General features: G+C 38.9%; 3 protein-coding genes and 2 pseudogenes across 8 annotated transcripts; 4 read left to right on the top strand and 1 right to left on the bottom strand.

The window, feature by feature from the left end:
* Positions 1–71458: 71458 nt before the first annotated feature.
* On the bottom strand, positions 71459–108740 carry RDH10 (retinol dehydrogenase 10). Its single transcript, XM_072604868.1, has 6 exons — positions 108325–108740; positions 106406–106641; positions 76743–76841; positions 74780–74925; positions 72925–73056; positions 71459–72817 (listed from the first exon to the last, which is right to left on the bottom strand). Exons 1-6 carry the CDS (start codon positions 108611–108613, stop codon positions 72694–72696), a joined length of 1026 nt encoding a protein of 341 aa, XP_072460969.1. The 5' UTR covers positions 108614–108740; the 3' UTR covers positions 71459–72693.
* An 858-nt stretch (positions 108741–109598) lies between these two features.
* Positions 109599–114391, top strand: RPL7 (ribosomal protein L7). 5 transcript variants are annotated; one of them, XM_072604872.1, is made up of 8 exons: positions 109599–110047; positions 110441–110555; positions 112219–112321; positions 112700–112866; positions 113094–113231; positions 113322–113431; positions 113749–113959; positions 114336–114391. In XM_072604872.1, the coding sequence occupies exons 2-7, from the start codon at positions 110509–110511 to the stop codon at positions 113955–113957; spliced, it is 774 nt and encodes a 257-aa protein (XP_072460973.1). In that variant the 5' UTR covers positions 109599–110047; positions 110441–110508; the 3' UTR covers positions 113958–113959; positions 114336–114391. The 5 variants fall into 5 exon arrangements, with proteins under 5 accessions (XP_072460973.1, XP_072460972.1, XP_072460975.1 ...); XM_072604871.1 differs by lacking the exon at positions 109599–110047 and having other exon boundaries at positions 110205–110555; XM_072604874.1 differs by lacking the exon at positions 109599–110047 and having other exon boundaries at positions 110522–110555; positions 112219–112414; positions 112675–112866.
* A 3919-nt stretch (positions 114392–118310) lies between these two features.
* C4H8orf89 (chromosome 4 C8orf89 homolog) lies at positions 118311–184252 on the top strand. 2 transcript variants are annotated; one of them, XM_072604869.1, is made up of 9 exons: positions 118311–118715; positions 122296–122347; positions 126140–126187; positions 154813–154973; positions 159744–159894; positions 160765–160803; positions 175872–175965; positions 177579–177633; positions 183941–184252. In XM_072604869.1, exons 1-9 carry the CDS (start codon positions 118610–118612, stop codon positions 184087–184089), a joined length of 855 nt encoding a protein of 284 aa, XP_072460970.1. In that variant the 5' UTR covers positions 118311–118609; the 3' UTR covers positions 184090–184252. The 2 variants fall into 2 exon arrangements, with proteins under 2 accessions (XP_072460970.1, XP_072460971.1); XM_072604870.1 differs by lacking the exon at positions 126140–126187 and having other exon boundaries at positions 118485–118715.
* Positions 139782–140872, top strand: LOC140501347 (nucleosome assembly protein 1-like 1 pseudogene; annotated as a pseudogene).
* Positions 184253–208427: 24175 nt separating the features above from the next.
* LOC140502513 (PRELI domain-containing protein 1, mitochondrial pseudogene) lies at positions 208428–208966 on the top strand (annotated as a pseudogene).
* The last annotated feature ends 79392 nt before the right edge of the window (positions 208967–288358 follow it).

Raw genomic sequence — 288358 nt, 5'->3', positions numbered from 1 at the left:
TTCAGTCAATGCAGTATCCAGTATTGGCTATTTCTTCAAGCTTCACATGAGCTGCAAATGTGCCACATGCTATCTACTGGCTTCATCCAAGTCATTAATAAAAACACTGCATAACACTAGGTCAAGAACTGAGCCTGGCAGTACTTGCCTAAAAGCCTCCTTCCAGACTGACATCAGTTGCATTCAGTCATTTACCAGCTCTAAATTTATCTAACTGTACTATCCAGCCCACAACTTTCTGTCTTGTCCACAGATATGTCACAAGAGACTTTTGCAAATGTCTTGATAGAAAGGACCTCAGAGCCCATTTAATTTAATTCCTTCATTTTACAGGTGAAGAAACTGAGGCCCATAGAGTTTGAATAATTTCCCTAACATCACACAGTATCCAGGTGGGATTTGAATTCACGAACTCTGACACCAGAGCCAAAAACAAACGTTATATAGATGCCATATGTAGATAGGTGATAGATAGATAGACAGACAGATAGGATAAGGGCTAGACCTGAAATTTCATTAGTATAAGGAACTACCAGATGAGAAAACTCTTTCTACAAATTTAGGTCAGCCCCTTCTCTATAACTTTAGAGAGTTGCTCAGAGTGTTAAGTTAATTGATCTGCCCACCATCACAAAGCTAGTATGTATCAGAGGCAGGACTTGAACCCAGGTCCTCCTGACATTAATATGCTGATGACATATCTATATTTCCACTATCCCATGCTGCATTCATGATATATATGCACATATGCATGTACATATGTATTATAATAGAAAAATTAAGGAGACAACGTGGTAGCAACATGGCAAGGAAAGAGTCCCGGGTTCAAATCCCATCTGTAATACTTCACTTTTTCTCCACTTATGTAAGCTCACGGAAAATATGTTTTACTTCCTTGAGTTTATTTCCTCATCTGTGAAATGGGAGTAATAAGCAAGCTGAAACAAATAAGCTACTATATGTGAAGTGCTTTGTAAGCCTTAAAGCTCTATGTAAATGTCAGGAAACTGGAAGCAAAACATTTTGATGTTTAGAAAAAGCCATCACACTTTCAATGTATTGGGAACCACCATCCTAATATGCTAATAATCCTATCCAAAACAAAACAAAAAAACGGAGAAAGAAAAAAGGAAGAATGAGGTTAGTAGAACTTATTTTCAGTGAACCTGTGTAGGCTTCTAATGATCACCATTTTTCTTTCCAAGTACTCACAAGATTTCAGTTTCTCCATCGGTTAAGGATATCTAATTCCATGGGTATGAGAACATTGCTTTACAGATTTACAGATCCCAACCTCTTTGCAACTTCAGTAGGTGTCTTCAAAAGTTGCTATGGATAAAAATTTCTGCATCTTCCACTCTCCTTATGGATGAGCTTCTCTGAACTTAACTTGGCTGATCTTTCACTGAAAGCCAGAAAGGTCCAGGATCTGAGCTTTTGGAGCTCAGTAGGACTTTTGCCTCTGAGAATCTCCAGCTTCCTTTGCAGTTTTGCTCAAGTACCCCCTCCTCCATGAGACCTTTCTATTCCCTCACATGCTTTATTCATCCCTCACCCAAATTTTCTTCATGTTGCATATATTTTGCATATTCAGAGGACCATAAGATCACAGATGTAGAATTAGAAAGGACCCCACAAGTCATCTAGTATAAGCCCCTCATTTTACAAATGAGGAAACTGAGATCCTAGGAGATTTACCCAAGATCACATAGATAGTGTTGGGGATGACATATGTGCACATTGTTTTTCCCAGTATAATGTAAGCTTCCTTGGGGGTGGAGGGGACTGTTTAATTTCTTATCTTTGTGTCCCAGAACCTGATATAGTGTCCAACATATTAGGTGATTAATAAATGCTTATTGACTGACTGATTGATTGCCAATTTACACTCTACTACAGCTTTTAAGAACCCAGGGACACATCAACACTACCATGAGATATTAGAGGAGAACTTTAGCATATGACTCACAACCCATCTCTTTAATCATCCCCTCTCTCAGCTTTATAGCTACAGACCTGAACCTTAGGAAAGAGGGCAGGGTTCAGAGATGAGATTTGAAAGTTATCCTGGAAGAGGCAATTGTTGAACCTGTGAGACCTACTGAAACCTCCAAAGGAGAAAATGCAGAGAAAAGGGCTGACTGAGAGTCAAGCATGAAGATATTACTGTATGTATTAGTACCAGCTAATGGAAGCAATTAACAGTGTGTTAAATACAACAGACGCAGTAGAATCTTTTACCCATAATGATTTTAAATGAGATAGCTAAATACATGGATTAAGTCAAGTTGTGCTTTTTTGGCTGCTAAAATATAGGGCACTAAAATACTGACCAAAACTTATCAGTATTAAATGTCAAAGGGCTTTTGTGGGGTTTTCTTCCCTTCCCCCCTTTTCCTTGCTTTTTAATGACCCATTTATTTTTCAAGCAATTCTTTAAGGAATTTGAAAGTTTAAGCAGGGGTTACATGGAGAACTAACAGGAAATGTCTCATCTTTCCAAGTTTATTGTTGAGAGTGGCCAGATGTCATTTGTTTGTGAGTGGGAAATGAGAAGTTAGATCACAGAACGTGAAATTTAAAACTCCACGTTAAAAAAAATGGGGAGGGGGTTGAAGTTCTTGGGAGAAACACACACAGTGAAACCACTTTGACTCCAGTGACTGTGTTAACAGTGGTGGGGGAAGCACTCATAAGTGAGATGCTAATATGAGAACATGTTTTACTGTCTGCAGGCATTGCTGTCCTCCAGGTCTGCATTCAAACTGTCCTGTGTGTGAGAACAGCTGGTCTCTGGCTGGCCCCAGCCTGCTTGGGAGCTCTCTCCGGATCTCTTGTAATTATAAACCCTGCAAAGGACTGAAAACAGAGGTCTGGATTCCTATTGGTCGCTATGCCCCAGAACAGAGCAGCTGAACATCACTAACACATCCAAGAATACAAATTGTCTGTGGCTGTTGAACATACACACAAGGGCAACAATGTTGTTTTTCCCTCATGACATTTTTGGTTTCTGTGGTTTGGATTCTGAGCCAAGACACTTGGCTCAGAGCAAGACTCTCAGGCACTAATTGGTCACCAACTGTCCCCTAAACAGCCTCTCCATCCCTGGTATTGCCTGAAGAGGCTTTGGCAAGAACTATTTGGGCCCAATATCTTTCCCGGAACCGTGGAGAGAAAGAAGATATACTTCAGGTAATAACAATAACAATATAACAACTGCATCATCTTCCTAACAGCCTTTGGGGCTCACTTGTTCAACTCACACTGGCACCAGCAAGTTGATTCCCAAGAGGGGTGACTGATGCTACTTTCAGAATTCTATAGATAACCCTGTGGGTTGTTGTCCACCTAAACACTAATTCATGAGCCCCCACCAGTATGTTTCCCCTTAACAGTCAGTCAGCAGACACAGTTCTTTAGCAAAGGCATTTACTCAAATAGCAGCCTTTACAAAGCAGTTTTCTCAACAGCCAAGCCCTTCCTTCAGAAAGCATGTTGACTCTGGGCAAGAAACAGAAAAGGTTTTCCCTCCCCTTTTCAATGATTCTTGCTGAATCATCTCAGTCAGTCATCGTCTCACTGACTTCTTCTTAAATAATTGAACTATGTAAGCCTCCAACCCCTTCTAGGGAAGGGAATATCTATTTTGCACCTGAAGTCTTTCCTCTTTACATTTTAAATCTTTTAGTCTCTGTAGGCCTTCAACTTTTACTAGTCTTATTGGGGTATCATCTCTCTACCCTGAATGTGCCACATTTATAGGGTACTTTGAGGTTTCCAAAGGGAAACACATATAATCTTATTTGATTTTCACAACAACCCTGTGAAATAAGTACTATTATTATCTCCATTTTATCAATGAGGAAACTGAGGCTGAGAAAGGTTGACTGAATTGGTTGGAATAGATAAATCATAGATAAAATTCTGAGACCAAGAGTCCAAATATGACATTGCTGTTCACCTGAATATGACATTTCATGGACTATACTGATAAGGCATAAACCTGGAACTAGTGATTTATACATATGGGCCAAACGTGGAAATATACAACAGAACAGGAAGGTGCTTATTAAAGAGAAAAAAAGACCAACTCTGAGTTCTCCAAGACAATCTATTCTGAGCTCATGTGGAAATGTAGATACATACACCTATATGGCATAGTATATTTTAAGAGGGGCAGCTAGGTGGTACAATGGATAGAGTACTGGACCTTGAGTCAGGAAGACTCCCCTTCTTGAGTTCAAATCTGACCTCAGAAACTTATTAGCTGTGTGACCCTGAGCAAGTCACCTAATTTTGTTTACCTCAGGTCCTCATCTATAAAATGAACTAGAGAAGGAAATGGCAAACCACTCCAGTATCTTTGTCAAGAAAATCCCAAAAGGGGTCACAAAGTGCTGAACACAACTGAAACAATAATAAATATTTCAAAAATCCTAAATTTTGAGTCAGAGGACCCAGGTTCAAATGCTGGCTTTGACACTTACTACATCTATGACCTTAGTTAGAATAACGTCAAAAGTCTAATTCAGCTCTAAATCCATGATCCTATGACCCCTTTCTTCCACAAAGCCTTGTATGACCACACTGTCCACTTCTTGAGATTAAGACATTGATAGTCCTTTATACTTCAATATTTCAGTAGATCTGGGCTCTCATCAATATGGATAAGCCCTTCAGAAATCAACAAATCATCTGCTCTTTTTCATCATGCTCATCTCCTATGTCCTTCATAAACTCTCCGTAGAGGATTTACCCAATGTATGGGTAGTTTCCCCCAAACCTCCTGGTCCATTAACATCTCCCAGAGAGGCACTAGCTCTCACTAAATGATGGTTAAACTCTCTTTTCTGATCATAAGCTTCCTGAGTCATCTATCTTTTCTCCATTCCTTGTGCATAAGCCATCCTTGGTGATGTGAGGCAGCCTGCTCATGCTACTAATACACAATGCTCTCGTTAATGCTCTTTGATTCGCTCCAAATTTTGGTTCTTTGGAGAATGTGGTATTCTGTTTCAGTCTTATACCATCAATGGAAGAATATTGGCACTAAAAAGATGGAGATTTTTGTCAGCATAAGCTTGGGATAATTAAAAGCATTAAGCCATTTCTAAGTGCAGTCTATCCTACCCTTTTCCTCCTCTTCAATTCTGAGCTCAAGACAATCCTTTAAGAAAGGATAAATGTTTTGCCCTGGGTCACTAATAGGTCAGCCTTAATTAACAGAAAGTACTGTGTGCTTTCCTCCCAGTGTCTCTGGGCCAGTACCCCAGGCTCTCTACTTGCTACCATTCTTTCACCATGCAGGATGGATTGGTAAAGTGCTAAGTGACTGAGCTAAAGGAACATCCCCAGAGGTCTAAACAGAAGCCACTGGTTTTTCTAGTGCTTTGAAGGCTTCCTGGGAGTTAGTAGCCTAAATGATTGTTGGGTAGGAGTTTGGCTTGGAAGGATGTGCTAAACATGGAGGACTTGGAAGCAGACTCATAAGTCATTGAGATGAGTATGCTCCATATGAAGGCTCTAAGTGGGGCTGGGGTGAGGATGGTGCAGGGGATGGTATCAGCCTATACCAGCATAGACTAATCAGCAAGGGATGCATATCCTCAGACAATACAGAGGGGTTATAACTGAGCCCCAGCAAACCAGCTGAATGGAGAAATGACAACACGTTGGGTGCAACTCTGCCTTAGGCTAACAAATACTGCTTACAGGCCAAGGAGGAAAGTGCCAGGGCTGAACACTGATCTATGGCTCCTGGACCCTTTATTGACAATTAACCACTAACAGCTAAGTGGTGACGTGGACAAGCACTGGACTTGGTGTCAGAAGTCCTATGTTCAAATCCATCTCAGACACTTACTAGCTTTGTGACTAGGGAAGTCATTTCACCTCTGTCAGTCTCAGTTTCCTCATCCATAAAATATGGATAATAATAGCACCTACTTCCCAGGGTTGTTGTGAGGATCAATGAAATAATCTTTGCATAGTGCTTGGCACAGTGTCTGGCACATAGGAAATGCTCTATAAATATTGATTGTTTTTATTGTTGTTATTGTTAAATCTATCTGAAAAGCAATTTGCAAACCTCAAGGCACTATATACATGCAAGTAATCAATTTGTTCTGCTGGTTTATCATTCAATGAATTTGAGCTCATATCCTGTCATTCTCAATCTGAATGGACTGGAATGAAATTGACATCTAATTTCATTTCATCAGATCAGCTTGTATATCACCTAGCAGGACTCCTGGGGGTATGGTACAAGCCAGGGAAAACCTGATAATAACAGTAACTCAGTGATATGTAGCACTTTTTGCTTTACAAAGTTCTTTCCTCCCAACAACCCCGTGAGGCAGATGGTACAAGTATCCCTATTTTAAATATGAGAAAACTGAGCTGGAGGGAGGTTATATACCCTTAAAGGTCACCAAGATGTTGAATGTCAGGGCCCAGGCCTTTCCGTACTCAATAGTGTTTTTTCTGCCATGCTATCCTGTTCTGTTGAAGGTGAAGTAGGAGGAAATGTTCTGAACCATGGCAGAGTGGACAAGGGTCGAGTAGAATTCTGGGGTGTGGAATTCTGAGCAGCTAAAGGAGTGAGGCCAGGAGGAACAGGAAGGTCCTGGAGGCTTATGCTGAAAAAGAAACAGCAAATTTCATTGACCTAGGAAACTGCAAGGCAAAAAACTCTCTCTACCAATGCAGGGCAGCACCTTTTCTGCTAAGACCTAGTGTCTTAGGATGCTTACTTGGAGCTCCTTGAAAAGTTAAGTGCCCAGAAATTTAACGTGGGTGTTCCTGGCTTTCTATCCATTAAGACATTCTGTTTCTCTGTACAATTTAATAGTGTTGTTAGCCATATAAATACGTGAATATTGATTTAGTACCAGATATGTTCAGCCCTGTGCTAGGCACTGGAGGAGAAACAAAGTATAGTCCCTTCTCTTAAGAAGATTACAATCTCAAGGGAAATGAATAGACAGTTTTTTGATGAAGAAAATAAAACTACATATAGTCATATGAAAAAATGCTCTAAATCATTACTGATCAGAGAAATGCAAATTCAAACAACTTTGAGATATCATCTTACTTCTATAAGGTTGGCTAAAATGATAGATGCCCTTCAATTGGGGAATGGATAAACAAGTAGCAGTATGGGACTATGATGGAATGCTACTGGAATATAAGAAATAATGAGCTGATTGATTTTAGGACATGGAAAGACTTGGACCTATGAAGGAAGATGCTATCACCTCCAGAGAAAGAACTAGCAAATAGAATTATGTACAGTATGGTCTTGCATGTATGCATATGTGCGTGTATTTATGTTTAATCGTAGCCTTCTTTAGGGCAGGGTGGTGAATGAGGGAGAAAAAAATTATAAGTACATAGCAGAGCACAAAAGAAAGCTTAGAAGAAAGTACAGAAAGGCTGGGTAGCTTTGAAAACAACGTGGAGTGCTGATTACATAGGTTTTAAAAAGAGTAAACTGTTTGAAATGTATTGGAAAATTACAAAACAAATTTCTTTGCAAAGTCTGAGGGATTCAGGAAAGTCTTCTTGGAAGGGGTAGAACTTGAATTGATTGAGTTTTCAATTAGTCTTCAATCTAATTCAATTCAACCAACATTTATTAAACACTTTCTATGTGTTAAGCCTAGTACCAAGCTCTGGGGACTAACAATGAAAATAAAGCAGTCCCAGCCCTTAAGAAGTTTACAATCCATTGAAGAAGACAATGTGTACACAATAAAGAAATATAAGAAGATTTGGGGAGAGGGAAAACAGTAGTAACTGGGCAAATGAGGAAAGTAATCCCTGAACTAAGCTTTGAAGGCACTTAGAAGCAGAGATGAGGAAGACATGCATTCCCAACATAGGGGTCAGTCTATGCAAAGGAAATGAGATGGGAGGTGGCATAGAGCTAACTTGACAAGCTAGTAGGCTAGTTTGACTAGAATAGAGAATTTGGTCATCATATGAAATAAATCTAAAAAGGTTAGGCAGTAGCCAGGTTGTGTAAAGTTTTAACTACCAAGCTAAGAAATGTGCATTTCATCCTACACACAATAGAGAGCCACTAAAGATTTTTGAACAAGGCAATGACAGGGTCAAATCTGTTATTTAGGAAGTTTATTTTTGCTGCAGCATGGAAGGCAAATTGGAAAGGAACAAACTAAAAGCAGGCTGACCAATTATGAGGCTATTGCAAACAGTCACATGGTTAAGTGATAAAGACCTGAGCTAGAGTAATGGTCATGTGAATGGGGACATGGAGATGAATGCCAGAGACATCAAGACTTTACAACTGATTGGGACGTGTGTGTTTGGAGGTGGAGGGGGAGATAGGGAGAGAGGGAAGAGTTAAGGGTAACTTCAAGGCTGCAAAACCTGGGTGACTGGAATGGTGTTGTCTTGAAAAAAAGAAAAGAATATAGAGCATTTTGGAAGAGGGATTGATTTGTTAATGGCAATGATGGAGAGTAAGGAAAAGAAATGAATTTTGAAGGTGTTAAGGTGAAAATTTTGTTGGGACTTCTAGGTGGAGATTTCTAGCAAGAAATTGGCAATGCAGAAGATGGTCAAGAGACTAGATATATAGATTTAGAATCATCTGATCAGAGATCTTTGAACCCACTGGAGCTGATGAGATCTCTGAAAGAGGGAATGTATAGAGAAAAAATAGGACCCAGGACAGAGTCTTGGGAGGCAGCAAGCATAGACAATGTTTTCTGTAGTTTGGTGGTTAAAAAGTAGAGAATACCTAGGCCATTGGCTCAAGATTATGGCAGGTTAAGCCAAGATTTTTGGATTTGTTTTTAAGAATTTTAGGAGCGTAGCCATCTTTGACAATATTGTAAACAACTAGTACCAAGTTTGGAATTGGGAGGGGAGGGAGAAGAGGAAGACTCACTTTGCACCTCACTTATTTCTCTCTAACCAGGAGAATAGGTGCCAGGAAAGGGCAATCTTTGTGGATAGCATGTTGAGGGAGAGGGGGAGGCTTTCTGTTTATTAATAGGGCAACACTCAAAATCATCTCCTTTCTTGGAAAAAGTCCACCACCCTTGCTATAGGGGTAGAAGAGATATTACTTCATCATTGGAGGAGGAGCTATGGAACAGATCTGCATCCTAGCCAGAAGGGACATAACTAGGAATTTGTAATCAGAATTAATCTGTTGAGGTTTAAAACACAGGTTCTCTGAGTCTTTCTCTTAGCCCTCTCTCTCTCTTTTCTTTCGGCTGAGCAGGAGAAGTGAAGTATTTTGGCCCTCACTTTGTCCTGGTTCTTTTTCCTGTCAGTTGATGAGGAAGAGGACAGAGGCTGAGGTCTTCTCTCTGTCTTTTTCTCCAACTCTCTCATCTGACCTCATCTTTTTTGGGAGCTCACCTCTCCCTGTCTGCTAGTCTCTCTTTTTTCTGGTGGTCCAAGGAATACTCCTTGTTTCATACACTCTTCTCAGCTGTCAACATGGTAGACCCTGCTAGAACAATAAGAGTCTATGACCATAATTGTGATCTTATATTTTTAGAATTGTTATTCAGGATTCTACCCAACTTAGAAAGGAGTAATTTTTTACATGTTTATATGTTTTTATTAAGCTAGGAATTTCCCCTGGAATTCTATGTGCTTTCAAGGTCTCAGTTTATACTAGGTCTGTATTTTTGTTATTGAGCTACAAATTTTTCCCTATAGCGTATGTGCCTGTTAATTCTCATTAAATAGCTCTCTTGAGCAAACCTATGTATTTAATGCTCGAGGTTCAGTTTCCAGGTGCTCTACTGGTCAATGCCTAAAGGATCCTTAGAGTAGTGGTCCTCAGCAGATTTGGCGTGTGGCAAACTCAATAAAAAGAAAGTAGAAGATGCAGGTGTAGACTTTATTACATTTTTCCCTCTTTTTCTCTATCAATAACCCTGTAGGTAGTGTTTTCCAAAATATTTCCCTCTTTTTCTCTAACAGGAGACCTGAAGATATTTTTAAAAATAATATCCTGTTTTTCTCCAATTACATGTAAAAACAATTTTTAACATTTTTTCATATTTTGAGTTCCAAATTCTATCCCTTCCTCCCTCCTCTTCCCTCTCCCTGAGACAGTAAGTAATCTGATATAGATTATATACTTACAATCATATAAAACATATTTCCATATTAGTCATTTGTGGAAGAAAACTTGAAAAGAAAGAAAGGAAGGAAGGAGGAAAGGAAGGAAAGAAGGAAGGAAGGGCAAAAAGGTAAAAAGAGAAAGAAGGAACAAAGGAAAGAACAAAGAGAGGGAGGGAGGAAAGTGAAAAATAGTGTGTTTCGGTCTGTGTTCAGATACCATCAGTTCTTTCTCTGGAAACAGACTGCAGTTTTCATTATGAGTCCTTTGGGATTGTCTTGGACCATTGTCATGCTGAGGACAGCTAAGTCATTCACAGTTGGTCATCATATAATATTGCTGTTACTGTGTACAATGTTCTCCCGTTTCTGCTCACTTCACTCTGAATCTGTTCATGTAAGTCTTCCCAGGTCTTTCTGAAAGCTTCCTGCTCATCATTTCTTACAGCACAATAATATTCCATTACAGTTATATACCATAACTTATTCAGTCATTCCCCAATTGATAGGCATCCCCTCAATTTCCAATTCTTAGCCTCCACAAAAAGAGCTGGTATAAATATTTTTTATACAAATACATCCTTTTCCCTTTTCTTTGGATCTCTTTGGGATACGGACTGAGTAGTGGTATTGCTGGATCAAAGGGTATGCAGTTTTATAGCCTTTAGGGCATAGTTAGACCTGGACATATTTATAATAAGGAAAAGATAAAGAGAAATTGGAGAGACAGAGAGCATTTGGGGTGAGGGGAAGAGAAGAAGAGAGAGGTAAGCTTCCAGAAGAGATAAGGTTATTGGATTAATCAGTGAAACTTTATCAAGTATCTACTATGAGCCAGGCAAGGGCATAAATGGAGGGGGCTAGCATGGTCAAGGCAGCATGGTACAGTAAAAGAACACTGGCTCTGAAGTCAGAAGGCCTCGGTTCAAAGCCTGCCTCTGACATTTCCATGAGCTTGGCAAGTTCCCTGGGCCTCAGTTTCCTCATCTGCAAAGCAAATGATAGTCTCTGAGCTTCCTTCTATATCTATACTCCTATAACCTCGAAGAGAGATGCCACCTTTTCTAAGAGACTAGAGCAAGAAGAGTTTAGAGTGAAAGGCTTCTGTTTTCTCTTTAAAGCAAGAGATGGGCAAAAGAGTCACATAAAACTCTTGGGGAGAAAAGAGGTTTGGAACAGCCACACCTGTGGGGACTGTGGTAAAGAGGCAATTGGAAAAGAATAAGAAGAAATACATTAAGGCCCCAATGAACATTAGAAAACCTAGTTTTAAGGTCCCAAATTGGCAGGGTTGCTTGACTTCCTCTGGAGGCATTCATTAGCATAAGACTATGGGAGTTGCCCAGGCTGATGTTTGACAAGGCTTGCATAGGGACATAACATGGACACAGGAGATTTAAGAGTAGAAGACAGTATTCAGTTGAACTAAATAAAAATGGACAATGACTGCGAAGGGAGACTAGAACAAAGATGATAGCCTGGGAGAAGAGCAAAGAATGGAAACTGGATGACTGAGGATGACAGACATGCAAGTGGAGGAGCATTAAGATGGAGAGATGGAAGGATATCAGTTTCTGGTCAGAGGGAAGTTTCAGAGTATGGGATCATAGAGGTGGCATCATCCCTGGGGATGACTAAGGCAAAATGAAAATGTTGGTCAGGGAAGGTGATGAAGTTAATAAATTAGGAGACCAGGGTATGTGAAGGACATGAACCTATCCATTAAAGTTCTATAGTGTGAGGTCATGGGTTAGAGTGGAGGAAGACTGTAAGTCAGCTACTGAAAAAGGAAGAAGAGTAACCCAGAGACTGGCAAATGGCTGAAACAAGGATCTAGACCAGGTTTTATGGAGGGAACTTCAAAGGACAGGCTGCCCAGAGGCAACAAAGTACAGACACAATGTATGATTCTTCCTCCTCTTGGGCCTATGTGTCACAAGGCATGAAAGATGAAACACCCAGTTCTGAGGAGGTGGCCAGAGACTCAGTGTTTTTCATTGGGATCCAGGCTTTCATGAGTACAAGCTGACAGAAAGAGTGGGAAAAGAAAAGGTCTAGAATGAAGAAAAGTTTATTAAATAACACACACACACACACACACACACACACACACACACACACACACACACACACACACACACACACCTTCATGTAACCTGTGACTCAGAACTAAAGTTCTGATCTCCCAAAGACTGGGTTAAATTTCTCTAATAATAACTTCCCTGTCTTGTTTCTCCCCGCCTCTCAGCCCCCCAAAGAAAGTCCAGAGAACATCTGGAAACTCTCCATTTTCCCTCAGCAGTTCTCCTTGGTTCAAATACACAGAACATCATACCCCCTAGTGGATCCCTCACCACTCCTCCCCCCCACCTTCCTTTTGTGTGTTTTCGCTTATTAGGTAGTAAGCCCTTTGAGGACAGGAACTATCTTTCTTTTTTTTTTTTTAATTTGTATCCCCAGCACTTAGCACAGTGCCTGGCACATAGTAGGCTATTAATAAATGTTAACTGAGTTGAATTAAATTTGGCTTGTATTTTTCTCTTTTAGTACCTTCAATCCTTTTCAAGCACTCTAGGCTAACAAAAAAGTTTAAACACTGAATAGGTTTATTTAAAAGCTTGTAAAAAAACAGAATAATGACTCACATCCCAACCTGGTTAATAAAGGAATATCCCTGCAAAACTCATAGCACTAAGTAGCCAAGTTCCTGCTTCATGCAGTACTGTTTTGGTTCCTAGGGCCAATTTGGTGTCAGATTCTCTCTGTCTCTCTCTGTCTCTGTCTCTCTCTGTCTCTCTCTGTCTCTCTGTCTCTCTATCTCTCTGTCTTTCTCTCTCTCTCTCTCTCTCTCTCTCTCTCTCTCTCTCTCTCTCTCTCTCTCTCTCTCTCTCTCATTTAATCTATTTCCCAGCCCTTGAGACATAGTTCACCAGCTGTCCTGGTTTCTTCAGCTAGAAGTCTGACTCAGGTACTCATTGATGGCCAACACATTCCTCATAGCTGCTGGAAGCTAGGTCTTTCTCTCTGTGTTACACATGCAATAGGGCCCATGGCATCATGGAAAAAAAATTACTTGACTTTCTCAAAGCTGCTCAGGTTCCCTTCAGTCTTAAACCCATGACATCATGGCAAGGAGCTACTTGATTCTTTTTTCAGAGCTCCTCACTACATTTATTTATACTTCTGTTAGAGTTTGTTACAATTCCTCTACATTTTTCTAATTACATGTGTGCATATTTCAATTATGTATAGATGTATATATCGTATGTAATGGGAAATACACATAGCAAAATGATACCCAGCCCTATAGCTGACATATACCTCTATACACACACACATGAGAGACACACAGAGAGAGACCGAGAGAGACGGGGGTGTTTAATTTGATCTTCATGATAATTCTGTGAGGTAGATACTAAAGGTATTGTTATTTCCATTTTACAGATGTGGAAACTGAGGCTCAGAGAGGTTATGTTACTTTCTCAGGGTCATGGTGCTGGTGATGTAGATTTTGAACTTCCTAACCAGAACAACACTTCTTTCCATTAAACCATGCTGCTTACAAAGGCATATATAATTCTTTTAGAGAATCTATACCATGGGAATTTATATAAGACAAAATCCATTTGTTTAACTTGCTTTTAGGGCCTTATATCCAGGAGGGAAATTAAATAGTGTTTTCTGAGGCTGATGCTGGTATTCAGCCAATCCAGACGAGTGGATGCATTTACAAATCTTTGAATTAATATCCTTTGCTCACTCTCATACAAAGGCTACTGAATAACTAACTATACCACAGGCCTAACAAAGTAGATTCAGGGGTTTGGTAGTGAGTTACTGGCCTTTTGATACCTCATTAATTAGCATTCTAGCTACCTTTGTGGGCAGTGGGCTAAAAAGCTGCGTATTAATGAATCTTCAGTCTCACAGGTGGTATGTGCATGCATGACAGATATTCCTCATTGTTTTACAGGAGGAAGGATGAATGGGCTGCTCTGAGGCAGGCTCAAAGTCTCCTAGAGGGAAGCTAGCTAAGTTGGGACTGAGATCCATGATGTCTGGTAGATCAGATTCAGTACAGAGTCATGCACTTGGATATATTTCCTTTCGTTGTTGTTTTGGCTAGAAATTGAAGTCTTCACTTAGTGTTAACTCTACCCATTTAGCCTTTAGCGGAATAGAATGTCAAAGCCCAAACCACATGAAGCAGTTACAAACCTCCCGCTTAGATCACACAAATCCTTCGTCTCTCAGAGAAAAAAAGTTTGTCAAACGTTCTGAAAGGTCTCCAGCCACGTAGGGTCCAGTTTTGTCCTGAGAACATAACAGTGGCTTTATCTGGGAAAACAGAAGGAGACCTAAGCCAGTCATGCTTAGATCTCCAGTATTTGAGATATAGAGTTTGAGTTTTTTGCTTCAGGGACAATAGATGAGACCTGAGTGTAATTATTTTTCCAGTAACATTTCTAGTTCTGATAGATTTAGGATTTGTCAGGTCCCAATATATCTAGAAACAGGTTAGTTAGCCACCACACCAATCTTTACCCAATTTACTTTTCCAATATTATTTAACTTCGATGTACTTTGGAGAATGGTTTGATGGGATCTGAATCCAGGCTCCGTCATGGTAGTTGGGTAACCCTGAGCAAATCTTTTCACCTTGCTGGGCTTCAGTTTCCTGAGTGGGTTAAATTAGATGTCTTCCAAGGTCCCTTCCAATTATGTGTCTATGATCCTGTGGGCCCATAAACTCTACTCCCTTTCACACATTCTTGGTTCCAAACAACTCAGATTAATGGCTGTTTCCTGTGCTCATCCTGTCAAGTCAAGCCAATGAGCACTTATTAAGCGTTTTACTATGGGTCAGGCACTGTACTGGACTACAAATACAAGTGGAAAGACAGGTGGTCACTATTCTCATGGAGTTAACATTCTATTGGGGGAAGACAAGATAAAAAAAGGAAGATGTGTGTGTGTGTGTGTGTGTGTGTGTGTGTGTGTGTGTGTGTGTGTGTGTGTGTAGGGGTGGGGGAGGTAACAACCAATGTTTAGGCATGGTAGAGAAAGACTGGAGTGAAACCCACACAGGAATCCTAGAGTTGACCTAAGTCTTCAGGATGAATAGCCCGGGCAGGAAAGTTAGGAGCACAGCTTAGGGAAGAATGTCCTTTCCTACCTCCATGCAGCCATATCAGCTCTCTGTCTCTCATGCCTTGGAATGGAGGCCCTCTTCATCTCTACTTTTTGAAATCTTTCTCATCCTTTAAAGCTTGGCCCAAGAACTGCCTAATGAAAACTTCCTTGATCCCAGCCATCTAAAAGTGATTGTCCTAGCTTCAATTTTTCCTGGAACTCTTTATCTGAAACTCTATGTCCTTATCACATTCCATCTTATATCATGAGTTGGTGTTTTTCCCCATGCAAATGGTATTTTCTTTCTATCAGATTGTGAGCTCCTTCAGGACAGGGACTGTGTCATTTTCCATCCTTACATTTCCAGCACTTTCTATGGTGGTTTGCATATAGTAAGACCTTTAGTGGTTTGCACATAGTAGGACCTTTACCAGTTTTTTCCACTTTTTTTCTCTATTCATTGCCCCTTTTATATTATCCTATTTCTGTGCCCATAATGGTCTGAATGTCTATCTTCTCTCACTGTATTACTATTCATCCTTTAAAACCCTCCTCAAATACTTCAAAGGCTTCCTCTTTGAGGTTTTTACTGATCTCAAGTCAGTAATAACCTTTCACTTTATACTGGACTCTATTTAGAACTTTGCTAGTACATCTTTTATGTACCTACTGTAAACTCCATGAAACAGGCACTTATCTAAATTTCGTATTTCTTTGAGGGTCTGCCACAATGTGCTACACACAGGATCCACTTAATGTTTTTTGAATTGAAGTAAAATTAGGGTACCAGGATACAGTATGGGTCCCTTCCCTAATCTAAAAGAGGAGGGGAAAAAAATAAAGAACCTCCCCACCCCTCCCCGTCCCAAGACAATTGTTTAATTGTTCTCTTTTTGCATTTACTTTTTGTAATCTGACATTTTGTATTTGCTGGAGGGGAAGAGAGGAGAAGCAATAGTTTCAATTACAAAAGTATTTACTGAGCCCCTACTACTATGCTTCCTCTAGAGATGGAGGACCATGGTAAATTGATAACCTGATAAATGAGCATCACTTAATGTTGGCACAAGGACTCTGGGCTCTTTAAGTCAGAAGACCTCAGGTCAAATTCTGGCTCTGATAGTGCTCACTTGATGACCTTATCTATAGAATGGGGACAATAACTCTCTACTTCTTGGAGTTCCATGGTTTATAGATTTAGAATTGGAAGTGTCTTTAGGGGCTGTGGGAAGGAGAATAGGTATTTACGTAGTACCTACTCTGTGCCAGGCACTGTGCTAAGTGCTTTTACAAATATCTCGTTTGATCCCTACAACAAGCGCGTGAGTTAATGTAACAGCAAGCAAAGTGGGATTTGTTTGTTTGGAGTTGTTTTTCAGGCTCAGGTTAAATTGTGAGTGCCTGAAGGTTCAATCCCTTTTGAACCCTGATAGTTCACAGCTGTGCTGAATCATGTAGGTTCATGCCTACTGACTGAGCCAATCAGGAGCCAAGTCTTCATTATATGTACTGGGAGGTTGGTGTGTTACTTAAGGGCTTAGCTTATGAGGAGGATCTTGTGATTACCTGGCTGAGGCTCTGAGTGGTTATATGTTCAGACATCCCCCCTCCACACACACACACACACACACACACACACACACACACACACACACTCTCTCTCTCTCTCTCTCTCTCTCTCTCTCTCTCTCTCTCTCTCTCTCTCTCTCTCAGATGTAAAGGTTCTCTCCATTCAGGGATGCATATAGCATCCCTGCATATAGCAATATTGCTTTGATTCAGGCAGCAAGTGCTGTCTGTTGGTTTTTATTTCTCTGTATTTTCTCTGTTTGTCCAATAGATAGGAGGCTTGGTAGCTTTGGAAATGTAAAAGATAAAAAGGTGCATCTGGAAACATTTGGGTGAACTAATTAAAGTGATTGTTGACCCCTCAAAAGTTGCCTTTCTTTTTATAAATGCAGATTTAAGAACCTGTGACAGCAGGCTCCCCTGTACATGTTGGGGTACTTACTGATACAGGTAGGTACTATTATTATCCCCATTTTACAGTTAAGGAAACTGAGGCTAAGAGAGAGTAAGTAACTTGCCCCGAGTCACAGAGGTAGGAAATGGCAGAAATGGGATTTGAACCCTGTCTTTGAACTCCTGCACTCTTTCTACTGTCCTAGGCTACAGCGCTTCTGTAAATACTAGCCCTATCTGTTCAAATCTTTGAAGGTCTGGCAAGCAGCAGAGAGCTTAGAGTTAGCAGGCTGGTGTTAAAGGATAGGAACTCATTACAAGAGTCCAAAGTCACAAAGAAGAAAATTAAGATTTGCTCCAAAGAAAAATTCCCTCAGAGTGAGAGCTCTCCCAAAGGGAATGGATGGCTTCAGGGGAGACTTTCCATCCAAGGCTGGGGGCCACTTGACAGATTTGTTCTAGAGGATGTCCTTGTTGCACAGGACGGCTTCAGACTGAGTAAAGCACGTTTTCTGGTCTTGACCACTGATGCTTACTGCCTCTTGAGATTCCCGGAATCCCAGAACTTCAGAGGTCCTCTAGCCCCCCAGGATCCCCAGGGAAGAGGCGCTCCCTGCGCTCGCTCGGCGCCTGTGTCACAGGGGCTGGTGAGCCCCCAGTGACAAGATGTTTCTGTGCTGGGGAGCGCTGCTTGTTACCTGCGGGTCCTGGGCAAGAGGCTTCATGTGTGTGGGCCTCAGTTTCCTAGTTTGGAAAATGAGAAAACTGAAGTCCTTTGGAGCTCTAGAGGTGTGAGAGCGCGCGTGAGTGTGTGCGTGTGTGAGTGTGAGTGCGTGTGCCTCCTTTCACAGCCGATGCCCTCCTCCACACCGCCCTCGGGGCTTTGGGCTGTCCGTGCCGACCCCGGTCCGGTGGGGCCGGAGAGATCCCGTGAATGCCCTCCGAAGGGCTTCCCCAGGCTCTCGATGAGTGCCTCCGGAGGCTGGCGGAGGAGCCCAGCTCCCGGGCCGGTCTGGTTTCCGAAGAGCCCGGGGCGCCCGGGAGCCGTGCCCGAGGATGTCGGGGCTCTGTCCGAAAGCGGGCCGCGACTGTCTGGGCCGGTCACGGGGGCGGGGGTCTCTCGAGGAGAGGGCTTCGCTTGGGAAACCCGGCTGAAAGCCCCGGGGCTGGAGCGAGCCAAAGCGGGACTCGGGGCCAGGGGAGCCGGCCGACAGCTTCCTGCGTTTCCGGACCAAAGCCAGCCCCACGGACGAGGAAGGAATGAATGAATGAATGAACGGACGAACGGCGCGGGGCGGGACGGAGGGCAGGGGCGTGGGCGCCCCGGGGGCCCCGGGGCCGGGGAAGCCGGGGGCGGCTGCGCCTCTCTTTCCGGGGAACGGTGGCAGGGCGGCGGGGATGGCGCATCACTTTCGGTAAAGCCCGAGGAAATCCCCCACGGAGTGTGGTCGGCCCCGCCGAGGTTCTTCCTTCCGAAGGAGACACTCCCCGGCCGCAGGAGGGGGAGATAGAGGAGGAGTGTGGTGCGGCTCGCGGGAGGGCCGGGGAGGCCAGGGCCCGGCCCGCCGTCCGTGCTTCCTCCTCGGGGCTGGCCCGGGAGGCTCCCCCGCTCCCGCCCCCCAGGCCCGGGGCTGGCCCGGGAGGCTCCCCCGCTCCCGCCCCCCAGGCCCGGCTTCCCGGGAAGGCCCTTCCCGGCGGAGGCGGCGCGGCCTGGTTTCCTCTCACTTCTCGCACCAATGACGCCGTGAAGGTGGATTTGCCAGGAAGTCCTATGCGAGAGGCCGTTGAGGGAGGGGGGATCCTTTATTTACGTGTTTGCTTGGGGAGATGCAGGAAAAGCAGGGCCCTAGGTTTTTGGCTTGGTTTTTTTTATGTATTTCTTTTAGATGAGTGAGGAGCAGAGGCTGGAGGGGGCCACGACTTTTGCCCAATTCCTGCATTTTCCCTCTAAAGTAGACTAGTTCGCATTCCATGGCACTTTTCAAAGCACTTTGGAAACATTTTCTCATTGGAGACTCCTAACTGAATATGGGGGGTGCCTCTTCCCTGAAGGGCTTCTGGGGGGGCTGGATAAACCCTTGTCCTGTATGTTTCCTTGGGGGGACTCAGAGGGCCTCTAGGGTTTGAGGATTCTGGGAATCTCTGACCCTACGAGTCCTAAATTGAACTCATTATTTCCCCCCTTCCCCCGTCCCTATTTGCCCAGCTTCCTGCAAGACTCGGTTCAGTCCCCTATTCTGCAGATCTTTAATCATCCCCCAGCTGCCAGTGCCATTCCTTCTCAGAATGCCTCCCATCTCCTCTCTCTATCAGGGGTGGAAAACTTTCAGCCTCTAGGCCACTTGTGGCCTTCTAGGTCCTTGGGTGAGGCCCTTTGACTGGGTCCAACTTTTACAGAACAAATCCTTTTTTAGGGGGATTTGTTCTATGGAGTTTGGATTCAGTCAAAGAGCCAACCTGAAGACCTAGAGGTCACACATGTGACCTCAAGACTGAAGGTTCCCCACCCCTGGGTATCAATTAATAAACTGTATAAAGTGCTTACTATTTGCCAAGCACCCTACTGAGGATACAAAAAGGACAGTCCCTGCCCTTAAAGAACATCTTGAATGTGCCGAATTATTTACATGTTGTTTCCCTCCTTAGAGTTGGTTCCTTCATGGCAGGGGCTCTTTTTGCCTTTCTTTGAGTTCTCATGCTTAGCACCATGCCTGGCACGTAGGAGGTACTTAAAAAGTAGTTGTTGGATGACTGACTGGGCATCACTCTGCTTCTACTCCCCTAGGTTCAGAACCTCAGAGTCATCCTCAGCTCTTCCCCTCCAATAAATTGCTCACATGTCTCACTGCTGTCACTTCTCCACCTTCAGGACCACCACCCTAGGTCAGGCTTTTATCACTTCTCTCTGGGGATAGTATCACAGTCCATGATCTTCTTGCCCAGGGGTGGGGAACCTTAGGCCTTGAGCCCTAGAGGGCCACATGTGGCCTCCAAGCCACAGGTCCCACCCTTGTCTTGCCTTTCTGTAAGGCTGAAAGGCCTAAGGTGATTTGCAAGGTCACACAACTAAGAATTGTTGAGACTTAGGTTTTAGGATCTGAGGATTCAGAGCATAATGCTCTAAAATCCAGGGGTCAATTAGCCTTTTTTGTGTCAGGAACTTATATGGCAATCTTTCTCAGAAAGTTTTTAAATTCATAAATTACCAAGGTTAAACGAAACCAATTATATTGAAATACAGTTATCAAAAACAAATTTTTTTTAAGTTCATAGACTCCAGGTTGAGAATCCTTGTTTAATCCCACAGAGAAAGAAACTAAGGCCCAAGGAAAGAAATTTGACTTCCCAAAGATCACACAGGTGGTAAATAAAAGAGTGAAGATTTGAACCTCAATTCTCTGATTCTAAGGAGGTGAATGGAACTTGTAGAGAGGTACATTTTGATTCTGTAGGAAGACTTTCCAACAACTAGGACTATGCAGCATTCTTCCCACTTTACCACAGTGGCCACCACAAAAGAAAGATAATATTTTACAGCTTACAAAGAACTTGAATACGTGAGGCGTGGGTAGGGGAGATATCTATTCTTACCATTTTACGGAAATAGCTTGCTCAATATTGGGAGAAGGAGGGAGAAAACAAGAAGTGCTCTTACAAATTTTTATCCCACTGTCTTTCATAACACATTCCTACATACTTTAGACATCATTATTTTATCAAGGCTTAGTCCAGCTGTGTCATAAATACGTTATAGTCCGTATGTGGAAACATCCTCATTTGGAGAAGGTATTTTTATGGTAATGTAGGGAAACTGAGTTGTTCACTGACCATAACACAGCACCAGTACATGCAGGCACCAGTATTAACAGAGAAGCATAATAAAGACAGGAGTTTAGGCTAAGCTGGTAGAGAACATTGACTGTGCCTCCAGGGGCCTACTTTTTCTTCTGGCTTAAATTTATTTTCTGTTCAACCAGAGAAAACCTCTGGATGATGTAAGATCATCAGGGGCTAAGCTAGATAGCCCCCATCTCACAAGGTTGTTGTGAAGATTAAATGAGATAATATATGTAAAACATTTTGCAATTAGTAAAGTACTACATGATCGTTAACTATGATGAGTTATTTGTAACAGAAGATTTTGATCTTTGATCCGTACATAGGAGTAGAAAAGGAAAAACCTAACCTTAGCCCGAGGGCACACTGTTTGGTTTGGTTAACTCGATATAGGCTGTCACCTAGTCTCTATCAAGGTGAACTTTTATCCACTCTTCCCTAGCAGACTGAATCTGAGATGGTTTAGCTAGCCCAAAAGAGGTAGCCCAGAAGACAGTCAGCTGAGTAAAACTGACATCAGCAGAACAATATGTCAGCAGAGACTATTGAGACCCATAGAGGCCAATGGAAGAGAGATGCTGCAACCAGTGAAGTCTAGAGAGCAACTCACCCTAAGGAGACATTGTGACCCACAGGGACCATGCCTAGGGAGAGTAGTTCAATGACATCAACAGATAATGTCAGGCATTCTGCAACATTGGAGTGAGTTGTTCTTTCACACAGATTCCCTACATGGTAGATCTATCCTCTTCAATCCACTCTCCCTTCAGCCACAAAAGTGATTTTCCTAAAATACAGGTACAGTCATATCACCCACCTACTCAATAAACTTCAGTGGCTTCTATTGGCACTAAGATCAAATAAATAAAAATGTTTTGTTTGACATTTAAAGCCCCTCATAACCTAAACCTTGCCTATATCTTTCCAGTCTTCTTACACTTTATTCCCTAACATATACTCTTTGATCCAATGAAATCCAAAAACACTAGCCTCTTGGCTGTTCCATGAACATCTCTTGGCTTTGAGCGTTTTCTTCAATGTGCCCATGAAAGCTTTCCCTCCTATCCTCTGACTACTGACCTGCTGGGTTTCCTTTAAGTCCCACTGAAAATCCCCTCCCTTACTGGGGATCATTCCCAGCTCCTCTTAATCCTAGTGTCTTTCCACTGTGAATTATTTCCTATTTATCTTGTATATAGCTTGCTTTGTACATATTTGTTTGCACGTTGTCTTCTTCTCCATTAGGTTGTAAGCTCCTTGAATGCAAGGGCTGTCTTTTTACCCATTTTTGTATCCCCATTGTTTAGTTTAGTGCCTGGCTAGTGGTAGATGCTTAACAAGTGTTTATTGGTTGTTTGTTGATTATTTATCTGTAGGCCCCTCATGTGTGAGTCCTATACATGCTTACTCACCCATTTAATAGAGTATATATTTGTAGTAGAGTGGAATCTATGTTTATGAGAGGAATATTGTGCTGCAGATTTTCTTACTGTGCTATCTCATTAAATGCTTTTGCCTTGAATCAATAGTCAATAAACATTTATTAAGAACTAGTATGTTCCCGGCACTGTGCGAACTGGGGATACAAAGATGAAAAAGAAAAACAGTCTTTACTCTCAAAGAGCTTACAGTTTAATGAGGGAAGATGTGAAAAAAATAAAAAGAACTGAAAAGTGAAGGGGAGGAGAAAATCCTGGGAGAAGAGAGGAAGGATAGAGGAGAAGTCAAGAAATCCAAAATGAGTATACCTAGAGAAGTCAAAAGAAGTCTGAAATAAGGGCAGCTGGGGTGGGAAATGAGGAGCTGTCTTAGGAGATGTCTGAACTAATTGTATCCTCTGGTTGACTAAAAAAAACTAAGCTCATCAGTGGGGGCTTAGAAACCATCATTTTGAGCAGATGTGGATTCACAAAGTACGTTGAACTGACCCCATATGTGACGCAGGTGAGGTACTACAGGATCATTTTCAAAATTTGTAAATTGTGGAGAAAATACAGTAACAAAGTATATATTTTAGTAATTGCACCCAGGTATGTCCGTAGGCCCGTTTGCAAATAAACCCCTAACCACTGGATCTCACCCCAGTGGGTTGAATAAGAATAACTTACATAGCCTTTTAAAGTTAACAGCCCTTTGAGGTAGGAAGTATGAGTCTAATTATTCCCAGTCTTACAGATAAGGAAATCTGAAGCAGAGTTTCTGTAAATAACTTACCCAAATAAGTGAAAGAATGAACATTTCTATCCAAGTCAGAAATTTCAAATCTATTTCTTTTACTAGAACACTTTTGAACTTGTAGTTTAAATATCAAACTACTCTGAAAGATCATTATAAGTAAGGAGTGAAGTTGCCTCTAATTTGTGATAACCAAATGAAGCAAAACCGTAGATCTGCTAGCAGACATTGATGAGACATTCTAGCTTTGGAATCTTATTTTTGTATAACTTTGAAAACGAGAGAACTAAGTCCAGCTAGGGTAGAGGGATATTTATTCTGTTAAATTCAAGTCAGAGTCCAAGGTCCTTTGCCTTGCATTCAAAGCTCCACAGTGTGGTGCAACCCTACCTTTTCAGCCAAATCTAAAAGCTTAGATCTGATTGCATCACTCCTGTGTTCCATGATTCTGTATTTACTCTAGAATAAAATACAAACTGTTCAGCTTGGAATTTAATGCCCTTTGTAATCTGGTTTCCACCTATGTTTTTAGATTTATTTCATCTCTCTCCCCTTCTTATCTTCTGCATTCCATCCAAACTGATCTACTTTCTATTCCTTCAGTGTAGCATCCCATTTCTCACTTCCATCCTTTTTCACAGGCTGACCCCCATGACTGATATGCTACTACCTAGAATCCTTAGCTTCCTTCAAGGCTCATCTCAGGTGTTATCTCAAAGCTACACAAATCTTACCTGATCCCCCTATTTTTAAGTACTTTCATATTCTTCTACTTTTCCTGTATTTATTTCCCTATGTAGATAATATGTTGTATTTTCTGGTAGAATACCAACTTCTTAATTACAGGGACTGTTTCTCATCTTTGTATTTCTAGTGCCCTAAATATAGTAGATGCTTAATAAATGCTTATTGATTTGAATATATTGAGAGGGAACTATAGTGGAAAGTGTGCTAGATTATAGTTAGAAAATAGAGGTTCAAACCTCAGTTCTTTTACAACCTGTTTGACCTTGGACAAATCAATCAGCTTCTCAGGGCTTCAATTTCCTTGTTTGTCAAGACATAAGAACTGGGATAGATGACTTCTGAGGTCTCTTCCAGCTTTAAATCTGTAATCTTGTGATAGATGGTATAAAATAGGGATCTTTATTATTAACAGGGAAAGTTAGTCTTAGATTATAGTCACTATTATGCAGTTAAAGAAAAATTATTAAGTATATTTGATGTGTAAAACATTGTATTAGGTACCGAAGAACCAAAAATGAAAAATAACAGAGCCATTGCTTTCAAGGAGTTTATAATCTAATAGTGGGATGAAGCACATACAAAAACAACTGGGATACAAAATAGAAGTAATTAAAGACATAGCAGAAGCCCAAGAGAGGGGACAGAGGCTCTAGGAGGCAGTGATCATTTCTACCAGGAAGATCAAAGAATGCCTAAAGTCGGCCTTGAATGAAGAGAAAGATGCCAATAAGTCTACTCCATTTTTGTGGGATGATGCATATAAAGTCTTAAAGGCAGCAGAATGCAGGATGACATTGGGGAAGGGTGATTAGTACAATATCTCTGGAACATAAAATTCACAAAGGGAAAAACCAGAAACGAGTCTGTAAAGGCAGATAGTAGGGATCTGCCATGACTGGCCTTGAACATCAGACTAAGGAGTTTGCATTTTATTCTATTGACAATGGAGAGGTTCTATAGATACTAGAAATAAAATTGTATTACTAAAAAGCAGAACTCAAATAAAAAAAAATAGAATTCATAAGACTAGAATGGAACATTCAAGAGATAATCCCGTTCTGTATTCTATCTCCAAAAAAGACTGTGTTTGAACCAGCTCAGACTTGGTGGACTTTCCAATGTTCTTAGAATAGGACTCTTTATATTCTTATTTTTATGAGTATTAGGTTGTGCATGTAATTGTGAGAGATTGATTCGACTGATTTGTGATAGCAGCTACATTTTCAGACGACAAGAGATGACAAAAAAGACATTTGAGATGTGTGTCTTGTAATCCTGAAAATGTAATAAAAAGACCATTCCAGATAGGTAAATGCCCTAGTATGAAAGTGAGTCTTAGGTCTCTCATTTAAAGGCTCTCTCCTTTAAGAGACTGGCTGGAGCGATCTTGTACTACCTTCATGAATTGGTGGAGGATATGGAGAGGGGAAAAAACCTTCAGTCCTCTCTGGCCAAGGGGAAATCTGGAGGAATACCAGGCCTCCCTGATAGCTTCCCTCTCCCCTCCCCCATGCAACTGCAGGGCTGCCCTGAGACATTGTGGCCGGCAGGGTGAAGGAGAGGAAGGGCAGGACCCCAGCTGAGCTCCAGCCGCTCTCGGATACAGCCCTGCTCAAAAGATGTTCTCAGATGTGGTGTTTAAAAAACAACTTTGCTTCCTGCAGAGACTTTGAAAGGCCAGGCTCGGCCTACTGTTGTACATTTTTGCAGCTGAATGAGAAACTGCTGGAAATAGAAGTTTCCCTTATGTCATTGGGATGACTCTGACTGTGTTCCTCTTGGAGACATCAGGGGAGCTGGCTCAGGAAAAGCTGGGTGGGAAGCCCTTTAACTTTGCACAAAGGTTCCTGGGTCTCAGCTCTGCCCGTGTGTGCCTGTGTGAATGGCAGATGGCCTGGGATAATGAAGTAGATTCCTTTTGGGCTCAAACCTCCACTTTAGAGTGGCTGTTACTCAGGTACCAATAATACAGGTTAGACAGAGTTTTGGCTGGAAAATTCTAAGATCTGTAGGGTACGATTTGAAGAGCCTCCCAAAGACTTTTTCTCCTTCCCTACCTCACCTAATAAAAAAAATTCTCTCCACTGACCTTCTAAAATACTTAAAATTCTTACCATTAGAGTCACTGCTTTAAGTAATTAGGACATTATCTCCAGAGGAGTCTTTCAAAAAGGCAATTATCTGCCTCGGAAGAATAATACATTAGTAAGCATTGATGCATTATCATGGAATAGTTTATTAGATTGAATAGCTGAGCCTTTGAAAAGCAGAGTTTTGAGATTCACTGAAGTCCTTCTGGAGGAAAAGGGTTTGAAAAGGTTCAGAACCCAGGGTAATACTCAGGGGGACCCATGGAAGCTCCTGGCCAGCTAGAGGAAGGGGAAGAAGGTTTTGGATTTTGGGAAAGGATGGTTTCCTAAAAGAGAAGTCCAGGAAAGTAAGGGATGGTAGGTTTGGGGACAGGAATAAAATAAACTCCAGCTACTTCCAAGTTTTGTCTTGGGCTAGTCTAAAGGAAATTTTGATAGATGCTGTGACTGCGTGCTTGGGACATCACTTGTGACTCCTTCTTCACTTCATACTCAAATACTAAACCCTTATGCAACCTGACACAGTCAAAATTATGAAAAGAGAGATTAAAGGACAATCTCATATATGAGTGTCTGGCAACAGTCCTTTGCCTGTCTCTATGGCTCTCTGCCCAGCAACACTACCCATTAGTGGAGCTAGAGTGGCCAAGAAGTACACCTAGAAATCATTAACTTGATGTATTCTGGAACTTTAGTATGTAAGGACATTGAAAGAAGTAGGTTCTCTAATCAGCAGTATGGGACAACTTTGATGGCAAAAATAAAGGACAACAAAGAGACCCATGGAAAAGAAAATTGCATCATCAATAATGGAACTGATATTTCTACTTTTAACATAGACTTGTAGAATTTAATACAATTCAACATTTATTAAGCATCTACTTATGTGCAAGGCACTGTGCTAGGATTCAGCATAGATATAAAGATGAAAACAAATACTGACCCTAAAAATGTAATAAAATACCATTCTAGATAGGTTGAATGCCCTGGTATGGAAGTAAATCTTAAGTCTCTAATTTAAAGCCTCTTTCCTTTAAGAGACTAGCTGGAGTGATCATGTGGATAATATGGGGATAAAACTAGTGCACAAATTAAAATGGAAAAAGGAAGAGGGGAATCAGTGCAAAAGCTCCCCCAAAGTGCTAGAGCTTTGAAGAAGGAAGTGATAAGAAACAACTTCCAGGAGGCAGTGGTATTGAGATAGGCCTTGATGGAAGAGAGAGAGTTCCACAAGTGGAGATGAGGTATTTGGGTAGAAGAGAGTTCATTTCAGTTTTGGAAGACAGCAGGAGTAAAGATGGGAAGATTTAAGAAAGCAATTGTTATTATTTGTTGTTGGGTGTTTATCCTTTGTTCTTGAAGAAGACCATGACACCAAGATGATGACATGACTTGCAGTTGACTTTGATTTGAGTGAGGGAGGGTTGTACAAGGTCACCAAGCTCACTTTCTTCTCCTGAGTCATTTGGGTCCAGTGGCCTGATTATTAGAGAGCACTATGAGACTTGCAGGTGGTGAGTGGTCTAATTTGTCTAGACCTTAGAATGGATGATGGGGCGTCCCAAGAGAAAACCTTGGAAAGGTTAGATTAGACTCTAACCATTAGATACAGACCCTGGAGGACTCTGGAAACCATGTCTCTAGACTTGGAGTCAGAGATCTGGGCTCTAGTTTTACAATCCAATCTATTTCAAAAAACATTAATAAAATATCTACCATGTGCAAAGCACTGTGTTAGACACTAAGGATATGGAGACAAAAGAAAAAATAATTCCTGCCTTCAAGGAGCTTATATTTTACTGGTAAAAACTATATGGAAACAAATAAGCATGTTCACAATAACTTTAATAGGAAGAGACAGTAGTAGCAATTAGGATAATAAGAAAAGTTTTCCTGGGAGGTAGGCACATGACCTAAGCTTTGAAAAAAGTTAGGGATCCTAAAAAGTGGAAAAAAGAAAGATATTATGAATAATTTATAGGAGGAAATGATGAATAGCTAATAGATTTATATAATGCTTATTATGTGCCAGGCACTGTGCTAAAGTGCCAAACAATTATTATCTTGTTTGACCCTCACAACCACCCTGGGAGATAGGTGCTATTTTGATCCCCATTTTACAAATGAAGAAACTGAGGCAAACAGATGTTAAGTGATTTACCCAGACTCAGAACACTAGTAACTATCTGAGACCAGATTTGAACCCCAGAGAGCTTTTGGTAAAGATTAATATATGCAGAAACAGTAGCATATTGTCATCAGAAGATACTACAGATCATCTGTACAGAAAAAAAGAAACAGAGGAGGAGTTTGGGAAATCAATGACAAGCCTGACAGCATGTCAAACGATTATAATAATGAGTATTATGTCGTTTCAGTCATACCCAATTCTTTGTGACCCCATTTTGGGGTTTTCTTGGCAAAGATACTGGAATAGTTTGCCATTTCCTTCTCCAGCTCATTTTACAGATAAGGAACTAAGGCAAACGTGGTTAAGTGACTTGCCCAAGATCACGCAGCTAGTAAGTGTCTGAGGCTGGATTCGAACTTGTAAAGATAAGTCTTCCTGATTCCAAGCCAGTGCTTTAGGCAATGTGCCCCCTAGTTGCTCCATTACCCAACATAGTCACTAATAATTTCTTGACTTGTCTTAATGACAAATTCATTCTTCAAAAAGTTAAGGAACTGGGGCGGAGCCAAGATGGCGGAGTAGAAACACACACATACGCTAGCTCCGAACCCACAGTCCATAAAATATCTGTAAAAAAAGAACCCCTGCGAATTCTGGAGCAGCAGAAGCCACAGAACAACGGAGCGGACGAGATTTCCGTTCCAGAGAGCCTGAAAACCTCTCGCAAAAGGTCCGTCGTGCTGTGAACCAGAGCTGAGCCTTGGCTGCTTGGCGCTGAGAGGAGCAGATCTGAGCAGGCTTCAGGGACAGGATCGCCAGCGGCCACACGGGTCCATCCACCCACGGGCCCCAAAGGTTGGTGAGAAGGTCTCTCTGGCTTGCCAAGAGGGGAGTGGGGTGCCCCCATAACTCAGGCCCCCTCAGGAGGCAGCAGCTGAAGCAGCGGCAGACCAGGGCTCCGCAAGCAGGCAGGAGCTTGGATCCATTGTTGAAGGTCTCTGCATAAACCCCGTGAGGGAACTGAGCCTGAGAGGCGGCCCTGCCTCGACCTGAGCACCTGAACTTGATCTCACACTGAATAGCAGCCCTACCCCCGCCCAAAGCCCTGAGGCTGGGAAGCAGCATTTGAATCTCAGACCCCAAGCGCTGGCTGGGAGGATCTGGAGGCAAAGTGGGTGTGAAGAGAATATTCAGAAGTCAAGTCACTGGTTGGGAAAATGCCCAGAAAAGGGAAAACAAATAAGACTATAGAAGGCTACTTTCTTGGTGAACAGATATTTCCTCCCTTCCTTTCTGATGAGGAAGAACAATGCTTACCATCAGGGAAAGACACATAAGTCAAAAAGTTAAGGAACTGACAAAGAAACTTTCTATTGTAGATTCACAACAAAGAGGAATTGATTGTTGGAGTAGAAATACAGAACTTGTGGAGAAGTGGTCATTACATTTAAAAATTCTTACTAGAAAAGGAGAGGAAAGGTAAGCATAATCTGCTCTACAATCTAGACTTTGGAAGAGCAGATTTCAAGTGTTTCAAAGATTAGATAGTAGGATCCTCAAACACTCAATGTCCAAAATGGATATGTGACTGCATTGATTTGCACATTTTCTTCCCTGGGCCCCTGCCTGGAGAGCATTGCCACACTGTCAGATTCTAGAAACTGATGAACAAATTCAGTCCTAGAACTCACCAGTTTGGTGACATTTTAAATTCAGCATTGAAACTTCTGGGAAGGAGAAATTGAAAGAGAATTCATCTTGTAAGGCATATGGAAGCACTGAATTGGGGTGTTAGAAGGGCTTACTCTGACGTGGGGTACCATTCCCCCTCCTCTGCAGCCCTAGTATGCCAGGGCTCTGTCAGTCTATTAGAGGATGATAGTGACTAGAATTGATGGGATGGCCAGAAACAATTAGAAACTGAGTGATGGAGAACCAAGATGGTCAATTAGCAAGAAATAGTGCAGTTTCCCTCTGCATTCCACCCCCCCCCCCCAAAAAAAAAACCCCAGCTTCTCCAAACAGATCTAGAAAACTCACCAGACTGAATCCTGATGGGGAAATCCCAGGAAAAGTCATAGTGAGTCATTTTTCCAGTGCAGGTTGACTGGGAGACAGACATACACAGAGATCTGAGACATGGAGGGCCTAGTACACTGTGAAGCAGGATGAAAAGGGGTCCCAGACCCAAAGTGGAATACTCTAGATCCATTCTGGGATATAATATGGGGATCAGGTACACTGGTAGCTTTATAGCCCACTACCCAGTTCTGGGTCATAGATCCAGAGCAGACTGATGAGAGGACCCACATCTGCCCCCAACAATTTCAGGTGCTTGGCCAAACAGTGCTGTGGTTCAGACTTTAAGAGCAGAGCAAGGTCTCCTTTCTAGCATTTAGCCTGCTTGTAGAAAAATAACCAGGGCAGGAATCCCTGATGAAAGGGGTGTCTATAATTCTTCCACTGAACCAGCAAAACCTCCCAGCTAACTGATTGTGGCTGAGTCCAAACCCAGGTCAGCAACTTTCAGAGCTCAGGCTAGGGTCAACAGACTTTGCCCTGGATCAGACCACTTTGGACTCTCTAAAAACTTGCACATCCCCAGCCTAAGATATCTCTGAGATTCTGGTAAAACTTCAAATTCTGCAAACCTAGATTTTAGTAAAGCATTTTGACAAGGTTTCATGTTTTGTGCCTGGCACAAGGATGTCCAAGAAACAAATAACTCATTCAGTCAGCTCTCATGCTAACCAATATGGAACGCTGGGAGGTATTGTTGCTAACGTATGTAAAGCAGCGTTATAATGAAATCCTTCCATGAACTAAATTAGGCTCAGGAACAGAAAAATTAACTTAACTTATAATAAATTGCAAAATATAACACACTATACTGTGGTGGCAGGCTCCAAAACATGTTTTTTTGGAATATATCAGTTCTTCGGATGCTGTACACCATGCCAGGGAGGCTTGGGACACAGTCTCTGCTTGCACCCTGAAGATCTGAGATGTAGTTCCTTCTCTCTATTCCCATGACCTAGATCTGAAATATTTTTACAAAGAAAACCCTCAGAATCACTTTGAACTATAATATGCCCATAATCACGCTAAGCATTCATCTTTAATAAAGTGATATGGTGTATGCAAAGTGCTTTGCAAGTCTTAAAGTGATACACACACATACATATATGTATGGCAGCTATCATTATTATCTTTAAACAACGCATGAACTGTTAACACCATGAGTTCTGGACCCAGCTGTATGCAATTGTAGAACCTCAGAAATAAAAGGGAACTCAATCCCCTGCTCAAATCGAGAATGCCGTCATGAATCCCTGACAAGCTCTTATTTTTGTCTGCTTGGAGACCTCAAGTCATAGGTGAGCCTGTTTCTCTTTTAGAGAATATGGATTAAATCTTCGCAATTTAAACCCATTTGTCCTCATTCTGCCCTCTGGGGCCAAACTGAACAAAGCAAATCTCTCTTCTATGGGACAACAGCTTCAAATGTTGGAGGACAGAGTTCTGGCCCCCTAAAGTCTCCTCTTATCCAGGTTAATTACCTTCAGTTTTGTCAGGAAATCTTCCCCAGCCCTCTTGTCATTCTGGCCACATACCTCTTTGAACTTGAAGCTCAGGTGACTGGATCCTGTTATGGGGTTAGTTGTGCCTCTGTCTTATCCCAATCTTGTGTCTCTCCTCAACCCCCCTTCCTGTAGCTTGGAGAAAGTAACCTTCATGTTAGTCATTACCTTTCTGGAGCCAATATGCATGCTCTGGATCTCCCCTTTTCTCCTATCAAAATTCAGTTGTTTTGTGCCACTCTCTCCCAGGACTCTATCCACACATTGTTTTCAATTTTGGAAAAGACCTGATAAATTAATTCACACTAATGTGTAAATGACTGTAAATGGCTTGATAGGCTCCCCCTTCCAAGGGGATTCTAATTTTTCATGGGATACAGAGTTTAAACCTCAAGGAATGAAATGTTTTTCCTTACTTCAAAGATCTGTGATTGCCAACCACGTGAGTATTCCCTCCAAACTTGAGTAGTGGATCTTCATGAGATGCTGTGGCCAAAACAACTCACTGTCTTGTGGCCCGCTTTCTGGTGATGAGCCTCACCAGACTTAAAATCCTAGCTTGGCTGAACGTCCGAGCTAGAAGAACCTCAGAAATCAGAGTCCCCTGTATTTTTTTAATCAATGAGGAAATAGGCCCCAAGTGGAAAGGTCACATAGCTAATAAATAACAGAGCCAGGCCTGGAGACCAGGTCTTCTAACAGCAATCCAAGTTTCTTTCCACTGCGCTGTTCTGCTCAGCTTGTCCTCGGATGACAATCTACGGTCAAAACCTAAATTGGAGCATATTAGTAGAAGGCAGATAGGGGAGAGATTTTATGGCAATTCAATTTAAAAAACAAACATTCATTGAGTTTTTACGGCAGCCACAGTGTTGTGCTAAATGAATAAGATATGGCTTCACCTTTTTATGAGGAAAGCTCTTTATAGTCTTTTAACACATGCTTTCACATCTATATGCCTTATTTCTCAACCTAGATTACAAAGTTCCTCAAGGGGAGGCTTTCTGGTGCCTTCCATATCACAATAGGAAAACTCATAAGACCACAGATTAAGAGCTGAAAAGGAACCTAGAAGGCACTGAATCCATTCCTCTCATTTGAAAGATAAGGAAGTCGGTTCAGGGTCAAAAAGCTAGTATATGAAGCCGGACCTAGGAGTTCCTGACTCTAAATCCAGTGCCACACCCATTGCTCCTACATATAAGGTCAGCCCTTCAGTGGGTACAAGATAAAGTTTTTTCCTGTTTAAAAAAAAATCACTGACATTTCCTAACTACTCCCTAACTTCTATAACAATGACCTCCTTTGTAATAAAGAATTACATTTAAGCAAAATAAGTCAGTACACCAGCTATGTGTCACAAAAGAGGACTCATTCCGCATCTGTGGTCTGCTACTTCTCTGTTAAAAGGTGAAAAGCACAGGTTTCATTGTTAGCCCTCCACAGTCACCACTGGTCACTGGAATACCATCAGAGTTCTGAATTTTTTCCACATTGTTTTCCTTCACATTATTGTGGTCATTGTGTAAATTGTTCTCTTGGTTCTGCTTCCTTAACTATTAGTTTATACAAGGCTTCCCAAATTGCTCTGGTTTCATATCATTTTTTTACAGCATGACATTCTCCCATTACTTGTTATGTACCACAATTTCCCAACCATTCCTCAATCAGTGTACTCTCGCTTTTCTTCCCATCACTGGCTACTACAAAACTTTTTCCTGGAGTTCAAGTGAATCATGTTCAGAGTAATTGTGCTTATTAGGATACTGCTTTATGCTGCCCATTAGATCCATTATTAACATGGTAAGACACATTCTCCAAGTCTCCAAAGGGAAATAAGGTATAACTTGCCACTTAAGTTATTCAAGATTTGTCTTAAGAGGCCTGAAATAGAGACACTAGAGACCAATCCTGAAGTGATTGGGAATAGATTAGGTGGATGAATAGTTTTTAAAAGCTTCGAAGACCTCAAGCTCAGCTTAAAACCAACTGCATAGACAGATTAGCTGTTTAAGTTGGTTTTGTTGTTTCTTTAACTAATATTTACTTAGTGTATCCTTGCAAATGACACAAGAAAATTGGTGAAAATAGGTGAGCCTACCTCCATCTTGTGCCCAAGATGAATTCAGACCTTTCCCACATCCAACTTCACCTGTTGAAATCCTTTTCATTCTCTGAAACACAATTTAGATAGGTTTCACCTTCTCCACAAAACTTTTCCTAACTGCTCCACTTAGAGCTGAACTCTCTTTCAGCAGCTTCCAAGCAGAGTAAGAACCAATGGAGTTCTGGGATTAGAGTTTCAAGAATGTTCCTTTAAGGAAAAACCATTACGCACAATGCAATTAAATATTTTTAAAAATGCATTGTTTTTGATCACAGTCATTTCTGGATATAGTTTATCTCGTCCTTCTCTCTCCCAACTCAAGTTGTAGAATTGAACTGTACCTCATAACAAAGGAAAATGCTTAAGTTAAAACACATGGTGACTTCTGCCAAGATATGCAACATTCTATCTGAGTGGTACTTCTGCTGAAAGGAGAGCTGGCATTATCTATTCTCCGGGACCATTATTAGGAATTCCATTTTCTTTTATTGACCTTTTTATTGACATGGCTGCATATTTTTCTGGCCTGCATCAATTTATACAAACTCTGCATCAATTTATACAAATCTTCCTATGCTTCTCTGAATTCCTCATTGTCCTTTCTTATTTAAAACTTATAGTATAATTTGTAAGACAAAATGGAGTTTTGGAATCCTCAAAACTAGGAACTCTAGGGAAAATGCCAGTTTTTATCGTTTTGTTAAGACACAAAGCCTATCTTATACTACCCTATCCTAGCCTACTCTATAATCTTTTTAATACATGGTAGAAACATGTATTGTTCATGTTTTCACATATATGTGCCTTATTTCCTAACCTAGATTGTATGCTCTTTAAGAGGGGCCTTTTGGGTACCCACTATATTATACTTGGAAAGCTCATAGGATCATAGATTTACAGCTGAAAGGGTCCCTGGAATCCACTGAATCCAGTCCTCTCATGTGAAAGATAAAGAAGTCTGTTCAGGGTCAAGCAGCTATCATATGAAGTAGGATTTGAACCCAGGAGTTTCTGACCCCAAATCCAGTGCCACATCCACTGTTCCTTCTCATAAGGCCAGCCCTTCAGTGGGTATAAAAACAAAGCTTTTTCCCTGTTTTTTAATAAATATTTTATGGTTGTTCTTAAAAAGAAAAGGAACACTGACACGTTTACTAAACACTTGCTATGTATAAAACACATATACATAGCAAGTGTTTAGTAAACACATAAAGAAAATAAAGAAAAATATAAAGTTATATTATAAAGAAAATTATAAAGTTATAAAGAAAATTCTGAAATATAGATAAATATCTTTTGAAAATTGCTTTTGAAAATTTCATGTTGAAGTTATTTTATGCTTACATGGAAAAGCAAGAGAGATATTCAAGATTTCATACACAATCCTCTGCCTCTGTTCTCCTTTGTAAATGGAAATGTTCACTTTATTTGTTACTTGTTAAGTTTTGCACTTTTTTTTAAAGAAAAGAAAATCAAAAGAAAAAAAACAGCACATGGTGCTGAGGTATTGTTATTAAACCTAATGGTTGTTGTCCTTTATGCTGAAGGGGACCAAAATGATACCACTATGTCAGAGTCAATATACAGTGAGTATATCCTATTGTGGCTGATTAGACCAGTATGAGCTCAGAAAGCTTTATCCCAGTTGGGCACAAATAGTCCATATGAACATTTGGAATGGAGATGTCTCTAAATTTGTACATCTCACATTTCTTTTGAGCTACTGCAGTTCTGCTTTGCTCATAAAGTACAGAGCCTTCTTCGATGGGCTATGCCATGACGGACAGTCCTGTGCCAATGTCTCCCATGTCTCACAACTGATCCAGAGATCTTGAGAGGGTCCTTGTACTGCTTCTTTTGACCTCTGTGAGTATTTGCCTCATATGAGCTCAACGTAAAATAATCTTATAGACATACAAGTGTTTGACATTCAAATGATATGGCTATCCCATCCCAGCTGTACTATCTGAAATAGAGTTTGAATGCTTGGCAGTTCAGCTTGAAAAAGGACCTCAGTGTCCAATGCCTTATCTTTTCAGGTGATCTTCAGAATCTTCCTAAAGCAATTCAAATGGAGCAATTCAGTTTCTGGCAAGGTACTGGTAAATATTCTAGGTTTCACAGGCATACAACAAAGGCATCAGCATAAAGATGAAAAAAATACTTCCTTATTCTCAAGAAATTCCTAGCCTTGAAAGCAGTAAGAGGCCTAAATAAGTAATTAATAACTCAAGAACTCAGTGATAAATTGCAAATATTATATGAGAGTTGGGAGAGATCATTTCCAGCTGGAATTAGGGAAGAGGGAATATTTTAGCTGAATTATCTCTCCCCAAAGAGGTATAAAAATAATCATTCTTTTTTAGGTCCATTCCTGATCTGTTTCTTCTGCCTATTTAGTAGAGGTCCTTCATTGCTTGTAGCAGGTCAAAGTTCAGCAACTCTGGAAGGCTGTGTTGCTATAGAGGAAGAACCTCTATTGACCCAGGATGCCAAAGTTATATTTGGGTTTTCATGATAGCTTTTCTATTGATCAGTTGTGTGGCCTTGAGTCAATCACTTAACCTCTTTGGGTCTTAGTTTCCTGATCTTGAAGAAAAGGTTCTTTCTCTCCTTGGCATTCTGTAGTTCTGTGATTCTCGGTAATGAAGTCCTTTGGGATGTAATAACAATAGTAGTTACAATAAAATAATAATAATAACAAACATTTTATAGCACTTTAAGATTTTCAAAACTTCCTATGTATGTTGTCATTTAAGAACATGGGTAAATTGTAGTGTATTATCTCTTTACTGGTTGTCCTTAAGCATATGGGAACTGGGTGAAATAGCTTCTGAAAACTGATGGACATCATTGCTGAATTGTTACTGGAAGTCTTTAAAAAAGCGTGGAAAACAGAAGAGGTGTTATGGGACTAGAAAAGAGCAAAATGTTCCAATTTTTAAAAAACAGCATTTTAAAGAATATTGGTCAATATTACCAAACTTGCTAGCAAAATTCTAGACCATGTTATTTCAGGAAGGATTTGTGAGCATTAAAAGAGAAGCAGTGATCACTAAGAGCTAGCATAGCTTTACCAAGAAGATTCCATGCCAGAAATTTTCTTTTATGATAGGGTGACTAGATTTGTATATTGGGTACCTGCTGTATGGATAGTATACTTAGATTTCAGCATGGCACTTTGACGTTCAGTAGTCTCTCATACTGTATGAACAAGATGAAAAGATGTGATGTAGCAAATAATATACTGGTTGATTTAGGCATAGCTAAATGACCTTACCCAATGAATATAGAGTCAAAGAACTTGGGTTCAAGTCCTGAGCCTACCATTTACTGGCAGTGTGTGGTCTTTGGCAGCTCACTTATCTCTCTAGGCCTCTGTTTCCTCATTTGTAAAATGAAGGGACTGGCTTTCTAAGGTTCCCTCCAGTTCTAAATCTATAATTATGTGATCCTATAAATAGTTATTAATAGATGAATGTCAACCTGAAAGGAGGCCTCTCCTGAAGGAACTCGTGGAACTATTCTTGGCCCTATACTACTTATCAGTGACTTGGATAAAAGTGTCAGAATGACATGTTTACAAAGTTTGCAGATGACAAAAAGTTTGAGGGATAAATGGAAGACAGAGCCAAAAGATCCCAAAAGATCTTGGTAGGATAGAATGATAGACTATATCTCATAAGATGCAATTTAGTAATGATTATTTCAATTCTCATGTTGCTTTAAGATTTATAAAGCATTGTTCCCATAATAACCTTGTTATATAGGTCAGTTATTTCCCATTTTATAAATGAGGAAATTGAAGTTCAGAGAAGGAGCTCGTCCAGAGCCATTTAACTAACAAAGGTAACAGAGCTGAGTCCAGCTCTTATGATGCCAAATTTGGTGCTCTGTCCAGTTCAATACAGGTAAATCATCTGTGCCTCAGTTTTTCCATTTGTAAAATGAAGGACTTGGAGCAGATGATCTCTCTATAAGACTCCTCTCAGGAAGAAGTGTGGTATACCTCAATGAGCACTGGCACAGGAGTAAGAGGACGCAGGTCCAAAACCTACCTCTGATACTACCTAGGTAACCTTGGATTAATCTATCTTTGTGGGCCTCAGTTTCCTCATTTGTAATATGAATAGGTCAGCCAAGGTGGACTCTTAGGTCTCCTTCTAGGTCTAGATCTGTGGGCTTAAGGTCTTCTGATTCTGATAACAGCAAAAACCTCAAATTACAGGTTAAGGTGAAGAGGCCACTTCCTGTAGCCAGCTATTCAGGGATGTACATAGAATGAGAAATTCTTAGCTAATCCTTGCCTACAATCAGTCCTTACCCTGAGTGGGAGATCAAGTTACTCGTATCTATACTTGGAGAAAATCCACCAATGTAATGACTGGTCATGAAATTGACGATTCTCTAAGAATGTAGGATTTAATTAGGACTTGACTGGTGATCCACCCAAGGCACTGAATTCCTTCATCCAAGGCAAACTCCTTCTTTGTTGAGTGCCCTCTTTTCTGGTTCTCAATTTACCTATTGTTCATTTGAGCAAGTGACCTCCAATTCCAGAGTATAACTTCGAAGACTTCCTTCTGCTCCCCCACCTTCATTGGCCCTAGCATAAACAAACATGTCCACTGCATTGGACAGTGGCAACACCTTTTCTTTCCCTCTCCCTCCTCCTTCCCCTTTCCCTATCCCTTTTTCTCCCCCCTTCCCTCTCCCTCTCTCTCATAGGCAGAATTTTTTAAAAGGACACACACACACACACACACACACACACACACACACACACACACACACACACACACACACATCTGTGAGATTAAAGGCTCCTTCTCAACAGACAAGTGCTCAAAGGATATGAAAATCTCCAAAAAAAGAAATACTGTATAAACTACCAACAGCCTGCAGAAAAAATGTTCAAATGCAAGAATAATTAGAGAAATGCAAATTAAAACAACTTGTGGGAACAGCCCACACCCATTAACTTCAGCTAAGATGGGAAAACTCCTACTTGTGGTAGGACTGGAGCTTCAGGAAGAAAGATATGTTAATTCTTTGTTGGTGGAGATGTGGATTGCATCAACCATTCTGGAAAGCAATTTGGAATTACGTGAGAAGAGTTACTAAATTGTTCGGCTCTTTGACCTAGGACTTCACTATTGGGACGATCACTTGATAAGTGATTGACAAGTTACTGATGAGAAAAGAAATGTAGGAACCACAAAATTCATAGCTGCACGATTTGTGCTAATGAAAAGCTGGAAACAAAACCTGTACCCAACAACGATAATGATAAAGGCTAACATTTATGGAGTGCTTACTATGTGCCAGGCACTGTGCTAAATTCTTTTAAATTATTTCATTTGAGTCTCATTTGGGATGTAGATGCTGTTATTATTATTGTTTTATGGATGAGGAAACAGGCAGTCAGAGATTAAGTGACTTGCCCAGGATCATATAGCTAATAAATAAGTTTCAGAGGCCAAATTTGAACTCAGGTCTTCTGGACTCTAGGCCCAGCACTCTATCCACTGTACCAACCAGCTGCCCAACACTTACAGGATTTTAGACATCAAATTTGGAAGGAACAAATCCTTTTATTAAGGGGATTTGTTTTCTGAAGTTTGGACTCAGTCAAAGGGCCACACTTGAGTACCCAGAGAGCCACACTTGAGGACCCTGAGAGCCACACTTGAGGACCTAGAGAGCGTCAGGTTCCCCACCCCTGCATGGAACCTAAATTTGTCTCTGCAACTTCCACCCATTGATGCAAATTCAGTTCTTTGTGGCCAAGCTGAGCAAGTCCAATCCATTTTCCCCTAACACTGCTTCAAGTACTTAAAGATAATGATCATATTAAATTCCTGCCCACCCCCACTGCCAAGTCTTCTGTTCTAGTTCCTCCAGCAGATCTTCACAAGGCAAAGACCTGGAAACAAAATGTGTGCCTACTAGGGAAGCCTATTAGGGAAGAGTTAAATTGTGGCATGTGAATGTAATGGAGTATATTATGGATGTGCAGAATGCATAGAAACATGGAAAGGTTTACATAATCTAATGCACACTCAAGTTAATAGAACCAGGAAAACAACATACACAAAATTACAGCCGCATAAATGGAAAGTAAAATCCAACTGAATGCATGTAATTGTAATAACCAAGTTCAGCCCCAGAAAACAGTTAATAAAATGAACTTTCCACCCTTTCAGAGGTGGGGATTATATTTGCATATGTTATCAGAGATGGCTGATGGATTGGTTGGTTTGGCTAAATATTTTTTTCTTTCTCTCTGTTTAAATCTTAAAGGGAGGTTCACCCCTGGAGAGGGGTGAGGAAGGACAGGGAGAGGAATGGGACGTATTCAGAAAATGAATTTGATGAGACAACTAAAGCTATCAAATAAATTTTTTTTAAATAAAAAAGGTAATTTCAAGAGGAAGTGAGCACCAGGTCCAGAGAGATGCTTTGAAAAAAACCTAGTGATTCTCTGAGGTTGGGGGGGAAGAAGGGGTGCAGTGGGAGATGAAATCTTGTATAAAGGGAAAAGCATATGTGATACAGACCAGTCTGACTAGAATTGAGAGTACAGGAAGGAGAATAATATGAAAAAAAAAAGACTGGAAAAAGAGGTGGGAAATACATTGTGCAGGGCTTTCAGTTTCAGGCTGCATTTTCTCTAGAGGAAATAGGATGTCATTATAGATGTTTGAAGGCAGTGGAGATATGGTCAGATCTATGTTTAGAAATATCAATTTGGTCAAGGTATGGAGACTGGAGAGGGGGAAGGATTGGAGGCATGGAGACCAACTAGTAGACATTTGCAGTGATCCAGATGAGAGATGATGAAGACCCCAATAAAGAAGAGATTATGTCAATGAAGAAAAGACAGATCGGAGAGATGTTGTAGATGTTGTAGAGGTGTGACTGAAAAGACTTGGCAACTGATTGTGTTGAGGTCTGGGAACCATAATGGTGAGGTTTGGTGTGCTCGGGACCCCAAAATACCGACACGCCGATAAATTCTACTCAAGCCTTCTTTCAGTCAAGGTAAAACAAAGTTCATTAAAAGTTCACCATATTGGATTGACTCTTAAGGAGCCTAGCCATTTGTGAGACTTGTATTGACAAGTGGGACAGATAGGATCTCAGCTAGACAGAATGAGAGCTAGATTGAATCTGAGTACCTTCATGGAAGTGAGATGGAATTTGTATACAGAAAGACTGTGGGAAAGATCTAGAGGTGCTCTAGTAGTCTGGGAGGAGGGTCTAAGGAGGATCTTGTTGGGACTGGGATAACTAGTGATGTAATCCAGGATGGAATTGGGAGGTATCAGACAATGGAGGGCTTTGGTGGGAAGCAGGTGGGGCAATCCAGAGGTAACAGACAATAGAGGGCTAGGCTAGGTTAAGGGTAACAGATTTGAGCATGCAAGGCCAGATTAAATGGGAAGATTCAAGGGGAGTTCAAGGAGATTCCTAGAGTCTGTACCCCAACTATTGGATATGGAGCATATGATAGAACCTATATGAAGTTCTTTGCAAACCTTAAGACATTGTGTAAATGCTAACTACTCTTAGATGGGAAGCAAGGAAGAGTTAAGGGACAAAGATGCCTGGAAGATCACAAACTTGGGTGACTGGAAGAATCACAGGACTGTCAAAAGAAACAGGTAAGTTTAGAGCAGAGAGATTTGGGGGGAAATACAGTGAATTCTTTGCCATCTTGTTGAGTTTGGGATGCCTTTGGAACATGCTGTTCAGCATGTAGATAAAGCAGCTCATAGAAACATAGATTTAAACTGAAGAAACTTAGAAGTGATCTATTCCAACCTAGATGAGGAAATTAAGACTGCAGAGATATTACCTTTTCCAAGGTGACAGCTAGAAAGTGTCACAGGTAGGATTCAACCCATATCCTGTGATTCCACGACCAGTACTCTTTCTACAAGTAGAGACCCCTGTACCTCTCCTATCCTCACTCCCACCATCTTTATATATTGGAAGCTTTTATCTCCTCCCTTAAAAAATCAGAGTTAGTATTCAGATGTAGAATACAAAGAGAAAATCTCTAAACCATTCCATTAAAGGACTTTTGATCCTTATTTAAGAGAACAACCCAAGGCCACCCTCCTAGCAATAGCCAGAAGATAATTTCCTGGGAACTGGTAATTATCTTATATACCTATCTAGTTTTAATTGCTTCTTGTTTTCTTTTGCTTAAAACCTTGAGAGAAGATCTTCCCCTATCTTGCCAATTATAGCTTTATTAATAAGGGTTCACTTGGACTCAAGGGGCCCCATGGCACTTGGGATCATACTTAAGAACCCTCTCCATTCCCGTTGTTACTTGAGTAGATTTGGGGTGAGGGTGGGTGGTTTGGAGAGGAAAACATCCTACTTCTATACATCTCATCTCCCTCTAACCAATTACAGTGCTCAAATCCCAAAGCACCGGTCTGGAGAGAGAGAGGAAACAGGTAACTCCTTGCCTCCCTCCCAATATCTACCCTGGAACCTTCAAAGTCAGAAAGCATCTCTAATACAAATCAGAGATGATGGGAAGCCATCTTTGGAGCTAGCACAGCCCATCCCACCACCCCAGTCTGGATGCAGACTGGATGCAGCTATCCCTCTTCTCCAGCTGTACAGAGTATCTTTTAACAAATCCCCTTTGAACATGTAAGTTGTGGGTGAGGATTTTTCTTTAACTCTTCCCTACTATAGATGCTGAATTACCACACAGTTTTTGTTTGACTTTGTTGGCAAATATATGAATGGAAATGGATGGAGAAATGGCTAAAGTCTCCTCATTTCAAACTTCCAGCAATTTATACTAATAATCCTCATTCAAGCTGATATACTGAATGACTAATTCAGGTATTCACAGGATGCAGATTACAAAGATGAGTATGACAAAGTTCTGTCTCTCAAGGTAGTTATTTAGCTTTCTTTTTAGGCTTAGGTAGACTTACCCTGAGACCAGTTCTGGCCCTGAGGAATTCACATGCAGAAGGCTTCTTCCTTCAAAGGAAGTTGGTTCATTCTTAAACTTATTTTTACTGTTGTTGCCTCATGCCTATTACTTAGGCCCTTGTCTTAGGTCCTGGCCTCATGGTTCTCAGATGCTTTGACTTGGGCACCTTATTCTTATAATATAATATCTAGTCTCTGAATCTCTAGGAACATAGATCATGGATTTAGTGTGGGAAGAGACTACAGAAGTCACCTATGAGATCAGTATACTCATCTTTCAACCACAGTCGCTAAAGAGTTGGACCTGGAATCCAGATTGGAGTTTCAAATCCAGCCTCAGACACTTACTAGCTGTGTGACCCTTGGTGAATCATTTAACCTGTACCTGCTTCAGTTTCCTTAACCATAAAGTGGGGATGGCATCTACTTTCCAAGGTTGTTGTGAAGATTAAATGAGGTATTATTTCTAAAGAGTTTAGCTTGCTTAGCCTAGTGCTTTGCATGTAGTAGGTGCTTAATAAATGCTTTTTAAAAAAATTTTTTTTAACAGATGAGGAAATAGAAAAGTGGTGCTTGTCCAAGATCATAGAAGTAGTAAAAAATAGAGTCAGGATTTGAACCCACATCATCTCAATCCAAATCTAGTTTTCTTTCCATTGTACAGCATTGCCTTGTTTCCTAGTGTCTTACTTTGGGGTTTCTGAGTCCTAGAGACCCCTGAACCTCTTGTCTCCGTGAATCCATGGTTTTCTCTTCACCTTAGATGACTCTTCTGGCACTAGACTTCATGTCTGCTGAGATTTACGTTTTCCTTCTCTCTTGGCCAACTCTTTGGTCTTTAGGGCTTGTGTATGCCTAGATCCAATCATGGTTGCTCTTTTTCTTTCCTGCTCTTTTTGTACTTAACTTAGCCTCTGGCTTCCCTAACATACAGTAGTACCTACCAATCATCTGTCCAGCCCCATTTGAGGTCCTGGGTTCCCTAATGCTGACATGATAACTGTGTCCCAATTCCCCCTAGTCTTCTCCTGTCCAGGCTAGACATTCCCAGTTCCTTTAACAATGTTTATCTCTCTTGGCCATCCTCCTGGATGTACTCTAATTTGTCAATGTCTTTTTAAAAATTCAGTGCCCAGTAATTGAATACCATACTCTGTATATATTTTGGACAGCCCAGAGTATTGTGGAACTATTACTTCCCTTAGTGTGTGCAATATACCTCTATTACATACAGCCATAGATCATGTCTACATAAAAAAAAAAAAGCCCACGTCATCATCACCATTATCAAAAAAAACTCATCACACTCTTGTCTCATACTAAATTTGCAGTCCTCTAAACCCCCCCAGGTCTTTTCCAAATGTATTTCTGTTAAATTATATTTCCTTCGTCTCGTACTTATGTAAATGCTTTTCTCAGCTTAAATGTGAAGCTTTCCATAATAGGTCCTGTGTGGGATGCTTTAGCATCCTCCTGAGGTGGTCTTGCACATAGGAAGAGATAGCTGGAGAATTTTTCTTTTCTCTTCATTATTTTCATTTCATTAAGTATCTTGGAGTTGCCTCTGTGTGTCCCTTTTGTCTCTGTAATGTTGTATATCACCCAGGGCGTTTGTGTTTCAACTTTAGCTGGACATTAGAAGCTTTGTCATTTCAGGCCTACATTTGTTCTACCACTCTGTTCTTCTCACCTTCCTCCTAGGGAACATTTTGTGAAAAAGTTTCCCATCTGAGCTACAATGGAGTTTTTCATCTTTTACCTGCCTAGAGCAAGAGGGCATGTGGTCTAATATATTACCTTCCCTGGGTGACCAAGGTTTAAAAATAACACCACTTGGGGGATACCTTTTGAAAAATGTGTACCACTAATCGTTAATCACATAGATGAAGGGACAGGACTTTTTACTGTTCTCCAATTATGTAATTGTTCACATTATGCCCCTTTGCCTAGAATGAACTTGACGCCACCTCGACCCCTTCACATCCTTACCTTTCTTCATGAGCTAACTCAGGTACTACCTCCTTGATAACCTGTCTCCCAGCTCAAAGTGACCTCTTTTTCCTCAAATTTCTCATTGCACTTTGTTCAAATATCTCCCTAAACATTTTCTCCCTTATATCTAGTTATTTGAGTACACACTGCACCCTCTCCCCAGTTAGATTGAAAACAGGCTCTGTGTCTCATTCAGTCATCAGTCATGGAACCAGGAGTACCAGAGGGAAGAAGTACATACACCTGGCTCAGTCTCTCTCTTCCAGCCATCTGGAAGCTGTTGAGAAGGTTGAACAACTAGCCCCTCTTCATTTATCTCTCCTCTGCCTTTCTGTCTCCTGGCCCTGCCCCATGTCCTACATTGGCTAGTTTAAAAATAGAGCCTCGTTCATTTTGATTGGCATGCGGTTTGCCAACCCAAGATGAGAATTCCAGGATGGAGTCTTAAAGAAATCAGTCAGAAAAGTACAGAATTGTGCCTACCCTTGGGATCTGATCTGATCTCTCTTTTCTTCCTCCTCCATCCTCTCCTTCTGTTCCCTCAGACAGCTTCTAGTTTCTACCTCTCCGTCATGAGGGCCAGTCCTTTTGGCATGAGTTTGACCATATTGCAGTAGTAGGGGACAGCATGATGAGTCAAAAACTCAGATCCTAAAACTAAACTGCTCCTTTAAGACCAATTTTCAGCCATATGGAATAGAAACTGTGGTTTTAAATGACTGAATGTTTTCTTGTTCAGGAGAGGAATGTTGGGCCCAGGGTGGGCTATGAGGGAAAATTCAGGGAAAACAGTTCTTATTGACAGTTCCTCATCTTAAAGGTCAAATCTGATCTAAAGCTGGGTGGCTCAGTGCCATTCACCAGAAGCTGTCATAGAAGCCTCAGGACTTTCTGTTCTCAATGAGTGTCTGCAGTCTCCATAAGAACTTTAAACTGATTCATTAAATGATCCTTTCTAATCTCCCTCCCGATTGGAGGGAGAAATCAGTCAATGCTCTAGCTTAGAAAGCCATGAGCTTATAGAAGCCTGTCTAGGCAAGACAAGGTGCCAGAGGATGTCTTCATCTTCTGAAAAATCTTCAAGGAGATGTTCATGAGCTTCTCACCCAGGATATCTCAGAGATTTTTACAAATCTCTAGTTTGGTAAATCAGATTTGTGGTTTTACAGAGAACCTGACACCTGAATATTCCCAAACTTCAAATCCAGCATCCTCCACTAAATCCTAAGATTTACCATTTGGGATTAGTAAATTGTTCATCCTTTTCAGTCATAGTGATTTCAGTAGCATGTGAGTTCCCTTGAATGCTGGCCCAGATATGAAACACATGGTTCATGTGGGTCAGCATCCACTCAGAACCATGGCTCATGAGCCCCCACTGATAGATTTCTTTTACCTGACATCTAGAAGACCCATTAGTTCAGAGCAAAAGTGATTTAATGAAAAAGTCTACTGGCAAGATAGGTTATAAGAAAGATTTCTTTATATCCCTAGCACTTTTTGCAGGGCTTTATACATAATAGGTGGTTAATAAGGATAAAGGAGCTTCTCAAAGGCAGACTGTATATTTTATTTTTTTATTTTTATTCTTCTTATATTTTAATGGATCTGTGATCTTATGGGTAGAGATATAGGTCTCAATCCACTCACACCTTGCATTGAGTTATTCTTGTCCAAGTCTTTTCATAAGCATCCTCCCTCTCCCCTCAAGGGTCCACCTAGCACCTTGGAGGCCCTCCTAGTTCTCTCAGTATTTTGGGGATACCAAGACAGTGCACTAGCTGTTCCTTGATCTAGCTCCATGACCAATCCACCTCCTCTTCCAATTACAATTATAATGTTTTATGCCACTTTATCATGTAGAAGTTATTGTAAGCAATATGCCTTAACCTTCTTATACCCATCAGATATCTTTCCATAATCTTTTGGTTTTCCTGAAGTTTTGATTTTTCTAAGACCATGATATCCCATGCTTTGTAGCTATGATCCAATATCAGAAAAACACTGGTATCAAAAAAGATGGATTCTTATAGCAGTGAACAGCTTAGGATCATTAGCACACTAGGTACACTCTCAAATGCGGTCTGGCCATATCACTTCATGTGGGTTTGAAAGCAGTCTACATGCTTTGGGAATGATTTGTTCTTATGAGAGGGGCCTTTGGACCACATCCAAATAGTCTGAGGAGGCTTCTCTGGTTATGCTCCAAAGGCTGCTTACATTTAAAACACTGGTAGAATTCACTTATAAATCTGCTGAGGTCCAGGATCTTTTGGATGGATGACTCTTTCATGGTCTGTCTGACTTCTCCTTCTGAGACTGGTCTCTACAGTTTGTCCCCTCTCAGTTTGCTAGTTTTGGTAGATGGTTATCCAATTCAGGAAAGCCCCAACCATGAGTCACTTCACTTCACTTCCTCCTCTTATAATGCCAACCAGTGCTGCTGTACCTTCTCCTCCACACCACCAGATATTTACTAACTGAATCTCCCTCAACCTCATCTATACAATAGGGATAATAGCACCTAGCCCCCAGTGCTGTTGTGAGGAGCATATGAGATAACAAGTGAAGTACTTTGCAAACCTTAAAGCACTGTGTAAATGCTAGATGTTAGTGTTATTAATAACTGCTAATATTATTACTATTTTTTCACCTCCTCCTCAACTACTTTCCCTCGTGTTCTAGAACAATCAAATAAGATCAGATCAACTCTGCCATTCTTCCTGGATGAAGTGTGTCAGTCTACTGCCCATTATGCCCCAACCTACTCACCATCCTCCTGGAACCAAAGTACTCCTCTCTGACCTCTCTCTCTTCTACCTCCACTAGAATGTAAGGTCCTTGAGGGCAGGGACTCTCTTTGCTCTTGTGTTCATATCCCCAGCACTTAGAACACTGTACATAGTAAACCAGCAAGCATTTAACAAATACTTTTTTCACTCATCCATTCATTTCTTTCAGGTTCTCAAGTTCAATGTCATAGAGCTAGCTGTGTATAGTAATCTCTGACAATGTTCTCTTACCCTTATTATGACCTCTTCTTTCTTGATTCCAATTTTAATGATTTGTTCTTTGTATTTAGCTCCATATTATATATTCTGAAATGTAGAATCCATGTTGCTAATATTTTTAGTGTAATTTGTTTTTTGCAATTTTCTCTTTCACCTAGCAATTATTTAAAGATCTACTGAAATTTTCTGTGGGAACTTGCACCTTTTATTTATTGCATTGATTATTTATTGTAATTGATAAACATTAGCTTTATTAATAAACATGTTATCTATTATTGCACAATTGTTATAGAGTATATAAGGTCTCTGGTTTTCTATATTTGCTTGTCTTTGTAGGCTATTATAGTCTTCGCTTAATTAAGTTATTTATATATTGGTAAGTAAGGTCTAGTGTATTTAATGCTCTGTTTGGCTCTGGGATTTCTGTCTTGTTTATCTTTTTATTGGATTTATTGTGTAATGATAAGTGTATTAAGATCTCCCACAAGTGTCTTTTCAAAGCCATCTTTCTTTGCAAATCTGATTATTTTGTTGTGCATTTTTCTGCATATGCACAAAGCATATGCCTTTAAAGTTGATTTACTCTCATGGTACACAGTCTTATCATTATGTATTGTCCTTGTTTGTTTTAATATTTATTTTCTGGTTTAAACTGAATGTTGTCCTCTCTAGTTAGGGCTATTCCTGTTTTCTGTGATGTGGAAGTGGCATTGTATATTTTGAAAGGCAACGTGGTATAATGAAAAAGAGCCTACCAAGAAACTGAGAAGGAAGGTCTGCTTCCCGGGTCCTGCCCACAGGCCCTGTGGCCTTCTCACTCTGACATCCCGCTCTCTCTCATTGGTGGGTTCCTACCAGAACCTCCATTTGGGGGAAGTGTCCTGGTAAATGTCTAAACTGTTAGCTCTCCAGAAAAAAAAATATATGCACAACACACTTTTAAATTAAATCTGTATTATTAACACTTCCCCCATGACTTTCTTAAATCTAGACAAGAAACAGAACTATAAATCAAGTCCTGATTTATGGCATTTGCTGATTTCTGAAGAATAAATAATCACACTAAAATTTTAACAATCTGCTGTCAAGAGCCAGTGCTCTCTGGATGAAGCACAACCCTGTGTCCTAGCCAGCTATCCTTCATTCCTCCCCTGGCTTGGTTTCTGACTCTCTTAGACTTCCCTGCTCCCACTGTCCCCTTCTGCTCCCTTTTACATGCTGTCTTCTTCCCACAAGCAGTATTTTGTTGAATTCTGCTTTTTAAGCCATTTTGTAATTTTTGTTTTATTGGGGAAATTGGCCCTCTTATATTTAACGTTATAATTGGGTTTTTTTGACTTTTCTTTGGTTCTTCTCTTAGAAGTATGTACTTCATCATTATTTTTATCAGGAGTAGTAATAGGTTACTTAAACATTTTTAACTGATATTTTTTGTTTTTACATCACTTTTACTTCTAAATATGTACTGCCCTTTACCCTACCTAGAGAGACATTGCTAGGAATAGAGAATAAAAAAAAAGTTTGGAGAAGTTAATCATTACATCCCGGGCTTTTGACAGTCTAAACAATGCTCCACACCTATAATCATCCTTCTTTGCAAGAAAGGCAGAGAGGTGCATTTTCTGTCTCTTTAGTGGCCAAACTTGGTCATTGTTAATACAGTTACTTGAACTTGAACTTCCCCTTTTATCAAAGATATACTTGCTTTAAGATTACCCTCCTTCTTTCCTTTTTCCTAATGGGGTTTTTTCCCCTGTTTCCCTGAAACACTCCTCTCAAACTTCTAGTAATTTAAGCTAGTACTCTCAGAGTACTCGCACTATCTTAGTATGTTGTCTTTGTTTTTAAAATACTTATCTTTTTGTCTAGGAGGTTTGTTTATTGTTCAAAGATTTCCTTGAAGTAGCTAGATCACTATAAACTTTTTAGAGGCTTAGTTCAGTTCCTGGCATATAGTTTGCACTTATTAAATACTTGTTGACTTCAAAGATCTATCTTCTGTCTTCATAAAGAATGCTGTCCATGGTTTTGTTTTGTTTTTTTTCTAGTTTTGTAAATGTTGCATTCCAATTCCTAAGATCTTCCCTTGTCTTCCTTAGAAAGTCTGCATCCTAATTGTATATCTGTGATAAATGACTTCACTTCTCAGGGCTCATCATACTTTTCTTTATTTGGTAGCTTTGGAGTTTAACTGTGCTGTGTCTAGATATGCTAAATCATGGATTCTTTCTTATGAGTGTCACATGTATAGCGTTTCTATTCTATTTATATTTTGCAACTTTTTTTGATGCCAATTCCAGGAAATCTGATTTGATTTCTTGAAATTTAATGTCAAGATTCTTTTGTTCTTCTAAGTTTTTAATAGTGTCAGTAATTCTGAAATTGTTGCATCCTGATCCCTCCTCCCACTATATCACTTGGGTCTCTGTGTTTTGTAGTAGTTTGAATAATTCAGCTTTTATTTCTAGTTGACCCACACTGTATTTAATTATGATTTCCTTTGTGGTGAGTCTGTTTCTTGCTTCTATGGGTGTTTTTTTGTTTGTTTTAGATCATATTTTCCAAAATCATTATTTTCTTTATTAGTTTCTCCTGTTATTTGTTTTTCATCTCCTTACATCTTGCCTAAGTGAAGAAGGTTCCTGGGGCAGAAGTCCGGAGGGGTCTAGAGAGTATTAATGGATTAATTCAGTGACTTGCCTGTGTTGAATACCTCATTTATCCTGTATATATCTTGTTTGTACATGGTTGTTTACAGGTTTCTTCCCCCAATATCCTTGAAAATAGAGACTATCTTTTGCTTTTTCTTTGTCTCCCCAACACTTAGTGCAGTGCCTGGCCCTAGGCAAAGAGATAAATGGCCCAATTAATTTCACTAGGTGGTGCAGTACATAGATTGCTGGGACTGGGGTCAGAAAAACCTGAGTTCAAATCTAGCCTCAGTGCTTACTAGTTATATGACCCTGGGCAAGTCATTTAACCTTTGTCTGCCTCATTTTCCTCAACTGTAAAAAATGGGGAAAATAATAGCATCCCTCCCAGGGTTGTTGTGAGGATGAAATGAGATACTTTTAAAGTGCTTAGCATAGCACCTCACACATATAGTTTTCTTTCTTCCTTCTTTCCTTTCTTCCTTCATTTCTCTTTTGTAATCAGATACCCAGCTGGAGATATTTGCTTAAATTAAGCTATCCACAGACCAAAACTGAAAGCATATTTAGCAAAAACAGCAGATTATACCTACTGACTCAGAGATATCACTATTAGTTCTATATCACAATGGGAGCAAAGAAGCAGGAAAAGAACCTACATATACTAAAATATTCATATCAGTTATTTTTATGGTAACAAAAAAATGGAAACTGAGGGAGTATTTGTCAGTTGGTGAACGACTGAACAAATTATGATATATTAATGTGGTGGAATACAATTGTACTGAAAGAAATGATAAAGGGCATGGTTTTAGAGAGACCTGGGAAGACTTACATGAACTGATGCAAATTGAAGTGGGCAGAACCAGGAGAACAATTTGTACAATAACAACAATATTGTAAAGACAAGCAACTTTGAAAGACTTGGGAACTCTATCAAAACAAAGACCTACTCCAATTCCAGAGGACTTGTTATGTTACCTACTTCAAGAGAGGGAGAGGTAATGGACAAATGCAGAGGAATATATGAATACTTACACATACGAATATATGCATATACGCACATATCTTTCTGCCTGCCTGCCTGTCTGTCTCTATCTAGCTATCTGAATGTGGCCAATATGAGAATTTGCTTTGCTTGATTGTACAAGTTTATAATAAGGATTTTGTTTTTAGTCCATTAGCTTTCTTCCTGAAAAGCAGAAATATCTCTGACGTTGTTCTAGCATGCTTTCAATTTGTGCCAATAATGAATGCTCAAGGACTTCAGACATCATTGTCGAACTCCTTCATTTTAAAGATAAGGAGACTGACACCCAGAAAGAGTGAGTGCCATGCCCAGAGTCACACAAGTAATAAATCTCAGAGGTGGATGCCCACCCAAGAGCTAGTTCCAAATGCTCTTTCTATGTCACTGAGTTACCTCTCCAATGTACCACAGCTTTGAGAAATGTTAATCTCTGAAATTGGGAATAGTAAGTCAAGGGATGGATTAATCAGGTTGGAGAAGAAGCTCTCTACTGCAGGCAGCATATTTTCCCCCCTCTGCCTCCTTCTGTGGGTCTTTTGGTCATTACCCTTCTTATTAGGATCCCCTAGAGAGAGGAAGGGAGGAGAGGTGAAACTGCCATCCATCATCCCTTCAGCTGTACATTAGCAGGTAAAGAATGAGCAAGGAAAGGAGTTGGAGACAATGGCCAAAATTACATTTAGGCTGGATGTCCCTGTATCCCCAAGATGTCTCTTCTCTATTAAAGAAAATGAAGACTTAACTGTATTTTCCATATCAAAACTATCTCATCCAGATTTTCCTATAGACTCTTTGGGATCTACTCACAGAGTTATTTTACTCACATGGACTGTTCTAACTCAGTAGATTCAATTCAACTTGACATGCCTTATTAAATGCTTACTTTTGAGGTGATCAGTAGACTAGGCACCAGGGGAGGAAAATTTTTATCCATGTGAAGCTTAAAGTTCAGTAAAACAAAAAGATAGAAACACAGACACTGTGTGACAAAAGATAAATGCGTCAGAGAGCTGGGAATCGGTATAGCACCTCCAGATTCACCTCTCTTTTGCATAGATTTGGTGCTGTTGCTCTGTTCAATAGCCTGCAATAATTTCCTATGGCCAAATGAAATTCAGATTCCTGAATGACCAACATTCAAGGCTCTGGACAAATGCTTACTTGGGAGCATTTGCCAGCGTCATGGAAGCTATCTTTCACACAGTCCAAATAAAGAAGGGATTTCTTGTTAATTGAGATATTCTGCAAATGCTATTTGCTGATGACATGACATTGATTGTATTGAATCCTACAATACTACTAAAAATATAGTGAACTCCATAATCACACAATATAAACTGACCTATCTAACTTAACTACAGTAAGAAAGCAAAGTAGATCACAAATTCATATTGCATGGATTATGATGATAAGCATTTATTAGGTGCCTACTATGTGCCAGGCATTGTGCTAAGTATTGGGGATGCAAAGAGAAAGTCAAAGATAGTCCTTATTCTCAAGGATATTGGGGGAAGCAACCTGCAAACAACTATGTACAAACAAGATGTATCTAGGATAAATGAGGTAATCAATACAGCCAACTCATTGAATTAGTCCATTTATACTCCCTGGACTCCTTCTGAACCTCTGCCCCAGGAACTTTTTTCACTTTGGCAAAGATTTCACCTCTACAGTCTTCTCCTTTGACAATTCACCCTCAGATCTCCTTGAGAGGTGCAGACATTGGGGATGGGAATTAGCCAGGAGCCTACCTTGCTCAGTTCTACAGATCAAAGGAAGAGTGCTCTACACCCAGGCAGGAAAGGGTCCCGGATCAAGAACTGGCATTGCATGCAGAATATGAAGAAGCTGTATGAACAGCTATCAATTGGCACCCACTTCCCAGTTCCAAGTCATAGATCCAGGTTAGACTGAGGACAGTACCTGCACCCAGGGATAGTGTTCAGGGGGAAGGAGCAGCCAGAAACCCCAGGCTATGTACTGAGAAAATAACAAGATCAGTAACAGTATAGCTCAGACCCCAGGAATAGAACAGGGTCTTACTTGTGTCTTCTAGACCAAGGTGGGGAACCTTTGGCCTCAATGCTGCAGGCTTCCCACTCCTGTTCTATCCCAATTAGAAGCTGCAGAGGAATAGCCAGGGCAGGCATACAAGACCAAAGGGAAGTCTATAATTCTGTTATTCTCAACCTGCAGAACTTTCCAGCTGACCGATAGAGTTTGAGTCCAGCAGCAATCTACTCTTGCTCAGATCTCAGCCCAGGCCAGGAACTTGCAAAGCTCAGACCAGGGGGACAACAACCAGATTTTGATCAGGCTCAGAGCATTTTAGACCAATTGAAAGCTTGCCAAGGAAACCCCCCAAATGGAGAACTGGACATGACTGAACAACAGCAACAGCCTATCAAGTCTGAAGTCAGGAAGTAGGCCCAAGTAATGAGCAAAGCAAAAAAAATAAAATAAAACTAAAAAATACTATCATACAAAACTTATGGTCTACAGGGATGCTCAAGTCACAAACCCAGGAGAAGAGAATGATTCTAAAACATCTATAAGCAAAGCCTCAAATAACAACAAGTCTTGGGCACAAATTCAAGTAGAATTCCTAAGAATGAAGCAAGAGTTAAAAAATATATTTACAAGTGAAATGCGAAACTAGAGAAAAGAAATGAGAGCCATGGAGAAAAGAACTGGAAAAGGAATTAGCAACTTGGCACAAAAGGTGCAAAACTCAGCCCCAGCCACAAACTCCCTGAAAATTAGAATAGACCAAAGAGAAGACAGTGACTTCACAAAACAAGAAGATACAGTAAAACAAAGTAAAAATATGAAAAAAAATAGAAGAAAATGTAAAGTATCTCATGGCAAAAACAACTGCCCAAGAAAAAAAGTAAGGAGAAAAAGCTTAAGAATCATTGAATTACTTGAATGCTACTGCCCCCAAAAAAGCCTATCTACAATATTTCTTAAAACTGCCTAGATCTCTTACAACCAGAGAGCAAAGTGAAAATAGAAAAGATCCATTGGTTACTCTTGAAAGAAACTCCTAAATGAAAAATTCTCAGCCAAAATTTAGAACTTCCAGGTCAAGGAAAAAAAAATTGTAAGAAACCAGAAAGAAAGAATTCAAGTACTAAGGATCCACAGAAGGGATCATACATGATTTAGCAACCACCACTATAAAGGGGCAGAAAACTTGGAATAAAATATTACAGAAGGCAAAAGATTTAGGATTATAGTCAAGAATGACTTACCCAGAAAAATGTGTATAACTCTATGGGGGTGGGGTAGTGGGGAGAAGAAATGGGCTTTAATGAAGTAGACTTCTGAGCATTCCTGATGAAAAAGCCAGAGTTACACAAAAACTTTGAAGTTCAAGCTCAGGAGTTAAGAGAAACATTAAAAGGTAAACATGAACAGTAATTATCAGGAAAAATTGCTTACATTCAAATATGAGCAGATGATACATGTGTCCTCTTTGAAGCCTATCATTATCAGGGGTCACAGAGGGACTCTAATTAGACAAGGCCTAGGAGTGGTTCTGCTATGTCATGATCATCTTAGAGAGGAATGGAAATAGGAGAAGAAGAATACTTTAGGTAGGGTGGGAGGAAGGGAAAAGAAGGTTAGAGAAAATCATCTCACCAGTCTGGGTGTACAAGTAGACATCTATACACACAAGGAGGAGGTGGGGGTGGAGGAGGGTGGGCTGACACTTGAAACTCATTCTCATTGGAACTGTTCAAAGAAGCAAAGAATACAGACACACACACAGGGGTACAGAATTACATTTCATTTAGTAGGGAAGTAGAAGAAAAGGAGAGAAGGGAGAATTAGAGAGAGGGCAGAGTAAGAAAGGGATTAATCCTAACTAATCAAACCAAAATTGAAGGATGTACAAAAATATATATATAGCCCTTTTTGAGGTGGTAAAGAATGGGAGTCTGGGGGAAGAGTGCCCATAAATTGGGGAATGGCTGAACAAGTTATATGAAGTGTTATTATAAGAATATTATGATATTATTTTTCTATTATATTTTATAAGAATTATATATTATATATAATAGATTATAAGAATATTTAAAGAAATAAAGGGTATCGTTTCAGAGAAGCCTGGGGAGTCTTGTATGAACTGATTACCAAGCAAAATGAACAAATTCAAAACAATTTATGCGATGACAACAATATAATAAAAACAACTTTAAAAAAGCTAACTGTAATGACCAACCACAGCTGCAGAGGACTTGTGACGAAACACGCTGCGTATCTCCCGATAATGAGGTGAAAGATGCAGAGTGCAGGATGAGGCTTTTTTTGGACCATTATCAATGCAGACATTTGTTTTGACTGACTATTCATGCTTGTAACAGGAGTGTGCTTTTCTTTCATTCTTAATTGGGAGGGGGGATTAGTAGAAGGGGGAGAAAAGGTAGATTTTTGCTAAATGAAATATATGTAACATTTACACACATGTAAAAAACCCTCAGATACAAGCGAGCAAGATAGTTCTTACCCTTAAGAAGCTTACATTGTGATAGGGGAGCTGGTATAGTGTTACAGTGAGGAAAGAGCTAAGGGGCTTTTAATTGGTCTATCCTCCATTTAGGGACAAAGTGATTTTTCAAAAACACTGGTCTGACCTTTTCACCCCCTTTAAAATCCAGTGATTTCCTATTGTCCCTAGGATCAAATAGAAAATCTTCTGTTTAGCGGTTGTTTGTTTTTTTTTTTTACAACCTAGCTCCTTCCTACCTTTCCATGCTTGTAACAGCAAGCACCCTGACATACACAGGATGAGCTGTTAGCATAGGTTCTTGGATTTGCTTTTCTAAAAGGAAAGTGACTTTTGGGGGTCGATAATCTTTAATTACATTCACCAATACAGTTCTTACAAGTAGAAAAATAAAGACCTACAGACCAGACTTCTAACTATCTGAACAAAAGCAATACGTACATCCCAGATCAGCTGTGTCTGCTGATCTGTGATGTATGCAGTGCCTCGTTAGAAATTAACAAAAGGTGTGGGTCTTCCTACAAAACAAGTTTCCCCTAAAGGGATTTTTTTGATCCAAATGTAATATCACTATTAAATTTAACATTGTTATTGGTTCTAGTCCATTAAGATCATTTTGTATCCTATCACCCAACCCAAAAACAATAAAGGAAAGAAAAATATAATGAGAAGGAAGCCAAGCCTCCCTTTTCAATATCAATATCAATACCTGTATGAGATTCAGTAATTAAACGTTCAATGCATTGACAAATATAAAAGTCTGCAAAAACAATTTTAAGAAGAAGTGGTCTGGTTTTTCCAAGATCTATGAACGTCTATAGTCATTTTCCACTTGGAAAACTGAGGGCTGTATAATTGCAGTCTAAAACAATAAAGAGAACAAGCATAGTAGCTTTGTGTTTGATAAACCCAAAGATCCTAGCTTTGGGGGCAAGAACTCAGTCTGCAACAAAATCTCTTGGGAATACTAGAAAGCCATCTACCAGAAAGTTGGTTTAGAACAACATCTTACATGGAATAACCAAGAGAAGCTCCAAATGGGTACGTGCCTTAGACCCAAAGGGTAATATCATAAACAAGTTAGAAGACCAAGGAAAGAATTACTTGTCAGATCTATGGATAGGAAGAATTCATTATTAAACCAGAGACAGAGAAGGTCACAAAAAAGTGAAATTGATCATTTTGATTGTATAAAATTTTTAAAGTTTTTGTACAGACTAAACCAATGAAGCTAAAATTAGAAGATAAACAGAAGATAAATTGGGAGAAAACAATCTTTGCAAGAAAGTTTCTCTGACAAAGATCTCATTTGTAAAATATATAGGGAGCTGACTCAAATTCATAGGAATATAACTCATTCCTCAACTGATAAGTGGTCAAAGGATATGAACGGGTAATTTTCAGAGGAAGCCATATGAAAAAATGCATAAATCACTAATGAATAAGGTAATGGAAAATTAAAATAATCCTAAAAGTTCTACCTCATGCCCATCAGATTGGCAAAAAAGGAAGATGACAAATTCTGGAAGGGCTGTGGGGAAACAGGTATTTTAATTACAGTTTATGGAACTTTGAACTGGTAGGAAAACAGGCACATTAATACACTGTTGGTGGATCTGTGAAGTTCTATAGCCATTCTAGAAGGCAATTTGGAATTATGTCCCAGAATCTACTAAGCCATGCAAATCCTCTGATGCAGTGATACCACTACTCTATACCCCAAAGAGATTAAAGAAAGAAGAAAAGTACCCATATATACAAAAATATTCATAGCAGCTCTTTTTGTTATGCTAAAGATTAGAAATTGAAGAAGATGCCAACAATTGGGGAATGGCTGAATGAATTATGGTATATTAATATGATGGAATACTACTGTGCTGTAAGAAATTACGAAGGGGACAGTTTGGGAGAAACCTGGGAAGTCTTGTATAAAATGAGGCAAAGTGAAGTACGAAGAACCAAAAGAACAGAGGATCCTAGTGGGGGAGCTCCTGGAATAGCAGTGACCCACTCCACTGCTTTTCCTTCTAGCCTGATCTCTGAAGTTACCATCCAGGGAATCACTCAGCCCCTTTCACACACATGTACATGTGCATTTTGGAGGCAATCTGGGTTAAGTGACTTGCCCAAGGTCACACAGCTAGTAAATGTCTGAGGCTGGATCTGAACTCAAATCCTTCTGACTCCAGGACTGGTGCTCTATCCACTGTACCACTTAGCTGGAGGTTTTTTTTTTTTAATGATAAAGCAGTTTTATTATTTTTAATAGTATTTTTCCCTAATTACATATCAAGACAATTTTTAGCATTAATTTTTATACTACTTACAATAAGTCTACTTGGTCTTTTTTTCATACTTTGCCAAATCATTTATTTTCTTTTTTAAAAATTAATTTATTTAAACAAATATTTTAATACACAATAAGAAAAGGAAAAGAAGCATAAACTTAAATACTAAAATAAATACGAAGTAAGAAAAGAATGAAGCGTTGCCATTTGTACAGCAGAATGTAAGAGAGGACTAAAAACATATAACAAGAAGTTTCCATTTCAAGGAGGCCTGTATAATAAATACTATACATTGTGTGCAGTGTTGTCCATCTTATTTTTTTCTGGAGTTTTCTTTTGTTCTTTGTTGTGTCCTTTTTACTTTGTTTTTTCCTCCATCTTCCCCCTCCCCCAAGAAGGCTACAATTAAGCACATATATGCATGCACACGTATAATATATATACACAAATATGTCACACACACAAACACACATACACATATATACATACGTATACTCATACGTACACTTAGAGACATATAGTTAGATGTCTTTAATCATCCCCATATGTAGACATATACATTCATATGTATCTATGTAGGACTATACTATGAGAAGCTGAGGGTTTACTGGCTAGATTCCTGCCTTCTTGTTTTTCTTTTCTCTTTTCATTCTCTTTCTTTCTTCCTTCCTTCCTGCCTTCCTTCTTTTCCTCCGTCCCTCCTTCCCTCTGCCTCTCTGTCCCTCTCTCCTCTCCTCTCTTCTCTTTCTCTTTTCTCTTCTCTTCTCTTCTCTCTCTCTCTCTCTCTCTTTCTCTCTCTCTCTCTCCTCTCTTTCTTTCGTCTCTTCTCACTCTGAACTTATAGATTGGACCACAATAGGTCCTGCCCAAGCTCCACTTAATGGATGTATTTTGGGCCCTCCTGGCTCAAAGTGAATGTCAGTGGCAACTGTTCCTCTTTTAACTAGCAACCCTGAGGGTCTTCCTCTCCCACTTTGATTTTTTTTTTTCTTTTTTCCCATTAAAGGAGCCATCCCTTGACTCATTTCTTAAAGAGGCCTATTCACTGAATGGGCCTTACTTGACCCAAAGTGAAAACCTGAAAAGGTCTTAGCCTAAAAGGGCCAGGCTCTCCCATTGCATCCTGGGTCATCTCTCCAGGAAATCAACCTTTCTGGAGATGTGACCAGGAAAGCCACAGCTACTCAAGGCCCAGAAAAGAAAGTTCTCAAAATCACAATCTTTGGCACCATTAAATGGTTCAGCATCAGAAATGGATTTTTTTTTAGCAAAACTTGGTTTATGGTTTTAGATACATTAACGTTCACCCACCTCAATGTGTTGTCTCTCTCATTGAAATTTGAACTTCCTGAGAGCAAGGACTTTCTGTTTCCCTATTTGTATCCCCAGGGCATAATATAGTACCTGGAACATAGTAAGGCCTTAATAAATTGCTTTTTCATTCAGTCACTTGTCCATTTACTTTATCCATTCATTTGGAGCAATTTATATAGTAACAATATTGCAAAGAAAAACAACTTTGAAAGTCTTCAGAATTCTGGACATGACCGGTAATCAATGACCAAACCTAATTCTGGAGGACTCATGATGAAACATGCCTCCCACTTCCTGATAAAGAGATAATGGACTCCGAGTGCAGAGAAAGACATTTCTTTTTGGACATGGCCAATGTGGGAATTTGTTGCTTAACTATAAATGTTTATGGTAGAGATTTTGGTTTTTTTGCTTTCTTAATGCAGGATAGGAAATGTGTGTGTGTGTGTGTGTGTGTGTGTGTGTGTGTGTGTGTGTGTATGGGGGGGAAGAGAGAGTCTATTTAGTTTTCAAGCTAATGAGCTTTCAGAAAAGGGTGTTTACTAAGGTGATAATGGAAGAACAATAGGTACAACACCTTTCATCTGCCTGTCCTCTAGCATTTGTGACACATTCTCTATCAGATATATAGACACCCAGGGATAAGGGACTCAAGCTGAGAGAGCACATATGTCCATGAGGAAACTCACAGTTCCTGGTTGCTAGAAGTTCTTTTCTCCCATTCATGAGGTGCTCAAGAAGTTTCTCCTTAGCCCTTGTATATTCTTTTTTACGAAACTTCTTTTAGCTCTGTGAGTCCAATCTCTTCTTGGCTCTTGTTGTAGACAGTAAAGCCAGGTGGTCTCAAGATGTTATTTAGGACACCGATGGCAGCTGCTGGCTGCTACCGTCCAGGGTTAGTATGTTAGGACATTAATGGGTAGATAGAAAATCCCAGTATCCTCTGGACACTTCTAGGCTGACAAGGTGATAGAAGATGGTGATGGTGGGGAGAGGGGAGAGGGATCAAGGTGTCTCCTTCTTCTTAGGTGGTTCCTTAAAGGAGTGTCCTGGAAAGCCATATGCTCTTATTTTTGGAGTTCCATCACTTCTTGAGTCCTTTGATGATTTATAAATAATGCCCATGGCACAGCCAAGTTACCTCTGCATACCAGCTAAATTATCAAGGCTAAAATGGATGAGGTGGTGTTGAGGCCACACCTACATTTTACAAAAATTACTAAAAAAAACCAAACCCTTTAAATTATCAAAGACTCAAACACGGATCACTGGGGCCTCAGAATAAAGATTTTCTTCCAGTTGACCTAAAACTAACAATTACTCTTTTGGAAAAGCCATTCAACCAATTCTGCACTCACTTTCATATTACTATATAGCCTACTTTTCTGTCTTATTGACAAAAATAGCATGAGACCTGGTCAAGTACTTTGTTAAAACCTAGATGAATTATATCTAGAGCAGTTCCCAGACTTACCAGTCTAGTAATTCTTTCAAAAATGCCCAACTAAAGAGGGTGCATTTCATCCTAGAGGTGTTAGTAGGGAAAGAACATGGTCAGATTGTTGCATTAGAAAAATTATCTTGGTATTTAAGGATGACTTAGAGAAAAGAGAGACTAAAGAGACAGAGACCATTTAATCAGGTAACCTGGATAAGAAGTGATGAAAGTGAGAGAGTGGGTGGTAGAGCCTTTCTTCCCCCACCCCCTTTTATAAAAATTCAGATCTATGATTTCATTGATATAAGGAACTTTGAGTATAGATCCTTCTGCCAAAGGAGATTGGCACGTGCTCCATAATTTATAATTTGTAGTTCTGGAGAGTTACCAGGGGCACTGCAGGGTTAAATGACATGCTCAGAGTCACACAACTAATATGTGTCAGAAGTGCAGTCATCCTGACTCTGAGAACTGCTCTCTATCCACTATGCTCTCATAAAAGATATAGTTAAGGTAAAATCAGTAAGTCCTAGAAATTAAGTGGATTGAAATTAAGTGGGGAAAGAAAAAGGGGAGTGAGAGAAAGAGAGAAGAGTTAAAGGTAATTGAAGTTTTGAGCCTGGGTTCCAAGAATAATGGCGGTGGCCTCAGAAGAAATAGGGAAGTTGGGAGAATGGGGCAGGATTGTGGTAGAAGGTAAAAGATGATGAATTCAATTTGGACAGAGGTTGAGTTTGAAATGCCACTGAAACGTCCTGGTGGTGATGTAGGAGCAGCCAGTTGATACAGGTCTGTAATTAAAGAAGAAGAGTAATGTTGGGTATAGATTTGGGAATCATCTGTATGGAAGTGATCATTGAACTCATGGTAATAGATGAGACTACCAAGGCAGTGAGTAGAGGATTGAGAGTCTAGTTCAGAAGCTCTGGGGACACTTCCTGACTTCCAGTCTAGTCTTGCATCTCCAACTGTCTATTGGACATCTGGAACTGGATGTCTCAGAGACATCTTAAACTCAACATATCCAAAATTGAACTCATCTTTTCTCTCAAACCCTCCTCTCTTCCTAACTTCCCTTTTATTATCAACTGTACCACTACCCTCCCAGTCACCCAAGCTTGCAACTTAGGTGTCAACTTCACCTCTTCACTTATTCACCACCACCCCCTGCTCATTCCAGTCTGTTGCCAAATTCTATCAACTCTCCTTTCCTAACAATTCTTACATGTGTCCCCTTCTTTTCTTTGATAAAGCTGCCCTCCTGGTGCTGGCCCTCATCAATGCATACTTTCTGGTTGATCTCACTGGCTCGTCTCCTCCTACTCTAGTATACTCTCCACATAGCTGTCAGTTCTAAAGTACAGGTCTGGCTACGTCACCACCCCTATCTCCACTTAATAAACTCCAGTGGTTCCTTATTACCTCCAGTAAAAAATGTAAAATCTTCTTTTTGTATTTGATGCTGAAAGACTTAAAATTTTTCATAATCTGACTCCTTCCTGCCTTTTTACTCTTACACTTTATTCCCCTCCACATATTCTGTGATCCAGTATTTATTGATTTCCTTGATAATCTTTAGACAAGATATTCCACCTCCAAGCTCTGGGAATTTTCACTGCCTCTCTCTGGTACCTGACTTCCTTGAATTCCTTCACATCTTAGCTAGAATCCTACCTTCTGCAAGAAGTCTTTTTCAATCCTCCTTAATCTTAGTCTCTTCTCTGTTGATTATCTCCAGTTTATCCTGTATGTAGCTTGTTTGTACATAGTTGCTTGCATGTTGTCTACCCTATCAGACTGTGAGTTTCTTGAGAGCAGGGACTGTTTTTGCCTTTCTTTGTATTCCTACCACTTAGCACAGGGCCTAGCACACACTAGGTACTTAATAAATGCTTGCTGACTTGACTGAAATTCACATTTGTGGTATGGGTTTATGGTAAATCAGTAAAGGATTCCAAAATGTAGTAGCCAGGCATGTAGGAGAAGCAGGAGAATCACAGAAACCAAGGAAAGAAAAAATATCCAAGTGTGTCGAATGCTGCAAAAAGATGAAGTCATGGAGGAAGAGAGCTGAAAAAAAGATCATTGCATTTAGCTATAGGGAGGCCATTAGTATCCTTTGAGAAAGGAGTTTCAGGTCAGTGGTGGGCTTAGAGGTTAGGTTGGAAGGGATGTAGGGAGTAGAGACATTAAATGTTCTAGCAGTTTAGCAGTGAAAAGGAGAGAAATATAGCATGTGATAACTTGAGAAGAAGGCATGATCAAGGGAAGGGGCTGGGAATGGCTACTGAGGGAGAGAGTTAGGGAGGTGTTAAGGATGGGGGAGAGCTGAGCATGTTTATGCAACAGGAGACAAACAAGCCAGTAGGTAGGGATGGATTGTATGTGGAGAGAATGATTGATGGGACAAATTCTTGAAAGAAATGGGAGGAGACAGGATCAAGGACTAGGGGAGGAGCTCACTCTAGTCACTAGAGAAGAACCACTTTGTCCTCTGAGACTGGAGAATGGGTAAGGTATAGAGACACTTTGAGGTTTAGAGGAGAAAAGATAACAGAGGTCAAAGTGCCTCAATCTCAGTAAAATAAGAATCCAGGTCATAAGGATTTTTTTTGGTGGGGGAGGGTGCTTGTAGGCATAGTTGAAATGGAAAAGTAGGTTTGGAAAATCTCCTGTGAAGAGTGTGATTGGGAGTCAATTAGAGATGAACTAAAGAATTTCTGTCTAGCAGTGAGATTAGATAATATAAATTTCTAATGGATCCAACCGCTTCTATACAGACATCCTTCCTTCCAGATGTTTCTCTGAGACAAGTTTCACTAGCATATGGAAAGATACTCTTTCATCTTTAAAAAATTTTTTTAATCCCCTTTCTCTTCTCCTCCTTGTTAGATCCTCCTGGGACCAGTTTGATAAGAGATGGGATTAGAAAAGGGGCACTGATCATAAAAGCTCAACCAAGACAAGGCACAATAAGCACTGTTAGAAAATAATCAAAACAGCCACATATGGAACTTCCTAACCATTCCTCACTCCCCAGCCCCCAAACCCAGGAGAAGCATGTATGCATAACACGCATGCAGATTTCCTGCTTGCTTTCACACCTTGGGTGGTCAACCTGGCCACCACTTTGGACCCTTGAAGGGGGAATAAAATAACCAAAGCCAAAGCCCATCGCCCAAGGTGTTAGAGCTTTGGGTTTTTTCCTAGCCCAGTCTTAATCTTTCCCTTTTCTATTTGGTTGACATTCTCCTCACAGGCATTGCTAAACAAAATTATACAATCTTGAACCACCTTCTTAGCTTTTCTTCTTTGTAAACAATTAGAAACCCAGTTCCTATTATTTTATTTTTTTAAAAAATTATTGTATATTAAGTAGCATCTTCATTTCCAAATATATCTTTCCTCACCTCCCAAGAGAGTCATCCTCTTCGAGAAAGAATAAGAAAGGGGGAAAAACAAAATGAACACATCAATGGAATGGGCTAGTGTAATAATATCCCATGTGCATAGTCCCCCACCTCTCAAAAGAAGGGAAGGAGTCTTAATTTTCTTTTTGGGGACCAAACTTTGTCATTACAATTACATAGTATTTAGGGGGTATATGTGAATGTGTATGTATGCACATGTATGCACACCTATGCGTTACATTGGTGTAGTCATAGTGTACGTAGTTCATTGTTAGTTCTTGATTTACTTTGTATCAATTCATATTAGACAGCATTCTTCTTTGCATTCTTCATATTCATCAAGTTCTTAAGGTACAATGACATTCCATTAAGTTCATGTACCAGTTTATCTTGTCATTTCTTAATTCCTTAGTCAATTCTTTAAAATTAGATAATTGGCATCTACTATCTTTCCAGTTTGAAAAATTTTTTTTTGCTGCTATAAATAAATATCTTAGTGTATTTGGCTTTGATCTCCTTGAGGAACATATGCCAGCAATTTGATCTCTGAGTCAATGGGCATCTTAAACCCTTTCTTAACATAATTCCAGATTTCTTTCCAGCGTGCTTGGCTCATCATTTTAAATGTCACTGGGAGCATGATGTGGCAGATGGAGCCCTACTGGAGTCAGGAAGACTTGGGTTTAGATTCCATCTCAGACATTTACTAAGGAGGGTGATACCAGACAAGTCAATTAACCTGAGTTCCTAGTCTATAAAATGGAAATAATAATAGTATCTACTTTATAGGGTTATTATGAGGATCACATGAGGTAACATGTGTAAAGTGCTTTGGAAATCTTAAAATACAATTAGAAAGATTCAAGACTGGTTGGATTACTGGACTCAAGGAGTAGATATTAATGGTTCAATGTCAACCTGGCAAAAGATCTCCAGTGGAGTAGCCCATGTATCTGTGTTAGGCCCTGTGCTGTTTAACAATTTTATCAATGACTTGGACAAAGACATAGCTGGTGTGTTCATCAGATTTGCAGATGACACCAAGCTGGGAGGGATAGCTAACACTGTGGATGATAGTTAAGACCCCAAAGTATCTTGACAGGCTAGAGCATTGGGCTGAATCTAATAAAATTCAATAGGGGGAAATTGAAGAGTGATAAATGTCTTCCTCTGGGAATGACAACAACAAAAAGTCAGCTTCACAAATATAGGATGGAGAAGACATGGACATGCAGCAGTTCTGAAAGAGCTCTGGGAAGTTTTAGTGGACCACAGCAGTGGGAGGTGGTAGCCAAAAAAGTGAATTTGATCCTGAGCTACATTAAGAAAGGCATAGCTTGTAGGGATAGGTAGGTGATGGTCCCTCTGCACTCAGATCTCCTAGAGTATTGTATTCCAGATGAGGGTAACCAGGAAAGTGAAAAGCCCCAGGTCCATGTGACATGAGCTTTGGTGGAAGGCTCTGGACATGTTTAGCATGGATAAGAAGACTCAGAGGGAACAACACAGCTGTCTTCAAATATCTGAAGGGTTGTCATGTGGAGAAGCTATTAGGTTTTTTCCTATTTGACCACAGAGGGAAGAACTAGGAGCCATGGGTGGAAGTTGGGAAGAAGTTTATTTAAGCCTGATTTTGGGGAAAGCCTGCTAATAATTTGAACTGACAAAAAGTGTGATGTGTTGCTCCAAGTGGTGGTGGGCTCCCCTTCCTTGTGGATCTTCAAGCAGAGGCTAGACGACTGTTTGCCAGGTTCGCTATAATGAGGATTCCTTTTAGCTTTGGGTTATAGGAGATTGTTATTGAGATCTCTTCTAACTCTTAAATTCAGTGATTCCATGAAATGGTATATTGATGTCAACTGATGGTCATGGTACTAGTGATGTCATAATGGGCTTCCTAAGCCCATTTAACCCAAATCAGAGGCAGGCACAAGTTTCTAAAAAGTAAGCCCCAAAGAAGGAAACTGAGTCTCACAGGACTTTTGCTACCTGTGTGACCATAGGCAAGTCACTTCACTGCTATTTGCCTCAGTTTCCCTTTCTGGAAAAGGAAAGGATGGGGCTTGATGACCTCCCAGGTCCCTTGCAGCTCTAAATCTATGATTCTATGACTAGGAAACATTAAGCCAAATGGTTCAGCTCTTCTTTAACACACATTCAAATTTAACATTGCCTCTTTAGCAGGTAAGAAGAGGAAATGGTTCTTTAGCCTTTCAGACTGCTGTGAGAATTATCTTCAGGGACAAACCCCAGGCCATGCCTGAGCAGGAAGTTGTAGCAGCTGGAGGAGCTGTGGTTAGGGAATCTCCCCATGGGGCTTAGCTCTTTGCTCCATCTTGTTCCTTCAGTGACAGCCGTATTCATTTCTTTACTTTCCAGCCAGTTTCTATGCTTCCCAACTCCCTCAATCCTCCAGGCCCTGTACTTCAGGAATGCTGAGGGCAGCAGATTGTGTTAGGGGGTCCCTTGTGAGAGAATCATTTTGGGTCCAGTTCCAAAAATTTCAGAGACAGCTCAGCTTCCTGAGGTAGGTCCCAGGAAAACTGACAACACCTCCCCATTGTTGAAGTTAGGAAAAAAGATACCAAAAATAAAATGTAGCATCTGGAAAACAGAGAACTCATTTTATAAGAAAGAGAGCTGAGGAAATAGAGGTTTTCCTTCTAAAAGGATAAGCTTTTCTGATCAAACCATGTTCTCAGGTACTCCAAATCTCAAATACTCTCCAAATTAGAGGCAAATCAGGTTAGATTTTTTTAAAATTTAAAACAACTCCAATACTTGTTTCCTGAACTTGTACAGATAGTATGGATAAAGTTGATTTTGTCAACAACTTTCCAAAACCTAACTGACTCATCGATTGGCTGTTCTGAGGAACTGAGAAAAACCTTCCTATTTATGCATTGCTGGAGCAGTCTACTGGGGAATGCTCTACTCCAAGGTAAAAGAGCAATTATTTTTACATACTTTTTATTTTTTGTTTTTTGCATGATAAATTTGCCCCATTTAACGAGGGAATGTATAAAAAAAAGAACCTAGGTGTTAAATATCAAAAGGCCTGCAAGAATGCTTTTAAAGAAATAGAAGTGGAGCCCCAAACCCCAAGTGATATTAGAATACTGAGGATAATAGCTAGCAGTTATATACTGCTTTACAAATACTATCTCATTTTATCTTCACAACAATCATAGTGTGTAGGTGCTATTAATATTCCTTTACATATGAAGAAACTGAGCAGAAAGAAGTTAAGTGAATTGCCCAGGGTCATAGGGCTAGTTAAGTGTCTGAAACTGGATTTGGACTGGTCTTCCTGACTTCAGTGTAACACTCTATTCATGGCATCGCCTAGTCCAAAAGACACCTAGCTGGAGAATTAGGAGAATCTCTTGTCTCAGGTAAAGCAGAGGCAAACCATTTTCTCTACCTATAAAGTGATCTTATTATCAAGTGATATGCAAAAAGACAGTGTGGTGCAGCTGACAGAGCTGGCTGAAGTCCAGAACACTTGGTTCAAATCACATCCTGCGTGCATGACTTTGGTAAAGTCAATTAACTTTTTGCTGCTTTGTCTCTGAGACCGGCTGAATAGCTAGAGGTCCCCATATCAATGAAATCAAAGATTTAGTTCAAAAAGAAAAAAAAAATGAAAGGGCACCATCATTTGGGTTAAAGTCACCAGGGACAGTGTGTATTTCCATGTTCAGAAACAAAGACTCTGTTTGACTAGCTAGCCAGGCCTGGATTCCACAAAAGAAAAAAAAACCATACTAGGTTAGTATGAAGGAAAGGGAGGAAAGACGTGTGTAAATGGCGGCAGAGTGGGTATGGCTAACTAGGCTCTGATTACTCCTCTCCCTCTTGACCACCAAGAGCTCAAAGTAGACAGTAGGTAGACCAATCTGAACGACTAGCAAATGGGGAATGTGTATGACTGTTATGCAAACATAGTATTATAGCAATATGTTTTAAAATTACCTAAGAGTCTGGGCTAAAGAGGCTTTAATGCTCTTGATAGTCAATTTCCTTCTTCATATCAAGCTTATTCATTAGCCAGCTGCCTTTAGCTGAAAATAGAAAATTTTTACTATGCTCATAACTAAAAACCTTGGAACTCTCGTCAGAAGCTCCTGGAAGCTCATGATGTACTTAAGAACTCATATTGGAAACCATTATTTTGTGAGCATAATTCTGAAAACTGTGGCAACACTTTGTATCTTTCATCTAAGGAGAAAGTTATGAATATTTTAAGTGTTTTGAATCAATTAAATCAAAACTAAAGTAGCCATCATAATACAAGAAATTCAAGACCAAGGTTCACTGATGGATGCTGATGGATACATCTGACTCTGCCTCAAAGCTGCATGCTGTTTGGTGAGATATTAGGGGAGTAAAATAGATGTAAATTTCATCACAAGAAATTTGTCCCTGGGCAGCTCCTGGCAAGCTGTTTTTAGTGATTTAACTAGTAACTAGATAGGAAATTGTATTTTAGAAGACTGATAGTGGCAGGTCCTCTGTCACATCATTTAGAGTACTAAAGTGGTCCACTAAACTGAATATGTATTCATTTGGTGACATTTGAAAAACATTTTCCTAAACCAAAGGGTTCTCACCAAAGCCTTCACATTTAAACAAGGTATGCTTCAGAAAATCAACCAAATCCTGCCCACCCCTCCCAAAAAACCAAACCCTAACAAACCAAACAACAAAGATGTCCACGTTCGAAGTAATTTTCCTTCCGTTGTTTTGTAACAATTGAATAGATTCCATTCCTAGAAACCTAACAATAGCGTTGTGGCTTATATCTACTGTTACTGACCCTAGTCAGATTAGGGATTGCCTTTGGGTCTAGGTCAAGTTGGGAAAAATATTGCTAGTACTCAGTCTGAAAATGAATCAGGAAAAGGAAATATAAGAAAAGGCAGAAGTAGCTTGAGTCTTAAATCTGGTCTCATTTTAGGATGTGGAGGAAGGGTTGGGGGCTCGATTCTGAATTGTGTCACTCTTGGGACAAGAAGTAGAACTGAATCTGACCCCCAGGTATTTCTAGTTCCCAGAAAGCTTGGTCTTACTGACATCTCTTTCAAAGTCAGGGCCCCTGATGTGGAGAAAACTGCATGACTGTATTAGTGTCTTTACTGAGATTATTAGATATTCCTATTACCTGGGAATTTTGACTTTCCTAATTTCATCTGATCAAAAAGATGATACAAATTAACTGACTCATTACAGGAGATAGCTCCACAACTCTAAACTGGTCCATGAGATGTGATTTACTCAACCATGCACTCATGTGTTGTGTAGGACCGGGAAGATGGAATTGCGGCAGTGTTTATAGTTAACTAGAAAAAAAGGTGACTCAGGAAAGAAGGCGTCGAAGTTTCATTTAAAATATTGAGAAAGAATGAACTAATGTACTGAGATGATAGAAAAGAAAACACAAAGCCAGCGAATGAAGTTAAGAATCTGAATTGGAATTAGTGTTAACACATGGGGACATGATCAGGGACAAGTATGGCTGAAAGATGGCAACTAGAAAGAAGAATTATGTATGATGCAGTATCATCTATAAAGCCTGCTATTGAGATACGATATGTAGTATAAAATGTGGAAGTACTACGGATGACAGAGCAGAGAACCACAGAACCTCAGGCTAGATAAGAAACTTCTAGGAGGCCTCCTCATTCAGGCTAGGCCTAACACGTTGACCACCATGACTTTCCGTCAGACTCAGCTTTGGTTATTTAAAAATTCCATAATGAGGGTGAAGAGGAAGGAAACACCTACATGCCAGGTGCTGTGCTAAGTGGTTTACAAATATTATCTTACTTGAGCCTCACAACAATCCTACCAGGTAGGTGCTGTTATATTATTCCCATCTTACAGTTGAGGAAACAGAGGGAGGTTATGTGACTTGCCCAGAGTCACATAGCTCATAAGTGTCTGAGGCTAGATTTGAATTGTGGTCTTCCCAACTCCATCCAGGTCCAGTGTTCCATCCCCTGTGCCACCTAGCTTCCTCTTAACAGTTAGAGGCAACTAAAAGGATATATATAGAGAACTCTGGGGCAGGTTAGAGGAGAAAGAGGATGAACCAGAAAAAAGTGATTAAACGGTATGGCATGTAAGAAAGCAAAATCTATAAGGAAAAGTTAAGCAAACTGGGATCATTCAAGTTTAGAGAAGGTAAAGCTGACAAATAACTCTGAACAGCAAGGATGGTGACCGGCAAAGAAATAAGGGAAAACTAGAGAAATATGTTTAAATTACGGGGAAAGAATTGTGTTGAATATAAAGACCTCCCTTACTTTGAAGCTTGTTGTATCTTGGAGTGGGCTCTAAAATGTTTTCCTTTGGAGGATTAAAAAAAAAAAAAGGCAGATTTTAATCTGTCTTGGATGACTTTCAAGTGACAATGACCTTTTAAGATGCAACTACTCAACTACATGATCCTACTTTTCCACTGCTTGTTTAAATCAGTGATTTAAAGTTATACAGAGGATGCAAATACCTTTCATGACACCGCTTATGTGTAATCATTTAAATAAAGATACATTATAGGACATGTATCTTACAGATATACATCTATAGCTAATAGTAGCTCTTAAAGATATACATATAGAGATTATTCAGTAGGGCCTCTCTGACCCTGGTCTTGGGGAGGGCTTCACCACATCCCTTGGTGAAGGATTGGCCTACGTTCCATTGAGCTGATCTGTAGCATAACTGAATCCATGTAACGAGGGTGCTGTTTAGTGGAATTTTACTCTTTTTTCTATCTCCCGTTTTTCTACATTCAGTATGAAATATTTAAAATGACCTGAGTAGAGAGGATGTTAACAAATACATTTAGCAAAATCATCTCACCCAAATATTTAAAAAGGCCTAAGGTAGAAAGAACTTGGTGTGCAAAGAAGACAGCGTTTCCCAACAGCACGGCCGATCATGGACAGGCATACAATCGGTTATCTGGAAGTTAGTTCTTTCAATTTAATCAGTCTTTTACAAAACTTCCCAATCATTTAATAAAAGACGGCTCTCTTTAATAGCCATAGACATTGGTCACTATTTAAACAAGACATTCTAAAAAAGTAATCACAGAATAGTTTATAGTAATTTACAAGTGAATGGTACACATTTAGATACAGAGGTAGAAGTTCACTTTTACAATGTTTCACTAATACACAGATACCAAATTCAAGGCACAAAATAGTTTGCTTTACAAAAAAATACTGTAAAAATGTCATCTGCTGTTCTACAATTTGAATAAAACTTCTGAAAGAATCTTTACACCCTTTCACACTCCATAGAGCAAGTTTTTTTTTCCTTACTAATCAGAGTTGGCACAAAAATGGGAATTTTATATAAACTGTTGCTTTGATGAGCTGCTATGTACTTTAGGCATGAGTCCAGGCAGAGAAATATAAATACAGCAACTTCCTGGGGGAAGGACACTTTATGCAGCAAAATTCATAGGTAGAAAAATGTAAAGTTTTCCTAAACAACTAGGCCTCCAGAGTGATGGATAGATACCTAATAAAATTTTACAAATATAAAATTTGGAATTAGGCTTAGAAAATTTATGGTAACTTTTAATAGAAGAGACCTGTTCAGCTTTCTACCATAATACTCAAGAACATTATTTTAGCTTTGAATAGGTGGAGATTTAAAAATTGGTTCTGCACACAGGTGAAGATACATGCATATATGAAAACAGCCCAACCATCACCTTTGCAAATTGGAGCTAATGAGTACAAGTAAGGAGCATGTTACTGCCATCATTCTTTTAAGTTGCAAAAAGTTGGCTGAAAGGAGTTCTCACCTGCATGAATTTATAAATCCTGGAGAAATTGTGAAGAAAAACATACCTGAAATGCACCAAAGTTACTATCTCCAGACTTCTTCATTTTCAGCAACAGCGACAGTCTGAAGACAACACATGGTGCATTTCTATTTAAAAATGACTGGTTTTCATGTCCTCACAAAAGGACGCTGCGGGCAGCTACTGAAGTTCATTTTTGCCTATCACATTTTCCAAGTACTCTAGTCAGTTAATTTACAGTCTATATAAAAAAAAGTTTGATTTGTAAAAGTTCATACAGGCTTAGATCCAGAAAGTGTCAGGGGTGATGCTGATGTGCATCTCCTGGGAACATTTTGATCGTCTTCTGCACCAAATGACAATCTGGACAAGGAATTCTTAAATTCCATTTTTAGCTTCATTATTGTTTGTAGCTTGTTTTCTTTGCGCAATAAAAGGGTACATACACTTGTCTGCTCCTAGGAACCGATACATGCAAACGACTGCTTCAAAAGGTAGGATGCTGCAAAGGAAAGGAGAAGACTCAATCATCACTTTTTCAGAAAACATCTGGAATAGAAGACATCCAGACTGGCAATGCTACATGCAAAGAGACTCTAAAAAAGTTACCTCTTCATGAAAGTGACAATGTACATGAGGCGAGGGGTGCAGATCATGGGCTGGTCTGTGAGGATGGCCTTCATGGCCTGTTTCACACAATAATCTGGCTTTAAAGGTGGCAAAAAAGGCTCAATTTCTTTCCTGGAAATGGAATATTAAAGAAAAAGCTGAAATAAGAACAAAAATCAACTGTTTCTGTTTTCTAGTAAAGTACAACAGGGTCAAATTTGATAAAAATCATAAAGCTAAAACACATTCCCTCAAATGATTTTTGTACCCCCTCTAGAAGAGGTCAAGGCTAAAGTTAAGGCTGTACTTAGGTGACATACAAACACTAAACACGGAGGTGATGTCTGTCATTAGAGCAACAGAATGGCTTGTGCTATCATAAGAAATGAACTTTTCTTTAAATGACTAAAGTACAAATGCTAAAATATTGTCTTAGGTAGTCTGAGAACATGTACTTTGTTATTTAATCCATTCCTCCTATTTTATAGATGACAAAACAAAACAAAACAGGAAGTGACTTGTCCTAAATCATACCAAGGGTCAGAGGCAGAGCTGGAAGTAGAGCTCAGGCTTGTTTTCCCAGTGCTCCCACTGTTAGCTTGATGTACTCTTTTTTAAAGTTATCATCCATTTCCCCACTAATACTCATCAGATCCATGGCTGATGAAGTAAAGCTGGATTTGGGTTGGTGTATGCCTGTGCATGTTTTAGTCCATACCATCTCTGAATGTACATCATTTTTGGAGGAACCATTACTTTGAATTCACTATTTCTTCCTTCCTCTGTTAGTGTGGGTAACTGGAAGTTGACTAGGCTGATAAAATCTCCACTTGTCACCATGCTCAATGCTGCAGGGAACTTCTCAAGGCCCACAGCATCAGCTGAGTACTCACAGTAAAACAAAACCAAAATTTAAAGAAAGACAAAAGAAAACAGGATTGAATGAGGAGTCAGGCTATTTATATCCTATTCTTTGTTCTGACTCGTTTTTAAGAATGGAGACAAATTGTTTAACTGTGTCTGGTTTGCAAACATGGCAATAGTCTTGCACCCACCTGCTTTGATGGAATGTTGAAGTTAAAAAGCAACAGGTTAAGAATGAGCTCTGACCAAGCAGCAACAAGGTCAGTTGTCTTTCTTTGCTCAGTAATTTAAACAAACTTCTCGTTTATCTTCTTATGGATGGGTTGTAGAGGTCAGTCCTTCACTCAAGTTAGTGAGAGCCACTCGGGTCTCTCTTTCCACACATGACTGTCTGGGCAACCCTACGTGGATGCACTCATTTGGGAGGAAGGGTCTCTTCTCTCACCTTTCTCTAAGAAAGCAAGTGACTTACAACCTAGACTACAGCCTCCTCAGGAGAAATGTGTAATTTTACTCTCTTGTCATCAGTTCTCTTCTATACAATCAAAACCCACATTAAAGTTTAAACAAAAATTAGGAGTCATTTTGACAAATTCTGTCTTGATGTTATATGTGTGCTTTCTATCCCCTCCTTGGGGAATGAAATTTTGAATAAAATATAGGTGAGACCTTAAAAAAATAACCTGCAAGGAAAACCGTTAATGCTTGAGTTGACTCGGATAGAGAATGCTTTTCTAACTATTTTCCTATTTGATAATTTCACATTAACTTTTGTGAGCTTATCAATGTGATGCTTTAGTCCTACACTTTCATTTTAATACATATTAATGAGCTTTCTTATGTGTAGAGCAGCAATCGCTGTCTAACAGTTATGGTAACAAGGTAGGCTATAAATATCGGAAAAACCAATGCCAAGTGTGAGGATGACTTTACCCTTCCCCTCACTTCCTGCCCTCTTTTATAAAAAAGGAGAAAGGTGGGCTTTTCTTACCTGATTCTGCAGCCTCTGAACATTCCAGTATCTACAAGGTAAGGACAAACTAATGTTGTTTTAATTCCATCCTTTTCAGCAGCCTTTAGCTCATGGCTCAGGGATTCATGAAAACCCACAACTCCAAATTTGCTGGCACAATAATCCTGTGTTAGAGGCAAGAATAGAAATACTAAGTAGTCTCCCCAAGTCAAAGCAGGTTAGATGCACTGGTCCTATTAACTTTAGTTAGATGTCTGCTATGTTACAGGTGAATGAACAAAGAAAAGGAAACTATTTTCAAGGCAGATATTGGATTTGGGTCAGCACAGAGTATTTCCAAAGTGACAGCAGAAATAGATGAACACTTTTTTTTTTTGGCCACAGCAACTAAGTATCACATTACTTTGGGGAAGTTACCACAAAGATTTTATGAAAGCTAACAAGCTAAAGTTAAAGATGGAGAGAGGCTGCCTTTGAAGTGTCTGGAAAGTTTACAAATGGTCTCTTGTTCAGTAAATGAGATTGAAAAACCAGTTTGTTTAAATTAAGGCTAGAACAAAGCAGACTAGTCTAGCTAAGAATATAACTTGTTTGAGTCTCTGACTTTTTTAAAGCTAAAGTTCAAATAAAAAAATATATTAAGTAGGTTGACTTCAAGTTAACGCTAATTTGGGAAACTCCCACCCTCAGCATAGAGAAAAGGATGTCCTTCATCATTACCCATACCTGAAGACCAGAACCAGGACTTTTATCCCCCTAACCAGAGTAGAATTTGTTTTTTTTATAAACCTGGATTGAAAGCTGTCTTCTTCAGCCTATCCTCTTAATATGTTCATCTGCACTTATGTTTTCTACTTCATCTTACAGAATTCTGCAGCGAAGACAGTGGCCCTCTGACATGGTTAATAAGACCAAGCTCTGTACTGTGCTCATCTTTAACAATAATTTGTGATATATAACCTATATCAAATTGCTTGTCTTCTCAATGAGAGGGGGAGAGGAGAAAAGAAGGAGGGGAGAGAATTTGGAAATCAATTAAAAAATTAATTTTGTTAAAAATTGTTTTTATATGTAATCTGAAAAAATATTTAAAAAATAAAATGAGTATGTGATTAGGAAGGTCATTTTAAATGAAAAGGTAGTCTTGTGAGGTTTTATGGGTTACATCTTCCATCTCCCATAGCTGCCCCTTCTGATCCTCTGAAACAGGGATGAATTAACTTGAGTAAACAAGTATCATGTGCCTCCATCATCCATTTTAATAAGGGTTTGACTTGGCTTCTGTTTCTCTGCTCTGTAGCTTCCTTTAGGGGTCAGCTTATGGACCACCTTCAATGGCAAGGCTTTCCTGGGTCCCTTGACTGTTAGAGCTTCCTTCCACTTCCTTAAATTATCCAGTATATATTTATCTTTGTACATGCTGTATCCCCCACCCTCCCACCCCTGTCAAAATGTAAGCTCCTTGGGGGTGGGAATAGGCTGGGGGTGGGGATATTGCTTCAGTTTTGTTCTCTGGTGTCACACCAATGTGTTGTATGGTGACTGGCACATTACAGATATTGTTTGGATGGAACTGCAAATGTCCTGCCCAGGATGGCAAACTCTGGTCAAGGTTCTGTTGTTGCCACTAGTGTTAGCAGCTACAAATCAGGGCCATTAACCTCCCTGACACCCAGAGAGAATCAGTACTTGTCCTTCTATCTGATCCAGTACCAGCACAAACAATGTTCTATCATTTGAGAGGTTTAAGTACTGATAACTGCTGTCAGCTATGATAAAAGTTTAGATTCTTAAGGGAAATTTTGCAAAAAGTCATTTTCATTCTAACTAGCAAGATCAGAAATCCTTCAGGGTGGGGGGTGGTGGGAGTCCTTGATGGGCTATGAACTATTTAAACAGTAGTTAACACTATTGCTACATGTGGGCTTGACACTTAATATATACAGATTTAACAGAAGAAAATGATTTGTAGTTGACCAACCTCAACTCCAGCAGTACTGAACAATCCTAGGGAACTTGCAACTGTCACAATATGACCATGATTAATCTCCAGCATTGTAGGAAGAAAAGCTTTAGTGGTCTGAAAAAGAAAGTTGAGTGTCAATAATTATCCTTATTGCTATCTGAAACTCATCTGGAACCTAACTGCTAACAGAAATCCAGTTTTAGCTCCAAAATTTTTTATTTTCCCAATTCAGTAAAACAAAAACAAAAACTCTGGCAAATATCTACTTAATACAACAATGTATTATTCCTATGTCAAGGACTTGAAACTAGTTGCAGCTAATTGGATTTTAATTCATGATCATCTATCCTGAGGCACTGTTAGGGAAAAGGGTAAGAACTGTAAAAGCAGCAGTCTAGATCAGTGGTCTTCAAAGTGGGGCCAAGCTATGGCCTGATACAAGGGGTATGTGATCAACCAATCAGAGGGTGGGAAGATGGTTGAATCTTATTTTCCTCAAGATGATCAGGAACAGATCTATTGCCAATACACCTATACCTTCCCTGATACTCCAATATTCCCCCTGCTGCCTTTACTATTCAGTTTCAGATTCCTTAAATCTGTACCAGGCCTGGTTCCTCTATCACCTAACTTCAGCAGCTCACAGAAGTTATAATCTAACCACTGGCTAGACGTTCATTTGGAAAATCCCTCTTCTTTCCCTTCTCCCCCACCATACCCAACTCTGACCAACCTCATATAACAGTTTCCAAAACCTGGGCCACCACCAGGATATGCTTTACCTTGTCTACGTTATTTCTAACATGTAGCTTTCAGAAGTGAAAGTGTTCTAGGTATGGTCTGATTGGAAAAACAATGACCCCTCTCCTTCTGGAAATTTCTCCTTAATATAATCTAGTTTAGCCACTATTGTTATATATCTTTGAAAAAAAAGAAGTTGACTCATTAATTTGTGGTTTACTAAATCCTCCAGCTCTTATTTTCCTTTCATGAACTACTGCCTAGCCACATCTTCCCAGTCACTGACAATTACTCAATGACTGCCAATTTAATAGCCTACTTCTTTTCAGTACCAGATGACACAGTCCATCTAATTCTGGTGACTTGATTCATTGAAGACAGTTATTATATAATCATCTTACTTCATTTTTAACTCCCTCTTAACTTGAAAAAAAAAAAAACCAACCCTATCATTTCCACTCCAAAGAACAATTCTTGGCACAGAAGACATTAAGCAAAATAAGAGCTGAATAGCTTGGCCTTCTCTTGACCATCCAAAACACTCTAACAGTAGCAACCCTATCCTTTCTTTGATATTTCCTTTTCCTTCAACGTAACTTTTTAAAAAATCCCAGGGAAACCTTTGTTATCCTTAGTATTCTTAATCAGTCTCAGACATTCTGGGTGTTAATGCTTCTAAAATTATTCTTATGGGGATGTACTAGTCTTTTGTATTCATCCTCAATCACCTACTCCATCTTTCACATTTTATATAGCTTTTAAAAATCTGGAAAGGTCAGTGGGTTCTTCTTATAAGTTTATTTCTCTTCTTTTTTACTTCTTTGGAATAACTTCTCTTTTTATGTTCAAGGTTTCATTCTTGAGAGCTTTCTATTCTTCTTGGGCCAACTCCCCTTATATTAGGCCATTAGATCCTGCCTATCCTCATTGTGAACTTTTTGAAATCTGCTCTGCCACAATCTAAGGTGATATCTTTCCTTTCCGTGATCATAAGCTATATGAACTCAAAGATTCCTATCCTTTCTACTTCAGCACTGGGTCTTGTCCTTTCAAAAGGATGAAATTACCATAAAGGCAAGCCACAAATTTCTTAGCCACTCTGCTTTCAGCAGAAAGAGAACTCCAGTATATGTTCAGTGTCGAAATCTCCCATTGCTAGGCTATCATTCGTTCATGATGAATTTGTGATGCCCTTCTCAAATTCCTCATTTAATTCCTCCTTCAGTTCTGTAGTATACTTCGGTGACAATATCACTTCTTTTTCTCCTGTGGTAATGACTTAATCATTCAAAATGTTCTTTTTAATCATCTATACTGTTCTAGGTACTGTTTTATGTGTTAGGGATATAAAACCAAAATAGTCCCTGTTCTTAAGGAGTTAAAAATTTTATTTACATTTTATCTTACATGTTTCATCAATGCACTGTCTTGAGCATCAACCAAACATTCTCCATCATGCTGGCTCCTTGGGTTCTTGAATTTCCTCATAAATGGATCTTATTGGTACATAAATGCTTCACTACCACCTCATTTACCTATTCTATTCCTTTTGTACAAGACTTATCTTTCTAGAGCCATATTCAGGCACAAGTTCTAGTTTCAGTGATGCCTAGAAGACAAAACTTGTTTCCTTACATTAGTATTTCTAGTTTACCTTGTTTATTACCCATACTTGTTGCTTTTTATGTATGGACATTTGAGTTCACGGGTTTAATTTGCTGGCTTTCAGACACTGTCTCATATAGATTACTTACTGGTCCTCTTTTCAGTTATCCTTTCTATGTGATATCTATTGTTCTCTGCCTCTCTTCATTTTATAGGCTTCTTGATCATATTCACAAGATAAATTCCTATTTGGCATTTAAAGCCCTTCAAGCCTTGTTATACATTATTCCACTTCAAGAACTCCACAGTCCCATCAAATTGATTGGCCTTGCTATTCATCATGAGTGTGACATTTCATCTCAGTGCTTTTTACATATTCCATACCCACAATGCACTGTCTCCCCATCTCCACCACTCTGAACCTCTAGTTTGCTTCAAAGCTCATCTCAAGAGTCATCTTCTACCTGAGATCTCTCCTAACTCCCTCCTCCCCACCTGATTACCTGCCTATTACCCTTTTGTTTTTATATATTTTTAATATACTTATATGTGTCCATGTCTACCCAGATCAAATATATCTGTCTTTTTATCCAAAATGAATAGCAGAGTGCCTAGCACATTGTAGGTGCAAACTAAGTGCTTTTTAAATCTAATCCAACCCCTCTATTTTAAAAAAAAAATTAGGTAACTGAGGCCCAGAGAAAGGATATGATTTGCCCAAGACCACAGACATCATAATTGGCAGTTAGGATTTGAACTCAAATCCTTGGCTTCCAAATCCAGTACTTGTTCCACTACAACCTTGCTGGTACCTCATCAAAAGCAGTGTAATTTTCCCTGTAAATTCTGGTGAAGTTCGTCCCCATATCCCCTAGTAAATCCTTCATGAGTTGCTGGATTAATTTTACTAGAAAAGCATCATGTCCTCACCTACTTAGTAATCTTCAATGGCTCTTTACTGAATACTCTAAAGTCTACATTATGCTTGGCATTCAATTTCCTCTACAATTTGGCCCCAGACTACCTAAAAAATTATGTCAGCAACTGATATATGTAATGTTTTTAAATTTGCAAAGAACTTTATGGACTATTTTCAACACCAGTCCCATTTTATGGATAAACAAATGGAGGTTCAGAAACTTTAGGTGTCTTACCTTTGGTCATACAACTAGTAACTGTCAGGAGTGGTATCTGCACCCAAGCCTAGGACTGTGTTTACTCTATCCCACTGCCTATAAATGATTAAAAAAAAAATCCAACAACCTTAACTTCTGCTACTAACCAACTCACAACTTTTGCTTCTGTCTCTTCTGTCTTACCACTGATATTCATTTGACCCATGCTGTTGCCTCTGGAATGTTCTCCTTTTTAATTATCTCTTTCAAAGACCCAGCTCAATCACAATCCCTTATATGCCAAGAAAGGCTGCATGGTATATAAAAACTATTGAACTTGGAGTCAAAAAGCTTGGGTTTTGAGTTGAGTGTTGGCTGCCTATCAGGAGACAATTCCCAATGGTTCTCAGGGAAGATGACCACAGCCAGGAGGACCCTGCAGTGGAAAATCCCAAATGACACTCTTGTGAACTTCTGAGGTGTAAGGGCAAGCAAAGTAGGATCTTTTGCTGTTTTTTGTTTTAGACAATCAAGTGCCTCTGACTGAATCTTGCCTTTACCGACCAAGAGTCTTTACTGAGAGTAAAGTACAGAAACAAGAGTTTCTTTAACTAGAAACAGTGTGTGTATACATATCCATATATATTTATATTGTTAATGTGACTAAAGATCTTCCCTACCCATTAATGGGCCTGCCCATTAAAGGGAGTTTGATTAGGGAAGATTTGTAGGAAGGCCCACACTTTTTCTTAATGAGGCACTGGTTCTCAAGGGTTGGGATGCTCTCGGTTCTAAAAAAGGTATAAATACTCTGAGGGGGAGGTTTTACTTTGGGGCTTAGTTTTTGGAAGAAGCTTTGTGTGCCAGATGAGACACTGGGAAGCCGCTAAGGAGCCTCCCAGCTTTGAAAACGCAGATGTTGGTACTTCTCTCTCTGGCAACTATGGTCAGACAGTTGGACCTGTCTGTTGACTTGTGATATATGAATTGTTTATATCAGACAGTTTGGAAGCACTGTCTGTTGATTTCCTGAACTAAGTGAGTGATATATGTGCTTGATTCAAGTAGATTGTTAAACCCTCAAAAGTTGCCTTTCCTTTTAGAAAAGCAGATCAAAGAATCTGTGATAGCAGCCCCCCACCCCCGCCCACCCCATGTATTATGTCAGAGTGTTTACTGACAGGATACAGTACAGATCCAAAGTGAATGGGAAATTGAAATATTTGTTTGACAGTTTACAAAGTTATTTTTACTTCCCAGGAGAATATAATGAACATATTATAATTTTATGTTTCTGTATTTGTTAATGCAGGCTTGTGAGTCTTTTACATGTTAAGCATTTTCTAAGGTGGAAAAAAAATCTGTCCTCTAATATTCCTGTTATGTTTTCAGAAAGGGACCTTATTCCCCACATTTTGGGGATACCCTAAACATGGGCCATAGCTAAGCTTTGTTTCATAGGCTTACCTAGTTACTTCCCCCTGAGATAAATCTAGGTCTGTGAGAACCCAAGCTGGAGCCCCTTGGGGGACAGGTTTGTTAGCTGTGTGATCACAAGCAAGTCACCCCTCTCAGTCTCAGTTTCTTGAACTATAAGATGACAATATCACCTGTACTTTCTACTTCACAGGGCTGCTATAAGGATCAAAGTGAAATAATCATACGAAACTGCTTTATAAGTTATTAAGAACTATACAGATAAGCTGGTGCGTTACCATTATTTGTGTGGTGCTTTATGGTTTTCAAAATACTTCATAGATGTTTTCTCACTTAATCCCAATAATCCCATATTGTAAACTCTTATCCCAACGTTGTCCATAAAGTCTTCTCAGAATGCACCAGTCCACAATAACTGATCTGCCTTTCCCCAAACTCCTATATGACACTATGTACTATACAGTTTAGCACTTAACTATACACAAACTGCTTTATTAGGTTTTTTTGTTCCAGTATTAACAGGCTCCCAATTAGATTTTCACTCAAGGGTATTGACTGTGCCATATATTGTTCTAGTACTCCTGATATAACTAGCGATACTAAGCCCTTTCTGGGCAAAACTTAAAGACACAGAGTTTGAAAAAGTTTTGACTTTTTTTTTTAGTATTGTCCAGTAGGAGTGGTTGGGGCAGGTAGTTCATGTCATTATTTTGATTTTGTTCTGCTGAAATGGTTCATGAACCCTAAGTTTTGAAAACCACTGTTTCCAGGACATTAAAATCTGTCTTCAAGCTCTAGCATAAAACTCCAGAATGAATACTCAATTGTATAAATAAAATAAAGTTACATTGTTACAGAGCATACAAATTCTCAAAATAGACCAGGGAAAGTATTTATGTGCTTCTAGGTCTTTAGTTAAGAATAATGGTTTGGCTAATTGACTTTAAACTCTAAAAGTACTGCAAAAAATAGTAGTAGGTCAAGAGTCACTAATGACAAATTTGAAATCAGTTCTTATTACCTTTTTAAGACCAAACTGAAAGGAAGAGAATTAACCAAAATAGTGGTAGTAATTTCAAGAATTTTGACATATATCTTTGCTAAATGGTCCAACATTAACTCCGGAGAAATTCACATGATATAAAATCCTAACGTTTGCTGCTTGGTTAACTGAAATTCTGAATTATATCTGCTACAAACAGGAATACACATGTTGCTTACAGTCCAATTCCAGGTGTCTGGTTTTTGTGTTTAGAAAAGTGCAAAGTAGTTTTGCTCTAATAATCCTTACATATTCTTATAAGACATTTTTGCGTATAGGTATTAAATGACCTATCCATTCCCCGAGGTCTTGGAAGATAATTTCTTCCTCTGTACATCTGGCAGAAGAGAGAAATTTAACTGGGTTCTAGTTTTGCTGTACTGGCTATCAGATTCTGATAGTGCTAATGGTAACTTCTTCCCAGTTCTGATGGCATCTTTAAACAGATTTTTTTTTTTTATTTGAAACTAGCTCTTGGTTTGTGCATCTTTCTATGCAGTGTGGCAACTGGGCCAAACATTCTGGGAAATGTCCATCTGTCACAAAAGTCAATGATTTTAGGTCAATTTCATATAGAAAGAACCCTCCCCCTCCACACCTATGCCCCCCAACTTAACAGTAACCAACATCAAGAAATTCATGAAAAACATCCTTTGTTTGATAGAGGATTTTTGCTTTTCAACTGGCATCTTGTGGATACAGTATATAATTAGAGGATAAAACCAGAATACCTACTTAGTGAGTTGGCCCACTTTTAACAGCTAACAAAAAACTGTACCAAATGGCATTTTAAAAAAGGAAACTTTGTTTTTGGTTAGCAGTTTCCCTTTCCTGTTCCCCATCAAGGATAAATTTGGCTTTCTGTGAATAAAAGACTAAATTTGCCATAGCTTTCTCTATAGCTCTAAGATAAACATTCTTTGGCTAATCAATTGAAGGCCTTTCTTTAGAATGTCATTTTGTAGGCACAAAACTACTCTGTGAATGAACACCCAACAGCAAGGACTAGTTTGAGGACATTGAAATCATTACCACTTAATCAGTCTCCTTTCTAAACCTTGGCTTAGGTTTCACATTGTAGCATAATACAATATGTGACTGAGTGCTAAGTTTCCATTAAACATTTCCTTAGCAGCTTGTATGGAAGGAATCAACTATGTTGTTTAAGCTTTCACAAATAGACTCAGGCTTTAAATTCACAAGAACAATAGCAAATTACTTAATCAACATCAATCTTATCATAAATAAGAAAAAGGATGCTATGTACTTTTTATTTTTACATATATTTATATGGAAAGCATCACACTCAGTAATTTTCAGAAGCAGTCTGACTTTATGTACTGGTTTTCTTTCCTAACTATTCTTGTCCCATGCAATTTGGTAGATGCTACATGAGATGACTAATACAAGGTATTCACTGGTTGCCACAGTTTGATGGCAGAATGAAATTTGGCACTTCATAATGCATTATTAATGCACACAAATATTACACCAAGAATGAGGTAGGGATCAGCAAAGGGTGAAGTGTCAGTTGCTATGACACCAGTCAGTTCAAACTAAGGTTCTAAGAGCTTTTCACTTGTTTCAGAACAGTCATGAGAAAAAAAAGGGCAAATATTTGAAATGCATAATCCAATAGCTTATATACAAATCTAGGACTGTGTTGCCAAAGTGGAAAACAACAGAGGTATAAAATTATCAGATGAATTTCTTCCAGTCCACACAGTCCACCTGAGAGAAGCTTTGCTTTGTTATCCAGATGATAACAAGTGACTATTTAGGTAGGTGGATCCCCAAACAGTACACAGTAGTCTATCACTGAATCTCAGACTTACCTGGGCAGACCTCTAAGCTGGTTGTTGGCATTATGCCAGCTTCCCCATAGCTGGCAGGGGATACCAGCAGGGAGTTCAACTGGCAGAGACTTGCACTCGCTCTCAGCAACCATCACAGGACTTCAGGAAAATACAAAGTAGGTCTGAACATGAGGGAAAAGGCGGGGGCCCTCATCCTAGGGGTTTTCAAATGCTAGAGAACTGCCCAATGCTTTGTCTTATAAGGACTTATAAAATGGGAGGCTTCGGATTTGGAAGGGACTTTAAAAAGTCCTCTACACTTTCTGCACAGTATGTAATACACCATTTTGGCTATAAAGACCTACAGCCATACATAAATTATTGCACTGTATATTTCAACTCTAGTTAAATATGATAAATTATAGAAGTTAAATTCTGAAATGAAGAGTTTTATCAAGAAGCAGCAATACCAAATCCTTACTAAATCTTTCAGTCAGAAAGATTTGTATAAACAGGAACACAGATGGACACTGAAATTCTAATAGATGCTACTACATTTTGTGACATATCCCACACATTTTCCACAACACCTCAACATTTCTCTTAAAAGCATAAGCAACTTCTTTTTCCCCATAAGTAACTTTTAAGTAGCTGTAAACCTTATGTTTTTCTGTTTGCATAGTCTTAATAACTTCTTAAACATGAGTAAAACTAAATGAACAATTATAAGCTATGTCACATCTTCAGTAATCTGTTTACGGCAAATTAACTCTTAACAGTCTATCACTCCTTCCCTCCCCTTTCCAAAAATCCTCTAGTTCATTCTTGGTGTCTTTAATGAAAGATTTTACAGCACAAAGAGGACTGCAGCTGCAGTGTCAGGACAAATTAGTTGAAAACTAAACAAATGAGAATGCAAAGAAATGCTGCATCTGCAAAGTGTGGCTTTTGAAAATTTGAGACTGATGACATTTTAAAGACAGAGGCAAAAGTATACATAAATTTCTATTTGTAAATAAATCAGATTAATGGATACTAATGAAGAAATTTGAATACTCACAAGAGAAATATTCTTAATGCATATGTACAGTATTCTCTTGATCCAGAAAACACTTCTAAAAAGCCTTCCTCAGAGCTTTCTAATGAATCAGAGGAAGAATCCCAAGTTTAGGCCTATAATATTCTAAAAAACACAATGGAGAATATGATAGGAGCAGGAAAAATTACCTCGATGCCTCAAACTCTTCTTAGAAGCAGGCAGGTTACTAATTATAAATGCAAAAAAATGTGATGAATGATAATGATAATGTACTTCCAGGACAGGAATATGATTGTTATTAGCTTACATGTTTAGTAGTGCTTTTAAAGCATAACTAACTAGGTCATGCAATGGATAGAACATGAGCCTTGGAGTCAGGAAGACCTGAGTTCAAAACCAGCCTCAAACAATGACTAGTTCTATGACCCTGGGCAAGTCACTTCACCCTTCTTGCTTCAGTCTCCTTATCTGTAAAATGAGCTGGAGAAGGAGATGTCAAGCCACTGCAGTATTCTCTGCCAAGGAAAATTCCAAATGGGATCGCGAAGAGTCAGACACGACTGATCAACTAGATAAGAAGCGCTTTTAATTTACAAAGCCCTGTCTCCTCACTACAACCCTGTGAATTAGGTAACAAACATAGCCTTTGTTTTATAAATGAGAAATGACACTTACTAGTTCTATGACTATGGTCCAGTTTCCTCATCTCTCTGACACTTGTACAAGCTCAAAGATCTCCTGACCAAACCCATCATTCCTTCCACCATGCAGTTTGGTCTCCTCAGTCAGATATCACTAACTGGCTTCATGTTCACCTAGGTATCTCCCTCTCTTCCCCCTTGCTCACCCACCCATACCTAATGAGTTGCCAGATCTTACTGTTATTACTGTTACCTCAAAAACATCTCTTGTATCCATTTCTTTTCTTTACCACCAAGTTATCATCCTAGTTTAGGGTCCAATCACCTATCTTCTGGACAACAGCCTTCTAACTGAACTTTGAGTACTTCCCTCTACAATCCATTCTACAATTCTCTCTACACAACTCTCAAGATAAATATTTTTAAGCATAAGTAGGATAATATCCCTCTTGTGTTCAAGAATCTCCAGTGGCTCCCTACTGCCTATAGGACAAATAAAATAAAACCCCTATGGCCCTCATAATTAGGCTCCAGTCCATCATTCTTCCTTTCTAATTCATTTTTTAAAATTTTGAGTTTTAAATTCTCATCCTCCCTCCAATTCCTCTCTCACCCAATCAGAAGACAACTTATGATAACATTATATATGTAAAGTCAAGCAAAACACTTATTTCCATATTAGTCATGTTGCAAAAAGAAAAAATCAAGAAAAATATAGAAAATGAAAAAAAGGATGCTTCAATTTGCACTCAGGGTTCATCAGTACTTTTTCTAGAAGTGGGTAGCATTTTTCATCATGAGTCCTTCAGAACTGACTTGGATCATTGTCTTGATCAAAGTAGCTATATCTTTCACAGTTGCTCATCCTTACAATAATGTTGTTACTGTTCACAGTATTCTCTTGGTTCTGTTCACTTCACTTTGTATTAATTCATACAAATCTTCCCAGGTTTTTCTGAAATCATCCCCCTCATCATTTCTTCACTGGACAACAGTATTCCATCACCATCACATACCACAACTTATTCAGCCATTCCCCAATTGATGGACATCCCCTCAGTTTCTAATTCTTTAGTTTCAAATTGTTCTCCAGAATGGTTGGACCAGTTCACAACACCACCAACAGTGTATTAGTATACTTATTTTTCCACATCCCCTCAAGTGTGTGTCATTTTCCTTTTCTGTCACGTTAGTTGATCTGATTGGTGTAAGATAGTACTTCAGACTTGCTTTAACCAGCATTTCTCTAATCATTAGTGATCATCTAATTAAAAGGTTTTATTTATCTGTTTTGGAAAAATATTTTATTGGGATGTTTTTAGAGAAGTGCATTTTGTGCCCAAACAAAAAAAAATCCATAAACAAAACGCACAGAAGGAAATTTTACCTTCTCCTATGAATATAAGGTGACATTTTGAGTTTTTTTTTTTTAGCACGATCTCTCTCATCTCCATTGGAAAAGTTTAATGTACTGAAGGTGCGGAATTATTTAAGGGACAAAGACTTTGTAAAACTAAGTATAATATTCTAGAAATAGAGGAAAAAATTAATCACATGCTTAAAAGGGAGGAAGGGAAATCTGAGAGCTGAGAACCTAGAAAAAAGATACTGGTTAAATGGACTAGGATTCTTAAATTTTTAAGTGTTACTATTTTAAGATGCTGACCACCAAAACTTTGAAACTTTACTATATTCATAGACGTATTTAGAAAATCTCTTTTCTCAAGTATAATGTTACCTTTAAATCTTAACTAAACACAAACCTAACCTTTACTTGTATATAAACTATATGAAATCATATTTTGGTTCTAATGAACATCTATTTTGAAATTTATACCACTGAATGATAGCAATCAAGAGTTATCTTAATGGACATATAGGGAGTGATAGAATTTGGCATAACCAAATTGTGCGATACATTCCCAAGACATTTGAGACTGACAACAGTGGGGGTAGCTCTCTAAGGCAAAGTCCATGAGCAATTTTAAGAAAACACTTTGAAAATTGCATTTCAATATAATTGGCTTCCTTTTTAATCCTACATCTTGTATTTTATGCAGTTAAAAACATTACTATGAGAAGAAGTCTAGGTTTTGCCAGATTACCAAAGGGATTTATAACACAAAAGCATCCTCTAAGATATCTAAACATATATTGGTCATTTTAACTTATATCTGAATTAAGGCAAGACATCTTTTCCTTAAAAATATAAGGCACACTATAGTTCTTTCTCTATTATTTAAGGAGACGGGAATAGAAAAAGCCCAAGAGTCAAATTTTCACCAAGTCACCCCTCCTATATTTTTGGCTTTGTTATTTTTGTGGTTAGAGAAATTTAAAATTGGATTGCAGAAGCAGTTAATATCTAATACATATATGGAAGAACATTTCTATAGTTGCCTTGCAGCCAAAAAGCTAATAAAGAAGTAGCTAGACTTTTTAAATGAATATGATTAGAGTGATGGCAGTACTAATAATTCAGCAAAAATAAGTGCTCTCGTTAAACAGTGACTGCTGCTATTAAAGGATGGGATGATATTACCTCAAATGGTGACTCAGAACTACAAAAATTTCACAATAGTACTAGTATATCTACTGCTCCAATTCAAGTCTTATATATTTTTTAAATAAATTTTTTAATTAATTAATTCTCAGTGTTCCACAATCACTACCATACAACCTAGATTTTTTTCTTTTCCCTCCCTCCCCCATTTCCTCCCTGAGACAACACACAATTTTATATAGGTTCTACATATACATACTTATTAAATACATTTTCACCACAGTCATGTTGTATAGGAGAATTAAAATGAATGGGAGAAATCACATAACAAACCAAAACGTAACATAAATGAAAATGATCTGCTACAATCTGCAATTGAATTCCATAGTTCTTTCTCTGGATGTGGAAGGCATTTTGCCTTAAAAGACCACTGGGAATTTTTTAAGTCCTTGCATTGCAATGAAGTTATAAGTCTACCAGAAAAAAGTCCCCGCACATTGTGGTTGTTGCTGTGTACAAAGTTCTCCTGGTTCTGCTCCTTTCACTCAGCATCAGATCGTATAAGTCTTTCCAGGCCTCTCTGAAATCTTCCTGTTCATCATTTCTTATAGCGCAATAATATTCCATTACATTCATATACCATAATTTATTCAGCCATTCCCCAATTGATGGGCATTGATTTCCAGTTTCAAGTCTTAGATTTAAAATTCAATCTTTTCCCAATAGGAAAGAGACAAAATAACAAGAAACAATTTCAAAAGATTATCAATAATCTCATATGAAAGACTGTTTATAGACAGCAATAAGTAATACAAATTCAAACAACTATGAAGTTTTACCCTCACAACCATAAAGCTGCCAAAGGTGGGGAAAGATAGAAATAGTGCTGAAGTGGCTACAGGAACACAGGTTCACTGATACACTGTGAGTGGTGCTGTGAATTGACTCAACCGTTCTGGAAAAGTTTGGAATTATGTAAGATAAATCACTTTTGACCATCAGATCACTAGGCATATATTCAAAGGAGATTAAAAAAAACAGGAAGAAAGGTCTCATAAATACAAAAATATTCATAGCACCACTCTTTGTGGTAGCTATAAATAACCAGAAACAAAGTAACTGCCTGATTTTGGAGTGGCTGAAAAAACTGTGTATATTAATGCGATGCAAGCAATATTACTGCACCACAAAAATGACAAAAGAGGAATTCAGAGAAGCATGAGAAGGTTTGTATGAACTGATCAATGCAGGGTGAGCGGAACCACAACAATATATAATGACTACAATAATGTAAACATAAAGAGCATGCTAAGTGAAGCTTATTAAATAATTGCAATAAACATTTTCTTCCCAGGAGAAGAGAGGAAGAAATTCATTTCCTCCCTTCTTTTTTTGTAAAGGGGTGTGTGTGTGTGTGTGTGTGTGTGTGTGTGTGTGTGTGTGTGTGGAGGGAGGTGGTGGCGGTGAACGGGGCAGAAGGAGGACAGGGATCCTATAGCAAATCAGATATGGTTGCTCTGTTGGCTGATTTTGCTTACCATTTTTGTTACATAGGAAAGTTCGTTGGATAGGGGTGGTGGTGGGGAAACAAAAATGACTGTGAAAAAGGGAATCAATAAAATGTTAACTTAGAAAACTTAATCTGCTTATGATTTTTATGAGATGCAGTATGTTACACTGGAAAGCATGATGAACTTGGATGTACTCAGGAAACCTGGGTTCTACCATTAAATAACTTACCCTGTGACTGGACAAATTATTAACTTTCTCTAGGACTATTTTCTCATTTATAATATTAAGTGGTTGGACTACATCAGGGGTTCTTAACCTGGAGCTGATGACCTTGTTTTAAAAAATATTTTGATAACTGTATTTCAATATAATTAGTTTCCTTTCAAAGTCTATTCATTTTATTTTATGCATTTAAAAACATTGTGAAAGGGAGTCCTATGGGTTTCACTAGACTGCCTAAGAGGTGCATGATACAAGAAACATTCAGAGCCCCTGCCTGGCTCCAAACATAAGTGTAATGAATTATTTAGAAAATTTAACACCAAATGGAGTTTAGAGCGACACTTGTAATTTTTTGGATGACTTAATGGGGTATCAATTCCATTAAGATAACTGTTAGCATTTGGCAACCAGTAAATAGAATATAAAATGACTTAAAAAATCATTTCTCTCTTTTCATCATATTGGCAACTAGAATTCATATTTCCCTGTCAGTCAGCAAGTCTTCCTACTAGTGCCATGCTCTGTGTCCAGTACTGGGGATACAAAGAAAGGGAAAAAACAGTCCTTTCCCTCAGGCTAGAAGCTCAAGGACTCTATGAATGTTCTTCCTACCCTTTTTAGCTTAGTAGGTAATCTTCTGATTCTGAAACTTTATGTACAGCACTTCAGTATCAACTAAAACTCAATAGATAAGTCACTTGTCTAAAGGACTTCATCCCAAATCTATTTATAATCAGGAGACAAGGTAAATCAGATCATTAATTCATTCTGCAGATTAGAAATCACTAATAATTTGAGAACCAAATTATTTTCTCTACAAAGTTCATAGTAATTATGTCAGCCAAAATTATTAATGTTCAACACTATGAAATCTTATTTCCTTTTCAACCATGTCATTGTACCTCAAGAATAGAATACCAGATCTTTTAACTTTTTATTTATTTTAAGGGCTGGACCTGGATGATCTCATGTTTGTTTCCTCCAATATTAAACATTTCATACAAGAAGTATGAAAATGATTAAATTTGGGGGATATTCAGATCTCTTTTCCTTCAAGCTAACCCTTTCTTCCCTACATACCTCAGGGCTATTCTTGAACCCTCAGAGCAGTTTCTTAGAGTAAAGGGCCTAGATTATCATGACTCCTTTTTCTGTAACCCAAAGTCAGTACACAACTCTTAGGAACTTTAATCAGGTTTCCAAAAAAGTGTAAACATTGGATCTACTCTAATTATAAATAACCATTTATCTTAGGCATGGATATATGCTTACTTTGTTCAAGCCAGAGAAGTTGCTCTCTATTCCTCTTGCCTCTGGAATCAGTAGCAAATTACTAGGTGTTTCCTTTTTATGGTTATATACTACCTTTTTGATATTCCTTCTACCTCTTTAACAGTCATCATTCTACAAGATCTTTCTCAAGGCTTAAAAAAAAGGGGTGCCCTCCTTGGGCATTTAGGGCTTTTGCAAGGTTGGGGAAGGGAGTAGGCTAATTCCTGGTTTTCAAAGAGTAAAATAACCAGTCTCAATGATGTGACAGATATAAGTAAAATTTAACCCCCTACAAATTAATTTCTATTTTTTAAGCCAGAAAAAGATCATCATTTTCATTATCTGTTGGAAGCATTTGTAACAACAGCTAGTATTTTATGTAAGACTTAAAAGATTGCAAAACACTTTACATACATTTTATCTCATTTAATCCTAATAAAACTGTAAGGTACATGCTATTATCCCTATTTTGCATTTGAGGAAAATGAGGCTGGGAGAGATTAAGTGACTTGCCCAGGGTCACAGCTAGTAAGTACCTAAAGCAGTATTCAAACTCAGATCTTAGTCTCTCCAAGTCCAATACTATCCACAGCTATACAATTTCTCTTTCCCAGAATTCCAAAGATGATAAATTCATATCAGCAGTGAGGGAACTTAAGTCTTTCTTTCATAGCCCAAGTTTTTCACATTATTTTTCCAGAGGTTTAGAACTTCTGACAAAAGAATCTGAATTTAAATCTAGATTGAAGCACATAATTTTCAGTTTATATGACGTGTCATACAATCACAATCCTACTATAAAACTAAAAAAATGATATCTTCTTTACAAAATCAGTAATACAAATTCAGTCTGTCTGGTAAATAATGGGTATTGTTCTCATATGTTCACTATTGCTCTATTACTTTCATAAGTCTCTTTAAAAACAAATAGGAAAACCACAGTAAAAAGATCACTATTAATCATTTAACAATCAGAACTGTGGCTATATTCCAGTATTTAAGACTACCATAAACTGCTAAAATATTTTTATGTTGTTAATAAGATACAAAGCCAGCTTCTCATCCACAGCAAGTTTCTCATCTTGTCTAAATTGCAAACAATTTTCTCATCAGGATTTCCATTAGCTATTTTGTTTCTAAGAGGGAGGCTTTACTTTTTGCATAAGATGCCTCATATTTATCCCAGGAAACTATAACCAAGGAAAAAGCAGGCAAATGAACACTAATCTGAAGGGAATCCCTTTTTCTTACCCTTAGAAACCTATGCTTTCTTTTAGGAGGACCCAGGTGAGCCCAAGTGACTTGATTTAGCATATCCCTGGTCTGGAAGACCACATGAAAATGGGTTGGTTTACAGTAAAGTGGAGAGAGATGAGAGGATATTGTTAAATACTTCAAGTGTTGTGTACTCACTCTTACACACAAACACAAGTATGATCTGAATAAAGGCTGTTCTTGGGGAAAAGATAATACAGAATTTCCCTAGGGAAAACACTGTGCTGTCCCTTCCAAGTTTTTATATAGGCATAAACAGGTTCTGGGAAGTTAAACAATTCCTTTAATGACCCTGAGCTTCTACCTGAAGCAAAGGTTCACCTTTTAGCATCAGTATTCTTCTGGTGATATCATATAGTTACAAGTCATGTAATACTAAGCATTTTTAAGAATTAAAGTGAGGATGATCCAGAGGGAAATATGATATACAGAGGGTTCGAGCAGCAGGACGCAACACATTAAAAACAAGGAATTAGTCCAGAAAAGTTGTATAAAAGATGAGCAATCGGAAAAGGTCAGCCAATCACATGGCAAGACTGTGGGATACCCAATAGATGGTTCACATGACTGATTCATATCCACACATCAAGAGGATGAGGAAGGTGCTTAACTACATTGGAAAAACTTGTTCCCTCCCCTAGGAACAAACATATGGGAAAACACATGAACCACGCACAGCATAAGCAAGTATAAGTGGGTTGTGATCTGCATTGCTTAGAGGAAATAATCAATCACACTGATGACACTATAGTTCTAAAAGAGAAAAATCAGATTAAAATCAATCATTAATAGCTTTAAAGGTGAAAAAACATCACAAAGGGACAACAGGCAACCCTGGGAGCAGAGTGCAGAAGAAGTGCAGACTTTGGAAATGATGAGTATCTTTAGTGTTTACTTGTACCTCTATCAGTCCCATTCCTTTTCAGCTGTAAGTCTTCTTTATTATCTCCCCTCTCCTATCTCACCCCAGCACAAGCACCTTAGCCTCCTGGAATACTGCCCAATTAATTTTATTCTAGGCATAGGTCCTTGTGAATGTCTATTTCAATATTAGAGGACCTCAACTCGCTGATGGTGTTTCTCTCACACAAAAAAGGTGTACCTACTCTCAAAATGACCTTCATTTTAAGAAAAAAAATCCTCTTAAAACAGATGCTAGGATAAGCCTGATTATTGGAATAACTGTCATAATTTTAGAAATTTGTGATCTTGTGACACTTGTTTTTTGCAAAAAAAAAAAGCTGATTTCATAAGATAAAGTATAAGTAGTTATTGGGAATTAGGACTGAATTATCAACAAGGTACCTTAAGACTTTATTATGTAACAGATTAAAGGCTTAGTTTTCTTCACAGGGATAAACTGAAAATCATACTGCCACACTATAATAAATAAACCCTTAAAAAAACAAACAAAAAACTTTGGGCTAAATATTTACATAACCTACTTCTTCCAACATAAGATTCATTGCTTATTGAAATTTCCCTTTCCCAATCAACAAAAGCTACTGCATCCTTCACTTTTTCTTGCCTAATTTATCATACTTCGACATGCATACTGAATTTTTGTAAAACTAGAGTTCATGCCTAGCAAAGTAAGATAACAACAGTGACATATTTGACATTGTAGAAAATCTCAGCATTACCTACTCAGTTGCTTATAGGGGAGGCCTAAGACGACTTGTGAGTTGAAGGGAGGCAAGCAGAGCTCCTTCACTGATAAGAAAGGGAGGAAAGACATTCAATCAGGTCACTGGTAGGGAGAGAACCCACCATCTCCAAGGTAAAAGCTACCCCTTGCTATTAGAACTAGAAAATGAAAGAAGATAAAAGTAAAAAAGTAAAATTAGATTTTGCTAAGTCCCAGCATGGTACTAGTTCTTTAGGATTATAGTATTACATAATTGCCTAATTTATGGGGAAAACTTTCTGGTATGAACTTAAAAGTTGTCATTTAATCAATCTCAAATGAGCCATGCTAATCAAACTCAAAATTTATTCAAAGGCACTCAATTTGGTACTCAAAGTCAGAAGAATAAGTGACATTGAAATCAACTAGTAAGTTAAAAGTTAATTTATGTCAATATAACAACGTTTGCCTATTTCCAAGGAAGACCCCCTCAAACACTAGCTGAAGAATTCTTTTCGTTATAGTGTTCTTTTTAGTTTCCATTTCTTCTTTTTTTTGGGGGGGGGGGAAGCAGGGTAGGTGTCAGACCTATGATTTAATATAGGGATCTCCAGGACAGATGCTTGCTCTACTCAAGCAGATCTGCATCTTCATCAACAAACATATGTTTTAAGCGCTACTATGTGCCAAGCAATCTGAGGGAGTTGCCTCAAGCAATCAGAGGCAAGTAATTTACCCAGGGTCAAGTAACCAGTATATATTAGATGGGGCACTAAATCAGATATTTCTAAGGATTTCAGTTAGTACTTTAGAGAGAAAAGAAACTATTTGCTGAGAGCTTTCTCTTCTCCATTTTCCATATCTTACAACCCTTTGCATAATCCCTCATTCTCTCCTTTTCACCAGTCTCTAATAATGAGGAAGCCCTTCTCTATATGGTAAATCCCTTTACATGTAATCTTGATCCATCCCCACCAATCTTCTCTGGTCAACTGCCCCTACAACCATCTCTTTTCTCTCATTTTTACTTTCTGCCTCTATGCCACTGGTTCCTCCCCTGCTGTCTACAAACATATTGAAGTCAGCTCTATCCTAAGAAAAAAACAAAACCCCTAAATGCTTTCTAGCCCTTTCATTCCCTCAGGTTCTCATCCTTTATCTCTCTTGCCTTTCAGAGTCAAACTTCTAGAAAAAGCTGTTTATACCCATCACTTCCATTTAATCTCTTCTCAACCTTGTGCAATCTCATCCCTGACTTCATCACAATTATAATTGTTCTCTCCAAAACTACCAATGATCTCTTAAAAGACAAGTGTGATGATCCTTTGGTCTTCAGCCTTTTTGACCTCTGCTGCATTTGACACTACTGACCAACATGCCCTCCCCTACACTGTCTCCTCTCTGGGTTTCTGTGACACTGCTCTCATTTTCCTCCTACCTGTCGGATCATCTTTTTTTTTCCCAGTCTCCTTTTTTAGATCATTTGCTTCCTGCCTCATAACTGAGGAAGTACCCCAAACTTCCTTCCTGGGACCTTACTTTAATTTTCCCTATACTGAGAATTCTCAGATCCACAAATTGAATCATAAACTCTCTCATCATTAACTGTTAGACTTTATGTATACTAAGACTAATTGTCTATTGGACTACATTGGGTGTTTTATGGATATCTCATACTCATTATGTCCAACACATGATGTCTTTCCCCTAAAATCTATCCCTCTTTCAAACTTTCCTCTATCTGCAGAGGGCAACCCCATTCTTCCAGTCATCCAGATTTCCAACCTTGGGAATAATCACTGGCTCCTCACTATCCCCACATCCAATTGGTTGCCAGATGTACATAGTTATTTTTACACGTTGTCTTTTCCATTAGAATGTGGTTTGTGTGAGGGCAGGGTTAGTGTTTTTGCCTTTCTTTGTATCCTCGGCACTTAGCACAGTGCCTGGCACATAGTAATCACTGAATGCCTTTCCCAGACTAACTACACATTGCTTCTCTCCACGATATCCACAGTCCAGACAAACTAGTCTTTTTGCCATTTCTCACATATGATACTATATCTCCGATCTCCAGGCCCTAGCTTTGGCATTCCCCCCTCCCTGAAACGGACTACTTCATCTCTGTTTGTCAGAATTCGTAGCTTTCTCCAAGGCTTGGTTCAAGTACTAGCTTTAATGTGAAGTTTTTCCTGATTTCCCAGCTGTGAGTACTTCCCACCTGCCCCAACCAAACTATCTGGTATATCCTTTTCTATGGACACTTTTTCTCCCCTTGCCAGACTGTAATTTCATGGCGTGCAGGGACTGTTTCACTTTTGTTAGCACCTAGCCCAGGAACTGGCATATGGTAACAAACATATGCATGTTTGTTGATTGATTCCTGACAGCAGCTCAACATTTACTTCTGTAGACTGGCTAATTTTCATTTCCAACTTTCAGACTGTTTGTTTTAACACGTACTGGTTATGTAACCCTGGGTAAAATTACTTAACCTGTGACTGCACAGTGCCTGGCACATAGCAGGGCTCAAAACAAATGCTTGTTGAAGGTGCAGATCTGTTTGAAGACAGCAAGCTTCTCTTTTATATCAAATCAGAGGTCTGGTCTCCACTGTTCTCCAAAACCCCAAAAAAGCAAGAAAAAAAGAAATGAAAACTATATGAACTAAAGTGAGCACTATAATAAAAAAGAATTCTTTAGCTAATGTTTTAACTGAGCAATGTATAAGATATTTAGAAATGGGAGGGCCTTACTCAGAAAGAGGCAAATGTAGTTATGCTGGCATGAAGCATGGAGAGCTTACTATTGTAGTGGGAGGCCTGGCAAAAGGTTTCTCGATGTTAGAATAGAATCTTCAAACTCCTTCTAGAAGCAACCTTGATAACTAGGGGAGAAGAGATATTTCATCAATAGTAATGCATCCTTTCTGAACTGTCCCTGATGCATCTCACCTAGCCTTTTAATTCTTTATTAGAAAAATTGACTCTCATGGGACATATCTGGAAATGAAGGTGATTTAACGTCAAAAGGTAGCAATTAAATATTGCTGGAACAAATGTTATATTGTTCATTAAGTACTGAGGAATCCAAAAATCAGTAAAGAAAATTTTCAAATGTAGCCTAATATCTCATGCTTCTCTATTTCTACATCTAATTCACCTACAGAAAAGATACCATTCAAAATTTTCAATACTGGAAGCAGTATGTTAATTACTAATTCATGGGAAGCAAAATCTGAGGCAATTGTTTTGAATTTAATATCCATACAGCACCAACATGTTATATAAATTATAATGCAAGTATTTCTCCATTGCATTTATTTAAAGAAAAGTATCATTTTGGGCTCTATCACTTAAACTGATACTAAGTTACATAATATTAATATTCAGAGGAACTTAGTAGTTCACTATTTGGAGCCTACGAGTTAATGACTTGCAGCACAGAGGTTCACATCTTTGTGACAAATGGAAGTGAAACAATATTGCTAACATTGCATTTCTGAAAGCATACCTCAAATGCTTCTGTGAAAATGATAACATTTTTACATTTTATACTCTTGGTAGTCTCAACAATCTAATACTGTTTTGTTTCCAAATGTGAATTCATTATAAGTGACATGTCAATTGAGTTAACAGTACGCGTGACATTCTGTGACATAATTCCAAGCTTCTTTAGTCATTTTTTTCATTTGTTAACATATTCTAGCAACATTTGGTGCAAAGTGTTGAAAGTTTTTTGGTACTTATTCAATTATTTCCCGTGGTCTGCTCTGTTAAGCTTCAGGCCACGCAGGAAGGCCTTCCTCAAAAGTTGTGAACTAGTTATTTTGGTAGTCTATAGATGAATAAAATGAAAAAGGGTTAGATAACATACCCCTCTAAGAAAGCTGTTAGAAAAATGAATCCTTAAGATTAAAATAAAGTTATGTAAGACTGTGAAGGATCTTGTTTCAAAAAAGGTAAAAACAAAAAATGTTAGCAAAAGGGATTTAAAATGGGCTAGTGGAATATGTAAAAGTAAATCTGATTGGATCTCCACAAGAGAACTACAATATGTTAAATAAAGTGATGATAAAAGGTGCCTTTGCAAGGTCGCTTGATCGTGGGTAAAATACATACCTAATTCCTATCTACATTTATATAGACTTTCAACAGCTGAATTGAAGACAGTCTGGGTGGGGGTGGGGGTGGGTGGTGTGTGTGTGTGTGTGTGTGTGTGTGTGTGTGTGTGTGTGTGTGTGTGTGTAGATGTTGTAGAAGGGACTTTTATTCACGCATGTGTTAGAACAAATGCTCTCTAAAGTATCCTCCAAAATTCTCTTTCCTTTCTTTTCCTTTTTTTTTTTTTTTTTTTTGGTTACGGTGGCCAAGTTCAACTCACAAAGGGATACAATGATCAAGGGCCAGGCAAGAACTAAGGACCAAGGACACCAAGTCTGATACTGTACCTTTTGGCTTAAGGAAATGGGAGATTGTTCTTTTGACCCTTTTTGGTAGGAAATGTAGCTACATTCCATATATTAAGGAAAGGTTATCTGGGTTGAACTACAGAAGAAAAGAGGATAATTAGAAAAAATTACCAAAAAGCAAAGATAAAGGTCATCCAGATCTAAACATGAACCCTAAAATGAAAGGCATAGTGTTCCCCATCTCTTCAACCTAACTTTTATTCAGAGAAAGAGGCAGGGGATGCTGATAAATGTTAATGACTATACTTTCTCTCATACCCCTCTCCTCATTAGTCATAATGGGGAAGTCAGAAGACTCTTTGCTCTCCTCCCCTTTGCCACTTCCTGACTCCCCTTCTAACATCTTCTTTGAGGTTCATGGTATTCACATTTATCCTACAATCCAAGTCCTTATAACCTTCATCTATCAAATTCTAGAACATCCTCTTACCTTCTTCAATGAGGTCAATGCCTTGATCAGTTTCTCCATCAAACTTCTGCCCTCATTCTAGGCGACTTCAGTATGTACTGACAACCCCTCGGCTACCTTAATTTCCTTGATTTGCTCAATTTCAGTGACCTACCCCTCCAACTTCACTTCAGTTATATGTAGAGAAGGTCATACAACTGATCTTTCCTTTGCCACTAGTTGCTTCAGTTCCATAAAATTTGAAATTCATAAACTCTAAACCTGAAGTCCTTTTCAACTGACATCTTATGTCAATCTATATTAAGGAGAAGTTTGCCTTGTGGATAGGGTACAAGACTTGGATTCAAGTGAGCTGAATCCCATCTCAGATGCTTACTAGCTACCTCTGGGAGTACGGGTAAATCACTTAAGCTTTCTGAGCCTCAGTTTCCTTATCTGTAAATTTGGGATCATAATTTCACCGGGTTGTTGTAAGGATCCAGTGAGATAATTTATGTAAAGTATTTTGCAAACATTAAAATGGTATACAAATGTATTCTTAATACTATCCCCCAAAAGGAATCCCATGGAATTGTGAAGAAGATTAGGAGAGAGAACACCCTCTGAATAGGAATGAATTCTTAACAGGTAACCATTACTATCTTTTATAAGAAATCACTAATTAAACCTAGATAGAATAAAATCCAGATGCATAGTGTTTTAGGTGCAAAATACTGAATTAGACCATCTCTGAAAGGAACTTCATCTTTTCTTTTAAATGCTACTACAATATTAAACTATTTGGAACTGAGCGAAGTCTCATAAGACAGCAGGTACATAACAAGAGTGGAAGGAAATGTATGCAAATGTAAATTCACCCTGACTACACTCCCCCTAGTGGAATTTTAGTAGAATGCAAACTGGGAGCCTAAACTATTATGCATCACCTAGCATTATGGGCCTTACTATCCTCCTACTCTTTTTGAAAAAAAGGCACATTAGCATTAGTACAAGTTTAAAATATATTCCTCTATACGTGACTTCTATCGCATAACTGTTAGAACAGATTATCCATGTGCGTTAACCATTCATATGAACTATTTTTGCTTTCATCCCTATCCGAATTATTCTCAAACGTGAAAGTTGCTAATCTATATATTATTTTAATTTGGAACATAAAATTAGCAATTTCAATGAAACACAGAGCAAACATTTTCTGATTCTACTCCTAAAATTCTAAAAACAAGCAAACAACCCAACAATACATCTTAATAAGAAAAGGAGATTTAGTATTGGGGGGGTATAATAAATTGGGTTAGTTTGACAAGGGTTAAAATACCTAACAGAATACAAATTTAGATTTATTCATAGGACCAAATACTAATTCAAGAGAAAATACAAACATCAGATGCTGTGTCAATTAGAAGGCAAATTTAAGGTAGAAAAAATGAAAATACTGTCAGGAAGTCCTACAGGGTTTAGAGGCCTACTAGACCCTTATCACTCCTAGATCCTGCTAATGAACTGTTAAGCACTATATTAGGGGTAATCACCCTAGCCCTTTGAAAACGCTATTCTACCAATGGAATGTTTAGTCTAAGTTCAAGAATGCTTCCTTGGACTTTTTCTACAGATTAGCTTCTTTTGGGAACAGAATGGATAATGTCTGCAGTGCACACATCAAACTCATATAAATAAGGGGAAATAAAGAAAATATAAGAAATAACGAAAAATTCCTTCTAGGAAGTAGCACATCCTATAATAGGACAAAACTACTAACTAAGAGAAATGTATATCAAAGGGGGAACAATTCCCTGTTCAGTTACGTTGCACCTATAATGCTGTACTTCACATGACAAACCAGTCCTTACTCCTCAGCTCAACTGAGTTCAACTTAGATACTCTTGTAACTGCTTAAATATGCATTTAAAAATGAAAGCCTATGAAGAAAATGGCAGAAGAACCATTACTACCTAATAAGTCTAAAATTTCCAAAGATGCATCTACTGTCCTTTTAAAGAAGTCATAAATTCAGTCTCCTAACAGCTACGCTTAGAGATAAACAATGCTGTGTAACGTACCATGATCTCAGTAAAAATATTTAACCTCCCTAGGTCTCAGTTTTCCCACCTGTAAAATGAGGAGGGGTAGAGCTAAATAATTCCTGAGGGCTCTCAACCAGCAAAATTTTGTAATATATCATGCCTTAAAACTCTTAACGTTAGCATAAAAAATGTTCAACAAAGCACCTAATATATTCATTTGATTATCTAAAATGATTACTGATTTGATTACTTATAGGAAGGTGATTTTTATTTTAAGTTTAAAGAAAACTGGGTTCCTTATAACCATGGAACAGTATACATGTGATTAAAATCAGGTAAATCACACGAGAACTTGGAAAACATTAATGATCAGGGACTATGCATTTAATACTAGGTACCATAGTAGCACTAATGTCCTTAAGTGCTATATTACTTAGACCTTGCTTTTACTTTTCTGAATGGATTTTACCTAAATAGGCTTTAGACATTTGGATATAAATGCCTAATTCAGTAATTACTATTTTAAAACTGTGAAACCTTTTAAGTTAAGTGGACTATTAATTAACTACCAATTATCTTGTCTGCCTACCATGTCAATAGAAGTAAATTACTGACTAGGTTTTTGACAGATTTAGTCTTTTACCATGCAGAATTCCTTCAGAACATAAAAGGACTAGAGTTAAATGCTTTTGCTTCCCCCTTTTGGTTATTCAAGGATCAATTTGCTCTTGTATAAAGGCCAGATGTTGTCCTTTGGCCAAAAAGAATCTTTAGATAAACACTCCTAGGAAGAGGAGATTTTCCCACTTCTCACAAAGATAGCAATAATAATTTGAAGAATAAGAAAACAGATTTGCAGATGTCATACACAGAAACCTTTTCATATTCAAAATAGTGAAAGTTTATTTCAAGCATTTGTGTCCCAATGAAGGAAAGAAAAACCAAAATGATACATTCCAGTAATACTTGTACCAAAGTTAAAGAGTGTTAGCTAATGTACAGTGTCCAGGGTCTCATGATAACCTTAAATTGTTTCCCAACAGATTATGCTGGCTAGGATCTACCCAAAATCCATCACTTTTTGAGTGCTGACCAAAAGAAGGTTACTGGGAAAGCTGCCAATGGTAATATAACACTGGCAGATGTAAAGTCATATAACAGACTTGTAAGAATCCCAAAGACTAGTACTATCAATCTTTAAAATTTCCAACATCAGATAAATTGCAAATGACCCAATAAGGGACAAACTGCGATACTGACTCTTATACTTGATATTATGCAGTCGAGTCAAGTCACAGACAATTTGGTAGCACCACTTGGTCTACTTAAACTGCTAAATTAAATACCAATTATCACAGTAACCACAGCTTATTCATAACAAAAAATACTATCATTACTGGTGGGAGCAGTAAGGCAAGGAAATGGCAAAAGGATCTAATAACAAAAAGAGAACAAAGCCACAATGTCTATTTGTTTTTGCATGGGTTCCATACTCTGTTCACAATGGTAGACCTTCACTGAACTCTAGTTTTGAAACACTATAAAATGTACATATCTGTTAGTGCCCAGCTACTACTATATAGCAGGATCTTAATAAATACTTGGTGGCTACGGGTCTAAAGAAATGCTTACCTTTTCAGATTTAAGAATGTGGGCGTATATGAGATTTTCTCCTAATAGAAAATTATTTTCCTTTAAAGATTTCAACAATGGTCTAGAGTGAATCATGCCAATGTAAATTTATTGAGAATTTACTTGGTGGTAAGGAATTGAGGATACAAAGATGCACAGGGCCCAGTTTCTGTCTCAAGTAGTTTGCAATCTAATTGGAAAAGCAGGAAAGATACAGAAAAAGATAAATAGAGATGCTAGCTAGAAGAATTTCTATAGAAGATAGATAGAAGACACCCAACTTTCCCTTTTCCTTTCTTTTTTAATCTAGATCATATAATTCCTTTAAAAAACCAACTCAAGGTATTTCAGCTAGGAGGAATGGTATGAACCATGGTGCGGCGTCCAGGAAGTCATGGCTATGTTCTGTGGACTGAATAGACAAGTCTCCATAATGACTTTGTTTTACTGCGTGTATGACTGTGTGTATGACTGTATATGTATACGATCTCTGAGTCAGGATCCAGACTATTAGTTATCCCTGTAAAAGCAGATACTTACACTCAGAAGTAGGATTCAAGATCACCTGCTCAAATGGCATATGCAGCTTTTGTCTAGCTGGTTCACTTTTTGAAACAAACTTTACCTCTTGCAATTCTACCGCTTGTCCCATTTCAACTGCGTCTACTACCTTCCCATGACCAAACATAGCAGAAAGAAGAGACACCACTGATTGTTCTGGATTGAAACTAGCACCTTTGAAAATACCTGTCCAGAGGCTTGTGTATTAAAGTCAAAGTCTAGTGGCACTGAGGTTGATAATATTTAAAACCAAATGTAGTGCAAAGTTTTGTTTCAGAATGTTAAACTGATAGAGCTCAGTTTTCACTTGAAAGATTAAAAGACTGCAAGAATTTGGAAAGGGCATCTTTATAATGAGCTGACTCAATATTGAAAAGAATTTATTTAGCTTAGATGCTTAAGGCAAAAACAGCTGGAGAATTCAGGAGCCTCCCATATTTTAATATGAAGTGATGTCATAATTGACAAAGCTTCCAAGAACTCCCTAAATTCTGTAGTTAAGCAACATCCAGAAGATCAAGAACTCTAGAAAGCCAATATTTTCCTGCTTAATGTGCAAATTCAGTCTAAGTGTAGTTTTTACAATTAAATATTCAATTCAATTTTTCCACATGGCAGAGAGAAACACAGAATTACAAGTGTTTCAACTTAGGGGTATTTTCATAGCCAAGGCTATGAAAGTCCCTAAAACAGGATGAGCTTTATAGTCTAGGGGAGATTGACTACTGTTAAGCAGGTTTTATGGGATTCCTTTAGGGTATGTATTTTAACAATGTATTTGAAATTTTTAAAGCTTTACAATATAATGACATGGTAAAACAGCAAAAAGATAGATTGAATTTCAGTCTTTAGTGGTCATTCAAGTTAATGGTTATGAAACATTCTTGCATCACCTCAAAGGTTAAAGAACAATTCTAATTTTAACTATTGCTTTTTACTAACCCATTGAGTAGCCTGTCCTATTCCAATTTATTTATTTACTGTATCTTTCTCTATGGCATGACAACACATCTGATTAAATTTCAGTGGAAACTATTAACAGCTTCATGTGTTATTCTTTAAAGTTTGTGTCATTTTTGCATAGTCTACAAAGTCCTCTCATCCCAAATGGGAGAAATTTGGTTTACTTAAAAGTGAATTACAAAATACACTGTTGGAAATTCTGTGTATATACTGTTAATAGAGCTTTTGGTTAGTTGTATGCCACCCTGTCAATTATTCTTTTGCCTCTCTGTATTCCCTTCCTTGTTATGTTCCTTCAAAGTTTACAGCTTGACCTTCATTTCTCTATTACCAGCTATGTTATAAACTAGAGCTATGTTATAGACTAGAGATATGGTTTAACTAGGAATCATTTTGCCTTGCTTCATTTAAGAAATGTACAAAAAAAAAAAGGAATCTCATTAATTTTTTGCAACATTAGAATAAAAGTCTCCTATACGTTCATCTCTATGAAACAAACCATATATACTTATATATCTAAAAATATGTGTGGGTATGTGTATGTATGTGCATACATGTTTACACAGGCACACAAACATACCTTAACTGACAAATTAATCCAGAATAGTCCACTGTGTGAAATGGAACTTGGGCAGGTATTTCCCAAGACATAATTTTTCAAGTAGTTACTTTAAGAAATTAATGATTTTTAATGTGCCCTATTAGGAAAGCATATTCTTTGTCATATTTATAAGCCTTATCCACCTCAAAAAGAAGTACAAAGTCCTACATTCCCTCACCTTTCTTCCCTAAATTATAACTGTCTTAAAAGGATGGAAGGAAAAGCACCAGTCAGAAAGAAAACAAAAGCAAAGTCTTTTAGTACCCTGAACTATGTTAATCTCCCACCCTTGGATGCTTATGGAAAATAAGGACCACTAAGATATTTCAGGGGTAGTCTAATGGAAGCTGAGGAAGTTGAATTCCTATTATTTCCTTAGATGATGCAGCGGCCCCCTGTTGGTTAGGAGCTATGACTGCTTTGAAAATCCTTGACTTGTCCTATCCCCTACCTTGCAATAGTGACTAACTGCCAGAATCAAGATGACCTCTATGCTTACACATGGAGCATTTTCAAAGTTGCTGTGACCTCAGATCATCATGGGTAGGAGAAGAAGTTGATGGGCTACCCCCAGTGCTGTACAATGCCACATACCCTGTAGATGCTCAATCAACGTTAACTGACTGACAGGATGGCTCTGACAGACAAAATGGTTCCCCATTGAGTCACAAATGCTGATCTCAGAATCTCAGGCAAATTGTATATATATACATACATAAAAATATATAAAATACATATACATGTATATATAAAATACACACATTTATAAATATATATACACATAAAACCAAGTGGATGATGTGCATGGCTAAACTCAAACTTTAGAAGTGTATAAAAACAAAAATACTACTCTTACACAAATTTAGCAAGAAGAAAAATATAGTACCTACATTTCATTTATACCTGGGTTCTTTCATGGCAACCTTGCAAATATGTACAATGTTAATGAAGCCCTCCTTAGGGCTTGTCCCATTAGGTAACCAGTTTGTAAAACAAACTAAGTCAACATTCTTATATAAATATTCAATGTTGACACTAATACAGAAGTATTACAAGCAAGTAATTATTTGTAAGGCTGTTTTATGGTGACAAAGTAGTATACAGTTGCTAACTATGTGCCAAAATCTTCCCTCCCTCCCAATCATCCCTAAAAGGAAAAAAAGACATAACTCAAGCATGTTCATATTTACCCAGAAATGTGCATGGCAATTGACCATCATGGTTCTCTCAATAAGTTCATCAGGGCACTCCAACAGATGATGCCCAGAGACCACACCAGCATTATTAACCAGGACTGACACCTCTCCAACTTCCTTCCGGACTCTTTCAGCTGTCAGGTAGACATTCTCTCTTTTCCCAACATCACAGGTGTAGGTAAAAACCTGTAAGTTGCAGGGAGGTAGAACTTCCTCCTCGCCATTTCCAGCTGTTCTCAGGAATAAAGATGAGGGAAAAGAATGGAATAAGGAGGGAGAAAAAGTGACTGGAGTGGTAATCTGACAAAAGATCACACAAAACAAAAATACTACAGCAAGCTACAATTTCTATAAACAAAAAGTTTGCCAATTATTAAAGTTACAGCTGCTTTTCTCCCCCACAGTCCTGAAGAATTACAGAAATTTACTGGATACTCTTACTTAAGAGAAAGCAACATAATTGTGACAAGTACAATACAAGCCAGAATAAACCCCACACCATCTGCAATAAGGTTCAGTACCCTGAACTATATGAAAACAGCTTACTGGGATCTAAAAACACCTGGAAACAACTGACTTCATCCCAGAAAGTTTCTCCCCCTCCCGTTTTCTGGGAACTGGTGGTGGTGAGGAACAAAATTTCTTTGCATTCTCCTTTCCTTCTCTTTCACAACCAATACGAAATTCTTCAAAAAAGAAACTCGCTTCAAGATCGAGAAGAAAAAATATTCGTAGTAATCCAAACATCTCACATGTGCCAAATAAATTGATCATAAGGGGAATTTCTTAGTTTTAACTAGAGAATTTAGCCTCAAAAAGATGCCTCTACACGTGGTAACATCTCAGGTGAATATGAAGCTTCCTTATGCTAAATTCTGGATAAATGACATTTAAATTAAATATCCCCACTAGAAAATTCTAATTTATTCATTAGGCTTTCTCCACAAACAGGATATGATCTAGATTTTATGCCCCCAAATATTAACAATTTAACGTTTAAAGTTACATTTTGCACTTTAGTTTTCCTGGCATAAAAATTAGCATAATTCATATTTTTGAAAAATGCAGTTTCTAATTTTAAAGACTAAATGTTGCACATTTCCTTGAAGGAGAGTCTTCTTTGAAATGAACTATCTCATTTAAAAAATCAATACCAAGTTTTCTAAACCAAGAAGTGAGTTTAAGCTAGGCTTTAATTCCATTAAAAACTAACCAAATTTAAGAACAGCTATTGTATATAATCCTGTGGTCTCCCTAGGGTTAACAAAAGTAGAAAAGAGATGTCAAAAATGAGGCTCAAATCTAAAGTGATTTTCAATCATATTGGTTATATTGCATGAGTATGTACATGCAGATATACACATGTATGTGCTATCTTCAGTGAAACAATTTGAACATTTTCCTGTGCAGACAGTTACAATATAATTAATTCTGCCCCTAAACCAACCTTTTAGGGTTACAATATAAGGCATTATGCTACAGTGTAGCGAAGTAGATACCAGTAATCAGAACAACTTCCCAACAATATGTACTCTTCCCATGGTACATGGATGTGAGAAATTCCCCTTAGATCCTAAGCACTTTGTAGTAAGTCTCTCTTAGTACCTGTGTGTGTGAGTCTGCAGAGAGCTCTGCTAATCCTATTCTTTCCTTAGGAACTAAATGAGATCCAATTAACACACCAGTTTTGTCCTTATATTGCAGCACATTTTTTCCTTAATATTGTGAGACGACCAAATACGTAGTTGCTCTATCCTTTAGGCAAATTATATTCACTTTTCAGGACAGGGCAATTAGGTGGGACTCTAGTTCAGATCCATTTTCTCTCTCTGGAGGGAGGAATGGATCATACAGGGCTGTCACAGCCTTCAGGAGGGAATGATGGGGAGGACGGGGGTGCTGGTTCGGGTTACCTTGCAGGGCAGCGGCATCAGCTGCCTCCAGGTCCTGGTAGATGTGGCGTACCATACCCGCCGTCTCTTCGTTGCTCTGGGTGTTAATGTCCCACAGAACCAGCAGAGCCCGGCGCCGGGCGAACTCCAGGGCGAAGAGGCGGCCCAGGCCGCTGCCGGCCCCGGTGATCAGGCACACCTGTCCCGCCACGCTCTTCTCTTTGGGCCGCACCAGCCACTTGGCCGCGGCCAGCACGAAAGCCCAGAGCACTTTGAAAGTGACCACGAAGAACTCCACTACGATATTCATCGCGACGCCCAGCCCAGCCCTGAGACCGCGGCAGCAGCAGCAGCGACAGCACCCGCACGGACCGACCCCGGCCTTTTAGCTTTCCTGCAGCTGAGCGGCTGCGGGGACCCTCCTGATTCCTTGCCCCGAGAGGTGGCCGAGTGCCGCCCTCCTTTAAGCCCAAGGAGCTCCCGGGGGAGGGAAGGAAGGACCCGAGGAAAGACCCCACACCTAACTCCCCCCTCCCCCCAAGTTGCCTCCCAGACTTTCGGGGGGACCGGAGCGCGGCTGCTGCTCCCGAGGCTGTCGCACACCCTCGGCTGTGCCACCCCCTTGCCCAGTTGGGCGCTGTTGCCCCCCCAGGGCGGTGCAGTCGTCTCTGGGCCGCCTCTTGCTGGCTAGCCGCCCGCCTGGGAGCGCTCGGCCAGGCTCGGGTCGCTGCCTGGGCGCCGGGTCCAGCTGCGGTGACAGCCACACGTTAAGCTGCCCTCATGCTTCCAGCTCCCGCTGGGAGCTGCTGCTGCGGCGGCGGGGGCCGCACCGCCCTGGCCCCACAAGAACCGTGCAGAGCCCGGACCCGCAGGCCGGCCGGAGGAGTTGTCAACTTAACCCAAGTTTAAAAAGGGGGTATGGAGGAGGGACCGGAGAAAGTGGCCAGTCCTTCCCCGGAGGCAGGAGCAGCCCAACGGCTTGAAGCACCCCCAGTACCTGCCCGGGCCCCCAGAGGTCTCGTGTCGCCCACCCCCTCGCTCCCCTCTCAGCTCCGAGGCTGTCACTCGGGCACCGGGAGTCCGGAGCAAAGAGCAACTTGCAACTCGCAGGCTTGCTCGCGCACTGAGCGAGCTCCACGCTCTGCGCTATATAAACCGGGACGGGGAAAAGCCGGCGGCAGCGGCGGCGGCGGCGGCGGCGGCGGCAGCCCTCGTTCCCTCCCCCCGCCCCCCTCGTTCCCTCCCCCTCCCCTCCTCCCCACGGCGCACCCCGCCCCCCACCCTGGCCCAGCCCCCCTTTCGCCCGCCCGCCCCGCAGCCGCGGTCGTCTTGCCAAGGCAGCCCCTCTCGCTGGCCCGGGCCGCAGCCGCTCAGCCAGCTCGCACCTCCCTCTGCCGCTCGCGCCCCGCGCCAGGGGGTGCCCCGGCCTTCGCCTGCCCAACCCAGCGGCCCCTGACATGAAAGTCACCACGGCCATTCCCCTCTGTGGCCCCTCAGCCCCGACCCCTTCCAGCCACACCGGCTTCCAGAGCAGGCCTGGCCTAGGCTCGCTGCTGCCCCCGCCCAGGGTCAGGCTCTTAAGGGGAACACCCCAGCCAGCCAGGAAGGAGGGAAGAAAGGGCCTCGGCAGAACTCCACCGGAGCCTTCCGAGCCTATAACTTGTATTGGCAAAGCCGGGGAGGCGGTAACAAGCGCATCCGCTGCAGCAATGCCTAATCGCCGCCATCCCTAAATGGAACCTGGGTAGGAACCTTAATCTTTCCAATCCTGGAACTGCCTACAGTCCCCAAGAATGCTGCGCTTCCTGTCCGGCGGGCAAGAATGTGAGAAAGGCATACTGGGACATGTAGTTTTCGGGAAACTAGGTAGCTCAAAGGAAGGGGAGTTTTTTGGGTTTTTTGCAAGTCCTAATTAGGGTAGAGAACTCTCAACCCAAACACCGTTAATGAATGCTAGACTGAGATTTAGGACCTCATGCACAAAATTGTTAGCATTTTAATGAAAAAGTTTAGTTGTATTCTTTTCCCTAGTACCTGTTTCCTTCCGTAGTTTGGTCAGAAGAGTCCCCAAACAGATATTACTCGAATTTCGACTTCCGCCTTCAAAACCAAAGTAATCTATCTCTCCAATATTCAGGCACTACCTCAGCCACCTATACATTTTAGGACCCCAACTCTTGCCAAGTCTTTAAGTGTTCAGTACGCATGCGCATACTTCCTCTTTTTCCGGCCGGAATCATGGCGGATGCAGAGTAAGTAAATGCTGCTCCTCTTGAGAATCCTTCTCCATCCTCGGAAATGAAAACCTGTTTGCCCTTATCCTCTACACCTGGCGGTAGCCTGGACTTTGCGTTCCTTATTCTTGTAACTTGCGTTTCCTTTGAACGCGGGATCCTTCGAAACTGGGCTGTGATTCGGGCAGCCTTGGGGTGGGGGGGAAGGGGGCCCGACCTTGGGAGGCAAAGGCCGCGGCTTTCCGAGAGCCTCCGAGCCCCGAGGCGCCCCCCGAGTCCGCGCCCCTCGGTTCCCTGCCGCCGCCTCGGGTCGCCGGCTTCTTTCCCTGGCTCCTGACTCGAGGCCCGAAGGCCGCAGTGAGGCCGTGTTCGGAAGCCCTCGGAGCCGTTGCCCAAAGTACGGAGCGTTCGTTTCTCCGAGCCGCAAGAGCCTTAGCTTCATTAACTTTCTGCAGGATATTTCCGTTAGGAAAAGGTAGCGTCCGATGGCTCGCACGTAGTAGGCCCTTAGTCGTTGTTCACTTGGAAGCCAGCCGCAGCGTGTTATTCCCTCCCTAGATAAGGTCTGCGAGAAACGAAAATTAAAGGCCAGATAATTCTTTGTTGCGGAAGGGATGCGAGTAGAAGACAATACTGGGTTCTTCGTTTGCTACTGAGTGAATTTAGGCCTTTTTGCCCTGCGTTAGACTCATTTCCAAGCATTTCCTCTCTCCCTATTGGGATATTTTTCGTCTTGTATGTTTGCGTGTGTGTGTGTGTGTATTCGTGTATTCGTGTATTTCCTTGATGAAACGAGTAGCTCATTGAAGGTAGCGCTTGAGCCTTTTGTGCTCGGCACGTGAGTAACATATAGTAAGTGCTTATTCTATTGGATGCTAGTCGTTTGAAGGAATAACGTGTCTTTGGTTTGCGATTATATAGCTATGGTAAAACATACCTGTTCCAGGAGCTGGACCTGCGATATTAAGTATGTTTAGAGCAGCGAGAGGCTCAGTGACGTGCCCTTGGTGGCATGGCCAGCAGGGAAGCCGTTGACCCCCTGTCTCCAAGGCTTGCCACTTTGGTGCCATTACAGAAAGAGTGCTGGATGCGTACTTGAGGAAGCTCAGATGTTGATCCACAAGTTAGCGAGCCTTAGTTTAGCAAGTCTGTCATCCTTAGTTTTTTCAGCTATAAAATGGAGATAATAATAACACCTACTTTACAGCATTTTGTAAAGATAACCTGAAAGGCATCATAGATTTCCTTTCCAGGCCAGGATTCAACTGGAGGACTTCTGACATCTCAACTCTCAAAATTCTGTGATATTAAAATAGACTTGAGAATATTGTAGATATCGTAGTAATGTCTGTAGTGTTTACTATGTGTCAGACAGATTCTTCTCAAATGTTATTATATTTGATACAACAACCCTGGGAGGTGGGTGCTGTTATTATCCCCATTTTACTGATGGGGAAACTGAGGCAGTAGAGGTCAAGTGATTTGTCCAGTGTCACATAGCTGGTTAAGTGTCTAGACTATAGTTTTTGAACTCAGGCCTTCCTGACTTCAGACTCTTACTTTATCCACTGTACTGTCTTCTTGCGTGCCTTAGTATATAATTGTATTTGGAGTGGGGGTTATTATTAGATTGCATTTATTTGAAAGAGAAATACGAGTTAGAATTATTTTTTTAATGTAGAGAAAAGAAGCTACCATCCGTTCCAGAATCCCTTCTGAAAAAGCGAAAGGCTTTCGCGATACTGAAGGCAAAACGCTTGAAGAAGAAGATGGCTATAAAAAAGGTAACAGCACAGCACTTTTTATTTATTTGATTAAAAAAAAAAACTTTTCCTCTGAATGTTATAGATATGTACTTGGATTGAATTTTAAAATGGGTGCATTATTATGTTTACTCATTCACTTTTGGATTTTTAAGGAAAGCATTTCATTGCTTCATCACCTAGAAGATAGAACTTATATTTATTTCGGGGGGTTGAGACAAAGTTTTTGAGCAACAGTTTTGGATTGGACTGATAGAGAATTTCCTTGAATATGACTTCAGCAACATGATCTAATGTGATTTTTTTTTTAAGCACTTGGATGCTAGGATAATAGTATTATCAGTCAACAGATTGAAATATAATATTTGATTTAGTGAAACTTGGATATTTCTTTTTCAGCTCCGTAAAATACGAAGAAAAGTTATCTATGAAAAAGCTAAAGCCTACCATAAGGAGTACAGACAGATGTACAGAAGTGAAATCCGACTGGCTAGAATGGCACGAAAAGCTGGCAACTACTATGTACCTGCTGAACCCAAGTTAGCTTTTGTGATCAGAATCAGAGGGTGAGTTGAGTTCTTTCTTGGGAGTTAATGTTTATTCATGAAATCCATCTCTCAATCTCAGGCAACTTGATTTCCTGGCTCAGGAAACAATCAGATAAAAACCTTAATGAGACCGAAGCATGTATTCTGCTTCTCTGAGTCTTTAAAACTGATTGTTTTACTGTAATTATGGGGCGCTAAAGGAATTAAAAACCTGATCAATTTTTTAATCCTTTTTTCCTTTCCAGGATCAATGGTGTTAGTCCAAAGGTCCGAAAAGTATTGCAGCTTCTTCGTCTTCGCCAAATCTTCAATGGCACTTTTGTTAAGCTTAACAAGGCTTCCATTAACATGCTGAGAATTGTGGAACCATACATTGCATGGGGGTAAAGAGTTCTTCCTATTTTGATGTCATTCGTTTTCATGAAATAATTTCTTTACTGACATACAAACACCTCATTTTTTATTTATTTCAGTTACCCAAACCTGAAGTCTGTGAATGACTTGATTTATAAACGTGGTTATGGCAAGATCAAGAAACAGAGAATTGCCCTAACGGATAATGCCCTTATTGCAAAATCTCTTGGTAAGTTTAGCCTATTTAAGGGGGACTGTAGAATTTAGAGCAAGAAGGGATGTTATTATTGGTTCATTTTACCAGAAGACAAAACTAAGTGTGCAAGAGAAGTCCAAATCAGGTGCTCTTCCCAATAGACTTAAGATTTGGACTCTATACTTATATGTTGCAGTAAAGTGTTTTGAGTTGGTTTCACCAGTGAATTCTACTGATATTTTTTCAAGCATAGAAAATTTAATATATTTGAACTTTTAAAAGTAACAATGAATATGTGTTTGAATAAATGGATCATAGCTTATAAAAGTAATAGCCCAAATAAATTTCAGGTAAATATGGAATTATCTGCATGGAGGACTTGATCCATGAGATCTACACTGTTGGCAAGCACTTCAAAGCTGCCAACAACTTCCTGTGGCCCTTCAAATTATCTTCTCCAAGAGGCGGAATGAAGAAAAAGACTACACACTTTGTGGAAGGTGGAGATGCTGGTAACAGGGAAGACCAGATCAACAGGCTTATTAGAAGAATGAACTAAAGGTGAGTGGCAGGGATTTTGAGGAAATTTTTTGGTTTACATTTTGATTGTTAGATTTGAGGACTATGGTTCAAACCTTTGGGGCAAAAAGCAATAAGACTATTCTTAGTTCAGTTTCTATGAATAAGTTAATTGTTTAGTTGGGCAGAGATCATTAAATCAGATGGTCTTGTTTGAAGGGGTGGTTGTGACTGCTGCATCATTAGATCATGTTTAGTGTCTCATGCTTAAAGGGGTAGACTTTCTTTAAGAGAAAACATTTCTGATGGGAATATTTCGTTAAAAATCACTTGAATCTGATATATTTAGTCTGTAGTGCTAATTTGAGTTCATGTGTTTGAATAAATTTTAATGTCTTTTTTTTCCCTCCATTTTCAGGTCTCTGCCATGATTATTTTTCTAATGGTCTGTTAAATAAAATGCCTATGACAAAATTGATACTTGCTTTTATTGGACCTATTTCTGATTAATCAGGTTATGTCTTTGGCCTTATCTGAATAAAGATAAATAAAAATAAATGAAGCTGAATAAAGTTCAGAGCTAGGGACCTAGAGAGATTAAACCCTGGAAAAGAGTAAGGGTATATTTGGTGGCAAATAGGTCCAAGCCACTAAGACCACATTTTCATTTTGTTTCCAGACGCACATTTGGAACAACAAAATGTTTATTGAGAAGTTACTGTGACTAGCTGTTACTGGAGAAAACATAACTTTTATTTGTAGGGAATGTTTTGACAATGTCGTTGTTGACACATATCCTCCTTATTTAGAAAGTTTAATTAAAATGAACTTTTGTGTGTTATTTATAGACCCCAGGTTAAGAACCCTTACTTAGCCCAACTGACATGCTAGACTGGAAACTCTGAGTGAATACCTGTACTTGCCAGAAGTAACCTTGAAAACTCCTTTAGCATTTTGCACCCTTGAACATTTAACAAATAATTTTAATTGTAGTTATTTGGGTCTCTGTCTTAGTCCCATTACTCTTATTTCACATTTGTGTAGGCACTTAGCTTTTCATTCATTTAGCAAACCCTATGCAAGGTAATTTGGTAAAGGCCAAAAGAGTGATACAAATCATCAGGAAAATATCACTGAATAATTGGATGCTCCTTTCTGCTTTATGTAGCTTCAACTCTAAAAGGAGTTGTGCCACACACCCCACTACCGCCCTCTTTTACATATGTTACACATTGTTTGGGGCCATCATTTTGGTCTCTGCTCTAAACTGCCTTGTGTCATCAGTACGCCTTCCAAAACTTTATTTTCAGAATAGGACATTATTGGACCAATGATGGTTTATCATGCCAACTGGATTATAGCCTCCTGGTAGGATTTACATCTTTTTTATTTTATTGATTTGTTTTCAGTGTTCTACATTCACTTCCTTATGTCTTAGATTTTTTTCCCCTCCTTCCTCCCTTTCTGTCCTACCTCCTCACTCCCTCCCTAAGGTGGCATATAGTTTTGTATAGGTTCTCCATATACATTCCTATTAAATACATTTTCACGTTAAGAAATTAAAATGACTGGGAGAAATCATAAAACAAACGAAAACATAATAAAGAAAATGATCTGCTTTATTCTATCAAATTCCATAGTTTTTTCTCTGGATGTGGAAGGCATTTTGCCTTAAGAGACCATTGGGAATTAATTTAAGTCCTTGCATTGCAATAAAGTATTAGTCTAGCAGAAAAATTCCTCAAACGCTGGTTGTTTCTGTGTACAAAGTTCTCCCGGTTCTGTTCCTTTCACTCATCAGTTCATAGAAGTCTTTCCAGGCCTCTCCGAAGTCTTCCTGTTAATCATTTCTTATAGCACAGTAGTATTCCATTACATTTATATACCACAATTGTATTCAACCATTGATAGGCAATTCACCCAATTGATGGGCATCCCCTTGATTACATGTGGGACCCTTTCCCATTTTTATCATCTCTTGGGGATAAGTCCTAGAAGCGATATTGTTGGGTCAAAGGGTATGCACATTTTTGTAGCCCTTTGGCCCTAGTTCCAAATTGCTCTCCAAAATGCTTAGATCAGCTCACAGCTCCACCAACAATGAATTAGTGTTCCAACTCTCCCACATCCTCTTCAGCATTTATCATCTGTTCTGTCATGTTTGCTAATCTGATAGGTGTGATGTGGTACTTCAGAGTTGTTTTGATTTACATCTGTAATCAGGGATTTAGACCATTTTTTCATAGGACTATAGATAGCTTTAATTTCTTACTCTGAAAACTGCCTATTCATATCTTTTGACCATTTATCAATTGGGGAATTGTATATCTCTTATATGCACATTTTTTTAATATGATAGGTACTCAAAAACATTAGATGGAAGGGAACAGTGACTGTAGAAGCCAAAGATTAATTGTTAAAAGAATGGAGTGGGGGATAGTTCACGAAGAGAGGATGTAAGACACAAGGACCATATCAGCATATGTTGTGAGAAGGAAGGGTAAGTAAAGAGTTAGATTATAGAGGGCTTTGGCCACGTTATTAGGAACTGTGTCTAGTTAATGGGAAGTAATTCAAGATTTATGATGTAGTAGATAACATGGGTCATATAAGGTCATAAAGTGTTGTTTACAAAATGTTTTAATATATCTTAACATGCCACTTGAGCCCACTCCTATCCAGTAGCCTGGGCTGACAAACTAATTTGTAGCTAAGAAAACTAGAGTGAAATAACATGCTGCAAGACTTAAGTGGGAGAATCAAGACTCATGGCCAGATTTTCTGTTAGAAAGTCTTATGTTTTAGCTTTAGGAAGACTGATCATGGAAAGAATGCATTGGAGGGAATGGGGAAGACATGTAGCTTGGGAGCCCTAAGTAGGTTGGCTGTGGGACAATTAAAAAGAAGGAACCTGATTTTGGTGACTGGTATCCTTATAAAGTTGAATGCTGGCAGAATATTGAGGATTTGGGGATTTTGAGGGCAGTTTTCTCTTAAGTGGGGGTTGATAATCTGGAATACTTGTCAACAAATATTTAGTGTCTGTCATGTTCTAGGCACTGTGTTAAGAGCTACATAACAGCAAAAATCTTTTCTGAAGCTTATGATCTGATGGAAGAAAACATACAAAAGAATTCAGGAAACAGTGAAGGGTACCTGTTGGGCTGAGGAAGGGGCATGGTAGAGGAGTAGGAAATAGTTTGGTATCAGGTGCTGTTCTTGAATGTTTTGGGAGGCTAGGTCTCCAGTCAGTGGCCCTAGGAGCAGAAGGTACGGACAGTGAAATAATGGAAAGTGCTGGGTTTTGAGTTCTCCTAGGATAGAACCTTAGCTCTGCCACTTGTCACCTGTGTGCCTTTGGGTGAGTAATTTCTGAGCATCAGTTTTTTAACTGAAAAAAGGGGTTTGGACTAAATGGCCTAAAAGCTTCTTCGAGTCCTAACTCGAATTATGAATAACAAATGGGGGGAGCAAATTTTTAGATGATAGTATTCATCTCTCAGAATCTCTACCTTTCAAAGCTCAGCAAAGTTTTAAGTGACCTTTACTGTCTCCTCACCTCTCCAGTTGTTAATTCTGGCATAGTGGAAAATAACTTGGTATTTAAGTGCTGTTTCCCATAGATCATAAACTCATCTTACGTCTGGACAGGTTTGGTTTTGTCTTTTTAGTGCCTGGCACACAGAAGGTACTTATTAGTAAACTGCTTGATTTCATAGTCAGTGAAGTAGAACTAACTACCTTGATGGCAGAGAAGCATGAGATGATTCCCAAATCATCTGCAGAGGTGATATTTGGAGTTAAGAGTAGGACAGACCTCAGAAGATTATAAGCAGCATCAATGGGAAAGAGACCAGACATCCCAGAACCAGAGGCCTTTCAGGCCGAAGGAGGAGTTTGTATTGTTTACGGTAATAATGCTGAGCTGCCAGGGATGCTGAGGGGAAATGACCACTGGCTTTATTGGGAAGGGTCGTCTATCTTTTAACCAGTTACATTTTGGAGCAAGACTGGTAGAGAGGGACTCAACCTCGAGCCATAATGACTAGAAAGATGACCGTGGGCAGCTCATGAAGAGCACAAAGTAGGTCCAAAGACTCCGGTGCAACCACGGGAGCGTCCATTTGGTTGTGACTGCGGACTTTTCAGTTTCAGCTCTGGCTCTCCGCGCAGACGTTCCCCCGGAAGCACCAAGGAGGGAGCCCTTCTCCCCTTCAAGTCGAACACTAAGCCTAAAACGCCATTCGGCCCGAGACTGCCCGGGGCCGCTCGGGCTGCTGGAGCTCCTCGGCCCGGCTCCGCGGACAGCCCCGCCCTCCCCGGGCCCCCAGGGGCCGCCTTTCATTGGTCCTCAGTCCTGCGGCCTGAAGCTGCCCCGCTGGCGCTCGGGCCCCGCCTCCCCGCCCCTCCCGCGCTCGTGCCTCCGGCCTGGCGAGCGGGCACCTAGCAACGCGCGCGCTGCGTGGGGGTGGTGGGGAAGCGCGGCGGGCGTGGGCGCCTGCCCGCGGAACCGCCACCTGCGGGCGGGGGCCGCTGTCTCCGCCCCCTCCGGGGTCGGCTCTAGCGCAGCTGGGGGTGAGGGAGGACACACAGGGCCCCGGGAGGCGTCTCGGCCCTCCCCATGGGGCCCCGGGCCGCCGGCCCGGGGGCACGTCTGCCCTGGGAGCGGAGACCGTGAGCTTGTGCTCGGCCATGGCTGCTGGGACCGGGCTGCCCGCCGGGGCCGTCCGCCCCGGGCCCGCCGGAGACAGCGCCGGGATGGGAAGGAGTGACCGCTCCGGGTGGAGCCCCGGGGCTGGTGAGTGCGGGCGGGGGCGGGGCGAGGAGGAGGGGCAGAACTAGAAGGTGGGGGAGAAAGGAGCGGAGGGGGGCGGGGCGAGCTCGAGTCCCTGCCCCGGCCGGACGCGCTCCCCTTCTCTGCCGCCGCGGAGTAGTCCTAGTTTATGTCCGGAGGGTTCTGCACCGAGGCTGGGCAGTGCGGGCGGGCTGATCCCCAGTTCACGGGTAATGCGGGATCGGGTGTGAGCACGCGTGATCCTGCCGGCGCTGTCCCCCTTTCACCCACTTGTGCAGTCCATGAAGAGACCTGGGGCGGGGGAAGGGGAGCCCTTAGGGCTGACGCGGCTTCGGGATGCTCGGCTGACATCCCGGTGACCTTTGTATGAGTGAATGGAGGAATATGTTGAGTTGGAAACAAAGATAGCCAGAATGTAAGCGTGGAGACCCAGACGTAGCTTGAGAGGGACTCTCCAACCCTGCCTTCGCTTTGATTCTTTAAGGGTCCCCAAAGATTTTCTTCTTAACTCTGGGAGGCACAGGCGGATTATCCCTATTTTACAGTGACGGACTTGCGTAGGGTAACGGAGCGCTTCCCAGCACCGGTGTCCGGAGTCCCCAGTGGAGCGCGCCTTTCATGATACACTATCTTTCTCAAAAGACATGCCCAGAGAAAGGGAAACTGGTACTGCTGTCAAGATAAGGTAGATGGGAATGTCCGGAGGCCACAGGGCACTCCCAGCGCAACACTGACGATTTAGGGAAGTCAGGTTCTGATACCTATAGGTTTGGGAGAATGTAGATTCATTAGGTGGTTCTGTAGCAGTGTAGAAATGAGTTCATTGTTTAGAGGAGAAAGTCCAAGCTAAAACTGAGAGGGAAGATAGCTAGAAGTGTCTAATAGGCAAAAATAATTGGCAAGGTGAATTTAGTTAGAAGAAAAATAAGTCATTGTGCAAATTGAATGAGAGGGTTGGTGAGTCAATTACACAGAAGTAACATTTCAGGTGTATCCATAAGGAATTAAGGGAAGTTCTCGAGTGTGGTAAGGTAAATTTGTGATGATATACCTAAGGTGGAAGTAGTATGGCATGGATGAGTGGCTTACCAGTAGTGGATTTCAGGAGACACTTTTAGATATATTTAAATTGGGATGAGAGACGGCTACAAGTAGATGTAGGTAGATATGGTTGGAGAGATAGAATAGAAGGTGGAAAGGGGAGAAAGCAGGTTAGAAGAGCCATGAGAACAACAGATGTACAAACATGGGGTAAAGCAGATGAATCCATCTCAGGGCCAAATACAGTAAAGGTGTTTTTGGACAGGACTGAGGAAAGTTTTGGATAGGAGTAAAAGCTAAGAAAGTCAGGACTACTGGGAAGTACTGAACTATAGCTTGTTTTGATGTGATGTATTTGATTCAGGCAGTTTCCTGAACTGCCCAGATCTTGATTTATCTAATTTTTGAAGTTGCTAATTTATATTGTCATTAAATGTATGACTGAACTATAAAGACTTGGGTATTAAAGGAATGGATATTTTTTCTTGCAATAGGGGTCACCCTTTCCATTAGATCAATTGTGTAATTTTGGGAATGTTGCTTTTGTAGGGAGGAAGATATAAAAATGTATCCTGTTTTGTAACTTTAACAACATGGCAAATCCTGGTTTGTAAAAGCCAAATATTACCTATTGTTCAGAAGCTAAACTCAGAGATTGGGGCACAAAGGAAATAACCATAGAATCTTAGAATATTTGAACTAGGAGGAATCTTAGATCAACTTGTTCAACTATCTCATTTGGAAGAAGAAACAGGCCCAGAAAGGTGTGAAATGACTTGCTCAGGGTCACATAATGAAGTTAATGGTAGATCTAGGCCCAGACCCCAGGTATCCTTCCCAGTCCAGTGATCTTTCCACTGATTCTGAGAAGTACATCAGTATGAGGCAGCTAGGTGGTACAGTGCCTAGAGTACCGACCCTGGAGTCAGGAGACTGAGTTCAGATTCTGCCTCAGACACTTGATACTAGCAGTGTGACCCTGGGCAAGTTACGTAACCCTGATTACTTCAAGTCCCTCTCCCAAATACAGTCTTATTATCATCCTGTTTTACTCTGTGAATAGAAAGTTTTTACACTGACATCTTTCTAAAATCATAAGTACTTATTAGCTTATACAAAAAAGTGCAGCTAGATAGTAAGACAATAAACAAAAAACTGAATTTTCCTATATGTTTTAAATAGAGTGAAGATGACTTGCAGGAAGAAGTATAGTAAATTTGTTACTTTTCTGGGATTAGGCAATAATTTAAAAAGCTCCATTTTTTTTTTTTGGTAATGAGGAATTCTTATCAGTTTTTAATCATTTTAAAAAAGTAACAACTTTCTTCAGTAAAACAGACAACTCTACTAGAACATGGTATTTGTTTGGAATCTGTTCTGTTATTTGGAGACTTCAAAAGATATCTAATGTTTAGAAATTAATCACATGATTGCTTAATAGTAATGACACATGAATACTTAATAGTAAATTTTTGGCATTTTCTATCCCTTTGATCTGAAGTTCCCAGAAATTCAGAGAAAATAAAACCATCTTTTTTTTTTTTTAAGGTAAGAAAACTTAGCCTGAAGAATGATTTGGCAGCCAAAAAAAATTAATGTGGTCCTAAGCATTTTAAAAGAAGCATCATGTTTGAACAAAAATTGATAGTGACATTATACACTGCCCTGATCAGACCACATCAGGAGTTTTTTGTTCAATTTTGGGTACCACATATTAGGAAGGACACTCATAAAGAACTGAGGTGGCTACAACTGAGATAGTAAGGGGCATGGAGACCATGCCATGTGACTATTGGTTTCAGTAATTAGAAATATTTAGTCTGAAAAAGAGAATATTTAAAGGGCACATGATAATACTCAAGTATTTGAAGGTCTATCAAATTAAAGAGGAATTAAATTTATTCTGCTTGTCCCCAGATGACAGAATGGAGAACAGTGGGTGTACATATTTAGGCAAAGAGGCAGATTTAGGCCAGATGTAAAGAAAAACTTCCTAACAATTACAATTATCTCAGAGTGGAACGTGTTTCCATGACAAGTGATAGGATCTCCCCTCATTAGAGGTGTAGGGGATTCTTTCTGCAGATGTGTTTTACACTTGGATGGTCACTGAATTCTGTTCAAATTTTGAAGTTTTGTGATTTTTGTAATTTGTTTTGATTGGTTCCAGAGTCCAGGACTAAGAGTAAGGGGTAGAAGTTGAAGAGAGAGAGAGATTTAGACTTGATTTAAGGAAAGACTTTGTGACAGTTAGACATGTACAAAAGTATAATAAGTTGGTTCAAGGGGTAATAGGTTCCCCATCACTGGAGGTGATGATTCCTTTTCAGACACAGGTTAAATGACTAGATGAACTTGGAGAACCCATCCAGCTGGGACTGTGAACTGAGCTGGAATGAAATTAAACCAACATGACAGGAATACCCAACTAATGATTAGTGAAGCTAGGTGTTGAGCACAGAATTTTTGTCCTTGTTGCTATAAATAGAGAAATTATAATTTTATGTCTTTTGGAAATATTTTTTATATTTTTACATTCTAGAATCATACCCATCAGAATTAAATTATTTGCTGTCCACATGCAGTCTAAGAAGGTGAGCATTGTATGTCGTGATTTATTAAATATTGCATTGTTGAACAAGTTTATTTGCATAAAACTTTTTACTTTGAATAAATGCCTACACTGTGTTTATATTCTCAATGTTGTGGAAATCAGAAGGAACTTAAGGTCAGAGGATTCATCCTTTTCATTGAATTACATAAATGCAGTATGTATGACCAGGATTCTTTTTTCTCCCCACATGAGGGGGAAAAAAATCTTAATTCTGGATTCAAACTGTTTGGATTATAAACTGAGACTGTTAGCTAGAGTTCAGATAGTGGTAGATGTGCTATCATGCTACCAACATTTAACTGTGTCCATTTCTCCTTACAATGGAAAGGGCAAGAATATGGATACCTGGCTCTGCAAATAAATTGGATATAAGAGTTAGAACAAAACGTTTAACATCTAGTCATCAGGTTTCTTTTTTAAGCTTTAAGCTTTCAAATTTATTTTTGCCAATTGAGAGTGGAAAGAAATGTATAGTGGGAAAAAAAAACCCTGGATTTGGAGTCAGAAGACATAGTTCACACCTTTATGACCTTGGGCTCGACTCATGTTAAATGACCTGAGGTAATTTCTCACTCTAATTCTATGCTTCTGTGATGCACTGTTCTAAAAGGGATCAATGTACTTATTGTTCATTCTCTACTCCCACCCTATACCCTTGAGCATTATGTTACCATCTCCCCTGAATACTCTTTCCCCTTGTGAAGTTAAAATAACCCACTTATACCACCCTCTACCCATCTTTGTTGTTAGCATCTACTGATCCCCGGGGTCACTCTTCTGACCTTCTCACTGACATAAGCAGCTGACTCCACTCTTCCTGTCCACTCCAAGCCCATGCCACTCTCCTCAGAAGTAGCACACTAACTTTTCTAACACCCTACTGACACAATTCCTCCACCTTTTTAACTTCAGGGAATTCTTACTCCCATCTTGACTGATCTTGCTAATAGCAGTCACACACTTAAAAATTGCATGACCTCACTATCTTATAAATTATATGACCTCCAAGATAGAATCTTAGAATTTCTATCTTCTGACTGTAACCTCCCATCTTTCCATTTTTTCTCCCTTTTCATTCATAGTAAGCTGTTTCTCACTTGTATAATGATCTCTGGTTTCTTGACTCACCCCCACCCCCCATTATGCTCCAGTTTTGCTTCCTCCGTTTTGACTTCACATACCTCGCTATAGCCACCTTCATGACTGATTAGCTCCCACTCTTGAATCCTTTACTTTTGTCTTTGCCAAACTCCTATTTTATTCCCTACAGCAATGTCATAAATCTTTTCCTCTCTTCAAGCTTTTACTCCCACACTTGAAACAGATGACCTGATCTCTCACTTGTTTAAGAAGATCAAGGTTATCTGAGGTCTCTTAATTCTTGAAGACATTTTGTGATGTCCTATGGGTACCTCAACCTACACATATCTAAAACAGAACTCATATTGTCCCCCTTTCCACAGTCCCCTGTCTGTTGAGGCCATAACCATCCTTGCATTCACACAAGTTTGTATCTTCAGTCATCTTTGACTTTTCCCTTCCTCTTATCTGATTTATCAAGTTTTGTTGATTCTGCATCCACCACATCTACTATATTTGCCCTCTTTTCTGCACATGAAGCCATCAGCTTTCACTTGTGCTATTCTAACAGTCTCCTTATTGGTCTTTCTACTTCCAGGTGCTCTTCAATCCATTCTGTACACAGCTGCGTAAGAAAAAGTCTGACCATGTCATTCTCCCACTCAGAAACCTTTAAGTGTTCCCTGTTGCCTCTAAGATAAAATAGGAACTCTCTGATCTAACTTTTAAGAACCTTCACAACTTGGTCCCCCACATATCATTCTAGTGATGTTTTATACCTCTTACTTCACTTCATTGTAATGGTAATTTAAAGTTAATGGTGAGTGGGGGGGAAGAGTTAAAGATCTTCCCCATCCATTAATAGGCCTCAGTACCTTTTGTTAATTTTTATTGAGGCACTGGGTCAAGGTAGTCTATTGCCATTTTTGGATGGCTCCATTTTTTTAGGAAGTTCTTCCATACATTGAGCTGAAATCCATCTCCCTGTAATTTTTACTTGTTGGTACCAGTTCTCTCCTCTGATGCAAAATAAATTTAATTCTTCTTGGAACTGATGGTTCTACAAATATTTTTCAAATGTTATTATGTCGTTTGTAGACAGCTAGGTGACTCAGTGGATGGAATGCTGGGCCTGGAGTCAGGAAGACCTCAATTCAAATCCAGCCTCAGACACTTACTAATAGTGTGACTCTTGGCAAGTCACTTAACCTCTGTTTGCCTTAATCCATTGGAGAAGGAAATGGCAAACCACTCCAGTATCTTTGTCAAGAAAACTCCATGGACAGCATTGGTGTGCTGTGGTCCATGGGGTCATAAAAGTCTGACAAAACTGAACAGTAACAGAAATCATATTCTTTGCTCAGCCTTCTCTTTTCCAACCTGAAACTCTTCCAATTTGTTTGGTTCTGATGAAATATGGTACTGAGTCTCCTCACTATCCTGCAGCTGGGATTACATGCACAGAGAATAGAATTCTAGTCATAACATTTGATAACTGTATGTCAGTATAGTTCATTTAGTTTCCTTTCTAGTTACGTATTTTTTTCCATTTAAAAATATTATGCTGAAAGAAGAGATCCATAGACTTTACCAACCTTCGTCAGCTATTGATACAAAAAAGGTTAAGAACCCTTGCCTTACTCAGTACTTCACAAAAAACTGCGGGGAAAATTGGGAGAGTAGTCTGTGAGAAACTGGGCATAGACCAGTATCTCATACCATATACCAAGATAAGCTCAAAATGAGTACATGATTTAGACATAGAAGGTGATATTGTAAGCAAATTAGGGGAATGAGATAAAAAAATTATCTATCAGATATTTGACTAGGTGAAGAGTTCATGACCAAACAAAAGATAGATGGATTCACAGGAGGTAAATTAGATAAGTTCGATTACATTACATCTAAAAGTTTTTACACAAAACCAATGCAGCCAAAATTAGAAGGAAGGCAGGAAATTGGGGGAAAATTTATGGCAAATTTTTCTTATTAAAATGTCATTTCTCAAACATATAGGAAACTGAACCAAATTTATAAAAATAAGAGCCATTTCTCAGTTAATAAATGGTCAAAGGATATGTACAGGAAGTTTTCAGAGGAAGAAATCAAAGCTATCAATAATCATATGAAAAAATACTCCAAATTGTATATGACTTTTGACCCAGCAATGCTACTTGATGGAGGAAAATCAAAAGAAAAGGAAAAGGACTCATAGTTATGTAAATATTTATAGCAGCCTTTTAATGATGGCAAAAGAATTGGAAACTGAGAGGTTGCTTATCAATTGATGAATGGCTGAACAGGGTGTAGTATGGGATTAGGCATGGTCTTGTACAAATTTGTTCCATAAAGCTAAGTGTAATAATAATAGTAATAACAGTAATTAATGTTATTTGTGTCTGTAGGGCACTTTGGTTGTTTAAAGTACTTTACACGTGTTAAGTTATTTTCACAGTGACCCTGCAAGGTAGGTACTATCTTTATTCCCTTTTACAAATGGGGAAACTAAGGCATAGAGAGGTTAAATAACTAAGCTCATATAGCTAGTAAGTGTCTAGGGAAGGATTTGAACTCAGAACTTCTTGACTCCAAGTCCTATGTTCTCTCCATAACTGTACCTAGCTGTCTACAGTACTTTACATATAGTGGGTGGTCTGTAAATATCTATTAATTGATTGATTCATTTATACAGGAAATTCAGATCGAGTTTACTGCAATATAATGTTATAGATTCTCAAAGGTAAGTAAACTATTTCTTGGCTCTGCATTTGACATTTGTATTTAAAATTTTCAGTCTGTTGGGCGCCATCTAGAACATTATTTCTCTAGTGTATAAAATGACATTTCGGTGTTAGATGGTTCATCTTAAAACTACTCATATCTGAAACACCTAGGTAGTCTACGTATTATTTCTTCATCTGCACCTATTAATCATAAAGACATTTGCTTCAGTACTCCACTTCACTTTGTTTCTGTAGACCCTGCCTAGTCATTAGAATTTGACTCACTTTTTAAAGCACAACCTCAAATGTAGCATGATAGTCAGTAAGCATTTATTAAGTGTGCCAGACCCTGCTAAGTGCTGGGGATACAAGAAGAGTGAACGACAGTTCCCACCCTCAGGGAGCTCACAATCCAATGGGAGTTCAGAGTATAATTGTTATTCAGTTGTTTTCAGTTGTGTCCAACTCTTCATGACCCCATTTGGGGTTTTCTTGGCAGAAATACTGCAGTGGTTTGCCATTTCCTTCTCCAGCTTATTTTACAGATGAGGAAACTGGGGCAAACAGGGTTAAATGACTTGCTTAGGGTCAAGCAGCTAAGAAGTATCTGAGGCCAGATTTGAACTCAGGAAGATGAGTGTTCCTGACTCTAGGCTCTGCACTCTATCCACTGCACTAGCTAGCTGCCCTCAGCAGATATTTTTATAGCTCTGTAAGGTTTGCAAAGCAATTTTCACATTAACTTCATGACAACCTTGTGAAGTAGGTGCTATTATTATCATCACCATTTTACAGAAGAGAAAAGTGAGGTTAAATATTTTGCCAAGACTCACAGTTTATATATCTAGAGACATGAGTATCTTTAACTGGAATGGAGTTTGAATATATTTACAGCCAGTTGACATAGGGGATAAAGTGCCAGGCTTAGAGTTAAAAAGACCTGAGTTCAAACAGGGCTTCAGATACTTAATAGCTGTGTGATCCTGGGCAGGTCACTTACCCTGCTTGCCTCATTTTCCTCATTTGTAAAATGAGATGGAAAAGGAAATTGCAAACCACTCTAATATATTTACCAAGAAAACCCCCAATTGGGTCATGAAGAATTGGATATAACAGAAACAATTGAACAATAGCAACAAACACATATATCTCACCATCTCTGCATATCTATTTTTGAATTGGAATTTGAACTCAGATTTTCCTAACTCTAAGTCTAACACTATGCACTACAGCACCTTGCCTTTTTAAGTCGTACTATTTCATTGATAGATGTAATGTTATTTTTTTTTTCAGTAAGGAAGGAAAAGAAAACTTATTTGCCATGTTTTTAAATTCTTAAGAAATGGTAATGAACTTTTTTTTAATAGACCAAAATTTTAGGAAAACATTTTATAACATAAGTTGATTCACCTACATATATACCATACTGCTACATATATCCATATACATATATGTCTCAAATTAAATGAGCATATTTAATAATTGATTCTTTGAAATTTCTAATAAATTTCAGTGCTTTTTAAAGCCAGTTAGATCACCTTATGTCCACCAACATTAAAGCAAAACCAAGTGAAAACTTATCAAATGAAGTACTAATATAAATCAGGCACTAATGTAAGAAAAAATTGTTCAAACCTCCATAGATTTTATATATACTGCTTCTAAAGATTTTGTCTCCTTGCAAACAGGTAGGTATATCATCTGCATATTATATGTTTGGAATTAGGAAAGTATTGCCATATGTAGGTTTCTAAGACTGCAAAAGCTGAAACATTTTTTGCAAAGAAAAAAACCAATAGTTTCAATATTGTTAGACAGCAAATAGAAAAAATATTTGGTTTTCTTCATCCTGGTGTTAGTGCTTGAGGAAAAGCAAGTTGAATTAGAAGGGAGGGTAAGGAGAGAGATGGGGACTTTTTTGTGGAGATTTCCAAGGGACTTTTGGGCACTTCCAAAGACTAGAATTTATGATATTTACTCTTTAGTAAATCTAATTTCATTTAAAAATGTGTACTTTTTTTTTTAAAGACAAGCATATGCTATCATTATTTTTTACATAATATCTTAAATGCCCTAAAAACCATGATTTTGTCTGTGCAGGTATTTCTTCCACTGTTTGATCTCAGCTCTCTTAAGCAGATAGTCTTTGAGAGTTGTTATAGCCAAAAAAATCTATCGCTATATGGCCAACCTGATGGTGAGGCTTTCTGGTCTTAGGAAGGGCCAGTAGACATGAAAGCTCTTCTCAACCTATACTTCAAGCTTTTCCAACTGACAGGAAGGACTTTCCAGAGTTTGGGCTTACTGAAGATAGCCTTTGAGAACCCAGGATCACTCACATACTGTAGTGAAATATTAGAATAGGACTTTAGTGGGAACCACATTTAAGGTTATTTTTAGATCCATGAAAGGGAGAAGAGGGAGAGGGATGGCTTTGAAGTAACTGGCAAGAAAAGGAAAAGAAGAAAGGAGGGTTTTCAGAGTGCTTGTGGAGAAATAGATTAGCTTTATTAAAATTAATGTAGCTATGAGTGCTGCAAGAGCAATGAAAACTGATTATTTACAAAATCCTCCAGGAGGTTGTTGGGAAAGGGCTTTAGGCCAAGTAATTCTCCAAGCACCAGGTGTCACTATTGTTCTAGAACCTCCACAATCTAGTTTCAACCTACCTATCTAGTCATATTTCATATTCCTCCCCCTGAAGACCATAGTAGCTGGAATAAACTGTAGGTCAAACCTCTTTTCTGAAACTGATTCCTGGAGAGGTTACCTAAGGTCTCAAAGAAGCAGTAAGTGGCAAAGCTGGGTAATCTTTGTGCTCTGGCTCCAGATCTTCCCATGATACCACACTGCCTTCCTCACCTTCTAGCTAAACGGCATCACCTTTGTTCCTTCTTTTGCTCATACCATTGTCCATACCTAAAATGAATTCCACTCTGTCCCCGTGTCATTCTTCAAGGCTTAACTCATGTGCTACCTCCTCTTTGATGACTTCTTTGGCCTTCCTGCTAATCTGTTTTTTGCTACTTATTTTAGTTCCTTGTCTTAGAGTTTTATTTGATGAACACTTATTCTGCTTTGTCCATTCCCCCCAAAATGTTTGAAAAGCCTCTGTCAGTGTTTATGCAGTACTAGTGGCTTTTGTTTGTGATCTAGATTCAGTCACTTGATTTCTGTGTGTTTTACTTTCCTAATTTGCAAAATTGAAAGTTGTAAGATCCCTTCCAGCTTGAAAGTTTTTTGACTTTGTAGTCTTCATTCAAGGCCACAAGCAAGGACCAGGGAACAGACAGCAGCAGTGAATATTTTTTCCTCTAAAATTTAGGGAGAAGAAAAAGGTAGGCCATGTTTTGTCTTGGTTTTAGAAACTTGGGCAAGTTTCACCTCTCTGCAAAGTTTCATTGGCTTTCAACTTTTGTCCTTCCCTTCCTTTAAATTTGAGAATAGACTTGGGGAGAGGCTTAGCACTTTTTATTCAAGAACTTTCCAATAAGTAAAAGTTTTCATGATGACTTGATGGAGGTTACTTTTAAAACCTTAGGTGTTTTTATTTTATTTATGTGAATTCCACTTAATGATTCTGTTACTCCTCAGTAAGATCTTAAAGACTTTCTTGTCTTTCTTGCTTGTCATCTTTCTTGATGCTATGGTTTTTTTAGTGTTCTTACATTAACGTAAAAGATTTTCCATCAACATACCAATGTCACCTTAGTATGTTCAGTCTTTAGACATGAACTGATACCTTTTTAATCTTTTTAGTATTTTCAGAAATGTGGAGTTAGAATTACTCATTTTTGAAGGCTTATGAATTAAATAAAGATTTTAAAAGTTTATTAAGATTTTTTTTTGATAAAAATTCTGCCTTAAGCAGAGTTAACAATCTTGTTCAAATCACTGTTAACTCACCTGCTTTTATAGGAATTGATTTTTTTGCACTCCTAACTCATATGTCTTTATATGTTAAAAGAATCAATAGTATGTTAACTTCAGCCCTTGGCTCCTGAGGAACATTTGCCTTTTTATCCTCCTGCGGAGTCCAAGGTACCAGGTCTGATTATAATCATTCTCATCTCCTGGTTTGAACTTTCACAATGAACGGAACAGCTCGAACCTCTGAAACAGGTCTCTAGCAATGAAACTCCTTGATTGAATTCCTGATTACTGGCTAGAGAATGAATTAAAGTAGTTTAGGTTACCCAGGAATGTTGTCTCTAGCAGTTGTCATTTGAGTACTACATTAAAACATATATTGACTATAAAGTAATATTTAAAGTACTCCAGTACTACTGGAGATTCATACTTTAAATATCATTTTGAGCTGTTTTTTCCCCTCCTCTCCTCTTAATTGTAGCTAAGTTCATTTGCTCTTTTAAGTTATTTTTTGGTTACACTTGACAACATTCAATTTAGGAACTGCCTTTCCCGGTTACCTTTTGAGGGAGTGCTTTGCAGCTCCCACTAATAGAGGGAAAGTATAGATTCCTCTACTACCATTCTGCTATTGCTTTTACAACAAATTCCATAAGATTCTAAACCATGTCAGTGTTGAAAGTTCCTTAAATATCTAGTTCAGAAGCAAAGTAGATTCCTATTGATTGGGAAATAGCTAAACAAATTATAGTGAATGAATGTAATGGAATACTCCTATGCTGGAAGAAATTATAAATGTAAAGAATACAGAGAAGCATGAGAATATTTATGCAAACTGAAGCAATGTGAGGTAAGAACAATATTCACAGTGGCTACAAAAATATAAGTGTAAAGGCTTCTTCCCTTCCTCACCCCTCCGCCACCAATGAACAGCATATAATTATAATGATTAACTAGAATTGACTCCAGCTAAAGAGAAATGTCTTTGAAGAGGTGATGGACTATGGATATGAAATCATGCAGATACTATCAGATTCACTTAATGTATTGGGTAGTTTTTACAGAACTTCTTCTCCCTCACCACCCCTTTAAAAACATTCTTATGACAGATGGCTCAGTCTAGGGCCAGGGGGTATACTGAGAAGTGAAGGTAATTAATATAAAAACCAAACAATATTAATAAACTTGTTTCAAATAAAAAATAAATTTTGCTCAATTATATGCTAACAAAACTGATAATTTATAGAAATAAATACTTACAAAAATATAAAATAACCAGATTAACAAAAGAAAATATAAGGCATTTAGAAAACTCAGTATCAGAAAAAGAAATAAAACAGGTCATAAATGAACTGTCAAAAGCCCCTCCGAGACCAAATGAATTCAAAAATGAATTCTATCACACTTTCGAAGAACAAGGCATTCTAATACTACATAAACTGTTCATAATAATAATAGTAAATGCAATAACGATAGTAACAAGGCACCCTTCTAGTTTCTTCCTATGATATAAATATGGTCTTGATAGTTAAACCAAGGAGAGACAAAGCAGAAGATGTTTCCTAAAGAACGTTGATGTAAATATTTTAAATAAAGTTTTATCAAGAAGGCTGTGATTATATATTAGAAATATGCTGTATACTATGGCCAAGTTGGGTTTATTCTCGAAATGTAGATGTAAGAAATGTAGTGTGACATAAGGAAGACCATAAATATAATAAGCCATGTTTATAATATAAAAAAATAACTATATGATATCAATGCTGAAAAACTTTTGACACCAACTCTTAATTCTAGAAATAATTCCTTAATATAGTAAATAGCATTAACCTATATCCCAAAACAAGCATTATTGGTAATGGAAAACAATTAGAGGCCTTTCCAGTAAGATCAGGGATAAAACAAAAATGACCATCATCACTACTATTTTAATCTATTTCTAGAAATGCTGGCTATAATAATAATAAAAAAAGAGGAAATAAGCATAGACAAAGAAAAAATATTTTTTCAGGTTGATATGATAGTACTTTGAAAGAAACTCAACTAACATTTGTTGGAATAACTAATAGCTTCTGCAAAGTTGAAGGATATAAAATAAATCCCCATAAATAATCAGCATTCCTGTACATGACCAACAAAACTCAGAAGAACAAGAAAGAGAAATTCCATTAATGATAATTATAGAAGCTGTAAAATACCTGGGAGTGTATCTTCCAAGCTTCACCCAGGGACTATATGAATCTAATTACAAAACACTATTTGTAAAATAAGACTTAATAATTGGAGAAATATTAAATACTCATGGGTAGGTCAAACCAGGATAATAACATGACAATATTACTAAGATTTAACTACTCACTTGTAAGAGCAAGGATCTTAGCATACACAGGAGGGCCTGCTGCACAGGTTCTCAGATCTGCTTTTCTAAAAGGAAAGCAGCTCTTGAGGGGTCAACAATCCACTTTAATCAAGCACATATATCATTCACTTAGTTCAGGGGAAAAAGTCAGCACCCTGAACTTCAGGGAAAATACAAATAGAAATTACAAACAGAAAGACCAACAGACAGGGCTTCCAACTGTCTGGCCATACATCACAAATCAACAGACAAATCCAGCTGTCTGATCATACTACATAGTAACCAGAGAGAGAAGCACCAATATCTGGTTTTTCAAAGCTGGGGGACTTTTTTTATGATACCTTTCTTTTTTTATTTTTTAATTGTTATTTTATTTGTTTTCAGTGTTCTATAATCACTTCCATATATCTTAGATTTTTTTTTCCTCTCCCTCCCTTCCTTCCCCCCTCTCTCCCCACTCCTTCCCTGAGATGATGTACAATCTTATATAGGTTCTACACATACATTCCTATTAAATACATTTTCACCTTAGTGATGTTGCATAGAAGAATTAAAATGAATGAGACAAACCATAAAACGAAACAAAAAAAAAACCTAATACAAAAGAAAATGGTCTGCTTCATTCTGCAATCCAATTCCACAGTTCTTTCTCTGGATGTGGAAGGCATTTTGCCTTAAGAGACCATTGGGAATTTTTTAAGTCCTTGCATTGCAATGAAGTTCTAAGTCTACCAGAAAAATTCCTCACACACTGTGGTTGTTGCTGTGTACAAAGTTCTCCTGGTTCTGCTCCTTTCACTCAGCATCAGATCATATAAGTCTTGCCAGGCCTCTCTGAAGTCTTCCTGTTCATCATTTCTTATAGCACAATAGAATTCCATTACATTCACGTACCACAGTTTATTCGGCCATTCCCCAATTGATGGGCATCCCCTTGACTTCCAGTTTTTGGCCACCACAAATAGAGCTGCTATAAATATTTTTGTATATGTGGGACCGTTTCCCATTTCTATAATCTCTTGGAGATACAGTCCTAGAAGTGATATGGCTGGGTCAAAGGGAATGCACATTTTTGTAGCCCTTTGGGCATAGTTCCAAATTGCTCTCCAGAATCATTGGATGAGCTCACAGCTCCACCAACAATGAATTAGTGTTCCAACTCTTCCACATCCTCTCCAACATTTATCATCTTCCTGTTTTGTCATGTTAGCCAATCTGATAGGTGTGATGTGGTACCTCAGAGTTGTTTTGATTTGCATCTCTCTGATCAACATTTTTTCATATGATTATAGATAGCTTTAATTTCTTCCTCTGAAAACTTCCTGTTCCTATCCTTTGACTGTTTATCAATTGGGGAATGACTTGTGTTCTTATACATTTGACTCAGTTCTCTATATGTTTTAGAAATGAGGCCTTTATCACAGACACTAGTTGCAAAAATTCTTTCCCAGTTTTCTGCTTCCCTCCTAATCTTGGTTGCATTGGGTTTGTTTGTGCAAAAACTTTTCAATTTAATGTAATCAAAATTATTTATTTTGTACTTTATAATGTTCTCTATCTCTTGTTTGGTCAAAATTTTCTCCATTCTCCATAAATCTGACAAGTACACTATTCCTTGCTCCCCTAATTCGTTTATAATATCAGTCTTTATATTTAGGTCATGTATCCATTGGGACTTTATTCTTGTTCATGGTGTCAGGCATTGGTCTATGCCCAGTTTTTACCACACTGTTATCCAGTTTTCCCAGCAATTTTTGTCAAACCGTGAGTTCTTATCCCAGAAGTTGGAGTCCTTGGATTTAATCAAACAGTAGATTGCTATGTTCATTGACTACTGTGTCTTGAGTACCTAAGCTATTCCACTGGCCTATTTCTCTGTTTCTTAGCCAGTACCAAGTGGTTTTGGTGATTGCTGCTTTATAATACAATTTGAGATCTGGTAGGGCTAGGCCACCTTCCCTAGCATTTCTTTTCATTAGTTCCCTTGATATTCTGAACCTTTTATTATTCCAGATGAATTTTGATGCTATTTTTTGTAGCTCTAGAAAATAATTATCTGGTAGTTTGATTGGTGTGGCACTGAATAATTAAATTAATTTAGGTAGAATTGTCATTTTTATTATATGTGCTCAGTCTTCCCCTGAGCAACTGATGTTTTTCCATTTACTTAGATCTAACTTTATTTGTGTGAAGTGTTTTGTAATTGTGTGCATATAGTTCATGGGTTTGTTTTGGCAGGCAGGCTCAACTGGGGGGCTTCCTAGCAGCTACCCAGAGTCTTGCCTGGGCAAACAAACATTTCCAGTGAGTAAGCCCCCAAACAAATCTCACCTCAGAGTATTTATACACTTTTCAGAACCAGAGGGCAGGATCCTCTGCAGTACCTCAGCAGAAATTAACAAAAGGTGTTGAGGCCTATTAATGGGTGGAAAAGATCTTTAACTCTTCCTCCCACCCACCATTAACCTTAAATTACCATTACACCAGTGCTGTACTGTACCCTCAAAAGAAAATTTTATGGACCTAAAAAAAATAATGCCTCATACAGAGGCACAAAAAGTCAAGAATATCAAATATAATCATGAAAAAAAGGGAGAAGGAATGGGGTTTATCAGTATCAGATCTCAAACTGTACTATAAATCACTAATTAAAATGATTTGGTACTGGTTTAAAAAAAAAAGTGGCACACACGTACATCACATATAGGAGCAAAAAGTGTAGCATGATACTTCATTCCATAAATTAAGATAACATCCAAATGCATATATGAGTTAGATATAAAAAGTCACATCATGAATAAATTAGAGAAGCAAGGAAGAAATTGCTTTTCAAATCTACGAATAAGGGAAATATTCATGACTAAGCCTGATAGGATCACACAAGATTTTGCCGAAAAAAGATGTCAAGTTTTTTCACTAACAAATCTAATGTGGTTCAAATCAGAGAGGAAACAGGTAATTGAGAAAAAAAATTTACAGCAAATTTCTCTGATCAAGGTCTTATTTCCAAGTCCTATAAGGAGCTGGTTCCAGTGTATAAGAGCCATTCTCCAATGCTTAGTCAAAGGGTAGAAATATGCAGTTTTCTGGGAAAGAAATCCAAACTATCATTGATCAAGAAGAAAAATCTTTAAATAACTGATCATTATAAAAATTTAAATTAAAGCAACTTTTAGGTTCTGCCTCACATCTGTCAGATTGGCAAAGATGGCAAAAGAGGAAAATGACAAATGTTGGAGGGACTACGAGAAAAGAGGTATAGTAGTATAACTGTTGGAAAAGCTGAAAATTGGCTTAGCCATTCTGGAAAGCAATTTGGAACTATAACTAAAAAGTTAGTAAATAATGCATATCCTTTGATCTATCTATACTATAACTTACTAGACAGGACCTATATGTTCAAAAGTATATTCCATATAAATAATATAAAACATGTTCCTAAATATTTTGTAGCTAACCTCCTTGAGAAAGCCATATACTACTTCCTTTCCTCATTCCCTTTTCCTGATGTTCTACTTTCTGGTGTTTGAACTTGTTACTCAGCAACTCTCTCCAAAGTTACCAGTGATCGCTTACCTAACAAATATGATGGCCTTTTCTCAATCCTCATCCTTGTTGTCAGCTTTGCAGTCATTGATGCTCTCAATAATACTTCTTGATATTCTCCTCATTTTTTTGTGATTCTCTTCTTTCTTGATTTTCTTCCTACCTGCTTGATTGCTTCTTCTCTGTCTCCTTTGCTTAATCTTCATCCATCTATACCCACTGATTGTTGGGGGTCCCCCAAGCTTCTGTCCTGTGATCTCAGAAGGTTTCAATTTTCATCTTCATGCAGATGACTTTCATATCTACTTTGTCGCCCTACCTCTCCCCTAACTTCTTGTCTTACATCTTCAGTAGGCTATTAAGCATCTTGAATTGATTACTTGTTTGTATGTTAGAGTTTTCATGTCCAAAACTGAGCTCATTTTCTCCCCCAAAACTCTACTCTTATTCTAACTTCCCTATTTTGTTGTCAAGGACGTCGCTATCTATCTAATCATCTAGGCTGCAACCTAGGTGTCATTCTTGACTTATCATTCTCCCTTATCTATTGATTCTACCTTCACAACATCTTTTGTATATGCCCCATCTCTCTTCTGACACTGCTACCACCCTGGTGTAGGCCCTTATTACCTCATTCTTGAATTATTGCAATAGCCTGATGGTAGGCTTCCCTGCCTCAGTCTCTCTCTACTCCATCTTTCACACCTGTCAAATTGATTTCCCTAAGCATAAGTTCCCTCCTTGCACTGTTCAGCCAAATTCAGTGGCTCCCCATTATGCCTGCTGTCAAATATAAAATCCTTTATTTGACTTTTAAAGCCCTGCACAGTCTGCCCTCTTCCTGCCTTTCCAGTCTCCTTCTATATTAACTCCTCTCCATATACTCTTGTGATCCAGTGTTGTTGGTCTCCTTGCTGTTTCTCATAGACAGCACTCCAGCGGCCCCCCGTGCTCAGAATGATCTCCCTCCTCATATTCACCTCCTAGCTTCCCTGGCTTCTTTCAAATCTCAACCAAAATCCCACCTTCTGAAAGAAAACTTTCCTAGTCCCTTTTAATCTTACTGCCTTTTTCTGAGACTACTCTCAGTTTATCCTGTATATGTCATGTTTGTATAGAGTTGTTTGCAGGTTGTGTTCCCTCATTTGATTTTCAAAATAACTTTGAAAGACTTTAATTCTGACAATGATAAGATAAATCAGAACCCCAAAAGAATGAAGATGAAACATGATGCCTTCTGACAGGTCACGAACTTAAAATACAGAGAGACTTCTGAAGTAATAAAGCCTTCTGACTACTTCTCCCCTAGACTTACAGCTCCTGAATAGAATTATTCCATCTGTAAGAAGGACTTGTTATTAAAGTAACATTTCAAGATGTGGCACCTCTGGGATGGTTTCATTTTATTATCTATTAATTGAACATTATAATTTCAATCTGCTTGAAAAATAAATCTGCTGCAAATATGGTGGGCCATTCCTTTAATTCCCTTAATTTTACAATTGTTTGTCATCTAAAATGCTACAAACCGTGATTTTTATCCCAGAGTCTGAAATATGGACCTTCCACCTCTACCTTCCAGATGCCTAAACAGATACTGTCAAAACCTGAGAATATTTAAGCACCTATGCCTTAGTTCAGCTTTATAAATCTGCTTTCACACCACTAAGCCCATGTTTTATACATATAAGCCCAACTTGCTACCATTATGCAGAAGGAACCTCCCAGGCAGAGAGAAGGTTGAAACTACAGAATCACAGTATTGACAGGGACCTCATCAGCCATCTAGCCTACCCATACCCCAAAGGAAATTTCTACTAAAACATACCTGACATGTGGTCTCCCAGTCTCCACTTGAATACCTCCAAGGAATGAGGATCCATCACTTTCTGAGTCAGCTAAGTCCACTTTTGGATAACTCTAATTTCTAGGAAGTGTTCTTACCAAATAGGCTTAATGTTAATCATAGTTAATATTTAACATATATTTTTATTGTTGTGTTGATTTACTTCAGTCATGTCCAACTCTTTGTGACCTCATTTGGAGTTTTCTTGCAAGGATACTAGAGTGGTTTGCCATTTCCTTCTCCAGTCTAGGTGAGGAAACTGAGGCAAACAGAGTTAAGTGACTTATCCAGTACCACATATCTAAAGCCATATTTGAACTCAAGAAGAAGAGTCTTATAGACTCCAGGACTGTCATTGTATTTATTTCACCACCTAACTGCCTGCCTGGCACGTAGTAGATGCTTTCTGACATACTTAGGCGCATCCCTGGAAGTTTGAAGATGATAGGATCATAGATTGAGAGGTAGAAGACACTTTAGCAGTCATCTAGTCCAATTGCTTTGTTTTATAAATAAGGAAACTGAGTCCTAGAGAGATTAAATTTAAGGACAGATAATATAGGAAAAGAACATTTTTGCTTTACATTGTGGATAGTAAGTCTGCCCTAAGATCACTAAATTCCTATTCATCTCCAAAATTCCTTCTAAGGTCATAGAAGCTAGAAATTAATTTTCTAATCTTAAGACCAAGAAGCTGATAATGGTTCCTTGAACTTGTAATAAGTGAGCAGAGGTTGTAAAAATTATGTGAAAAAGTATGCAGGGTGGTGGTGGGGAAAGGAGGGGTTTGATTCCCAAGAAACATACTCTGCAGACCACTCTTTGGATGGCAGTTTTCTCACCTACAGCCATGCTTCTGTACCTTTGTTACAAGATGGTCTTGTGACCACTGTGACAGTTCCTCCTTAAGGGAAGCTTCAAGTTTATAGAACATACTTATAGAAAAATACTGACAATAACATTTGTGACAGTTGGTACAGCTGTCCCCCAAATAATATTTTGTCTACCATGAGCTTGTTTTTCCCTCTGACATGCAGGGCTTGAGAAGCAGTGACAGCAGACTTGCAAATTCATCAGAAGCTGGAGAAAGCTGAGCCTTGGTCAAACTTTACAATATTTATTTAGTATGCAGCATTATTCATTTGATCCTCACAATAATCCATGAAGGAGGCTCTATTACTATCCCCATTTTATAGTTGAGGAAACTGAGGTAGAGAGAGGTTAAATGACTTATCCAGGGTGCGTTCATCTTTCGTTGCCAAAGGTGATCCAGGGTTAAACAGTGACTAAATGGCAGAGGCGAGAGTCAAGCCCAGATCATCCTGACTTCAAGTCCAGTGCTTTATTCACTGTACCATGTAGCTTCCTCAAATTTGCCTCTACACAACTTCTAACTGCCATCTGGAGCCAGACAGAACAAGTATACTACCTCTTCAATACGACAACTTCCACAAAGCAGCTAGGTGGCACATTGGGTAGGAAAGGTGGACTTGAACAGAAAGACGTGAGTTCAGATCTTGCCCCAATTACTAGCTGTGTGACTCAGGGAAAACTCACCTAACTTCTCTGTGCTTCAGTTACCTTCTCTGTAAAATTGGGTAATAATGGCATCTATCTCACAGGGGTGTTGTGAAGATCATATTAGATTGCGTATGCGCAACACTTTGCAAACCTAAATCACTATGTAAATGCTGTCTATCTACTCCTTTATTTACTAGAAGACAGCTATCATGTTCTTCTAGAGTCTTTTCCAAGCTAATAATGCCCAGTTCCTTCAACTGATCCTCATATGATGTGTGTACTCTGAGCCCTTTACCATTTTAATAATCCTACTTTGGGCATTCTCCAGCTTATCCATGTCCTTTATAAACTCAGAATGGTACTCAGATTGTAATAAGCTATTCCAGATGAGGTTTGAACAGGGAAAAGGGGCTATTATCCTTTCAAAAGAACTGTTTTTCCAGGATACTTAATCCTTCTTCACCTCTTCTTCTTTCTCTTTTTTCTCTTCCCTTGCCACCATTGCTATGACTTGTCCTGGGCTGTTTTGGTTCCTTGATCCCCATAGCAGCCATAGATATCAAATATGGCAGACATTGATGACAAAGAACAATCTGAACTTGACCAGAAAGTTGAAGTGGGAGAAAAAGAAACTTGTAATGATATAAATAGCAAAGTTCATCAGCTTACTATTCAGGTGATGCAAAATCCTCAAATTCTTGCTGTACTCTAAAATATATCATATGGTTGGGTGGGAACATGGACTGATTACGTTGAAAACTTGACAAAATTAATTAAGCAGTGTGTCAGTGCCCTCAGAAACCTTCAAGTTAAATGTGCGGATAGAAGTCACATTCTATGGGGAAGTTTGTGCCCTTCAAAGTATGCTCTTCTTTACCACCCACTTTTTGATAAAAGAAATGAAGTTAATGCAATTTATGAACCCACAGAAGTGAAATATGAATAGAAACCACATGATAATGAAGAAATTTCAGAGGAGATGAAAGAGAAGGCTAGGCTTGAAGAGGAGAAAAAAGATGAAGAAAAAAAACACCCTAAAGGAATTTCTGAATTTTGGCTTTTTAAGAAATGTTGACTTGCTCAGTGATATAGTTCAAGAACATGATGAACCTATTCCAAAGCACTTGAAAGATGAAGTGAAGTTCTCAGATGCTGGCCAGCCTATGAGTTTCATGTTAGAATTTCACTTTGAACCCTATGAATATTTCAGTAATGAGGTGTTGACAAAGATATATTGGATGTAGTCAGAGCCAGATGATTCAGATCTCTTCTCCTTTGATAGATCAGCAATTATGAAGTCCACAGGGTATCAAGTAAATTGGGAATGGGCGGAAGGGTAAAAAATGTTACTTTGAAAACTATTAAGAAAGGATATGGACTTCTGGTGCCAAGATGGTGGAGTGTGGCAGGAACTCCCTGGAGCTCTTCCACATTCCCCCTAAAAACATTGAAAATCCCGTCAGAACTGATTTAGGAGTAGGGAAGCAGCTTAGAAGCACAGCAGGAAAGGTCTGTCTCACTGGGGTGGAAAGGGATGGAGGTGGAGGGCAGCAGCTGCAGGCAACACTGCCAGGGCCTGCAGCAAAGCTCTAAGTCCCTGGATAATCCACTAGTGAGGCCCCACCCTCAGGCAAGCCAGGAGTCTGTGCAGCACAGCCAGGCCTCACCTCAGCATCCCTATCTCGAGCACAGGCCACAGTGAGGCCTCACCCCCTTTTCTGACCAGCAGTGACCATGGCTCCAGGATCAGCCAACATCAACATTCTGTCCCCAGGGCAGATCAGCAAAGAGTCCCTGCCTCCAAAACAATTCAGCAGCAAGGTCCTTGACCCCTGGCACAAGAAGCTTGGAACAGTGAAAGAGCAGAGCCCAACTCTCACATAAAAATACCACGTAACAAAGTAGGCAAGTGTGTGTGTGTGTGTGTGTGTGTGTGTGTGTGTGTGTGTGTGTGCATGTGCAAAAAACGAGCAAAAAACAAAAGCTTGACTGTAGAAAGTTACTATGATAATGGAAGATAAAAGCATAAATCTAGAAGAGAACAACAATGTCAAAATGGCTACATGTGAAACCTCAAAGGAAAATGTCATTTGGCCTCAGGTCCAAAAAGAACTAGAACGGCTTAAAAAGGATTTTAAAAAGCAAGTTAGAGAAATAGAAGATAAAATTGGGAAAATGAGAGTAATTAATATAAGAGAATCATGAAAAAAGAGTATGGTAAAAGAAACACAAAACAAATGGGAAAAGATATGCAGAAATTCACTGAAAGAAATAACACCTTAAAAATAGAATTGGTCAAATGGAAAAGGAGGTACAAAAGCTCATTGAAGAAAATAATTCCTTAAAAATTAGAATTGAGTAAGGGAAGCTAATGACTTTATGAGACATCAAGATAAGACAAAATAAAATAAAAAATAGAGGAAAAAGTGAAATTTCTCAATGGAAGAGCAACTGACCTGGAAAATAGGTCCAGGAGAGATAATTTAAGAATTATTAGACTACCTGAAAGCCATGATACAAAACAAAAACCTGGACGTCATTCAAGAAGTTATCAAGGAAAAGTGCTTAGAACCAGAGGGCAGAATAGAAATTGAAAGAATCCATCAATCACCACCTGAAAGATATCCCAAAATAAAAACTCCTGGGATGTCACAGCCAAATTCCAGAGTTCCCAGGTAAAAGAGAAAATACTGCAAATAGCCAGAAAGAAACAGTTCAGATATAATGGAGCTACAGTAAGGATTGCACAAGATTTAGCAGGTTTCACATTAAACAATCAGAGGGCTTGAAATATACGGTATTCTAGAAGGCAAAGGAGTTAGGATTGCAACCAAGAATCGCCTACTCAGCAAAACTAAGTATAATCCTTTGGGGGGGATTTTTAATGAAATAGAGGACTTTCAAGCATTCCTAATTAAAAGACCAGAAAAATTTGATCTTCAAATATAAGACTTAAGAAAAGCATAAAAAGGTAAAAAACAAGAAAGAGAAAACTTAAGAAATTCAGTAAGGTTAAACTGTTTATATTCCTGTATGGCAAGATAATATATGTAACTTAAGAACTGTATTACTATAAGTACAGTTGGAAGGATTATACATAGATGGAGGGAGTGGATATAAGGTGACTTTGATGGGATGATACACCCCAAAAACAAAATAAAGAGGTGAAAAACAATATTGCACTGGGAGAAGAAAAAGGGAAACAGAATGAGGTAAATTATCTTACATAAAAGGGGCATGAAAGAGCTTTTATAATGAAGGGAAAGATGGGGTGGGGAGGTAGACAAGACTTAAACCTTACTATCATCAGTATTGGCTCAAAGCGGGAAAAGCATACACACTCAATTGGATATGGAAATCTATTTTACTCTATGGAGAAGTAAATAGGGGCAAGGATAAGAGAAGGGGGAGATGTGGACTGATAGAAAGGAAGGTGGGCTGGGGGAGGTGGTGACCAGAAGTAAAACCTTGTGAGGAGGGACAGGGTGGAGGTAAGAGAAAAAGAAGAATAAGCAGGAGAAAAACAAGATAGAGGGAAATACAGTTACCATAATTATAAATGTGAAAGATATGAAAAGGAAGACTCCTAGGAACATTGTGGCCAAATTCCAGAGTCCCCAGGCCAAGAAGAAAATATTGCAAGCAGCCAGAAAGAAACAATTCAAGTATTGTGGAAATATAGTTAGGATAATACAAGATCCGGCAGCTTCTACATTAAGGGATTGAAGGGCTTGGAGTATGATATTCCAGAGGTCAGAGGAGCTGGGATTAAAACCAAAAATCACCTACCCAGCAAAACTGAGTATACTACTTCAGGGGGAAAAATGGAATTTCAATGCAATAGAGGACTTTCAAGCATTCTTGATGAAAAGAGCAGAGCTGAATAGAAAATTTGACTTTCAGATACAAAAATCAAGAGAAACACGACAAGGTAAACAGGAAGGAGAAATCATAAGGAATTTACTAAAGTTGAACTGTTTATATTCCTACATGGAAAGATAATATTTGTAGCTCTTGAAACCTTGCTTAGTATTGGGTTAGTTGGAGAGAGAGAGATTGCACAGGGTGGGTTGAATATGAAGGGATGATATCTAAAAAAATAAGGGGTGAGAGAGGAATATATTGGGAGGAGAAAGAGAGAGATTAGAATGGGGTAAATTATCTCACATAAAAGAGGTGAGAAAAAGATTTCACAATGGAAGGGAAGAGTGGGAAGGTGAGAGGAAATAAGTGATTCTTACTCTCATCAGATTTGACTTATGGAGGGAATAACATGTATATTCAGTTGGGTATCTTACCCTACAGGAAAGTAAGGTGGAAGAGGATAAGGTGCGGGGTAGAGATAGAAGGGAGGACAGATCAGGCAAGGGAATAGTCAGAAGCAAACACTTTTGAAAAGGGACAGGATCAAAATTGAAAATAGAATAAGTGGGGGGCAGGATAGGGTGGAGGGAGATATAGTTAGTCTTTTACAAAATGGCTATTATGGAAGTAGTTGCACATGTATAACCTATATTCAATTGCTTGCCTTCTCAACGGGAGGGGTGGGGAGGGAAGAAGAAAGAGAATTTGGAACTCAAAATTTTAAAAACAAATGTTAAAAATTGTTTTTATATGCAACTGGAAAATGAGATATGTAGACAATGGGGCATAGGAATCTATCTTGCCCTACAAGAAAGTAAGGGGGAAGGGAATAAGGGGTGGGGGAGACAGAAGGGAGGGCAGATTGGGGGAAGGGGTAATCAGAATGCATGCCATATCAGAGCAGGGGAGAGGGGAGAGATGGGGAGAAAATTTGGAACTCAAAATCATGGAAATGTATATTGAAAAGTAGAAAGAAAGAATTTAGAGAGATACATTTTCCCCATTCCCAGAATTTTGGTATGTTTTTGCATTGTTGTCATTATCTTTAATGAAATTGATTGTTTCTATGACTTGTTCTTTGACCTACCCATTCTTTAGGATTAAGTTATTTAGTCTCCAATTAATTGTTTCATTAATAGCCTTCTGTTGAATATAACTTTAATGTGTTATAGACCATAAAAGATGCATTTAGTATTTCTCTATTTTTCTGCATTTATTTGTGAAATTTTTATATTCTAATACATGGTCACTTTTTGTGAAAGTGCAATGGATAGTTGGAAATATGTATACTCTTTTCTTTTCCCATTCAACAGTGTCTAGAGGTCTATCATATCTAACTTATCTAAAATTCTTTCCAGGTCCTTAACTTCTTTCTTGTTTATTTTTTGGTTAGATTTCTGTCTAGGCCTATAAAGGATAAATCGAAGTCTCCTACTATTATAGTTTTGCTGTCTTATTTCTCCCTTAACCTCATTTAACTTTTCCTTTAAGTATTTAAATGTTATACCATTTGGCACATATATGTTTAGTGTTGATATTAATTCATTGTTTATGATACATTTCAGCAAAATATAGTTTCCCTCTTTACCACTTTGTCTGAAATCATAATTTCTATTCCTGCCTTTTTTTTTACTTCAGTTGAAGCATATAGATATTGCTCTAGCCCCTTATTTTTAATTCTTTGTGCATTTTTCTGTTTCATGTGTGTCTTATAAGCAACATGTTGTTGGTTTTTAATCTGTTTTATTATCCTCTTGTGTTTCATCATTGTATCTATCCTATTCATGTTCACAATTCTGAATTGTGTATTTCCCAGCTGCTGTAACTTGTACTAACTAGCAAGCAATGCATACTTGAGGATAATAGCAATAGTGACAATAATAGACTTTTGGTTTGCAAAATGTTTTGCAAATATCTCATTTGATCCATATAGCAACCCTCTAGATGCTGTTATTGTCCCCGGTTTTACAGATGAGGAACCTGAGGCAAAGAGGATAAGTAACTTTTCCAGTCTCGTACAGCTAATGTGTCTGATACTAGATTTGAACTATGGTCTTCTTGACTCCAAGTCCAGTGCTCCATCCACTGTACCACGTAGCTGAAAGATCACATCTAATGTTCATAAATCTTCATGCTTATGGATTTTAGCATTTTAATGTGACTGATCTACAAAGAAACAGTCATATTAAGATTATTGTTTACTACTGGGGTGAATAAAATCTGATATTTTCAGAATTTAGAGTCAACTTAAGAACTTTGTACATTACATTCAAACCAAGTTTTAAAAAACTCTTTCCTTCTCTTTGTGGAATCATGGACACCTTTACTAAAAATATCACCCATTTTAGGTTCTTTTGTTAGTTTTAAAATAAATTACCATGCATAGTTTTAATTTTCACTAGTTGTCTTAATTTCACACATACTCAGATAAGAGTTCTGCCTTGATGGCAGTGACTGATGACATTATTTAGGAGAAGGGACCAGACTTTAAAAAGCAGTCATATCTACTAATATGCAAGTGTGAAAGAGCCAGTGGACAAAATTTTGAATCATAGTAAACTTCTAAAAATCATGATTGTTGAATTTATTGTAGTCTGAGGATTAGAGTTCAAGAGAGACCAGAATCTCTGAGTTCTATTCCAATTTTCATTGCTTCATATATGAATATATTATTTACTTATACCTTTATATACCCATGTATTTAAATAACTAGTATTGCGTACTTATCTATCTCACAAGAGTTAAGGCTTATTAAGTTATATCATATAAAAATTATTTTTGATCACTAAAAGGTCAGAAATTTTAATCATTATTATTTATATAAATGTAACATTTAGCACTGGTTTGAACCAAGGTTAAGTAGGTTTTAGATTGAAAAACAGTGGCTAGTACCTTTATCTTAGATTTGTTTGAGAAGCATTCTGATAACACATCTTTGTGTGGCTCCTACTAGAGTTAGGGTTATGGGTCACATGAAAGCATCCAAGAATTCTGGATTTAATGACAGTAATGGATTAAGCCTTTTCCTTTTTTAAAAAAAAATTGATTTCTTATTTATTTAGTATTCTATTTTTCCCCAGTTACATGTAAAAGCAATTTTCAACATTTGTTTTTAAAACTTAGAGTTCCAAAATCTCTCCCTTCCTTCTTTCCCTTCCCCCTCCCACTGAGAAGGCAAGCAACTCAGTATAGGTTATACGTGTGTAGTCATGCAAAACATATCCATAATAGTCATGTTGTGAAAGAAAATGTAGACAAAAATAAACCCCCAAAATAAAATCACTCCAGAAAAATAAAGTTTAAAAAAAAAGTATGCTTTAATCTGCATTCAGATACCATCAGTTCTTTCTCTGGGGATGGATAGCAATTTTCATCATAACTCCTTCAGAATTGTCTTGGATCATTTTATTACTGAGAATAGCTAAGTCATTCACAGCTTACATCTTACAGTATTACCGTTACTTTGTACACAGTACCTTTCATTTTACATCATCCCATGGAAGTCTTTCCAGGTTTTTCTGAGAGCATTCTACTCGCCATTCCTTAGAGTACAATGGTGTTCAATCATGATCATATATCACAACTTGTTCAGCCATTCTCCAATTGAAGGGCATCCCCTCAATTTCTAATTCTTTTCCTCAAGAAAAGAGCTACTATAAATATTTTTGTACATACTCACCCTTTTCCTTTTTGTTTTTTTATCTTTTGAGACACAGACCTCATACTAGTATTGCTAGGTCAAAAGATATGCATGGTTTTATAGTCTTTTGGGCATAGTTCGAAATTGCTCTAAAGAATGGTTGAATCATCTCCCATTAATGTCTCATTTTTCCCACATCCCCTCCAGCATTTGTCATTTACCTTTTCAGTCCTATTAGCCAGTCTAATGGGTATGAGGTAGTACCTTAGAATTGTTTTAATTTGCATTTCCCAGTCAGTAGTGAGTTGGTGTGTATTTTCATATGGCTATAGATAGCTTTGATTACTTCATCTGAAAATTGATCATATCTTTTGATCATTTATCAATTGGGGAATGGCTCTTACTTTTATAAATTTGACTAGTTCTTTATTTGTTTGAGAAATGAGGCCTTCATCAGAGAAACTTTCTTCAAATTTTTTTTCACAGTTACTGTTGCTATTTTCTTCCATCCTATTCCCTCTCCCATTTATTCTATTCTCTCTTCTTTCATCCTGTCCCTCCTCAAAAATGTTTGCTTCTACCTACCCCCTCCCCCAGTCTGCCCTCTTTTCTATCACCTCTCCTCCCGCTTCTTTTATTCCTTTTCCCTCCTACTTTCCTGTGGGTAAGATAGATTTCTATACCCAATTGAGTGTGTATGTTATTCCTTTTTTGAGCCAATTCTGATGAGAATAAGGTTCACTCACTCTCAGCTCCCCCCTTTTACCCTCCACTATAAAAGCTTTTTCTTTTATGTGAGATAATTTATCCCATTCTGCTTCTCTCTTTCTCTTTCTCCCAGTACATTCCTCTCATCCCTTAAATTTATTTTTTTAGATATCATCCGCTTATATTCAACTTACACTTGTGCCCTCTGTCTCTCTCTCTCTCTCTCTCTCTATCTATCTATTCCTTCTAACTATACTAATAATGAGAAAGGTCTTATGAGTTACAGTATCATCTTCCCATGTAAGAATGTAAACAGTTTAAAATTATTAAGTCTTTATGATTTCCCTTTCCTGTTTACCTTTTTTGTGTTTCTCTTGAGTCTTATATTTGAAAGATAAATTTTTTATTCAGCTTTTGTCTCTTCATCAAGAATGCTTGAAAGTCTTCCATCTCATTGAATCTCTATTTTTCCCCTGAAAGAGTATACTCAGATTTGCTGGGTAGGTGATTCTTGGTTATAATCCTAGCTCCTTTGCCCTCTGAAATATCATATTCCAAGCCCTCTGATCCTTTTAATGTAGAAGCTGCTGAATTATGTGTTATCCTGACTATGACTTCACTGTACTTGAATTGTTTCTTTCTGGCTGCTTGCAATATTTTCTCCTTGACCTGGAAAACTCTGGTATTTGGCTATACTATTCCTGGCAGTTTTCATTTTGGAATCTCTTTCAGAAGGTGATCAGTGGATTCTTTCAATTTCTATTTTACCCATTGGTTCTAGAATATCAAGGCAGTTTTCCTTGATAATTTCTTGAAAGATGATGTCTGGGCTCTTTTTTTGATCATGGCTTTTAGCTAATCCAATAATTTTTAGATTATCTCTCCAGGTTCTGTTTTCCAGGTCAGTTATTTTTTCTAATGAGATATTTCACTTTGTCTTCCATTTTTTCATTCTTTTGGTTTTGTTTTATTGTTTCTTGATTTCTCATAGTCATTAGCTTCCATTTTCTTTATTCTAAATTTAGGGAGTTATTTTCTTCACTGAGGTTTTGGATTTCCTTTTCCATTTGGTCAGTTCTTGTTTTTTTTAAGGTATTCTTCTCTTCATTGGCTTTTTGTACCTCTTTTACCATTTGGCCTATTCTATTTATTAAGATGCTATTTTTTCAGTATTTTTTTTTTTTGTGTCTCCTTTACCAAACTATTGACTCTTTTCTCATGATTTTCTTGCATCACTCTCATTTCTCTTCCCAATTTTTCCTCTATCTTTCTTAATTGATTTTGAAATCCTTTTTGAGCTCTGAGACCAATCTATATTTTTCTTGGAGGATTTGGATGTAGGAGCTTTGACTTTGTTGTCTGCTGAATGTGTGTTTGATCTTCCTTGTCACCATAGTAACTTCCTGTAATTAGACTTTTTCCCCCCTGTTGTTTACTTGTTTTCCCAGCCTGTTACTTGAATTTTAACTTTTGCTAAAGTAGAACTCTACTTCCAAGGTGGAGGGTGCACTGTTTCAAGCTTCAAGTGTTTTGTGCATCCATGTTCAGAGATACTTCTAGGGACCTGTAAGTTTTTATTTTTTCCAAAATGGTGTGATCTAAGGAGAGGTGTTTACTACTCTCCTGACCTGTGCTCTGGTCTGTGCATCACCACAAGACTCTCTTCTGCCCTGAAATTTTGAGGAAGATCCCATTCTACTGCAGCCACAATCTCTGGTGTGCTAGTGTTCCTCCTTGCTCTGGTGCTGCCACCCAGGACTGTGACTCCGATATGAGTATGAGCAAAGCAACAGTCTTGACTCAGTGCTAGCAAAAAGATCCCTGAAATCTCCTTCTAACCAGTTGTTCAACTCCCTTACTGTCTGTGGTTGAGAAGTCTGGAAGCAGCTGCTGCCATTGCTGCTAGAGCTGCTGATTTAGTCACTCCTAAGTCCTGCTCCTGCTTGTGCTGGTGCAGCCTGTGCTGGACTGTGCTGCACTCTCACCCAGGTGCAACAGATCTTTCTTGCCAACTTTCTAAGGTGTCTGTGGACTGAGAAGTCTGAAAACCGCCACTGCTGCCAGTGATTCAGTTGCCCTGAAGCCTGCTTCTGTTTTGCTGGGACCCCATCTTCACTGGTATGACCTGTGGTGGACTGCACTTCTTTCTTACCCTCGTGCAATAGACATTTCCTGCCAATTTTTGAAGTTGTCTTGGGCTGGAAATTTGTTTTAATCTGTCTTTTTGCTAGTCCTACTGCTCTAGGATTTATTGAGAATCATTTTTAAAAGTTATTTGTCAGGGTTTGGGGGAGGGCCTAGGTGAGGCCCTGCCTTTACCACCTTTGTTCCACCTCTTGGATTAATAAGCCTTTTTCAAGAAAGCTTCATTAAATCTAGGAGATTGAGTCACACTAAGATATCTCAGGCTAATTACTATCATTTTGGAAAAGAGAAGAGATGATATATTTAAGGATTAGATGGTGAAGTTGATCTTATTCGTTGGCAAATTTCTAAAAAGGAAAGTCAAGAATTTAAGATAATTGTATATTTTTAAATATTTAATAAAAATATCACTTCTTCAGCTCATAATATCATAATATTGTTAGCTACTTTGGCTGTCATATCATTCACTGGTTTGCAGTATGCTAAAATTTCCTTTTTTAAAAAAAAAAATATGAATTGATATCTAATCCTGTCTTCCCCTAACCCAGGGGTGGGGAACCAGTGGCCTCAAGACCACATGTGACCCTCTAGGTCCTCAAGTGACTTAGTCAAAGGGCCACACTTGAGGACCTAGAGTGCCACATGTGACCTTGAGACCACTGGTTCCCCACCCCTGCCCTAACTTGTACTTGTGACATTTGTTTTTTAATTCTTTTAAGATTTTATATTTACTTATTAGGTGGGTAACTCCAATTATTTTCTAAACTATATATTGTCCCTATAGATGGATGGTGAATGCTACAATTATGCCACAGTAGCTTAGTGGGCCACAGATAGTGCTACTCAGGACATTACTTGTGGATTCTGGGGAATTTTAATAGCTCCATTTTAGGCACAATGATAGCTGACCTGTATAATCCTGTAAAGTTTACTTCCAAATTATTCTAGGCTTGGCCTAAAATAAGTCAGTTCAATAATTTCAGGCTCAAGGGCTAAAATGTATTAAGAAGCTCTCATGGATCATAAAATATAATTAAAACCAACCTCACTAATAATAGATCAAAAGAATCCATTTTTAAAAGGGTCAAAATAAAACACTACTCTCTTCCTCCTAGCATACATTCTTCCTAGCATACAATCAGCTAGATCAGGAAGATGTACTTGGAGGGCAGCAATAGTTCAGATGAAGCTTCTAGCTTCTCCATATGCTAAGCCTTTTTATACCTTCTCCACCAGACTCTCCACCCCTTTAAAGAACCAGCCCAACACCTACAGCCAGAGTTGTGCCTGATATCTAAAATTCAGGGCAGGGCAGCAGAGAAAGGAAGAGGAAGGGGGTGAGGATAAAAAGGTAAGTAGGAAGAGGCTCTTGGTGAGGCTGCCACAGAAATGCTGTCCTCAGCAGTGCACAGACACAATAACCTGGCTGTTCCTCCGTGGCAAAACAAGCACAACTCCACGGACATCCTATCACTTGGTGACAAGGTCCCAGAAATTTTCCAGGGGAACTTCCGTTACTAAAATATACCTAACTACACTAGTATGGGAAATTCCAAGATGTCTGCAATCCTAACACCCTTTAGTACTCTGGGGTGGCCATCAGTCTATTTAATTCAATTGAACAGGCATTTATTAAGCAGCTCCAATATGCAGAATACTATGGTAGGCATTGGTGATACAAAGACAAAAAATAACTCAAACTTCATAGAGCTTCCATTCTACAGGTTACTGCCACACACACACACACCTGTGTATACCATAAGACAGAGTAATTAGAACAAAGGAGGGGACTATCTAGGAAAATTTGGAGTGGGAGAGAAGACTTTCAGCTGTGTGTTGCTGGGGGTTAGAACTGGGAAATCAGAGGTCTCAGAGGAGGTGGCAGCCGGTCAGTTGATTGAAAGAATAGAAGGAACTTGTAATTCAAAGTTCCAGGCTTATTGGGTGGCTTGTATGAATACATGGAAGTAGGAGTTTGGCCGGGTTTGAGGAATAGCAGCAGAAGTTGTAGTCCAGTTTGATTGAAATGGAGAATATATGAAATAGAGTAATGTGAAAAAAAGCCGAAAAGTCAAGTAAGATTGTAAAGGACTGTAGATGCAAGGCTAAGAAGATTGCATTTATGCTCTATGCAGTGAAGACTGATGATAGTTTTTGTGTGTATAAGTGACATGGTCAGACCTATCCATTGTGAAGATTATTTTTGCAGCTGTGTGGAAGATAAATTGGAGAGGGAGAAGACGAAGGAACCAGGGAGTTCAATGTAGAGACTAGTGCAGTAGTCCAGCTGAGGGGTGATGAGGGCCTGAGATAGGGTGGTAGCAGGGTAAGCACAGCTGTGGCTGTAGAATCTTGGCAACTGATTGCATATTGGAGATGAGGGAGAGGGAAAATTCAAAGATGATAGCAAAGTTTTGAGCTTTGGTGACTGGAAATATGCCAGTACCCTTAACATAAATACAGAAGTTGGGAGGGAGGCAGGTTGAAAGGAGATGATTAGTTTCATTTTGGATAGATTGTGCTTAAAGTGCTAGTAGGACATCCAGGTCCAGCATGAGTTGAAAATGTGTGACTGTCATTGATTAGAGACATTAGTGCTGTATCTGCCAATTTGAGAGTTGTCTCTACTATTTGAAACCATGAAAGCAGTTGAGATCAGTAGGTGTTGAAAGGGAATGGAAGGTTGTCCAGGAAAGAACCTGGGGAGAGTGGGGGTAATCTAGATTTAGAGGATAAGGGGAGGATGTTAAGCCAGTGGAAAAAAAAAACAATTCAAATGGATTTGAAGAAAGCCAACTTGTAGCAGTTTGAAGGATCAATCAATTAGTCAGTCAATAAACACTTATTATGTGCCAGGCATTAACTGAGCCAAGTGCTGGGGATGCATAAAGAGACAAAAAGAGACAAAAGACAGTCCCTGCCTCAAGGAGCTTGAAATCTAATGGTGTGTGTGTGTGTGTGTGTGTGTGTGTGTGTGTGTGTGTGTGTGTGTGTGTGTGTGTGTGTGTGTGTGTAGACAACATACAAATATATATAAAGCAAGCTATATACAGGATAATTAGGAAATAATTGATTGAGGGAGGGCACTGGAATCAAGAAGGGTTGGAGAAGACTTCCTGTACAAGGTGGGATTCAAATTGGCACTTACAGAAGCCGAGGAGGTAAATAATTGGAGAAGAGGAAAGAGACCATCAAGGCACAGCCAGAGAAAATGCCTGGAGCCAAGAGATGGAGTGTCTTGTTTATAGAAGGGCCAGAAAGCTAGAGTCACTGGATCAAAGAGTCCTTGTTGGAAGGAATAAGTGGAATAAAAAAAAAAAAAGACTGGAAAGGTAGGAGGGACCGTGGTTATGAAGGACTATGAATGCCAAACTGCATTTTGTATTTGATCCTGGAGGCAATAGGAAGCTATTGGAGTTTATTGAGTTGGTGGGGGAGGAGGGGATTGACATGATCAGGCCTGTGCTTTAGGAAAATCACTTTATTGACTGGATGGGGGATAGATTGGAATGCAGGGAGACTTGAGGTAGGCAGATTCACCAGCAAGCTGTTGCAATAATCTAGGCATGAAATCATGAGAACCTGCACTAAAGTGATGGAAATATCAGAGAAGAGAAGGGGGTGTATCGAATTGATGCTGAAAAGATGAAATCAGTAGGCCTTTGCTTAGTAAATTAGATATGGGGGTGAGGAGTAGTGAGGAATCCAGGATGACTCTCAGGTTGCAAACCTGAGGGACTGGGAAGATGGTGTTGCCTTTTATAATAGTAGGGAAGGTGCGTGGGAAGTTTTAGTCTGGAAGATAATGAGTTCAACTTTGAATATTTTGAGTTTAAGATATCTAATAGACAGTCTAGTCCAAGAGGGTCAGCAGATAGTTTGGGGCAGGAAAGGTATATTTGCAAATCATCAGCATAGAGATAGCAATGAAATCCCTGGGAGCTGATAAGATCACCAAGTGAAGTAACTAGGAGTAAGTGGGAAAGGAAGCATGAGAGGGTCATATCAAGTGCTTCAGTATGACCAAAAGAGATTGAGAGAACTATTTCAGTATAATGTGAGGTCAGAAACTAGATTGTAGTTTTCAGAAGTAAATGGGTAGTGACGAAGTGACTTTAAACAGTTCTCTCTAGTAAAATGTTCTATCAGTAAAATGGAGAACAGAATAGGACAGTGATTTATTAAGGAGGAGGAACCCTGAGCCTGTTTCTGGGCCATAATGATTATATTGATAGGGGCAGGCTAAAGATCAGAGAAACAACGAGAGAGACAGAGTCCAGTCCCATTTTATTACCTGAATTAGCCCTTTACACTTTTGTACCAATAGTACATCGCTACCTGGAGCAACCCAACCTGGCCATGCCATCCTATAGGAAACAGTACAGTCCATCAAGGGAGGTCCAACTGCCATAGACCCTTGGGGAATCTCTAAATGTGTGGAACTACAAATGGCTTTTGCACATATATGTATTCACTGAAGCTGTCAGATTTGGCCTCCCCAATTGGAGTGTATATCTTTATCCACTGTTGCTTCCCTGCTACTAACTTTTTCTAAAATATTTTAAAATAAGACAAGCCCCTTGTGTTGTCTTACTTAGAATCTGTTGAAATTCCACTGTTTATTTCTTCGTTGTATGGACCTTTTCTTTTCCTCTTTTACATAATGGACTTATTATTGGCCTTTTCCTGTGGAGTACTTTGATGCCTATAAAACTCGACTTTTCCTTGGCCCATTGCCAGGCACTGTCCCATGTAAGACTCTGAGCTCCTTGAGAGTAGGGACTTTCTTTTATTTTTCTTTGTATCCCACAGCTCTATGTGCCTGACCCATAGTAGCCACTTAATAAGTGTTAATTGACTGACCAACCCAAGGCCATAGCATTATCCCCTGCCAAACCTCAAGTGGCAGACTCTTGATTGCCCCTGCTTGAGACAAAGGTAAAAAAGGATTGAAAAAAAAACATTGTCTATCCATATTAGCAATATTCCTAAAGTTCTTTTGCTTTAAAATCTTAAAAAATGCATATGCAAACACATTTTTCTTTTAATCTAAGGTTAGTATTTATTCTTCAGTTTGAAGCAGAAATTAGAAAAAAATTCCTAAAATCTTGCATTTTCCTTTTTATTTTGTGCTTCACATTAGGAACATATCTTCATTTTCAAAGGAAGAAAATAAAATGCCAGTACTCACTCCTGAAAACAGATACTTAACTTCAAGAGTCACCAAAAGTTCACTTGATGGCTGTTTTTTCTTTGAAAATAGCTGGAAGAAAGCAGCTCTTGAAACACAAAAGATGAAGAAAGGTAATGCTACTTTATTATTTTTTTGTACTTCAGAAGAAATACTTAGTAACATCTTGAATTTACAAAGTAAATTTTAAAAACCTTTATCACACATTTTATAATTTACTCTATGACATTCCAGTAAGGTAATCTTTGTTTTAGAGAAAAAATAGGAGGTGAATGGAGGTTATTTATGTATTTTGGTTACTCAGTGAGTCTGTGGTAGAACCAGAAGCAGAAAGGTTTTTTTTTTTTTTGTTAATGTCTAGTACTATTTGTAACCTACAGTTTAGATAGAAGAGGACCTGGCCAAGGAAAAAGCCTTGAAGGGCCAGTGGGGAGGAGGGGGTGCCTGGAGCTACAAGAAGAACAAGAATTATTGAAGGAAAACAAAGAGCCATGAGAGAAGCAGAAGATCCAGGGGGATATAATGTTATGGAAGCCTAGGAAATAGAGTATCACGGGAGAAGTAACTAACAGTGTCTGATGGCACAGAGAGATGATAGAGGATCTGGATTGAGAATAGATTCCTATATTTTGCAGTTAGGTCATGGTGGAATATTAACAAAGTAGTTTCAGAACAGTAATGGAGAGAGAAACCAAAATGTAAAAGGTTGACTGGGTAGTGAGGAAGTGAAGACAGGAAATGAAGACTCTTTCAAAAGTTTGTCTGAGAAAGGATCTTATTGGAGGAGGGGCAGTCAGTTTGAGAAAAGGTTTTTTTCCTTTATTAGTGGAATTGAATAGAGGAAAAAGAGAAAATGTAGAGAGAGAGACTGTAGATGAAAGAGAAGAGATGAATAATGATGCACAGTCTTAGAGGAAGTGAGAAGATTTTAAAGCTCTTCATAACCTGGCCCTTTCTTTTCTTCTGACACTTTACTCCCCTCCATACACTCTGTGATCTACATACACTGGCCTCCTTATAATTCCCAAAAAAGGGAATTATACCTCCACCATGCCTTTGCATTGGCAGTCCCTCATTCCTGAGATGCTTTGCCCTTTTAATATACTTTTTAGTTTTTCTGACTTTTTCAAGACTCAGCCCAAATCCTATGTTCATCAGGAAGCTAACTGGTCTCCTAGTTGCTAATACTTTCTACGTATTTTGTTTATATCGTGTATGAACTGTTATTTACATAGTCTCATTCATTGGAATGTAAGTTTCTTGAGGGCAAGAACCATTTTTTGCTCATTTCATGAAACTCTTGGTTATTTCATTTGTCATCTCTTTTTGTAATGCCCATGTGAGTACAATCCAAAAACTACCATGAAATAGCAGTCTATGGGCCAGCCATCTCCTGCAGTAGAGGAATTTTACAAGAATTTCACTAGATCTTTAAAAACTAAGTAAAAATATATCTTGATACTCAATGTATTGATGATCACAGAAGAAGGTGAAAATTATTGGGAAATATTGTTTGATGTTAAGAAATGAGAGAGGTTAAAGGCTTGTGGACTATATAAAAACCTTACATGTATATTTCATGAATATTTTTTTCAAGAAGAGAACTGGGACATACAGGACTTGGTGAACATCAAACATCACAAAAATCATAATTGACTGTCTTTTATCAGACTAAGCACCTATCTATCAACAAGGAAGTTATTCCAGATCATTAGCCTACTTAAACCAGATCCTCTTATCAAACACTAAAATCAGTGCTACATTTAGAAGACAAGATAAAAATGAATAGATTACACTGCATGCAAGTACAATGCCTGCAATTTAGTCTAATTTAAAATGGGAAATGGATTAAAAGTAAAGAACGATAGAAAGTAAACTGGGCCCAATATTGAATAGAAGTAGAATGGGCTGGATTGAATTTGAGAAATTGTGCAGTACTTTCAATGATCCCAACTTGTTCCTTGCCCATAAAAACACATTTTTTTAATACCAGCATTCTCCCAGTTATCTTATATGGCTACAAATTCTGGATCATGACAATTTCAGAAGAATCAGAGTTTCAAATAACCAAAATGCAAAGGAAAAACATGGTGGGAGCATAAGTATATTGAAGCATATTACCAATAATAACTTTTCTATGAGAAATGGCAAAATCATTAAGTATATGTATGATCAGAAAGGAATCAGAGTGGTTTTAGGTAAGAAGAATGTTATAACAAGATCTAGAGAGGAAGACTCTCAACATATTGAGTACATTATCTATGAAGGATTCATGGAAATTCATGAACCAGAATTGAACAGGATGAGAGTGCGTGGGTTGTTGCAAGCTACGCCAATGGAAGAACTAGCTACATCAATAAAAATCACAAATGAATTGAAGTATTGAAGTAGCCACTTGTAGTTATAAAAATTTGAGACAGTGGTTAGATCCTCCATAATTTTAGTCCAAATGTGTACATACTGTATTCACATCCTTAATCCTACCCACTCATCCAACTAACAACCAGACAGTTTCACCAAACAGTATAAAAATTCACCTTCATGCACAGCTTAATACAATTCTATCTCTACCTGAAGTGCAAAGATACACTGGCTTCTGTAATATTTAACCCTTGGGAAAAGTTCTTATTTCATGCCTATTTTTGGTAACAAATGAAGAAGCATCAGTTGTGTTCAGTGGACCATGCTAGATATTGGGAGTATTGGGGGTGGCCAGGATACAAATATAAATAAAACACAATTCCTGCCTTCATTCTGAAATTTATAGTACAGTAGGACTGACATCATGAGTACAGAGTTGGCCTGAAAGTCTAAAAGAAGTGAAATCAAGTCCTGCTTCTGAGACATACAGGCGATAACGCTGAGCAGTACGTTAACCTCTCAGCACTAGGCTACTCTCTAGACTGGAAATTGCAGAGCAGTTGCTGGTCTTCATTAGCAGAAGGATTTTCTCATTGAGAAAATGCCAATGAAATCACAAATCTGGAACAACAGTAACGACAAACCCCACGGTATAAGAGAAGTACAAAATGCTAAAACCTCTGAGGATGGAAAGATCACTTTCAGCTGTTGCATAATTATCAAAGGCTGCACAGAAGAGATGTTTAGAATTTAGATGCCCAAATAAAGGATATCAGAATGAAGGAATGGGCATAGAGAGAACTGCATAAACAAAGGTACAGAGGCAGGAAGGCATAGTATATTTTCAGTGGATAATTAAATTTAATTTCATCATAGAAAATATGAAGTAGAGGTAATATGAGATAAGACTAGAAAGAAGATTGAAGCCAAATTGTAGAGGGCCTTAGATGCTAGATGAAGTGTAAACTTTAAGAAGTCATGGAAGGTTTTTGAACCTTTAGATATGTGTAGGGTGGAGGAAGGAGAGCCTGGAGTCCAGGAGTTCTGGAAATAGGCTGTTAGAATAATCCGTCCAAGAAGTAATGAGGGCCTGAGCTAGTGGGGTGGCCAAGGTAAGGATTGTATTTGCATCCATGGAGGGAGAGAAGTCATAGATGACTGTGTTACATCTAGAAATGGGATTATAGGAAATTCACTTCATCAAAACAAAACTTAAGTTGAATGTTCCCTTAATTTGCATTAAATACAATTTCATATTTAGCTGAGGGGAAAAAAACACTCAATATGGATTCAAGGAACCTGTCTCAAAACCAAGCCCCGATGATTACTTCACTTCATCTCCCTGGCCTCATTTTCCTCCTCTGTAAAATGAAGAGATTCAACTAGAGCAGGGGTTATTAACTTTTTTTGTATGTCAGTCTGATGAAGCCAATGGACCCCTTCTGAGAATAAACTTTGTACGTGCAGAAAACCAAATACATAGGATTACAAAGGAACCATTTGTATTGAAATACAGTTATCAAAATTTTTTTTAAGAGTTTCTGGACCCCAGTTTGAGAACCACTGGATTACAGGGGCTCTAAGGTCCTTTCCAGTTCTAAATCTATGATCACCACCATCAACAAATACTTATTGATTGCTTCATAAATAAAAAGAACCATACTAGGTTCAGAGATACAATGACATAATCCCTGCTCTCAAGGAAGTTATACTTTAGTTAGACAGGACATAATACATGAAAAGATAAATAGAAATGACAAAGATAATGTATACTGTTGAGGTAGCTCAAGTGTAATTCATTGGAAGAGTATTTAGTCCATTGGAAACCAATATTTTGGACCAAAAGAGGTCCCTTTCAAAGGTACCCTACTTATTAAATATAGTTTTGTGATACTATAGCTATTGTGCCTCTATTCCTGTATAGTTTTATTTCAAAATCGGAGCATCCACAGAACATCTGGTGTATTATGTGAGTTTCAGGGATGATTTTTAATTTTCTCCCTCTTCAGTTTTAGAATTGTTCACTCCTCTTAATTTATTGTCTGTGCCTTTAATGAAAATTAGATGAAGAATGAGTAGTGTTAAACCTGCAGCCACAGGAGCAGAATAGAGAATGAAAAGACAGAGACTCCTTCGGAGCCTGCTTGTTGTTTCCTAATCCTTTCAGTGGATCAGAGTTAGCCTTGATGGTAACTGAAATTGGAGACTCCTGAGTTTCTGTTGAATTGCTATTTTACTTAACTTTCAGCTATTCTTTGAAATTCTGAAGCTTTACATGTACTTGTATGTGACAGAAGTGGACCAGGAGCACTAAAATGATAAAATCAGAATTACTTTAATGAAATTGTGATATGTTGAAATAAAAATCTTCCAAATAAAGGTCCTATATAAATTCAAGATATTCTTTAATTTTAAGTGAGTGATTTAAAATATTTTTTGTGCTTAATATATTATTTTGAATACAAGAAGTGTTATGCTTATGAATAAGCAATAACGTATTTCTTTGAAAATATTTAAATTAGAATATTCCTCAGTATTTGGTCTGAAAGATTTCAAGGAAGTAGATACAATTCCATCTCTACCAGAAGTACAAAGATACAGAACAAATACAGAGGTTCCACTAGATGTGCTTAAAAGACATCCATATACTCCTCTGAAGACACCTAAAATCAGGTACATTTTATAGAAACTTAGATGTATTTTGGTAGAATATTTCTTTATGTAATACTCGTAATACAGGGGCTTCTTTGTTGCAGTGATTTTGATTATTTTTTGCCGATTATAAATATTTTAATAAAGAATTTAAATTTTCTGCTTCAATTGGGAATCTCTATGTATTAAGTGTTTATCATCCTCCGCCAAATTTGGATAGACATGATAAAGTTATATAGTATTCTCTGGAAATTGATGGCTTTTATGATTAGGCTGCATAGGAACCTGTTTATGAGAGAGTTAAAAGTTTTTAAACATAAAAACCCCACAAAATCCAAGTAATAAGAAGAATACTTAAATGTGAATATTATGAAATTTTCTTACTTACAGTGAATTGAGAGCAGGAATTCTTAACCTTTTTTGAGTCATGGACCCATTTGGCATTCTGGAGAACCTTATGGATCTTCCCTTAAGAATTTTTTTAATATTAACATTTCAGTTATAAGTTAAAAGTAAAGCTGTAATTTTTTTTCCTATTCAAATTCACAGACTCCTTGAAACATATCCATGGGCAAGTTGTGGATACATAGACTCCAGGTTGCAAGAGGCAGAAATTTATTTCTCTTGATGGCTCATTTATCACAAGTTATCAAGAATAGTTTCTGCTATTTCTCTTGTAACTTTCCAATATACTGAGTGTAGAACCCTGCATACAGTGGAAAGACATTATAGTTTTCTTGGCTAATTGAAGTGGGATGGAAAGAAAAGTTCCTTAAAGAAAGTGAGCCTTGTGAAAACCATGATGGTGTTTACACTTTCTTAACTTTTTTTGGTGTAGCTTTAATTACTTATGATTTCATACTTTTTTTCATCATTTGATTAATTCTACAGATTGCCAACAGAGAAAAACTCCAAGATTGAAACTGCAAGGTATGTAATGATAAATTTCAGAATTTTTATGCCAGATAATAAATTTGGAAAGCAATCAGGAAAAAGACTTCAGCTTTGAAGAAACGTCAATTCAAATAGCAAAGGATTACTCTGCATCCATGAGAAGCGCTTGAAATAGGATATTTCTTTTTTTTATTTAATTTTGTGGAGGTTACATTTTAATTTCCAAGCTGTCTCCCTCCCTTCCACTCCACCTCACACTAGAAAAGGCCACCATTTGATGCAGATTTATAAAAATGTATAAGACCATATTGTGCACACTTCTGTTTATCAGTTACTTCTCTGGAGGTGAAGAGTGTCTTCCTTCATAGGTGAGGATTTGTGTGGTTCATGTGAGTATTTATGTTGCTCAGAATAACGTAGTCATTCACAGCTATTCCTTGAACAACTTTGCTGTTACTGTATGCAATATTCTCTTGGTGCTGCTCGCCTCATTTTCATTATTTCATGAGCGTCGTTCAATTTTTTTATAAAGTCAATTAGTTCATCACTTCTTGTAACAGTAGTATTCCATCACAATCATATACTACAGCTTGTTGAGTCATTCCCCATTGATGGGCATCCCCTCAATTTCCTTCTTTGCCACCAAGGAAGAGCTGCTATAAATATTTTAGAACATATAGATTCTTTTCCTTTCTCCCTGATCCAATGATGGTATTACTGGGTCAAAGCGTATATACAGTTTTAGAATACTTTCAGTGTCATTTCAGATTGCCCTCCAGAATGGTTGGATCAGTTCACATTTCCACCAACAGTGTGTTTAATGTCCCAGTTTTTCCACATCCCTTCCAACATTTGTTATTTTCCCCTTCTATCATTTTAGCCAGTCTGATAGGTGTAAGATGACACTTCATAGTTGTTTTAATTTGCATTTTTAATCAGTGGTGATTTAGAGCATTTTTTCGTATGTTATGTATAGTTTTAATTTCTTCATTGAAAACTGCGTGTTCATATCCTTTGGCTATTTATCAGTTGGGGAATGACTCATATTCTTATAAATTTGACAAAGTTCTCTACATATCTGAAAAGCTGTCTGTAAATTTTTTTGCCAATTTTCTGCTTTCCTTTTGATCTTGGCTACATTGATTTTATTTGTATAAGCTCTTTTTAATTTAATACATTTTACATCTCAAAATGCTATCTCTTATTTATTCATAAAATCTCCTATCCATAAGTCTGATAGGTAATGTGTTCCATGTTCTTGTAGTTTTCTTGTAATATCTCCTGTTATGTCTAGGTCATGTATCCAGTTTGACCTTATCTTGGTAAATGGAGTAAGATACTGGTCTATACCTAATTTCTGCCAGACTGCTTTCCAATTTTCCCAACAACTTTTACCAAATAGTGTGTTTTTGTTCTTTATTGTCAAAGAAGAACATGCCATCAGAGAATTAATGACATAACTTGCCCTTGACTTTATTTTGAGTGAGGGAGGGCTGTGCAGGTCACCAGCCTCACTTCTCCTCCAGAGCCATCTGAATCCGGTGACCAGATATTCATCAGGATGACTGGAGATGACCCAGGATGAGGCAGTTGGGGATTAAGTGACTTACCCAAGGTCACACAGCTAGTGAGTGTCAAATGTCTGAGGTAAGATTTGAACTCAGGTCCTCCTGACTCCTGCACTGGTGCTCTATCCATTGTACTACCTAGCTGCCCCCAAGGAGCTTATATTCTACTGGGAGATGTAGCATGTACACAGTTAAGTAAATATCAAGTAATTTGGGAAGTAAGAAGATATTAACCCCTGGAAAAATAAGGAGAGACTCTATTGGAATGAACAACATGAACTGAGAACTAAAGTAAGCTAGGGATTCTAAGAGTTGGGGCAGCCTTTGTGAAGGGTTATGAATGAGAGATAGAATGATAAGTTCAGGGACCAGTTCCACTGGAGCATGGAATATATAAATTAGAGTAATACAAAGTAAGGGTCAAGAAGCAGAATGAAGTCAGATGGTTAGGAGTCTGAAAGTCTAGACTGAGAAGTAAGCATTCTAACCCAGAGACAAACGGAAATCACTGAAGACTTCTTAGTAGGAGTGTGGACCTTAGGAAAATAATTTTGGCATCTGTGTTGAGAAATGAATGGGGGGAGGGGCTTGGAGAAAGGAGATCAGCAGAACTCTCAATGAGGAGGTTGTTGCCAGACTCTAAGGAAGAGTTAGTGAGGGCCTTAGTGTAGAGTGATTATCTGAGAGAAGAGTATAGATTCAGGAGATATCACAAAAATAGAGTTAGTAAGGCCTTACAACTAATTGAATATGAGGGGCAAAGCAGATGGAATAATCAAGAGCAATTCCAAGGTCACAAACCTTGGACTGTCAAAACATGGCAATGCCCTCAACAGAAGTGGGAAGATTTGGAGGAGGAAATTATTTGGAGTTGAAATGATAATGACTTCTGTTTTGGACCTACTGAGAATGAGCTTATAACAAGGTGGAGCTCTCCAGCAGGTACTTGGCAATCAATGAGAGTTCAGAGATTAGGGTTGAATTAAATCCTAATATAATAATATGATCATAGATTTAGATCTGGAAGGAAGCTTAGAAGACCACTGAGTCTAATCCCTCATTTTAAAAATGAGGAAACTAAGACCAAGTGTGATTCAGTGATTTGCCTAGCAAGTAAATATTTAAGCACAAATTTGAACCTGGGTTCTTATCACAAGTCCGGTGTTCTATCCATCACATCAGAAAATTTAGGAGTCACCTGCATAGGAATAGGCACTATCATTAAAAAAGAAGGTTCCAAGACATATTATTTGGGGAACATGCATTTTTAGAAAAAGAGAGAGATGATTTTTCATCCAGTGATACCAAGAGGCATGAACTATATACACCGTGAAACAGAAGACATATCGTTAGATGATTGAATGACATATGATGCAGCTCACATCTTATGTTTAATAATGATGAAAATTATGTCTCTTCTTTCCATGAGGAGAAAGACATAATTTTCCACTGGTGGAGGTTGTCTATTTCATGTTCCTCATCCATTATGGTAATAAACTGTAGCTTTGTGGATGCTCCTAAAACAATGATGTCACATTAGTTCATGTAGCAGCTTGAATCTTTTACATTGGTCAAACACAAGATTACTATAATGATTTGCTACTGGGTATTGTATGTCTACTCTATTCCACTGATCCACCTCTCTTATTTCTTAGCCAGTACCAGATAATTTTGATAATTCCCTTCTGGTGCTGCTAGAATAGTATATTTCAAAAAAGCAAAAGAGAAAAGAATGCACTCCTAAAAATGTACCCTGAAAAGTTGAGCCTAACCTTCTGTGAAAATAAGACAGAAGTATCTGAGGCATTTCTGAAAAAGAAATTCTCACATGTTCATGGATTGTTAGAAAAAATCTGATCAAGTTAAAAGAAAGAGGAATCACCAAGGAGCACAGGATTTAAGGGGCTAAAAATTTGAAGGGGAATTTAAAGAGTTAGAGAAGGAATAATTGAATTAATATTCCATGGATTAAAACCCCATCCTTCTGTCTAAGTGAACCAGCATCTTTCTTGATTGAGGGAATAACACAATGAAAACCATTTGACTGTGCAGGGTAGAAGTAAGAAGAAAAGGAGAGCTGCAGATGGAATCTTAACTGACTGAATGTGATCAGCAAAGGGATGATAATTTTTTTCAATCTCTCAGTAAGGTTGGGGCTCTGTGGGAGAGAAGCATGAGAGAAGAACCAAAGTACTCAAGTGGAGAAGAGGAAATGAAGTGGTGTCACTGTGGCATGCTCTTGTGACGGTTGAGGAGGGGGGAGAGGCTTCAGAATGGGCTTCTTTGTGGGAACGGGAGACAGCCTGAGGAGATGGGGTGTGTGACTGGCACCCAGGTTTGTAGGCATTAGTGTATAGTTCTAGAGAGCAGTTCTTTTTCTGAGTTTTGTGCATTTCAATATAATTCATTTTCTTTGTAATCTTTTATATTTCATTTTATTTTATGCATTAAAAAACCCACAGGTTTCACTGCACTGCTAATGAAGTCCATGTAAGAACCTCTGACCTAGAGATAGGATATACTGGACCTCAGTAGGGCTGAGTAGTGTTTGGTAGGGAAGTTGAATTGAATGGGTCTCATTATTTGGTACAAAGTGACTCCCACCCCAAGAACCGGAAATTGAGGGGATGCCCATCATTTGGGGAATGGCTGAACAAGTTGTGGCATATGAATGTAATGGAATATTATTATGTTATAAGAAATGATGCACAGGCAGATTTCAGAAAAACCTGGAAAGATTTATATGAACTGATGCTGAGTGAAATGAGCAGAACCAGGAGAACATTATACACAGTAACAGCCACAGTGTGCAAGGACTTTTTCTGATAGACTTAGCCCTTCACAGCAGTGCAAGAACCTAAAGCATTCCCAAAGAACTCTTGAAGCAAAATGCCATCCACATCCAGAGAAAGAACTATGGAATTAGAATGCAAAATGAAGCAGACTATTTTGTCTTGTGTTGTGTTTTGGTTTGATTTGTTTTAATTCTTCTGTGCCACATGACTAATGTGAAAATGTGTTTAATAAGAATGTAAGTATAGAATCCAAACAAGATTGGATGCCATTCTGGGCAGGGAGCGGGGCAGGGAGAGGGAGAAAATTTAAAACTTATGGAAGTGAAAACTGAAAGCAAATATATTAATTAAATTTTTTTAAAAAGAAAAATTTTTCTAAAAAGTGACTGCCACTGAACTTTGTGGGTCTCTTTCATAAACTATATTTCTAAAGGCTCAGAAGAAATCTCAATACAAATTAATTAAGTAAGGGAAAGTGAGAATATAGTGAAATCTCCAAGTTCCCTCTCCAACAGAGGAAGGGGACAGAAGAGGTGGCTCAACTCCTGATTACCAGAGGCACTAACTTACTTGAGGGGTATAAAATAAAGAAGGGCATGGAATTGTTTTTGACTGAGAGAACAAAATGCAAAATAATCTAACAGAGATGAAAATAAGGAAGAAAAAGTCAATGAATACTTCTTGGGAAGGAACATCACCTAATGTTAGAATGTTACCTAAGCTGAAAGGATATGGGGAGGAGGGGGGGGATAAATAAGGAATAATGAAAGAGAAATTAAGATTTTAAAGAAATTTTGGATAGAGCAGCTCAACAGAAGTTTGTAGTAGGAGATGGGGAAGCATGTGGTAATAGGCTAGAGTCACATTAGTACAGGTAAAACTAAGCACAGAAACGGAGTACTGACTTAAGAGGAAAAGACTTTAATTATCAGTGCATAAACAGTACAGAAAAGTCAAACCTAATCATTATAACCTTAAATGTGTATGTTAAAAAAAAAAGAATAGCAGAATGAATAAGAAAAGAAAACTCAAAAATTTGCTGTATACCATAAACTTCTCTTAAAAATAAACACATTTTATAATGATAATGAGAGGCTAGAAGAAAATTTGTTGTGCATTGGGCTATTCCTCAAAAAAGTAGGAATAGCAGTTTTACTATCAAACAGACAAAAATTAAAATGCACGATGTCAGATGAGATAAGTAAACAATTATCTTTGCAGACAATGAAACAACATCATGCTTAAATGTGCTTCTAATGGCATAGAATCTAAATAGCTAAAGAGAAAATGAATTAAATAATTTATACATATATAATTAATAATTAAAAAGAGCAAACAAAATTATGGGCGATTTTAATATTACTCGAAACTGGTTGAATTTAACAGAATGATTTAAGACAGGACAGTACAAAACTGAATACACTGTTGGAAAAATTACATTCACAAGATGACATCTGAATGGAAACATTAAAAAAATATAAATATTTCTATCATATGATATCTTTACAAAAATGGACCATGTTCTAAGATATTGAAAACTTAAAAAGAAAGATAAAAAGACAGAAATGGTAATGCTTATAGAACATTTCCAGTAAAGTAGAAATTAATATGAGGAATACAAGTAAAAATGCATATCTAAAAGGACATTGAAGAGACCTTTTTATATGATAAAAAAATTATCTGTCTCCAAGGCTAACAGTTTTTTTTTTGTCATTGAAAAATCCTCTAAATTTTTCCTAGAAATATAGTTGTAAAATCACTTGTCCAATTCTTTTACCCAGTTCTAGAAATTTTGGTGATAGTAGTAAGTCAAGAAAAAGAAATTAAGGGTATAAACATTAGCAAAGAAGAGAAAAATTATCCCTCTTTGCATGGTAATGTATTTAAGCTAAACCTAGGGAATCAGGAATGAGAGAAATGATACAGCTAATGATTTAGGAAGATTCAGTTACTTTTTTTTTTTCTATTTTCAAGACCTCAGTCTCTGAAGGCCACGCTAAACTTCCCTATCCAAGGGAACCCAGCCTTACAAGGAATCTCTAGTCTGTGGTGAATTCCATCCAATTAAATTTGGGTGGAGATAGATCCTTTTGTCTAGATTGCCCAAGGCTGAGGGTGATCTGGGTATAGGGATGGTCTTTCTATCCAACAGTGACATATCCCTCTCAGCTCATCATTGGAGAAAACACATTTTTCTTTGTAACATCTACCTCTAATTACACTGTTAACCAATTAGAGTCCATTGCTATTTGAAGGAACACTTCTTGTCCAAAGGCATATAAACCTAAAAAAGTAGCCATTCTCTCTCTGATGGAACTAGAGTATAAGGAGCCTCTTTTGTTAATCATCTGCTGGCTGTGATTGATAAAACTGATTATATTCTACCCCAATACTTTGTCTCTCAAAATTATTTTAATTGCCATTGGAAAGAAATTGAGATCTTTATATTCATTTAAGTAGTAGAACAACAAATAATTCTATAAGAATTGTTAGAAATTCTAACTTGCAATAACAAAAATCAGGAAGAAATGGAAAAAAGCCATCAAAATAACTATAAAATATGTAAAATATCTAGGAATCACTCTAATATGACACACTCTCAAGATATATATAGAAACAGCTTCAAGACTTTTTTTAATGCAAATACAGGAAGGCATTTTTGGGAGGGTATGGACAGTAAAATAAAAGTAGTGCCTAAGAACTTAGAGATGAAATGGTATTCCCATGAGACAACCATGGGATTACTCTTTAGAAGCAGATAAATAATATCAGAACATATTTGGAATGGCGAAGTCTAGAATCTCATAGGAAAGAATGAAAAAAGTATGAAAGGGACATCACATTTCAAACTATATTATAACATAATAATATAATATAAAATAATTACATAATATAAATATATTATAAAATAATAATAATTCTTTTGTAACTGAGTGTTGACTGAACCAAGCAACCCCTTGGGGGAGGATTTTCTATTTCGCTAGAACTTCTGAGAAAATTGCAAAGTAGATTGACAGAAAATGTATCATGTATAACAGGAAGTTCCACATGGAAGGAACCTAAATATAACAGAGCGTATTATGAAATTGAAGGAGTATGGAGGAAAGTACCTTTCACAACTATGGTTATAGAGGTGTATTCTTAACCAAAAAAGAGATCATAAAAGAGAAAATGGATTATTTCAGTTATATGAAATTAACAAAATCAAAGCAGCTATGATAGAGAGACTGTTAATTGTGAGGAAAAATTTTTTTCTTTAAATATCTATGATAAAAGTCTGATATTAAAAATAAAACAAATTAGCACAAATATATAGGGCCAAGAGTCATTCCCCAGGAGATAAGTGGTCAAAGGATATGAACAAATGGATTTTAAAAGAATAGTCATAGACTTATTGACAGCCATGTTGAAGCATAATCACTAATAAGAAATATGAAAATCAAAAGAGAGCTGAAGTATTACCTCACACCCAGAAAATTAGTAAAGACAAAATACTCATTGTTGTACAGGCTCTGGAAATATAGCCTCATTAATACACCACTGGTAAATCAGTGAATTTGTACGACCTTCCAGAAAAATGATTTGAAATTATACTAAGAATGCAGGGAATATTAGGAAAACTAACAGCATAATTGATCATGTGAATTATAATAACAACAAAATCATGATTATGTCTATAGAGGCAAGAAAAGCCTTTGACAAATGACAGCAACTTTTTTCTATAAAAAATATTAGAAAGCATATAAATCAATGGAACGTTCTTAAAATGATAAGTAATTATCTTTCTAAAGCCAAGAGCAAGCATTATCTGTAATGGGAATAAACTTGAAGCTTTTCCAATCAGATCAGGAGTGAAGCAAGGATATTTATTATCACCACTATTATTCAATATTATACTAGAAATGCTAATTTCTACATAAGACAAGGAAAAGAAATTGAAGGAATAAAAGTAGGCAACAGGGAAACAAAACTCTCTCTTTGCAGATGTTATGATGTTATATTTACAGAACCCTAGAGAATCAATTAAAAAACACTAGTTGAAACAGTTAACATTTTCAGCAAAGTTGTAGGATATATAATTAACTCACATAAATCATCAATATTTCTAAATACTATCAACAAAGTTCAGCAGCAAGAGATAGAGAAATTCCATTTAAAATTATTGCAGACAGTATAAAATACTTGGGAGTCTACCTGCCAAGACAAAAAACTCAGAGATTGTATGAACACAATTATAAAACACTTTTCACACAAAAACAGATCTAAACAGTTGGAGAAATTTAGTTGTTATCTATAGGTTGAGTCAGTATCATAAAATTACAGTTCTGCCTAAGATAGGTTACTTATTCAGTGTCATACCATTCAAACTACTAAAAAATTCTAGAAAAAGTCACAAAATTCATCTGAAAGAATAAAAGGTCAAGAATATCAAGGGAATCAGTGAAAAAAAATGTTAAGGAAGGTGGCCTGGCAGTTCAGATTTCAAACTTTATTATCATCAAAGCAGTAGTCATCAAAACAATCTGGCACTGGGTAAGAAATAGAGTGGTGGATCAGTGGAATAGAATAAATACACAGTACACAGTAGTAAATGACCAAACCCAAACACCCAAGCTTTTGAGGTAAGAACTCACCATTTGACATAAATTGTTAAGAAAACTGGGGGGTGGAGCCAAGATGGCGGAGTAGAAAGACACATATACACATAGCTCTGAACCAACAACCCATAGAACATCGGTAAAAAGGAACTCACGGCGAATTCTGGAGTAGTAGAGGCCACAGCACAGTGGAGCAAAGGAGATTTCTGTTCCAGAGGGACCTGCAAACCTCTCGCAAAACGTCCGTCGTGCTGCGGACACGGAGCCCAGCCCTGCCGCGGCTGCGGCACGGAGAAGAGCAGATCTGAGCGGGCTTCAGGGATGGGATCTCCAGCGGCCGCGCAAGTCCCTCCACCCACAGGTGATGGGGGTCAGTGAGAGGGTCTTCTTGGCAGGTCGAGAGGGGAGTGGGGTGCCCCCATAACTCAGGCCCCCTCGGGAGGCAGTAGCTGACGCAGCGGCAGACCAGGGCTCCCCAAGCAGGCAGGAGCCTGGATCCATTGTTGAAGGTCTCTGCATAAACCCCCTGAGGGAACTGAGCCCAAGAGGCCGCCCTGCCCTGACCTGAGTACCTGAACTTAACCTCACACTGAATAGCAGCCCTGCCCCCCTCCCAAAGCCCTGAGACTGGGAATCAGCATTTGAATCTCAGACCCCAAGCTCTGGCTGGGAGGATCCAGAGGCGAGGTGGGTGTGAGGAGAATATTCAGAGGTCAAGTCACTGGCTGGGAAAATGCCCAGAAAAGGGAAAAGAAATAAGACTATAGAAGGTTACTTTCTTGGTGAACAGCCATCTCCTCCCTTCCCTTCTGATGAGGAAGAACAATGCTTACCATCAGGAGAAGACATAGAAGTCAAGGCCTCTGTATCCCAAACATCCAGACTAAATATTCTGTGGGCTCAGGCCATGGAAGAGCTCAAAAAGGATTTTGAAAATCAACTTAGAGAGGTGGAGGAAAAGCTGGGAAGAGAAATGAGAGATATGCAGTCAAAGCATGAACAGCAGGTCAGCACCCTGCTAAAGGAGACCCAAAAAAATGCTGAAGAAAATAACACCTTGAAAAACAGGCTAACTCAATTGGCAAAAGAGGTTCAAAAAGCCAATGAGGAGAAGAATGTTTTCAAAAGCAGAATTAGCCAAATGGAAAAGGAGATTCAAAAGCTCACTGAAGAAAATAGTTCTTTCAAAATTAGAATGGAACAGATGGAGGCTAATGACTTTATGAGAAACCAAGAAATCACAAAACAAAACCAAAAGAATGAAAAAATGGAAGATAATGTGAAATATCTCATTGGAAAAACAACTGACCTGGAAAACAGATCTAGGAGAGACAATTTAAAAATTATGGGCCTACCTGAAAGCCATGATCAAAAAAAGAGCCTAGACATCATCTTTCATGAAATTATCGAGGAAAACTGCCCTGATATCCTAGAACCAGAGGGCAAAATAAATATTGAAAGAATCCACCAATCACCACCTGAAAAAGATCCAAAAAGAAAAACTCCTAGGAATATTGTGGCCAAATTCCAGAATTCCCAGGTCAAGGAGAAAATATTGCAAGCAGCTAGAAAGAAACAATTCAAGTATTATGGAAATACAATCAGGATAACACAAGATCTAGCAGCTTCTACATTAAGGGATCGAAGGGCATGGAATAAGATATTCCAGAAGTCAAAGGAACTAGGACTAAAACCAAGAATCACCTACCCAGCAAAACTGAGTATAGTACTTCAGGGAAAAAGATGGTCTTTCAATGAAATAGAGGACTTTCAAGCATTCTTGATGAAAAGAACAGAGCTGAAAAGAAAATTTGACTTTCAAACACAAGAATGAAGAGAAGCATGAAAAGGTGAACAGCAAAGAGAAGTCATAAAGGACTTACTAAAGTTGAACTGTTTACATTCCTACATGGAAAGACAATATTTGTAACTCTTGAAACTTTTCAGTATCTGGGTACTGGGTGGAATTACACATGCACACATGCACACACACACACACACACACAGTGACAGAGTGCACAGAGTGAACTGAAGAGGATGGGATCATATCTTAAAAAAATGAAATCAAGCAGTGAGAGAGAAATATATTGGGAGGAGAAAGGGAGAAATGGAATGGGGCAAATTATCTCTCATAAAAGAGGCAAGCAAAAGACTTATTAGTGGAGGGATAAAGAGGGGAGGTGAGAGAAAAACATGAAGTTTACTCTCATCACATCCCACTAAAGGAAGGAATAAAATGCACGCTCATTTTGGTATGAAAACCTATCTTACAATACAGGAAAGTGGGGGATAAGGGGATAAGCAAGGTCGGGGGGATGATGGAAGGGAGGGCATGGGGAGGAGGGAGCAATTTGAGGTCGACACTCATGGTGAGGGACAGGATCAAAAGAGAATAGAAGTAATGGGGGACAGGACAGGATGGAGGGAAATATAGTCAGTCTTATACAACACAACTATTATGGAAGTCATTTGCAAAACTACACAGATTTGGCCTATATTGAATTGCTTGCCTTCCAAAGGGAAGGGGTGGGGAGGGAGGGAGGTAAAGAAGTTGGGACTCAAAGTGTTAGGAACAACTGTCGAGTAATGTTCTTGCCACTAGGAAATAAGAAATACAGGTAAAGGGGTATAGAAAGTTATCTGGCCCTACAGGACAAAAGAGAAGTTGGAGACAAGGGCAGAGAGGGATTATAGAAGAGAGCAGATTGGTGATAGGGGCAGTTAGAATGCTCGGTGTTTGGGGGGGGAGGGGACAAAAGGGGAGAAAATTTGGAACCCAAAAATTTGTTAAAATGAATGTCAAATAAATAAATTTAAAAAAAAAAAGAAAAGAAAACTGTAAAGTATGCCTATCAGTTGGGGATTGAGCTGAATAAACTAGTGTATATAATTGTGATGGAATACACTTGTGATGTAAGAAATAGAGTGGGATGCTCTCAGAAAAGCCTAGAGAGACTTAGATGAACTGATGCAGAATAAAATGAGCTGAACCAAGAGAACACTGCATACAGTGGCAGCAATATTGTAGGATGGTTAACTGGGAATGACTTGGCTATCCTCCTCAGTACAATGATCCAAGACTGTTCTGAAGGACTTTATGATGGGAAATGCTGTGCATCTTCAGAGAAAGAACTGATGGAATCTGAATGCGGATCAAAGCATACTTTTTCCTTACTTTCTTTATTTTTCTTGTGGTTTTTTGTCTCTTTTCTTCCACAACATGACTAACATGGAAATGTTTTGTGTGACTGCATATGTATAGCATATCAAATTGCTTGCCTTCTCAATGGGAGGAAAAAGAGGGAAAGAATTTGGAACTCATTTGCTTTTAGAAAACAAATGTTAAAAATTGTTTTTGCATGTAATTGGGGAAAATAAAATATTGATTTTTTTAAAAAAGAATGAAAACTGGAAAGTAGTTTGGCAGAAACTAGGCATAGTGAGATAGATATCTTACACCTTATACCAAGATAACATCAAAATGAATAAATTAATTAGGCATAAAGGCTGATATCATAAGTAAATTAGGAGAGCATGGAAGAATGTGCCTGTCAGATGTATGAATAAGAGAACAGTGTTTTGACCAAACAAAAGAAAACAGAGATTACAGGAAGTAAATAGATCATTTTGATTACATGAAATTAAAAAGCTTTTGCACAGACAAAAACTAACGTAGCCAAAATTAGAAGGAAAACAGGAACCTTGGGGAAAAATTTGCAAAAAGTTTCTCTGATAAAGGCCTTATGTCTCAAAGATACAGGGATATATACTCAGTGGATGTTCATCATTTGGGGCATTTGAATGTAATGCAGTATTATTGAAGTATAAAAAATAATTCATGTAAGGATTTAAAAGAAACATGGGTAGACTAGAATGAACTGATTCAGTAAAAGAAGTAAAACCAAGAAAACAATATATGCAGTGTCTACAACAAAATAAGCAAAAATAACATAGAAATAGAGGTGAATTTTATGTAATTGAAATGGCCAGATCTGGTCCCAGAGAAGAGATGAATAAGTGCACTTCCCTCCTTTCTTTCAGGATGTGAAAATTGTAGGTGCAGAATGCAGTATGCACTCTTAGACGCGCTCCCTGTGTTGGTTGGTCTTACCCAGTCCCTTATCTTTGTTAAAAGGAAACCTCATAGTGGGTGCGGGGAGAAGCAGTATTCAGAAATGGCTATTATAAAAACAGAAGTTACCAATAGAGCTTAAAAAGGAAATTGGCAAGCAAAGTGTGTGTGTGTGTGTGAGAGAGAGAGAGAGAGAGAAAGAGAGCTCCTCCCTTTAAAAAATCTAGAGAGGGAAAGAATCAAGGATCATTCCTAACTTCTAAAGCTGAGTGACTGACAGAAGGATAGGGAAGTTTAGAGTAGATTTGATGGTATAGATGAGCTCCAACAAGAAAGATGGTCCTTTTACCAGAAAAAGACAACTGAGAAAATATTAGCTTTTTCTTTTGCTTGTTTCCTCATCTTTATGTAAAATGTTCATGAGAATAATCAGTGAATTTCTTTAGGGTATCCTTGATGAATGTATGAAAAGGTTAAGAGACAATTTTCTTAAACTAAATTTTTATGGTCACAAAACTAGCTATAGAGACATGGAACTTATAAGGGCTTACTCTGTCTACTGTTGTTGATTAATTTTTAAAAGCATTTGATTGGTAAAACAAAAGATGCAACTTTAAGAATTTTCCTAAAATAAAGTATGTGTCAGGTATGTGTTAAAACCATAAAAGACTTGACAGATATGGCCAAAGGTGTCCTGGAGCCAACTCTAATTAGGGCTTGTATTTTCAGTGGGAGCATTTTACACCTAAGAAATTGAGTTTAATTTATTGTTTTGCTGATTGTCTCGTTTTAAGAAAGTGTTAATAAGACCGATTAAATTTAAAAGTGTGTGCACGCACATTTTCCCCTCCAAAGAACATTTACCAGCACACTCCTGGAATGCTCTGTAAACACTGTTTGAACACAGCAGGAGAGAAGTAGAAGGCTCAGGGAATGAAGTCATCACTGGACTGGAGGCCTGGTGACTGTAAGCTGATAATCATTATTATTATAGCTGGCATTTATGTAGTGCTTTCAGTTTTGCAAAGTGTTTCACATCCATTATCTCACCAGAGCCTCCCAACACCCTGGACGTAATCGTGAAGTGTCAACATGAAAGCATGAAACAGAGAAACATATACGTATTGGCCATATTTGTTGATGATGTCCAAATGAGCAACGTCCAAATCAGAGGACTCTCTGTGGTGATGTTTTCTAAAGGCTCTTACTCACAGGTGATAATACGAATTGTTTCAAACAATGGGATGCTGCACATTCCTCTCCAAATCCATACTGAATTTAAAATTTATTAAATTATGAACTTAATAAACATAAAGAAAACATCATCAAGTAAACGACAAAATAAAGGAATAAAATCATAAACCAAAACTAAGTATTTTAACATAATAAAATAAAACCAAATCAGTTAGCAAATAAGCAGAAACCACTTTTCTTCTAGACCCTGTTTCAGATATGTGTGAATTTTCCCTCCCTCTAGTTTTGTTTTCTTGTTGATAATGTAGTTGTGGTCATCATTCTAGAGGGCAGAGACTTTCATTTTTCTCTTTCTCTCTCTAGTGCCTAATGCAGTGCCTCACACATTGCAGATAGGTGCTGAAAAATGGCATTTGATTGTTTAATGAATATGTAAAATTTTTCTTATTAGTTCTTATTAATCTTCAAGAAATAATCAAAGGTTGAGGTAGAGCTAGGAGGCATAGCACAACTTAGGCTTCCTGCCAACTCTAGCACTATTACATTTACTCTGGGACCATTCGTTTGTGCGTTTTTGTTTGCTTTTTTGCCATATTATTATTCTAAAAGAAATGGAGTATTAATTATGAAGAAGTCCTCCCCATTTGTCCATTTATTAAATGTTTATTGAGCAAACATTTATTAAACACCTTCTACTACAATGAATTTTATACTGTTTTTATTTTCTTTGTTTTGGATCTGTTCCAGTTTTTGAAGTTATTTCCTAGAATTCTAAGTTAACTTACATACTTTAATTTAACTTCGTGAAATATGAAGAACAATTTTATTTTAGGCGTGTCATAAACATCTTTTAAAATGTTTCTTAATTTTATTTTAGTTTGTATGAAGATGTACCCACCTGCCTGCCATCATTTTCTTTATCTGAGAACCCTGGGCAGCAGTCTGTAAAAGAAGAAAATTTAAAAAACAGGAAAGTATATATATTTCATATTCATTTTGACCCCTAACCCCACAATAGGAATACTTTATATTTTGAAACTCTGAGAGAACATCTTTTGCAGAAGTTCTCTTTAGTAATAATGGGATTTTTATATTAATTCTCAGGTAATGTTCATGTTAACATTGTTATGGTAATGTTAAAGAAAAGTAGTATTAAATTTAAGTCAGACTGTCAGCCTCTAATATCACATTGGTGGTATGATTTAAATAAATTTGTAGCTCTTGAGAATACATCTAGCATGAGTTAGAATAAGTTTTTTCTTATATTCACTTCAAATCAGTTAGTTGTAATTATAGTGGAATTCCTTTAAAAATAAAGCATTTTTCATGCATTTCTGACTCTTTGTGACCCCTTTTTTTTGGGGTTTTCTTGGCAAAGATTGCCATTTCCTTCTCCAGCTCATTTTACAGGTGAGGAAACTGAGGCAAACAGGGTTAAGTGACTTGTCCAAGGTGACACAGCTAGGAAGTGTCTGAGGCCAGACTTGAACTCAGGAAGATGAGTTTGCATGACTCCAGACCTAGCACCTTATCCACCGTCTCTCCTAGCTACCCAAAGAAATATAGCATAGAAATAAAATAAACAAGAACATCCTAAAAGTAAGGAAGCTGTTTCCAGAAAAACTAATCTGATTCTCTTTACTGCCTGTGTGAATGTGAAGATTTCACATGAACTCTTTGGGCCTCAGCTTCCTCATCAGTAAAATGGAAAATTTATACTAGATAATTTATAAGTTCCCCTTTGTCCTAAGTCTTCTATTCTATAATTTTATGATAATATGATAATACCTGACTTGAAATGCCTTACATTCATTATTTTATTCAATCCTCATAAAGTAATGCTGGCTATATTGTTCTTAGTTTACAGATGAGGAAACTGAGGTTGCAAAAGATTGAGTAACTCCTTGAGTGAAGACTAGGTCAAATCCCAGAGGCAGGATTTGTACTTGTATCTCTCCAATCTGAAGCCCAGAACTATTTCTGCCAAACTAGAGCAGCTGCATTTTTCCATATAGTTCCCTTACTGAGGGAGTAGTTTCCTTATTCACGGAATATTGCAATGGCTAAAGAAAAAGAAAGACAGACCTAGACTCAGGCTAGTTGAGTTGATTATGAATTAAATTCTACCCACTTAAATGATAGATGATGAGATTAGCTCTACTGTTAGAGGCCTGATATATCCTTTGTCTCTAGATTCATCTTATGGCCAATGATGACCATGATTCAATTTGATTCAACAAGCATGTTCAAGAGCCTGCAGGATGTGTGAGGTGTGGGACATATAAAAGAAAAATTTTAAAAAACCCTATAGAACAACAGTCTCTATCTTCAAGGAGCTTACATTTTTTTGGGAGGAGTTTGCAATCTACTGATAAATGTTTGATGGCTGAGGCCAGTTGCAGGTCTCACTTACTTGTATCACTTTTTTTTTTTACCAGAATTCAGGGCTGTCATTTCAGTACAACATTACAAAACATTTAAATGAGTTTCATTTTCAGCAGATAGTTCAGTTCTAAAGGGTTTAATTCAGTCTTGTACAACACTGCTTTTATATAAAAGTGATTATTATATGTCATTATTTAGGTCAGTGAAGAGTAATCAAACAGGCAGCCCAGCATCACCTCAGGAGAAAACAAAATGTAAGCAGAATGATTATTTTCTACCTTCCCCACATCTCCCATTATAATTTCTGGTGTAGTTTTATGTCCTTTATTTGAAGCAGTCTTGTGCAACTGTCAGTAGTCAGGAGAGCTGATTGGAGACTTGGCTCTGCCACTTCCTAGTCACGTAAACCTTCTGGCCTTCATTATTCTTGTCTCTGCAATGAAGGAATTGAACTAAATGACTTCAGGAAAGTTAGACAGAACAATGTAGATGTCACCGAAGGAAGTTACAAGACTGCAAACACTTTTGTACATGAGTAAGCCGCAACAAATAAAAACGGGAAAGCCGATTTTAAAATTTCCGTTCAAAATCTGACCTGTTTCCCAGCAGGCCAACACTATGTCCAGAATATCTGGGTTAGATGTTTTAGCAAGCCCAATCTCAAATGGCTGAAGATATTTTAAAAAGTTGTAAGTTCCAAGTATTAATATTTTAATGGCCAAATGTGACTATAAAGAAACTAATTGTGTTTGTTCATTGCTAATGAACAAACCAGAACTGTGTTGATCCAAATATTGATCCTACCCCTAAAATCACTTTAGTAAGTAAAAAATATGAATATATACTGAAAAATAATTTTATAGAATTATAATATGAAACATATTTATTGTATAATTTTTTTGAAAAACATTTTTCAATGAATGGTGCTTTATTTTTATGATCACCTACTTTACCATCACTTCTGCTGTCATTCTGATCTTGCCATTATAGCTGTACCATTATTAGATGCCAAGATTGTGATTATATGTTGCCCTCAGGGAGAGGGAGATCAGTGTGGCCTTTATTGACATCTACATGGTTGGTATATCTAAATAAGTGTTGACCCTTCAAAGTCGTTACTCTGAGAGCCTATAAAGTATTCTGATGAAGCTACCGTTATTCAACATATTTTTGGAGTGCCTTTCTGAATTGCTTTTGGAGACACTCTTAGAAAATCAATCTCATTGCTTTGTACTCACAATTTGACTTTTGACCAAAATATGGTTTTATTCAGTCTGAATATTATTCACCTGATTTGGGTCAGAATGACTTTTGACTTTTCAGAAATCAAACCTACCCTCAAAGAATGAAGATTTACCATCACTAAAAGTAGTTAGGTAATGGCCGCTCATGTACTGTGAAGGCAATTCTAAAAGAGGTGGAATATTCAAAGTGAATAGTCATTTAGATTTCTGGTTTGGTTGTTAAAAAAGTCATATCACTTCATAGTCACACTTTGTATGTTACATATTAGTTTCCACTTGTTATTTTTTTATAATTTCTAGAGAAATTAAAGTACTTTCCAAAAACTTGCCATTATTTTCTGTAGCTTTTCTCTGAAAATTCTAGTATTTCTACCATAGTTCTGAGTTATCTCAGAACTACATCACTCACTTCTGATGGGTCAGAAAGATCATATTTCAGTTTGAGATGAAAAAAGTGATCCTGTTAGAAGTAGAAAGGTTGATGTATGCCTCTAATCCTGGCTACTGGGGAAGTGGAAACTGGTGCATCACTTGAGCCTGGGAATTCTGAGGTGTAGGGCTAAGCTGAGTGGGTATCTGCATAAAGTCCAGCACCACTATGGTAAATTCCTACAAATAGTAGGGTCACCAAGCTTCTTAAGGTAGGGCAAATAGCCCAGGTCAGAAATAGAGCATATAAAAAACTGTAGTGTTAATTAGCAGTGAGATTCAGACCATGAGTGACCAGCTACCAAACTTACAGCCTGGGAGAAAGATAGGAAGAGCTAGTCTTAAAAAAAAAAAAAGAAAGGAAATATAGTTTCTCGGTTTTTTAAAACCTTGGTTTTCAGAGAGCACAGAATTTTAAAATTAATCTTTCCTTGGCTTGTTTTCCATATCAGTTGTTTCTTATATAGTGTACATTTTCTTCTACTTTCTCTGTCTTGATTTTGCTCAAATATTTCTTGCTATCTCATGACTTCATTCATTTCTGTTTTGTCTGTTCTAGTTTTCAGGAAATCCATTCCTTAGGAAAGGTTGACTGTATTCTGTCCTAAACTATTTATCTAAGCAATGCATGGTCATACTGGTTGGCACCAACTAGCACATGCTGGTTATCGTGCCACCAGCACTTCCAACATCCTTACACTAGGGCTGTCTTAGTTATTGCTGTGTCAAGGCACAGAGCCCTGCATGGCCCTGGCCTTCTCTAGTTCTTCTGGGAGGCCGCCCTGTTCTTGTAGTGGCTTTGCTCTTGGGTTTTTGGCTGACTTCATGCAGTTCTGGGGTGGAAAAAGTCACTGTATTCTCCCATTGGATCTCTTGATCATTCTTCATTCTGGTGTGAATTTCAGGGTTTTGTAGAAGTTTGTGTGGGAGAACTGGGTGGTCTGTCTCCCAAGCAGCCATCTTGGAAGGAACCTCTCTGCACTGCTTAGTACCCTTTCTTCCTGAATACTTTTGCCTACTACCTATCTGATTACTTCCCAGTTTCATTTGCTAATTCATCAATCATATCACATCCCCTAATTGCAGGTATTCCCCAAAGCTCTACCCTCTTCAGTTCTCTCTTTACCCTCATTGATTTTAGGAACTCTCATGAATTTGATTATTATCTTTAAGTATCTTATTCCCAAATCAGTGTACCTAACTTGAGTCTTTCTCCTGAACTCAAGGCATGTATGTCTTGTTGACTGTTGGATATTTCAAAATGGATATCCTGTTGGCATCTCAAAATATCTAAAACTGAACTCATTCTGTCACCCCCACCCCCAACAGTACACACACACATACATACACATGCACACACATGGGAGATAGGTAGGCCAGATTGTATTTAGGGAAAAAATTTGAAAAACATGACGTCTATGCCTCATCAAAATCAGTGAAAAAAATTCTGAATGACCTAGGAGAAAGGACAGAGAGATACCTTTCATTAGGGACCACTCTCCAAACTGACATAAACCTATTATTTTTTTTTTGGTCTTATCATTCATCTAGTTCCAAACCAACCTAACTTTATGGCAGCTCTCCATTTTGTCCACAAATATAGCATGAGAAACTTTGTCAAATGTTTTGCCAAAATTCATGCATATTGTTTCTAAAGCCCTCCTCTCATTTACCCATTTAGTCACCCTCCCAAAAAAGAAACGAAGTTGATCTGATATGGTCCAAGCTTGATAAAGCTTCTCTGACTTTTAGTGATCATCACTTAGATTTCTAAATTATCGCAAGTCATTTACTTAACAATATATTCTAGAATTTTGTCAGGAACCAAAGTGAAATCCATAGTTTCCAGACCATATCCTCTTCCCTTTTTGAAAATTGAGGTGACATTTCAATTCAGTTGCACAAGTGTTTATGAGTGCCCCCTCTGTGCTCAGTGTTGTGCTGTAAGGTACTCAGCATGCAAAGATAAAAATGTCATCAAAGACCTTATCTTCTTCTGAAGGGAATGGTCGCCCTTCTCTCTCCTGTGGTCTCCCAAAGCTTTCAAAGATCACCAAGAGGGCTTCATCAGAAGAGATGAGGAGGCTTTTCACTGAAGAGGTGTGGGATTTTGGATGTGGAACTTACATATAGTATCAAACTCAGCTGAGATTTGAGTTAGTTTTGCTGCATTTCTTTTCTTTTTTCTTTCCTGTTAGAATGGCGGGCTCACAGGGTGGTAGGAAGGATATATTCCAAAATGAGGATGATAAAAAATTCATCAGCTAAAAATCTGAAGAAGAAAAAAGAATGACTTAGCAGTCACATCTGCTAGTTCTTTCTTGGTACTCGAGGCCAATGGGGTCAAATTTAAATAGAATCAGAGGCCACTAAATCATGCCTCTAGATCCCTCAGAACACATATTAGATGCAGTTTTCATATGTAATAATATTTGTTTTATTGTATTTTTATTTTTTTTATTAAATATTTCCCAGTTACATTTTAATCTGGTTTAAGCTGCACTGAGGAGCGCTGTGGGCCCTGTGTTTGACACCTCTGCTGTGGATGTAGTTTGCCTAGGCCTAGTAACCTAAACTCATCTTCACCTTCCCCTCTTTGTTAATAGCTTTTGTTTTCCTTAGTTCAAAGATTATTCTTCAGGTGCTGGATTTGGAATTAAGAATTGTTGTTTTCATTCATTTTTTTAGTTGTGTCCCACTCTTTATGATCCCATTTGGGATTTTCTTGTCAAAGATACTGGAATGATTTGCCATTTCCTTCTCCAGCTCATTTTTCAGATGAAGAAACTGAGGCAAACGAGGTTAAGTGACTTACCCAGGGTCACACAGCTAAGTGTATAAAGCTGCATTTGAACTCATGAAGATGAATCTTCCTGACTCCAGGCTGAGCATTCTGTCCACTTGTGCCACCTAGCTTACAAGTATTATTATCTCATTTTAAATAGGAAGAAAATGAAACACAGAGTATGAGTGACTTGTTCATAGTTGTATAGCTATTAAGTGTGAGGATTTGTACTAAGATTTACTAAGATTTAATTTCATATTTAAATCTTAGTACAAGTTCTCTGACACTTGATAGCTGTGGTACCTTCCTCTCTGCGTTCTTTTAAGGCTCAAATGAGATAATATATATAAAATGATTATTAGTAGTAGTATTGACAAAAGAGAAACAAGACAAAAACTGGGTATTTCAGCCTTTTCACCATTTATCATAATTGTGCTGTTTATGCAAGCTGCCCTGTCCTTTCTCTGACCCTCCTGCTCCTGCATAGCTATCAAGACGCTGTTACTTGACAGCTTCCAGCTTCGGCTCCTTCTTAGCTTTAAATCACTAGACACTGTTCTTGTAAGACTGTGATGCTCTTTTGTATTCATCCTCATTTACTTGCTCTTTCTTCCATCTTCAGTAAATGTTTTCAAAAAGCTACGAGTTCCTTGTTTACGCATGTTAGTCTCTTTAACTCAGCCGCCCTGCCTCTAGTCCTTTTATTGCCCCCTTTGGAATAATTTCTGCAGCGTCCTCAAACATGAGAGGAGCCTTGGTGGAGCGCTGGGAAAGCTGACTTCAGGTGCTGCCTGCGTGAGCCTGGCGAGGCACTCTACATGGCAGTGCTTTAGACCGCTCTCTTCAGCCATGCATTTCAGCAGGTGTTTACCTGTATTGGCAGAGGGAGTTTGCTTAGTTGGGTGCAGTCCTAGTCACGATTCTGTCTTCAAGTATCATTCCTGTCCCTTTCGGACCAACTTTCACAGTAGAAATTTAGTTCATTGGTTTGTCGTTTTACTTTAAATCCTTTGATGCCTGTTTCCCTAAAATCTAAGGTATATGTCAGATCATGTCCAGCTTCTCAGCTCATTTCTATCATGAATATTTTTAAGTGTAAATTTCTTGCTATCCTTCCTTTCATTTCTACTTCAGTTACCAGCTTCTCCATGAATCAGATGATGATAATCATGAAGATAGTTAGCATTAATATAGTTCCTTAAGGTTCGCCAAACTCTTTACAAATATCATTTCATTTTATCCTTACAACTATGAGAGGTTAGGTGCTATTATTATCTTCATTTCATAACTGAGAAACTGAGGCAGACGGAGGATAAATGACAGGGTCACACAGCTAGCAAGTTTATCTGTGGCTGGATTTGAATTCATGTCTTTTTGACTCCAGGTCCAGTATTTTGTCCATTGTGTTACCAGATCCAAAATAGTAGTTTCTCTCGTTATCTAACTAAACTAAAAAAATGTCATATTGGTTAAGGAAAATTAAAGGAAAATATTCTTGACACTTTAGAGCTGTTGTAGCATTTATAGATGGCAGAGTAGAAAAGTATCATGTTCTTGTACATACTCTACAGGAGTATGGTTAATGTAATCACCATTATCGGACTCCTTCACTTGTATCACTTCACTTCTTCCTTTAGCCAGCTAAGTTGACCAGAAAAGGTCTAGAGAACGAATGAAGAAAAATAGACTGTCAGTGAGTTACTGCTTGTCTTAAGGATAACTGTTCCTTCTAACTTTGGATTATTGAAGTTCTACTCTTTATTAATATTAATCGCACTCCTCCCTTTTGCAGTCCTTCCCTCCTTCCTGTCACTTTTAATTAGGGCAGTAATAGTTTCCTTCAAAATGTCTTACCATTTTCCTTATATTGATCTTATTGGGTAGGAGGTAAATAGTAGCATTTCTGTTTCAGATTGTTCTGTGAAGACATAGTTGAAGTTCAATTGTGAAGCAGTTATTTTAGTTATTAATTAGATTTGTCAAATATATATGTGTATATATGTCATATATATGTATATGCATATGTGCATATGTGTATATATATATATACACATATATGTACACTGCCCAATTTGTCTCACATTTTTGTATGTTCTTTTTCAGGTTTTAATTTTAGAAGTCCTCTCACTGGAGCACCACCAGAATATTTACAGAGACTTTCCGAACTGGCTGTATTAGAATACGATACGATTCGTCAGGAAACAGGCAAAAAATTTAAAAAAGTCAAGAAACGAGAGCTGCCAGATTGCTGACAAATCCCGTTTGGGGTGATGTGATTTTCTTTGCTGGTGTCTGATGTAGGTGTGTGTTGTTGGTTTTTTTTTTTTGCAGTCATGTGTAATATGATGTTCAATGATTTGCCTAAAAATGGAAGTGTAAATAGCCAATAAATATTTTATATGTTTATATACTGAACAGTGTGTGAAATATTTTGTGAGCATTACAAGGAAACATTTAAATTTATATCTCATGGGAAGATATACATAATAGAAAATGTGACATAAACATTCACTATACTTTGTGTGCTATCAGTAATGCCAGTAAAGGAACTATTAGTATGGATGTATTTGTAAGCATTATATTTAGTGTATGGTTTTGTAAGGCAAATTTCCTTTGGCTACATGTAGCACGTCCCTCAGGGTTCATTCCTGCAGCTCACACTGGCTTGAGCAGATTGGACCCTCAGAGGAGGAGCTGCTTCTATTCCAGGCTTCTAGAGATAACCGCAATGTGTGTGCTTCCTCCGCGTAATCAGTTAGTAGACTGAGTTCTTTAGGAAAAGGACTTACTCAGATGTCATAACTAAAAATTGCATTAGCTTTGGTTATTGTCCTTTAGCCTTCTTCTAGAGGAGAACCTATGATATCAGGAGATATATCAACTTGCAATTTGACTTGCAAGTGAATTGAATTTAAGTGAAGCAGAGCTGCGCAAAGTTATCAACCTTCCTCTCTCTTCCAGAGCCATCTCAAGACATAGGTCAAGAAGACTGGTGATGATCCTGGTACGCTGGCAGACCTTGGTCTTTTTAAGCTCAGTTCTTTTCCCAGGTCTCAGTTTGAGGCAATGCCCATTAGGTAGTTAAAGGCTAAGTAAGAATTGAGATGGCTTTGGCTTCCCAAAATAATCAATCTGGGAGGGGGAGACTGTCAGAGTTTCTGACCAGAACAGAAAACAGTTGCAATTTACACTCACTCTGAGCTATCAAAATCCAAGAAATGAGCAAATGAAGCTTGGGCTGGGACCTATTGTTAGCCAGTCAGTGAAAGCCTGAGTGATTTGGGTTTAAAGGTGTGGTCTTGTAGCTCCATTTGAATCACAGTGGGCTTTAACAAAACCTGTTTTTTCAGAGCTATATTTCAAGAAATCATAAATGAAACCATACAAGACAAAAGAGTTAGTTGTTCCAGCTTTTTGAAAAAAAAAAAGAATAAATGGGGAAGAAAAAAAAAATCTAGCCCCCAAACCCTAAGATATCTGGTCAAGTTTAAGGAACAAAGATTAAGCTTTGGTATTCATGCCTCATCAGAACTTATAGTAGCCTCTGCCTCTCTGATTTGCAGGTGGAACAAAAAACTCCTCCCAAAGCTTCTAGCCCAGTCATTTCCCACCACCTATAAATCTTGGATTCAGTTCCACCATCTTCCCTTCTCCCCCCTTAGACTGTAAACTCCTTGAGGTCAGGAACTATCTTTTTTTTTTTCTAACTTCTATCTCCAGCACTTAGCACTGTGACTGGCATAGGAGGCACTTAATAAATATTTATTGAACGGAATAGTTACAAAGCATTTCTCTCCAAACCAAGGGTACATTCTCCCACAAGTACACATTGAATACATGGGGTGAAAAGTGGGCATGAACTTATAGTACAGTGTGAGGCACACTTCCAGGGAACATTCATGGCTAAGGCAAGTCACAACTCCACAACTGAAGGAACTCAATGGGTTCTCATGAAGTTCTCTGTGGGCAAAGTGTCAGAGGTCAATAAGTGGTTCTGCTAGGCTAGCTCCTTGCAGGGTATGAGATCTCTGCTGGAGAAGCCATTCAGCTGGGTTCATTCCTCATAGGGTCAGAAACTGAAAATTGATTTCAATCTCCACCTTTATTCCTCTACTTTCTGGACAAACTCTCCTAAAAGCGAAGATTTGTTTTACAATTAACCTCCACTGAGGACCCAGTTCAATTGTGAATTGAATCTTCACCCTTGTATTGCCTACCTTTGTAACTTCACCCACCACCCGTTTAATTCAAATTCAGTTTGATTCAGAATCAAGTTGTTTCAATCAAAGCAGGGTGCATATTACACCTATGTCTACAGACTAATCTTATCACCTGAGAATTACTCCCATTTCCCAATGGGAAGTATTGGGGAGGAGCTGGGGTGATTCTTAACCCATCTCCTCATTACCAGTTGGGATTCTCTTACCTTTGTCAGGGGAGGTCCAGATAATTTACTGTCAGGCCAGGAGGAATACACACATAGGTTTAAAAAACTCTGTCAGCCCTCACGGAGGTAGCTATCCACCCACTTTGTTGACAGCTATACCCATCTCTGTTAATAAGCGGATTTTGCTTGAAGTCCGTGCCTCAGTCTACTTCTATTAAATTTACTCAAGCAGGGTGTGGTGTCTTGGCTTGGATGGGTCAGCCTACTACTGGACTGAGCTGTTTCTTTACCAGGCTTAATGGTTGCTCAGTTGGACTGGTTCCTTGGCTGCTGGGCACAGCTGCTGCCAGACTGCTGGACTTTTCTCAGCTTGGTCTCTTTGCTGGAGTGGTTGATCCTCTGAAATTCCTGGGCTCATTCTTTGATGGAGAGCTGTAGTCTTTCATCATTTTCAGCCCCCGGTTCAGCTGGTCTTCAGAAGGAATGTTACATTGCTCTTGTTTAGTTGGTCTATGTTATGAAATTGACAGAAACTTCTTTTTGAATCCCTGAGGGTGTTAACTCTGAGGTTTATTTCCTCCATGGAGGTCTAACCTCTTCCGTATCACACTCATTTTAGGTTCAAAGCAAGTTCCCTTAGTAAAGATACTCTACCTTCCTTTATGGTGATCGGACTCAATCTTATCAATTATACGTCTTAGACTATTCCTGTGGTCTTATGAAGATGAGCTACTAGGCACAGAGGTAGGAATACAATTCTGGAGACAAATTCATTGTCTGTATTGGCTTCTTAATATTCAGTTGAGCTACTGAAGCTTCAAATCCTTCCTAAAGTGTAGAATGTTTATTTTACATTTCAATGCTCTGACTTTTTGCCCTTTGTGTTTGTACTTACATTAGAATTCTAAATGATAACTAATTCCATATCCACTTCCTAACCATTTCCATATAGTCTCCTGTGGTGTTTGGAACTGGAAAGGACCTTAAAAAGCATCAACTCCCAATTCCTCATTTTATAGATGAGGAAGCTAAGCCTAGGGAGATAGAATGAATTATCTAGTCTTACGGCATGTCATATTCAGCCTCAGGTCTTCAGACTCCAAATCCAATACTCATTTATTGTATGAAACAATAACATCATTGATGGACAAAGCAACTAGAAAGAAAAGTGCCACCCAAAAAACTGGGAGAATAAATTTGATATTAAATGGGAGCCAAAATGGCAGAGTGGTAGGAACTAGTATGGCTTGAGCTGTCCTCCACAAAACCCCTGCAAACAGGTAGAGCAGGTGTACCAGACCAACTCCTGATGGGGATATCCAGGAAGTTCAAAAGCTACCACCAAGAGCTGTGTGACTCAGATTCCAGGCACAGAGCAAGATCCCATTTCTAGCATCTAGCTCAGTCAGCAGAGGAACCATCAAGGTGAGAATCCCAGATGAAAGAGAAGCCTAAATTCTGCCACTCTGAATCAACAGAGCTTTTCAGCTGGTGGATAGCAACTCTTGCTTAGATCCAAATCAAAGGAACTTGCAGAGCTGGGGCCTGAGAGGGAAGGAGGAGAAGGAGGCCAGAAGAATATGCAAACAAACAAAAAGAATCTCACCCTTAAAAGCTATTATGGTGGAAAGGGCGCTTCCACACACAAAACCAAAAGATGAAAATGACTTTAAAACATATGTAAGCATTGCTTCAAAAAAAAAAAACAACAACACAGCCTGAGGGCAAATTCAACTAGAATTCTTCAAAAAGATGAAGCAAGAGTTTAAAAAGTTACAAAATGTTTTCACAAATGAAGTGATAACATTTGAAAAAATTAGGTATGAAACTGGAGCTATAGAAGGAAGAAGGAATTAACCGTTTGGAACAAGAGGTACAAAATCTTGCTCAAGCAACAAACTCCCTGAAAGTTAGAGTGGACCAAATAGAAACCAGTGACTTCATGAGGCAACAAGAAATATTAAAGTCAGAAGACTGGAAAACATGCAAGAAAATGTAAATGACCTTATAACAAAAGCAACTGATCTGGAAAACAGATCAAAAAGAAAGTATTTAAGAATCATTGGACTGAGTGCCATGAGCAAAAAAAAAAAAAAAAAAAAAGAGCCTGGACAATCCTATTTCAAGAAATCATTAACAAAAACTGCCCAGATTTCTTAGAACTGGAGGATGAAGTGGAATAGCAAGGATCCACCAGTCACCTCCTGAAAGAGACCCCCAAATGAAAATTCCCAGGAACATCATAGCCAAAATCCAAAGATTCCAGGTTAAAGAAATCATACATGATTTAGCAGCTTCCACTATTAAGAGAAAGCTTGGAGACAACATTCCAGAAAGCTAGAGATATGTGGTCTAATGACCAAGAATAATTTACAAAACAAAAACAAAGCATAATGGTAAAGGGGAAAGAATAGACCTCTGTCTTGTCTAAACTGGTCAAAAGAAAGAAGAACACACACACACACACACACACACACACACACACACACAGAATTGGGTACAAAAATACATTTCAGTCAATGGAAATATGAGGAAAAAGGGGAAGGGGGAGGAGTAATATGAGGGAAAGTAGAATAAGAGAAGTATTAGTCCTAAGCAAAACAAACTCTAAAGGACAAAAATATTCATAGCTTTTTAAGGCGCCAAGGAATGGGAAAATGAAGGGGTACCCATAAATTGAGAAATAGATGAACAAATTGTGATAAATGTGATGGAATACTAATTGTATTCTCAGTTGGGAAGGAGGGATGTGATAAACAGATGAGAAGGTGAATTTTGGCTGATGAAAACATAAAAAATTTTTCAAAAACACCTTAGCTTCTTGATTTCATAAATTCAAAGGAGGATCTATAACTTGCCCATGAATTAAACACACATATACAATCCCACCCACCCACATACACATACCTGCAGAGACTTGCATCTTCTCTGCAACAGCACAGTGGAATAAAATTTTAAGCAATATTTGATGAACACGGTTATTTAGCTAATCTGTATTACTTAGACCAAGAAGGCTCTTTAATTAGAAAAAAAATCTTCCTAATACTGAGTTGGTAGACCTGAACCAATGAGAGCATCTAAGGTTTTATTGAACCAATGAGAACATCCTAACCATTGAGAACAATGGAGGTTTTGTTGGATCTATAATGGTTCAGTGGGAAGCTGGGATAAAGTATGTAGTTAATTCAGTGGAGGTTGGGGGTGTGTGGGGGGGGTGGAATCCAAACTCTCCTACTGAGAAAAAGGATTGAGGGTGGGTACTGTGAAGACATCATAAATCAAGCCTAGTAGGGAAAGGACAGGTGAATGTTTATATCCTTCGGATCAATCAAGTTGTTAACAAAATTGTAATTTTCAGCCTTTTGACTGAATTTGACTCAAATGTTTTTCATTAAAGTTTTACAAATACCTTCAGGGAATTTAGTTTGTATTGGGAAGAAACAATGTATACCTAAATAAGTCATTGGGCAAAGTTAGGTCTCACCAATTTAATTAAAATTGCAATACTAATAATTAAATTATTTTAAATTAATTAATTATTAATATTAAATACTAATAATTAAATAATTTTTACAGATGTAGTTCTATATCACTCTAACTACAGAGGGTATACTTTATAAAGCTGGAGATAATAAAAGCCAAAATTCAAGTAGAGAAACAAGGTTTTAGAATATCAAGGAAAATAATGAAAAAGGAAGGAACTTCCAGATCTCAAATTGTACTATAAGGTAGTAATCATAAAAAAAAAAACAAAAAACTGGTATTAGTTTAAAAATTGAAAACTAAATCAGTGGCACAAATTAGATAAAGAAGAATTTTTTAAAATCTAAAAAAAACCCCTGAAAACACAAATAATTCAGGAGTATAACTTCCTCTTTGAAAAGAACTGCTAGAAAAAGTCAGAAATTAGGTTTAGACTAACATCTTAAACCATATAGTGTAATAAGTACAAAAAAATGAATATGAAAGGTTACAACATAAATTAGAAGGAAATAAGATCAAGTGCTTTCTACAGTTATGGTTAGGAGGAAAATTCTAAACCAAATAAGGAATACAGGAGATTACAAATGACGAGACAATTTTGATTATACTAAATGGAAAGGCTTTTTGCACAAAGAAAATTAATGCAACTATGATAAAGAAAACCATCAGTGGGGGACTAGAAGAAGGTTTCCATCACATATCCAAGATAAATAGAAAATTAACAGAAATTATAAGGCCACTAACCATTCCCCAATGGATAAGATATCAGTGAATATGTGTGTGTGTGTGTGTGTGTGTGCTCGTCCTTTCTTGCTGAAGACCATGCCATTAGAGAAATAATATGAACAGTTCTCAAAAGAAGAATTTCACTACTAAGAACTATATGATTTCTCGAATCATTAGCAGTAAGAGAAATGAAAATCAAGACAATTCTCAGATTTTACCTCACATCTAGCAAACTGACAAAGATAACAAAAGATGGAAATATTTTTGGTAGGGCTACAGGAAGATAGGCACACTAATACACTAGAGCTGTAAATTAATCAGTACTAACCTTCTAGAAAAAAAATTTGGAATTATGCCTAGAAAGTGACTAAAATTTTTACTTCTTTTGACTCAGAAATTCCACTCCTGGGCATATTTCCCAAAGAATTCAAAGACAGATGGAGGGCAAAGGAGAGTAAGGAGTAAAAAATGACTCCAAAGTTTGAACTTAGGTGATTGCAAGAATGATGGTTCCATTTAAACAGGAATGGGAATGCTTTCTTGGAGGACATTACTCAAATATCAGAGAAAAGTTCTGTTTTGAACATATTGAGTTAGAAAGGAAGCCCTGGTTGGAGAGACTTTGGGTGAGTCACTTTTCCTCTCTGAGACTTGGTTTTTTCAACTATAATGTTGATGAAGAAAGTATTTTGTACACATTAAAGTGTCATATAAATGTAGACAATATCCAAAAAGAAACAGAACATGACTTGATTTTCCCTTTCTCTTAAGTAAGGAGCAGAGCATCCCCTCAGTCAAGGGAATGGGAAGTTCCTTGCCTCCCATGTGATAACAATAATTAATATCAACAAGCATTTATACAGTACTTTAAAATTTGCAAAGTGTTTTACAGATATTATCTTATTTGATCCTCATGACCACACTAGGAGGTAAGTACTACTATTATCCCCATTTTATAGATGAGGAAAATAGAGGCTAAGCGACTTATGCAAGGTTACACAGTTAGTAAGTGAGGTCACATTAGAACTCAGGTCTTCATGACTCCAGGTCCAGCTTTGACCCATGGTATCAACTAAGTGCCTACCAATATGTGATTTATACTTTAGAGTTTAATTACTAGCCTTCTTCAGATTTCACATGGTCAGCAAAGTAATTCAAATTCATGAAACCACTCTAGGCAGAGGGGCTAACTACAGTTATAAACAGCCGGCTCCCATTCATCAGGTGATTTGGCATGGAGTCATTTTTTAATAAGGGTGAAAAAAATGGCTTATGTCACAGAAACATGCCAACTGTTGGTTGCTTGGCTCAGCAAGCAACCCTGTGTCTATAGAAGGCTGAATTAAGACCTACCTTAAAATAAATATTTGTGATTCTGAAAGCAGCTTTTGCTTTTTAATGTCTATCAGTTTCAGGATGCTTGGAGTCTGCACATTGATTGATGCTTATGTTTAAAGAATGGAGCCCTGGGTTAGGATAGTAATTGCTTGCAGGAATTGGTAATCTTGCTAAAGTGATGACAGGTTACTTTAAAAGCTTTTGCAAAGCATGGAAAATGCCTGATTTCACAATTAGGAACACAGTTACTTTCCTTTGACTTCCCACTGATGAATACATAACACCAGTTCATGAAGGGGAAAAAACAGGCACTTCTTGACTTTCAGGAACACATATTTCTGACATGGTGTTTTCTCTTATTAGATAACCAAAGACAACAGACTTTGGTCTGTTGGTTTTCTGGGCCTTGGGTCAAATATGAGTATTCAGTGAAACATGGGTGAAAAGGGGTCTGATGCTTATCTACCTGTAGTTAGGTGAATAAATTTGAATTAACCTTAAAATTGCCTTAAAATTGATAACTGATAGTGTCAATTTTTTTCCAATTTATTTATTTTTAGTTTTCAACATTCACTTCCATAAGTTTTAAATTTTCTCTCCCTCTCTTCCAACTCCCTCCCTAAGATGGCATGCAATCTGATATGGGCTTTACACATACATTCCTTTTGAACACTTTTTTACATTAGTCATGTTTTGTTTTGTTTAAAGCATTCTGTGGCTAAGTTGGAAAACCAGAGATCTGAGTTCTAATCTCAGCAGTGGCCACTAAGTGCTTGGATGACTTTGGGCAAGTTATTTCAACTCTTGACATGAATTTCATCATCTAAAAAATAGTGGAGCTGGACAAGAGGGTCTTTAAAAGATTTTCTAGCTTTAATATTCAAAAAATCAGTCTATATAATTTAGTACATGTTTCTTCTATGTAAATTGATTTTGGTAAATTGCAAAGCTTATAATAATAATAATAGTTAACATTTCTATAGACCTCATTACTGTGTGCCAGACACTGTTCTAAACTCTTTACAAGTATTATCTCAGGGCTTAAGTTCCTCCTCTGACATCAGTATATTACATTGGACCCTTGATATCATTGGTATAAAGAACATAGTCATGTAGTTATTAGTATTTTCTTGATTCTCTTTTTTCAGTAGTAGTATCTTTAGTTTTCCCCAAGTATTTGATATCTTCCCACCTTTCAGATGTTTTGGTACTCAGTCCTTCAATGCTCTTACAACCTTAAACATAGACCTTCTCTGCTTCATTTTTCTAGTCTATTTCTACCTCCTCATACAGCGCATGGATTTTGATATCCAAGTCCAAATGTGGGACTCCCCTACTATTAATAGAGAAATGAGTTTGCTCCAAAAATCTCCACAGATCATTTCATTTTTTATCTGTTATTCTACTTCTAGTTTCATTTTTAAATGGGTTCAGGATAACTTGTCTTGGGAATTCTCTACAGTATTCCATAGACTTGTTTTTCTCTGTGGATTTTTACTGTTTAATGAGATAATTTTCTGCCATCCCTCTTGACAAGATGGTTTATGTTCTAAACCATTGTTGTCCTTAGCTGCCCTAGTTGTCTACTCGGAAAGAAGATCAAATATTTTCTGGGTCAGGCAGTTACAAGGCTTTTCTGGTTCTACAATTGTGGTGATTGATTTCACAGCAGTTACACTTCAAGAAATTTTGAGTCTGATGACGTCTGCTATTATTTTCATCGTCAGGTTGGAGTTCATTTAAAGTTTCTTAAATGCGTGCTACATTTTCTCATTTTTTGCTTTTAGTTTGATCCTGATTGTGACCCTGGGAAATTACTTGATATATTTGCCTCAGTTTCTTCAACTGTAAAATGGGAATATTACTAACACCTACCTTCCAGAGTTGTTGTGAGGATCAAATGAGATATTTTTATAGCATTTAGCACAGTGCCTGGCACAGAGGAGACACTTAATAAATGCTTGCTTCTTTCTCTTTCTCTCTCTCTCTGAGTCTCTCTCTGTCTCTCTCTCCCCACCAGTCACAGACAGGATGTGCCAGAGGAGGTGTTCAAACCTAGGACTTCTTTACTCTGAGACTAAGTGTTCAACCATTATGCCATGCTGTATATGTATATACTTTTATATATGTATATGTGTTGCATCATGTTTGTATATATGTGCACATGTGTGTTATGGTATACATATTTGTAGAAATCTGTTCTATATGTACACACATGCACACATGTGTGTAGTATACATTTGTGTGTGTATAAAGCTATTAAAGCTTAAAACTGAACTACCACTTTGGGGATTGCCTATATAAAAATATACATGTGAACAAAGAAGATAAAAAAAACCTATGAAACTATGAAGGAGGGTAGGATTGTATAGAGGCATATAAAGATAAGATAATTCCACCTTTTATTGGTGATGGAATTATAAGCTTAAAGTATTTTTTTTATTTCTATGTACATACATTATATATGCATGTATATGTATAATAAATAGGGGAATGTGTTTCTATTTATAAAAACGGGTAACTAACCAATACATTTGTTTGGTTATATACACAAATGTGCACATATATATGAAGAGAAGGAGAAAAGGGGGAAAGGACAGGGGAAAATAAGAAGAGGAAGGACAGAGAAAGAAATAGAAAAAGAGAGGAGAGAGGAAGTGGAGAGAGGAGGGGAAAAGAAGAGAAAGGATAGGAAGAAAAAGAGAAGATGAAGGAAGTGATAGAGGAGAGGGGAGAGACAAAGACATGGAGACAGAGACAGAGAGAGACATAAGAAAGACAGAGAGAGGAAAGGGAGATTAAACATGTTGGAGAATGTTTTTCCCTCCCTCAACCCTAGAATTTCTGTGTTTGATTGGTCCTTTGTTGAACTCGTCTCTTTGTTTTACTGTTAACCAGACTAATTTAAAGTTGGAAGGAAGAAAGCCTATAAACTATTTTTGTTGTATTGTTTTATTAGCAGTTACTAAATATAGATTCTTTTATAAGTAAAGATGTAAGCTTCTTAGAAATAAGGATTATTTCTTTATTTTTGTATCCTTAGCACCACATCTGGCACATAATCAGCACTTAATAGATGTATGTTAAGTATCCTACCAATCAATTTCTTAAACACCTCTTGGGTACATATACACCTTACTATTTGTATGATTTCAGCCAGGAAACCATATGTATTAAAATATACATTTATTTATACACATTTATATCAGAATCAAATAATTTTATAGTTTGAAGCAGACTCAGAACTCATCTTCTCCACCATAACAATATTAATAACATTTATATAGCATTTTAAAGTTTGCAAAGCACTTTACATATATTCCCTGATTTGCTCCTTACAACAACACTAGGTATTGAGGTAGGCACTATTATTATCCCCATCTGACAGATAAGGAAACTGAGGTTGTGACTTGCCCAGTAAGGTAAGATTTGAAAGCAGGTCTTTTCTGACTCCAAGTGCATCATTTTATGTGCCATGCCGCTTAGCAACTTCTTGGTAATTCAACCAATTGTGAATCAGCCTTTTCTGTAAAACCCCCAATAAGTCAGCACCCATTGCCTCCCAAGGAATTTCATTTTACTTATGAATGGCTCTAAACATTAGGAAATTTCTCCTTCAAGACTAAGTTTGTCTTATGGCCACTTTCCCCACTATTCCCAGTTATTTCCTCTGAGGAGCAAAAAGAAATCTCATTCATGTTATTATTGCTTGACCTTCATTTTCAAAAAGGATCAATGATATTGGAGGTGATTTTTTTTTTAAATTTTAATTATTTGTTTTCAGTTTCCAACAATCACTTCTATAAGTCTTAAATTTTATCCCCTTCCCTCTCCCCTCCCTCCCCAAGATCACATGCAATCTTATATGGCTTAGGAGCGATATGTTGACTTCCTTGAGAATTGAGTTTAAATGAAGCAGTTGCACAAAGTCATCAGCTTCACTTTCTTTCCCAGAGTCATTGAAGTCTAGTAGCAAGGCAAAAGTCAAGATGACTGGTCATGGCCTGGAATATAGTGCATAACCTTGGTGTCTTTCCATGTCTGATCAAGCTCCAAGCAGTCCACAGTACTTACTTCAGCAACCTTCATGAAACAAATGGTTCTCATCCATACATTCCATTCATTTGATAATTCCTATTCACATAATGCCCTTCAAATACTTAAAGACAGCCATCATGTCCAGGATGTAACCTATCAGTCTTTTCTTCTCCAAGCTAAATATCACACTGTTTTATTTTCATTTTACAGTTGAGAAAACTGAGGCAACAGAGGTTAAGAGACTTGCTCAGGGTCATACATCCAGTCAGTTTCTTAGGCTGGATTTGAATTAGGTCTTCCTGATTACAGGGGCAGCACAAAGTTGCCCAGTTTTCTATTCGGCCTATGGTCCCTAGTCTCATCCTTACCTTAGGAATGTTTAGGAATATCTGGCAACATGGTAAAAGGCTATGACTTGATATCCAGAATAGGTGGCATTTAGAAATTCTATCCATATAGAAGTTAGTGATTGGGCCAAAAGCTTTTAGAGAACAAGGGAGAGTGAGAAATCAAAGCAAAGTCCCAGCTTTCAAGGACAAAACTCCTGCCATTTCCGTCTGTGGGTGCAGAGAATATAAATATTACATGTGCTGAGATCTCAGCAGACCTTGTTAAAAACAGCAGAGTATGTGGTATTATAAACTAAGAATGACTGGAATTAGGGCCCTGATACTTTCCTCTTGGCTTTAGAGACTGGTAGAGTGAGGTACAATGACCAATTCCTGACTTTTTTTCCCGACTCGCCCCAGGAAGGGTATAATTTTAGTAAGATGAAAGGCAGTCTATAGGTTTTTGATAACAGAGAAAATCACAGACCATTCTCTTGTGTGTCCAGACTTAACTGAACCATTAAAAGAATCCTAATTATTGGAGAGGCTGCAGAGTCAGAGGATTATACCTACAGACTTTAATGAGCTCTTCCTTTCCATCTAAAAAAACCTAGAAGGGATTCAGCCCATGTCCTCCTTGTGATTTTTGCTGATGTTTGGGTTTGAGGATGGGACTATATTTTAGTGTAAGGGTGGAGCTGATTGAGCACGTCAATCATGTCACCCTGCTTGCATGAATTGTATTAGAAAGGCTCTAGCAGGTATTCCTTAACGACTAGTTTGTGCAACTCCAATTTTTCTAGATGATCTAATAAAGACTTTAAATATTTGGCTCAGGGGAAAAGAAAATAATTGTAGTTCAGTCATTTTTCGGTTGTGTCCCCAGCAAAAATATTGGAATGGTTTGCCATTTTCTTCTCCAGATCATTTTATGGATGAGGAAATTGAAGCAAACAGGGTTAAATGACTTGTCCAGGATCTCAGAGCTAGTAAGTGTCTGAGGCCAGATGTGAACTCACCAGGAGGAGTCTTCCTGACTTCAGGCATGGTCTCTATCCACTGTGCCTTCTAGCTTCCCCTCCACCCCTAATGACTACATTTCTATGAAGAAGTCAACTAGCGCTTTGACCTGCTCTTAGATTATACACAAATGCTAAGAATGAGAGTGAGCTGATTAGGTTTACACCCCCTCCCCCCACCTCCTCCCAGAGAAAGATACCCACGCCCAGCAGCTAATTTATTCCTTAGTTGCAAGGCGAATTTTACAAAATACGCCCACTTGATGAATTTAGTTTCTCTACCCTTTTAGTTCCTTTTCTGAGTTCTTTATGGTGTGTTTGCCATGAAAAGCACTTGTTTCTTCTTCTCAGAAGAGGTGCACGTAGTCAGTCAGTGTGGCTACAAAACAGATCCAGGGGAGTTAAATGCCCTTGGAACTGAGAATCACCAGGGTGATGGAGAATGTGTTGTCTCCATCACGAAAGCTGTAGCTTGTTTTTGTCTCTGTTGTCATGGGGTTAGCACGAATGTTCTTCCTGCAGTAGCCTACAGGAGTTAGGAGGTTGCCAAGGAAGGCTGTGGAATCTCCTTCCATGGTGATTTTTGAGAAGGGAATGGAGCCAATTCATGGAAGTATTTATATGGTGGACACTGGATACATGGCACGATAGTAGACGCTATAGGGAAAATATGATTATTGTTCTTAAGTAGTTTATATTTGAGTTCAGCCAGTAGGCAAGCAAACACCTAGGACGATTAAATGTATACAAAGCTAGATGGAAGTTATATACATAGACTTTGTATATATTGTGTGAAGGAAAGATACACACTGGTGGAACTGGGTCTGGATAAGTGGTTTAGATTCTATTTGCTGAAAGTGAAAAATAGGATGTTTAATATTTAAATATATGTCAGGTGCTGGAAAATGATACTCAGTGTAAAAAGATGATGCCCCCCTCTGCTTTTTAGCCAGTCAAATCAGGGTGGCGGAGGCATCAGAATCTTGTAATTTCAGCTTGAAGTCCGGTTTTGAGGTGCCCATGACCTTTGTCCCTGGGAGCATAACTTGGAGGGGCAGTAGTGGGAAGAGGGGAACTGTCCCAGCTATAATATGGCAGGGGGTACAGAGCTCTAGCACAAGTGAGGGGAACCCCCAGGGCCTGGGCCCACTTCCTGGCTCAGATTTTTGGTGTGTGGTTGTAATTCTTTTCCTTTGATTTACTCTGTGAAAAAGAACATTGTGACTGCACTATGAGAAGGGGCAACTTATGGGGGGAGGAGAGGGAAGGAAGTATCCCATAAAGCTTGAGATTTACAAATGCAGTTAAAACCCCAGGATGATTTCCCCAGGGTTTTAGTCCATAAATTGGGGAAACAGTTTTTGGAACTTGTCCTGGGCACGGAAAGACTCAGTACTGCATTCTTTTGTCCCTTCTCATTTTTCATTTTCAAATGAAAAAGACAAAACAAAGCTCAAAACCCCACCCCAGACCTGAGAAAGGACACCTATGAACTTGATGCTATGCTGCAGAACGGCTGTGATCGATGGCGGGGTCCTCAGAGAGCCCACAGTGACACTGCTCTGTTTCACTAAGATTCCTGGTGCTCCCACACTTGGTAATGTCAAGGTTGACAAGATGGCACAGATACACGGAAGAAAGATGTGTCCAGGACCTCTCCCAGACAGAGAATATCCAAGACCTGAATTACCTATGGAAAGGATGAAGAAGGAAGAACAGCCACAGAGAGTCATGCCATAAAGGAAGGAAAAGGAGGGGGGATGATGGAGGAACGGAAGATGAAGGGATGACAAAAATACAATAGAAAGGAAACAAGCCTACATCTCTCCCTGCTTGGCTGGGCTAGCCATTGAGTAAGCTTGTCCCCATCTGACAATGTTTAGGACTTTCTCTGGAAGAAAGAGGTAAATTTCCAGTGCCTCTTGAACAAGCTATGGGGGAGCCTGGGAAAGTTACATGGGAAGGAGACCACTGAAATGGCTAAACAACAATTGCTTTTTCCTAGCAGTTTATCTGAATTACTACGTAACTTCAAACTCCAATTTAGGAAGTAGACAGTGACAAGCTCAAGGTAGGCACTCCTTTTCATAGACCAGTGACTTTACAAAGGCAGTATTTCAAAGATCATTTCAAAATAAAGATTTATAAGTGAATTATGTCTAAAGCACTATCTAGTGAGAGAGAAAATTTGTGTCCTTAAATAGCTTTGGTGAAGATATTAGAGGCTTCTAAAGATTCATCTGCTCTTTAAGGTCACCAGAGCAGTATTAGTTAACATGTGGACCATAGAAACATTTTCTAGGTCAGGAAGTAGGCTGCCTAAGGCTTAGGAATTTTCTCGGGGCATTCTATTACCCCCTACTATCGAGTGTCAGAGCTAGAAGTAAGGGACTTGAGCCGTCAGTCGGTCAGCAGGCATTTATTAAGCATTTACTATTCCAGGCGCTACATGGTAGGCTCTGGGAATACCAAAAAGTGATACCAATCAGCTCTTGCTTGCAAAAAACTCACAGTCTAATGGGGGAGAAAATGGGCAAATTTTACATACAAGCTCTCTACAGGGTAAATAAAAAATAAAAAAGACAGAGAAGAAACTAAGATTAATCTTTTTGGATCAGGCCTCTGCATTTTTTTGGTATAAGGAACTCCTGATGTGTATTATCAATATAGTACATATTACATAGCATATAATATAGTATCAATATAGATCAGCATCTACGCTGCAACTTATACGGTTATCCCTTCACATAGCACGGGCTAGGGGCATAGCGTCCCCGAGCTCTGGAAAATCAACGTAAAAATTTTTGGCTCTCCCTTCATACCAGAGAAGGTCTGAATGTTTTCTTTTTTTATGGAGTGTTTACAGTACTTTATTGTCAAATTTGAGTTAAGTATTTGGTCATAGGCTGGCCTTTGTGTGTCATCTGAGGCTTCTGCAAAATTCCCCCCAAATTCTCATTTAATTTCTTATGCTGACCCATGATACATCACAACTGGAAAGGGAAAGTTTCAATGTGGAATGGATAACTGTAGTCTTTAAGTGTTGCCTGGGGCAATGAGACTTGCCCAGGGTCACAGAACCAGCATGTGGCACAGTTAGGACTGAAGCCCAGGCCTTTTTCAGAGGCACCTTACCATCCTCTATGTCTCACTGCTGCTCTTTTATAAATTCTAGAATGCTATAAATAAATATGAGCTTTTATTAATTTTAAATGTTTAATAAAATGTCTAGTCTGAGTCATGTTTGTAATCCTTTCAGAATATAATATGTTGCATATATAACACTAAATTAATGATGACGGTTAAGAAGGTTGGAATCAAGAGTGGGTCCAAAAGATTTACTCGGGTAACCTGAGTTAAATTACTGCTAAGTAGTGTGTATACTCTCTGGGCTTAAGAAGCTCTGGGAGGTCTTGGAACCATCTTCTGGTAAATTCTCAGCAACCTGCTTTCTGTCCTTTCTAGCAATGACTTCAATCCTTTATGAGTCAGAGGATTCTCTTGCGGGCTTGGAGAAATCTGGATCCTTTGATCACAGATTCTTGTCCCCTGAGGACCACTCTTAGTGCTTCTTGCCATAGGATTGGTTGTTGGCCTAACCACCCACTCTCCTTAGATGCATTTGTCTGTGTTTCTCTAAGTCACAGTGATTTCTACTGTTTATTTTATTTTTCCCAACTATGTAAGGAGGCCACATTTGTTTTTCACTTTTTCTGCCCATGATCGAAGTCCAGTCATGTCATAATTTCATGACTGTGCTTGACTTCTCCTTTTGACCTTCAAAGAGAGACATCCCAACTGTAGCAGACTCATCGTGACAATCGGATCAGTCTACATTGTAAAGACAAGCAACTTTGGAAGACAAGAACTCTACTCAATGCAATATCCAACAATAATTCCAGAGAACTGATGATGAAGCTACCTACCTCCTAGCAGAGAGATGATGGATTCAGGATGCAGATTGGGACATGTATTTCGAGATGTGGCCAATAAGAATTTGAGTTGTCTGACTACGCATATTTGTTACCAGGATTTTGTTTGTGTTTTTCTTTTGTCAACGGAGAGGGGAGGCAGCAGGGAGAGAAAAGAAATTCTTATTAATTGAAAGTAAAATAAGAAACTATGACTATGCTGTCCAGATGTCCATTCCTAGAGGGACAGTTGCCCAACATTTCAGAATGGAATTTATCACTTGAATATTAATATGTGTTTGCAACCATTTTTTGAATTTTCTTTTTCAATGCCCCTTTCACAGTTACGAGGTTTTCTGGGATGAGGCTGATCCATCTTGAAGGATTACACATGACCAAATTCATTTCACTCTGGATGACAAATTGCATTTGAATGCAAAGGGTGGAAAGGCCAGTGCTGTTATCCATTAAGTTGCCCAGCCTTCCCTAAAGTATTTCAATTATGAGAACATGTTGGAATCTCCAAATGCTAGATGTTGCTGCCTATTCCTAACATAAATGATCTTTATGAATATAGAAATCTGCACTTACTTAGAATCCTAATTACTTGCTCTACCAAAAGGAAACAATCCGTGAGTTATGACATTATGGCCAGGGAATTAACAGGATAAACTTCACAGTGCCTAGTACGGTGCCATTCACCCTAAGGGCACTCCACAAATATTCAGTGATCATTAGGAATTTTCAAAATTATTGGTTTCATGAGCTCTAAAAATGAGATTTGTACAGAGAGAGACTTCGGAGCTCTACTTTAGTCTTTCAGGACCAGAACAAAATTATAAGCATAAGACATTTGGCACAAAGATATATTAAGAAACCTGAAGAGGTAAATAAAAACACATTTCCTACCTCAATAGCATTTAATGAGGAGGAATCAATTATGAGCTTTAAGATGGATGAAGGCTATTTCAATTCAAGTTGCCTGCAGGCCGACCTGCCCATCATTCCACACAGCTTTGTTTAGAAGAGCTGTTTTGCTATTAGGCTAAGTCTACGTTGTCTAGTTTAATTAATAATGATGGAGAGATCCCAGGATGTCTAAATCTCTATAAGACATTAAGTGCTACAGTATATATGAGTATGTGAGCAGGCATACACAACACAAACAGTAAAATCTGATTTAATTATGACCTTGCTGCTTAATTCAGAATTTCTGATCATGTAGATCTGGAGATTACCTAGTAAAATGTCATCATCTTCAAGATGAGAAAACTGAAGGCCAGCGAGGCAAAGGATCACACAGTACTAAGTCAAAACAATGGCCTTCTTTTTCAGTTACATGGGACCAGAACTTGTCTCTTTCCCAAGATCAACAAAGGCATTTTGCCTTTCAGACAAAAATACCAGTGCTGTCTGTCTAGTTCCCAGATTGCCAACATTCTAACTGATCCCTGGAGGGAGAGCTGTATTCCACACTGAGGCTGAAAATTTTCTGTTCCTTACAAAATCCTGAGGTATACTTAACATCTGAAAATAGTAATAGCATAGTAAACATCAAGATCTAACACAATAAAAATGATTAAAGTGGAATCCCAGGTAATTATCTTAGGGTATCATGCAAGAGATATGCCAGAGATACAGTACAGTGTAAAACACAGATTATTAATTTTTTTCATGGACCCCTTTGACTGTCTGGTAAAGCTTAAAGACACTTTCTCATAATAATGTTTTTAAATGCATAAAATAAAACACATAGGGTTACAAAGGAGACCAATTATGTTGAAATAATTTTATATATGTATACACACATGTAAATTTATAATTATAAAAAACCAAGTTCATACACCAGGTTTAGAACCTCTGGATAAAGCATCGCTTGACAGGCTGTGTTGTATCTAATGTAGCTTGTTTTTATATTGCATGCATGGCATATGCCATGTGCATTGCATGATAATACATGCACATCCATAGTACCCAAGCTAATAACAGCAAAACAGACGTGAATATGCCTACATAATAAATACCATAAGCATGAGCAGTTATGCAAATAAACAAGCAGATAATACTGTACGACTTGCTGGCAAATGCAGCTATGGTCATGTATAGCAGTGGCATATAAGCAAATAAATGATACACAATAAAATAACTCTACTTAAAACATGACATTAATGACCATACTCAGTACATGTGAAGGACACTTTACATTGTTAAACTTCGTATTGTCTCTTCTCTGATTTCTGCTGTGATATTATCACACAGACCTAGCTCTCTTGTGGCTTATGGATCTATTTTCTTCTATAACTGAACTAATGGATGATATGGGCTGATTATAGTCATCATCACAGCCATGGAAATGCATTCCTAAACTTGAACTTATGCTTTGTAAGTTTTTTCAGTGTTAAGTGTTCTAAGTAAGAAAATTACTTCTTCTGGGTTTAGTCTTCTCCTTTCTCTTAACTGACATTTCCCTCAGTTCCAGGAGGGGGTTGTTAGGTTTTAATACAAAGTCTTTTTCACTTGAAATCCCATTTTCTGAGGTATTGTCTGGCTCAAACAGTCTCTGGATCACTAGTCGGTGGTTTCTTTTACTCAACATAGGACAAACCAATTATCCACCAGCTCTAGTCTTCTCCTCATCAGAGAGTCTAACTAATTTTTCTATGAGCAATAAGTGGTTGGGGATAAATTGCCTTGACAGGGTCCTTGACAGTCTCTGGTACTATTTGGTAATTAAGCAAGTTGTCCAGTCGTTCCACTAGAAGGTATGGAATAACTTTCCACCGATCTACCTTGGAGGTACAAGGGACTTGTGTGTCCCTAGAACACCAATATTTCTCCATGTTCTTCTGACTCCTTATGAAGGTCTCAATAACAAACAAGGGAATCTTAAGAGGTCTTTTTGAAATCAATGAGGTCCTTAAGGTACATAAACAGTAGCTCATGTCTCTAGCTACCCTAGAGAAGATATATTAGTAAATGTATTCTAGTCGCTGTTTAGACATCTCTTGTGAAGGGTCCTTGGTAATAAGTTGAGGTAAAATCTGTGCCTTAGTTGTAGATGTCAGTCTATTAAAAGGTTGATTGCAAGTACTATTCAATAAGCAATATTAACATGTATCAGGTATATATTGATTGGAATCAAGGGAGCCCCTCCTCTCCTGAGCAAGAGCTTATTTGTCTGTGGACCATGCAAGAGATAAAGGGACAAGTATGAAGAAGAGATATAGAACACTTAGAAGTGTGTAGTCATACTAAGAGAGTGCAGAAATGAGACTAAGATACTGGTAAGAGAAAGGGAACTGTTCTTAACACACAGTAGTATCTGGAGAGACATTAATTGATGAGTCACTGCTCACCTAGAGTTAGTCACAAAGATACATAAAAGGATAAAGAGAAGCCTCATATAGTTACTAGCCTCAGGATACACAATATGCTTCATAGCTCAGATATGCCATTGATTGGGGCTATAAATTTATAAGAATTTTGAACTAAATACCTGTGGAAGGAAACAAATCTGTGGAAGGAAAATGTTTTTTGCTTTACTAAGTAAAGTACTTTTTGTATTTTTTACTGTATTAATTAAATCTGTTTTATATTTAAATGCCTTTGTTAGCCTGAGTGCTTGCAAGGGACCTAGAGACCTTTTTAGAGTCTGGGACTATATTCTGATATTCCATAGGATACCCTAGGTAAGTCATTTAAGGTGATAGAGCAGAGGTTCAAGCAATTAAATCCAGTCCATTTTGTAAATGGTTGTTACCAATAATTTTTAATGAAGAGAGAAGATTGTAGTTCAAATAAATAAGTAGAGAATAGGAATATAAATAGAATTCTAATTAATGCATTTTAAACAGATTTTCTTACTCTGCTCTTTGGTATTTAGCCATAATTTGATTAAAGAGGAACCTGAAAGTTATAATAATAATAATTCCATTTTCATTGCAGTTTAAGATTTGCAAAACACTTTTTTCCCCAAAACAATGCTGTAAGATAGGTCTTTTGGTTTTGACCTGTGATTTAATCAGTGTATGGAATTCCCTTCCCCAATAAGGATCGGCTTTATTGATGATGATCAGCCCATCCGCGATGTAGAATCTTGGAGTTTGAGTCACTGAAGATGTTGAGTTTTGCCCAAAGCCACAGAGACAGTATAGCTTAGGGGTAAATTTTAAACTAGGTCTTCTTCACTTCAAGGTCAGTCTTTTTAAGGATCATGCCGTATTGATACTTATGAAGTAGGTTGCTCTAGTATTGGGGTATACTGGTGTTCAGGGAAGACTTGTATCTCTGATGTGAGACTGCTGAACCCTTCTCAGGGCTGCTTTCCACCTTTGCTTTCTATCTGTCATCCAGCTCTCCAAGTTGTCTCCAAGAAGCTGTAGCATGCACAACAGTCAGTAAACAGTTTTGGCAGACAGGCTAAACCAGGTTGAGGTAACTGATGGGCCTCAAACCCATTTCTGAGTTAGAGAGGTGATGACTTGTGATGTGATGACTTCCCCCAATGGAATGGACAGATGTGAACCATTTGTTTTAACAGGCCATTAAGGCAGTACAAGATGTGGAGCACTTAGACCTTGGTTAGACATAGAAGATGCCAAGGTCATCCATTGCACATAAGCCATCATCAGTGCTCTTGACTTTTGTCTTGAGACTGGACTGCAATGACTCTGGAAGAGAGAGTAAGGGAGGCACAACTCTGCCTCACTCAAATCCAATTTATGCACAAGTAAATAGATATCACTCATACCATCGTTATTATTTTTACATATCTCAGAGTCCTCTGACAATGAGCCAATGATGAAGCAACACATGTGGTTACACTGGGAACTCTAGTCACAACCCTGCAGAAAGGCAGCCCAGACCAGAGGGTCATCTTCTCATTAGACTGAAGGAGCAGTGGGATTCGGTAGCCTCCTGGGTGTCTGAGAAGCCTTTTTAAAGGACCACACTTCTTACTTCCTGGTGCTCATACCAGGGGTTAGAAAAGTACCCTAAAAATTGTCTGCTTCACCCAACTATCCCTGGCCTGCTGACTGTGTGGCAGGAGGAGATTCTACTGCAATGTTGAAACACAAAAAATGTACAAACACTTTGGCAAAGATGATTCCTCTCACTATTGATACACGGAATGTGTGTATGTTTATGGGCAGCATGAAATCCAGTAGACCTGAAAGATGAATAGCTATTGTTGTGAGAGAACTCAGGAGGTATGGCATCCAAACAGCAGTCTTGAGTGGAACAAGGCTGGCAAATGAAGGTCAGCTCACTGAAATCCGAGCTGGAGTGGCCACAGTGATGGGGAGCACCATGAAGTTGGCAGAAGTTTTGCAATCAGAACTAATCTAGTCAACAAGCGGTCTGTCCACCAAAAGCACTGAATGATAGGCTTATGACAATGCAATAGCCACTTACAGGAAAGCTCCACGTCACCATCATCAATACAAATACTCCCACCATGATGAACTCCAATAAGGTCAAAGAAAAATTTTTATGAAGATGTGGAGACCCCCATTGTCAATGTGCTGAAAGGGAATAAGCTTGAAATTCTGGGTGACTTTAATGCAGATGTCATTTTAATCCTCTTCAAGCAGGGACAACAACCAGTAATAATATTCTCTTCACCTGAAGATAATGAGAAAGTTAGATGAGAAAATTAAGATTCTAAGAAATTAAATTCCTTGCCAAAGTAATTATCTAGTAAGTATCTGAGGTGTAATTCCAAGTCAGATCTTTTGATTCCAAGTCTAGTGCTCTCCCTACTAGACAACACAAAAAAGTATTAGGGCCCTGATACAAAGCCATGGACACCAAGTAAACCTGGTCTGTTCGAAGGTGTAGAGTGCAGAATGTAGAAGAAAGAGCATTCAATTTTGGAGTCAAAAATCTGGTGTTGAGTCTTGGCTCTGATACTTACTGGCTAGATGAGTACAAGTAAGTCATTCAACTTACCTGAGTCTTGGTTTCCTTATCTAGAAAATGCAAGGAATAATACTGGCACTGTATAGTTCATCACATTATTTTGAAGGAAGTACTTTATAAACCTCAAAGCACTACCAGAACATCATGTTTTTGACCAACATGACCAGCAAGATGAAAGACTTAGGCATTTTTTTCTAATTCTCATGATCTCTCAAACCTTTTCAACATAGAAATTTTATGCCAGAGATAAAGCAACTTCAGTTGTTTTCATGATCTAGGATGCCAACAACTCAAACAGGGCAAAAGCTTGATGAGCAATAGAGAAGGCTAATCTCTAATCCTGAATATGCTCATTCAGCACTCCCTCACTCACCATCCACCATGCTCCCAGCTACAGTGCTGCATAAGCTGATACACTGGCTTACAACAAAACTGCGCTCCATACCACAGGTTCTCTTTGTTCCCCGCCCCCCCATCACGTGTTGTGGAGATCCAAATGAAAAAATTTGCTCAGGCTGCAACACCACCAAGAAGCAGTAATACTCTGAGTCTTAACAGAGACTGGCCAGAGAACAGAGGAACAAAGGGGGAAAGGGCAGGATGTGTGACTGTGCCAGGAATAAAACTTAAATCTGTATCCGAATCTCCCACCTATTCCCGATGCTATGGAGACCCAAACTCCAAATGGCAGAAACTGGCTCAGGCTGTAATAGCATAGTGATAGGACTCTGTGGTGCTCAACCAGAGAACTGAGAAACAGAGGGAAAGGGGCAGAATACAATATGTGTGGCTGTGGTATGCTAATCCTTAGGAAAAGCACCTAGCATCTGACTAGGCCACTAGAAGTCACTTGCAGGGCAAAAACTGAGGCTGATTGAATTGTGCAGCGTGGGAAAAGGCTGAACTTTTTGAGATCCAGCTCTCAGGGAAACTTCCATCAAAGGGGAGGGAGTCAGAAAGTGAACAGTTGGGGAAAGTAGGAAAAGGCTCTTTTGGATGAATGATAGAAGCTGTGTTATAGTTCTCAGTCATATCACAACTCTCAGCAGCATTACAGCTCAAAGGAGAATTTTTGCCACCAGGGATTCTGCTCTGCCCTTGGTACACCTTGGCACTATACACAGTCCCTTATGATAAAAGGTTAAGCAAGAGCTTTGCACAAATATTTTACTTTTTATTTGTTTTCTAATATCTTTCCTGATGGCACCCAATATTTTGATGTGGAGTCATTAAAATAATAGAGTTTTGGGAGGATTCTGTTGGGGCCAGAAATGACAAGCATCTGGACACCCCCATCATGGTGGCAGCAGTGACTACTGCTTTGGGACAATGACAGAGAATGGGAGCCCAGGGCCCCTTCTCTCCCTTGCCCCCACTCCTTTCATGCTGTGTGCCTCCTGCCACTGCCCTGACCTGACCCTGACCCCTGGCTGGACAATGGTGAAGTATTTCTTGGGTTAGAGCATGTTCTGGAGCTCCTGGGACCAAGTATTTGCTGCCTTCTGGAAGTGTTACCCCAACCACTACAGAGGGAAGACTTTGTGCACCAGGAGGTATTGTCCATAAAGTTCAACAGGATGCCCCACAGGCCAGAGTGCTTCTTTCCTGCTAATGTAACCCACTTGGTGTACATCCTCTAGGACCCTACAGTGGTCCCCCAGAACTAGAGCATGACCACATTCACTTGGAACATCAACCATGCCCAGCTGATGGTGGTGGAGGAAAAATATGTTTACTGTGTGAAGCCTGAAAACAGTGACCAGACTGAAATCCAGCTGGAGGCCTGGGTCTTTTCCAGTTTGTTTGGGGTTTCCAGAGCTGTATAGGAGTTTGGCCTAGCTAGATACAAAACTAATGTGACCAAGACCATCATGTACTTAAGAACATCTTGGCCAAGCTGCAAGATGAAGCTCCTTCTAAGACGCTTTGTTGAAACAATTAAGGAAGCAACTGAAGTTGAAAGAAACTGCTACTAAGAAGGCCAATGACCACCAAGTAAAGCCACCACCAAGAAGAAGCAGCAGCAGCAGCAACACTGTTTAAAGGAGTCCCTCTACTGCTTCTCCTGCAACAAAAAGGCCCTGCTGACCTCCCACATCACCAGTCCCCAGGGCTGAGAGCTTCTTGGCAAGACCTGCTATTGGGCCCAGAGCCCAGCCCCTGAGCACACAGCAACACAACCAACAACAGCACAATGCAAGTTCACAGACGATCCAGCTCTTGTCCCATTATCCACCCTGTGTCTGAGTTGTAATTTATCGTTAAAAATTGATTTTCAATCCTGAAAATAATAATAACAGAATTTTGAAGGGATCTTAGAGATCTGATTCCAACTTTTTATTTTATGAATATAATGGGGCTTTGTGCATGTTTTGGAGATGGCAGGGACCTACTTTGGGAAGAAGACATTCTCCTATTCCATGTAAGTGGGAGTAGCCTCTTTTCACTGGCTTAACACACACACACTCTCATTCTGTCTCTCTGTATCTGTCTCTCTGTATCTCTCTGTATCTGTCTCTCTGTCTCTGTCTATCTCTGTCTGTCTCTCTGTCTCTGTCTCTGTGTCTCTCTGTGTCTCACTCTGTCTTTGTCTCTGGTCTCTCTCTCTCTCTCTCTCTCTCTCTTCGTCTCTGTCTCTGTCTCTCTTTCTCCTTCTCTTCCCTGTCAGTGTCTGGTAGTAAAGGTCCCATTGACCCACGGCCCGGGTACCATAAATTAAGCTGAGTTAGAGGAAGAGGCAGGGTTAACTTTCCCCCCTCCCTTTTAGGCCCTGTGGCCACAAGGAACAGGTTTGGTTTAGGTCTGTTTCATCTGTTCCTGTCAGTTCCAGTTGCAGGTGGTAGTGTCCCCTGACCTAGGAGATCAAGCCGTGGTGATTTTGGAAGCAGGATTCTAGGATGACTATTGTTTCCAGCCCAGCAAGGTGGCCTTAAGAAGCCAGGACACTGTTGGACTTAGAACTTGGTGGGAACATACTTTTCGTTGTTATTGTTCATCCTTTGTTTTGAAGAGGACCAGTGACATGGGGGGATGTCCTGACTTGCCTGTCAATTGGATTTAAGGAGGCAGAGTTGCACAGTCATCAGTCTCTCTTCCAGAGTCATCCATGTCCAGTGGCAAGACAAAAGTCAGGATGACTGAAGTTTTCCAGGGAGGCAATGAATGACCTTGTTGCTTTTGATGTCTGGTCAAGCTCTAAGTACCCTACAGTACCTGCTTCAGCAGTTTTCATGGCCACTGGAACAAGCTGTTCATCTGCCCATTTGGCTGAGGGAAGACTTCACAGGCTTGGGAGTAGACAACTGTAATGCTAATGGGATTTATGGTAATGGGAGCTAAAGATTTTCCCTGACCATTTATTAGCCTCACATGGAGCCCATTAGGAGAGGAACTTGTTTAAAGGGAAAGTTTGCTTATGGGGAGGTTTGCTTGCTTGAAGGGTTTCACACGTTTTGGTAACTAGACACTGAAGCATGAGAGCTGTGATGCCTTCTGGCTCTGAAAAGTGTATATGTAGTCTGAGGTGAGGTTTTGCTTTGGGGCTTACTCTTTGGAGGAAGGTTCCTATGCCAGATGAGACTCTGGGTAGTAGTCATGCGCCCCGCCTCCCCCTTTGAAAACCCAGATATCAGTGCTTTCCCTCTGGTAACTGTGTATGTATGTGATGGTCAGACAGTTGGCTCTGTCTGTTGATCTGTGATGTATGTATGGCTTATGGTCAGACAGTCGGAAGCCCTGTCTGTTGATCTTTACTTCTCTGCTTGTATTTTCTCTGTTGGCAAATATAATTACAGTAGATTGTTAACCCCCCCTTTAAATTGCTTTCCTTAGAAAAGTAGATCTAAGAACCCATGCCAGCAGGTCATCTTGGATACTTGTCGGGGTGCTTGCTGTTAAAACAACCCCCCTAACTCACCTGTGGGTTTGAAGTCTGGTGGTTACCCTCAGACTGGATTAGCCATTTACTCAAATGGAACACTTTATATAGGAAGTGAATTAAACTGTGAACTGAAAGCCCTTCCTCTGCCGCAGAGACTAAAATGGCCTAAAGGGGAAATTAATCCCCAGAAGGGGTGTGTGTGTGTGTGTGTGTGTGTGTGTGTGTGTGTGTGTGTGTGTGTGTGTGTGTGTTGTTGCTGTTGTTGTTGTTGCTTTACCTTGGAAGTAAATATTTCTTTGTAAAAACTAATATGACTGTTAAGTGGTTAGATGGAACTGGGGTGTAGCGGACTCCTAAAATTGAGAGAACACAATCAGTGCAGGCTTGAGCTTAATGACAAGGAGGCTAGATTCCCCTAACCCTCTGTGAGAAAACTGGAAAACCCTGGGGGCAGTTAATGTAACATCCCTGACCTAGAGGCAGTAGAGGTCTAAGTACTCACAGTTATATAAGTCAGGAAGCTGTGAGAAATTATTCATTTGGATCTCTACCCTATTCCAATCAGTATTAATCAGTTTGACATTTTACGTAAGTCATATAGGAATAATTAGATAAGATAGATTCTTATAGTAGGCCTTTATAATGGGCCTCAGACTTTAATGTGTTCACTACTTGTTTACCACTTATGAAGCTTTCTTGCACAGCCACAAGAATGCTGACAAAGATTATCTCCATCCTGTTTTACTCAAATTCCATGTCCAAATCCAGTATGCCTTGATTCTTTGGAAAGTCTCCCAACTTAATTTTGTGCCTCTGGACCATTCTCTCTTGTCCAACATGAGTAGATGACTATCTTACGGTCAGAAGTGGAGATGCTCTGTGCTTTACCCAACCTGTGACCACCCCTCACCAGCACTCCCAAACATCATTTGGGGCCTTCAAGAGCAAGGTCGATCAACCAATGAGGTTCTGCATTTTACCATGCCTCTTTTGCATATTTGGGTATCAAACCCTATAAAAAAAGGTTCTGGGGACCAGGGGCATCTCAGTTCATGAGGAAAATCTGAGATCTAGATTCATTAGAGGGGACCATGGACCCTTTAATAAAGTGCCAGTGACTCAGAATTCAGGGGTTTTTCATGCAAATTGGGTAATTATAATCCCTACAAAGCTGAGATCCAGAGAATTTAAATGGTTTTCTCAAAGTTACAAAACAGTGACAGCACCTGGACTAGTACCCAGATTTCATGACTTCTGGTCACTTTTCATTTTTATGTCAATGTCTTTATTTTAATAATCAATACTTCTGCCAGAAATCATTAGGTTTCTTTTTTCTTTCTTTGTCCTTTTTAAATTTTTTTTTTCACAGAATGTCTAGTTTTTTATGCCTAAGAATAAATTAAAATGAGGAGGATTTGTGATTTTATTGGCATGGGGAATTAAGTGTTAGGGAACTGCATGAGACAAGGAGAGGTGATGACTTTTTCAGGGTTATGTTGTTTTTACAAGTCAGACTCAGTCCTTACTGATTTAAATTCCAAAACTGTTCTGTTCTCTTCTTTTAGTTACTCAATGAGTACTTGTTATTTGATTTGCTATCAACAAATAGCTGCTATTCCTCTATAGCTCTGTGGATTATAGACTCCAAGTAGCATCCCTGAAATTCAGGACACAACCTACACATCCCAGTTAGCTAAAAATAAGTATTATTTTAATTTTAGGTAAAGACTTTCTTGTGACAAAGGCAGAAACCAAGAGAAAATTATTTTAATTCTGAATAGCACTTGACAATGTTCCCTTGGTCTGAGTTATCTCTGAATTTGTGAAGAGAACAGGAACAGAACTTTCCCAGAGTCCATTCTGATAAGGACATTTCAGGGTGCCCTGGGAACAAGCTTGTAGCCTCAGTCTCAGAGTGGCAAGGACTTGTTTTCCTGCTTTTGATTGGGGATATAAAGGTAAATATGCAGTGAATCATGTGGAAAAATTTTCTGTCTCAGAGAAGATGTTGCAGAAGACATAGCTACTTCACAGTAAGTCCCACCCATGGGAAATACCCATATTCTCTGCTCAGAAATCTGATCTTTCTTATAGAGAACACTGGAGCCCTGGCCTCAGAAAAATACCGTTGCTACAGTCATTCATTCATTCTTTCAATGAAAGGAAACAAAAAGAATTCTGGACACAGACTCAAAGAAACCTATATTCAAGTCACATAACTGGCTAGTAACGTGAACTTGGACACCTCTACGAACTTCAGTTTCCTTATCTGCAAAAGAAGGATAAGTGTACCTGCAGATACTTTCTTCAATAGGTTCTTAGGAGGAAAGAAGTTGGCAAACTTTAAAGTGCTGCAAAAATGTGAATTGTTGTTCATTTATTTATTCAATAAATGTGTATCCAAGGCCTGCTATGGGCCCATCCCTGTGTTAAGTATTGTGAGAATTCAAAGATGTTGAATGTTGTTTTTAAGAAGCTTACAATCTAGAAATGGAGATAAAACAATAACAGAAATAATTACATGGTAAACTTTAGAAAGCTGTCTAAGTGTTTCGGGATTTCAAAGGAGTAGAAAATCAGAAGAGGTAGACGCCGTAGAACACGCTGACAGACAGCATGGAAGAAAATGGGAGTAGGGGAATCCTATCTCACTATGACTTCAGTATTTGCTTTATGCTAGAGTAGTATGAAGACATTTTAGGAAGAGAATAATTTTTAGTTCTTCGATTCTGATCCAATCATCTAATCAAATCTTTATATCCCTTATTCCAAGCTTTTATTCACATTACTCCCCTTCATATATTCCTTTCCAGTCCAATTGGTCTGGTAGCTATTACTAACATACAACATTTCATCTCCCACTTTTGCACCTTTACACAGCTAGTTAAGCATATATGGAATGTACTCTGTCCTCTCTCTTAAAATAATTGACCATCTTCCAAGCACAACTCAGGTGCCAAACTTCTCTTGGAAGTCCTTTTCTGATCCTCCAACTGCTCATTATCACCATTTGTTAGAGCTCTTTCCCACTTGAAATTTCTTCCTGCTTGAGATTTTTATGTATTTGTTTTTATTACTTAGATACATGTTGAATCCTTTAATAGAATGGAAACTCATTGAGGGCAGGGCTTGTTTCTTGCACCATCACCCCCTTCCTTTTTTTTGCAAGTCTAGCGATTAGTACAGTGCCTGGTATATAGTAAACACTTAATAACATTCTTTTGCATAACATTTTACAAATGAGCTTGTATTCTACTGTGCTGTTGCCTTTGTGGGCCATTTCTCTCTCTCCCTCCCCCTCTCTCTTTCTCTCTTTCCCCAAGTAAGTGAGATATTTGCTGATTAAGGGGTATCTTGAACTCTTTTGGTTTTCTTGTGGCAATTCATTTGTTTTGGTTAAATTTCTGGATGAAATTATTATAGTAACTGTTAATATGGGTTCTGTTGTCCATTGTCCTTTTTTAAATTTTTAATGAGTTGTTTGAGTAATTCATGGTTCAGTCATTTTGATTATACTCCATTCCTTTTTCTGATATTTATTTTTTCTTCTTTGTTTAAATTCTGATCTTAGCTCCAATGAACTAAGACCAGGATTTGTCTAAACTGTATAAAAACATCTGACTCAGGGAAAATTTACACATCAATAACATGTTCCATAATATATTATATAAAGTGTTCTATAACCTGAAGCTTCTGTGTAATCTACATATCTTTTTCTCTTTCTCTCTCTCTCTTTTTTTTGAATTGTATTTTCCCATTTATTTCTCCCCATCTTCACCTTTTTTCCCATCTTTACATTAAAGAAACCAGGTATCAAGATGCATGTGATTTTATGTGGAAGACTTTATCAAGTTCTTCATAGAATTTCCCCTACCACTTCCTCCTTATCAATCAATATTTGTCCATAAGATACTATTATTTTCATGATTTTTTTTTGGTTAATACTTATCATTAGTACCGCAATACATGAGGACAATATGTCTCATAAAACAATATAGTTTGTAACTCGGGCATATTGCAAAAACCACTCCGACCATCCTGTTCTTTGTTTCTTCAAATGTGATCCATTTTTACCTTTGGCTGCAACTTTGTCTTTTCTTCTGGTTTCATTTATAGCAATAATATCAAGATTAATATGAATATATCCACTTGCTGGTCATTGGACAAAAATCTCACATTTGGAGTATCAATAGTTAAATAGAAGGTTGTTGATGATCTAAAAGCAGGTGATTGTTAGAACCCCTTTCTGCCTTTCCCACCACTCTGCATTTGTCACTGGAGAAATAGAAGAAGTCACACAGGATTGAAGGCATTTTTCTTTTTTTTTAAATAATTAATTTATTTTTAGTTTTCAACATTCACTTCCATAAATTTTACATTTTCTCCACCTCCCTCCCCTCCTGCCTCTCCAAGATGGCATGCAATCTGATATAGGCTGTACATATACATTCTTATTAAGCATATTTTCACATTAGTCATGTTATATAGAAGAATTAGAATGAATAGGAGGAACTATGGGAAAGAAAAAACAAAACAAAAAAGAGAGCAAATAATGTGCTTTGCTCTGCATTCAGACTCCATATTTCTTTCTCTAAATGTAAATGGCATTTTTCATCATGAGTCTTTTGGAGTTGTTCCTTAGATACATTGCTAAGTCTATCAAAGTCAGTCATCACACAATGTAGCTGTTACTATGTATAATGTTCTGGTTCTGCTCACTTCACTCAGCATCAGTTCATAAAAAGTCTTTCCAGATTTTTCTTATAGCACAGTAGCACTCCATTCCATTCACATGCCACAACTCATTCAGCCATTCCCCCATTGATGGGCATCCCCTCAATTTTCAATTCTTGGCCACCACAGAAAGAACTGCTGTAAATACTTTTGTACATATGAGTCCTTTTCTTGAGGGCATCTTGAGGCATCAGACTAAGACTTTAGAGAGGAATCATTCCCATAGCATTGGAAGATAAAGATGGTATCCTTACCAGATTTGCAAATAACAAACTGGAAGAAATAGTTAATGTGTTGGATACAAGAAGTCCTTGGTAAGTTAGTGTCACTCCGAAGTTCAAGGCCCCCAAAAGTAAGCTGTAGGCTTACACACTAAGGTGGCCAGCTTCTTTCTGAATCATTCATATCCCACCTAGATTTCTTCAGAAAAATCTCTAAACCAAAGTTCTTTTATAGGGTCTTCCAAAATGTGAATAATGAGGTTTTTTTTCCCTCAGAAGTACTCTATGTGCAAGAAATGCATTGAGTATGCGATGACTTTAATTTTCTCTAACACAAAACATATACATCACAAAGTGGAAGAAAAATACTTGACACATTACATGCATTTTACTCTCCCTGGAAGGTAAAGACTCATTGTGAAACTTCTGAACAGATATTATATACACTCAGCTTGGATCTGATCACCATCTGATGAGAGAAATGATTATTAACTAACAAGTTATTGGGGAGATCCAGGTTTTTTTCCCTTCCTAGCTCCTAATTCTCTGCTAAACCAAGCCAGTATCTGCAGTACATTGTTGATGGATGAGAGTGCCTAAATCCTTGGTACATGCCTTTCAATCCTGAGTGGGAGTTGTTGCCCTACCCAACTAGAGAATCTTATAAAGAATTTAATTTAAGGTGAATTCCAGCCCATTATGTTCCACTCTGCCAGGTCAGAGAGGAGATGAACCCCCTTTTGACTAGATTGTCCTGGGTGGGGGGGTAGTCAGGATAAGAGATAAATCTCTTTGTCCAAGACTGAGTAATCAGTCACCTCCCCAGTCCCTCATTGGAATAAGTCCACCTTTCATCATAATATTCATTTTCTCATTACTTGTTAATCAGAGTTAATTGTCACCCTCAGAAACACCCACTCTTCCAAGTGCATGTAAGCACTGAGTGGGTTCCATGAGGGGTTTTTGACATTCAAGAGTGCCATTGATCCCTTTTATTAATTATTGATAGCATGATTAATAAAATGATGAATTAACCAGAAATAATATCTCTTGAACTTTTTATATATCACACTGAACAATCCACAGTAATTATCATGGAGGGTTGGCAACATCCTTTATCTCCTAGACCCTCACCAAATGGCATTAGTAATCTAGCTATGTAGGTATCATGACAATGTATTTTTTTTCCCTCATCTGTTTCGGAAATCTCCCTCTGGTTGATTGAAACTCAGCTCATGAGACTGGAAATGTTAAATTCAAAAGATGCTAGTCACTGCAAAAAGGAAATAGAAAGGCAGAAGATAATAGTGAGATCTATTTTCAGTTCTAATATCAGTTCTATTTCCATTTCTCCTTTTCATTTTTAATTACTCATTTAAGCAATTTAGAATACAATGATTTTAATTGAAGTCTATTCCTTTTTCTCATATTAATTTCTCTTATTTTTTTTTTACCCATTTTAATTTTTGTTCTAATGAGTTGACAGTCTGATTATACACACACAATTGCTTCAGGGATAATTTTCATATTGATAATAACAACTCTTTTACTCTCTATTCAAATAAACTCTAATTCTTTATGGTGTTATTTGGAGCTCATCATTTCCAGTGCCTACCAAAAATTTTTTTTAATTTAATTCAATTTTAAAGGAAGTGGTTTACAAAGCTCTCAGAATCTTAGTCTTAGTCTCATTGGGAAGACACATGTTGTCCACTACCTTCCACTTCTGCAGTAAACTGCCTTTGCTACTTCTGGTTAGAAGGGGAGAGAAATCCCCTCTAATGTTTGCTGGAAGTCCAAAGGATTCAACACTTGTAGTATGAGTTGTGTTTGTCCTTCATTCTCGAAGAGGACCATGACATCAAGATGATGACATGACTTGCAGTTGACTTTGATTTGAGTAAGAGAGGGCTATGCAAGGTCACCAACCTCACTTTCTTCTCTTGAACCATCTGGGTCCAGTGGCCTGATACGCATCAGGACAACTGGAGATGGCCCAGGATGCAATGTGAGACTGTGACCCTTTCAGACTAAGATCTTATCATATTCTTACTTTGAGTGAGATACATCCATGGTATGAGTGAACTGTCCCCAAAAGGCATGGAGCCATTTCTCCTTGAGTGAACTACAGAGAGAGGAGAGTTTCATTTGACAAGAGACTACTCCCCCTGACTCTTGTTTGTGGAACTGTGAACTAATTAAACAGTTCTGGAGAACAGTTTGGAACTATGCCCAAAGGGTTATAAAACTATGACCCTTTGACCCAGTAATACTACTACTAGGTCTGTACTCCAAGGAGATCAAATAAAAAGAAAAAAAGACCTATACTCATAAAAATATTTATAGCAGCTCTTTTTGTCATGGTAAAAATGTTGGGAACTAAGGGGGATGTTCATCAACTGGAGAATGGCTGAACAATTTATGGTATATGAATGTGATGAAATTCTATTTTGCTACAAGAAATGATGAAGAGTATGGTTTCAGAAAAACTCAAAAAGACTTCCAAAAACTGATGCAAAATGAAATGAGCAAGATCAGGACAACAATCTACACAGTAATAGTGTTGAGGTTTAGGGGTGCTGGGGAACCCCAAATCCCAACATACCAGGTCCTGCTCGAATGAATTCGACTCAAGCCTTCTTAAAGCCAAAGGAAACAAAGTTTATTAAAGATTCTCCACCTTGCATTGGCTCTTAAGGAGTGTAAGCATTTGTAACACTTGTATTCACAAGTGGGCCAGATAGAATGTCAGCTAGACAGTGTCTGAGCTGGATTGAATCTGAGCGCCTTCATGGAGGCAAGATGGAACTTAAATACAGAGAAGACTATAGGAGGGATCTGGGTGTGGTCTGATAGTCTAGGGTGATGGGAGGAGGGGCTTAGGGAGGGTCTTGAGGAGAAGTCCAAGAAGGACCTCAGTTGGACTGGGGTCAAGGGTTGGAAACAGCTGGAGGCAATCAGGAGATATCAGACAAAGAGGGTCTGGGCCAGAAGCAGGTGTCACCAGGTAGTCTGGGGTCCCAGGGATGGTCTTAATAGACCAAGCCCAGGGAGAATCCTGATAGGAGTGGTTGGTAATAGGATCAAGGGTGGGGAATGAAACAGAGACCTGGGCACAGCAATAACGAAAAGTCCATGAGCTTCCTGAGACTGCCAGAACAAATGGGAAGATTAGATTTGAGTAAGAAAGGCCAGATTAAGTGGGAAGATTCAAGGGGAGCTCATGGAGGCTCCCAGAGTCTGAACCCCATCAATAGTAATCTTGTAAAGGTAATCGACTGTGAAAGACTGAGTAACTCTGGTCAAAAGAATGATACACCACAACTTCAAAGGAATTGTAATACAAGATCTTATCCACCTCCAGAGAGAGAACTGATGGTCTCAGCATTTTTTTATTTTTTCTTTCATTTTTCTCCTAGAACATAGCTAATGTGAAAATATTTTTTTGTATAACTTCTCATGTATAACAGGTATTATATTTCTTACATTCTCAATGGGTGGGGGAGGGGCTAGAGTAAAGGAGAGAATTTGGAAGTGAAAATTAAAAAAAAAATTTAAAAGGAGGCTGTGCAATAACTGGAGACCAAGCAGGAATTCCTTGTATCCTTCCAGCAATGAGCTTCTGTGCAAGTGTCCTTAAATAAGGGGTCATGATGCATGTCCAGCTCCTTTCTGACAAAGGTCTGCACTCTCTAATGTTATCAAGTAGATCCGAGGACTCATCAAATTGAGCAGAAGTTCTCAATATAGGGCATATGCTGTAGTAATTAACTACAATAAATTTAGTCAAAATAAATGACAAGCTTGGGCTCAAAAAATCAATTTCACAAGGACAAGATGTAGGAGGTAAGACTACATGGTGTTTTGCATTAAAGAAGCCTGGGGGTTTTAGTAGCTTGCAAACTCAGTAGGAGTCAGAGTGGTATGGCAGCCCCGCAAAATAAAGGTGCTCTTAAATGACACCAAAAGGCATAATATTCAAAACAAAGGTGGTTGTAGTTCCATGGTACTATGCTTTGGTTAGATCATGTATGGAATATTGTGTTCTATGCTGGGCACCATATTTTAAGAAAAACATTGGTAAAAGAAGAGGGCATTTGGGATGGTGAGGGGGCTGGAAACTATTCCACATGAAGATCTGTTGATGGAGTGGATGATTATCAGGGAGAAGATAAGGCACAGGTGGGCAAACAATGGCTGCATTGAAGTACTCATACAACTGTCATTGATGTGGCATACATAGAGAACTAGGGCTGAAGTCAAGAAGACTCATCTTCCTGGTTCAAATTTGGCATCAGATACTTGTGTGAGCCTGGGCAAATCACTTTTTCTGTTTACCTCAATTCCTCTTCTGTAAAAATGATCTGGAGAAGGAAATGCCAAGAAAAGCCCAAACCTGCTTACAAAGCATAAGAGGATTGAACAACAAAGGATTTAGGGCTTCACAGGCCTTTAGAATTCATCCAGTCTAATCTCATTGGCAATTTGAGTTATGTAAAGATAGACTGGGCTGCCTTAGGAAGTAATAAGCTTCCCATAACTGGAAGGAGTTAAGCAGAGACTCTTAGAAGTTGCCAAAGGGACTACTATTGAAGTGTAAATTGACCAAGACCACTTCTGATAACCTTTTCAAGTCTGGGATTCTTAGTTTTTGTGATTCGGATTTTCTTCTACTAGAATTAGGTAAAGTAGACTATAGGCAAATATATTCTAGCCCACAGTGCTGCATTCAGTTCTATGCCCATTGTTCTTCTCCAGCATAATAATTTGAGTAAGGAAGGAAACTGATCTATATAAAAAGAAAGGATTCTTTTCAAGGAAAATTAAATATATAAATTCAAGTGCAGATTACTGATCAAAAGAACTGCTGTTTCATTCAAGCAAAGTGATACAAGGGAGTTAGACTCAGGAGACCAGTTGAATGTGGGAGTGGTTATTGAGGTTTTCATATTTGTGAAATCACCAGTGGTTCCATGGCCTTGTTCAAATATTAGCTTCATTATCTAAGTTCAGTTTTTCTTCTTCCCTTCCCTCCCTCCAGACTGCCCTCTCTATGCAAGGTGCTGGCTGTATGTAGCTCCAGAATCCCTGCTTTTCTTTTTGAACATATTATTGTGGAATCTGCTAGTTTTTTCAAGAGAATGTATTTCACTACAAAGAAAAAATCATGGTATTAGGAACTTGTTAATGGGATCTAAATAATGATTTTCTTGGTTTCAACCTTCTTTAACCCCATATATTTTTTTAATCTATTATTGTTATTATTGGGGAGTTCTGCAAAGGACAGAAGTCTACACATTATACTCATCAAATTGATCAGAGGACTCGTCAAATTGAGCAGAAGTTCTCAATATAGTACACATATTAGAACAATCAATTACAATAAAATTTAGTCATAATAAATGGCAAGCTAAGATCTGAGTTCAAATTCAGCCCTGGACACTTACTAGCTGTATGACCCTAGGCAAGTCACTTAACCTCTGTTTGCCTCAGTTTCCTTAACTGTGAAATGGAAATAATAATAACACCTACCTCCCAGGGTTATTGTGGGGATCAAATGGTTGGTTGGTCTCTGTTCTTTGTTCTCAAAGAGGACCAAAATGACATCACCATGATAAAGTAAAGTTTCAGTGTGTCCTGCTGTGGCTGATCAGACCAACATGAGCTCAGAATGCTCTACCACAGATTGGGCACAGATAGTCCATGTGAATATTTGGGGTAGATACTACAAATTTGCACATCCTGTGTTTACTTTGTGTTGTCTCAATTCTGCTTGCTTATAGAGCACAGCACCCTTTCTAATGTGGGCATGCCATACTGAGTGGTCCTTTGCCAATGTCTCCCATGTCTCACAATCAAATCCAAAGTTCTTGAGAGAGACCTTGAGAGTGTCCTTGTATCACTACTTCTGACCACCATGTGATTGCCTACCCCATGTGAGTTCTCCATAAAAATAGTCTTTTGGGCAAGCATACATTTTTCATTCGAACAACATGGCCAGCCCATTGGATCTTCTCTGAAGCATAGTTTGAATGCTTGGCAGTTCAGCTTGAGCTGTGTCTGGTACCTTCTTCTGCCAGGGGATCCTCAGAATCTTCCTAAGACAGTTCAAATGGAAGCAATTCATTTTCCTAGCATGGCACTGGTGGATTGTCCATGTCTCACAGGCATAAAACAATGAGGTCAGTACAACATCTCTGTAGGCCTTCAGTTTGATGGTCAGTCTAATACCTCTTCTCTGCCAAACTTTTCTTTGGAGCTTCCCAAACACTAAGCTAGCTCTGGCAATGAATATGTCAGTCTCATTTTCAATATGTACATCCCTGGAAAGTACACTAACAAGGTAAGTGAACTTATCCACAGAATTTAAAACTTCTCTATCTATTGTAACCAATGGTTCCACATGTGGATGGTGTGATAGTGGCTGATGGAGCACCTGTGTTTTCTTGGTGTTAATTATTAGGCCAAAATTAGCACAGGCAGCAGAGGATTGATCCATACTTTATTGCATCTCAGCTTCAGAAGCTGCACTGAGTGCACAATCATCTGCAAACAGAAAATCATGCACCAACACTCCCTCCACTTTAGTCTTGGCTTGTAGCCTTTTCAAATAGAAGAACTTACCATCAGTGGAAATCCTCGTAGATTTTCATCCTCATGGAAAGCTTTTGACAACATGGCTGAAAATATCATGCTAAAAAGCATGGGAGCAAGCACCCAACTCTGTTTCACTCCATTGATGACTGGGAAAGCACAAGAGCATTGTCCATTATCCAGAACGTGAATAAACATGCCATCATGAAATTGACTTACAATACTGATGAACTTCTCTGGGCAACAAAATTTTGACATAATTTTCCATAAGCCCTCATGACTAATGGTATCAATGGTATCAAAGGCCTTAGATTTACAAATGTGTGCAGACCTCTGTTCCACTCCTGGCATTTCTCCTGGAGTTGTCAGGCAGCAAACACCATATTGACTGTTCCTTGACTCTTTCTGAAGCCACACTGGCTCTCAGGAAGATGACCATCTTCCAGGTGAAGGATTAGCCTATTAAGGAGGACTCTAGCAAGAATATTGCCAGCAATGACTAAGAGAGAGACCCCTCTGTGATTGTTGCAGGAAAATCTATTCCCTTTACCTTTATAGAGATGGACAATGGAGGCATCCTTGAACTCCTGGGGGATAACCTCCTCTTGCCATATAACCTGGAATATTTTGGTCAGTTCTTGTATGAGCAATGGTTCCCCTCCCTTGTAAATATCAGCTGGAATAGAATCACCACCAGGTGCTTTGTCACATGAAAGGAGTCTAATGACCCTCAAAACCTCTTCTTCAGTTAGAAGTTCAGTTGAGGAGAGATTAACTTCAACCTGAGGTAAACAGTCAATGGCCTCAGCATTGATTGATGATGGTCTGTTGAAAACACTACGGAAGTGCTTAGCCCATCTCTCTAGGATCATGTCCTTATCATTAATCAATGTGGATCCATCAGCACTGAGTAGTTGTGATGCACCATAGGTTTTTTTGGTCCATAAATGGCTTTCAGGGAATCATAAAATCTCTTTGGATTGTTATTATCAGCATAAAGCTGAATTTCATCTGCCTTCTTACTAAACCAGCAATCCTGCATCTCTCTAAGCTTTGTTTGTACTTTGTTTTTGATGAAATTAAATGCTACCTTCTTAGAGATGGATGAACTATCCTGCTGGTAAATCCTGTGGAGTTCTTGTTTTTCATTTGCAGCTTCTGGAGTTCCCCACTATTTTCATCAAACCAGTCTTGGTGTTTGTGAGTGTTCTGACCCAAATCTCTGAAATTTGCCCACTCCTTTTCTGCTCCATGGGTGCCAACTGTGTGTTGGCTCAACTTTCCCTCCAAGTTGGTAGCAAACTGTTTACAGTCTGAGAAGAGCTCTAATTTGTTGACATTCATTCTTCTGGTAGTCACTTTGCCTTGGGGGTGGCACTTTTGATGAATGTAAATATTTAGCTTGGAAAGGATAAGCCTATGATCAGTCCAGCACTCTGCACCACACATTGCCTTTGTCACTCTCACATCTTGTCTGTCTCTTCTCCTTACAATTGCATAGTCTATTAGATGCCAGTGTTTGCTATGGGAGTGCATCCATGAAGTTTTATTGCATTTAGGTAAATGGAAAACAGTGTTGGTGATGTAAAGGTCATGAGATACACAAGTCTTCAGCAGGAAATTTGTCCTCTTTTGGCACATTGATGATAAGTGTCCCTAGGTCTTCATAGAATTTTTCTTTGACCTCATCAGTGTTCATCATGGTGGGACCATAGGCACTGATGATGCTGGCATGACATTTTCCTGCAAGTGGCAATAGCATTGTCATGAACCTGTCATTCACTCCTTTGGCAGGCATACCAGCTTGCTGACTAGATTGACTAGAGCATCAAATAAGACTACTGTGAAGTGCTTAGCACAGTACCTGGCACATAGTAAGCTCTACATAAATGTTAGCTATCATCATCATCATCATCATAATTTTGTTCTCATCTTCATATTCAATTTAATTCAGATAGAAATGATCCTAATCAACAAGTCAATATGTGTTTATTAAGTGCCTACTATGTGCCAGGCACTATGCTAAATGTTAGACAGTTGCTATTCTGTTATGGTCTCTTACATTTATTGATTGGTGAACCATTACACAAGTGGATAAAATATTTATGTAATTGAACCAAAATGTTGGGATGCAAGCTCAGCCCCTGGACAACTCCAGGAGTGCACAAGATGATTGGGATGATACGTACTTCTTCCTGTACCTACACAATTTTGATTTCTTTCATGAGCTCTCTACATTTTTAGAGCTTTTCATCCCATCTAGTTAGTAGGTCATGAGTATTTGGCCTACAGATACCTATAAAAATGTTCTTAAATTTTTGTGAATTGTTGCTCTCTCTTTAAAGAACTATGTTCTACAACTTCCCCAAGGAATACATTCCAGGCTTAAAAGTTAGGAAGGAGAAGCAAGAGAGGAAGGGAATGAGAGTTAGTACAACACCTGTGATGTGTTTTACAAACAACCCAGGGAGAACACTTTAATTTTGTATCCTATAAACCAAATGGGTAATAATTAAGAAAGGAAAAAAAGGGGAAATGTGGCATCATTTGGGATTTTGGTTTCTTGCTTATATTCATGGGATAGGGACCTATAATGTCGATGGTTTAAGAAATTTCTGGCTGAGGAAACTCCTCCACCACTATAGTTCAATGCTTCCTCTGTAACTTAGTCTTAGAAATTTCATGGAAAGCTTAGGTGACTTGCTTCAATCAGTATGTGCCCAAGGCAAGAACTAGCTTTCTATCAAACAACTTTAGAGTTTTCTGATTGCTTCTTTATTGTAATGGGAACATGGAGAAAATGACTCTGTCTCAGAGGATGTCAGAAGCCAATCTACCATCCAGGGTAGGAGAATAATGACATATAAGAGAATGAAAAAGACTTAGAAACAGGAGCAGGATATTGTAAAGGAAATGAAAATTAGCAAGTAGGAAGCAGGTAGCATCAAGTAGTGAAATTATTACCAGAGCAGTGACCCAGGTTCTCATAGTTCCAGTTCTGTTATGTGAACTCTTGATATGTGAACATGTTCAAGTCATCTATCTGAGCCTTAGTTTGCTTATTTTTAAAAATGGGGAATTAGTCCATATGCTAAGTATGACCAAAGAGGTCATAGACAGAAAAGTCTTATAGATGCCTAAATATTCATGTCAGTACTTTTGATGGTAGTAAAGAACTGGAAACAAAGTAGATTTTCATTGATTGGGGACTGGTTAAACACATTATGATGCACGGAATGTAACAGTATGTTGCTGCACCATAAGAAATTACAAATATGAAGAATTCAGAGAAGCATGAGAAGATTTAAATGACCTGGTACAGAGTAAAGTAAGCAAAAACAAAAAAATATACATGATGGCTACAACGTAAATGGAAAGAATAGCAAACACAAACTAAATTCTGTGTTACTATAATAATGAAGCCAAGCCCTGGAAAAGAGTTGGGATAATAGACCTCTCTTTTCTTTGCAGAGGTAGGGGACTATGTGTATAGAATGTTGCATATATGTTTAGACACAATTGTTATGTCTCTTGATTTTACTTATCTGTTTTTTTCTCTTTTTTAAAACATTTTGTTACAAAGAGTAGCTTATTGAGTGGGAGAGGATCTAGGAGGTAACTCAGAGGCTATAAAGCTTTCTCTTTTACATATGAAGAAACCAACAGAGGTCCAGAGAGGTTAAATGACTTGCCCAAGGTCACATAGGATGTAAGTGGCAGAAGTACAATCTGAACTTTAGGGTTTCCTGACTACAATTCATTGATCTTTCTATTGTACTGGGCTGCCAATCAATGAAGATGTTGTTATAACAAAATGTATGAAGACAAATTGTAAATCAGAAGGTGAAAAAAGTTAGGGTTACACTGAACTCCCTTAATATAGATATCTATATGCATCTATCTATCTATCTATCTATCTATCTATCTATCTATCTATCTATCTATCTATCTATCTATCTATCTATTTATCTATCTACATGTGTTTATGTGTATATGTATACGTACAAACATATATCCTGGGTCATCTCCAGTTGTTCTTATGAATTTCTGGCCGTTGGACCTAGATGGCTCAGGAGAAGAAAGTCAGGTTGGTGACCTTGTACAGCCTTCTCTCACTCAAATCAAAGTCAAGTGCAAGTCATGTCATCATCTTGATGTCATGGTTCTCTTTGAGACTGAAGGACAAACACAACATACATACATATGTGTGCGTATTTATTCAGAGTAAAATTCAATGAACCCATATTTCAGGAGGTACAAAGAATCGGAAAGAAATCAACTTTGATAGGAGAGCAGTACTTCCAGCCTTGCCCACTGAGAAATAATTAGGCCTCCAAACTGAAGAGTAACTTTTGAGTTTGTCAAAACCACTGTGGAAGCAAGCTCATTATCTCCACTCTCTCAGATTTTCTCATTAGTGAGCTTTTTCCACATTAAGTGTGTTAAAGGGCCTAATGATTTTGAGACATGATTTTTGAGTTTTAAACATATTTCAGTAATTCAGAACAGACATGCTAACTCTAAAAGGGTAAACAGAATGGAATAGCTAAGGGAGAGGAAAAAAAAGTTGAGACCAAAGGAATGGGAAGGAATCTTTGCAAAAAAGTAGCAAGTTTCTCTATTCTTAGTTCTGTATTTAAGGACTTATGTTACAGAATCTGTATTCTTTCCATAACAATACCTTATATTTAATATTCTAATTGGACTTCTCAAAGTCATTATCTCACTTGCTTCCATGATAAAGACATAACAAAAATTTATTTGGTGAAGTTGGTCTAATGTTGTCATCCCCATTTCACAGATGAGGAATCTGAGACAAAGAGAAGTTGACATGCTTGACCAAGATTAGCCAGCAAGGTAGTCAGGAAACTGGACTAAAATTGAGGTTTCTTGTCTCCTAGCTATCATAACTGTTATGCTGTAACAATGTGCAAGTAGAAAACACCATCATGCATACATACTTTTTATTGACTGTGTAACCTGAGCATTCCAAGCTCTGGGCTTACATGAACTGAGCTCAGACTTGGAGCAGGTAAGGTAGGGCAGTTCTTCTCAAAAATAATCTCTCATTTGGCTTGTGTTGCCCTCACCCAGAGTTTCCTCTGGAAATCTCAGAATATAGCGTATGTCTAGTTAGTTGCTGATGTGACTAAGGGTCTTAGATTTTTTATTAACCAATCAAGGAAAGCTATTTAGCTATGATGAGTTAATTAAATCATTTTTGACTGCAACAGCAGCAGATATGTGAGAGTTAAGGGTACAGGAGTTATGGGGGGTGGGGTGAGGGAATTGTTTAAGACCTTGTTTAAAACCTTTTGGTTCAATTACAATCACATGCTTGTGAACTGATGTCAGTATTTGGTAGTACCTACCTGTGTGAAAAAAATTTTCAAAAATGAAATAAATAGAATCTCATTACAGAATAGCATCCCCAGACAATCATCTGTGATTGAATGCGAGGATAGGGAACGCTAATTTTAAACCCCAATGAGACAAAATGCTATTCCTCCCCCAAAGGAGGGATTCTTCTCATTAGTAGACTTACATTACAAAAAAAAATGGTTCTAAATTATTATTATATTTGGAATTTCATCAATAAAATATTTGTGGAAATTTATTTTTTTCTCTTGTTTTGTAAGTATCTGCCTATGGTACTTTATTCTGCCTCTTGGTCTGCAAAGCCTAAAATATTTACTGTCTATCCCTTTGCAAAAAATGTTTGCTGACCTCTACACTAATACATTGTTGGTGGAGCTATGACTTAGGACAATAGTTCTGGAAAACACACTGGAACTATGTAAATCAAGTGTCTAAAACATCTATACCCTTTGATTCAGAGATTCCACTGGTAGATATATACCCCAAGGAGTCACTATGAAAAGACAAAAAGGCTCCAAATATCTCCAATATTTATAAGACTAAATGAGTTAGCATAGGTGAAATACTTTGCAAATTTTAAAGTGCTAGGTATGATTATTATAGTATCATGTTATTATGATAAGTGGTAGGTATTATTATTCTAGCAGAACTATTTTTGGTGGCAAAGAATTAGATATTTTGAGTTTAAGATGTCTTTGAGATACTCCGTTTGAAATGCCCTACAGGTATTTGGTGATGGACTAAAGTTCAGAGAAGAGACTAGGGCTGTATACATAGATGATGATGATGATGATGAAGATGATAGCACTTATGTAGAGCTTTAAGGTTTGCAAAGAACTTGACATACATTGTTTCATTTGATCCTCACAATAGCCCTGTAAAGTATTTAATTCTCCAACATGAGGAGTGGTGGCAATATTACCCCTGCTCTATAAATGAGGAAACTGAGGCTTAGAGGTTAATTGACCTGTGTAGGGTCACACAACTATTAAGCATCTGAGGAAAGAGGTGAACTCAGATCTTCCTGACTCCAGGTAAAGCACTCTATTCACTGCACTACCTAGCAGCCTGGACTGGAAGTCATCTGCATAGAGATTAGGATTAAACCCATGGGAGCTACTGAGGTTACCTGGAGAGAAAACAGAGGGAGAAGAGAAGAGGAGCCAGATTAGACTCTTAGGGAACAAGAAAAATGATGTGAATGATAAACCAAAAAATGAGATTGAGAATGAGCGATCAGACAAGTAGGAGGCAAGCCAGGAGAGATAATTGTTGTTGTGTTTGTCTTTCATTCTCAAAGAGGACCATGACATCAGGATGATGATGTGACATGCAGTTGACTTTATTTTGAGTGAGGGAGGACTGTGCAAGGTCATCAGCCTCACTTTCTCCTCCTGAGCCATCCGGGTCCAGTGGCCTGATGTTCATCAGGACGCCTGGAGATGGCCCAGGATGCAATGGGAGACCCTAGCCCTTTTAGGCTAAGGTCTTTTCAGATTCTCACTTTGAGTGAGGTAACACCCATTCAGTGAATAGCCCTCTTTAAGTAGGAGAGAGAGTATATGTAGGGAGAGGGTGGTCAATAGTGGCAATGATTGTTAAAGATAAATTCAGAATTCAGATTTCAAAGAGCAGAGGAATGAGTGAGAAGAGAGGAAGTAGAGACATACTATAAACCAGAGATGTCAAACATGGTGCCAGCCTGCACTGGGCCTGCAAAACTCCTGAGTGTGTCTGGAACCAAATTAAAATATAATTAGTAAATATTAAAGAAAAAATAATGAAAATACAACAGAACCTAGATAATGTTAATGTGTGTTTTTCTAAGTGTGGCAAGTAGAGATCTGTATGTATAATTTAGTGACCTCCATTTCTATTTGAGTTTGACTTCACTGCTAGAGGCAATTTTTTCATGGAATTTGGACCATGTGGAGGAAATGCAACGTGCACCTTGGACTGGGGAGGAGGTGAAAGGACTTTATTCATGCTGACTCGGGTAGGGATAAAACTCTGGACTGTTTCGTAAGGGGGTGAGAGGAGTAGGCAAAGGTCTTGAAAGTTGCCTGAGAGACCTAATTTTTTGTACTGAGGTAGGCCTTTCTAACAAAAGAACTGAAAATATTTTGATTAGTTCCAGGCTGGTTGGCCTGAGTCATTTTCACAAAAGAATTCTACCTCTCTCCATCCTACTCCCACCCTACAGTGTGAGCAATATTTCAATTTATTTATTCTTCTAAGTTAAATGTTTTTTGATCAACAAGCATTTATTTTCTCTTCTTCATCCCTCACTCCCCCAATGGAAAAAAAGTAAAATGGTTTTCAATTAAAATACTACCTCCTCTTCACCTTGGAGTACAAGGTGTTTTTTTAGGGGGGAGTGGGGGAAAATGTTCCATTTTCCTTTTTGGGACTTCCCTGACTTCTCCACCATCCCTCTTCACCCCCATTGTCCCCTTACTTCTATGTGTTCTCTTATCCCATTAGAATTTAAGCTCTCTGAAGGTGAGGACTCTCATCTCTCCTCTTCCTCTTCCTCCTTCTCTCTCTCTCTCTGCCTCTGTCTGTCTCTCTCTCTGTGTCTGTATCCTTGGTACTTACCACCACACCTGGTACACAGTAGATGCTTAATTCCTGTTTATTGACTATGACTTAGTAAATACTTGTTAGATTGGAATTATTTTCCTATCCTTCCCAATTAAGTGCTTTATTTGACTTATGATTTCTGCTTGGTAGAGGATCTATCTGATTGTTGTAGATGAATTGGTAGAGAATATGGTGTGTTGCAGCTCGCTCTATATTTGTGTAGGTGTGACTAACCACAACAGCCCACAAAGAATCTGGACTACCAAGGTGTTCTGTCATTAAATGGATTTCACATTATGCATCTCATCTCCAACAGCAGTGCCAGCTTCTTGGGAGCAGACATTGTGTTATAAACTTTTCCAGTTTTCCCTAGAATGTCAGAACAATGGAAAGTATAGAGCTGGCATTCAGTAAATGCTTAGGGTCATAGATTTAGAACTAGAAGGATGGTTGAATTGAAATTGAGAAATGCGAAATGTGAAACCATAAGCTAAAGAAATGAGATCAGAGGCACCAGGACCTTACAAACAACCACTGCCCATTGAATAAGGGCTTCCAGAGAAGCATCAGTTGAATGGTGTCCTCTGTCCCACACATCTCTTCCAGGTTGCCAGCTGTGGTTTCTTTCTGTATGGTGGGGTCCAAACTTTCCTAGGGTCTCCAGAGTGATAGTTCTTCTGTCCTTTTTCCTCCCAAATAAATCCAGCTAGGGATGCAAACTGTGGACAAGAACACAATGTTTTTCATGTACTCAAATTAGGTTTTCTAGGTCCTTAAAATTTTTTCTAATACTATTTGGTATTTATGAAAACAGGTTAGTTGGGAAATTATGCTGCTTTGTGTTGTGAGTATCATTCTTATTCCTTTTCCTTCTTATTTATTACTTGATCCAGTAATAAAAAAAATCATGGAAATAATTGAAAAGGTGAGGAAAGAAGGGCCTGAAATGAGATTTTCCCATGAAAATGCAGAGGGAATGATAGAAATCCTTCTAATAAAAATAACTCATTTATGAAGGATTTAAAGTTTTACCTCGTACTTTCTTCACAACTCAGTGAGGTAGGTTGGTAGTCAGAGGATTTGCATTTGAATCCCAGCCCAACTACTGGCTCTTTAGGTCACCTGGGGAAGTCTCCTTCATCTACAAAATGAAGGGGTTAGACCTCTGAAGTCCCTTCTAGCCCTGAATCAATAATCCTATGAGGGTACCAAAATTTGTGATGTTTCTTTTCTTGATAAGGGTTGTTTTTTTTTTTTTTTGAGGCTCTGGGTTAACTGGATCTTACAGATAATATGATAAGGACTTGTTTTTAGAGAAGACTATGTGATCTTAGTGAAAGAACCCATAGATTAGAGAACATCCCAGCCCCAAGCTCATTTTCTTTTCACAGTGTAGGGGCTCAGCATATAAATGCCTCTAGATCTTCAAGCCCTATTTGACTCACTGTTTGAAGGACGTTATGTACAGGGAAGTGCATTCTAAGCAAGCACTGGGGTGAGTTTATACCTGACTTACCACTGAAGGGTTGTGTGAATATAGTAGGAGCAATTGGGAAATTCAATAGTCATCTGTGGGAAAAGGGTGAGCCTTTAAGCTGCTAATGTTTGCCTAGTATTAGAATTCCTCATAAACTTGGCATAATTTCCCTGCCTTAAATACAAGGGTGCTGTCGTGGTATATGGTAGAGTTGGAGATGAGGAATTCTGGTTCTGGGTAGCAACCTGAGCTCTAACAGTGATTGTGTACGTGAACCTAACTCAGTAAGAATGCTTTAGTGAAGTTCGAGCTGGCATTCTTGTGCATGTACCAACCCTTAAAAAAACAAAACAAACCCTAGAAAACAAAGGCATGTTTTCATAACAGACAGTCCTTGAGATGAAAAGGAAACAGCACAGTGACCCTTTGGTGCTCTGGGGAGTTCTAATTTCATTCTCATTTCTGAGATAGTATAAACTGGACTGGAGTACCTCTGGCTTCCCCTGCCTTCTCCCTGTTTCTATGCTGGCCCATCTCTTTCTCTTCTCCTCTCCTCCTCTCTCCAGGGACTTACCTTTAAATATTTGAGTGGTTGTCAAGCAAAGGAGGGCTTAGCATTATTCTTCTTGGCCCCAGAGGGTAGAACTGTGAGCAAGGCTGGAAAGTAACAGGGAGTCAGATTTCAGTTCAATACAAGGAAGGATTTCATAAAAGTTAAAACTGTCCAAAAGTAGATTGGGTTGCTTTTTGAGGAAATGAGGTCCCAGTGCTCAAAAAAATATAAGAAGAAGTATAGCCCCTTTCCAGAGAAGTACTATTTAGAGCCAAATGGGAGGTTAAAATAAGTGCTCTCTATGATTCTACCTACAAAGTGCTCAGCCCAACACCTGGAACATGGTAGGCAATTAAATGATTATTGTTGACCTGACTTCAATTCTGTGATTTATGAGATGGTTGCTGTCTTTTGTTCTATGTTAGAGTCAAGGTACAGTGCATCTGACTGTGGCCGATCAAACCAATAGGAGCTGGGAATGCATTACTGTAGGTTGGACACACATAGTCCATGTGAATATTTGGGATGGATTTTCTAAATTTACACACCTTGCATTTCTTTTGAGCTACTTTATGAGATATGTAAAAAGCCAATAGGCATGTACAGATTTTACTTAAGCTGGTAGCTGGGTACCTTTCTTCTATGGCTAGAGGGTTGTGTAAGATTGACTCTTGGGGTAGGAGGGAGTGATATGGAGGAGGCAGCAAACTGATGCCCTAGTTTAGATGTGAAGTTATGAGATGCAAACTGGAGCCAGCAATTAGGTTTTGCAGTGGCAGAATGAACCAAATAGCTGAATTTTCTCAGGTAAATGACCAAACAGCTCAGAAATGTGGAACTAATCTAGAACATCTGCCCACGCAGGATGTGCAGGCAAAGAAACCATAGCTAACCTGACATATGTAAAACATCTCATAACCAAAGATAGGAAGGAAGCAAGGTTTTCCTAGTTTCTGAAAACATTCAATTCATACAATTCATTCCAATAACTGGGTGACCCTTAAAAGTTAGTGTTGAACAGTTTCAGAGACAGGTAGTTTGAGTCAGTCCAGTCCAGGAGTTCTTTGAGGAGTATGTCACCAACAGGAGGTTAAGGAGATGGTTTCTCTCCTCTGCCCCTGGAACCATGGCATCCAGCAGCTGAGTTGCTCACCTAACAGGAGACACCCAGTTTAACAGCTAATCAGTTCAAGAGTCTGAGGTGTAATAGATGGAACATTTTCTGGAAAGAGGAATCTAAAGACACTGTCACTTGAGACTGGAAGTGTCTTTGAGGACCTCTGACAGAAACGAAGAGAGAAGGTCTTGGACCCAAGGCAGAGCTAACCCTGGTCTTCAAGAATTAAGTTGCAAAAGCAATAAACCAAGAGAGCCCAGCTGAGTCTCCCCACCCTACCCCCCTCCCTCACCTCCCTCACCCCTGCCCAAAGAGGAGTTAATAGTGAGAATGTGCCAGCAGAGAAAGAACCCTGAAACCCTGTAGTTCTGGAGTTGTACACTACTTTGGCCATGTGCTCCCCATATGTGTGCCTGACTACCATTTACCCTAAGTTTGGGACCCACTTTGCCCACAGGTGGTGTATGTATTTGTGAGAGAATGAACCCAGCCCCATTGGTGAGGGGGAATATTTTGTAGTTGCTTATTTTTACTATGGCATTTTGGTAAATTCATTTGCTTTGAATTTACTCAATTCCCTTGCTTACTATTAAAGAGAAACAAAATGATGAGGCTCATGAGCTCTAGTTATAGGAGGACTATGGACTCACAGACTACCTCTAGAACTTGAGGCAGCAGTGCCTGCCTGTGCAAGTATGAGTTAGGGAAGTATCTCAGAGTTGGTGCTTCACTGATATACATACAGAAATTACATTAGTGAAGGAGAGTCAAAAAAGTATATTAAGAATTTGAGGTCATGTCTGAAATCTTCATCCCCTTGCTTCTTCTCTCTCCAAAAATTTCTTTTCATAGGATCATGGACTCTTAGTGTTAGCAAAGACCTTCCAGGTTATCTAGCTCAAGCTAGAGCAGAACAGAGAGGCCTTCTCTTGTATCTCTGACAAGCGGGCATCCATGTTTTATTTGAACATGTCTAACAAAGAAAACCCCAATACCTCCCAAGGGAGTATATTTCACTTCTGCATACCTTGAATTGTTAGGAAATTTTCCTTATATCAACCTGAAATTTGCCCCTGTGTCACTTCCATTCATCACTCTTAGTTCAGTCTTGGGGCCAAGCAGAGCAAGCCTAACTTCTCATCCACAGAGGAGTCCTTCAAACACTTGAATTTGTCTCTACCGTTGACTAAACATCCCAAATTCCCTCAACCAAGCTTTGGATGGAATGATCTTATCCCCATCCCCCTCCTCATCCCCATCCCAGGAACCTGTATCAGTAAGCACCCCAACATACACAAGGAGATCTGCAACCTCAGGTTCTTAGATCTGCATTTATAAAAGAAAGGCCGCTTTTGAGGTTAACAATCACTTTAATCAAGCACATGCATCATTCCTTTAATCAAGCATATATATCATTCACCTAGTTCAGGGGAGTCAGCACCCTGAGCTTCAAAAAAAAATACAGAGAAATTAAAGATCAACAGACATGGCTTCCTCTTCCTGAATTCAACAGACAGTCCAACTGTCTGACCATAGTTAGCAGAGAGGGAAGCACTGATATCTGGGTTTTCAAAGCTGGGTGTTCCTTAAAACAGCTTCCCAGAGTCTCAAACCTTCTTGAGTCCTGGGACTCAAACCTTCTTATAAAAGCTAAGCCCCAAAGTAAAACTTCACCCTCAGAGTATCTATACACTTTTTAGAGTCAGAGGGCATAACCCTCTGATCCAGTGCCTCAATAGAAAAAAACAAAAGATACTTGAACATTTGTATAAAACAGCTCCCCTAATCAAGCTTCGCACAATGGGTGGGAAAGATCCTCTTTAATCACGTTATTCAATCAGAGGCACTTTTAATAAAACAAAATCAGCAAAAGGTCCTAATCTGATTGCTATCATACTTCCCCTGAACAGTTTCCAGTTTAGTGTGTGTGTGCATGCAAGCATACACACATGCATGTGTGTGTTTGTGAAAGCACACACATGTGCATGCATGTGTGTGTGTTTGTGTATGCACATACACACAGAGAGCTGATGTTCTCTGTGAATTGAGAGACGATGAGATGGGCTACCTCAATAGGTGGTGAGCTCCCTATCACTTCAAAAAGAGGTGTATTGGTGACATTCATGGAATTTATGTTTTCACTAGGGTCTGATCTATATGTCACTGAGATTCCTTCCTAACTTTGCAATTCAATAAGATCCAGAAATATAATTTGAATATTTATGGCTAAATATTTCTTTCCATCTAAAATTGAGTAGCCAAGAAGGAACTGAGTCCTAGAGCATTATAATGTTCTGTTATAATGCGGAATTTTTCATGATGGCGTTGGAGCTCAATCATCTGAACCCCTTGTGTTTTGGCCACCATACAAAGTAAACCCCTTCATAGGGTAATTATGTGGGCCCATATATTTTGTTGATGCTAGGCCCAAGTTAGTGATTTTCCTTACTGAGTGATTCCAATCCCTTAGGCTTTAAAGTTTAATATTGGTCAGCTCTGGTCAGTGAGCCCAAGAACCAAGAACAAAAAAATGAAAATGAGATGGATTATGGGCCTGCAAATATTTCTCGAGGGTCCATCTTGTCTTTGATTTGCTTTTTATGTGGATACTCTCACTCCCCGCTATGGCTGCAAATATCCCTTGACCTACGTGCCAGAGCTGTATAATTGGACAGGGAGTGCTTACATGCGTTCTGGGGCTCGGCTTTTAATCATTTACAAAGAGTGCTTGGCCCCCCTCTTAAAAACACTTCTATAAAGTTGGATTCAGTCCTCTGTCTGCACCACACTTTCTGAGCCTGCAGGCTGCTGCTGAGCCAAGATGCAGTGAAGCCAGAAATACAGGTCAAAAGTTACTAAGAGTTAGCACGTCTTGTTGGCAAGCTCTCATGGAATATCCTTATTAAAGCATATGTTAAGCCTTGCCTGAATTCTTTCTTCCTCTTTTAAATACAGCCATGTCAGCTTTCATTCCTTACCCTCTGAGTGGTTTTGTAAAGATGCTTATGATTGGAGTGACAGATGGACAACCTGAACTCTAGAGGAGAACTGCCTACCATTCCAAAGGGATTTCTGGTATCCCAGGTGGCTAGCTACTGTGAGGATGTCCAGGAACTGAAGTGGCTTATTGTAAAATCATCTGGGAACTGACTGGTGGAAATGAGACAAGCCATGAGATACCATCACCTCCAGGGATACAGAGCCAGACAATGTTGTCTTGGGTCTGTGATAGTTGCTGCTTTCACCCACTAGATGGCACAGTGATACAAATCACTATCTTTTGAAGGGTATTATCTGTATTTTGATTTTATTTTTCATTGTTTCTTCTTATTTTCAATGGCATTGTCTCCCCAAAACAGGAAGGTAAGTGTTGGTTAAGGCAAAGAGCTGAGGAAAACAATACCTAACTTTTAGATCCACTTCTCTATGTCTCAGTGTACCTGTCTTTAAAATGGGAATCATAATGTCCAGCAATGAAAAATATGTGAAATCTGCAAAACCTTTGACAATGCTCAATGGCCAGGAGCTATCAAAATGCAGAATCAGTCACTCATTAATTAGTTGAGGAAAGACACCACTTAACATTGGTTTAATTTACCCTCTTATTCAGGAAGGATAATGTAGCATTTGGAAGGGGGTCTAAAAGTGAAGGTCTCTGCTCCTCTCTAGGAATATTTCACAACTTTTGGTTTTCTCTCCAAAAACAAGCTCTTGACCTATATGCCTTTGCTATAGATTTGGTCTTTCTTCCATTGTGTTGTGTCCTCATTGCTTTTGTGGGTAAGGGAAATATTCCAGTATTGTGGTGCTTACATGTTTTGGAATCTATCAAAATGATTTTGAGTGGCATTTATAATAGCTGTTACTGTATCCCTGCCGATTAATAATTGAAACATTTTTTTCAAAGATATTCTATTCAGCAGAATACTACATTGTGTTAAAAAAATCCTCCTGTTCACAGTGTTCTTATTACCATTTCACAGATAGGGAAATCAAGGTACATGGTTACTTGCCTACTTGTCCACAATGGCTGTGTTTATAAGAAGCCACACATTCAGATAAGAAGTAGAAAAATATAATCTTTCTTCTAGATGACACTAAATACTTGACATCTGGAAAACTGGCTGATTTTCTGACACTTAAAATGAATGGATGGGTGGATGGAGGGATGGATGGATGGATGAACGAACGAACGAATGAATGAATGAAAATGCATTTATTAAGCATTTACCATGTTTTAGGCGCTGTGCTAAGTGCCAGGAATGCACAAACAAAAGTGCAAGTCTTTTCCCTCAGGGAGTAGAAGTGTGGATATCATAAAGCTATAGAATGAAGTAAATGACAAATGATACTAAATTCTAGTATTACTCTGAGACCACTTCCTTTTTTTGTGACATTTTTGTAGCTTTTTTTTTTTTTTTTGGTTTCTGTCCACAGTAACCTTAAGAGAAGTCCTGCAGGAAGACACCTTAGAAGTGAGTTAGGCAAGACTTGGATTTTAGGCAGGACTATACCCTCTGAAGAATCTAAATCTAAAGTCTAAGGGATTGAAATCAATCACCAGGGTCTAAAAAAACAGAAATTCTCTCTGGCAGGTGCAAGTTCATTTTGTTAAGAAAAGGAGGAGGACTAGAATCATCCATGGGATAGTATTTATTTTAAAACTATGAGTGTTTAAAATGTGATATGTAAACTTGACTTTTCATTTCAAGCAGCCCGGGCTGTTAACCATTAAGCTTCCTTCCTGCTCAGTGTAGATATACTTTTGTTTGGCACATCAGATACTGAGGTACTCCACATTGTCAGGACTATAACTGCATAGGATACACAGGAATTTTACTCCGCTTAAGGAATGGTTAAGAACCAGGGACTTATTAACTTGGTTTTAAAAATATTTTTGACAACTGTATTTCAATATTATTGGTTTTCTTTGTAACCCTATATATTTTATTTTATTCATTAAAAAAATGATTCTGAGAAAGGATTCATAGGTTTCATCAGCTCCATGGTTAGAGACCAAACCACATTCCCAAGTATGCTTCTGACATATTCAGAGATCATGAGGATGAAGTAAAAAAGCATTTGTTAAGTGTTTACTATGTGTCAGGTAATGAGGCAAAGACAAAATCAAAACGGTCCCTGCCTTTGAAAAGTTTCATTCTGCTGATACAATAATACCCCAGTTCTGAGGCAAAATCTATTGCAAGAAGTCATCCTTCTTCAGGTACCCTCAGACCTCATTGTTAAGTAGCGGAGCCACTACAGAATAGATTCAGTCCTGGACTTACAATATGCCAGAGGGCAATAAAGACTTATCCAGAGGCCTATGCAATATTTTTACCATGGATGAAGGGGATACCCAGTCTACTATAACAGTTACACAGAAATTTTGATGGATAGCTTTAGTTGAATGGCAGAGTACTATGTGTTTATAACATGTTTCTCTCATCTACAAATTCCTATCAGTCCTTGGGCATACCCAAAATTAGGTGCCATCTCAGCTTTAAAAATTGATCAAGTACCAGAGCACTTGTGCAGACAAGCAACAAGCATTTATTAAGCACCTATCATGTGCTAGGTATTTGCTAGGTGCTAGGCTACAAAAACAGGAAGTTAAATGTATTCTTCTCTCAAGGAAGCTGCTAAAAATTCTTGAGAATAATGTCAACTCCCTCCTTTTCCTATTCAATAGTCACCAGAAATCTCATGTTTTTTCTAATGTTCTATTCAGATATTTAACTTCCCTTTTGTTTATTTTCTTTAGGTCCGAAAGGGATAAGTTTGAGGCCCTCTTCTATTTAGTTTTATTCTTTATTTTTCCCTGCAATTTGATAAACTTTTTCTTTAAGTATATAGATGCTATACCATTTGGGGTGTGTGTGTGTGTGTGTGTGTGTGTGTGTGTGTGTGTGTGTGTGTGTGTGTGTGTGTGTGTGCGCGCGCGCGCGTGTACATACACATATTTTGAGTTTACTTGAAGCATGCTATATTTTGTTCTAGCCCTTAGTTTTACACGCAAATTTTTATATTTTACATGTATTTCTTGTAAACATCATATTGTTGGATCCTGATTTCTAATCTATTTTGCTATCTTTTTCTGTTTTATGGGCAAGTTAACTCCATTCATTCTTATAACAACAGATTGGATATGGGGGGTAAGAGAGAGAATAAGAAAATGAAGATGAGCTCAAGTGACTGGGAGGATGGTGGTACCCTTAACAGTAATAATGAAATTAGGAAGAGGAAGAAAGATAAATTCAGTTTTGGATATGTTGAGTTTAAGCTATCTAAGGGATATTTAGTTCAAGAAGTCTGCTAGGCAATTGGAAATTCGAGTCTGGATAAGTAGATCTGAGGCTCATTAACATACAGATTATAACTGACTCTGTGGTAACAGATGAGATTGCCAAGTGACATAGTGTAGGAAAAGAAGAAATATGTTTTGAAATCTATCAAATTTCAAAGGATCTGAGTTTGGAAGGATACATTTGATTAGTGGACGGGACCTGTATGAAAATTCAGCAAAAGAGACTGAGAAGGAGCATTTAGAAAAGGAAGAAGAAAAGCAGGAGAGAGCAGAGTCACAAAAACCTAGATAGAAGAGAGAATCAAGAAAAGGGTGACTGACATTATCAAAGGCTTGCAAAAATGATGAGATTGAGAAAAAGCCATTAGATTTTGCAGTTAAAAGATCACTGGTATCTTGGGAGAGAATAATTTCAGTTGAATGATGAGGTTGGAAGCCAGAGTATAGAGATTTAAGGAGAGGGAGGAGGGGAGGGAGAGGGAGGGAGAGAAAGACAGAGAGAGAGAGAGAGAGAGAGAGAGAGAGAGAGAAAGAGAGAGAGAGAGGGAAATGGAGAGGGAAAGGAGGAGGAGGAAACATCAATTATGGACAGACTTTTCAAGGAGTTTAGCCACAAAAGGAAGGAGAGATATGGGACAATATTAAGCAGGGATGGAAGGATCGAGTGAGGGTTTTTTGAGGATGAGGGAGATGTGGACATGTTTGTAGGCAGTAGGGAAAAAGCCAGTAGATAGGGAGAGATTGAAGATAAATGAGTAAGGACAAAGAGGCAATCTGCTGGAGAAGATTCACTTGAGAGGGTGGAAAGAGGGGGAACCATGAGGAGGTTTGAGCAGAGATGAAAAGTGGAAAAGTCATTGTGGTGAGTGGTAAAGCAAGTGCTTTGGGGAGGTGTAATAGGATTGCCTTGCCACAGTGAGGGCCCAGCTGAGGTTATGTAACATAAATTTATAATAGATGCAGAAAACATGACCTTGTATATTTCTCCAGCTTCATTCAGCTGCATGTGAGTAGAGCAAAGGCAGAAGACAATGGGAGTAATTCAAGCCTGAGGTTTGGCACAGCAAGATTGTGAGACTGAATAGAACTGAGGTGCTTCACCAAGATTAGGAAGGGAGAAAAGAATGTGGCCAGGATAGGGGTGATGACCTGGGAAGGGACTGAGGGATCAAGGGACTGAAGGTCTCTGGGAGGGCAAGGAATGGGTTTTTGGATTGCCTTGTACAGTCTGGGCTTTGGTATGGCTCAGTCTCCTGCCATGGCTACCCTCCAACCTGCCCGGCCACAGGTTGCTGAAAGGCCATTGTGCTGCCCTATTCCCTGCCCTGTGTCTGTGTTTGGCCTTCCACATACCTGTGTATATCTCCTCTTAGAGTTTCTGCAGGATTCTGTAAGACTTTCTGTGTAGTTCTGGAATAGATAGAGAACCTTGTAGCTTTTCTCTTTAGTTTTCTTTATCACTATTTCTTCTGACGCATTTTAAGCCTTTTCTGGAGATCTGGCTCTTCTAGGTCCTCATGTACTGCATCTTCCCACAGCTGTGGAATAAATGCGGATGCCTAGATTGTACCAGTCACTACAGCTGTATAGGAATTGTGCCCTGGACTGAGTTGATAATCTATGAAAGAAGATAACAATAAAAAGAGGCCATAAAGCAAAGAGAGGTGGTGGTGGTGGTTAGGTTTAGGGGTGGGGATGGGGAGGGAGGGTATCAGGACCCAGGCATGATGAATTTTTCTTGGCTGGTGGAAAACAAGGAAATGGCTGCTCAAGGGTCCCTTCTTAATTAGAGAATCGAGCAGGAGCCCTATGTCCACCCTTCACCCTCTCTAATCAGATGGAGTGAAGGGCCCCAGGAGCAGGGGATACTAGGAGGTTTGAGTTTCAGAGTAGATGCAAAAGGTTCTTTTGTCTTCTTTTTTTCTTTGTCTCCCTAGTATCTGGCACACAGTAGGTGCTTAATAAATGCTGATAGTAAAACAAGAGATTTGGACTAAGTGATTTCCAGTTCTACATCTATGATCCTATAAATTGAATTGAGAAAGAATTGACATCAACCACTATGATTTTTTTCATATATTCTTAGTCACTTTTTGACAGAAACCAAAAGTCCAAAAGAAATAATGTATGTAAAGTATTTTGTGAAACAAAAACAAAACCTTGCTATATGAATGAAAATGATCATAAGTATTCTCTTCAGTACAGAGTCTTGTGATGTCGGCAAGTAGAGTGCATCGATGAACCTTGGCTTTCAGGGTAGAAATTACCATCACAATCAGGAGAACTTCCTAATGGAGAGCTTAGAATGAAAGTCATCGTAGGAGCTCAAAGAAGTGTACGGTCAGTGTGTTTTCATTCACTCATTCCTGGTTCTCTTGATTGGGGTCCATGGACACATGATCATGAGGGATCACTCTCCTGTTATGTGCTAGGCTATGTGCCAAACTCGGGATACCAAGTCAAAATAAAATACTCTGCCCCTAAGAAGTTTACATTTGAATGGAGCAGACAACATGTATAAATATATACAAAAGACTACAAGGTAATTTTGTAAAGGAGAGGTCTAGCATTGGGGGGAGCAGGAGGGCTCTCATGTGGAAGGTGGAACTTGAGCCATCATTTGAAGGAAAACAGGAATTCCAAGAGGCAAAGGGGAGGAGGGAGTGTATTTTAGGCTGAGGGGAAAGCCAGTGCCAAGGCAAAGAGTGTCATCTGTGAGGAAAAGCAGGTAGGCCAGAATGGATGAACCATAGAATTTGGGGAGGGAGGGTAATGTGTACTCAGGGCCTCTAGGGAAGTTTTTATGTGACTGGATTAGGCTGCTAGCAAGCCCAACCATGCAGAGAAACTGTCTGTAAAGCTTAGCCAAGATTTATTTGGAATGTGTAGTCTCTACCAAAATGAACGTAGACAGTGCTGGCACGCTGCTTACATGAGAAAAACTGGAGATTTTGTTAACAGTCATCTCTGAATTCCTTTCCTCTTTAAAAAGATTAATTAGGTAAATTTCATTACAGAAATACCAACTTTCTTGGAAAAAAACCACATTCAACCTGAGAATGCCTCTGAGTTTATATCTGGAAACTAAGCAATGTTAATGTTTATAATTGCAAAGGTGAAACATTAGGTTTTAATAGATGTTGATGTCATTCTTGGCATCCTGTAATCATATAAACCGCTCTACAAAGAGGTAACACATTATTAAATGTAACTTAAATGCAAAGATAAAGTGGAAGCCCCATTCGGGTCTGCGTCTCTGCTGCCTCTGGTTCTGTTCTTTCTCTGACTTTCCATCAGAGTTCACCTTCTGAGTCGACCCAGGAGGTAGCTGTTGACATGACTGAATCCATAACTTGTGTGTAGTGAGGCTGATAAAGCAATTTTCCCAGTAGGTTCAGTAGCAACCTCTACTAATGCTCTCTTCCACTGACTCATCATGGCGTGGAGTTGGTCTTAGCTTCTTAAGAGTCTATGATGGTAGAGGGTAATTCCTACCCGGCTAGAAAGGATCTGAAAGAGACCTGGTGACAGACTGGCCTACCTGAATGCAGAAATGCAGATCACCAGCTTGGCCTTGGGTTGATGAATTTTTTGGGCATAGATGTTCTTGAAGACAGGCTACTAAGTCATGAGGTTGTGATTTGCCTAAGTGGGGAACTGGTGAAATCACACATCCTTGAAATAAATAAGTACAGTTAACAAAATGACATTGTGGCATTTTCAAATGGGGTTAAAATGGTAGGGCAAATTTTGACTGAAATGAAAATGTCTACTATTTTTTACATCTAGCTTTTGTAATATCAGCTAATGAGTCACTGGAATCTTTCAAGAGTCCCTATTGCTCCTTCTAGCATACCAGTTGATCATGGGGACAATGAAATGCTGATGAAATGATCTTTCTGTACTGTATGTCATAACAATGTGAATGACTGCTAGGTCCCTGGGCCTAGGACAGTTCTTTTTTCTCTCTGTTAAGGGACCCCTCTCAATTCTGGATCTATACATGCATGGACCTTAGTCCTGGACCATAATCTTAGAGGGCTCTAACCACCTAAAAGAAGGATCAAGCTCTTTATTTCTTGTACATTTTGGCTCTTTATCACTTCCAGAGGAAAGTTACTTAAAGCTTAGGTTTTGGCTCATGAATAGAGTCTGCCAAAGGGAGAGATGAGAAAGGTGTTTAATGTACATTTTAGATTGGGCATATGGGGTAATTATCTATTTCTTCTCTATAGAAGAAACGCTAAATACAAAAGAATAGTGAGCATTCATTGACAGAGTTAAAACAGAATATAGTAACGTAACTACTTCTATACTGTGGCAAGTTGAGGTGTAAACTTCTAAAACTGATGAGATTTACAGGGTCGTTGGATAGGCATTTTATCACTCTGCACTGTCTAAACAATTCTCTGTGGGTCCATGGATTGGGCTTGTCCTTTGACCAGCAGCTATCTTCTTCAAAAGGTGCTGTAGTGGAGGTAAAGTCAATGCCTCCTACACCAGCTGAGGACCTGGACAGTCTGGACCAATTAAAATCACAAGAAATAGGGGCAAGACCTGTGATCTCATTGGTATAGGTCACTCCCAAGTGTGTGCAAGGAAAGAGGAAGGAGTGAGGAAACTCCTTCTACCAATATGGAAGGTGGTCTCTGGGAGGCCACCAGACTTACCCAAGAGGATCCCACAGTCATCATGTGTTAGAGTTGGGATCTGAACACAAGTTTCCCTGGCTTGGAGGGTGCCATCTCCAGTTGTCCTGATCTATATCTGGCCACTGGACCCAGATGGCTCCAGAGGAGAAAGTGAGGCTGGTCACTTTGCACAGCCTTTCCTCACATAAATCCAATTCACTAGCAAGTCATGACAACCCTTTCCTCATGTCCTGGTCTTCTTCAAGAACAAAGCACAAACAATAGCAGCAAAGATCCTGGTGTGGAGACTGATTGTCTTCTATGCTTCTGCTTTGTCTTTGCTTGCTGAAGTGAACAGAATCTGCTTTTGACCTCTCAGGGAGTTTTAGGATCTTATTTGTCTCCTAGAGGTCTGTAAGGTTAATGTAAGGTTAATGGTGGGTAGGTGGAAGAGTTAAAGATCTTCCCTGCCCATTAATAAGCCTTTGTTAATTTCTGATGAGGCACTAGGTCACAAGGTTTGTGCCCTCCAGCCCTGAAAAGAGTATATATACTCTGAGGTGAGGTTTTGTTTTGGGACTTATTTTTTGGAAGCAAGTTCATGTGCCAGATGAGACTCTAGGTAGCCACTAAGAAGCCCCCTGGCTTTGAAAACCCAAATGTTGGTGCTTCTCTCTGCAGTAATGATGTATGGTCAGACATTTGGAAGTCCTGTCTGTTGGTCCTTCTGTTTGTAATTTCTGTTTGTATTTTCTCTGAAGTTCAGGGTGCTGACTTTTCCCCCAGAACTAAGTGAATGGTACATGTGCTTGATTAAAGATTGTTGGCCCCTCAAAAATTGCTTTCTTTTAGAAAAGCTGATCTAAGAACCTGTACAACAGGCCTTCTTGTATATGCCCAGGTCTTTGCTGTTACAAGGCCCTCTGGAGTACTGTAGCCGGCCTGTGAGTAAATGAGACTTTTCATTTATGCTAATTTCAGGTTGATTTCTCCAAAGTCTCTTTCAGTCCATCTTCAGTGCAGTTTGGATAGGAACAAATGGGAAACTAGTTTGGGACGGGCAGACATACAGACCACATTGTGTAGAGTTTCCTCAGCCCAGCACAGAGGTTCACCAAAATACCCTGGTAGGCTTGGGAATTAAGATGAGAAGTGTGGAATGTCTGTTACTCATACAGGGCTGTGGTTACATCCTTAACATACCATAGTTTCTTTTGAGCTCTACAACCTAAGGGGGATGTGAAGAAACAATAAAAAGTGTCAAAGGAGAGCTTCCAAGATAATTAATGGGTTGGAAAATGTTACCTTTGAGTAAAGATGAAAGGAATTGAGGTTATTTGATTTAGAGAAGAGAAAGTCAAGGGGAAGTCCAGTAATAATCTTCAATTCAATGAAAAGTGGTTTTAAAGAGGCTAGTCATTAGTTGTTTTCTACTAAGAACAGAAGAAGTGGATTGATGCTATGGAAGGAATGGATTAAATTTATCTGAAGGAAGAATATTCTGATGCAGAGGATTATTAAACCCCAACGAGTTACTTAGAGAAGTTGTATAATTTCCTTCTGACCTATTCAAAAGCAGAGTTTGTTCTATGAAGCTAGGATGCTTAATAGGTTGTCTCTCTGGAAAGAAGAACATCAATAATCTATCAATCAATCAATAAGTATTTATTAAATGGAGCAGAGGACAGAATGCTGACCCTGGAGTCAGGAGGACCTGAGTTCAAATACTGCCTCAGACCCTTATTAGCTGTATGACCCTAGGCAAGTCACTTAACCCTATTTGCCTCAGTTTCCTCATCTGTAAAATGAGCTGGAGAAAGAAATGGCAAACATCTCCAGTATTTTTGCCAAGAAAACTCCAAATGGGGTCATGAAGAATCAGGCACAGACTAATCTGGGCTGACAACAAGAATACCAAACCAACAACAGCAGCTGTGACTACTCCTTACTCATCAACCCAGGTCCAATCGTACTATACTCTCCAAGACCCAGGCCAAATGCAATCTGCTTATGACTAGGGAAAATGTGGCTGAACAAGAACAGTTAAAGATAAACACATCAAAATGAGTTACCCATCAATTTTAGGAGCCATAAATAGATTGTGGATTTGCAGTAATAGAAGTGACTGAGTGATGGAACTATAAAGTTTTAAACTTAGGTCCTCCTGACTCCAGTTCCAATGCTCTATCCACTCTTCCACCACAGCAACTACATGATCAGAAAAGGAGGTGAACTAGTTATAGAGCAGGAGGGATATCCCAGGTATTGCAGTGGTATCCACAAGATGTTAAAAACAAACAAACCAATAAACTTGGAAGTCAGTCCCTAGTGTGGTGGATGGAAAGTGATACTTGGAAGTTGAGAAGGTCTGAGTTCAAATCCTGCTTCAGGCATTTATTAGCTGTGTGAGCCATAGACAAATCACTTACCTTCTCTCAGATTTAGTTTCCTGATCTGTAAAATGGGGAGGATGATAGAACTCATGTCCCAAGGTTATTCTGAGGATCAAATGAAACAAAACACCTAAAATTCTTTTAAAAGTACAATATAAAACTTAGCAATTCTTCTTCTTCTTAGTAGTAGTACTAGTAGTAGTAGTAGTAGTAGTAGTAGTAGTAGTAGTAGTAGTAGTAGTTCCTCTGTTGGGGATGTATAGGAGAACATAAACAAGAATAACAAAATCTCAGAAGGCTTGCCATATGAGCCAATGGAAGGAATTACTTACTTAATAATCATCTTACTCAAATAATATTACTGATAATCTTACTCAAATTAATAAGATTATGGAGGTATTGAAGAACTGAAACACGCTAAGTGCAAGGATCCATGATCTCCTCACCATGAATATCCCCTCCACATACACACATCACAATTCCTTACACTACGCTAGTAAACTACCTTCATGGAAGGACCACAGCACTAATTTGGGTCAAGATTCCTCTGTCACCATGTCTGTTGTCCTTGCAAAACCTTATTCCCAAAACCCTATTGCCTCTTATAAGTAAATGTTGATTGAACAATGAGATGCATGTAAACTTCTTTATTTACTCCTGTAACCGTCTTATTCTCAACATATCTATAACTGAACCCATTATCTTTCCTCTCAAACCCTGCTTAAAAACTTCCCTCTTATGGTCAAGAGCATCACCATCTTCCCAATCCTCCAGGTTTTTAATGTAAGTTGTGTGATCTTCAACACTTTCCTATGTCTGATCTCCACTCGCCCATGTTCAAACTGTTGGTGAGGACTGTTGATTTCACCTTCATCACATTTCTCAAAATCCACCCTGTTCTTTTCCTTTAATTCTCCCATCACTCTAGAATAGTCTAGCATCACCTCGTATCTGGATTATTGTAATAGTGGCTGGCCGGCCTGCCTCAAGTTTCTCCCCACTCTAATCCATCCTCCACTCAGGCACCAAAGTAATTTTTCTACAGTGCTGGTCCTCCATGCCCACCCTCTTTTACCTCAACTTCACCTCCAGGATCAAATTCAAAATCTTCTGTTTGATTTTCAAAGCCCTTCAGAACGTATTGCACCTTCACACCCACACATACCCCTTTCTAGTCTTCTTATACTTTACCCTGCCTCCCCCTCCACCTCACCCCACCCTGGCTCTTCCGATCTAGTGACATTGGTCTTCCCTTCCTCTCACAAGACATGCAATCTCCTGACTCCAGGCATTTTCCCTGACTTGGAAGTCTTATCCTCCTCATCTCTCCCTCCTGGTCTTTGACTTCCTCTAAGTCCCAGTTTAAATTTTATCTTCTATAGGAAGTGTTTCCCAACAATCTTTCTTCTTTCTAGTACTTTCCTCTGTTGAGTATTTCCTGCTCATCCTGTATTTAGAATTTTTTAGTACATCTTTGTTTGCATTTGTCTCTCCATGAGGGTGACATCTGTCTTTTTGCCTCTCTTTATATCCTGAACCTTTTGCACAGTGCCTGGAGCATAGTAGGTGCTTTGTTTGCTGACTGACTAAATTTAGTGGCTTTCACTATAAGGTAGAAGAAAGCTTATAATATGATATTTCAAAAGTCAAAAGAAATAGACTTACAACACCAACAAAATTTACCTAGCAAAACCAAATGTAACCATACGGGGGAAAATGGACCTTTAATTAAATAAAAATTAGAGGAGGAGTTTCAAGCATTCCTGAGGAAAAGAAAGGAGCTGAGTAGAGACTTTAAATATAAACAGGGGAGCAAGAAAAACACAAAAAAGTAAAAACAAGTTAGCAATCGGGGACTTTATAAGGGTGAGGTATTTGAATTCTGAGGGGGAGGGAGGGGAATTATCCAGGCATCCACTAAGAACCACAGTGTTAGCAGTGGTCATAGAGGGAGTCAAATAAGATGAAAGACCTAGCAGAGCTAAGTTAAAAGAAGAAAAGAAAAGCATGTGGACAGGGTGAAGACACATTAGAGGAGAAGAAGAAAGAAGGGGCATATTATTATTTCACATAATCATGGTATAAAACTAGAAGCCTCAACAAATGAAGAAGAGGCAAGGGAAAGAAGTGTCACTTGAGTCTCATTTTGAATTGATGGAGAGTGAAGGGAGAAGAATTGGAAGAATAATTTATACTATAGCGACAACATTGTAAAGATGAACAACTTCAAAAGGCTTTAAAGCTCTGATCCACGCAGTGATTCCAGAGGACCAGTGATTTAGAATACCATCCACCTCCTGAAAGAGAACCAATGGGAATAGATGTGCATAGCAAGACACGTGTATCTGAACACGGCCAACATGGGGATTTGTTTTGCTTGATATGTTTATCAAGTGGGGACTTTGTTTTTCTATTTTTTTCTTTCAGAGGTGATAGGAAGAAAGAAGGTAGAAGCTTGTTAATTGAAAAATAATAAAGCTTAATTTAAAAAAAAAAGTAATAATACCAAACTTCTTGAAACAAAGGCCCATCTTCTTCATGTTAATAGTCTATTAGTGGTCTAATACATAGCTATAAATCAGGAAATGTTCCAGTCTCTGAAGAATTAAAAAAAAGCAGTCCTCAAAGAGAAATGAAGTTGCACAGGGTAGGGATCAACAGGTAAACTGAGAAACTAAAAGAAGAACCAGAGTAAAACTGTTTTTTTTCTTCAAAAAATTGTATGATAGAAAAGTAAGCTAAGCGGGGTAAGGTGATGAGAGACTAAGTCTTCTCCACAGGTCCAGAGAAACCAAGGAAGGCCCCCAACTCTAGGAGAACTCCAGTGCTGATTTTAAGGGAGGGTCTAAGTCTCCTGGGATGGGCACACACAGATGGATTGTGGTCTGCGGTGTTTAAAGAAATAGCCACATGGAAAAGAGATCAAAGTTAATTTGAGTACTTAAAAGTTAAAGGGAACAGACAGGTAAAGTACCAAAAAATGTTCCTAGGAACATTCTGTAGATTATTAGACATTGGTAATATGACCGCAAGTCTCAGTCAGAGACAACTCTAGCTGTCAAATTGTCATCGTTGTTTCTGGTTGTTTTTCTTTCAACAGGGCTATATTCTCCAAATTGGAAGTACGTTGCATTTATCAACTTGAAGGAAGAGTTGGCAACATGAGTATGCAAAGGCCTTTAACTTGATGGCACATCAAAGTGAAACAACATCTATCTCCCAGCTAAGGAAAAACTCTAGAAAGAAATGTTATCTTAAGAAAATTATATACTTTGGGATTCCCTCCCTTTGGCAACAACTTGCATTTCTCAGCAATTCCCCACCCTTTCCCCTATTTCCCGTGGAATACTATCTCGTGACATCTGAGCTTCCTGTGTGTTTAATGCTTGGCCCATATTATTTAATGCACAGAGGGGATAAACTGCAAATATTTTCTTTTATCATAGAATCTTAACCCAAACCTGGAGAAAGCACTTATCTGTTGAAGTGGGTTAGTCACAGTCTGTTATCGTTTGCATGTTGGAAATACCAGTGAGCAAAACTGGGACACTCCTCTTCCAACTTCATGTGAAACCAAGAAAGTACAAACTGTCCTGGACCAAAGGATACATTCAAACCTGTAACTCAAAGACCTCCCTAAGCGGACTTGGCAAATGTGAGCTTGCTGTCTGTCATTAGATAAAATCTTTCATTCTTTGTGCCTCACAACATACCATAAACACCTGTAGGGTTGGCCAGTTTCCTAAAACTAATCTCCTTATGCCTTGTCAGTGCTTGATGACAGCTCTCTGGGAGGGCAGCACGGCTAGTGTTACCACCTCTCTACCCCCACTGTCCATTTAACTGTTTCTTCAACAAGAACAAAGCACAACTGCATGCCAACTAATCAGAATCTGGTCTCGTGCTTGCAACCTTAGGCAGGGAGTTTCAATATTCACTTAGTTATTTTATGATGCACTTATGGAAGCCCTCCCTGCTCACTAAATTGTCCCAATTTAACTTGATCAAGTTAAATTCTGGGCCTTAAGCCCAGCTCTTGGCTTATCTTTCTTTTTATTTCAAAATAATTGATTATACATTTAACTTTAAACAACAGCAAAGCAAAAATAAACATACATTTATTACAATTTTCACTTAAAGAACTGCTACATACAATGTGTCTATAACAGCTTGTTGGTTTATTCTTTCTGTACCCCTCCCACTCTTTGTTCATCCATCTCTGTATTTATGTATAAATTCATTTAATACAGTCATGGTCTGTCTACTATTCTGCTTCTGTTTTCTTTGTCTCATGCTGCTTCATTTAAAGACAGCTTGGTGGCACAGTGAATAGAATGCCAAACCTGGAGTCAGGAAGACTCATCTTCCTGAGTTCAAAGGTGATCGCATACCTGTATGACCCTGGGCAAGTCTCTTAAACCTGTTTGCCTCAGTTTCCTCATCTATAAAACGAGTTGAAGAAGGAAACAGCAAATCACTCCAGTATCTTTGCCAACAAAACCCCAAATGGGGTCATAAAGAGTTGGACGTGACTGAAACAACTGAATAAGAGCGACAACACTTCATATAAATCTTGGTATTCCTCATTTATCCTTATTAACATCCTTGTAACCTTCCACTGCATTGCTATGCCATAAGTTAGCCATTCACTATCTCTTGTACGTTTAGTTTTTTTATAGCGCTTTGCAATTACAAATAATGCTAACGTGTATAGATACCTCTTTTTATTTATGATAATGCTTAAAACTATATAACTCAAAAGAGACTACTTATTTAAAGCATGTGATTATTTTTGTGTATCTTGTCCTCCAGATTATACTAAAAAAATGTTCCAACTCACAGTTTCTTTTTTTAAAAAACAATTTGCAATTCTATCAGCAACATTTTTTTGCTTAGCCACAAATAAATCTTCATTTCTTTGATTATTAGAGAGGTTGACTTTTTTTTCAAGTGACTGTTCATGTGTATCATCTTTTGTAAATTGTTTATTCATATCTTCTGACATTTCCCTAATGACCACTTATGCAAGGTTATCTCAGTGAAAAATCCCTTAAGCTAATGGCAGCCCCTGCTCCCTCACCCTAATCCACTTCAACGTATGGCTCTCTCTGGGTCTTCCTTTCCATTGTGCCTTCTGGAACCCTATGATCAACATTAAAGGGGCCATGCCCTGGCTACCTCTTAGATAGCAATGAATGGGCGTTGCCTCACCCTAAATACCTGCAAAGACCTGGGCCTAAAGGGCCCAAGGTTTGCCAGTGCATCTTGGGTCATCTCCAGTCATCCTAATGAATATCTGGTCACTGGATTCAGATGACTCTGGAGGAGAAGTGAGGCTGGTGACCTGCACAGCCCTCCCTCACTCAAAACAAAGTCAAGTGCAAGTCATGTCATCATTTCTCTGATGGCGTGGTCTTCTTCAGCAGTGAAGGACGAACACAGTCTGGAACCCACATTTTGTAGTTAGCGTTGTCTTTCATATTATAACTCTTCCTATCCCATTCCTCCCATCTTCTTACACTCAGGAAAATCCAAGTCTTCCAAAAGGGTATTGTATCTCTGGTCACATTATCCAAAACTGAATTACCTTTTTTTTAGGCCCTTGACACAATGGTACAGGAGGAGGGATGAAATTATATCTTGCTCCTTGTTGCCACTTCCATTCCCACTCACCACCGCCATCATTTAGAAACCTTTCCACTTTGGAAACTCATTCCATCTGTCTATATCACCCTATCCAAATCTTGGCTACTCTGATCTCTTTGTCCACAGATGATTCTTTTTTTCAAGGAGCTGAACACCTGGCTTCACACACACACACACACACACACACACACACACACACACACACACACACACACACACACACACACACACACACACACTGCCTGACACATCAGTAAATGTTTGTTGATGGATTGGTTGATTAATCCTACTCCACTGAATGCAGATTGAAGCAGATTATTTTTACTTAGTTCATGGATTTTTCTCTTTTGATCTGTTTTTTCCTTCCATAACATGACTAACATGGAAATATGGTTTACACAATTACACATATGTAATCTATATCAAATTGCTTACTGTCTTAAGATGGAGAGAGAGAGAAAATATGGAACTCAGTTAAAAAAATGAATATTAAAATTGTTTTTTTACATGCAAGTAAAAAATACTATTTAAATAATCTTACTCCAACAATTTAGGGACCAAAATATATATTCGATTGTTTTCACAACCACCCTGATCTAATAGTCCTTAAACTTCCTCAATCCCCATAATCTGTCAATCAATACCTTTCATCTCACTATCACAAATAAAGTTACCAAACTTTCAAATTCCTCTTCAGACCATAACATCTTATCCTTCCATCCCCTTTTGCTTCATTCCTGCTAAATGTGTTGTTTGTTTTTATCTTGATTTTCTTTCATTTTACCCTTTCCTGTCCATTATCCCTGCTCTGATCTCCCTTTACTCCCTTTTCAATCGAAGGGTTAACCCTTTGGTTAAGCAATTTAACTATACAGCATCTTCTACCCCTGAATTTTTTGTTTTATTGACTACTTGCCAAATCCCAACCTTAGGTTATCCCTACTATCAACCTTCTCTTTTTTCCTACTCTCTTGCTACTGAACATCACTAGAGGAATTACAAACTGTGCTGTCTGGGTCCAGGACAAATTGAAGTGGACCCTCATTACCTCTTGGCAATCTCCTCCCACCCCGCACCTCAGGGCAATCAAGATTTAGTGACTTGCCCAGGGCTACACAGCTAGTAAGTGTTAAGTACCTAATATTGCAATTGAACTCAGGTCCTCCTGACTCCAGGGCTGGGGCTCTATCTACTGTACCACCCACCTGCCCCTTGGCAATCTTTCTATTCAGAATAAATTGACTGTCACCCAACCTGGGTGCTTGAAGCATAAAAGAAATGGCCTAAAAAAAGTGAGAAGAGGGTCAGAAATGTTTTCCAGAGCTAAAATTGCTTTCAGAATTTAGTTTTGAACTTCATAAGAGGAGTCAAGTTATATAAATAACTTATAATAAATAATTTTTTAAATTCTGTCATTATATGTTTTTATATTTCAAATATTATTTTAATTATTTTTTATGTTTCACAAGGACCAGATGTATTCTTCATTTAATTTTATTTATTTTTCTGTACTTTAAAAAATTTTATTTTATTCTGAATTTTAGAAATAAAATAAGCCTTGCCATAGCATTTGTATTTTAAAACAAGAAAACCCTTGAACCTGTCTGACTAGGCCAAGTTTAGCCTAGCCCACAATATAGGGGAATACACAAAATAGGGTCTTCAAAGAATCACAGATCTCACATTTGGAGGGGACCTGTGCTCAAGCAAGAATCCCTTTTCGGAGATAATCACCTAGTGCTCATCTAGCCTCTGCTTGAAAACTCCCCTTGAGGTGAAACCACTTCTAAAATCAGCAGTCTGTTCCACTTTTGGATGGCTTTGACTTGGGGAAGTTTTCCTTACATTGAGCTCTGTCTCTGAGATTTTTATCTCTACTGCTGCTATTTCTGATTCCTGGCACCAAGCAGAAGACTAATCTTTTTTCCACATGACAGCTCTTAAAATACTGGAAAACATTAATAGGATCAGAGATTTAGATCTGGACCTTTGTCCAAAGTCCTCATTTTCCAGACAAGGAACTAAGGTCAAAAGATGCCAACCACCTTGCCTAAGGTCACACAGCCAGTCTGAAGAGGTGTTTGAGTCCTGGCCTTCTGACCTCCAAGTCTATTACTCTATCCTCTATACCGATTTACAGTTATTGTTACTAAACAATCTCCAAGTTAGGTTAGACATCTCTGATCTTGGGGTAGCTAGGTGGTGCAGTGGATAGAGCATGGGCCTTGGAGTCAGGAGGATCTGAGCTCAAATCTGACCTCAGACACTTGACACTCATTAGCTGTGTGACCTTGGACGAGTCACTTTACCCTGATTGCCTCGCCTTGCCCCACCCCATGCCAAAACCATCTCTGATCTCCAGTTTCTTTATCTGATCCCTATATAACATTATGTCAGGAACTCTGCCTGTCCTACTCATTCTAAAGGGGCTACTTTCTAGCTTATTTATTAGTGGCTTTCCTAAAAGGTAGTTCCCAGACTGAATACAATAATCCAGATGTAGTCGGACTAGGGTAGAGGATAACTGAAGTATCTCTTTTCTAACCCTGGACGTTATCCTTCTCTTAATGCATCATTCTCCTAGAGCCTGGATAAATCTAATGCTTTAAGAAGGAAAGCACTAATCTTTTTTTTTTTTTGGTAATGGAATTTGAATAATATTTTGTTTTTTCCTAATCATACAGAAAAACAATTTTTAACAATTCATTTTTTTAAAAGAAATTTGAGGTTCAAATTCTCTCTGACATAGTAAGTAATTTGATATAGGTTATAAACATGAAATTGTGCAAAATATATTTCTGTTGTGAAAGAAAACAAAGACAAAAAATGGAAAAAAAATTAAAAATTATATACTTCAATCTGAATTCAGACTCCATCAGTTCTTTCTCTGGAGGTGAATTGTCTTGGATCATTGCATTACTGAGAATAACTAAGTCATTCACATTTGATCATCATACAATATTGCTGTTACTATGTACAATGTTCTCCTGGATCTGCTCACTTCACTTTGCATTAGTTCATGTGTAATTCTTTCCAGGTTTTTCTGAAATCTGCCTGCTTATCATTTCTTATAGCACAATAGTGTTCCATTACAATCATATACCATAACTTGCCCAGCCATTCCCCAACTGATGGGTATCCCTCCATTTCCAATTCTTTGCAACCACAAAAAGAGCTGTAAAAAAACAACCTAAAAGAAAGAACACAATATGTATAAAGTCTACTTAAAGAAAATTATCAGCCTGTTTTTAAAAATCCAGACTCAAAAGTCTCAGAAGCTAACAGTCCCAGTCATTGAAATTTCGAATAAATGTTGAGAGGAATTCATGGTCCTATATATGGTTCCCAACTGCTTCTTTCTGGGTGAACAGGTATAATAAATATTCTCCAGAGACATTTCTCTGTTGCAGTTCCCTTACCTTGTCCAAGGTTGATGAGGCATCTGGGTATTAAAATGCATATGATTTCATGAGTAGTTGTGGCCTGGAAGTTGGTAGTTATCACCTTTTGAAGACTTCCTTAAGTTATTCACCTACTAAGGAATACACGATTCTCTTCAGGCTAAGGGAGGCTGGCCCTTACATAAAATTTATCCTTATCTCATAAGTGAATGGTGGCTCTTTGATGACCCAAGAAAAACTTATCCTCCCTCTGTAGTTGCTGCCTGTAATAGTAACAGAATTTGAAGATCTTCCTGCCCCATAATAGGCCCATGTGACCTGTTTTGAGCTTTGGTCCAGCCCACAGCCTGAGTCACATGGAACCGATGGTGGGAGGAGCTTGCTGGATGAATGGAGCAGTAAGGGTGCAGCAGGAAGAGAGAGTGGGGAGCTGGGAGAGAGAGAGTAGGCAGAGCAGAGCTGAGCAGAGCAGCTAGCCTGGGTGAGAGAGAGGGAGTGATTTTGCCTAAGGGAGCTTGTTTGTGGTGGGGCCTGACAGAAGGAAGGCTTGGGGATGGCTGTCCTTCCTCTATTGGTAATGTGTATGAACTTCATTATTACCATGGTAGAATAGGCTTTCTGATATCTGAATAAATATTTTGGTTTTGTCTTTGAGGAAGGGAGTTTATATTTTGTAAATTTACCCTGGAGATACATATGCATATCCATAACGGCTGTGGTAGGTATGGAATTGGTGCTACACTGCCATAGTCCTAAGCTGTTCCTTCCTGTCCTTCCCCTTTCCCCCACCCCCATCATTTAAGTGTTCACAGTCAAATGACCCAGAGTAACATTTAAAATGGTAATTAGTGCAAATATGAATATGATCACTTTCTGCCTCTAACCTCTAGTTGGTTGTACCTTAAATGCCCTAGTCTTAAATAGTTGTAAATCTTAGCAATTGGATATAGTCATCAAGACATTTCTCAGGCTCCTTTAACCCCCTTCAATCCATCATATATTTATAAAGTCTGTGCAAGGTAATGAACTATGTATGTGTGTGTGTTTGGGGGTGGTGATGGGTACAAATGTAGCAGAGTAGGTTCCATGTGCTTGAGAAGAACGGTATTCATTGCATAGTGGCATATAATAAAGGCCTGCAGTATTTTTTTCCTTTTGTCCTTATAAGGAAATCATGAAAACTTTCTTCAGGACAGGAACCAAAAATAGCGGCAAGGAGAAAAGATTGCCAAAGACGTGTCCTACTTTTCCCCTCACTTCATTTATAGTAAGACTCTCTTAAACATGAGAACAGTCCTGCTGACCCCTTTCATTAGGCACAATTTACTTGGAGCAGTTAATGTCTCTTGTGATACACTATATTTAAAGGCCCAGAGTCAATGCTATTTTGTGTATTTCTATTCATTTTTACACAGCAGTACTTTTCCGTTGTGCCATGCTGTAGTGGAAAGAGCCCTGAACTGAGCGTGAGAAGCCCTGGATTTAAGTCCCAGTTCCTATGCTTGCTAGCTGTGGGCCTTGGGCAAGTCAATTATTCTTTCTGATCACCAGTTTCCTCATTTGCAGTATTACCTGCATTACCTGTACCACAGGCCTGTTGTATGTTTCAAATGAGATGTTTCAAATGCCAAAAATAAAAGTGCTCTGTAACCTTAAAGAGCTATATAGTTTTGGATTATTAATGCCCTTCACAATTATGACCATGTAAAATGACAAATCTTAGATTTCCTTTGGTTTTTAAGAAAATTTTGCATTTTATTTTATATCACAATTATTTTCCAATAATATATCCCCAAAGCCCTCTTTTAGGCAAAACCACACACCAAAACAACCCACCAACAGAAGATGTAACACTTTGTACCTCTACTTTTCCATGTCTTTGTAGAGAAGATGGCTATGTGCTCCAGATCTAGTCATCCAGAATCAGCATTCGTCATTATATGTGATCTGAATTTTGTTGTGTTTTAATGTTTTCATTTACCTTAGTATAGTTAATGTGTCTATTTTCTCCTGGTTCTGTTTTATTCATTCTCCATCAGTATATGTAAGTGTTCCCATATTTCTCTGGTTTCCGTGTATTTGACATTCTATACAAAGCATTAATTTTTCATTATCTTCATATATAAGAAGTGGCCCCAGATACAAATACTGCAGTGAATAGCAGCACTGTCCCTCAGCACTCTGGCCATCCCCAAGAGCAAGGGTATATAACGTACAGAGCCCAGTGATAACTATCATCCTCTTACGGATCAAGGTAGCCCCAATTGTTTAGAGCTCTTTGCGTCTATTAAAAAAAAATGATACCTTGAACATTTTGGTACACATAAGATCATTCTATCTTCGGCTTCCTCAGGATCAATGCACCAAAGGGTACATATGGTTTAGTAACTTTTCTTGCTTTTTCTAAACTGTTCTCCAGATAGGTCAAAATAATTCATAATTTTACTAAAAGTGTTGAATTTCCTTCATATAAGAGAAGTCTATAGTTGGAAAGAAACAGGGCATTTAGTCCAACCCTTGCTTAATGGGCAAATCTGCTTTATAACATTGCTATCAAATGGTCATCTAGCCTCTGATTACATAGTGACAGCAAACTCATTACCTTACTACACATTTTTTTGATAGCTATCTTCAAAAGGAGGAGCTTCTTCCTTTGTTTGTAACAGTGATTTTAAAGAAATTAGTTTAGATATCAGCAATTGAGACTAGTGTAGTGTTGGGGGTGTAAGCTCAGTTCCATGTGGACAGTCTCGGGCGGGTAAAGGTGAGAGCTTCTAAACCTTAGAGTTCTCATGAGGCCCCCCAGGAAACAGCAGGGAATTGAGGAGTGAGATCTCGTGTATTTCCGCCTCTTCCCGTGTGAACGTGATGGGAGAGAGCATCCCTGCCCTCGAGACTGGCCCAGATCTGGGCACACCTATTGTTATCTAACAGGCACGGTATTCAGGTGCAAACTATGCGGCAGGAGAGCTTAAGTAGGGTCAGGGAAGCCTGAAGGCGTTCTTAGCGCTGAGGGGCCCTTTCAGGACAGAAGGCCCCTTTTCCTCTCTTCGCTCTTCCCTCTCCCCCCTCTCTCCGCTTCCACTCTCATTCCAATCCCGCCCTGGTCTCTCCGGGCCTTCCAAAAGACTTTTAATCACACCGAATATCAGGAAATCTAAATCCTCCAGCTCCCCGGGGCATTGTTGTTCATAAGCGGTCATTTGTTCTCTGACCGCTCCCCATCTTTCTCTTGATATTCCGGTCTGCTCGAGCCAGGGAGAGACCTTCCAAATCCTTTTACAAAATTCTTGGAGGTCGTTTAACTCTATAGTGACCCCCGCCTCCCTGCATTCCCTGTAAAGTATCTCAGCCCAGACCTCCTGTTCCTCTGGCTTTATTACTGGCAATTGATTCCCCATCCCTGCCCTTTTCCCATGGGTGTGGGAAGCTACTCACTCTTTCTCTCCTTCCGAATCTAGGATTCGGGACTCGCGTCTTTCACAGCCCCTTCCGGGTGTCCCAACCACCCAGGATATCTGTGCCTGTCCCTGTTTGGAAGCGCCAACTGCCAGGCCTAGAGGCCTGAGGGCTACCCGAGTCTTACCTTACCTATCACAGGTCTTCGGCTGGCCAAACTGGATAAACGTATGAGAGAAGAGACTTTCCGGAGTCGAACAAGGGTTAGGCTTTATTCAGGGTCCTGGTTACATGTGCAGGGGGAACTCTTCCTTAGGAGAGAGAGAGAAATCTCCCAAGGAGGCAAAGATCTTACAGTAAGAGAATGAAAGCAGAAGTGGAAGTGGGGAGAGAGGGGGAGGGGAGAGTGAAGAGAGGGAAAACGGAGCCTTCTGTCCTGTCAGGGCCCCTCAGCGCTAAGAACGCCTTCAGGCTTTCCTGATCCTAATTAAGCTCTCCGGCCGCATAGTTTGCACCTGAATACCGTGCCTGTTAGATAACAATAGGTGTGCCCAGATCTGGGCCAGTCTCGAGGGCGGGGATGCTCTCTCCCATCACGTTCACACGGGAAGAGGCGGAAATACACGAGATCTCACTCCTCAATTCCCTGCTGTTTCCTGGGGGGCCTCATGAGAACTCTAAGGTTTAGAAGCTCTCACCTTTACCCGCCCGAGACTGTCCACATGGAACTGAGCTTACACCCCCAACAGTGTAGAATTTAGACAGATAATTAGATGTTGAACATTACAAGAGTAGGACACAACCAAAATGATTGAACAACAAAGCAAAAGTGAGGGTAGATGATCGGGGATAAGAATACTTACCTGAAGTCAAATGGCAAATCGGTGATTGGAATGAAAACTCAGCAGAATGACATACGAATCAGTAGCTGAATAAAGTCTGTCATCCACTCACCAACTTTGTCCCATGTGTGCACTCACTGGGTCTGATATTGTCTAGAATTGTGTGTGTGTGTGTGTGTGTGTGTGTGTGTGTGTGTGTCCACCCATCAAAATATCTTGGTTCCATCCCCACTGTCTTAGCCATTCCATCCATTTATAACTATTGCTTAAAAATATGTATCAACATGTTAACTTGGGAAATGCTTCAACTGAGTTTGAGTAAAGGGGAGAAAAGACAGATAGTATAGTAGAAAGGTCCTCTGGAGTCAGAGGACCAGGGTTCAAATTTTGTCTCTGATGCATACTACCCAAGTGAGCAAGTCAGAACACACCTTGCCCTCAGTTTTCTTATCTGTAAAATAAAGGACTTGTCTGAGGTGGTCTTTGGAGTTTCTTCCAACTCTAGATCTGTGATCCTAAGTAATCATGGACATATGTAAGTAGCAACCTTGCTTCCCTACTCTCGGTGGCTAGAACCTCACCCTCAGTGGCTCTCATTTCAGGATTAAAATAAACAGAACAATTGCAGGTGCTGAAGCGAGAGAGGACAAATTCACCTTATGCTTTCCACACTGTCTGTTGGGCTCTGAAATTTTTACTTGATACTCTTGTTGTGACATGAATCCAGGTCCCACCTAACATTTCTGCCTGTCCTACACTGCTTGGTTAGACTACACTGTTTCTGTTTAGTCACAATGGATGGGCTCTTTGGTGCTCTACTGCTCAAATTTGCTGGTTTCTTTGCCAGAAGAATAGGAATCTCCCTCATCAGGCACAGAATCAGAGCAGAGGCATCCCAGGAGGGAAGAGAGATTTTTCCTATAGCTTCCATTTCTCCACCCTTCACATTTAAAGTCCTGATCAAAGAAGCCTATGTGTTGTCCTCCATGGGTCCTTGGTAATATTATTTCAGAGCTCACATATGTCCTGCCTTGTAAGAGATGTAATCCAAGGAAACTGAGGAAGCACACGAGTCATTCTGACCTAGGCTGTTACATTTGTATCATCCCCCCACAAAACCCTACCACCCACAAACATTCCCTTCCCCTCTGCCCAGTTGCCTTTATAAAGACTTGCTGAAGGAGGTTAGGGGAGCCAGAAGGGTGCCCTGACGACTACATACAATTGCTGAGACTTTCACTTATATAAGACTAGACTTATATAGACTCTCCCCACTGAGAGTAGGGAAGCAAGGTAGCTACTTACATACATCTGTGATTACTTAGGATCACAGATCTAGACTGTGTAAGGGTACAGCCAATTAGAAGTTAGAGGTAGAAAGTGATCATACTTATATTTGTACTAATTACCATTTTAAATGTTACTCTGCAGTTATATAACTGTGAACACTTAAATGATGAGGGAAAAGGAGGGGAAGAGGAGAAAGGGGAGCAACTTAGGGGTATGGCAGCAACTACAGAGAGAGGATAAGTTTTTCTTGGGCCATCAAAGAACCACCATTCACTTACAAGATAAGGGTAACAGTTTTATCTAAGAGCCAGCATCCCTTAGTCTGAAGAGAATCATATATTCCCCAGAAGGTAGATAACCTAAGGAAGTCTCTGAAGGGTGAAAACTACCATCTTCCAGGCCATGACTACTTGTGAAACCATATGCCTTTTAACACCCAGATGCATCATTAACCTTGGACAAGGGAAGACTTGGGTAAGAGTAGGCAAATGGAAAAAAGCTTAACATCCAGCTTCATATAATGTAAGCAGGTGTCTGATTAAAGTAAATTTATCAAAAGCTATCTCTCTGGGAACTGCTGGACTTAAAAATATTACTCAAACACTAATTCATTGTTGGTGGAGCTGCGAGCACATCCAACCATTCTGGAGAGCAATTTGGAACTATGCCCAAAGGGCTACAAAAATGAGCATACCCTTTGACCCAGCAATATCGCTACTAGGACTATATCCCCAAGAGATCATAAAAATGGGAAAGGGTCCCACATGTACAAAAATATTTATAGCAGCACTCTATGTAGTTGCCAAAAACTGGAAGTCAAGGGGATGTCCATCAATTGGGGAATGGCTGAATAAATTATGGTATATGAATGTAATGGAGTACTATTGTGCCATAAGAAATGATGAACAAGAAGACTTCAGAGAGGCCTGGAAGGACTTATATGACCTGATGCTGAGTGAAAGGAGCAGAACCAGGAGAACTTTGTGCACAGCAACAACCACAGTGTGTGAGAGTTTTTTCTGGTAGACTTAGATTTTTGTAATAACACAAGAACTTCTTACCAAAAAAAAAAAAAAAAATCCCAATGGAGGATCTCAAGGCAAAATGCCTGCCACACTCAGAGAGAGAAATATGGAAGTCACTCACATATTGTAGCAGATCATGTTTGTGTATGTGTACGTGTTTGTGTATCATGTTCTGATTTGTTATACGATTTCTTTCATTTATCTTAGTCTGACTACATAGCATGACTATAGTGAAAATATACTCAATAGGAAAGTATATGTAGAATCTATACAGAATTGTATGCAGTCGTGGGGAGGGAGGGGGGTAGTGGGGAGTAGGTGGGGAGGGATAAAATCGCAATTGTATGGCAGTGATTGTTAAACATTACAAAATAAAAAAATAAAAAAAAAATATTACTCAAAGCTCCAAGGCATTCATTAGTAATTTAGAAAGATTATCAAAGTAGTATGGCATGCTCTCATTTATTCAGGAAATTAAAACAGTTTGCCAAGCAATAGGGAGAGAAGGGGGTTCTGTGCACCAGTACCTAGGTAGCATCACTTTCTCCTGGGCCCTTTCATGGGGCAGGTCTTTTCTGATATTTGTCCTCCCAGTTGTTTCAGAACTAAAGATATTTGCCACCTGTCCTATTCCATTTTTCACATGATAACTAGTATTACATGGCCTTTCTTGGTATCCTTAGCACTTAGCATAGTGCCTGGACGTGATAACAATGGGCTGACTATTTGTATATATGTCTCATCTCCCCCATTAGATGGAAAACTCCATGAGGGTCCTTTGTCTTGTACTTTTGGGCCCTTCCAACCCTGCCCCTGCTATCTTCAGCTGCCTAGTATGGCATATTACACATAATGAACTCTCAATAGATATTTATTGAATGGAAAAGTAAAGGAAGAGCACATGAATGTGGCTATAAAATAGGCTTTTTTTTCCCTCCTGGAGGAAAATGTTAGTTTAAGATATTAATTCATGGAGAACAACATTGGACTTTCTGAATCTCAATTCTCTTATCTTTAAAACAATACTTGCCTAGGCTACTTCATATGTATGTTGCAAAAATCAAACATAAAAATGTGCAGGGAGTACTTTAAATAGTAAATTTTTAAAAATTAATTTGTTTTCAGTTTTCAGTAATCACTTCCAGAAGTTTTAAATTCCCCACCTTCTCTTCCCTCCCTGCTTGAAATGGCATACACTCTTAATGGGTTCTATACATACATTCTTATTAAACACATTTTCACATTAGTTATATTGCATAGAAGATTAAAACAAATGGGAGAAACCATGAGAAAAACCAAACCAAACCAAAACATAACACAAGAGAAAATAGTCTGCTTTATTCTGCATTCCAATTCCATAGTTCTTTCTCTAGATGTGGATGGTAGTTTGCTCCAAGTCCTTTGGGAATGTTTTAGGTTTTTGCTTTGCTGTGAAAGGCTAAGTCTACCAAAACCAGTCGTTGCACACTGTGGCTGTTACTACACATAATGTTCTGGTTCTGCTCATTTTACTCACTGTCAGTTCATATAAGTCTTTTCCAGGTTTTTCTGAAGTCTGCCTATTTGTCATTTCTTATAGCACAATAGTATTCCATTACATTCATATACTACAACTTGTTCAGCCATTCCCCAGTTGATGGGCATGCCCTTGATTTCCAGTTCTTGGCCCCACAAAAAGAGCTGCTATAAATATTTTTATACATGTGGGACCCTTTCCCATTTTTATGATCTCTTTGGGATACAGCCCTAGAAGTGATATTGCTGGATCAAAGGAAATTAAAAAAAAAAAATAACAGATATGGGGCAGAGCCAAGATGGCGGAGTAGAAAGACACACATACGGAGGCTTCCCCCACACAGCCCATAAAACACCTGTAGAGAGGGACTCTCAACAAAGTTTGGAGCAGCAGAAGTGGAGAACAACAGAGTGGAGGAAATTTCCAGCCCAGGGTGACCTGAAAGACCCACAGGAAATGTCAGTTGCACCGGACACAGAGCGGAGCTCAGACTGCAGAGCCCAGCCCAGCCTTGGCTGTGCTCACACAGCTGGTGAACAGCCGTCTGGGCCGGAATCTCCAGTCCCGGAATCCCCAGATCCGGAAACAGAGGGTCCGCAGATCCCTCAACCCACAGGCACCAAAGGTCAGCGACAGGGTTTATTCAGCTGGCCAGGAAGGGAGAAAGGCCTTCACATCGGGCAGGAGGCAGGAGTTCTCAAGTCAGCCCCTACAACAGCCTGAGACCATAGCTGGATCATAAAAACCTCTGGGGGTACTGAAGAGCTGAGTCTTACTTCAGCCCTGTGTAGACACCCTGAGGTAGCTGGTCTTTGTCTTGCACTGAATGGAGGCCCTGCCCCTGCAGCTTGACTGATTCCCCCCCCCCCCCCCCCCACAATGTTCTAGCTTGGCAGAACTGGAAGTCAGGTGCCTCTGGAGAGGAAACGCTGCTGAGATTCTGGGCAAAAAAATCCTTCCTTGTTCCCAGACCAGTACACACTTGATTGTGCCACCTTGGAGGAACTGATATCTTACAGGTTCCAAGAGTATACCCTACTCTTGACAAAGGACCCAAAAGTTAAGTAACTGGTTGGGAAAATGCCCAAAAAAGGGGAAAAAATAAGACTATAGAAGGTTACTTTCTTGGTGAACAGATATCTCCTCCCATCCTTTCTGATGAGGAAGAATAATGCTTACCATCAGGGAAAGACATAAAAGTCAAGACTTCTGTATCCCAAACATCCAAAATAAATATTCCATGGGCTCAGGCCATGGAAGAGCTCAAAAAGGATTTTGAAAATCAAGTTAGAGAGGTGGAGGAAAAGCTGGGAAGAGAAATGAGAGATATGCAGTCAAAGCATGAACAGCAGGTCAGCACCCTGCTAAAGGAGACCCAAAAAAATGCTGAAGAAAATAACACCTTGAAAAATAGGCTAACTCAATTGGCAAAAGAGGTTCAAAAAGCCAATGAGGAGAAGAATGTTTTCAAAAGCAGAATTAGCCAAATGGAAAAGGAGGTTCAAAAGCTCACTGAAGAAAATAGTTCTTTCAAAATTAGAATGGAACAGATGGAAGCTAATGACTTTATGAGAAACCGAGAAATCACAAAACAAAACCAAAAGAATGAAAAAATGGAAGATAATGTGAAATATCTCATTGGAAAGACAACTGACCTGGAAAATAGATCCAGGAGAGACAATTTAAAAATTATGGGTCTACTTGAAAGCCATGATCAAAAAAAGAACCTAGACATCATCTTTCATGAAATTATCAAGGAAAACTGCCCTGACATTCTAGAACCAGAGGGCAAAATAAGTATTGAAAGAATCTACCAATCACCACCTGAAAGAGATCCAAAAAGAGAAACTCCTAGGAACATTGTGGCCAAATTCCAGAATTCCCAGGTCAAGGAGAAAATGTTGCAAGCAGCTAGAAAGAAACAATTCAAGTATTGTGGAAATACAATCAGGATAACACAAGATCTAGCAGCTTCTACATTAAGGGATTGAAGGGTGTGGAATATCATATTCCAGAAGTCAAAGGAACTAGGACTAAAACCAAGAATCACCTACCCAGCAAAACTGACTATAATACTTCAGGGTAAAAAATGGTCTTTCAGTGAAATTGAGGACTTTCAAGCATTCTTGATAAAAAGGCCAGAGCTGAAAAGAAAATTTGACCTTCAAACACAAGAATCAATAGAAGCATGAAAAAGTAAACAGCAAAGAGAAGTCAAAAGGGACTTACTAAAGTTGAACTGTTTACATTCCTACATGGAAAGACAATATTTGTAACTCTTGAAACTTTTTTCAGTGTCTGGGTAGTTGGTGGGATTACACACACACACATACATACACACACACACACATACACACAGAGACAGAGAGAGCAGGGTGAATTGAATAGGATGGGATCACATCTGAAAAAAATGAAATTAAGCGGTGAGAGAGAAATGTATTAGAAGGAGAAAGGGAGAAATGGAATGGGGCAGGTTATCTCTCATAAAAGAGGCAAATAAAAGACTTTTCAGTGGAGGGAAAAAGAGGGGAGGTGAGAGAAAAAACATGAAGCTTACTCTCATCACATTCAACTAAAGGAAGGAATAAAATGCACACTCATTTTGGTATGAAAGCCTATCTTACAATACAGGAAAGTGGGGGAGAAGGGGATCAGCAGGGTGGGGGGGATGATAGAAGGGAGGGCAGTGGGAGGAGGGAGCAATTTGAAGTCAACACTTGGGGAGGGACAGGATCAAAAGAGAGAATAGAAGCAATGGGGGGCAGGATAGGATGGAGGAAATTATAGTTAGTCATACACAACATGACTATTATGGAAGTCATTTACAAACTACACAGATATGGCCTATATTGAATTGCCTGCCTTCCCAAAGGGAATGGGGGGGTAGGGAGGGAGGGATGGCGAGAAGTTGAAATTCAAAGTTTTAGGAACAACTGTTGAGTATTGTTCTTGCAACTAGGAAATAGAAATACAGATAATGGGGTATAGAAAGTTATCTTGCCCTACAGGACAAAAGAGAAGCTGGAAATAAGGGAAGTGAAGGATGTTAGAAGAGAGAACAGATTGGTGATAAGGATAATTAGAATGCTTGGCATTTTGGGGTGAGGGGAGGGGAGAAATGGGGAGAAAATTTGGAACCCAAAATTTTGTGGAAATGAATGTTGAAAAGTTAAATAAATAAATAAATTTTTAAAAAAAAGTACTGTCCAAAAAAATAAAAATAAAAAAAAAATAACAGATAACACCACCACCATCACTCTAACTTCTGGGAAGGTTCTCTGCTTTGTTTTATTTTACTCTATACTTGTTAATGATTTTAAAATTGATTTTTTTAAAAGGTATAGTTCAGAAAGTTAAATTCTTATGTTGTCCAGAAGTCCTTAATATTATTATTCTTCCTTTGGCTTGACTTTGAGGATTGTTCATTGTATCCACAATTAAAAACCATTCATTACTTTCATACCAACCAATCAAGCATTTATTAAATACCAATGAGGTGTTAGGCTATGTGCCAAGCACTGGAGAGACAAATACAAGAAATGAAACGGTCTCTACCCTCATGGAGTTTTTATTCTCATGGGGAACAAATACACATAAAAGTGTAATATATATACAAGGGAGTCAGGTTACTCAAAAATATACATCAAATAAATATGTCTAGTAAGGGAAGGAGAACAGTAGCCGTTCAGTGATCAGAAGACGTTTATGTACAGAGAAGGTGATACTTGAATTGCTTCTTGAAGGAAGAGAAGGATTCAGTGAAGTGGTGGTGAGAAGGGGATGCTTTCCAGTCATAGGGTGTGGACAATGCAATAGCATGGAGGGGAGAGATGGAATGTTGTATATGAAGAACAGAGAGAAGGGCAGCTTGGCTAGATCATAGCCTGAGCGAAGAGGAGCAATGTATTATGAGGCTGGAGAGAGAGTTTGGGTCAGCTTTAAAAACTAAACAGAGGACTGTGCATTTTTATCCTAGAGCCAATAAAAGCTCTGGAGTTTACTGAATAGAGGAGTAACATGGTCAGATCTATAGTCTCTGAAATTCACTTTGTGAGCTGTGTGGAGGAGTAGAGACTAAGAGGCCATTGCAATAAGCTAGGTCAAGCTGGTGAGGGCATGAACGCCAATGCGATATACCCATAGCAGCTGCTATGAATGTGCATGTGTATTTCTAGTGTAAATTAGCAAAATATAAACTCTCTTCCTCAAAGACAAAACCAAAATGTTTACTCAGGTATCAGAAAGTCAGTTCTACCATGGTTACTACAAAATTCATACACATTACCAGTAGATCAAGGACCACCATCCCCAAGCCTTCCCTCTTTCAGATCTCCCCACAAGCAAGTTCCCTTAGGCAAAAACACTCCCTCTCTAACCCAGGCTAGCTGCTCTGTCAAGCTGTGGGCTGGGCCAGAGCTCCAAGCAGGTCATATGGGCCTGCAAGGGACAGGGAAGATCTTCCCATTCCCTTAACATTACACTTTATAAGCAACTGAGAGAAAACAATGCAGAGCTGAATGCAAGATTTGGCAACTGATTAGATATGTGGGGTGAGTGAGAATGAAAAGTTGAGGTTACAAAATGGGAAGAGTACAATAATGGTGCTGCCTTTGACAGGAATAGGGAAGTTTGGAAAAGGGGTGCGTTTGGGTGGGGTGATAATAGTAGAATGATAATAAGCTCTTTTTTGGATGTGATGGGTCAGTGATGTCTTTGGAACATGAAGTTGTCTCTAAGACATGCAGTTAGAAACACTCTATTCACAAAGGAAAAGCTTATCTTAACCTTCATCCCAGGTCTTCACACAGACTCATATTAAAATTATTCAAGGCTACAAAATATTTCACTAGACAAACCATGTTCAGACCATCTTTCACATACAAGTTTCCTAGAAAAGGTGTGTTCCTCCCTCATTGCTGAAGAAGACCATGCCATCAGAGAAATTGCATTTGACTTTGTTTTGAGTGAAGGAGGACTGTGCAAGGTCACCAGCCTCACTTCTCCTCCAGAGCCATCTGAATGTAGTGACCAGATATTCCTCAGGATGACTGGAGATGGCCCAGGATGCACTGGGAGACCTTGACCCTTTAGGCCAAGGTCTTTGCAGGTACTCCCTTAGGGTGGGGCAAGGCCCATTCATTGAATAGGCCTGTTTAAGAAGTAGCCAGGGCATGGCCCCTTTAATGAGGCCAAGAAAAAGAAAGACCTCAGGCTGGGATGGAAACAGCAACAGTTACTATTGATAATCATTCTAAAGCTAGGCGGGTTCAAGAACAGCCCTTAGGCAGGGGCCCATTGACATCATATTTAATTGCATGCTGTGTCCCCACTTAGATACTAGACCTTTTTTTTCATTTGGGGGTGGCGGAATAAGGTGTCATTCCCTTAATAGTAAGGCCTTACCTCTGAGAAGTAATCTGCAATTTATCTTGCATATGTAGATATCTATATATCTATATATACACACATATATATATACTTGCATATATATACCTAGAAAAGGCATACCCAATGCGAATGAGCATCAGCACCACCAGAGACCTGTGAATTGCTATGTTAATTTTAGTTGAAGTTTTAACTTACTTAAATCATCATTTTTTTCAGGCTCATTCTAATTACCCTATTTTTAATAATTCAGGAACGCATTACTCACTTCTGCCTCCTTCTCTCTTTTTCCGAAGATGGTCTTAGGTTAAAGACGGTAGGATCATATGAGAACATGAATTGAATTGAAAGCACAATTGAATGGAAGAGATATATCTCTATCTCTATCTATCTAGATCTAGAGAGATACAGATATAGACTGAGATATAGATAGATAAGACATATATATATATATTAGGTATGTATGAACACGTTCCTGCCAAACTGTGAGTCTAAATTTAAAAATACATAAATTGGATTATTCCTTGTTTTATATTAGCCATGCTTCTTTATTTCTTTGATAATTGAGAGTTGTTACAAATCCAATTTTCTAGCTTCTACTTTATAAAAAACTTTAATTAGTCAAAGTTCATGGAAAGATAATGACAAAACAAGGGAAAGAATTTGGGTTGATTACTTCTAGGAGTTTCTCTCGGGATACCAGACCTACCACTTTGTTACGGAAGAAAACAGATCAGTCTGAAAGGTCTTTATCCAACTTAAATTATAGTGGCTGTTATCTTATTCTATTCAAATTGATTTTTATGATTTTTTTTTAGTATTTTTCTCCTTGAAAAACATCTAATTATTATTTTCCATTGCACTTCTTTTGTGTATATACACTGGTCCTTTTCCTACATTCAGGCATCTCTGAGTCTATTCAGAATGGTAATTAGTGACCTAGAAATGACCTTGACCAATTATTTTCATACCAGAAGACTTATGTCTGGGTCCAGTAGGTTTCTCTATATAATTTATCTCAATAATCCTTCCCTTCTACAGTTTGGCTTCCTGACTTTCCAAAACACACATTATCTACTTGTATTACCACTTCAGACTTCACTATTTTTTTGTTAGTTGTCTGATATTAATGAAGACAGAAGTTTTTTTTTTATTTTTAAACATTTATTATTTTTTAAAGCCTTGGAATTTATTTCTTGATATTAATTTGTGCATATTTCTATTTAGGTCAATGATTCTGTCTTTCAAAACAACAAAAGAGGGAAAAATGAGTTAGCTTAATGTATCCATGATGCCCTATTTAGAACTTAGCCAGTTGGAAAATCTGGCCTTGAAATGAGAAACAGCAAAGCCAGGAAAGCTTGGTTGGAATTCCACCTTTGCTACTTACTGCCTGCATGACCTTGGAAAAATAATTTTACTTCTGTGGACCTCAGTTTTCTCATCTGTAAAATAAAAACATGGACTAGATGATCCCAAAGATCCCTGCCACTTTAAATTTTTTGGCCATATTAGATTGTGAGCTCCTTGAAGATGGGGTCTATTTTTGCCTTTCTTTGTTTCCCCATGGCTTTAGCACAGTACCTAGGCATAATAGGTGCTTAATAAATGTTAACGACTATCATAACAGTTTCAATCTCTTTGCCCAGGAATATTTATCTTTTTGCCTTGGGCCCATCAATTAGCCAGAAAACATGGCTTTCTGGAATTCTCCATGATTCCTAGGATCACCATTCCCTAAGAATGTAATTCAGCTTGGTTGTCAATAAAATGGATTCTGTTGATCGTCTTGAAAGTCACCATGTAATGGAGTTCCTTAAAAACATTATTTGTAGAGTTCCTTGGAATACTGTTAATTGGAAAATATTACCTTTTATAGTGTTTCCATCAAAAGTGGTGTTTCTGGAATTCTTATCATGGCAGGCAGATAAGAGAAAAGGGAATTCATCTAATGTCCTTTTAAGAAGAGTGTTTTTTAGTCTCACTACAAGTAACTTTACTGACAACTAATTGCTCTGGTGGTCACAACATATGTCATCCAATGTTGGATGAGGGTGGGAAAACAGAAACCGAAAGCAACAAAGGTAACTGCTAATCTGTTGGCCTTTATTCATTGTCCCCCTCCTCCACTCTTCTAAAGCAGCTGACATTGAATATTCTCCTGCCTCCTATTCTCTTCTGCCTTGGCTTCCCTGCATTTATCTCTTGTAATTCTTACAGTCTCAGTCTCCTTTGCTAGATCATCATCCTCTTAATGCCCTTTTCACGAATGGTCCCTCACATATGAAATGCACTTCATCTTCACCTCTGCCTTGTAGGATAACAAACTTCCTTGAAGGCAGAGCTCAGGTCAACTCCACCCAAAGTCTTTTCTGAGCCCTCCTGTTATTAACTTACTTTGTATCAGTGGATTGATGGAGGGAACTTGGGATCAGAAACATGTGGGTTCAAGTTCTGCCCTGGACACATACTAACCACGTGAATTTGGACAATTATTCAATCAGGCAAGTCTTTAAGGCTGTATGTATGTCATATATGAGTTTGAGTGCCCAATACCAAGGAAATCACAGATCTGGATTAACCTCTCCCCATCCCCCCACCCCACACACATCCCAAGGTGGGAGGACTAACCCTGAGGAAGATTTTAGGACCTAGGATTTAAGAAATTCCCCAATATTCTTTTTTGTCTGTTCATTTACCGACCCAACTCATTGTTCACTCTATATGAATAACAAGAAATCATTAGAGAAATGTTCACAAATGTGTTCCATTTCTGTTCTATCAATCTATAAAAATAAAAACTCAACATCTTTGTTGTGTTTTAAAGTTTACAGTCAATTTTTTATTACAAATGTGAGGAAGGAATTGTAAGCATCATTATTCCCATTTTATGGATGATGAAAATGAAGTTTAGAGAGTTGAAATGGCTTGTCCATAGTCACATGGTTAAATATGTCTCAGCTGGGATTCAATTTAATGTTCTCTGACTCCACTACCACCATCCACCCTTCCACTGAGTCATAATCACCTCTAGGATTCTAATAGGTAGCTTTTCAACTAGAATTCAATAAATCAAGAAGCAAGGCTAGAAGAAAAAAAAATTAGCTTACTGATGGGATTTGCCAAGTAACAAAGGGAGATACACACATATAGGGTATACACATCACGCACACACACACACACACACACACACACACACACACACACACACACATATATATATACACACACGTTGGGTGAAATTATTGTGTAGTCATTTAGTCATTTCAGCTGTGTTTGATTTTTTTGGATTTTTTTGACAAAGATACTAGAGTGATTTGCCATTTCCAGCTCATTTTACAGATGAGGAGACTGAGGCAAACAGGGTTAAGTGACTTGCCCAGGGTCACACAGCTAGTAAGTGTCTGAGGCCAGATATGAACTCAGGAAGATGAGTCTTCCTGACTTTAGGGCTGGCACTCTATCCACTGAGCTATCTGGCTGCCCTAGGATGAAATTACTGGTGGCAAAGGTGCCTATCCTGTAAGGCCACTCGACTATTTTCCTTTTTTGTGAGGTTGAGTAATAGGGACTGGATGTCAGGTAATTTTGGAGAGAATATCTCACTTAACTTTGGGGTCTTAGTTGTTGCAAAGATCAGGTTTGTCCTAGTGGGGATGTTTTCTCTGTAGTTAATCCTATCAGAATATCTTGGTAGGGCTGGAGGCTTTTAAGATAGTGGAAGCCTTATTGAAGATAGAATCAATAGGCTTATCCTGTGGTTGAATATGTGTTCATCCTTCGTAGCCAAAGAAGACCATGCCATCAGAGAAATGATGACATGACTTGTACTTGACTTTGTTTTGAGTGAGGGAGGGCTGTGCAGGTCACCAGCCTCACTTGTCTTCCAGAACCATCTGAATCCAATGACCAGATATTCATCAAGATGACTGGAGATGACCCAGGATGAGGCAGTTGGGGTTAAGTGACTTGCCCAAGGTCACATAGCTAGAGAGGGCCAAGTGTCTGAGGGGAGATTTGAACTCAGGTCCTCCTGACTCCTGGTGCTGTATCTATCCACTGCACCACCTAGCTGCCTCTGCGGTTGAGTACATTATAGACTGAAGATGTAGCTTCATTGTAGCTTCATGTAGCTTCATTTCTCTTTCCCCTGAACTCACGGAACACAAGAACAAGCTGAATTTCATTTGGGGAATTATGTAGTGGTTTTAAAAGATCCCACACTGTTCCTTGTTACAAAGATCTGAAAAATCCCCCAAATATTCTGTGGGGGATGCTGTATGGTTGTGAATCTTGTAACAAGTCTCTGAAGAATTTAGGAGTAACTCCCAAAGTATGGAGAGATGCAGAGTGAGTGCAAATAGGCTGCAATTTATAGGATATCCCAAAAGTCTTAGTGCAATTAACTGCAGTTTGATACCTCATATATCCAATGTTGTTCTGTATACAAGAAGTGATATAACAGATATCATCAGAGAAATAAAGGAAGGCAGGGTCGGTCACAGGAGAGAATGAAGTATAACAGGTGGCCAGTTCCAGTGATGCACTGATACCTCCAAGATGTAAAAAGAGCTCTGACACCTTCAATAGACCCTCCACAAAGAATCTAGGAGAGTAAGGAAAAGAATAAAATGGGCTGAGGAATCCATGTATGCATTGTAAACTGTACTAAGGATGGAAATTCCCACAAAGATCAGATCCATGGCTTGAAAAAGAGCCAAAACCCAAGTCAAGTCAAAAAGCATTTATTAAGTACCTACTATATACCAGGCATTGTGCTAGGTCTTGGGGATACAAAGACAGGCAAAAAATAGTTCCTGCCTTCAGGGAACTTACAGTCTAATGGGGGAGACATGTAAACAACTATATACAGACAAGATATAGACATGATTGATGGGAGATAATCTCAGAGAGAAAACACTAGCATTAAGGGAAATTGGAAAAGTTTCCTAAAAGGGACCTAGAAAGTCATCTAGTCCAACCCATCATTTAATAGATGAGAGGCTTGAGAGCCAGAGAGGTGGTGATTGCCCCAGATCACACCGGACAGGGCACAGTTGCAGAAAAAGGACTGGAGTCCCAGTTCCTTGGAGGGCAGTAGCCACATAAGGATACGTAAGGAAAGTGGATACAATCCTACACTTTGGCAGCTTCCTGCCCCCATGCCCTGTAACTTCTTGCTGACATCTTTTTTAAATGCTTTATTATTAGCAGCTAAGCTATAAAATGGAAATAAACTCAATATCTCCCATAAGAGGAAAGGGGAAAACATTGCTGAAGTGGAAAAAAAATGAAGGATAATTTTAACTATTTCCCAGTGTTCAGGCAATTATTATATCAGGGATATTTAAAACCCATCTGTAAAATACAATTATGTCCAGAACTGTAAAAGCTGGCTTTGGTCAATATTTTTTTTGGGGGGGGGGGTAAGGGATGGGGTACAGAGATCAATTTCATGACCACTTTTGGTTGACATCTTTGCTAGAAAATGTGCTACTTGCTATATTGAACAAGTTAATAGGAATTTATTAAGCACTGACTAAGTGCCTTGCACTATATAGGGATACAAAGAAAAGCTTTGAAAAATCACTTTCTCTAAAGGAGCACATACTTATGTACAAACAATATAGACACAGGATAAATTGAATATAAAGAACAGAAGTAAGGCACTGGCAAAACAGAAAAGCCACAAGATTTAGTTGAGGAGGGTAAGCATTCCAGGGATGAGAGATAGCCAATGAAAATGCCTGCAGTCAGGAGATGGAATGTTTTGTGCCAGGAATAGCAGCACAGCCAATGCCAGTAGGCTGAAGAATACGTGGGAGAGTATAAGCTGTAGGAAAACTGGAAAGGTAGGAGGGGGGCAGGTCATAAAGGGCTCTGAATGCCAAAGAGGGTTCTATCTTTGATCCTGGAGATAATAGGGAGCCACTGGAGTTTATTGAAAAGGGAGTGACTGGTCAGGTCTGGGTTTTAGGAAGACGCGTTTGACAACTGAGAAGAGGAGAGAGCCATCAGGCAGGGAGACCTACCAAAAACCTATCGCAATAAACAGTTCAGATGTGAGGTGATGAGGGCCTGAAACAGGGTGGTGGCAGTGTCAAAAGAGAAAAGGTGACATAAAGGACACGTTGGGCGTTGTCCTTTGTTCTTGAAGAGATCCAAAATGACATGTGTCCAACTGTGGCTGATCAGACCAATATGACCTTGGAATGCTCTAGCTTAGGTTGGTCACAAATAGTCCACGTGAACATTTGGGGTGGATTCTCTAAATCTGAGTGTCTCGTGTTTGAGCTACTTCAATTCTGCTTTGCTCATAGAGCTCAGTGCCTTCTCTGATGAGCGCACACCATGCTGGGTGGTCCTTTGCCAGTGTCTCTCATGTCACTCAATCAATTCCAAAGTTCTTCAGAGAGACTTTGAGAGTGTCCTGGAATTTTTTCTTCTGACCACTGTGTAAACACTTGCCCTGTGGAAGTTCTCCATAAAATAGTCTTTTAGGCAAGCATATATTTGGCATTTGAATCACGTGGTTGACCCATCAGAAATGCCCTCTCTGCAGTAGAGTTTAAATGCTTGGCAGTTTAGTTTGAGAAAGGACCTCAGTGTCTGATATCTTATCCTGCCATGTAATCTTCAGAATCCTCTTAAAACAATTCAAATGGAAGTAATTCAGTTTCCTGGCATGTTGCTGATACAATGTCACAGGCATACAACAATGAGGTCAGCACAATGGCTCTGTAGACTTTCAATTGGAAAGAAGTCTGAGATCTCTTCTCTCCCACACCTTCCTTTGGAACTTCTCAAGCACTGAGCTAGCTCTGGCAATGTGTGCATCAACCTCATTATCCATGTATGCGTTCCTGGAAAACATACTGCTTTTGTAAAGTGAATTTGTCCACGGTATTAAAAACCTGTCCCTTTGCTGTAACTGATGGTTCCACATATGGATGGTGTGGTGCTGGCTGTTGGAGCACCTGTATTTTCTTGGTGTTAATTTTTAGGTCAAAATTAGCACAAGCAGCAGAGAATCAATCCATAATTTGTTGCATCTCAATTTCAGGGGCTGCATTGAGTGCACAATAATCTATAAACAAAAAGTCATGAACCTATACCCCCTGAGAAAGTAGAAACCATAGGTCCTGGAAACTAATAGGGAATGGGGAATGAGAGAGTTTAATGAGTGGAGGATGATAAATAGGTCTGGATAGACTGTAAGCCTGGGTGACTGGAAGGATGATGGCACCTTCAGCAGTAATAGAAAAGTTAGAAACAGGGGAGAACACAGAGGAGAAATGACAATAGGTTCAGTTTTAGATATGTTGAATTAAAGATGTATATAGGACAGCTAGTGGGTACACTGGATAGAGTGCTGGGCCTGTAGTCAGGAAGATCTGAGTTCAAATTTGGCCTCAGACGCTTAGCAGCTGTGTGATTCTGCGCAGGTCACTTAACCCCAACTGCCTGGCCCATGCCCCAAATTCTAATACAAACCTTCATTATCTAATACTCAGAAATATTGGAAGTCTTTTGATATCTTTGTTTCCTGTTCCTTTAACCTTCAATCTATTCTATACATTGCTATAGATCTTCCTAGTTGAGGGGAGATGTTGATCAGGGGCCCCATGATCAATTGAATCCTTCTTCCCCCAACTCCAATCCCCAATCTAGTTGATGAAATTTCAGGATTTAAAGGGCAAGCAACTGAAAAAAGTGAAATGTAAGGGCTCACTCCTTTCAGACCCAGAATGGGTTCATTTGCATATGAAAAGATCAGAAAACAGGATTGAGAATTGTCAAGAAATGGGCCAGGCCAAGTGCCCTTTTCTTTGCCTACTCATTGATATGAGCTAAGGGAGGGACTGAGAATTCAAAAGAAGAGGCACTGATCCTGCTAGGAAGTGAACCTGTGATTACATTGGGATAACCTAGGATTTAGGAGCACTTCTAGCCAGTATGGATAGCACAGAGGAGGAGTGGGAAGAATTCTCTTATCTTTCTCATTCCCCCACCCTCCTCACCATGTTCAGTGGAGCAGAGTACAGTCTAGTTGAGTCAGTGAGAGGAGTCAAGAGTCTGGTGCTTGAAGCTAGGCTCCTGCTCTAAAGATGGTAGATCCCCAGGCCAAGTCTCTCTGTTTGTGGAAGGACTGGAGCTCCAGTACTTTTCAAGAGTACCTAACAGTATCCCTGGCCAGGATGCAACTGAGAATGAAGATAGAGGCAGTAATGGCTACTGTCCAGGAGGAATGCAGCATTCACCATAGCAGCATTTTGAGGCATCCTTTGGAACAGTGTCCATCAGCAACGAATGGAAGAGTATCTGGCAGAGCAGTGTGACGACACCACAGCCCGGCAGTGTCAGAGGTGTGAGTTGTTCTTCTTTACACATGACTTAGTCATTTATGTTCTCTAGGTGAGGAACATAAAGGGGAACATTTTTCCCCTTTGTGAATTCTATATTTTTCAACTCTTCCCACTGATACTATATATATTTGTGGGAAAGTACACCCCAGGGTAATGGGGGAGACTCCCCTTCTCTTCCCCTCTGGCCCCACCATTTTTCCTAGTCTGTTTAGTTTAGAGCTAATTGTGTCCTCTGGTTGACTAAAGTCAAGGTATACACAATGGTAGGGACTTGTGGGCCATAGATTTCTAAGTGTGGATCAATAAAGTATCTTGAAGTGATAGGTTGAAGTGTAGGTCAAAGTGATGCAACCTACTAGTGGGAATCAGAGGGGAGGTAGCCGGGACAGGCTATGATGCAGATTCATCTGCTCTCATGGTCTTTGCTTCAGTCCTTTGCTATGGTTACCACCTCCAAATTGGAGGTTGACTGCTATCCTGGCCTCGGGTATTGCTTCATGATTTCAGGAAGAATCAGAACCCAGACCTTAGGACCAATACCCTTAACTCTGTTCAATAACTCAATTCTGGAGCTCTGGAGCTGTGTTCTGCTCCTCTGAACACTGTCAAGAGTTGAGATGGGATGGAGAGAGAGATCCTCTACTTTCCCCTCCTCCTCCACTATACTTTGCAAGAAGTGCTCTCAAGACCTTGCCATCTTGACTTTTTCTGTAGCTCAGTTCTTAGCAGGATGGGTTCCTTTGCTTTCAAACTTTTTGTTTCTGCTGTTTACCAATGGCAGTGAGTGGGCAGAGAAAGGGGCACTGCGCCAGATTCAGTGAGGATTTTCACAATCCACAGCCTTGTTTCCTGATCTTTTTAGATAAAATAGACCACTCAGGGTCTGAAAGGAGTTGGCTCTCCCATCTCACTTTCTCTGTTGCTTGTTCTTTATATCCTATACTTTCATTAAGTGAATTGGAAGGATCAGAGTTCAGCTGATCAGCTAACTGACTGCTACACCAAGATATGACTTGGTACATGTAACACCACTTTCTATCACCACCACTGCCCCTAGTTTATGAAATTTTGAACACCTTCTGTAGAATAGTTCAAAACTTATCCTGGCATTCAATGTCATCTGCTTTATGACTTGTTGTCTTTTAATTTTATCTCTCATGATTCTACTACACAAACTCACTGATTAGCCCAAATTAGGCTACTCCTTGTTCCCCAAAAATAAAATTAGCATTCTTATCTTTGTTCATGATGTTCCCCCAGACTGAAATGCCTTCCCTTCTAGTTAGACCCATCTCCTCCAGTAAGTTTTCCTTTACCATCCAAGCCCTTGGTAGTTCTTGTTTTTTCTTAATTCCAAAATATTTATTATCAATAACACATAGCATATACTAACATACAGTAATTAGTCTTTGTATGTGTTTGTCCTAGCTCTCCAACTAGAGTGTAAGCTTCTTTTTGGGCAAGGATTATATCTTATACAATTTTGTGTTCAGAGCGCCCAGCACAGAATCCTAAACATAATACACACTCAAAATTTTGTAGATGATGATAATGATGATATTAGTGGCAGCATCTGAGTTTTTTAAAATCATAAACTAGGTAATCAGAAATCCCTATGTGCCATCCTTCTGGACTCACTCTTCCAATTCTCACTCCAACTTCAAGTTCTAGGAGGTAGCCCTGAAGAGCTGTACAAGGGGTTTTAATGCTTTTGCTCCCAGGACCCCACAAGTGTGTGCCTACCATTGATTATCAGCTAGTAGACTCTTTGAGGTTTTAAGAAAAGTATTTATTAAGGTAGTATAGTGAGAGCAATTGGTGGAAAATTTTTCTCTTTGAAAGCCTGGGACATGCTCTCCCATAAGCACACATAGAGTCCAGAGAAAGAGTGGGTTTAACCTTAAAATACAGCGGGAATAAGCCACATGTGGGGAGAATACGTGTGGCCAAAGAGTAAACTTAAAACTGGTGCTGGAAGTCCTGGTTTAAGTCCATCTGTGGCATTATTTCCTGATCCAAGGGGTCATGTACCTTGAAGTTGCTTCCTTTCTCAGTTGGGTTTCTCTCCGTATTTGTCTGTGTCCTTGTTTGTCTGTCCTTGGCATATATATCTTTCTCTTTTCCAGGTTGGATGTGTTATCTCCTGCTAGTTCAATCCCTTGGAAGATATGGTCAATAGAGTTGAGGTGGAGTAGTATAACACTTCCTCTGGGCTCCATCACTACCCTTTGCTGCTCTCCTGTGTAGATGAAAGCACCTCCTTAAAGTGTCAATGCCACCAGAAGTTCCAGAAGCTTACCTGTTTCCCTTGCTGGATGGCCTTCTGTTGAAATTCTTCCATGTATTTAAAACTACCAGAGGTTCTGCTAGACATCTGGTCTCCCAGTCTCCTTGACTGTATCAAAGAGATTAATATCTAAGACATCCCAGGTTGTGAACCATAATGTTTGCGCATTTAAAACTTCCTCACCATTCTTACACTGGTTACCCTAGAGGCAGCGAGCGAGGTGCTGAAGTGGATAGGGTTCTGGACCTTGAGTCAGGAGGGCTTGAGTTCTGACATTACCTCAGACATTTGCGAGCTGTGTGGTCCTGGGCAAATCTCTGCCGACCTCAGTTTCTGCACCTGTAAAATAGGAATAAAAATAACCACCTGTCTCCCAAGGGGAGGATCAAATGGGACAGTTTTTGTAAAGTACTTTGAAACTGAAAAACCCTGTATAATTTACATAAACATATGAAATATAACAATATATCTTATATAAATATATAACAATTTCTATAAACTTACATGAATATACAATACGTAAAATTTATACAAACATATAATTTATATATAATATGAAATTTATTCAAATTACATATGCTTTAAATTGCAAAGTACTTTATAAATATTATCTCATTTGACCTTTCCTTGTACTTACATGTGTGGACCGAAAGAATTTAGTTACATCATAAATCACTCTCAGTTGTTAGGTGACTCAAGCCTCTTCTCTTCTAGTGTCTTTCCTCTCCAGTCTGTCCTCCAGACAGCTGCCAGTACTCCTGTAGGACTCCTAAAGCACACTTCTGACCACATTACCCCTCTGCTCAAGGAGGTTTGAAATGGTTCTCTTTTGTCTCTAGGATAAAATTCAAACTCCTGAATGGCATTTGAAGCCCTCTTTAATCTAGCTCCAATCCACCTTTTTCAGGCTCACCACATGTCGCTCCCCTTCTCACACATTCTTTTCCGGAAGAAATATGACTTTCTTTCCCCTAACCATGACACTGTTTTGCCTTGGCACAGACTGTCCCCTATTCCTGGAATACTCTCTCTGTTCCATTCTGCCTCTTGGAATTCCTAGTTCCTTTGGGGCTTCAGCTGAAGTCTAATCTACCTGGGACCCTTTCTGAACATCCCAGTTGTTAACACTCTTCCCTCATTATTTTATGTTTTCTTCTTACATATTATCAGCTAACAGGACAAGTTCACTGAGCTTTGGACTCTCCCCATCCCTCCCCTTCAGTGCTATCCCAATCCCTATTGAAGAATTCTTGTGTGCAAACTCACAAAGTTCTTTCTGTTTAGCAGGTACCACATCTACCACCAAGTCTTACTCTCTCCACCCCCCCCCCCCATCTTCTTCCTTCTCCCTACCTGCTTTCCATGTCTTATCCTCAACACTACTATTCCTTCAGGAAGGGGTGTGTTTATGGACTGCTCTGTGGCCCCACCCACCATCCCAGGACAACACACTCTTCTCTGGCTACCATTTTTCTACCCTCTATTCTTTCCCCCTATTTAAGTGATCTCCTTGAAGCCAGAGAGTATCTCTTTCATATTTATATCCCCAGCTCTTAGAATAATGCTTGGGATGTAAGTGGTTAATAAATGCCTTTCATTCATTTGTTTTTGTCTTCCCTTTTCATCCCCCAATGCAAACATCTTTAGAACACTTTCCATTTTGACTTTGTATTCCCAATACCTAATGTCTACACTTAGCAAGCACTCTTTTTGGCAGAAATTAGGCACAGAATTGTATTAGTGGGCTAATAATATTCACTTGCTCACCAGTTAGATCAATTTGTTTCTTATTCCTAAAAATCTTAAGTGGATCATGCCTTGGGGCCACATGGACCACAAGTTCTGAAAGTCACACTTTGGATACCGGAGATCTAGAAATTCACCTGTCTCAAAAAGGCAGATATTATATATTCTTAGAATTTCGAAGTTGGGAAAGACCTCAGAGTTCATTTAGTTCAACCCACTCCTGAATTAGAGATTCCCCACAAGTATATACATAATCCACCTGTTGTGGTTTGGGAACCTGAAATGCAAGGGTACAGGGGGTCTACCTAGAAAGAATTCCACCACTCAAGCCTTCTTTCAGTCAGAGTAGTGAGGTTGTGCTACAACACTGGTTAGGTGGGCAAGATTCCTAGTGAATCTGCACAATATTGTGACACAAAAAGGAGGGGGAAAGATTTTTAAGAATCTGTGTATTTGATGAGGATAGGATTGACACTTTTACACAGAAAAAAAAGACTGTGAGAAGATCTGGATGGGATTAAAGAGAGGCAAGTAGCCTGGGGTGGGCCAGGTGTAGACAATGAAAGGAGTTAAAAGGTCTAGCCTAAGAGGTCTAGTCAAAGAGCCACAACGAAAGGGCAGTTAAAAGGATTATTGAGTAGGGGTCCAGCATGAATCCCATAATTTCCTCACACCCACCCATCCAAATACATTGTTGCATTAGGAAGTTTGCTCTTCCATCAAATTTCTGTGTAGCTCCAACCCATTGTTCTAATTTCTCTTCTCTTTCAGTAGAGTGAAACAAGTTAAATTCCCCTTTCACATGAAAACCCCAGAAATATCTGAAGACAGCTATCATAATTGCCCTAGATCTTTCCCTTCCCCAGGCTAACCATCCTTGATTCATTTGAACCTGGCTTGGGATGACAGTGTCACATGCTCCTTAACATTCTGGTCACTGTCCTCTGGATGTAACTTGTAAATGTTTTTCCTAAAATATGGCAGCTGGGACTAGAGACACTACTGCAGATATGATCTGAATGAGGAAGAGTACAGTGGCACTATCAGTTCCCCAATTTTGGATACTAGACTTCTATTAATGTCACCTAAGATTGAATTAGCTTTTTTGGCTGCGCTGTCGACTCATGTTGCCCTTCCCGTCAATTAAAACTCTTTGGGTTTTTTCCTTACAAGTTTTTCTCAGGCCATGATTCCACTATCTTGTACAGTTCATTTTTTTTTAATTCAAGTGTAGGATTTCAAACTTATTCTTTTTTAGCCCAGTGTTCTACCTTGTCAAGAACTTTTTGGTTCTTAATCCTTTCTCTCTCAGCTAAAGGATTAGTTCTCCTAGCTTCATTTCATCTGAAAATTTTGTATATATACCTTCTGTACCTGTAACCACATCACAGATATGTAGTGAGGCCAGTGAAGTTATTTACTGGTCAAAATATAGAACAAGACATGGTTTTGGTTTTTTTTTTTTGCTTTGTTCTTGCTTTAAGACATGCACTATCAAGGCAGGAATATGGACCTTCCCTGCTTTATTTGTGTTCCAATTAAAGATGACCTTAGGAGTAAACTCATTTCAGTGCCTCACCCACCACTTATCTTCTGTAGAGGTTTGGGGGCCTCTTCATGGTGTCTTCCCTTACTGGTATTGTGGTAACTTGTGGGAGACTATACCTCATATGTGCATTGTGTGTATGTATGGGAATCTTTTTGGTCACTGTACGTGAAGTGTTATTTAATTAAAAACCTTTTATTGTGATCTTGAATTACTGATAAACATTAGTACATCAGTGAAAGCTCAGGAGTTATTTTTTTGAATTAATATTCAACCTTTTGAGAGTGTCTCAAAACTGGTATGCCTTTTATGGGAACCCCCAAATGGGAGAGAAAAGCCCAAGTGCTACAGATAGAAATTATGAACAGAAGAGCGCCTGGGAGGGTATTCCACTAAAGACATCTCTCAGGTTGCCAATATAATCTTTTTCATTTATTTGGTACTTCATTTCTCACTATTCTTTAGGTCTAGTCATTCATTCAGTTTCAAATTTACCTTGCCATCCTACAATCCAACTCATATTTCTTCACCTTACATACAAGGATATCACAAGACACTTTGTGAAATGCCTCTCCAAAATCCAGGTCCTTTGACAGCATTTCCCTGGTTTTCCAGACAAGTAACCCTGTCAGAAAAAGGAAGTGAGTTGTTATTGATAAAATCAAGCTGGCTAATAATGATTATGGCTGCTTTCTCTAAGTGTTCACAAACCATTACTTTCATAGAGTGTTTCAGAATTTGTCCAGAAGTTGAAGTCAAGCTCACTGATTTTCAGCCTCAGAATCTAACTTCTGCCCTCTCTGCCTCCACTAACCTTTTTTTTAACTGGTAGAAAATTTGCCTTTTCACTGTCCTGTGGCACCTCTCCCAATTTCTATGATTTTTCAAAGATCATTGAAAGCAGCTTAGCAATAGCACCTGCCAGTTCTTGTATTCTCCTGGGAAGTCGTGCATTCAGACCTGGTCACTGGCACACAATGAGGGTGGCTAGATGCTGTCTTACCATCTCCTTACCAGTCTTGGGTTTTAATTCCCTGTTAACCACTTTTGTCTTGTACCTTCCAGTCCAAAGGTCATTCTCCTTAGTAGAGAAAATAAAAGCAAAATAGTTAAAAAAAAAGTTTTGCCTTTTATTGTTTCTCCATATTCCTTGATTAATGGTCCTAGCCCTTTTTTGATCTTTTTCTTGTACCCCAAATAGCTTTTAGAAATGCTTTTCATTTTTCTTTTCATTCATCCCAAGTATCAACTTATTTTAGACTGCCTGCTTTAGTTAGCTGGTCAATAAGTATTTATTAAGTGCCTACACTATGCTAGGCACTATGCTACTATTTCATTTATAGGATTGTATCCCTTTTTGTATGGTATTTTTTTTTAGTTAACTACTCTTGCTCCCACTTTCTGTGTATTATAAACAACGACAACAGCTAAGTTAGCTGAGTTCCCTCAGAACCACATTGGATAGTTCCCCACCTCCTTCCTTGTATATAGCACCAATGGGCTACACTTATGTGCTTATGTTGAAATAATTTCCTACTTGAGAGCATCTATCATCCTTGAGCCAACTTTCCTTACAGGATCCATAGTTATGGGATTCTACCTATCATTTCCTTCGTGCACACTTTGTAAATTGTATGGAATTGAGGTGCTGATTCTTTCCCAATATATAATGGCAAGAGAACGGGAAGAGAGGAACCTGGAGAGTCACACCCATTTATGCAAAATAGGGAACCTTACCCCAAGAAAAGGTGTTCAACTGGGTTCTTAGATGCAGGAGTGAAAGAAATACACTAAAGGGAGTGAGAGTATTTATCTGAAGCAGTCAGTATCTTTCCTGAAGGATCACAGCCATTTTTTCAACCATTAAACAGTTTATATGAGCAGAACCAGGAGAACATTGTCCACAGTAACAGCACCATGCGTGATGATCAACTTTGACAGCATTAGGTCTTCTCAGCCATACAATGATCCAAGACGATTCTAAAAGACCATGATGGAAAATGCTAATCACATCCAGAGGAAGAACTATGGAGTCTGAATGCAGATTAAAGCACATTATTTTCTCTCTTTTTCTGATTTATTTTTTCTTTCTTGAGGTTTCTCCTTTTTATTCTGATCCTTCTTTCACAACATGATGAATATGATTGTCCATGTATGGCCTATATCAGATGAGGAAAGGAGAGGGGAGGGAAGAAGGAAAAAAATTGGAATTCAGAATCTTATCAAAGTGAATGTTGTGTACAAAAATATTTATAGCCATTTTTTTTTTTGTGGTGGCCAAGAACTAGAAATCAAGGGAATGCCTATCAGTTGGGGAATGGCTGAACAAGTTGTGGTATATGAATGTAATGGAATACTATTGTGCTATAAGAAATAATGAACAGCAGACTTCAGAAAAATGTGGAAAGACTTATATGAACTGATAGTGAGAGAAATGAGCAGAACCAGGAGAACATTATACACAGTAACAGCCACAGTGTTCAAGGACTGTTTCTGACAGACTTAGCCCTTCACAGCAATGCAAAGACAAAACATTTCCAAAGGACTCTGCAAAATGCCATCCACATTCAGATAAAGAACTATAGAATTAAAAGGCAAAATGAAACACACTATTTTCTCTTTTGTTATGTTATGTTTTGTTTTTTCTCATGGTTTCTCCCATTGGTTTTAATTCTTATATACAACATGACTAATGTAAAAATGTGTTTAATAAGAATATATGTGTAGAACCCATATAAGATTGCATGCCATTTTGGGAAGAGAGAGAGGGGAAGAAAACTTAAAACATATGGAAGTGATTGTTGAAAACTGGAAACAAATAAATTAATAAGAAAAGTAAATGTTGAAAACTATCTAGTTAGAAAAAGTAAAATGCTATTAAATGGGGAAAAGTTTAAAAAACAGATTAAAATATAAAGAAAAAAAGAAAAAAGCATTGATTAAGCACTTACTTTGTGTAAAACACTGTGCTAATTACTGAGGGATACAAATACAAAAGGCATGATAGTCTCTGTCCTCAAGGAGCTTACTTTCTAATGAGGAAGACAACACACATAGGTGAATAGTAGCAAGATAGAGATATTTTGGTTTGGAAAAGTACAAGAATGATGAGTAGAGTGAAGAGCAATAAAGTTCCACAAGTGGAGATGGAGTGTAAAAGGTACATGTGTTGTCTCATGTTGGCTGGTGAAGAGAAATTTGGGTAATGCATACATAACTCACATAGTATTTCCTATCTGCCTTTAGACTTGTGAGTGGCAAAAGAAGTCCAAAACAAATTTCAAAATCTATTATTTGAATAAAAAATTAATTAGTTTTATTGGATAGACTATGGAGGGTACTCAGGTCAAATTTGATTGTGTTTCACTTGGTTTGAGGTCTAGTGATGAAAGATTTGCTATAAAGAAGTTCTTGTATGTTATATAATCATCACCACAGGATGAAGTGTTTCTGACAAAATGAAACACAGTACCCTCAAAGACTCCTTTCTTATATTGTTCTAGGCTGTAATAAATTAAATACCTTTCAACCCACACTAAGCAGAACACTCCCATAAATCACAGCCTACTCAGTTAGCCGGGAAATTATGCTTGTTTCACTTCACCCAATGAAAATATCCAAAGGAAGGAAATCTAGTGAGGGCTTTTTTCTTTCTAATGGTAACAGTTCAGAAATACAATTCTTGAGTTTTTTCAGTATCCTGGCTAGAAGACTTGAATTCACACAGGACAGGTAGGAGCTCTCTGACACCAGTTGTGAGCTTCAATTTCTGCTTCCATTTTTGTCCTTCCCTTTTCTTTCTGGTAATCATTCTTTTTGATGGCGAAGACTAACTGATCAAATGAGGTGACGTATGTACAGTTTTTTGTAAACCTTAAAGTCCTACATAAATGGTGGCTATTATTATTAACAGAAAAATAGGACCTGAGTAATTTTGTCTTTCCCTTTTCAAATCTTCCCCTTCCTTTTTCTTCTCTGTGCTCTAAATGTAATGTAAGCATCCCTTATTCATTGTCCTTAGCATTTTTGACAAGTTTCTGTTTACTTGGGGCCCTTGAATGGTTGCTGTTATTCTTATTGGCATATGTAATATTTTTATTTTTCTTCTTTGATTATGAACCCCTGCCACCATCTTTGTTGCCTATTCTTTTGAAAGCTGAATCTACTAAAGAACTCCCTAAGTGGCCACTTTAGTCTACTCCCCCATTTTCTTCCTTATTGGAATCACTCATGAATCTCTCTCCATAATGAAAAATTTTAGAATTGCCATCACACATTGAGTCATCTTTTCCTTAAGAATCTTGGACAATGAAACACATATATTTTCTCTGAAGTTCTTAAAATCTAATTTCCTTAAGTCTACATGAGATTATATCCCACAGTCTTCTCCTTGGCTCCATGATCTCTGACATGGACACTGTCTCTGAAAATTCCTGCTTCTCCCATCAATTCCTCCTCATTAAACAGAGATAGAGGAAAAGCATTTCCCTACTCCCGTTCTTTAAGAATCCAATGGTATACTTAAGCTTTCATTTTGAATATGGGCCCCTTTCTTCTCCTAAGACTCATGCCTTGATGTTATCACAGGAAGATAACCTCGGTCTCTTCTGTTGTGGACACCACTGCCAGACTGATTGCTCTCTAGGCTGACTTTCACACAGCACTAAAAAGAAGCTTTGTTTGTCTCCATTCTAAAGGACTGTCCTGGCAGGGCTACAGCTGAACAGAAACAAAATCTACTTGAAAGAATAGGACTGCAGGTCCAACCCTATTCTTCCAGGTGGGAAATGGTTCCCAAATAAGCACAAAAAATCCATAATATAGAGAAGCCATGTGCTGATAGAATATGAGTCCCTTGAGGTCAAGGACTGTCTTATTTTGTCCTTGTATCCCTAGTGTCTAGTGCTGTGTCTGGCACATAGTAGGTGTTTAACAAATGCTTGTTGAATGACAGAAGATAATCAAGATTACTGAACATGCTTAATGTTAACATGTATGGAAAACATTGAACTGAAATTAACATTTGATTTTTTTTGTACAGTGTAATTTC

The sequence above is a fragment of the Notamacropus eugenii genome, chromosome 4 (genome assembly GCF_028372415.1).
Source record: "Notamacropus eugenii isolate mMacEug1 chromosome 4, mMacEug1.pri_v2, whole genome shotgun sequence".
Taxonomy (NCBI): Eukaryota; Metazoa; Chordata; class Mammalia; order Diprotodontia; family Macropodidae; genus Notamacropus; species Notamacropus eugenii.
Note: the sequence above shows the minus strand (reverse complement) of the source record. Positions and strands in the feature narration are given on the sequence as shown.

Coding starts and splice junctions, on each gene's coding strand:
- C4H8orf89 (XM_072604869.1), top strand. CDS start 118,610: ATGGCTGCTGGGACCGGGCTGCCCGCCGGGGCCGTCCGCCCCGGGCCC. Junction 118,716..122,295: donor CGGGTGGAGCCCCGGGGCTG/GTGAGTGCGGGC, acceptor TTTACATTCTAG/AATCATACCCATCAGAATTA. Junction 126,188..154,812: donor AATGTTATAGATTCTCAAAG/GTAAGTAAACTA, acceptor GCTTCACATTAG/GAACATATCTTCATTTTCAA.
- RPL7 (XM_072604872.1), top strand. CDS start 110,509: ATGCGCATACTTCCTCTTTTTCCGGCCGGAATCATGGCGGATGCAGA. Junction 112,322..112,699: donor AGAAGATGGCTATAAAAAAG/GTAACAGCACAG, acceptor TTTCTTTTTCAG/CTCCGTAAAATACGAAGAAA. Junction 113,432..113,748: donor CCTTATTGCAAAATCTCTTG/GTAAGTTTAGCC, acceptor AATAAATTTCAG/GTAAATATGGAATTATCTGC.
- RDH10 (XM_072604868.1), bottom strand. CDS start 108,613: ATGAATATCGTAGTGGAGTTCTTCGTGGTCACTTTCAAAGTGCTCTGG. Junction 106,642..108,324: donor TGATGCCGCTGCCCTGCAAG/GTAACCCGAACC, acceptor TCCTGAGAACAG/CTGGAAATGGCGAGGAGGAA. Junction 73,057..74,779: donor TTCAGAGGCTGCAGAATCAG/GTAAGAAAAGCC, acceptor TTCCATTTCCAG/GAAAGAAATTGAGCCTTTTT.